The sequence below is a fragment of the Salvelinus namaycush genome, chromosome 15 (assembly GCF_016432855.1).
Source record: "Salvelinus namaycush isolate Seneca chromosome 15, SaNama_1.0, whole genome shotgun sequence".
NCBI lineage: Eukaryota > Metazoa > Chordata > Actinopteri > Salmoniformes > Salmonidae > Salvelinus > Salvelinus namaycush.
The window spans coordinates 16,160,638-16,448,995 of record NC_052321.1 but is presented as its reverse complement, the minus strand read 5'-3'; the positions used below and the strand labels follow the sequence as shown (position 1 = coordinate 16,448,995).

General features: G+C 43.7%; 9 protein-coding genes across 16 annotated transcripts; 6 read left to right on the top strand and 3 right to left on the bottom strand.

Moving 5' to 3' along the window:
* The first annotated feature begins 3,052 nt into the window (after positions 1 to 3,052).
* LOC120060228 (sushi domain-containing protein 6-like) lies at positions 3,053 to 12,786 on the top strand. 3 transcript variants are annotated; one of them, XM_039009387.1, is made up of 8 exons: positions 3,053 to 3,376; positions 6,044 to 6,195; positions 6,638 to 6,829; positions 6,977 to 7,366; positions 7,483 to 7,677; positions 10,577 to 10,715; positions 10,883 to 11,274; positions 11,385 to 12,786. In XM_039009387.1, the coding sequence occupies exons 2-8, from the start codon at positions 6,078 to 6,080 to the stop codon at positions 11,408 to 11,410; spliced, it is 1,452 nt and encodes a 483-aa protein (XP_038865315.1). In that variant the 5' UTR covers positions 3,053 to 3,376; positions 6,044 to 6,077; the 3' UTR covers positions 11,411 to 12,786. The 3 variants fall into 3 exon arrangements, with proteins under 3 accessions (XP_038865315.1, XP_038865313.1, XP_038865314.1); XM_039009385.1 differs by having other exon boundaries at positions 6,974 to 7,366; XM_039009386.1 differs by lacking the exon at positions 3,053 to 3,376 and adding an exon at positions 4,760 to 4,806 and having other exon boundaries at positions 6,974 to 7,366.
* Positions 12,787 to 13,548: 762 nt separating this feature from the next.
* On the bottom strand, positions 13,549 to 15,295 carry LOC120059969 (sodium/bile acid cotransporter-like). The gene is made up of 5 exons (XM_039009046.1): positions 14,886 to 15,295; positions 14,405 to 14,609; positions 14,052 to 14,230; positions 13,753 to 13,952; positions 13,549 to 13,604 (listed from the first exon to the last, which is right to left on the bottom strand). Exons 1-5 carry the CDS (start codon positions 15,293 to 15,295, stop codon positions 13,549 to 13,551), a joined length of 1,050 nt encoding a protein of 349 aa, XP_038864974.1.
* A 6,046-nt stretch (positions 15,296 to 21,341) lies between these two features.
* Positions 21,342 to 25,749, top strand: LOC120060226 (protein max-like). Of its 4 annotated transcripts, none has more exons than XM_039009383.1 (4): positions 21,342 to 21,512; positions 23,315 to 23,431; positions 23,800 to 23,923; positions 24,461 to 25,749. In XM_039009383.1, exons 1-4 carry the CDS (start codon positions 21,477 to 21,479, stop codon positions 24,646 to 24,648), a joined length of 465 nt encoding a protein of 154 aa, XP_038865311.1. In that variant the 5' UTR covers positions 21,342 to 21,476; the 3' UTR covers positions 24,649 to 25,749. The 4 variants fall into 4 exon arrangements, with proteins under 4 accessions (XP_038865311.1, XP_038865309.1, XP_038865312.1 ...); XM_039009381.1 differs by having other exon boundaries at positions 23,785 to 23,923; XM_039009384.1 differs by having other exon boundaries at positions 21,343 to 21,512; positions 23,315 to 23,422.
* A 3,566-nt stretch (positions 25,750 to 29,315) lies between these two features.
* On the top strand, positions 29,316 to 33,433 carry LOC120059845 (ras-related protein Rab-15-like). The gene is made up of 7 exons (XM_039008895.1): positions 29,316 to 29,439; positions 32,064 to 32,124; positions 32,323 to 32,383; positions 32,527 to 32,604; positions 32,776 to 32,865; positions 32,960 to 33,025; positions 33,128 to 33,433. The coding sequence occupies exons 1-7, from the start codon at positions 29,316 to 29,318 to the stop codon at positions 33,275 to 33,277; spliced, it is 630 nt and encodes a 209-aa protein (XP_038864823.1). The 3' UTR covers positions 33,278 to 33,433.
* Positions 33,434 to 37,303: 3,870 nt separating this feature from the next.
* Positions 37,304 to 38,634, top strand: LOC120059844 (glutathione peroxidase 2-like). Its single transcript, XM_039008894.1, has 2 exons — positions 37,304 to 37,923; positions 38,072 to 38,634. Exons 1-2 carry the CDS (start codon positions 37,702 to 37,704, stop codon positions 38,423 to 38,425), a joined length of 576 nt encoding a protein of 191 aa, XP_038864822.1. The 5' UTR covers positions 37,304 to 37,701; the 3' UTR covers positions 38,426 to 38,634.
* Positions 38,635 to 57,072: 18,438 nt separating this feature from the next.
* LOC120060225 (signal-induced proliferation-associated 1-like protein 1) lies at positions 57,073 to 143,852 on the top strand. 3 transcript variants are annotated; one of them, XM_039009380.1, is made up of 21 exons: positions 57,073 to 57,327; positions 106,244 to 107,843; positions 108,153 to 108,283; positions 109,313 to 109,501; positions 109,724 to 109,898; positions 111,495 to 111,598; positions 111,763 to 111,920; positions 114,995 to 115,574; positions 120,531 to 120,805; positions 120,938 to 121,189; positions 129,104 to 129,253; positions 129,556 to 129,695; positions 129,845 to 129,921; positions 130,130 to 130,500; positions 137,766 to 137,990; positions 138,293 to 138,449; positions 140,281 to 140,482; positions 140,751 to 140,894; positions 141,021 to 141,129; positions 141,342 to 141,420; positions 142,167 to 143,852. In XM_039009380.1, the coding sequence occupies exons 2-21, from the start codon at positions 106,397 to 106,399 to the stop codon at positions 142,308 to 142,310; spliced, it is 5,109 nt and encodes a 1,702-aa protein (XP_038865308.1). In that variant the 5' UTR covers positions 57,073 to 57,327; positions 106,244 to 106,396; the 3' UTR covers positions 142,311 to 143,852. The 3 variants fall into 3 exon arrangements, with proteins under 3 accessions (XP_038865308.1, XP_038865306.1, XP_038865307.1); XM_039009378.1 differs by having other exon boundaries at positions 140,751 to 140,903; XM_039009379.1 differs by lacking the exon at positions 57,073 to 57,327 and adding an exon at positions 104,969 to 105,137 and having other exon boundaries at positions 140,751 to 140,903.
* An 8,254-nt stretch (positions 143,853 to 152,106) lies between these two features.
* Positions 152,107 to 212,868, top strand: LOC120060223 (regulator of G-protein signaling 6-like). The gene is made up of 16 exons (XM_039009376.1): positions 152,107 to 152,196; positions 191,385 to 191,484; positions 192,674 to 192,724; positions 192,829 to 192,935; positions 203,785 to 203,836; positions 204,497 to 204,561; positions 204,968 to 205,044; positions 205,609 to 205,690; positions 206,961 to 207,035; positions 209,521 to 209,625; positions 209,946 to 210,118; positions 210,620 to 210,745; positions 211,008 to 211,194; positions 211,837 to 211,929; positions 212,514 to 212,567; positions 212,818 to 212,868. Exons 1-16 carry the CDS (start codon positions 152,107 to 152,109, stop codon positions 212,866 to 212,868), a joined length of 1,488 nt encoding a protein of 495 aa, XP_038865304.1.
* Positions 212,869 to 217,663: 4,795 nt separating this feature from the next.
* LOC120060224 (zinc finger protein DPF3-like) lies at positions 217,664 to 261,866 on the bottom strand. The gene is made up of 10 exons (XM_039009377.1): positions 261,833 to 261,866; positions 245,129 to 245,289; positions 236,045 to 236,152; positions 228,032 to 228,156; positions 227,604 to 227,699; positions 225,849 to 225,912; positions 222,188 to 222,313; positions 221,608 to 221,730; positions 220,683 to 221,497; positions 217,664 to 220,437 (listed from the first exon to the last, which is right to left on the bottom strand). Exons 1-9 carry the CDS (start codon positions 261,862 to 261,864, stop codon positions 221,334 to 221,336), a joined length of 999 nt encoding a protein of 332 aa, XP_038865305.1. The 5' UTR covers positions 261,865 to 261,866; the 3' UTR covers positions 217,664 to 220,437; positions 220,683 to 221,333.
* A 395-nt stretch (positions 261,867 to 262,261) lies between these two features.
* LOC120060222 (zinc finger FYVE domain-containing protein 1-like) lies at positions 262,262 to 272,997 on the bottom strand. The gene is made up of 11 exons (XM_039009374.1): positions 271,223 to 272,997; positions 270,583 to 271,087; positions 268,260 to 268,474; positions 267,929 to 268,035; positions 267,730 to 267,838; positions 267,514 to 267,611; positions 265,666 to 265,783; positions 265,357 to 265,527; positions 264,952 to 265,132; positions 264,664 to 264,777; positions 262,262 to 264,413 (listed from the first exon to the last, which is right to left on the bottom strand). The coding sequence occupies exons 1-11, from the start codon at positions 271,874 to 271,876 to the stop codon at positions 264,181 to 264,183; spliced, it is 2,505 nt and encodes an 834-aa protein (XP_038865302.1). The 5' UTR covers positions 271,877 to 272,997; the 3' UTR covers positions 262,262 to 264,180.
* Between the last annotated feature and the right edge of the window lie 15,361 nt (positions 272,998 to 288,358).

The following is a 288,358-nucleotide window of genomic DNA, read 5'->3' as shown; positions in this document are numbered from 1 at the left end:
AGCGTCGTCTGGGTTTGGCCGTCATTGTAAATAAGAATTTGTTCTTAAAACTGACTTACCTAGTTAAATAAAGGTTACACACACACACAGACCAAAAAGTAATTTTGCTGGCATTTACATATGTCCCCATTACAAGTAAAACATAATCAAAACCCATTTCTTTCCCTTACTTGCTGTGCTGTTGCGTTGTTCATTCCTTTCATTCTCAACCAGGATTTCATCATACAGGTCAAGCAGTGAAGTTTCAGCTCTGTCTGTCCGTGGCCTCTCTTCCTCAGTGCGCACTGTCACTGTGTCCGTGTCCATCTTGTCCAGCTGTGTCTAACATTTCACGTAAACCCTGTTTCTTGTCTGCATCGAAGTAGCGGTCCTTGGACCTAGCATCCAGCATGGTGGCGACACAGTAAAGAGGCTCAGAGAGAGTGCCACCGAATCGTTTGTTCACAGCCTCTAGTAGAGTACTTTTGCAAGTTTTAACCCCACGGTCTGTCGCCAGTTTTGTTGAGCAGGCGTTTCAATGCCATGACAGAGGGCATCACGTCTGCTGCAGACACAGTTGATGAGCTTATTTCTCGAGTCAGTTGTTCGAAAGGCGCTAGGAGTGTGTTCATGTTTCCAAGTTTCAAACATGTTCTCAAATGCCATTGAAATAGCAGCAGCGGTATGAGAACCAGCACATTCGTGAGCATGCAATACGGCTTTCCTCAGAACTAAATCCTCGTCGACCCACTGTGCTGTCAGACTCAGCATGCTCATGGGGCTGACATCGCTGGTCCAAATGTCAATCGTGAAGCTAATAGCAGTGACGTCCATAGCAAGTAGCTCATGGATGTGTTTCAACAATAATGTGTAACTCCGGTAGGGAAACATCTGGACAAAAATAGCGCCTACTTGGTAGTGTGTACCGGTGCTCGAACCAGTTGACGAAAGCCAACATCATCCACGACAGAGAACGGTTGATTGTCAAGGGCAATGAATTCCATTATCTTGGCGTTAATGGATTTCGCCTTTGAGTTGTCTCGCTGAAATGTTCTTACTCTTTCAAATGAGTGCTCGACTTGAACTTGTTTAATTGTTGAAAGTGTGCGCTTAGTATTTTTCGGCTTTTGTTCAGTGTAACTCTGTATTTTTTGTGGCATCATTATGTCATATAGGTATGCACGTCAGCTTTGACATCGGTTTTGGACATCGGCATTGAACTAGACATCGGGCCGATGCCGACATCTCTCTCTTGACATCGGTGTTAAACTAGACATCGGGCCGATGTTGGCGCATCTCTCTCTCTCTCTCTCTGATTGATTGATTGTTAAAGCTAGCTAGCACTGCAGTGCATAAAATGTGGTGAGTAGTTGACTCAAAGACAAAGAGGGAGAAAGACAATAGTTGAACAGTTGTACACTGTAACGTTACTGCATGATTGTAACAGGTTTACTAACACGTTAGTTCTATTAGCTATGTTGACTATGACGTTACTTTAGCTAATATGGTGACAACAATTTGGTTTGGCTTGATAAGTTTTTTTCCGCCAGGGTCACATACAGCTGACATGTTGTTCATTGAAGTCCACATTCGAAGGGAAAAGGTGATAGAAAGAGAGCGCGAGAAGGAATACAACGTTACTGCTATGAAAGTGAACTTTGTTTACAAGTGATCAGGGGTGTATTCATTCTGCCGATTCTGTTGAAGAAAAAATCTTAAAAACGGAAGCAAAGGGAACAAAACATACCTGAATTTGTCCAATAGAAACTCTCATTTGCAACTGTTGGACTAATAATTACACCCTATATCAGCTAGCTGCAGGTAAGTGTGCAAGGCGGTATTCAATGTGTCACTGTCTGTCAGCTCGTATTTTTCTCACGACCTGTGTGCACCTATGTTGTAAATGTTCATTCATAGGCTAGGTTGTAGCAACCTCATGATGGGTATAGGGAATGTATCATGTAATAGCCTAAACCTGTAGTCCCTGTTACATTGACCTGGATGAATGGAATATTAATGGCAGTCATCCAATATGCTGTAATAGAAATAAGGCCATGCTCATTAAAAATCATCCTCCCTTATCTTAAACGGCACTGACCGCCACTGGTTGCTAGAGGCTATCTAGAGTTGAACTGGCTATGGTAGCTAGTAGTTCATTCATCAGTCGAGAAGAGATGAGACATTGGCTAACGTAACATGTCAGTTACACTACTAACTCAACACTGAAAAAAAATTATGTCAAGCAGCACTTACCTTGCCATCTAGACCAGTCAACTAAAGAGTAGTCCGTTTCTGCTCTGCTTGTTTTTACAACTCGAAGAAAAAGCGCAACACAGACAGCAGCAGCTGCCTCTGTTCATCTCTCCCGTGCTGGTACTATACGCCAGACTTTCAGAAGCTTTGCCTTCACAAAGCCTGTCTGCACCCCTCTGTGGTGTCAGTGCGGTCCTAAATCCAGCTGGCTGAAACTGGAAAACAGCCTACCCACCTGCTCTGAGGCGTCCGCATGGTCCTAAAGCATAACGGTGCCGCGTTACGTATCACAATGCAATTATACAACTGGGGGGAATAAACATGCAATATTCTCCACCGTGCAACTTGTGCATGTAGATACGATAGCTACCTGCTTATTGTTGGGGACATCATCGCTCAGGACCACCAGGGACGTTGGGCTGGGGTGACAAACTCTCCCGACTTCAGGCAGTGACACAGCTGACACATGGCTACCGCCAGGCCGAGAACTCTCGCTGGATGCCGGGCGGGAGATTTAATCTAAACTGCCTCTCATAATATCCATCGATGCCTTGCCCTTGACGCTCTGGTAACGTAACCCAAGATTAGAATACCGTCAGACAATTTTGCAAGACATTTGAGGTAAATAAATAACATTTCCTATTGTATTGTACATTAAATTATACATATTAAGTCTACCTGATAGCAGCTGATGAGGCAGGCGTGGTACTGTTTTTTTATTTTGGACTGGTATCTAAGGACGCAAAAGACCCGGATGTGGTAACTATACAAAAGTTGTATCTTTATTGGTTAATTTTCTTTTCACAATAACAGACTTCGATGGAAGAGACCAAATCGAGGCAGCTCAGCAGATACAATTAATTCATTATTTATATGGCTCAGCCTAGCAGCAAAGCAGTTGCGAAGCTAGTCTAGCGGGGGGGCGATTTGCAGTCTCCCCTGACCGCGCATAGTTGATGCTTTTAGTGAGGGACAGTTGCCGTTTTACAGAAACTGATTAGGCAAATGTATCGACCACAGTGAGCGAGTACAGTAGAATAGGGTGGAGGAGGACCTGACTGTCCGTGTTGTTGTGTGGGTAAACGAAGAGATTAGCTGGCTAGGTACGGCTAGGTATAGCTGACGTTGCTAACTACAAGCAAAGGTAACGATAATGGTTTATTGTTGTTAACATAGCTATTGTAGCTAGCGTTACATGATTCACAGTTCGCTAGCGTTGTTATGCTGACGGCGTCTAGTGTGAGAAAGAACGTTAACTACAGTAGCAATCTAATGTTAACCAGCTGGTGTTCTCTATGTAACATTCATCTGCCGCTGCTAGCCAGATATTGTGGTGTGTAGGTAGTAGGTAACGTCTATGTTCTCTCTCTCTCTCTCTCTCTCTCTCTCTCTCTCTCTCTCTCTTATTTATATATATATATATATATATATATATATATATATATATATATACACAAAAGTATGTGGACAACCATCAAATTAGTGGATTCGGTTATTTCATTTTATACACCCGTTGCTGACAGGTGTATAAAATCGAGCACACAGCAATGCAATTTCCACAGACTAATATTGGCAGTAGAAGGGCCTTACTGAAGAACTCAGTGACTTTCAACGTGGCACCGTCATAGTATGCTACTTTTCCAACAAGTCAGTTCATAAAATGTCTGCCCTGCTAGAGCTGCCCGTTCAACTGTAAGTGCTGTTATTGTGAAGTGGAAACGTCTAGGAGTAACAACGGCCCAGCCGTGAAGTGGTAGGCCACACAAGCTCACAGAACGGGACCAACGATTGCTGAAGCGCATAGCGCGTAAAAATCGTATGCCCTTGGTTGCAACACTTTCTACCGAGTTCCAAACAGCCTCTGGAAGCAAACTCAGTCAGCACAAGAACTGTCTGGAGCTTCATGAAATGGATTTCCATTGCCAAGCAGCCGCACAATAGCCTAAAATCACAATGCCAAGCGTCGGCTGGAGTGGTGTAAAGCTCGCCGCCATTGGACTCTGTGGAAACGTGTTCTCTGGTGTGATGATTCACGCTTCACCATCTGGCAGTCCAACGGAGGAATCTGGGTTTGGCAGATGCCAAAAGAACGCTACCTGCCTGAATGCATAGTGCTAACTGAAAAGTTTGGTGGAGGAGGAATAATGGTCTGGGGTTGTTTTTCATGGTTCGGGCTAGGCCCCTTAGTTCCAGTGACTGGAAATCTCTTAAACAATGACATTCTAGACAATTCTGTGCTTCCAACTTTGTGGCAACAGTTTGAGGAAGGCCCTTTCCTGTTTCAGCATGACTGCCCAGTGCACAAAGTGAGTTCCATACCGAAATTGTTGTCAAGATCGTGTGGAAGAACTTAACTGGCCTGCACAGAGCCCCGAACTCAACTCCATCTAACGCCTTTGGGATTAATTGGAACGCCAACTGCGAGCCAGGCCTAATCGCCAAACCTCAATAATGCTCTGGCGGCTGAATGGAAGCATGTACCCGCAGCAAATTTACAACATCTAGTGGAAAGCCTTTCCAGAAGAGTGGAGGCTGTTATAACAGCAAATGGGGGACCAACGCCACATACTTTTGGTAATATAGCTAATAGTTTTCCTCTCTGCTATCTGGCTAGTATAAAGGTGCAATAAGCAGAAATCGCATGAATTCTAATAGTTCGCCTAAATGTGACAAAACAAACCACTGAGCGTAGAGAATAATTGTACCGTCCTTTTCAATAACCAAAAATATTGTATTTTCAGCTGTTTGAAGCAGATGTACATAACTGAAAGTAAAATATGAAAAAGTTAAACATAAGAAAGGGGAAGCATAGAAATGTTCTCCCGAGTGGCGCAGCGGTGTAAGGCACTGCATTTCAGTCACTATAGACACCCTGGTTCGATTCCAGGCTGTATCACAACTGGCCTTGATTGGTAGTCCCATAGGGCGGGGCACAATTGGCGTCATCTGGGTTTGGCCGGTGTAGGCCGTCATTGTAAATAACAATTTGTTCTTAACTGACTTGCTAGTTAAATAAGGGTAAAACAAATATTTTAAAAATTGCCACATAGAGCAGATCTACTGCTTCTTAGACTTGTTTCGATGAGTATGACAGATCTATAACTCAGATTTCTATGAATTTGGTCAGTTTGCCCAAAAAGTTACTTGGTTTTGGAGGACCTACCCAGACTGTAGTTACATTAACTAGTTAATTAGCTAGCTAGGTAGTTATCAAATAGGATGCTAGTATGAGTGTCTTTGGCTGTAACTTAACTACAGTCAGATCTTTTTTTGTTTAGCCTTTATTTAACTAGGTAAGTCAGTTAAGAACAAATTATTATTTGGCCTACCCCGTCCAAACCCTCCCCTAACCTGAACGATGCTGGGCCAATTGTGTGCCGCCTTATGGGACCCCCGATCACAGCCGGTTGTGATACAGCCAAGGATCGAACCAGGGTCTGTTGTGATGCCTCTAGTACTGAGATGCAGTGCCTTAGACCACTGCGCCACTTAGTTCTCATTGGACCCAAATAAAGGGTCAGTGCTATCTGGGATACTTGGAAAATCCCTTCCCTAAACTACAACCTTAACCATTTAAATGTCAACTTCAATGGGGATAGGGACCTCCCAAGGGTCCGTGATTGCATGGTCCCCAAACAAAGCATCTGCTCTTTCTTGATTGATCTTGAGATGTATGCATTAGACTCAGTCAAATGTGACTTTGCAGTTGCTAGTAAATAATAATTAGAACTTGGACAGGGTTGATTATTTGGGGGGTGGGGGACAACTCCATTCAGTTTTCACTCAATTAATTCTGGTCTTCTATCCCTAGGTTAAGCTGAATCCCTCTGCAGTGGAAGTAAAAAATGTGCAATGGAATGTTAGAGTCAATGTCAAAAGCCCTTGAGCTGCTCACCTCAGTTGACAAGCGGTCACTTTCACTGTTGCTCTTTCTGACTGTGCTATCCACGGGACAAGGGTCAGGTAAGTGATCTCTCATCAGCAAAAGCCCCCCCACACATCTCCGTTCCATACATTACTGTTATGCTGCTACATTTCCGCTTCTCTCTTTCAGTCTAATAATGCAGGATGTATATTGCCCTATGTGGTAAATTATAACATCGGAATTGGGTTTATTTGAGCAAACAGCTGGCCAACACATGAGCTACACTCAATATTAACGTGTCAAGTCCCCACATCCTCTCCCTCTCATAGTTGATGAGTAAAAGATGCTGGATGGAGTGCGTGAAGCTGTTGCTAGAAGTCCCACTCACCTCCCACTGCCTTTGTAACTCATTGATATTATATAAACCTCATAAAACCCACTCATAGAAAGGCCCTTAACAACAGTGTTTTAAAACCAAAATATAGCAGGGGAAAAAACATCAGAATGCACTAGCATCAATCATGACCTGTTGTCCCTCAGGATGTGTGAGGCCATTCATGGTGCAGAACAGCTGGGCCAACCTGACAGAGACCAACAGGGGTTCCTTTCCTGTGGGCACGGTGCTCCAGTACAGCTGTGACCCAGGCTACCTGGCTGATGGGCCCAGCATCATCACATGCAACCCCCTGGGCCTCTGGACCTCAGACCCACCCCGCTGCAAACGGAGTGACGGTGAGTGGCTCTCTACAATGTGGCCACCAGTATGACTCATTGTGAACAGGATTATTTCTCTCCAGTTGAACAACATAGTTGATACCAAAATGTGGATAATGTAGGATTATAACTTTACAACATTATTGTGTTGTTTCTGACCAGCAGTGTGCCGGCCTCCGTTTGAGCCTGAGAATGGAGGGTACACCTGCCACCCGTCTTCCTGCCATCGGCTAGGCCAGGGCACTGTGATAGAGTACTTCTGTGATGAAGGCTACATCCTGAAGGGAGACTACAAGTACAAATATCTTACCTGTCAGGATGGGGAGTGGGACGGCCCCATGCAGATTAGCTGTGTCAACCAAGGATGTGCAAGGCCGTTCATTGTCCAACATGGGTCAGCCAACCTGACAGAGACCAACGGGGGTTCCTTTCCTGTCGGCACGGTGCTCCAGTACAGCTGTGACCCAGGCTTCCTGGAGGATGGGCCCAACATCCTCACCTGCACCCCCCTGGGCCTCTGGTCCTCAGACCCACCCCGCTGCATACACAGTGATGGTACTAATGGCTTTACTAAATACTCTGAATTCATTCCACACACACTAACATATTTGGAAGTCTAAAATGAGTTTTGTGAGCTCACTGATGATGGTTCTCTTGTTTCTTGTCAACAGTGTGTCTGCCTCCATTTGAGCCAGAGAATGGGGGCTACACCTGCCACCCGTCCCCCTGCCATAGACTGAACCATCACACTGTGATCGAGTACTTCTGTGATGAAGGCTACATCCTGAAGGGAGACTACAAATACCTGACCTGTCAGGATGGGGAGTGGGACGGTCCCATGCAGATTAGCTGTCTCCTGGACCAAGGTTGGTCTTACTCTTCAGAGTTCAGTGTTAGGTAGCTTGAACTATTTGTTTTTTGTTGTATCAACCTGCAAGATGAAATTTCACTGTAACATTATTACTTTTTTCATGCCTCAAGCGCGACTGCCAACCTGCACACATTTTGCGTACCATGCACGCAATTTGAGGTCAAAGTATGATGGTACGATAAACTATCTTAAAATAGGCACGTTGCGGTAGTTCAGTGTGTGTCGCTGCTTGGATGGAAACAGACATGGCAGAGAGATTCTGCTAATGTCCTTCACAAAAAGTTATGTTAGACTGTTAAACATTAGTAGGCCTATGATAATTAATCACTTCTTGATCTGTCCTCTTGATATAGTTGTATGTCAACAGTAGGCTGCAAATGATGTGATAAGTCTGTTCACCAATGACAAGGCATGTTGAATGAATGGTAGCCTAGTAGTCAAACTTGATGGATTAGGTCAGGGATGGAAATCTGATGGGGGGGGGGGGGGGAACAAGCTCATTTTTTAATTATTTTTTGTATATACACTGCTCAAAAAAATAAAGGGAACACTAAAATAACACATCCTAGATCTGAATGAATGAAATATTCTTATTAAATACTTTTTTCTTTACATAGTTGAATGTGCTGACAACAAAATCACACAAAAATTATCAATGGAAATCAAATTTATCAACCCATGGAGGTCTGGATTTGGAGTCACACTCAAAATTAAAGTGGAAAACCACACTACAGGCTGATCCAACTTTGATGTAATGTCCTTAAAACAAGTCAAAATGAGGCTCAGTAGTGTGTGTGGCCTCCACGTGCCTGTATGACTTCCCTACAACACCTGGGCATGCTCCTGATGAGGTGGCGGATGGTCTCCTGAGGGATCTCCTCCCAGACCTGGACTAAAGCATCCGCCAACTCCTGGACAGTCTGTGGTGCAACGTGGCGTTGGTGGATGGAGCGAGACATGATGTCCCAGATGTGCTCAATTGGATTCAGGTCTGGGGAACGGGCGGGCCAGTCCATAGCATCAATGCCTTCCTCTTGCAGGAACTGCTGACACACCAGCCACATGAGGTCTAGCATTGTCTTGCATTAGGAGGAACCCAGGGCCAACCGCACCAGCATATGGTCTCACAAGGGGTCTGAGGATCTCATCTCGGTACCTAATGGCAGTCAGGCTACCTCTGGCGAGCCCGTGGAGGGCTGTGCGGCCCCCCAAAGAAATGCCACCCCACACCATGACTGACCCACCGCCAAACCGGTCATGCTGGAGGATGTTGCAGGCAGCAGAACGTTCTCCACGGAGTCTCCAGACTGTCACATCTGTCACATGTGCTCAGTGTGAACCTGCTTTCATCTGTGAAGAGCACAGGGCGCCAGTGGCGAATTTGCCAATCTCTGGCAAATGCCAAACGTCCTGCACGGTGTTGGGCTGTAAGCACAACCCCCACCTGTGGACGTCGGGCCCTCATACCACCCTCATGGAGTCTGTTTCTGACCGTTTGAGCAGACACATGCACATTTGTGGCCTGCTGGAGGTCATTTTGCAGGGCTCTGGCAGTGCTCCTCCTTGCACAAAGGCGGAGGTAGCGGTCCTGCTGCTGGGTTGTTGGCCTCCACGTCTCCTGATGTACTGGCCTGTCTCCTGGTAGCGCCTCCATGCTCTGGACACTACGCTGACAGACACAGCAAACCTTCTTGCCACAGCTTGCATTGATGTGCCATCCTGGATGAGCTGCACTACCTGAGCCACTTGTGTGGGTTGTAGACTCCGTCTCATGCTACCACTAGAGTGAAAACACCGCCAGCATTCAAAAGTCACCAAAACATCAGCCAGGAAGCATAGGAACTGAGAAGTGGTCTGTGGTCACCACCTGCAGAACCACTCCTTTATTGGGGGTGTCTTGCTAATTGCCTATAATTTCCACCTGTTGTCTATTCCGTTTGCATAACAGCATGTGAAATTTATTGTCAATCAGTGTTGCTTCCTAAGTGGACAGTTTGATTTCACAGAAGTGTGATTGACTTGGAGTTACATTGTGTTGTTTAAGTGTTCCCTTTATTTTTTGGAACAGTGTATTTTGTTACTCATTGAAACAAGTCTAAGAAGTGGTAGATCTGCTCTATGTAGGCAATCTTTTATTTATTTTGTACCTTTATTTAACTAGGCAAGTCGGTTAACAACAAATGATTTACAATGACAACCTACACCGGCCAAACCCCGACGCCGCTGGGCCAATTGTGTGCCGTCCTATGGGACTCCCAATCACGGCCGGTTGTGATACAGCCTGGATTTGAACCAGGGTGTCTGTAGCGACGCCTCTAGAACTGAGATGCAGTGCCTTAGACTGCTTCACCGCTCAGGAGGACTAGTTCAGTTGTTTCATATTCCAAATAACCTACAGTAAACTAGACTACTGCATTGCATCCAGTAGTTGGAATTGTTCAGATTTTTCTCCCCTCCAAAAATTGAGTCAGTTTACATTTTCACTAAAATGTAACCTAGAAACATTTCATTGAGACAACATCAATTTAATTTAGGATCAAACACAAGACTTCTGTGTTGGCTATGTTGTTTGATATAAAATCTTAGGGAGAGCCCTGATGTATACATTTAAGCATATCTCTTCTAGTTAGCTATCGAAGAGCAGCCAATTACCAAGTACCATACCAATCTAAAGCCTCAAATTCCTACTTAGGCAGTCTTCTGTCAACATCATTATTAGGCAAAAAACAAGTGCATTGCTTATGATTTGAGCAGTGTGGGTGTCGCATGTGCGCTGTCGTGGGGGCCGGGGGTGGCACCACCGTGCTGAATTGGTACTGCTAAATATTCTTCAAGGTTGGCAGGTCTGGGACACTGTTTGCACTTGGGCTGATTGCCTGATTCCCCTCTTCCAGACAGAGACCCTGCCCTGCCATTGGGCATACCCACCCTGTCCATCGTGGCCTCCACTGCCAGCTCTGTAGCCCTCATCCTGCTGCTGGTGGTCCTGTTTGTCCTGCTGCAGCCAAAACTCAAGTCCTTCAACCACAGCCGGTGAGTGGCCTGAAACTACAGACATGCTTATTCAGCATCAGCTATGGTAGACTTATCCTAGCTATTTGTGTACTCCAGGGGTGTGCATGTCTCATAAAACTAGCTCATAAGTCTCTAAAGTAATGAGTTTCTAACACAGTTTCACTCCTCTCTGGTTCCCCTCACAGCCGTGAGCAGGGGGTGTCAGGCCAGCCTGTGTCCATCATGGTGGATGGGGTGCAGGTGGCCCTGCCCTCCTATGAGGAGGCGGTGTGTGGTGGAGGGGGTCTGAGTCTCAGCTCTGAGTCCCGGGTCCAAATAGTGCTGTCAGAGGGCCAGCAGGCTGCAGGGACGACCGAGCCGCTCATTGCCCAGGCCGGGCCCTCCACCCTCTCCCAGCTCTCAGAGATGGCATTGGTTCACCCAGTACCACCATCCTTCACTTCTTCCCCTTCATCCTCCTGCTGGGGCCCGGAGCAGGCTGCTGCTGCAGCGCCTTCACTTTCACAGCGGAGGGACTCCACAGGCAGCGAGCAGCACAGCCTGCCCCTCCTCGACTCTGAGATGGACTACTCTGACGGTAGGCCCCCTATCAACATGTCTCTCCAAACAGGCCTCTTCACACATGTATTGGTTGATAATGCCCATATTTGCATACGGCGTATTGATGATGTCTCTTTGTTCCTGCAGATATGCCTTTGTTAAAGGAGGCCTGAATCATGCTGTAGCCACTTGGGCGTACATTAGAGACCTCCAGGATTGCTGTTGATAGGCTGTGTTGAGTCGGAGGCCTGTATGAAGCTCCCCACTGCAGCAGCTGCCAACACAACAGACTACCCACCCACCTCCTCCAGGGGCACTAAGTGAGGCCGTGTCATGCTCAGCAGAATGTTACTTCTCCCCCTTCCAGAGGAGGGCTCAGAGGGGTTTCACATGTACATAATGCTTAGCCATTTTCTAAGTGTCTGACACTTGTTCTTTTAACCATTGGCTTAGCGCAGGGACGTAACTGTAAAATAATGAGCACCCTGTATGTTGGAAGGCCTTTTGGAAAGCTCAATATGACATTTGAAAATTCTCTTTACAGCATTACATATGTTTTTTTCAGTGGTTAAACACATTTTATGAGCTAATCATTGCACCCATCACCAATTTGTACCATGTCGACCTGTTTTTACATGATCACTGCAGAACATGCACAGCAGCATGTTAGGAATGATGCATGAAGACCACTGCAACTTAGATTGAACCGGTCATTCTCACACATACACAGATTTGACCATTTATGCGCTATAAGGTAAGTAAGAGTAACTTGTGATAATATTCTGGATGGGGTTCTTAATGTATCCATTCTGATCATCGTTTTGAGCGCAATGGATTTTTTTCATGCACTTAAAAGATGATTTTGCTGAAGGCCAGTGTTCCCTAGGTTGAGGCACACCTCTCAGCTTATTGACATTGGGCTTAGCGTTCATATCCTCTTATTCATGTCAGTATACCTTTTCCCAGATGGCCTTAGAGCTCCACTTCTATGCACAAAAAGCATTTGTATTGAGTTTCCTTCCTAAAAAAGGATTAAAAAATGAATGTCAATTTTCGCTCTTCACAGCTCAGTGACGTAACAAATTGGAGAAATAGTTGGTGTTTCTTGGAGACCTGACAATGTTATACTTTATATTTATTTGTGGGTTGTTTAAAATGATTCGTTAAGATGGGTAAACTAAATTGAGTATTTAGTATATTCATGTCCAGAATGCTGTTGATCAGCCATGGTTGCTTGGATGCTTCCACAATTCTTGAAAAAGCATATTAAGACGTGTCTTTTAACATTGCCACCTTGGTGGAGTCATAAGGACATAATATGTGGAAGACTGAAGTTAATTGGGTTAACCATAAATAGTTCAAAAGAGGTAATTATTGTTATGTACAGAAGCTTAGTGTCATGTCTTTTCAAATGGTTTCATTTGCTTTGGGACTACACAATGCAATTGGTGTAAAGATAGTATTTTAATACTTTGAAAAAAGGTTTGTTAATTTTACTTTGTTAAATACCGTGTTATAATTTTGAATAAATGTAATTTGAGCTGTGCAAGGTTTTGTCCTTGTCAACCAATTCCATTCTTAAACAGTTCAACCTCTTTCACTGAACTGTTTGATATCTATGTTTTGTGGACGTTCTTTCAAGAATTAGGTGGCATTGTAATGCACTTTATTTATACTCTTGTCTTCTAGAACCCACTTCTTGAAAATTTATTTTCTGACATTTTAGAGGCTTGTTTGATATTAAACATCACAATTTTTGTTTTCATAAAACTGCAACAAAGATGGAGACCCTACAGCTTTATGTTGCTTTTATGTCCTCTACATTATACATTTTTACATTATACATTTTTTATATTTACACACTAAGTATAAAATACCTGGGCATAATCTATTGTCAAAATTCTAAACATTGGCAGTAGATCAACTATTTAAATTCATATTATCTTCTCTAGAAATAAAAGCTTGTCAATATAAATACAGTTACTCTTTCTTTCCTCCAGTTAGTATCTAGTGGCTTAGACACTGCATTCCAACTACAGTATACAGTTGCATTGGTAAAATTGTGCTGCACATCGCCAGCCAGTTATGTTGCCCTAAAAAGCCATACATTTGATGTCACTGAAGTGACTAAGCGATGACCATATTAGACTACCATCTTCTGTTCTCAACACAGCCTGATTGTCTGAGGTGTCCCTCTCCCTTCTGTTGCCTTTCCAATGCTGTGGTCTTGGCTCCTGTCCTGGGCCTGTTCAGTTTGGTCCTCTGTCCTCCTGTGACCGCTCCATCTCTATGGGCCTCTCCCATATGGGACCTATAGAACCTTTACTTCCTCTATTTTACCGGCCACTGTCATGTATACAGGCTTTGCTATGGGAGAGAAAAATAGATTTCTTTAGAAGAAAGATTGTTTGAGAAAATATAGGCAGTCTGCCACACTGTAACAGCAGAGGTAAGGGGACAGTACATTCTCTGAGCCACGCTACCCTAGTGTTACCCAGACAGCTGTGACACTTACCCTCAGCTGGTGGCTTGAAGCTTTGGAAACATCTGAAGAGGATGATGAAAAGCAGCGCCTCGCCTCCCTGGAATATGATGTAGATCAGCGGGAACAGATACAGGGGGCCAATAACCTCTGGGGGAAAGGCCACTTTCAAGATGGTGGAACACAGCTGGATGTTCTGACAGCCTGTCTCCATAGAAATAGTCCTCCTGCATCTGAGAAAATATTTGTTACATGGTTTGCTCAACTGTATATTATTATTGATAGCTTGGCCCAGTCTATCCTTGAACTGATGAATACAGCAGTGCACTTACTGATGATTGACTTTGAAGATGGTGGACATGATGTATCCCAGCAGGTAGCCTGTCAGGGGCATCAGTGCAGCCACTGCCATGAGTTGGGGTGAGAGAACCACCCACACTGTTCCCCCAATGGAGATGCCTGACATGACACCAATGGCCACAGAGGCAATTAGTAAGATGCTTAGACCAACCTGTGGAGTAAAAGCTCTGTCAAATCAAACATGCTTTTACAGAGGATGTTTATTAATGTCCTTTCGTAAATAGAAAATAATATATGAATGAACTAGGATTAGAAACACAATTTTATATACCTTAAGATGTGTCACTTTGTTGACCAAAAATACAAGATCTGGAGTCAACCTCACCTTGATGATGATCTGAGAGTACTGTGGTACCCGGTGGTTGATGGCTATGCCAATGGCACAGGGCACTAGGGTCATGATGAGAGCTATGGTGATGCCAGTGTAAGGCACAGCGTTTTCCAAATTATTGAAGCCATGGCAATATAGGAAGAGCAGCAGAGGCATCATACCCAGGGCCAAAACAGTAGAACATGTGGTCATTACAATGCTGTAGGATATAAAGAGAAGGTGAGATTGAAACTTTTATAATTTCCATTCAATTTTCTGAGTTTTTGTGATATCCTTGCCAAATCTTAACAATAGAACATGTGTTATCTTTAGTTTAGCATTCATGCCATGTGCAAAATTATTCAAACCTTTGCATTTTTCTGTATTGTGAAACAATTGTATAAATGTTTTTGTCCAACATTTTTGTCCAACATGTCCTGCCTAATCATTTTTCTAAATAAAAAAAAACGTCAGATCAAAATGTCAATGAGTTCACCTTAGGTTCATGTCACCCTTCAGGGCCAGGGCGAAGATGTTGGAGAGGTTTCCCCCCGGACAGCAGCCACAGATCAGCACGGTCACAGCCTCGATGGCGCCCAGCTGGAAGATTTTGGCCAGGCTGAAGGCAGTGAGAGGCATGATACCAAACTGGGCCACCACTGCGATGGCCACCCCTTTGGGCTTCAGGATATGGGCCTTGATCTTGGAAATCTCCATGGTGCAGCCCAGGGACACCATGGTTATGAAGAGGATGATGATGGTGATGCCATTGATGGCCATGTCCATAACCGGGGAGAAGGGGGACTGGAAGCCAGTGGTGACATTATGAGGTGTGATGTTGTAGGTGTTGCCGCCATTCCAAGCTGTCTCATAGCCATCTCTGTACTGTCCCTCTGTCTGGTTCATGGTACCATTCATCCCAAAGCTGTTCGTTTACTTTATATTTAATGAGACACCGAACATAAAAAAAATGAAGAAACATATCTATGTCAATGGAGAGCAAATGTTTCTGTGTTGTCTCTTGGACTTGACCAACGGGAGAGTTACAACTCCTCCTGTCCACTCTATTACACTTCAGCCTTGTGATCTAAACTTTGAATGGTGTCTACTCTAGACTTCCATGATGAGTATCACTATTTTTACAATAAGACAGTTTGGTACTAGCTACGTTACTCAATGACACCACACAATTAATATATTTGATGAGACTTGAACAATGCAATCTATGAATGTATTTTGCTACCAGGCAACATTTCACCTCAGAAGATGATTCAAATCTATCCTGCAGTGTTGATTGACTCCGTAGCTATGCTGATGATGACACACCAGTCCAGAGAGTTAATACACTACTCTATAAATCTATACCATCGTCACTCAGTTCTGACCGTACAGTGGTTAGTAAATACTTTCTTAATGCTATTTTTCTTAAAACTGCATTGTTGGCTAAGGGCTTGTAAGTAAGCATTTTACTGTAAGGTCTACACCTGTTGTATTCGGCGCATGTGACAAGTAAAATGTGATTTGATTTGAGTATTAGCCTTTGGTGTTGCTCAGAGAGCTCTAAGATATTCTCCTTGTGACTTTCAGCTGCTAGAGAAGCTGAACGGATGAGGGACAAATGATTGTTCAAAGAATATCTCCCTTTCCTAGAATATGTGACTAAAGAGCAAACATATACATTTTAGCACAATTAATTGGATAAGTACGATTTGTTTTTCTACATGGTTTGCTATCCTAATGCGGTTCCCTAGGCACCCACTGAAGGGCTATTCATCAACCCGTGCTATTCAGACCGCAACAAACAGGCACAGTGCCTCAAAGAATAGAGTGCAGTGGGGTGCCCAATCCTACACGCATTCAAAGAGGCCTTCAGTAGGGCGAATATAGGCATGTCTTAGAAGTGTCTCAGAACACGTCTCTAATGAAAATATCAGGACCCGAAAGGATATTCTTACAAAACAGAGTGCAGAAATACACTAAGTATACCAAACATTAGAAACACCTTCCTAATATTGAGTTGCACCCCCCCCCCCCCCCCCCCCCCTTTTTGCCCTCAGAACAGCCTCAATTCGTCGTGGCATGGACTCTACAAGGTTCAAAAGCGTTCCACATGGATACTGGGCCATGTTGTCTACAATGCTTCCCACAGTTGTGTCAAGTTGGATGAATATCCTTTGGGTGGTGGACCGTTCTTGATACACATGGGAAACTGTTGAGCGTGAAAACCCCAGCAGTGTTGCAGTTCTTGACATAAACCGGCACTTAAATCTGTTGTCTTGACCATTAACCCTCTGAATGGCACACATGCATAATCCATGTCTCAATTGTCTCAAGGCTTAATTAGGTTTTATTATCTGTCTTTTTTTCTTGCCCTTACTCATTAGTATTTATTTGCATTTAATGAGATAAACTAAATCTAGATCTGCTTTATGTGTAAATTAGATTACTTTCATGCAGGTCATGTCTGTGTTTTAAACGTATGAGTCCTGAAGTGGCACTGTAGTTCAACTAGTTATTACATTGTTATTAAAGTCCAATTGATAAAAAGATAAATAAAGTAGATAACAATCCCAGATTATAATGCAAGTAGTAATGAATTTTCATGACACCTCAAGGCACTGTGATTATTTAAAAAGTATTTTCTTACCTTCATTGTGTGCAGTCTTGTGATGTTCAAGTCTCTGGTCCGCTGAGTGCTTTCTCTCTCTTCTCTCTCTCTCTTACGCCCCCTCTCTCACCCCTCTCTAGCACACACACTTTACCCATCCCTCCTCACATTCTTCTATCTAACACCATAGCTCTCTATCTAGAACCCCCTGTCACATGGCATTATGGTCACATGTTAGGGGGGCTAACTCCTGCGCAACAGGCTACATCTTCAAATTCATAACAATCATCACATTTCTGTACTCTTTGTCCTCTTACATCCTGGACATATCCACCTGAATATGTTTGTATATGACAGGGGATGTAAATGAGACAAAGGAATGCATGTATCTCTTCCCAATTCAACTTTCTTAGCAGAATTGACGTTAATTGGTTATTACCCAATCATCACCTAAAAACAGCTTGTTAGATATCCATGGTTAATGATGATGTCAACACTCTTATAAAATGTTTCAGGGCTCTAGAGCTAACATTCAGTACAGCTGAAGATAAGCTGATCACAATACTGTACCAATAAGTTCCAGTAAATGCTCATCCACACCTGCTAATATGAGATGCCAGCCCTGTCCCTTGTTTGGCTGTATTTCTATTAGACTTGAGTACCGTGGGAAAGCCCTGTTTAGCATCAATGGGTCCGACTGTGTGGACAGAGTGTAATTGTTGCCAAAGCACTTTAGGAGGATTTTTTCTACTTGGCATTCATGCACATGTAGCAAGTATCAATTAATATTACACAACCAGGCTGAAAGTTCAATGCCTTTGCCTGCCAAAGGTGCCAGTCCTTTCAGGGGAGCCCCTCCTCACTTTATGCCATCCTTGGCAACTTGGGACCTTCCAGTCACTACTCACACAACTGGGCCAGAGATGTCAAATAAGGCTGAGTTGTTGATTTTGTAAACAGTGTGTTACGGATTAGTTCAAAAAATGTACTCAGAGCATGTACTGACCAGCTTGCAAGTGTCTTCACTGACATTGTCAACCTCTCCCAGGGGCTATGGGGGTCTGCTTAGTTCCCTCCTGTACTCCCTGTTCACACACGACTGCATGACCGCCACGACTCCAACACCATCACTAATTTGCAGAAGATACAACGGTGGTAGGCCTGATCACAGACGACAATGAGCCAGTCTATAAGGGGGAGGTCAGAGACCTGGCAGTCTGGTGCCAGGACAACAACCTCTCCCTCAATGTCAACAAGACAAAAGAGCTGATCGAGGACTACAGGAAACAGAGGGACGAGCACGCCCCCATTCACATCGACGACTATAGTGGAGCGGCTCGAGAGCTTCAAGTTTCTCTGTTTCCACATCACTAAGGGTCTATCATTGTTCAAACACACCAACACAATAGTGAAGAGGGCACAACAACGCCTCTTCCCCCTCAGGTGGCTGAAAAGATTTGGCATGGCATGATCCTCAAATAGTTCTACAGCTGCAGCATTGAACGCATCTTGACTGGCTGCATCACCGCTTGGTATGGCAGCTGCTTAGCATCCGACCGCAAGGCGCTAGAGGGTAGAGCGAATGGCCCAATACATCCCTGGGGCCGAGCTCCCTGCCATCCAGGACCTCTATACCAGGCGGTGTCAGAGGAAGGCCCTAAAAATGCTCAAAGACTCAAGCCACCAAAGTCATAGACTGTTTTCTCTGCTACCGCACAGAAAGCAGTACCGATGCACCATGTCTGGAACCAACAGGACCCTGAACAGCTTCTACCCCCGAGCCATAAGACTGCTAAATAGTTAGTTATCCAGAGCTACCTGGACTATCTGCATTGACCCTTTTTGCACTTACGTTTTTGACTCATCACACAGGGTGCAGCTACTGTTTACCATCTGTCACTTTATTCCTAGTTATATGTATATATCTACCTTAATTACCTCGTACCCTTGCACAACGACTCGGTATTGGAACCTCTTGTATATAACCAAGTTATCGTTCCTCACTGTGTATCTATTATTACGTGTTTTACTTTTCTATTATTTCTCTATTTGCTTTCTCTCTGCATTGTTGGGAAGTAAGCATTTCACTGTTAGTCCACACCTGTTGTGTGTTACAAATACCACATATGCATTCTGATTAAACATTTCACTGGAAACATTTATTTATGTGATACTATGCTTTGCACGCCATGAAAGAGCTTGAAGAAGAAAAAAAACTTATTTTCAAACCGAACCTGTGCTTTTCTTACTTGCTGACATTCCAGTGTTACAAAAATGTCCAGTGATCCCTTTCGCTGTAGTGGTTGTGGAGCTTAGGCTCACTGGGTGCACACAGCACCTCAGGAAACCGGCATTTACTGAAGTAGGCAGGCAGTTCATGAGACCTGTGTCCACAGGCAGTCCCCTAATATGTACACTGTTGGATAGTGTTTTACCACATCAAGTGAGCTATGTGTGGATAAACTTATGCTTTGCAGTTCTTTGGAAAGTTGTAGCTATTTGAGAAATAAATAACTTTGACATTTACTCTTTATATGTGTAGTGGGTAATATTTAACATATTTATTATATATGCTGTATTATATATACCTCACATGCGACTCGTAATAAGACTAAGCAATTAGCCTATTCAAATGTTTATCTTTATCTGACTCCGTTTAACATTATACAAGGCATAAGCTTAAGTTGCAAAGCATTAACAAGCATTACAAGGCATTATTAAAAGCATGGTCAGAGAGAAAAAGAGAGACAAAGAAAACATGTTTGTGCCATGGCCCATAGCTCATGGGCGAGGGAGAGAGAAAGAAAGAGTGTAGGTAATGTATTTCACCAGCGCAACATAAGAGAAAGAGACAAAGAATCTAAGACCATTTATAACATCTGAGTTGTTTGGATTCATAATCTGAGTTGTTGACCAATAGTATTACTGTAAAGTTAACCTCTAATCAGATATCAGACCTACAGACCTGTAAAGACAACAGAACCTTTGCTTCTCAGATCTGTGACAATGGGGGTTGGAGATCAAGACAGAGAATGCTGAATTCCTAAGACAACACAGAGGAAATTGTTGCATACAGTTGATAAGAAGAGTCACTTCGGGGGCTGCCCTACATAAATACAGTATCTTGATCAAGAAATATCTGAAGATTCTTTGGAGGAGAGGGGGAAATATGCCAATGGTTGTATGTTGGCCATTGTGTCATGTAAACGGCTGTGAGGGTTGAGGGTAGCATATGGTGTGGCTGGTGATGAATATGAATATGAATATGACATTAGAAAGAGCTGCAGAAGTACAGAAAGTGAAAGTGCTGGTTGTTTTATGGACACTAATTACGTCAACAGGATGCAAGTTGCCTAGTTGGATTTAGTCTGGCCCTCTGTCTCTGGTAGTGCCTCCTTTGGATATTTATCATTTGACAGTGTCATTCTCTTTACTGCTAAAGAATTGGTGTCAAACATAACTTATACAAGAAGCACCGTCGAGTGTTTGTATCATCGACTGTAAGATCATCCATCAACCATCAGAGGATCACATAATTGCAGAATGTCAGATGGTTGGTAAAATGTATGTTTACTTATCTGATTGATTAGGTGAACACCAAACATAATCTCATTTATGAATTATAGCCTGTTTTCTGTGTGTTTTTGTTTTACAGTACATATACAAAAGCCAGTTTTGCAGAGTTATTTCCTTGATTATCAAATATTATCCCGATCTGTGATATGCTTTTTTTGTTATTACATTTGAACTCAGCATACCCTCAGATTGCAGCAATGGGAATATTCAGGTGCTTGTAGGGAAACAGCAGGTTTATACAGGTCCTATGGAGAGAAGTGTATGATCAGGGTGAGAAGTGGGGGAGGGATGCTGAAACTGGGCTGCCATCTGGCCCCATCTGGCCTCATATATATGGCCTCATATATATATATATATATATATATATATATATATATATATATATATATATATATATATATATATATATATATATCATTTGAAAAAGTAGGTATTGGTCAAAGAGTCTGCCTGCCTGTCTGTCTGTCTCTGTACGTCTGTCTGGATCTCTTTCTATACATATGTATAAATCGCTGAATTAGGATCAGCTATTTCAATGTGTAAGGCAAAATGATCAAAACAGATCCTTGAACAGTTGTAAGGGTATTTTGAGACTTTTCCGTAGCACGGGCGCGTCCAAATAAAGAAGCTTTGTGGGGAATATAGTCCAATTACAGACGGTCACATAATGGTAGGAATCAAACGAGTCACACCAAGGACATCAATACCCATAAAACCTTTCGTCGTCGCACATGCGCTTTACAGACTGTTGTGTCCATGTGTAGGCGAATCACGTGTAGAGAATCCGTTGGTCGTCATGTCCCTGCTGTAGGATTCGTTTCGTTCTTCGTTTCATTTTGGTTGCTAGATATCTCCTGTGTTAATTTTAAACTATTTTAATTTTCTCATACATTTCACCGAAGAATGAGCGACAACGAAGATATCGATGTCGACAGTGACGTAAGTTAATGTGATTGCGTTTGTATTTTTGATTAGGGAAACGCGTGCTTTTGTTGTTCCCTGGGGTATGTTAGCTGGCTCGATGAAATAGCTGGCAGATCAGAAATATTTTTCCACACAGTAGCCTGCAAACCCAATCAGCTGAGTAGCTTGCCAATGAAACAAAATACATGCATACATGATTACTCAACAAATGATCATTTCAATATATGCATCTATCATAATGTCATCAAATAAACTTTGTTTACTTGTTAGCGAATTTGACCAGTTTTATCAATGTAGCTACCTAGCTAGCTAACACGGAGCTTGATTGTTATATTTGAAGCGGTGAACTGAACATCGCTTGCTAGCTGGCGCTAACTTGTCTAGAACAACAAACAGCGAGCGTTGCATGCGACGGCAAAAGCAGCAAGCTATGTAGTTAAATATTACCCCTATAACTCGCTTGCAAGGTCAGCCAGCTAATGTAGCTAATTAGGTAAGTCGGTGTAGCGCAGTGGTTCCCAAACAGGGGTACTTGGCCTATCCACAGGGGGTACTTGAGAATACTCATCAGACCATAGGCTTAATGGTAAAATGCACATGAGGTACTCAAGGCAGAGTAAAATTAAGTTGGTTGTACAGTAAGCGAAAAAGGTTGAGAGCCACTGGTGTAGAGAAGTGTAACGTTACAAGGGCAGTGTAATGTTTCTAAAGTTAGTTAGCTAGTTATACTTTGCGCTTGTACATTATGTAAAATGACAGTTATCTACAAGGCTCGTGCAATTTTTCAGGTTTGATGGGGAGTTATCAACCCTGAAAATATTAACGCATGAAAGGGTAGTCTCATCCCATAAACCAAGGGGAATTGTCCTTTGAAGCAAACCAAATGGTTATGAGCTAGTATTATGTTATGCAGAGGATAAGCCATTCAGAAGTCATGTCATTTTGTGTTTGTACTGTGCACCCCATGAGAGGAAATCATGTACACTGTGCCCTTACCATCATAGTTAATTTGTTTAGTCTTTTTGACAGGGTGTTCATACTTTATCAATAGGTGATAAGATCGTGCATTGCATTTGGTGCTGTTAAAAGCAACACAAACATATGTTTTCATAGAGAACTAAAGGAGAGTTGCCCTCACACATTTTGATGAAGCTGGATGATGGATATCAGCTCAGGATAAGAACAGTGCTATTACACTGACTCATGCCATAATGTCTTCTATGCATTAATTCAATGCTGCTTGCTGAACCCCTTATAATGCTTGGTGATGAACATGGAGTCATAATATGTTTTGTTGGCTGTTTAGAGAGCAGAGGTAGCTGCCAAGCAACCAACAGGTGGTACCATTCTGTCCTCCTTAGAACATGAGACATTAGTGATTTCTAAAATAATATAACAAAGAAATATAAGCTAGAGGTCGGTGGTGATAAGGATCAGAGTGCATAGGAGGTAGTTTGGTATGTATGAGACAGACATTGTCCATAGCAACCAGTATTGTAGACTTCATACCAACAGTCAGTATTGATTCAACACTTTTATGCCATAAAAATCACGCATCAGTCTATATTTTGTCTAACTATTACTACAATTAACTCATTAGCAATCACAATATGAAATGTGTTCAATAATTGTGCTTCGATTTGGATGGGGATTGAAATGGTCAACTGAACATTGCTTGCTAGTTGGCACACACAAAAATAACACAAATACACGTTTCAACATTGCAGGAAGAAACACTTTTTTTAACACTTATTACTTGGCCTCTTATTATTGCTATTTTGGTTGAAGCTGTTTTGTCTGTGGATCTCTCGTTGCAGGCAGACAAACGAGCACATCACAATGCGCTGGAGCGCAAACGTAGGGACCACATTAAAGACAGCTTCAGCAGTTTACGGGACTCTGTGCCTGCGTTACAAGGGGAGAAGGTTAGTAAAGTTAGTAATCGATATTTTCTACTTTCCAGCTCTGACTGACTGTAGGATGAATGCTATATGAAGTTAATTTGTATGAAATGTATGAATGTCCAAATGTATTAATGCTAAATGTACTGCTGTATCAATGATGATCAAATAAGCCTCAACCATTATTTTGAATGGTTTAGTTTTCATTTTCGTGAATGATTAGCTCAGTTATGAATTAGTTTGGATTTCTACTTGGTTCCAATAAGTGAATGGTATTTAGCCCGTCTTGAATAACTGGGCCAGCAGTGCATGTTTCACCTGTAATACTGTGATAAGGACAAATGCAACATTGCCTCATGGCTGAGTTTGTCATTTGTTGCTGACAGCAATCTGTCAAACAGGCCTCCCGAGCTCAGATCCTAGACAAAGCCACAGACTACATCCAGTACATGAGACGGAAAAACCACACACACCAGCAGGACATTGACGACCTGAAGAAGCAGAATGCACTGCTGGAGCAGCAGGGTGAGTGTGGGCTCAAGGCCCAGGGACAACTGCAGTAGCAGGAGGGTGAGTGGTTGGGTCATGGGATCAGAACCATACTTATGCTGCTTTTCAGCTGTAACACCAGTGTTACACTAGTCTATTCATCCTTATCTTATACTATGAACATTGTGTTTCCATAGCTAGGGCTGGCAGTGAAGACTTAAGAAGAGCAGAATCAAGAACTTTTGCATAATCAAAACAGTTGCTTTGTAGGAACAGTTAGCCATTATTTAAAGACAGCTGAAAAGTAACAGTGACCTGGCTTTGGCCCCAAGTGAGAGCAGGTACGCCAGAGCCGTGGCCCAGTGAGACGCAGGTGCCGGCCCACGTAGATAGAAACAGAAAAGTCTGAACCTTTTGAGTAAAACACTGGTAAATCCTGATTCGAAATGTGCCATTATGGATATGCTACTGATGGCTTTTTGCATTATCCCAATGAACAATATTTCATGGTGAAGGGAGAGACCGATACTTCTCCTGTTGTTTTCTGACTTGTGTTTCTCTGGGTGATTGCAGTCCGTGCACTGGAGAAAGCCAAGGGGAACACTACGCTCCAGGCCAACTATACATCCTCTGACAGCAGCTTGTACACCAACCCCAAGGGGAGCACAGTGTCCGCCTTTGATGGTGGCTCCGACTCCAGCTCTGAATCAGAGCCAGAGGAGCCGCCCAACAGAAAGAAGCTGCGTGTGGAGCCCAGCTAGACCCCATCCACAGTGCTATCACTAGAGACTCTCTTATCTACCAGCCCACTCCTCCTGTTCAGTCTCTTTCCAGCCTTCCTTATGCCAGTCCAGGAGACAGAGGGAAGACTGTGTGATAGAGCTGCTATCATATATACAATGCTTCAACCTTTCTCTTCCCTCGCCAGCACATTGTCACACCTTTCATGGCACAGCAACAACTCTCAACACCCTCAAAGTGAGGCGGCTCTGCAGTTTGAAGGAGTTCATGCGTTTAAAACCTAATTCTATTGATTCAGAATTGGATATGGAGGTGACCAGGTGTACAGCTTTAGTCTAGTTTACAACAAATAGCCCAATTTCTCTTTTTATGTCACCTCAATGAACCTGTTCAGAGTTTTGAGACTTGGGCAGACCTTTGAGAAATTGTCCTAAGGAATAGCTTACCGTGTTAATAGTTGTACTTTTTCACTAAAGAATTTGAAGTTGCTTTGGAAAAAATATATGTAATGCAACCCTCCTGAATCAGTGTAGATGGCTGATGTTTTCCGTCTTTGAAATATTTGTGTAATCAAATCCCTAAATTTAGAGTGATCGTTATATTGAAATGAATTTCGTATCCCATATTGTACATTTTTGTCATTTAGCTTGACCACTTGTCAATGGAGATAGATAGATGAACAATGTTGGCCTCATTTAATATATTCTCATCTCACAGGTTCAACACTTTGTTTTTATTTTTGTTATTCTCAAGGAAATTGAGATTTGAAGAAAAAAAGTTTCTTAAAATCCATACTGAATGTTACACAATGCAGTTAAAGGTAGTAACCTTTTATTTTTATGAAAGGAAAATAAATCCATATCAGTGTAGTGCATAACACTATACTCTTAAATGTCAATTCTACAAAGAAAAACTTATTTGGAAATATTTGCCGGTACTGGGAATGTTTCTTTTTTTCTTTTCTTTTTTACAGAGATAATTAGTGTGTACAAAATAGATATTTGATTGATTCCATTCCATGGAAATTACAGATATGTTGTACATACTGCCAACAATTGTCTTGCAAGTTGAGGCATACCTTTGCTATGAGACTATTATAAATAAAACTATTTTATCCTTTAGTGCTGTGTGTAGAAGGGAGACCTGGTGAAGAGGGCGGCTTAAAGTGTATGCCCAAGCATACCTGACTGAGTTTTCTTTGTATTTTGTGCTTGTTGTTTGGTGAGTTTTCTTGGTATTTTGTGACTGCCAGTGCTGGGCAAGGTACATGTACACCTCTGCACTGTCATATGTGTCAACATTTTAAACCATACTTGTTCTAAGCACTGAGTGGCATGGTGTTGGCTGACCAATTGACACGGATGCTTTGAGGTGCGCACTGAGCACTTATCTGCACACCTGACACCCACTTTTCATGCAGGTACATGCATCTCAAAGGAGCCATCTTGATATCTGGTGGAGTAAATGAATGAGTTTCAGTTAGGAGAGTAAAGGAATGACAGGTGAAGCGTCCATATCAACACTAGGATCTCAAAGACTGGTGTTTGTCTAAGGTTGAGGGTGAAAAAATGTTAGCAATTCAAAGAAGTTCAAAATGATTGAGATAGCATCTCTTTTGTTCAGTACACTAATGGCTCACAGTTTTTGGAAAATGAGTCAAAATATTATCAGATGATGGTAGCAGTGGCGATTATAGAATGGAAATCTTGGTGGGGCAAAATAAAAATGCATGCCAGCAAAGCACTACACAACACTAAACAATACATGAATTGCACTAGAATGTTGACAAACAGTGCCCACAAACTGTTAGGGCCAACATAAAGCTGTCCCAACAGCAGAGCTTTCTTTTCAGCACCATGAGGTGAATCCTTACCACTGCTACACCTGGCTATCAGCAGAGCCTTGTCTGCCATCGAAACAGTTAATTCAGCCTCATTTAATGCCTTTTAAAAAAACATGGCTGACTTGCTTAAACAAATGTGATTTCTGACAATTGAGATGTACAAACTATGGCATGTAAGAGAAAATCTGTAATTTCGAGTAAGACAATGAGCGAGCTAGGACTGACGTAGTCAATATAGCAATTTGTACTGCAACAGAATTCAGAACTTGGGCCATGCTTACAGTATTCTCCCTGTACACAAAGTCAGAACTGTAGGATAAATAAAGGGGCATATAAGCAGACAATGAAAGCTCTTACAAAATGTATTGATTACATTTTTCTAAAACAGGCTATAGGCTACATGTGCACCACAAAGTCAGAACAGTAGGTTAAGCTATGAGGGGGAAAGGCACCAAATTATTAGGGTGAGGCACATGGGCTACTAACAACTTACTACATAACATACTTAGTATTACTTTCTTAGCTACAGTAATCATATCTCCCTGGCATATTACATAATGTATGCAACAGCATACAATATATTTTTGGACTCCCCTTGTTGTGCTGTGCTTACTTGAACCTGAAGGTGGCATGGCGGTTCTTCGTGGGCAAATTTTGTCATCAAAGTCTGGTATTCTCTCAATGTATGGTGCTTTCAAGAAAACTGGTAACTCTTGGGGGGGGGGGGGGGTTGAATCATGGCGTCAGTGATCTTCAGGTCGGCGCTCTAGAAAAAGGCCTGAGTTCCCGAGTTGGATGACCAAACTTATTTTCCCAGTCTGAACTCTTTTTTTCTCAGAGTTCCCAGTTCTATTGAGCGTGGCAGATGTTATGCTGGATTGACAGCATGGCCACTGTATTCAAACTTTTCTGGCCCATAGTGTGGAATGTTTATTCTTTTAAGATTGGAAAAGAGAATCTTAAACTCAGACTTGGACCACACACCCACTCCACTGAATAGCAGGCTAGTGATTGCTTGGCAACGCTTGCAGTTAGCCACTGATTCCTTCCAAAACACTAATTGTTGAATTCATGATTTCCAACTTGTGTAATGTTCAATGGTCGATGAGCACCGGTACGTTTTATCTATAATTTCTCTTCATATGACAATAATTGAAAAGGATTTGCCAGGAGATTGTCAACGTGATTCATGATACTGACTGCTTGTCTAGCTTTCTAGATAAGATTCTGAGAGTATGATGTTGACATGATCAGTCTGATCAAAGCTACCGTAGATATAATGTTATTTTAAGTAATTGTATCTGTGGCCAATGACCTTGAGCCTTCATTGATGGGCACTTCTAATGTAACTCTATGGCAGCACACAAGGGGCTTCAATTTTTGAGCTCCCCCTGTAGATTTTTGTGGTGATGTGGTGTCCCCATGAGTGACAGAACACTGAGCCAATCACGGCGCAACTAGAGAACATTACCAACCCCGCCACTCTGTATTTTCCGCTGGCTTCCCCACCACCTCAGAAAGCACTGAGCTAGGCTGGAACACCTGCATTTTGGAGCTGCCTTACTCAAGAAAGCGAAGAAAAAGTGACCATGTTTGTATGTGGCTTTATTAACTCAATGATTATTTTAACATTGTTTGTAAATTGCTATGTGACATATAATGGCAAAATAACATGCAAAACAAACAGGTGGAGCACAAAACAGGTTGGGCTCCGCCCCACCTACCCTGAATGGCGGGTCGCCACTGGATAGTAGACTGGTATGTCCATATACAACACTATCTGCTGCACTAGTCTATCAACACCAAGATAAGCTTATTGCGGGGTATGCATACATCAAAACCCTAGCCTTTGATCATGACACTGTTTCATTACATTACACATAAGTCATTGGACGAAGGCGTCTTTTGTGCGGGGGAGTTTTGTTAAGAGCCATGGCGCTCGGTTTTAACATCAACACGCATCGCCTGCGGTCCGGTTTTGGAAGCACAATGACGTTATGTTTCATATCAGCAAGAAATCATTAAACGGTTAAATTGAAACAACTTTATAATGTTAGTGTTCCCACACGGCCATATCACAGCGCTTGTTTACGGAAAACAAGACTGAAGAATGCACCTGTGCTATCTAGCGTGCTCTGAACACCTGTGTGTAAGTGTAACTCGGGAAGTGTAGTTTCAGCAGATGGAGGCACACAGCTGTATGGGTCTGTTCAAAACTGCTACAGTAAGTATATATATATATTTTTAAGGATTCTTTCACGCTGTTGAAAGATAAGGGCCATATCGCAAATTATGATTATTGACGTTAAAACGAAGTTCACATGAGCCAAAAGCTAAAAATGTGGGAAATGGCAGAGGAGACCTAGTTTTCAAGAACTACAAAAAAAACAGGAGGAAAGAGTTCCAGTATTTGTTACGAGAAACACTGACATCTCCTGGTAGATAATGGCAACGTATCAATATTAATGAAAATCAGTCTGCGCAGTTCAACATGAATTGAAGATGTATTACCAAATGTTAACGTTACCATTTTGACACTACATTTAAGATACCGCTTACATTTTTTAGTTTGAAAACTTTACAGAGATGAAACGTATATAGGCAATTTTTCATTTGAGAGAGGCACATGGGGAGATAGGCAAAGGCACATTTTTATTTTTACAAAGGCTAATTTGTAACCACTATTTTTGTGGTGCCGTCGTCGCTTCTCCAAGCCTTTTGATCTAACCGCCGTACTAAAAGCATGTTCGTTCCTCCCATCTGTCAGATTTCTGGCAAATCATAGAGCAGCCCCCATGCAAGTGAGTTTTCGCTGAACAAGAAACTCGTTTGTTTTTGTCCACCATGGCAAAGCAGTATGACGTTTTGCTCAAGTTGCTGCTTTTAGGAGATTCCGGGGTTGGAAAGACCTGTTTGTTGTGCAGGTTCACGGACAATGAATGCCATTCATCGCATATCTCTACAATTGGTAAGCTGCTGTTGATTGCAATTGGTTAGTTTGACTGTTGACTGATTCAGGCAAGTTTGCCGCGAATATGCGACTCCCACAATAAGTGATTGACAGCAATTCTATACGAAACGCTTGACGGGACTTTTCCTAATAGATTTAAAATGCTGTCACCTAAAACTTGATTGAAGGACATATTTCTGAAACTCTACTATGCCTTAGGCCAAACTGTATCAAATAGGAATTTGGTCTTAACTGACTTGCCTAGTTAAATAAAAAATCAAATGTTGTCTTTGTTAGGCCTGCAAACCTAAAAGATACATTTTTCACAAACTCCTGTTTTCTAAAGAACATGCCTCTACTAGAACCAGTTGACTGTTTCCATCATTCCATGTTCAACATAATTTTCCCCTGGACCCAGGCTCTGGACATGTTTGTTTAGAAACTCCAGTGTGAGCTCACTGGACAGTGCTCAAGATAGGCCTCAGTCACATTACATTACTAATTATTCCTCTAAATAGGGTTATATTCCCATCTATCATCATAATAAAAATGTTGTCCATTGAAAAACGCATGGTTTAAAGGAATATCTCGTTTTCAGCCAACAGGTGTAGGCATATATTTAGTCGCCTAAGCATTCAGAATGGACTAAGGATCTAAAACTGGACAAAACTCTCATGGTACAGTGTTTTCTGCAATAATGATCACATACAGGACCTTTTAGCCTATTATGGATGGGGGATGCTTTAAGGAAGTACGCCTCTCTTTGGCAGAGCACAATGGAACAGCAGGATCTGTAATTGCATAGAAAGCCTCTCCAAGCCTGATGATGGTATTTACTCGGAAGGGAGGTCTTTCTTGTACAGGAAGTGGCAGGGTTGGGGGAAATTAATCTTCTATGTTCCCTCTGATTGTGTAACTCCATTACTCCACCACTTCATTTTTGTTTTCATACAAAGTACAGGTATAGACAGACAATGTAACTCACATTGAAATGGTGCTCTCAATACTGAAGCCTTCCCCTATTTATGTGGCTAATGATAAATGTGATATGCAGCAGAAAATGGACTGATTGGCCAGAATGACTTCTGTTTGGTTTAGGGCTACTCTGCCTACTGTCTGATTTATTTCCCATGGGTCATCGGCAGTCATTGCACCCTCTTATTTATGAAAATGGTGGTGATCCTGCAGTATGACTGACTGGGTAACAGAGCAGGGGTTCTGTTAGAAAAGCAGCAGATTACAGGAAAGTCTACATATTATATATATATATATACACACACTAAGGCACATGTCTTCAGGTTGTTTATCTAACCCTGTAACTTTCTTCCTCCTGTTCAACTTAAACAAAACAATATGTGATTAGAAGGAATGGGGAAGGTTGTGACTTACATTGCAGCTCTACTGGTGTGTTTAATCTCTGTGACGCAATCTTAGCTGCTGCTGATCTACTAAAAAACTATTGTATTTGGTTGGTGTTAGTGAGGGGGATGGGTCCGTTAGAGTAGCATACAGAACAGAATCTGACCAAGGCACCTGATGTCTCCCCATGATAATCACCCTCCTAGATTCTACTTATGCTTCATTCCTTATTATTGCTCAGTCTTGAACCCCCAACCCCAGTTCCTGAAATAGTGTTACCCACTAAATTAGCTCAATTAAGATTTGGCTGGCCTCACTGGCAGTGAATGTAATGTCAGATGTGGCGAACACATGATTAGCCTATAACACTGGCACAGGGAGATATACACGCATGCAAAGGTAGTGAAGCATGTACAGCATGTCAAATTTGAATGTGCTCTCTCTCTCCCATCTGTCAGTGTTGGGGGCGCTAATTGGGAAGGCTGCCTCCATCGCTATTGAAGATGACATCATGGCATTTTTTAGTCATGGTCAACAGACAGTCAGAATGGTTCTATCATGACTAGAAGCACGGTTTGGATTTACCAAGAACGTATAATGGCCAGTCTTTTGCCTGAAGCATATCCTTGTGTGACGTGTTTGTGTCAGCTCTGTGTTTACTCTGTTTGTGGCAGGTATGGTGGTTATGGCAATGTTGCAAGCAACTGACATTTTACGTCTGATTATTTGATGGTTTTTTTTGCTTTTTCAACTGTGGAGCTATCACACACCACTGACATTTTAAATGAAGGTTGTTGTGAGTGAGATATATTTCATGCATCGTCTTCCCTGTCCATTGGCCCAGCTGAAATACACCGTAGTAAATGACACATTTAATTTCCATGAGCAAGATGATGGATTGAAAGGACATTCAACTGTGATAAGTGGATATCTAAACAAACCAGTCCCCATCAGTGTCTACTTCCAAACTGGCCAAAATACATTTTTGTTAGCCAAGTGGATGAATGCTACGTTACCAGGGATACTTATTGACTAGTACAGGCTGATTTGGTAAGTCATGAGAAGGAAAATGTGGGGACTGGTTTCTTTTTATCACTTATTTATTCAGGAAAAACTTGTTTTAACCACCAGTAGGATAGGCTACAATATTTGAGCCTTCAGTAAAACTACAGTCCTGCAATGGGGAAAGAATAAAGAAACAGGATAGCACGAGTGAAGTGAAATTAAATCAATCAATAGTAACATGTTTGCCATGCATAACAATATATCTTTGTCTTCTGTAGGAGTGGATTTCAAAATGAAAACATTAAAAATAGATGGCATTAAAGTGCGAGTACAGATCTGGTGAGTGAACAGATCTTTGCGATAACAACTCACTCACCATAATGCAGTAGTTACTGACACATCCATCACAAATGTCATGTTTTCATTCTGTAAGTGTAAGATATGCTTTACCTCTTTGATTGAGACATATTCTGGTATGTGGTCACATCACCATGTTAAACTGGGGATTGCCTCTATGCCTTTGTCTGTCTACACTAGGGATACTGCTGGCCAGGAACGGTACCAGACCATCACCAAACAGTACTACAGACGGGCACAGGTGGGTTCTCTACACACCAATAATCACTGTCCAGAAATGAAGTACATTACCAGAGTTAAAACCATTTTACAACATCAAGTGCTTGGTCCCGTGCTCACCATTAGTCATGTGCTCACAATCTGTCATGACGGTCCCTCCGTCAGGGTTTTATCCTGGTGTATGACATCACTAGTTCCCGTTCCTTTCAGCACATTGTGAAGTGGGCTAGCGATGTGGATGAGGTAAGGCTAACACCTACTGATAAAACTGCCCTCCTTCATTCACTTGGTCAGTCTCGTTGTCTCCCCTCTGTTTCTCAGGTTCTCTTTGTTTGTTACCCAGTTTTTACATATTTTTATTGAACTGTAGGTGCCCAGTCGTCTTTTTCACAACCCTGTCTCAATGTGTTTCAGTTTGCCCTTGACAAGGTGCAGAGGATCCTGGTGGGGAACAAGGCTGATGAGGAGCAGAAGAGGAAAGTGCCTAAAGAACAAGGGAACAAGGTTGGCCTTTATCTTGCTGTTTTACTCAGTCATAATAGTTTTCTTTCATACACAGTTTGACATTTTCCATCCTTAATGAACTCTTGTGTTACAGCTAGCAAAAACCTATGGAATGGAATTCTTTGAGACAAGTGCCTGCACCAACTGCAACATAAATGAGGTGAGTCATAGGCCTTATTGAGTCAATACCTTGTATGTACTCTGTTGGGTGATTGTACTCTGTTGGGCAATTGTGCTAAAATATTTTCTTTACATCTTCCAGTCGTTCACCCGGTTGACAGAGCTGGTCCTGCATGCTCACAAGAAAGAGATGGATGCCTTCCAGGGTTCAATTAATAAATACCTAGACATGACTTATCTGGAGGGAGAGCAGGACAAACAGGACAACTCCCAGAAGGCCTGCGCATGTTAGCATGAGGCAAAACTCTCAACCTGGGGGTGTTTGGCTAAAATATTTTGTTGTTTTTGCAATACCTCTGGCCCTGTGACATAATGGCATTGAAATTATGAGTATTTAAATGTGTGAGGACAGTTGAAGTCGGAAGTTTACGTACACCTTAGCCAAATACATTTAAATTCAGTTTTTCACAATTCCTGACATTTAATCCAAGTAAAAATTCCCTGTCTTAGGTTAGTTAGGATCAACACTTTATTTTAAGAATTTGAAATGTCAGAATAATAGTAGAGAGAATGATTTATTTCAGCTTTTATTTCTTTCATCACATTCCCAGTGGGTCAGAAGTTTACATACACTCAATTAGTATTTGGTAGCATTGCCTTTAAATTGCCTTCCACAAGCATTTGGGTGAATTTCGGCCCATTCTTCCTGACAGAGCTGGTGTAACTGAGTCAGGTTTGTAGGCCTCTGTGCTTGCACATGCTTTTTCAGTTCTGCCCACAAATTTTCTATAGGATTGAGGTCAGGGCTTTGTGATGACCACTCCAATACCTTGACTTTGTTGTCCTTAAGCCATTTTGCCACAACTTTGGAAGTATGCTTGGGGTCATTGTCCATTTGGAAGACCCATTTGCGATCAAGCTTTAACTTCCTGATTGATGTCTTGAGATGTTGCTTCAATATATCCACATAATGGGGGCCTCCCGGGTGGCGCGTTGGTCTAAGGCAATGCATGGTGGCACACTCTGGGTTCGAGCCCAGGCTCTGTCGCAGCCGGCCGCGACTGGGAGGCCCATGGGGCGGCCGGCTTAGGGAGGGTTTGGCCGGCAGGGATATCCATGTCTAATCGCGCACTAGCGACTCCTGTGGCGGGCTGGGCACAGTGCACGCTGACCAGGTCGCTAGGTGTACGGTGTTTCCTCCGACACATTGGTGCGGCTGGCTTCCGGGTTGGATGCGCGCTGTGTTAAGAAGCAGTGCGGCTTCGTTGTGTTTCGGAGGACGCATGGCTCTCGACCGAACGGGAGTTGCAGCGATGAGACAAAACTACTAACAATTGGATACCACGAAATTGGGGAGAAAAAAGGGGGTAAAAAAAAATATATATCCACATCATTTCCCTCCTCATGATGCCATCTATTTTGTGAAGTGCACCAGTCCCTCCTGCAGAAAAGCACCCCCACAACATGATGCTGCCACCCCGTGCTTCACGGTTGGGATGGTGTTCTTTGGCTTGCAAGCACTTTTCCTCCAAACATAACGATGGTCATTATGGCCAAACAGTTCTATTTTTGTTTCATCAGACCAGAGGACATTTCTCCAAAAAGTACGATCATTGTCCCCATGTGCAGTTGCAAACCGTAGTCTGGCTTTTTTTATGGCGGTTTGGAGCAGTGGCTTCTTCCTTGCTGAGCGGCCTTTCAGGTTATGTCGATATAGGACTCATTTTACTGTGGATATAGATACTTTTGTACCTGTTTCCTCCAGCATCTTCACAAGGTCCTTTGCTGCTGTTCTGGGATTGATTTGCACTTTTTGTACCAAAGTACGTTCATCTCTAGGAGACAGAACGTGTCTCCTTCCTGAGTGGTATGACAGCTGCGTGGTCCCATGGTGTTTATACGTGCGTACTATTGTTTGTACAGATGAACGTGGTACCTCCAGGCATTTGGAAATTGCTCCCAGGGATGAACCAGACTTGTGGAGGTCTACAATTTTTTTTCTGAGGTCTTGGCTGATTTCTTTTGATTTTCCAATGATGTCAAGCAAAGAGGCACTGAGTTTGAAGGTAGGCCTTGAAATACATCCACAGGTACACCTCCAATTGACTCAAATGATGTCAATTAGCATTTCAGAAGCTTCTAAAGCCATAACATAATTTTCTGGAATTTTTCAAGCTGTTTAAAGGCACAGTTAGCTTAGTGTATGTAAACTTCTGACTCACAGTGAAATAATCTATCTGTAAACAATTGTTGGAAAAATTACGTGTCATGCACAAAGTAGATGTCCTAACCGACTTGCCAAAACTATAGTTTGTTAACAAGAAATTTGAGGAGTGGTTGAAAAACAAGTTTTAATGACTCCAACATAAGTGTATGTACACTTCCGACTTCAACTGTATGTTCGGTGTTTACTGAATATTGCCCTTGCTGTTGCTCAGATTGATGCATTTTATACTTTTACTCACTGTTAAATTTTCATCTTCATGTGTTTTATAGTTACTTGACTTTTTCATGTTTATTACCCGGCTTTGCAACACACAAACTGATGGCACCCTGAGTTGAGTAGTCAACATGTAATAAGAAGATTTGCCTGCAGATGGGCTGCTGTCTGCAACGCTACACTGAAAGTTGCAGCTCCACCCCTGTTTGGATGACAAGGTATACTTAAGCTTACCCCTGTATTATTTGTGTTGCCACCAGGGGCGTCATGCACCCCAAAAATCTGAGGGGCACAAAGTACATGAGGATGATTGGCAGGTGGACCGGAAGAAGGCTCAATTGAGCTTTTTCCTGCATCTAGAACCATCACTATGCTTAATTTTATATCAATTTTTTCCTGCATATCTAAGCATACCTCTTGAGCTGTCTATTCTCCTGACTGGTGGATATTTGTTTTTAGAGACTAAAATCTTGGTAAAATATTGAAAGGAATGTGAGTCTTCAATACATTTAGTAATTGCTTGCTTTTCTAAAATCTACTTGCCAGCTAAGATTGTTAGACAAGCTAGCTACTCTAACTTGATAGCCTGAAATGCCTTCTTGGTAGCTAGTTATGAGGTTGGGAGAGTGGGAACCTATATCGGCTAGCTAAAGCCAACGTCATAAAATTGTTTGGTGGCTAGTAGCGTTAGTATTGGTATTTTTTTTAAACGAGACAAATCTGAGGGTGCGCGTGCCCCTGTGTCCCCATGTGCATGATGCCTCTTAAGTTTTGCCACAATTTTACCCTTCATATCACAAACGTTGCTGTCTACTTAAAAAAACGAATTATGCTTACAAATTAATTTGCTAAATAGTTTAATAGTAGGACGGACCAAAGTGAAAGAGAATCTGAAGTTCTTGATTGGTGCTTTAGGAGATGAGACGAGGATACGGGAGATAGGGTGGGCAGAGGGCATTGTTAAATTATTCACATGCAGAAATAGAATCCAGGCTAGCAAGAAGGGCTCATTTACCTGTGGAAGACTAACCCATACTCAAACATGCATGAAGCCGAAAACTCAAATCTAAAACAGAATTAATGTTCAATACTATTTTTAGTAGCTTGTATGTTTTGTGAATTTACAAGTTGTCATGACAAATTCTAGGTATTTTTACAGGTTGAAAAGCTGTAGCAAATGCCACTATGGTGCATGCACATACATTATTATAAAGGGCTGTTAGGGTGCCACTGATAGCAGACTGGTTTGATGTTTTTGACTAGCTGTGCTATAAGATAAAATATTATGGTCATCTTGCAGTTGGCTATTTGTGAGATTTACTAGAGGAGTTGAGTGAAGCTGATGTCCATTGAGTTTAAATAGAAACAGAAGATCAAATAGGACAGTCATACATTTTTTTATCATATGCTGAGAAAGGCAGGTAATGACTTAGATGGTGACAAACTGATATGGGTCCTATAATTACAATAAAGCTGAATATTGTGCCCATATCATAATACATGGTTCCCTTCTCAATATTCTCACAGGAAATAAGTCATTTGTAATGACAACTGTACATTTCTTTATATATATATAATATATATAAGTTACCTTTTATTTAACTAGGTAAGTCAGTTAAGAACAAATTCTTATTTATAATGACGGCCAAAGCCGGACGATGCTGGGCCAACTGTGCGCTGCACTACGGGACTCTCAATCACAGCCGGATGTGATACAGCCTGGATTCAAACCAGGGACTGTAGTGATGCCTCTTGCACTGAGATGCAGTGCCTTCGACTGTTGCGCCACTCAGGAGCCAAATACAAGCATAATGTATTTTACTGTACATTACATCTCTGGTAAATGTTTAGATACTGTGGAATACATTGTTACTAGATCAGATTCACAGACAAGAGTCTGACTGTAAAACCGCTAGGTGTATTTGGCCAATATGAAGACGTATAACATGTAATTTGTATAAAAAACTATTAGGTATTTAGTATGCAAGTAATCTTGTTTTTAAAATGATGCTATTTTAACAAACCATGCAACGAATAACCATAGATGTAATTTATCATGACCCCGTTCATACTGTTCTGTGCAAGTTTACAAGCTGAGATATGAGCCTATCTACCTTTGTGTGTGACAGTATTGTATGTCAGGTGGGTATCATTTTACTGCAGAGATATTTGAAACCCAGGTAAGGCAGGCACATGTCTGAAGTCAGGTGACCTGAGGTGGTATTACACACAGACACACTGGTCCTCACTACTGCCAGTAACTACAGAACAGGACCATGACGTTCATCGCGAAGACCTTCTATGATCTGAAGGCCACGACCCTGGAGGGGGATTCAGTAGACTTCAATGTGTTTCGAGGGCGGGTGGTCCTCATTGAGAATGTGGCATCGCTCTGAGGGACAACCACCCGGGACTACAGCCAGCTCAACTTGCTCCAGAGCAAGTACCCTCACCGGCTAGTGGTCCTGGGCTTCCCCTGCAATCAGTTTGGCTACCAGGTCAGTATGCGACATTGTGGCCTTTGATTTCACTGAACCACATAACCAATGAAAACAAGCTAATCTAGTAAAATATTCTGTTAATTTACAGGTATCGGGTGATTTGTTTAATGATTCATGTCAGATGAGAATGTTGCATGTTTTACAGGAGAACTGTTCAAATGGGGAGATCCTGAACTCATTGAAGTATGTGCGTCCAGGAGATGGCTACCAGCCTGGCTTCACTGTCTTTGAGAAGTGTGACGTGAATGGAACCAACACTCACCCTGTCTTTGCCTATTTGAAAGACAAACTTCCCTATCCTGATGATGATCCACACACCCTCATCCAGGATCCTAAATTCCTCATCTGGAGTCCCATCAGCAGGACAGACATCTCTTGGAATTTTGAGAAATTCCTGGTTGGGCCAGAGGGAGAGCCCTTTAAACGTTATAGCAAAAAATTTGAGACTATCAACATCGAGCCTGACATACAAAGACTGTTGAGACTAACCAAGACCTGAAAATAGCATGGAAATGTTCTCCTTGTGTACTACTCATTCATGACTTCACATCTATGATAGACAGGAACTATTATGGCGTCGTCCATCCTTTTGAGTTTTACTAAATGAGGTTAATATTCTAAACTTGGGAGTATTATCTGAGGCCACGTAAATGCTCAAGAGTTGTGGGTTATGCCTTGATAAGTCTTGCTCATGTAATAAAAATATGGAAAGCATCAGCTATATTTTTGTATGTCCTCCAGCAGTGATCCTGACCTTTAGTAAACCCTCTCCTGTCTTTTTCTATGCTGGCCAGCAGGTGGTGCCACTAACTTGAGTTTGGATTAGATCTTTGCCACCAACTCATTGAGTTAGTGAAGTTTGTCAGACAAAAGGCAATATATACACAAGGTAACTGTAGTTGGAATAAAATTATTAGATTCTACTTGTGTTAACCTAAAAAGTATTCTTATTGTTCCACCATATCCCATGTGTATTAATCATGTTATAATCATTTGACATTTTCTAGTTTCACATTACACTTTATTTTAGTAACTGTACAATGTTTCCAGATTTCTATGAAATATGACCTATAATAACAATATGAGTGACGAAGTTTTCGTTCCAAAAAACGGTAATTAAGTATGTTAAAAAACAAATGTTGTTTTGGAATGGTGTGGGTGTGTAAATGGTTAGCTGACAACATCACGAAAATGATGTGCACACTTCAATGGGGCTGAAGTCCGTGTGTTGTGATTCTGGATGACCAGGGTCTGGTTTCCCCATAGCGATGGAATTTAGGCATACGTCACACCGGTTGCCCAAAACACCATCCAGTTAACTCGTTCCAAAGTGAAACTTAACTGTGTTGTTACAGGCGCTGCTGTCCCGTGCTGAAAATTATTCCAGAAAATAGGCTTAAAAGGATCCGCCCCTTTCTTTTAATTTCCGCCTAAAATGACATACTCAAATATAACTGCCTGTAGCTCAGGCCTTGAAGCAAGGATATGCATATTCTTGATACCATTTGAAAGGAAACACTTTGAAGTTTGTGGAAATGTGAAAGGAATGTAGGAGAATATAACACAATAGATCTGGTCAAATATAATACAAAGGAAAAAACTTTTTCTTGTATTTCTTTGTACCATCATCTTTGAAATGCAAGAGAAAGGACATAATGTATTATTCCAGGCCAGGTGCAATCTAGATTTTGGTGTATGTGCAAAGTTTTAGACTGATCCACTGAACCATTGCATTTCTGTTCAAAATTTTGTCTCAAGAATGCCCAAATGTGCCTAATTTGTTTATTAATAACTTTTTATGTTCAAAATTGTTTACTCTCCTCAAACAATAGCATGGTATTCTTTCACTGTAATAGCTACTGCAAATTGGACAGTGCAGTTAGTTTAAATTCTTGTTAATTTTTCTGCCAATATCAGATATGTCTATGTCCTGGGAAATTGTCTTCTTACTTACAACCTCATGCTAATTGCATTAGCCTACGTTAGCTCAACCATCCCGTGGACGGGACACCGATCTCGAAGATGCAAAGAGCTCGCTGTAGCCTTAAATGATTTATGGCTATTCAAAGTCCCCTTTTTTTTTACACAATGCAATTTTCCCAACAACAGAAATACAATTATGTAGCCTATTATGTATTTGTATTATACACTGAACAAAAATATAAATTAAACATGCAACAATTTCAAAGATTGAACTGAGTTACAGTTCATATAAGGAAATCAGTCAATTTAAATAAATTCAGTAGGCCCTAATCTATGAATTTCACATGACTGGGAATACAGAAATGCATCTGTTGGTCACAGATACCTTTAAAAAAAAGTAGGGGCATGGATCAGAAAAACAGTCACTGTCTGGTAAGACCACCATTTGCCTCATGCAGCACGACATCTCCTCCACATAGTTGATCAGGCTGTTGATTGCCGCCTGTGGAATGTTGTCCCACTTGTCTTCAATGGCTGTGCGAAGTTTCCGGATATTGGCGAGAACTGGAACACGCTGTCGTACATGTCAATCCACAGCATTCCAAACAGGCTCAATCCACAGCATTCCAAACAGACATGGGTGACATGTCTGGTGAGTATGCAGGCCATGGAATAACTGGGACATTTTCCGCTTCCAGGAATTGTGTACAGATCCTTGCGACATTGGGGACTTGCATTATCATACTGAAACATGAGGTGATGGCAGGGGATGAATGGTGTGACAATGGGCTTCAGTATCTCGTCACGGGATCTCTGTATATTCAATTTACAATCGATAACATGCAATTGTGTTCGTTGTTCGGTCCGTAGCTTATGCCTGCCCATACTATAACCCCTCCTCCACCATGGGGCACTCTGTTCACAACGTTGAGATCAGCAAACCACTCGCCCACACAACACCATACATGCTGTCTTCCATCTGCCTGGTACAGTTGAAACCGGGAATCGTCCAGGAAGAGCACACTTCTCCAGCTTGCCAGTGGCCATCGAAGGTGATCATTCCTCCACTGAAGTGGGTTACAACGCCGAACTGCAGTCAGGTCAAGACCCTGGTGAGGAGCACGAGCATGCAGATGAGCTTCCCCGAGACGGTTTCTGACAGTTTGTGCAAATTCTTTGGTTGTGCAAACCCACAGTTTCATCAGCTGTCCGGGTGGCTGGTCAGCTGATGAGATTGGAAACCCAAATTGGTCTACACTGACAAGTTCTGGCCTGGTTAGATCTTATCTGTCGGAAAGATATCAGTTTGTCTCTGTGGATGATTTGTGGATGGTTTGTTCCTCAAGGTTCCGTTTTAGGACCACTATTGTTTTCACTATATATTTTACCTCTTGGTGATGTCATTCGGAAACATAATGTTAACTTTCACTGCTATGCGGATGATACACAGCTGTACATTTCAATGAAACATGGTGAAGCCCCAAAATTGCCCTCCCTGGAGGCCTGTGTTTCAGACATAAGGAAGTGGATGGTGGCAAATGTTTTACTTTTAGACTCGGACAAAACAGAGATGCTAGTTCTAGGTCACAAGAAACAAAGAAATCTTCTGTTGGATCTGACAATTAATCTTGGTGGTTGTACAGTTGTCTCAAATAAAACTGAAGGACCTCGGCGTTACTCTGGACACTGATCTCTCTTTTGAGAGCACATACCAAGACTGTTTCAAGGACAGCTTTTTCCATCTACGTAGCATCGCAAAAATCGGAAACTTTCTGTCCAAAAATTATGCAGAAAAATGTATCCATGCTTTTGTCACTTCTAGATTAGACTGCTGCAATTCTCTACCTTCCGGCTACCCGGATAAAGCACTAAATAAACTTCAGTTAGTGCTAAACACAGCTGCTAGAATCTTAACTAGAACCAAACATTTTTATCATATTACTCCAGTGCTAGCCTCTCTACACTGGCTTCCTGTTAAGGCTAGGGCTGGTTTTACTGCCAACCTACAAAGCATTACATGGGCTTGCTCCTACCTATCTTTCCGATTTGGTCCTGCCGTACATACCTACACGTACGCTACAGTCACAAGACGCAGGCCTCCTTACTGTCCCTAGAATTTCTAAGCAAACAGCTGGAAGCAGGGCTTTCTCCTATAGAGCTCCATTTTCATGGAATGGTCTGCCTATCCATGTGAGAGACGCAGATTCGCTCTAGACCTTTAAGTCTTTACTGAAAACTCATCTCTTCAGTAGTCCTATGATTGAGTGTAGTCTGGCCCAGGGGTGTGAAGCTGAACGGAAAGGCACTGGAGCAACGAACCGCCCTTGCTGTCTCTGCCTGGCCGGTTCCCCTCTCTTCACTGGGATTCTCTGCCTCTAACCCTATAGAAATCCCTCTAGTTGTGTAGGGGCTGTGCTTTGGCAAAGTGGCTCAGGTTATATCCTACCTGGTTGGCCCTGTCCGGGGGTATCGTCGGATGGGGCCACAGTGTCTCCCGACCTCTCCTGTATCAGCCTACAGTATTTATGCTGCAATAGTTTATGTGTCGGGGGGCTAGGATCAGTCTGTTATCTGGAGTATTTCTCCTGTCTTATTCGGTGTCCTGTGTGAATTTAAGTATATTCCCTCTAACTCTCTCTCTCTCTTTTCTCTCTTCCTTCGGAGGACCTGAGCCCTAGGACCATGCCTCAAGACTACCTGGCCTGATGACTCCTTGCTGTCCCCAGTCCACCTGGTCGTGCTGCTGCTCCAGTTTCAACTGTTCTGCCTGCGGCTATGGAACGCTGGCTGACCTGTTCACCGGACGTGCTACCTTGTCCTAGACCTGCTCTTTTCGACTCTCTCTCTCTCTCTCTACCGCACCTGCTGTCTCTAACTCTGAGCAATCGGCTATGAAAAGCCAACTGACATTTACTCCTGAGGTGCTGACCTGTTGCACCCGTTACAACCACTGTGATTATTATTATTTGACCCTGCTGGTCATCTATGAACGTTTTAACATTTTGGCCATGTACTGTTAAAATCTCCACCTGGCACAGCCAGAAGAGGACTCCCCACCCCTCAGAGCCTGGTTCCTCTCAAGGTTTCTTCCTAGGTTCCTGCCTTTCTAGGGAGTTTTTCCTAGCCACCGTGCTTCTACATCTTTATTGCTTGCTGTTTGGGGTTTTAGGCTGGGTTTCTGTATAGCACTTTCTGACATTGGCTGATGTAAAAAGGGCATTATAAATACATTTGATTGATTGATTGATGGCGAATTTGTTGTCATACCTGAAATACTGTACATTTGTGTTGCAGATTAGACATAATATATCAGTAGTACAGGAGTTGTATCTCTTACAAAGATACTTTCAGGTAATTCTCCTTCACTGAACCCCCTGGTGATGAAGCGTGCCTACAACAGATTATCTGTCTGTGTCTACAGGCATTTGCATGAGTAATAGAGGCAAACCTCTGCAAATTCCTCAACATCATTATCCCCCTCCAGTTTGTTCTACATTTACATAATTTAGCAGACACTCTTATCCAGAGCGATTTACAGTAGGGAGTGCATACATTTTTGTACTGGTCCCCCATGGAAATAAAACCCACAACCCTGGCGTGGCAAGCACTGTGCTCTACCAACTGAGCCACAGGAAATAATCTCTGCAGTCCCCTTCAATACCCAATCAGTCTGGTCTCGTAGGCTAGACGTAAGATAGTAAATGTAAATCCGAGACACTGAAATTAGCAGGGTTGTAAAGTACTTAAGTAAAAATACCTTTAAGTACTACTTAAGGAGTTTTTTGGGGTATCTGTACTTTACTTTACTATTTATATTTTTGACAACTTTTACTTTTACTCCACTACATTCCTAAAGGAAATACTGTACTTTTTACTCCTTACATTTTCCCTGACACACAAAAGTACTCGTTACATTTAGAATGCTCAAGCAGGACAGAATTATGGCACCTATTAATATAACGCTCTGTCATCTCTACTGCCTCTGATCTGGCGGACTCACAAAACACAACTACTGTGTTTGTAAATTGAAGTGTGCCCCTTTCTGTCCGTAATTTAAAATAATACGAAAATAGTGCCTATCTAGTTTGCTTAATATAAGGAATTTGATGTATAGCATTTACATTTACTTTGTAAATGTATGACAATGTAGTACTTTTTCTACCACTGTACTTAAGTACATTTAAAACCAGATACTTTTAGACTTTTACTCAATTAGTATTTTACTGGGTAACTTCCACTTTTACTTGAGTCATTTTCTGTTAAGGTGTCTTTACTTTAACTCAAGTATTACAATTGTGTACTTTTTACACCAATATGTGTCACATACCAATTTGCAAACAGTGTAAAAAAAAATCTTAACTTAATGAAGCCGCATACAAACATGGTCTCTTTTTCGCTTTTTTGGGTAAGGCAGCTCCAAAATGCAGGTGTTTCAGCCTAGCTCAGTACTTTCTGTGGTGCTGGGGCAGCCCGCGGAAAATACGGAGCGTAGGGGTTGGTAATGTTCTCTAGTTACGTCGTGATTGGCTCAGTGTTCTGTCACTCATGGAGACACTGTGTCACCGCAAAATCTACGGGTAGAGCTTGAAAATTCTAGCCGCTTGGGTGCTGCCATAGAGTTACATTAGAAGTGCCCGTCCAAGAAGGCTCAAGGTCATTGGCTTCAGATAAAATTATGTAAAATCACGTTATATCTACCATAGCTTTGATTGGACTGATCATGTCAACATCATACTTTCAAAATCTTAGCTAGCAAGCTAGCAGTCATCATCATGAATCAATTCGACAATCTACTGGCAAATCCTTTTCAATCCTTGTCATATGAAGAGAAATTATGAAGAGAAATTGCAGATAAAACATATCGGTGCTCATCAGCCGTTGGACAGAAACATTACAGAACAAGTTGGAAATCGCAAATTCAACAATGAGTGGTTTGGAAGGAATCAGTGGCTAACTGCAAGCATTGCAAAGTAATCAGTTGCCTGCTATTCAGTGAAGTGGGTGTGCGGTCCAAGTCTGGTTTTGAGGATCTCTTTTCCAAGCTTAAAAGGATAAACATTCAACAAGACCATGCTGTCAATCCATGTCATGATTCAACCTTGTCTTTTTAACGAGTTCCCAGTTGTCTTGAAAGAACCAGAAATCCAAAGAATGCCAGACTTTGATGACAAAGTTTGATGACAAAATTTGCCCACGAGGGACCGTTGCGCCACCTTCCTGTTCAAGTGAGCAGAGCACAACAAGGTGAGTCCAAAAATGTATAGTGTGCTGCTGCATAAATTATGTAATATGCCAGGGAGATATGCATACTGTAGCTAAGAAAGTAATACTAAGTGTATGTTGTGTAGTAAGCTGTTAGTAGGCCATGTGCCTTACGCTAATAATTTGGTCCCTTTTCCCCGCATAATTTTGCCTACTGTTCTGACTTGGTGGTGCACATGTAGCCTATAGCCTGTTTTAGAGAAATGTCATAATCGAATATTGTAAGAGCTTTCATTGTCTGCTTATATGACCCTTTTAATTATCCTACGGTTCTGTACAGGGAGAATACTGTAAGAACAGCCCATGTTCTGAGTTCTGTTGCTGCACATTTCAAAAGTGCTGAACAAATAGTTATATTGACTATGTCCTTCCTAGCTTGCTTATTAATGTCTTAATCAAAATTACGGATTGCCTCTTATCAGCTCTAGTAGAACAGGGGGCAGGCAAAATGACAGGTCAAGGGCAGGCAGAGGTCGGGAATCCAGATCGGAGTCCAAAAACAGGAGACAAAGGGCTTTGAGATATGGGTTTGATTCTAGACACATGAAAAGTGGGATATATACAGAGGGTACGGGGCAACAGAAGACAAACAGCAGAGGGACTAATGACCTTTGAGATGGGGAAAGGGCCGATAAACCGTGGGAAAAGTTTGCGGGACTCCACCCGGAGGGGCAGATCCCGGGTGGAAAGCCATACCTTCTGCCCGAGACAATACCGGGAAGCCGGGGTCGGGTGGCAGTCCACTTGTCGTTGATACCTGGAGGTGGTCTTGAGAAGGGCCGACCGGGCTCTCTTCCAGGTACAGCAACAGCGGCGGACAAGCATCTGGGCTGAAGGTATACCGACCTCTTCCTCTTGCTCCGGGAAGAGCGGGGGCTGATAACCCAGGGAACACTCAAAGGGCGAGAGACCCGTGGCAGAGCAAGGGTGTTGCGGGCGTATTCGACCCACACTAGTTGCTGGCTCGAGGTGGTGGGGTTGGCGGAGACCAGGCAGTGAAGAGTCTTTTCCAGGTCTTGGTTAGCTCGCTCCGACTGGCCGTTGGACTGGGGGTGGGGGTTCGGCTGGGAATGCTGTGCCTCAGTGACCTGCTTCCCTATTCCCCAGCTGAGTGCCATCGCCAGGGACAAGGTGGGAAGGATGGTCTCGGGTTCTGGGGTAGTGGGAATGCTGTGCCTCACTGACCTGCTTCCCTATTCCCCAGCTGAGTGCCATCGCCAGGGACAAGGTGGGAAGGATGGTCTCGGGTTCCGGGGTAGTAGCCATGGGGCTATAGCGGCGCATCCGACTTGACATTCTTGGATCCCGGTCGGTATGAGAGGGAGAAGTTGAACCGGGGTGAAAAGCAGGACCCACCTAGCTTGCCTGGAATTGAGAAGCTTGGCGGTGCAGAGATATTCCAGGTTCTTGTTGTCGGTCCACACAATAAATGGATGTTCCGCCCCCTCCAGCCTGTGCCTTCACTCCTCCAACGCCATCTTCACCGCGAGAGGCTCACGATTCCCCACATTGTAGTTCTTCTCCGTGATGTTGAGGAAATGGAAGAAGAATGTGCAGGGATGTAACTTGAGTTCCAGGGTAGAACGCTAGGACAGGACAGCCTCCACTCTGACATCCGAAGCGTCGGCGTCCACCACGAACTGGCGGGACAGGTCAGGATGAACCAAGATGGGAGCTGTGGTGAAACGGTGTTTGAGATCCCGGAATGCCGGGTCAGCAGCTGGAGACCACGTGAACGGAACCTTGGGAGAGGTTGAGTGCAGACAGGGGGGGAGCCAGGGTGCTATAACCCCGGATAAAGCGGCGATAAAAGTTTCAGAATCCCAGGAAACGTTACAGCTGCACCCGGGATGTAGGCTGCGGCAAATCCACCACCGCTTTCACCTTCCCGGAATCCATCTGTACACTCCCTGCAGCGATGATGTAACCCAGGAAGGAGATGGTGGAGCGATGGAATTCGCACTTCTCTGCTTTCACAAAAAGCTGGTTCTCCAGGAGGCGTTGGAGAACCTGTCGGACGTGGGACACGTGTTCTTGGTCTTTGAGGTAGATGAAGACGAACCGGTTCAACATTTCGCAGAGAACATCATTAACCAGAGCCTGGAACACAGCTGGGGTGTTTGTAAGGCCAAATGGCATGACCAGATACTCGTAGTGACAACTGGCCGTGTTGAAGGCAGTTTCCACTTGTCCCCTTCCCGTATCCGCACCAGGTGGTAGTCGTTCCTTAGGTCCAGCTTGGAGAACACGGTGGCCCCCTGGAGCGGCTCGAAGGCCGAGGAGATGAGTGAGGCCCCGGTAGTCGATGCACGGGCGCAGGGTTTTGTCCTCCGCCGGCGGGGGAGGCAGATGTAGGTCCTCAATGTAGGTCTCCATAGCCTTGGTCTTCGAAATCCATGGGAATGGAGAGGGGCTGAATGGGGATGCCCAGCTCGGACACCAGGGTAGCGTCCATAAAGCTCTCATCGGCCCCAGAGTCAATGAGTACCCAGAATGATTTCGATTGGTTCCCTCACAGCAAAATGGCATGAAAATTGGTGCGAATAAGGCGAGAGGAAAAGTTCTCCGGATGGCCCACCAGAGTACTCGCTCCTACCGGTGAGCCTGGTCTTTTAGTGGACAGGTGGAGACGAAATGACCAGTAGTCCCGCAATACAGGCAACGCTTAGAGTGAAGCCTGTATAGCCGTTCGACTGGAGACAGCCTAGCTCTGCCTAGTTACATTGGCTCAGATAGAGGTGAATCGGCAGACTTCGGAGACTCTCGGGGGAACTCGGGTAGCCTCGGGTTCTCTCAGCAACGGAGCCATCGGGATGCCTCGGAGGTGAGGTGGAATCCTTGGGCGGGCGAGTGAAATCAAATCTCCTCTCCTTCCTTCATTCCCGTAGTCGCCCATCGATCCGAATGGTCAAGGCGATGAGCGAGTTGAGATCTGTCGGTAGTTCCCGGGCTGCAAGCTCGTCCTTTACTTCCTCCGAAACTCCGTGCAGGAACATGTCAAACCACGCTTCCGGGTTCCAGGCACTCTCAACTGCCATCGTGCGGGAAATCCACCGCATAGTCTGCCACACTGCTGGAGTCTTGCCGAAGCTGGAGTAACTTCCGGGCAGCCTCTCTCCCAGACAATGGAGCATTGAAAATGTTTTTTACCTCTGCCACAAACTCCTCCAGACTGAAGCATACTGTTGTTCCCATACTGCGTTAGCCCTGGCGAGAGCCCTCCCGGACATTAGCATGATGAGGTACGCTATCTTAGAGCAGTCCGAAGGGAAGGAGGAGGGCTGCAGCTCGATGATGAGGGAACACTGAGCGAGAAACGTCCGACAGGTGTCCGACTCTCCATCGAAGCATTCCGGGTGAGGTAAGCGGGGTTCCCGGGAAACCGGGGTGGCGGCGCTGCTAACAGCCGTGTTACTGAGGGGCTCGGAGTTTATAGTCGTGGTAGGTTGCCTAACAGACAACCCACGGAATTGCTCCAGCAATGTGTTCAACGCTCGGTCATGGCGTTCGGCCAAGGTCTGGAACCCTTCCATCAGACCACGAAGCAAGTCCTCGTGCCTTCCAATGGTGGCTCCTTGGGAGGAGATGGCATTGTGGAGCTGGTCCAAGTCTGCTGGGTCAGTCAAGGCCAGTTCATACTATCACTTTTTAGTGAAGACCCAGATGCAGACAGTGTCGAAGTAATAAAAGTTTATTACTAGAACAGGGGGCATGCAAAATGACAGGTCAAGGGCAGGCAGAAGTCAGTAATCCAGATCAGAGTCCAAAAGGAACAGAACGGGGGGATTGGAGGGACGCCATGTGCGACTGACGTGTTTTCCGTTTACCTCACGCGGTATTCTTAAAGTTTTAATTTTTATTTTATTTTATTTTTTTACCCCCTTTTCTCCCCAATTTTCGTGGTATCCAATCGCTAGTAATTACTATCTTGTCTCATCGCTACAACTCCCGTACGGGCTCGGGAGAGACGAAGGTCGAAAGCCATGCGTCCTCCGAAGCACAACCCAACCAAGCCGCACTGCTTCTTAACACAGCGCGCCTCCAACCCGGAAGCCAGCCGCACCAATGTGTCGGAGGAAACACCGTGCACCTGGCCCCCTTGGTTAGCGCGCACTGCGCCCGGCCCGCCACAGGAGTGCGATGAGACAAGGATATCCCTACCGGCCAAACCCTCCCTAACCCGGACGACACTAGGCCAATTGTGCGTCGCCCCACGGACCTCCCGGTCGCGGCCGGCTGCGACAGAGCCTGGGCGCGAACCCAGAGACTCTGGTGGCGCAGCTAGCGCTGCGATGCAGTGCCCTAGAGATATTCTTAAAGTTTATGTGAATTTTGCAGCAGAACCGTATTTATTTTCAAATTTTAGTTTGGTGATCCCTTTCCGTAAAAACCCAGACTACTTTGCTTTCGAATGTCAGCATGTCGACGAAACATAAGGCTAAAAGCATGACTTTGAGAAAACCCGGCTTACAAGACCTTCTCTCATCACCGCCCTCTCCTGAGTCTGAGGGCCCGGGGACTCACACTTTACCCAGGGGTGCTGCTTGGCCTGGCGGTGCTGAAATGAACATTCTTGAGGCCATCAAACTACTACGCTCTGAGATAGTTGAAATGAAAACGGAGGTAGTTGCTACGATTGAGGCCTGAATACAGGAGGTTTCTGATACTTTAAATGCAGATCTAACCATCCTGCGGAACGAGACGGTGCCAACAATCACATCACTCAAAACAACAACAGCATCGCACACTACAACGATTGCAGCACTGGAGACCTCCGCTACCAATGTCTCTGATTTAACTACATCCCTGGAGGCTGACGTGAAACGCCTGGATGCGGATTTGAAAAAGGTGCAGGAGAGTTGTGTGAGTTTAGAGGGATTCTCTTGCTGCAATAACCTGAGACTTGTATCGGTCCCAGAGTCAGCGGAAATGCCTCGCGCCACGGATTTCGTTTCTGGGCTGCTGAAGGATGTTCTTGCCTTAGATGAGAAGCCCCTGATTGATCGTGCCCACAGGTCGCTGCGCCCAAATCCCCGGGATGGTGAGAGGCCCCGTGACATAATTCTTAGAGTGCACTTTTTCCATGAGAAGATGGAGATTCTCCGACGAGCCCGCAATATCACTCTGAGCTTTCAAGGACAGAGCTTCTCCATCTAACAGGACTACTCCCCCACGGTTTCCAGGCAGCGCTCAGCTTTCGGACAGGCCAAACGATTACTACGGGACCATCCAGGTGTGAAGTATAGACTGAGATTCCCGGCCCGGTTATGGCTATCTCATGATGGTAAAGACTACACATTTGAGTCTCCAGATGAGGCTATGGCTCACATTCAACGTCACATCAAGAAGTCTTGAACTTGCTCATAGATCAGCAACTGTTGCTTGCGAACTGTGGATAGTAAGTAGCCCACCTGTGGTACAATTATGTTTAGTTATAACATACTAGTCTTGGGGAGTTGGAGTTTACTCTGAGACAAGTTATTCTGGGGTTTTTGGGCACTCATTGCTTTTCCACTCTATGCTCTAATGACAGGGTTTTATAACGGGAATGACCAGGGTGGCCAAAATAATGCAATCAAGTACATTTCGTGGAACATCAAAGGGGTTAACAACCCTGTGAAGCGTAAGAGGGTGTTGACACACTTAAAGGGTTTGTATGCAAATGTTGCATTTCTACAAGAGACTCACTTGAGGACTGGTGAGCATTTTAGGATGCGTAGGGACTGGGTTGGTCAAGTGTTCCACTCTAACTTTGATAGTAAATCAAGAGGTGCTGCCATTTTGGTTGATACATCTACTCCCTTTGTAGCTTCTGAGGTTATTGCTGATCCTAAGGGACGATACGTTATAGTAACCTGTAAACTGTTTTCTACCCCTCTTGTTTTGGCTAGTGTTTATGCTCCCAATTGGGATGACACAAGTTTCATTTTTTTATCTGCTATACTGCTTTATCTGCTATACCCAATTTAGATTCTCATTTGTTGATTTTAGGGGGGTATTTCAACTGTAAAATGTCTCCAGTTCTTGACAAGTCCTCACGAAGAACTACAGGCCCATCTAAATGTGCCCCACTTATTCAATCTTTTCTTCAGAAATATGCTATGTTTGAGGTCTGGCGTTTCCTACATCCTTTTATTCCTTTTATTTCCTTTTATTCTCATGTTCATCAAACATACTCCCGGATTGATTACTTCTTTTTGGACAAAAAACTTCTGCCTATCATTCGGCGGTGTACTTACGAGAGTATTGTTATTTCTGACCATTCACCATTAGTGCTTGAACTAGAGTTTCCCCAGCGACCTCCTCTGTGTTATCAATGGCGTCTTAACCCCATTTTACTCTCAGATAAGGAGTTTGTCAATTTAATTTCTTCTGAAATCCCTTTATTCCTAGAAACGAATTCAACACCAGGTATGTCCTGCTCTACCATATGGGAGTCTCTCGAAGCATACCTACATGGCCAAATTATTTCTTATACAACCAACCAAAACAAAGTTCGCTCTCAGCGATTTCGGGACCTGAGCGAATCCATGGATGAGAAGTATGCTACGGATCCTTCCTCTGATCTACATAAAGAGCGCCAACTACTCCAATCTGAATTTGATGAGCTTTCTACCAGGCAAGCTGTTATGCTGATGAATGAGGACCCAAAAGCGACGTAATAGTAACAGAGTCTTTATTCCAGTAATAAACAAATAATGATACTCCTGGATATTATCAATGGTCAAATCCTCTCGTCAATAGAGAGGAACGACTGGAGACGCGACCACAGACTGCAGGTCGCTTCAGGAAGGCACTGGCCGTAGCTGACATAGACACCTGCTCACACGCAGCATCTGAAGAAGGCAAAGAACACGACAGGGCGGAACAAGGACACAGGAACAGCAAACATCAAACAAGAATCCGACCAGGCAGAAGCGGAAAACAGAGGGAGAAATAGGGACTCTAATCAGAGGGCAAAATAGGGGACAGGTGTGAAAGAGTAAATGAGGTCGTTAGGAGAATGAGAAACAGCTGGGAGCAGGAACGGAACGATAGAGAGAGAAAGAGGGAAAGAACCTAATAAGACCAGCAGAGGGAAGCACAGGGACAAGACATGAAGATCAAAGACAAAACATGACACAAGCTGAACAGTTACTCTTGTGAGCTCGGTACAGAGTGTATGAACAAGGCGACAAGGCCAGTAAACTCCTTGCACATCAGATCTGTAAATCTGAGGCCTCACGTTTAATCCCACAAATAAGGCCCCCATCTGGTGCCACCACAGTTATACATAAAGAGATCAATGATCAATTCAAACAATTTTACTCTGCGCTATACACCTCTGAATCCCCTCAAGACCCTTTGCTGTTTGATTCCTTCTTTAATGGCTTGAATATGCCTTCAATTGATACAGACTCCCATGACTGTCTAGAAGAAGAATTTACACCTGAGGATATTGCAACAGCAGTGTCCGCAATGAAAAGTGGTAAATCACCGGGTCCGGATGGTTTTCTAACCTAATTTTACAGGACGTTTTCTGGTCTGCTTTGCCCGTTCTTGTCTCGATTATTTGCAGAGTGCCTTAATACCTCAAAGCTACCGCCTAGTCTTTATCAGGCTTCAATTTCATTACTATTAAAGAAAAAAAAGACCCCCTGGAATGTGGATCCTATCGCCCAATCTCACTTTAAACTGTGATTACAAAATCCTAGCCAAGCTTTTAGCCATCCGTATGGAAGGCTCGCTGCACCAAGTAATACACTCTGACCAGGCTGGCTTTGTGATAAATAGGCATTTGTTTTTCAGTATTAGGCGCCTTATGAATATACTGTACTCCCCAGCGTCGGGGGACCCGGAGGTGGTGGTCTCACTTGATGCGGAAAAAGCTTTTGACCGCGTTGAGTGGGATTACCTAACAGCTGGCCTTTATAGATTTGGCTTTGGCCCCAAATTCATTGAGTGGATAAAGATTCTTTATTTTTCCCCCATGGCTTCGGTACAGACTAACAACTTGTCCTCTGACTATTTTCCCTTGCATCGCGGATCCAGACAGGGTTGTCCACTCTCCCACTTGTTGTTTGCTTTGGCAATCGAGCCTCTCGCCATTGCACTATGCTCTAATGATGCCATTTAAGGAATAATCAGGACGGGCTTAGAGCAGAAAGTCTTGCTATATGCTGACGACCTCCTTTTGTTTATTTCTAACCCTGATACCTCATTGCCACGTGCCTTATCTGTTCTTAAAAAGTTTGGATCAATCTCAGGGTACAAGCTGAATCTAGGCAAGAGTGAGCTTTTTCCTGTAAATAAGGCTGCTTTAAAGTGCTCTTTTACACCTTTTCAGTTTAGGATTGTCCGGGATCAATTCACCTACTTGGGAGTTAAAGTGACAAAGAAATATTCAAATTTGTTTCAGGAAAACTTTGTTGCTCTAGCAGACAGTTTGAAACAATCTTTTACTTTTTGGAATTCGCAACCTCTTTCTCTTATCGGAAGGATTAATGTCATTAAAATGAATGTGTTGCCCAAATTTTTATATTTACTTCAATGTTTACCCATTTTTATTTAATTCACTGGATTTAACATTCATGTATTTTATTTGGGATGGCAAGGTACCACGGATTGGTAGAAAACATTTACAGAAGCCTAAGACATTGGGGGGTTTAGCTCTACCAAATTTTCAGACATACTATTGGGCTGCAAATTTCAGAGCCCTTCTGTACTGGCTGCAGACTGATCCTACTGGCCCTAGACCACTCTGGGTCCAGATGGAGTCTGAATCGTGTAAACCTGCTGCACTTTCTTCTGTGTTGTGCTCGTCTCTCCCAGTGTCCCGAGGCAAAAGGTGGGTCAACCCAATTGTAAAGCAGTCTCTTAAAATTTGGAATCAGTTCCGTTTAGCCTTTAGCCTTCGAGGCTTTTCTCTATCAGGCCCAATTAATCAGAACATTTTATTTCCTCCATCTTTGAATGATGGGGCTTTTGCCATCTGGCACTCACTATGCCTCTCCTCACTAGCCCAATTATTCTTTGATGATTTGCCTCTTTTGCTCAGCTACAGGAAAAGTTCAACCTCCCTCAATCCCACTTTTTCCGCTATCTCCAGACTAGGAACTTTGTCAGAGCTAACACACCTGCATTTCCCCATAGGCCTGCGAATACAGCTATAGAGAGCATCTTTGAGCTGAACAAGCTTCCTAGGGGCGCAATTTCAGATGTATATGCAATCATTCATGACTTACAGAACCCTTCTTTGGTGCCTTTAAAGACTCGATAGGAAAAGGATTTGGGGGAGGAACTTGGGGAAGACACCTGGGAATCTGTGCTGCACAGGGTGCATTCGTCCTCTTTTAGCACTAGACACAGCCTCTTTCAATTTAAGGTGGTTCACCGTATCCACTGGTCCGGGGCCAAACTTGGAAGAATATTCTCTGATTTTGATCCTACCTGTGTCAGATGTAAAATGGAACCAGCCACACTGTTGCATATGTTTTGGGGCTGTCATAAACTGTCAGGTTTCTGGGAATTAATATTTAAATGTTTCTCTGATATATATGACACTGTTATAGATCCGTCTCCCCTTACAGCCATTTTTGGAGTACTGCCCATAGGTACCCCCCTGTCAAGAATCCAGTTGGACACTGTTGCTTATACAACTCTTTTAGCTAGACGGCTAATACTACAGAACTGGAAGATGGCAGTTCCCCCATCTTATAAATATTGGGTGAGAGGTGTGTTGTGCTCTCTGAAACTAGAAAACATTTAATTCAATACACATGGGAACCCCAAACTGTTTAATGAGGCTTGGGCTCCATTCTGGTCTTACTTTAAACAGTCCATCCTCTGATGGCATTCATATTAAAACAAAAATAAGTCTGTGTTTGACCCCCCTGTGACTTAAGGGTTGGATGAGCATTTCTTTCTGTTTTTTTCTGGGGGGGGGGGGGGGCATTAAGGTTGATGTGCTTATTGATAGTGACCTACGGATGCCTTGTTCATCTTTCCCGGTCAGAGACTAAAATGTGAGCTTGTTTTTCACAGTTTTTTATTTTGAATTAAAAAAAATTGTTCACGCCTACATAAAATGATTATTAGTCATTTTTCATTTATTTTAAAGCATTGTAAACTTTTTATTTTTGGTCCAGTGGATGGTCGGTCTGTGGCCATGACTGTCTGTGAGTGGTTGCATTTGTCCACCCCTATCCCTTGACTGTTTACAGGAACAATGGTGAGGTGTTTGCTCTGTCCCTGTACTATAGATTGCCCTTTAACCTTTGTAGCCTTCTGCATGGTGTGTTTAACTTGTCTAAAGTATGGTATGTTTAAAGCTATTCAAAAATATATATATTATTTGTATTTTTTCTAGTTGAGTATATTATTGATATTGCTTTGTGTTGTCTTGTGTGTGTAAAACTTAATAAACAGAGTTTTCAAAAGGTACAGAACGGAAGGCAGTCTCAGGGTCAGGGCAGAAAACTAGAAAACAGGAACTAGAAACAGACAGGAGCAAGGGCAAAAACACTGCTAGGCTTGACGAACAAAACGAACTGGCAACAGAAACAGAGAACACAGGTATAAATACACTGGGGATAATGGGGAAGATGGGCGACACCTGGAGGGGGGTGGAGACAAGCACAAAGACAGGTGCAACATTTCAGGGTGTGACAGTAGTGGCTTTGCTGGCATGCATAAAATATTTTGGGGGGGGTTTTCCCCACCAAGATTTACATGCTAAAAACGCCAATGATGATATGTTACATTTGGTATGGTTACATAAGACAGATGGTTACTTAAGGCAATAGGGTGGTTGGTAAGTCAGTTGGTCAGGGGTGGGCATATAACGCAAAGTCGGGGTGTGCGGGCATATAACACGAACGTCCAGCAACCCAAAGGTTGCGTGTTTGAATCTCATCGCGGATAAGTTTTGTACATTTAGCTAAGGATCAACTTTGCAACTACTAACTACTTTTTAGCTAATTTGCAACTACATAGCATGTTAGCTAACCCTTCCCCTTCCCCTAACCCTAACCTTAACCCTAACCTTAACACTTTATCCCAACCTTAACCCTAACCTTAAGACATAACCCCTAGCCTAGCTAATGTTAGCCACATAGCAAACATTAACATTAGACACTTAGCCACCTAGCTAACATTAGCCACATCAAATTGGAATTGATAACATATCATATGAATTGGATAATGGACATCGACCATACGAAATGTAACACATCATACTAATTGTCGTGTCCCGGATTTACATTTACTATATTACGTGAGTCCAGGTTGCAGCCACCCAATTCATCCTTTTGCACTGTGTCCTCACTGAACACTAGAATACCTGGAGTGATTCTTCCTATCCTCTTTGTTTTAGTTCTATTAAAAGGGAAGTTTTGGCAGAGCCACCCAGCAGTAGAGGAAGAGAGTGAGCATTGCATATTCTCTCAAACAGTCACATCTACTGCTGGCTGAGACAGAGAGACATTGCTGCTGAGTAATGCCCTAATGTCATTTATGCATTGTCAGCCCTTGGGGAGATCTGTGACAACAGTTAAGGATTCTCTGAGACTTGTGTTTTTTGCAAGTACAATGAGTGCCTTGGCTAATGTAAGACTGTAGCTCAGTCCAGAAACAATCCATAGTCCCTATACCCCATAGGCAAAATGAACAAGGATAATAAGCCTTTCATAACCCATTAGAGTAACAGAAAGCTGATATGACATGGAAATGATTGATTGCATTCAGTCACATTGACTGATTTGCAAAGTATTGCAGTTGCTTTCACATGTTCTATCCTAGATAGACCTTGTTATATTTTGGGCAATTTCAAAAAGAGCTTCAGCAGAAACACTACCAGGTGAGCAGAAATTGCTTTGTTACCACAGTAACGTTCGCTTTATTGTATGAAGCCCTCTCGCGAGATTCCAGTACAGTGACGGGAGGGTGGTTGGTAATATTGGTATGATCTCATCCCTACAGCAACTGCATAGCGCAGCGAGGCAAACCAGTAACTTTGGATCCAACTTCTAAGTTAGACTGCATCTCTGAGGAAGGCGCAAAGATCATTGTGATTTTAACGGGAACGGAAACATCTGCTTTAAAGCCATATAGTTAACGTTGTTCCTGTATTTATTTATTTTTTACACTGAAGGGTCTTCCACGAGAAGCAAAAGGGGGGAAAACGCGTAGTATTGTGTTCATGCCATCCAACGGTTAATAAGGGAGAGACAAGAAAAGGTGAGTTGCAAACCTGCGTTATGTCGTTGGGGAACGATGCATGTCATGTGCATGGTGTTTTGGGGGTAGGCTACATGGGCGCAAGCAACATCTGGATTGTCTCCCCAAACAATTAGCATGTTAAACAGCAAAATATGACCGATTTATGTGCTCTACTAGTAAGTAATCTACATTTGAATACGCAATCAGGGTATTTTCTTTCCCAAAATTAGGAGGGATCCAGAAAGGTTGCTTTGTGGGTTTAGAACGCGCACGCTGCACGTGACTGGAGTGGAAAATGTCAATTTTGGTCATGTCATGATCAATGCAATGCATCACTGTATCATGTTTTTCAAGGACAATGTGCATTGTTTCGAGTCCAGCTTGGGTTTGCTGATTTACAGGTGGTATCGAGCAAATTGACATGGTTTAATAGCGCTTTAATAGACCTGTTATGCTGCAGCTTTCGTTGTATTACTCTCCTTTGGTATATATAAACCAGTGGTTCCCAACCAGGGTAGCCTACTAGGACCCCTGGAGGTACTTGGCCTATCCATAGGGGGTACTTGAGAAGACTCATGAGACCATAGGCCTATGGTAAATTGCACATGAGGGTGTACTTCAGGGGTACTACGGGTAGAGCAAAATTCAGTTGGTACAATAACCCGAACATTTGTGAAAAAGGTTGAGAACCACATAAATATTGTTAGGTCTGTTAATTAACCCATGCCTCTACAAGTGGTGGGTTAATGTTTCTAAAGGGTTCATGTTGATGGATCTTTCTATAAGCCAGGCAACACATATGCAGGTTGGACTGTCACAAGGCATAACACTATTGTCTACTCAACCACTATAGGTACAGAAGCTGAATTAATGTACAATATTGCTCAACACTGCGGTTAGGACATACAGTATACTAACTTGGCCTTTAAACTGTCTGTTTGTCTCTTTGTCAGTGAGATGCCTCCAAGCCTGAGGGTTCGTCTCGAACTCAAACAAAGAACACCTACCTTGCATTCTCTGTTTTGGACAGAATGGCCAAATTAACACAGTTTGTTTGGAAAATTGATACTTTACATCAGCTAAAGTAGGCTAACTGATGATCTGACACAGCTGACTAGACATTGCTGTTGTAATAAAGCAGGCAATGTATTAGTTTAGTTCTTAGTTCTGAGTAACATTTTACATTGTTGCTCTCAGGCTGTACACCTGTTTAGTAAGTAACACTGTAACTATTGAACTATTACTACGCCAACCCCCTCTACTCTACTGCTACTCTCTGTTTATCATCTATGCATAGTCACTTTAACTATACCTACATGTACATATTACCTCAATTAGCCCGACTAATCAGTGCCCCCGCACATTGACTCTGTACCAGTACCACCTGTATATAGCCTCGCTTCTGTTATTTTTGCTGTTTTTTCTTTTCTTTTTTTTCTTTACTTTTCTATTGTTTACCTAATACCTATTTTTTTCTTAAAAATGTCACTGTTGGTTGCATTTCACTGTAAGGTCTACATCCGTTGTATTCGGCGCACGTGACAAATACACTTTGATTTGATTTTAAAGCAAATACTAAAGTATTATTACAGAGTTACTACACAAGAATTAGAGCAGGTTAATGTAAAGTGTTATACATTTCTGGAATATGAAGTAGAGTAGTAAACATTTTATAGGGCATGCAATGTTTTGGCATTGAAGGGCCCCTACAGTGGCAAATCTGGATGCGCTTAGACATGAGATTTGAACTTGGCCTCTCTGGCCAGCTGTTTCTGACAGTTCCAGTAGCTGTCACAAGGAGTCCAAATACAGTCGATTTAGCACTCACTCACTGTTTGTACTTTCTGTCTTCTGCATATAAGAGCTTGAACATCACAGTGTTGAAATTGGAGTCCCACTAGTACAGGGTTCCCCAACTGGCATCCTGTGGTTTTCTGAGCAAATTTCATAACATGTTAATTGTTGGACATGAAAGACTATAAAAACACCAGGAAATCATCTCCAAGTGATTTTAATTTTGGAAATCTGTTCCCAAGTATTTACAGTCTACAAAGAAATTGTAATTATGTTCTGGCCCCCCGAGCATCCGTTCAAGAAAACATCAGCCCACGGCTGTATCTAGTTGATGATCCCATGCCCTACTATTTCTTCCGTCTCTCTCTACCCATATTAGTGTATGCTGATCCGTGGCATTGTTCTGTAGGAAACTGGATTGGTTATGGTGGGATGAGTCAGAAAGGGGAAGGAAAGAATATTGAGTTGCATAGTGGACAAAATATTAGCATTCTTTGTAAACATGGCAGATTGATGACTGGGATAACATCAGACAGGTCCATAGTCATAACAATTGAAGACCTCTGTTTTACTGTTGAATAAATATTTTCTTAACCTCATTACTCTTATATTTAGTCTGATATTGTTTTGCTGAAGCAAAATCATCATGCAAACTGGACCAGTGCCCCATGATGATGGAGTTTTCACTTTAAATCAATCTAGTGCTGACACTATTATGGGGAAAAGTGTCTTTCTATTTTCATCTCCCATGATGGGTGAACCATTCTCTGCTTTGTGCCATAGACAACCCCCCCCCCTCCCCCATGGTTAACATAATACAATAGTATAGGGTAAATGCAGCTCACATATCTTATCACAAGAGTATGACAGCAGGGTCAGGGAGGTGGACTCCAGGGCAGGCTCTTCACTCCTGGCTCTGAACGCTAGATAGGAGGAGCAACAATTGGAGCGTAGTTCAGTTTTATAAAGTGCCTCTCTGGAATGTGTTTGAAGTGAAATACTAAAACTAAATGTTTGCTTTGTTCATGACAGGCCTACTCTTATGTATATGTATAACATGTCATGTTAATATAACAGGGTGGAATATGCTTCCAGGCCAATTAAATACCCTGGCCCGCTGCCTGCCTATTCAAGGTGCTCAAATGTTTACATTCAACAATAATTAGAATAATCAGTTAGAATTCTAATTAGAAAGACACTGTCTAGTCCACCTTGATTTAAATCGTCTTTCTCCTCAAGTAATGTGTTGCTTGAATGGGCAATGTTGCCTGCATTCCCTCCTGTTGTTAGTTGTTGAAGGCTGAGAACAGACATAACAGGCCCTGGGATGTGCCACTGAATGGACTGATACACATGTCTGGTGTCAAGTACAAGGCCATGTTATTTTCCTTTCTATTCTGACTAAGCTCTGTGAAATCAAAGAAGCGGATTGACCTTTTGGCCAACCGTCCGTAACCATAAAGGATAACGACTAGAAATATATTACGTTATGAAAAAATGAGTAGGCTCCTGTTTGAATGATTAAGCAATGTTTGTCAGACCAAAGGCAGAAGAGTAAATGATTGTCTTGGCAATCTGTCCTCCGGTGCCCTACGATGTCACCATTGAGTTGAATGGGGGTGATAAAGCTGACTGGGATGAGGATGACTGTGGTACTGTCTCCTGTTAAACTGTTGGAATGCCCCGGCTTTGTCTGCTTGGGCCTGCCGGGTATATGTCAACCAATGGAAACAGCGAAAGAGCACGGAACTCACAATGGAGATGATGTAATCTCTTTCAACTCGCTGTCACAGAGTAAATGCAGACGAACAAAGAAACTGCCCCTTCCACCACGTTTGGAGAACGTCGACCTCACAAAAATGATATAGGCAACTGTTAACTTTTGCGGCTTTACAATTATTTATGTGGAGGTCACATTATTTTGCGTTGTGACCCCCCCCCCCCCCACACTTATTCTCCTGATGAGGCAGAATGTAATATAGTGGTGCAGTTGCAACATAGCTGATGTGCTGATTTGGGACAAGATGTCTATTCTAATCTAGCCCTGACAAATAGGCCTATTCCCCACAGTATCAATCTACTTCTTGTGCTGCCCTCATAGTCTCAGTCTGTTGCTGATGCTGATGATTTTAAGTAACCTCACACTAAGAGACAGAGTGATACCCTGACTAACTTAATCTAACTCTCAACTCTAACCCAAAGCCACAGTTTCACAAGTCCAGACAGGCTGTAATTCCCATCTTTCTCTGCCTCTCAGTTACAACAAGTGCTGGAAATAGTGTGTTCTGGGAAAGGATTGGGGAAAACACATCTCCAACAAACAACCACACAGAGAAAAACAAACTGTTGGAAAGAAAACGCTTCCGTAATAAAATGTTGGTACCTGAGGATGTGTTGAGTTGCTTTAGGCTATCTTGCCTTATAGTGATGATCTGCCTGGTTGTGTCTAAACATGTCAGTCACTACCTACAGTATCACACTGTCAGATCTACTCCCCCCTGTATCTCCCTCACATACAAAATCTTTGCAACCATTCCTAGTCTATAAACAGAGAACAAGGCCCATGCCTCATGCTGTGTCTTCCATACAATAGTGACATATTATTTTCCCATACGGGGTCGAAACCACACAGCTATACTGTTGTTCTGTGGGCAGAAATCTGAGAAGCAGATTGGAATATGCAGTGGGTTGAGCATGCCTGAATCAGGATATCAATTTGCAGACAGGTCTGTTCAGCTAGTCCTCATTCCTTCACTTTAACGGCTCAACTGTTTTTGTTACTTTCAGGTGCAGCGTCGCGTACAGTGAAACTGAAATTCCATGCCACACAGCACCGCATGAGTTCTGCTCAGAACTTATTTGATTTGAAACCCCCAACACAAAATCTAAAGACGCTGATTGTTAACATTTCTGAAAGAGTTGCACTTTAGGTTCCCTCCTCTTGGTTTCCTGCATCCCAACTAGCAGAAATCCCTGTTCATATTGCTCCAAGATTCCACATCCTCTCTCTAGTCAAAACACGTAATACATTTCCATGGTGTGAGTTGAGTTCCTGCTCCACTCCAGGCATGGTTGGGGGTGAGGAATGAGACTGCTTGGCTCTAGTTCCTTCCTTGTCCTGTGTGAGAATTTCAGAGGCTCTCCTCTGAAACACAGGCAGAGAGAGTGAGGGAACACAATGGAATAGTCAATTGACTGTGTTCTCACCTGATATTGCTAGGATTCACTGACAAGGGGGGACAATTCTGTGATATTCAGAATAACCCCTCTCCTTTCTTACTGTTTAGTTTTCAGTTATTTAGCAGAATCTTTCATCCATAGCTACTTACAGAAGTGAGTACATACATTTTAAATTGTATTAATACTGGTCCCCTGTTTGTAATCAAACCCACAACCCTGGTGTTGCAAACGCCATGCTCTACAATCTGAGCCACACGTGACTTTCACTTTGTTGTTGACAGTGCCACACCTCATAGATTAGGAGAATTAGAAATGGGTAACACATCAGCACCCTGCCTACTTTCTGACTTGATAAACTGTCCCACTCCCTATCAATTTGACTGCTGCAGAGAGACACTCTTTCCATCTGTTCCCAGGTGGAGAGAGCAGATGAGGCCAACCAATAACAAACATGGCTGCTGCTTTTCCGGGCTTTCCCCCCAGCCTGTTTCCTGTGTATTTCATTGATGTTTTCCTGGATATCTTGGCTACAGCTTTTCTGCTGGTATGAGATACATACATACATCAACTCCATATTTGGGAGCTCATGTTCTCAGAAATAAATAACAATTCAGTTTTGACAGATTTCGTCTGTTTTCAGATGTTGTTCTTGAGGCCAAGGACGAAGAGCTAGACTACTAAACTGATCTGATAGTTTTAAAGTGTTGAGTTGAAGCGCGGTCTTCTGTTACAATACATTAATTTGTTGATGTGTTGGGAGGAGGGACTGCATGGGAAAGTGGTGTGCCGTCTGCTGTGCAAGGTATCACATAAAAGCCTGCCTGCCATTATTGCTCAAGGAGAGGCAGGGAGGATTCTTTGTGATGTGGGCCTTTTGCGGCAGGTGGGCAAGTGTTTATGTGGCGCGGCTCCCTGCTTTGAATGCTAATTAGTCGCTAGGGATCATGTACTGTTGGATTCAAAACACCGGCACACCCTGGCCTCTCGCCCTTCTGCTCCACTTGGTAACCTTATCACACCGTTACGTTGAACTTTGATGTGTTGTTAGTTAACCTCTGCAGATGTCACTGTGTCTGTAGTGATCCAGGTTGAAGCTCTGATGCAAACATGAGTGTGTGTGCCTGTGTGTGCATGTTTGTATGTTCCTTGGGGAGAATATTAGTGTCTATGGTGTGTGTGTGCGTGCGTGAGATACTCTTATTGTAAAGATGCAAATGAAGGATCACACAGAGCTCAAACCTAAACTCTGCATGTTTTTTCAAGACTTCTGGGGATTCTGAGCCTTGATTAGAGCGAAGTGGGGGTATGAGTGGGGTGTGGTAATTGCAATCCGCTTTTTCCTGAGTCCTGTGAACCAAGACTAAAATTGAAAAATTGGAACAACTGTCAGATGTTGTCAACCTAATAAAGCATATGCTAATCTGTAGGCCTTTTGTTTTTTTGGACTGTGGATGAGGTCTCTGTATTTTTGCTTTTCTTTTTGATAAGAATAGGAAAGCGCTCCTCCCTAGGCCCTGTGTAGATTAGTTTTGGCTTTTGATCAGCACCGTTCCAGAGCTGTCTACACTGTGGGCTACAGTGTGGTGTGTTTGCAGGTCAGCAGCAGTGCATTATGCAGGTTGGACATTGGTTTCCTGGCACGGACAGTGATTTAGCACGGCTCCTGTTATGCAATGCTGCCTGAATTACTGCTGCACAAATGACTCTGTATGAATTGATTAACTCTGAGGCTTTACTGCACATAATAGGACCAGAAGTGCATCAAGCCATAACTGGAGCCATGCCCTAATCAATGGCTGGAAGTAGTTAACGTGCAAAGGAAACATTGTGGAATTGATGTGGTAAATGGTATAGGCCTAATACAATATGATATGTTGATCTTACATATTTGACTTCACATTGCAACATCTTCCTGCTGTGAGAATATGCTAAGGGGTGCCTACATTTGGCCCATTCACTCCAACAGTTGGTTTCTGTTAGATTTAGCTCATTGAGCAGCAGTACCTGTGTATTTGACGCTGTCACTCTCTCTGACTGAGCCAGCTCTCTGTCAGATGGGCTCCTCAGTGTGGAGATCCAGTGTTTCTCCTCTTTAGTATTCTCCTTCATCATAGCTTGGGACTCCTAACAGCCACAGCTTTCCCCTGTAGTCAGCACCTGCAGGCAGCTAGTACCGGATGTTCTTTAACCGCTTCCATGGTCCTGCAGAACATGAGAGTTAAGGCAGCACTTCCTCTTCTATGAGGTTTGAATGGATTAGAACCTCTTGTTAATCCACAGTCGGTCGAGGGGTTAATTAAAAGAGCTCATCTTTTCCAGAGCACATCTTCTTGTGTGGTAGAGAAGCAATTAGTATGTGACAGCAGCAGGGCAGATTTTTGGCGGGTGTGAGGGGATATTAATGAGGCTTTCACCTTGAGATCTGTGTTATCAGGGAAAGAAAAGGGTGTCTCACTGTGCTTCTGCTTCTGCTGCATCAGGCTTTCTAAATGACACTGATTGTCAAACATATGCTATTACTCTGTTATTATTCTAGAAAAACCACAGTGTTTGTTGTATTCCCTTCTATTTGTTGGCAATGAGGGATCATCATGTTTTGTACTGAATCACTTTATTATAATGTAGGTCATGGTTATTGAGTGTGCTCTCTCCTGGTCTCATGTTCCTGGTTACAGGCTTAGGCTACAAAATATGGCAATGTGAGACTAGGCTTACTGTAGCTGGTTTGACTGGGCTTACTCTAGTCCAGCCATTTGTTTTGGTGGTGTTTGGATGGTAGACGGGAGCTCATGGTAGCTTATATATGTTCACTTAGTGAGTTCCTGACCTTTCCCATACTGAGGTTTCTTAACTGTCACTACAGCTCCTCTCCCATCAGATCAACCCAGCCAACCTTCTCTGACAGCCCTATGTCAAAAAGAGTCATAATAAGCTGACACATCACTGTCCTGTCCTGAGCAACAGTTCTTCTGTGAGGGAAAATGTTAAACCACAAGAATGTATTATAGTAAATCATGCAGTTTATGATTAGGGCATGATGTCTACCTGTGTAGTATTAATATGTCCTATATTGTAATTAGTAAGCAATATGTAACCATGATTTAGAGGCCTGTTATTTTATGTCTGTGTTATCTAATATGATTAATGCAGTTGTTTCATCATCAGTGTTTTGACAACAGATTCTTTATTTAGTACAGTATATGCTGAGTAGTAACTTAGTTATAAGTATATGAGTTGACAGGTCTGTAGATAGAAGACAGGAAATGTGCTTTTTGGAGAGAGGGTTACCATTACCTGCCCGTGAACATTCACTCTTTAGTATAATGTGTTGTCTGTACCTCAGATTGCAGGTAAGCCTTACATAGTGAAAGATATGTTATATTCTCAATTAGCATGTTTGATGTAGCTGGAAATGGAAAATATGTTTTGATGTTGAGCAGCAGTTGAAATACTTTCTGCTTCCACTGTGATTAGTTGACCTAGACAAGCTGTGATGTCTCAGTCATTTTTACATTTAATGTGTGATTAATGTGTAATGGACGTTAGTTAGCCTAGCGATAAAGAGCGTTGGGCCGAAATCGATAGGTTGCTGATTCGAATTGCTGACAAGGTGAAAAATACGTTGATGTGCCCTTGAGCAAGGCACTTAACCCTAGTTGCTCAGGATAAGAGTGTCTGCTAAATGTCTAAAATTAAAATATCCGATTATTCTCAGTATGTTGTTACTACAGATGTAGGATCTTAATTTGATCATTATGTTGTTGCTGAAAATGTTCTTGCACGGCAGGTAATGCATATATAATGTATTCCAGTTTTAAAAAGGCTATAAAGTTTGTAATTTCTCATTTAAAACGTCAGATTTGAAAAACGTACCAACCCCTACAAAATATGTACATTAATTATAATTCACAATAATTCACATTTCCTGTTGCTGCAGGATTATTTTCTTGCGGTAGCAAACTGGCTCCAATTAATGTCTTACATCTGTAGGCTCTGAATAAAAAAATATAAAGGATGTTTACAGTGCCCTCTGTAATTATTGGGACAGTGACAAATTTTTTGTTGTTTTGGCTCTGTACTCCAGCACTTCTAATTTTAAATGATACAACGACTACGGGGTTAAAGTGCAGACTGTCAGCTTTAATTTGAGAGTACTTTCATCCACAGGGCGTGACTTTCACAGGGGACAGAGGGGACATTCTGAAATTGCATTCCCCACAGTTTTATCATTGGAATGTGATACAAAACGAGGCAACGGTGTGCTGTAGGACCATGGGGACGACACTGAGCGGTCGGATAGTCTGTTTGGACTGTTTATCCGGCTAGATAAAAAAAGAAGTCCCCCCCTTTTAAAACTAAAGCGCCCCTGTTCATCCATATCGGGTGAACCGTTTAGACATTTTTGTACATAGTCCCACCATTTTAGGGGACCAAAATTATTGTGTCATTTTGGAGTTACTTTTATTGTAAATAAGAATAGAATATGTTTCTGAACACTTCTACATTAATGTGGATGCTGTGGTGTTATTTGTGTATTGCATCCTGATTGGCCATATGAGGGCCTGTGGGAATTTAGGGGTTCATGAGGAGAGCATCGCTCTCTACATGTAGCTTATAATGTGAAGCAATGTCAAGTTTGCAATCAATTTGTCTTCATAATAAGGCTGACCCCAATTAGTCGCCTGGTCGATTATTTGGTCAACAGGATGTTGGTCGGCCGAGATTTTTGTAGTCGAGAGTAGCAAATATATACAGTATAAGTAAAAAATTTAGACACACCTTGTAACGGTCATTCTCCTCCTCTTCGTCTGAAGAGGAGGAGTAGGGATTGGACCAAAGCGCAGCGTGGAATGTGGACATAATGATGTTTATTAAAGTAAAGACGAAAGACGAAAACACTTCAACAAACTACAAAACAAATAAACGATGTAGACAGACCTGGACTTGAGAACTTACAATATACGAAGAACGCACGAACAGGAACAGACTACATACACGAACGACAAAACGAAACAGTCCCGTGTGGTGCAACATACACAGACACGGAAGACAACCACCCACCAACAAACAGTGAGAACAGCCTACCTTAATATGGTTCTCAATCAGAGGAAACGTCAAACACCTGCCTCTAATTGAGAACCATATCAGGCAACACATTAAACCCAACATAGAAACACAACACATAGAATGCCCACCCAGCTCACGTCCTGACCAAAAAACAAAGGATTAACACAATAACTAGGGTCAGAACGTGACAGTACCCCCCCCCCCCCCCCCCCAAGGTGCGGACTGCGACCGCACCACCTAAACCTATAGGGGAGGGTCTGGGTGGGCATCTGTCCGCGGCGGCGGCTCTGGCGCAGGACGTGGACCCCACTTCACCCTTGTCTTTGTCCGCTTCTGTGGCCTCCTCAAGGTGGCGACCCTCGCCACCGACCTTGGACTGGGAACCCTAGACATGGGTCCCGCTGGACTTAGGGGCAGCCCCGGACTGAGGGACCGCTCCGGACTGGCTGGCTCTGGCGGATCCTGGCTGGCTGGCTCTGGCGGATCCTGGCTGGCTGGCTCTGGCGGATCCTGGCTGGCTGGCTCTGGCGGATCCTGGCTGGACGGCTCTGGCGGATCCTGGCAGGACGGCTCTGGCGGATCCTGGCTGGACGGCTCTGGCGGATCCTGGCTGGACGGCTCTGGCGGGTCCTGGCTGGACGGCTCTGGCTGGTCTTGGCTGGACGGCTCTGGCTGGTCTTGGCTGGACGGCTCTGGCTGGTCCTGGCTGGACGGCTCTGGCTGGTCCTGGCTGGACGGCTCTGGCTGGTCCTGGCTGGACGGCTCTGGCTGGTCCTGGCTGGACGGCTCTGAAGGCTCAGGACAGACGGGCAGCTCTGACGGCTCGGGACAGACAGACAGCTCTGACGGCTCGGGACAGACGGACAGCTCTGACGGCTCGGAACAGACGGGCACACCTGTAGGGAGGAGACGGAGAGACAGCCTGGTGCGTGGGGCTGCCACAGGACCCACCAGGCTGGAGAGACCTACAGGAGGCTTGATGTTAAGAGGCACCTGAAGGACCGGGCTGTGAGGGAGCACTGGAGCTCTGGTGCGCAGCCTTGGCACCACTCCCCCAGGCTGGAATACTACTCCAGCCCGTACCCTCCAGAGTGCAGGCACAGGTTGAACCGGGCTGTGGATGAGCACTGGAGATCTAGTGCCTACTACGCGCACCTCTCCCTTAGGCTCCACTCCCACATTTGCCCGGTACGAGCGAAGCGTAGGCATAGGACGCACTGCACCCTCCCAGCGCCCCGGAGACACAGCACGCAGAGCCGGCGCAGGATACCCTGGACCGAAACTGCGTACCGGAGACCAGACGCGCTGAGCAGGCACAATACGCCCCGGCTGGATGCCCACACTCACACGACACTGTCGGGGGGCTGCCCTATAGCGCACCGGGCTATGGGCACGCACTGGCGACACCGTGCGCTTAACCGCATAACACGGTGCCTGACCAGTGACGCGTTGCTTATAATAAGCACAAGGAGTGCGCTCAGGTCTGCTACCTGGCTTAGCCACACTTCTCTCTAGCCCCCCCCCCCCAAAAAATTATGGGTCTCCCCAGCCTGTGCCCAGGGTCCTTCTCCGTTCAAAATCTCCTCCCATGTCCAGGAGTCCTGGGATTTCTGCTGTTGCTGTCGCTGCCCTTTTCCCCGCTGCTTGATCCTTTGTGGGTGGGTGATTCTGTAACGGTCATTCTCCTCCTCTTCGTCTGAAGAGGAGGAGTAGGGATTGGACCAAAGCGCAGCGTGGAATGTGGACATAATGATGTTTATTAAAGTAAAGACGAAACACGAAAACACTTCAACAAACTACAAAACAAATAAACGATGTAGACAGACCTGGACTTGAGAACTTACAATATACGAAGAACGCACGAACAGGAACAGACTACATACACGAACGACAAAACGAAACAGTCCCGTGTGGTGCAACATACACAGACACGGAAGACAACCACCCACCAACAAACAGTGAGAACAGCCTACCTTAATATGGTTCTCAATCAGAGGAAACGTCAAACACCTGCCTGTAATTGAGAACCATATCAGGCAACACATTAAACCCAACATAGAAACACAACACATAGAATGCCCACCCAGCTCACGTCCTGACCAAAAAACAAAGGATTAACACAATAACTAGGGTCAGAACGTGACACACCTACTCATTCAAGGGTTTATCTTTATTTTTACTATTTTCTACATTGTAGAATAATAGTGAAGACATCAAAACTATGGAATAGCATATATGGAATCATGTAGTAACCAAAAAAGTGTTAAACAAATCTAAATATATTTTATATTTGAGATTCTTCAAAGTTGCCACCCTTTGCCTTGATGACAGCTTTGCACACTCTTGGCATTCTCTCAATCAGCTTCATGAGGTAGTCACCTGGAATACATTTCAATTAACAGGTGTGCCTAGTTAAAAGTTCATTTGTGGAATTTCTTTCCTTCTTAATGCGTTTGAGCCAATCAGTTGTGTTGTGACAAGGTAGGGGTAGTATACAGAAGATTGCCCTATTTGGTAAAAGAACAAGTCCATATGTGACTCACCCCCTGGATTCCGTCTTATGTAGTAATATTGTGTTTTTTACATTGGATAAAAGTAGAGATTCAGAGATATAAAATGGTATATCATACACTGCATTTTTGAGGAACAATGGGAAGTAATTCTGCTTTGAAAGATGATAAACTTGTAAACTCACTTTTGAGAAAATGGCCTTTGAATGTTTTGGTATCGTTCAAACCCTCTTAAGCTTTAGCCCCACCTATCTCGTTTTGCTCTCGGGGCGTTCAGAGTGCTCACTTGCCGCTCTGGCCAATGATTTGTTTACCTCTGGATAACATGAAAACAGCCTAACCAGCTCTGCTGGCAACAATTTCATTACGCTTTTTTGCCAACGTTTACTGACACCTGTCATGTTCAACGGGTGTTGTACACTTTAGCTTAAGAGATGTAGCTAGCTAGGTTAACAATGAACTTAGCTAGGTAAACAACGTGTAAGATCACACATGTCTCGTAACGTTAGCTAATGAGTCATCTAGCTAACGCTAGCTAGTTAACCTTTTATGGCTGCATCCCTTCTTCTCAATTTCCGCCTGAAGACATACCCTAATCTAACTGCCTGTAGCTCAGGCCCAGAAGCAAGGATATGCATATTCTTGGTATCATTTGAATGGAAACATTCTGAAGTTTGTGTAAATGTTAATTGAATGTAGGAGAATATAACACAATAGATCTGGTAGAAGAAAAGAGAAAGAAAGAGCATACGTTTTCTGTTTTTTTATTGTTGTCATCTTTCACATGTACTGGAATAGCCAAACAGTCAGATAGGATGCTGGGGACAATTTAGATGGAGAACACAAGAGGGCAACTGTAGTTGTGCAAAGTTTTAGACTGATAACTTCATACATACATACACACACACACACACACACACACACAGTGGCCATGTGGCCCAGTGGCCATGTGTGTGTTTGCTGTTCTACTCCATTCCATTTGAATAAAAAATTGAAAATATATATATATATATATATATATACACATACATACACACACACACTGTAACGCTCGTCCTCCTCCTCGTCTGAAGAGGAGCATGGATCGGACCAAAACGCAGCGTCGTTTGAATACATACTTGTTTTATTAAAGAAAGACGAACACGAAAAAACACTTGATAAACTACAAAACAATAAACGACATTAACAGACCTGAACTTGAGAACATAATAACATGAACGCACGAACAGGAAGGAACACACGAATGAAATAATGAAACGAACGAAAACAGTCCCGTGTGGCACAAACACTGACACAGGAACAATCACCCACAAACAAACAGTGAGAACAGCATACCTTAATATGGTTCTCAATCAGAGGAAACGTAAAACACCTGCCCCTGATTGAGAACCATATCAGGCTAATTGAACATGAACCCAACATAGAAACACATAACATAGAATGCCCACCCAGCTCACGTCCTGACCAACTAAACAAAGACAAAACAAAGGAAATAAGGTCAGGAACGTGACACACACACACACACACACCCACCCACATCCACCCAAACAAACACAAACACAGGTTATGGGTCATACACATACATACATACACACACACACACACACACACTATGTATAGCCAATGTGTACTTTACACATTTCATCACACATTTCATTACTGATTATATTTCTATAAATTGCACACAAAAAATATTTCAAACAACGGAATTAGCACTGACCAGTCCAGAATTATGTCCTCTCCTTGCAGAAACATTTCTTCAGTCTTTGAGTCAAAACTATGCTCACTCAAAGATTCTTCAAGAAAAAACTGTCTCACTTTCTCTATCTAGTTCTTCTATAATTTGGTGCAAATCTGTATACTTAGATTTTGACTTCGCTTTTCCTGATTTATTCGCCATGATGTTTTCTATGTTTTCTATGCTTTCTCTGTTTTCTATAAATGGTTGAAAATACTCTTCACAAAATACTGCTGTGCGTAACGCGTGTCTGCAAAAAGTCTGATCGTCAATGGTGGAATGAAGTTCGTTACGCGTGCGTTTACTAACAAGGGCTGGTGGTTCAACCCATAACCATCACATACTGGCGTTTACCTCAGCTCATTGGCTATCTACCCAGCTAGATTTCAAGAAGATCAGTGGTCATTGGGCAGAAATACAGTCAATCAACGAACTTCGCTAATATTATTGGTGCGCAATGAGGTCATTGCTCGTTGTCTTCAAATCAGTTCCTTTCGGTCAATACGCCCCGCAAAAAGAACCATCACGTTTGGCTGTGTTGCAAACATCCAGAGGATTGCAATGAAACCAACCATGACTATATAAACGATTGTTTAGTGTGTGTAATTACGTCGAATGCTTCATCAAAAGTTGATAGAGACGGAATTCACGACACAAGCTGTTTACAAAATGTTTTGTGTTAGGCTATAAAAATTGATTTTATCAAAGAAAACAGCACTTCATTTGATCACTGGGACCCTCAGGAGGAGAAATAAGAGCAAGATATCAGAATGTAAGTCATAATTTTACCTTCAGATGTGAATGTGTCAAACCTGTCATGGCGGAAAAAGTTTGTTGTTGTTGATCGCTCTTCTCAAACAAAAGCATGTCATTTTTTCTCTGTAATAGCTATTTTAAATCGGAAAACGCAGTTTGATTACCAAGATTCTAATCTTTTGAAGGATGTAAGACACTTGAATTCTCAAGAATGTTTAATGTCACGATGTTGTATTTTTAGTTTGTCGCTCTGAAATTTCCCGGATGTTGATCCCGTCAACGGGATTGCAGCCATAAGAAGTTAAACAACAATGAACATAGTGCCAAATCATGTCGTTACTACCCTGCATGAATCTGCTGGGAGCTAACCAACCAGATTCAATGTTAGCTAGCTAACATTAGGCTCTAACTAACAAAGCAAACGGTTCTGGGATACGAATAATAACACCATACACATAACGTTAGGTAGGGAGCCAGCCAGCTAACGTTAGCTAGCTAGCTAATAGTACACTTTAGCTTGAAATGAAACCACTTTCTGTCAAAATTAGAAATGTATAACATCTGAAAATGTTGGTAGCTAACGCGACTATCTTACCCGTATGATGGACGCTTCTCTCTGTCACGGATGTCATACCACGGTTGCCCTTAATTTGAAGATGTAATCCAAAGACAGGTGTTTTCCATCTCTTTAGCTATCATTCCACTGATTTCAAAACTCGATCCTCCAGAAAGTGGAGAGCAATATTTATGCAGCTCCACTACACGATACATACAAAAAAAGCAGCGTTCGACAGGATTACCAACACAGACTGACCAGCTAAAATAGACAGAAGCCTTCTATATGGCAGACCAATCCGACGTCCTCTCTCGGCATGTCTAGCCCACTCATTATCTCAGCCAATCATGGCTAGTGGGAAGGTTGCTGTTTTTTTCTGTGGCTTAACCAACAATTCGTAATGTAACTATTTTATTAGTATTTACAGATGGCATACGGCAGGTAGCCTCGTGGTTAGAGCGTTGGACTAGTAACTGAAAGGTTGCAAGATCTAATCCCTGAGCTGACAAGGTAAAAATATGTTGTTCTGCCCCTGAACAAGGCAGTTAACCCAGTGTTCCTAGGCCGTCATTGAAAATAAGAATTTGTTCTTAACTGACTTGCCTAGTTAAATACAGGTAAAAAAAAAAAATACAAGATTGTTATTAAGGCACATGAAAGTTCACATGTTCCAGAAGGCATTTCTACACCAAAAAACGCATTGTGATAACAAAACAAAAACTTAAAATGGCTCTCCTGTGAAGTCGTGACTTGCGACATATGCCTAGTTTCCTGAAACGGGTCACATATTATGGCAAGAAAAGCTCAAATAAGCAAAGAGAAACGACAGTCCATGTTTATTTTAAAACATGAAGGTCAGTCAATCCGCAAATTTCAAGAACTTTGAAAGTTTCTTCAAGTGCAGTCGCATAAACCATCAAGCGCTATGATGAAATTGGCTCTCATGAAGACCGCCACAGGAAAGGAAGACCCAGAGTTACCTCTGCTACAGAGGATAAGTTCATTAGCTTTAACTGCACTTCAGATTGCTGCCCAAATAAATGCTTCATAGAGTTCAAGTAACAGACACATCTCAACATCAACTGTTCAGGGGAGACTGCGTGAATCAGGCTTTCATGGTTGAATTGCTGCAAAGAAACCACTACCAAAGGACACCAATAAGAAGAAGAGACTTGCTTGGGCCAAGAAACACGAGCAATGGATATTAGAGCGGTGGAAATCTGCCTTTGGTCTGATGAGTCCAAATTTGAGATTTTTGGTTCCAACCGCCGTGTCTTTGTGAGACGCAGAGTAGGTGAACGGATGATCTCTGCACGTGTGGTTCCCACTGTGAAGCATGGAGGAGGAGGTGTGATGGTGTGTTTTTTTTGCTGGTGACACTGTCAGTGATTTATTTAGAATTCAAGGCACACTTAACCAGCATGGCTACCTCACTGCATTCTGCAGTGATACGCCATCCCATCTGGTTTGCGCTTAGTGGGACAATGACCCAAAACACACCTTCAGGCGGTGTAAGGGCTATTTGACCAAGAAGGAGAGTGATGGAGTGCTGCATCAGATGACCTGGCTTCCACAATCACCTGACCTCAACCCAATTGAGATGGTTTGGGATGAGTTGGACCGCAGAGTGAAGGAAAAGCAGCCAACAAGTGCTCAGCATATGTGGGAACTCCTTAAAGACTGTTGGAAAAGCACTCATGAAGCTGGTTGAGAGAATGCCAAGCGTGTGCAAAGCTGTCAGCAAGGCAAAGGGTGGCTACTTTGAAGAATTTCAAATATAAAATGATTTGTTCAAGGCACACTTTGATTTGTTTTAAAACTTTTTTGTTATTCATTTTGTTATACAATGTAGAAAATAGTGTGTCCAAACTTTTGACTGGTACTATATATGTATATATATACATATATATATACAGTGCATTCGGCAAGTATTCAGACCCTTTGACTTTTTCACATTTTGTTACTTTACAGCCGTATTCTAGAATGTATTACATTAGGTTTTTTCCTCATCAATCTACACACATTACCCCATAATGACAAAGCAAAAACAGGTTTTTCACATTTATAAAACAAAACAAAATTAAATATCACATTTACATAAGTATTTAGACCCTTTACTCAGTACTTTGTTGATGCACCTTTGGCAGCAATTACAGCCTCAAGTCTTCTTGGCACACCTGTATTTGGGGAGTTTATCCCATTCTTCTCTGCAGATCCTCTTAAGCTCTTAAGCTCTGTCAGGTTGTATTGGTTAGCTGCACAGCTATTTTCACGTCTTTCCAGAGATGTTCGATCGGGTTCAAGTCCGGGCTCTGGTTGGGGCATTCAAGGACATTCAGAGACTTGTCCCGAAGCCACTCCTGCGTTGTCTTGGCTGTGTGCTTAGGGTCATTGTCCTGTCGGAAGTTGAATCTTTGCCACAGTCTGAGGTCGTGAGCGCTCTAGAGCAGGTTTTCATTGAGGATCTCTCTATGCTTTGGTCCATTAATTATTTCCCACGATCCTGATTAGTCTCCCGGTCCCTGCCGCTGAAAAACATCCGCACAGCATGATGCTGCCAGCACCATGCTTCACCGTAGGGATAGTATTTTCCAGGTGATGAGCGGTGCCTGGTTTCCTCCAGACTTGACGCTTGGCATTCAGGCCAAAGAGTTCAATCTTGGTTTCGTCAGACCAGAGAATCTTGTTTGTCATGGTCTGAGAGTCCTTTAGGTGCCTTTTGGCAAACTCCAAGCGGGCTGTCGTGTGCCTTTTACTGAGGAGTGGCTTCTGTCTGACCACTCTACAATATAAAGGCCTGATTGGTGGAGTGCTGCAGAGATGGTTGTTCTTCTGGAAGGTTTTCCAATCTCCACAAAGGAACTCTGGAGCTCTGTCAGAGTGACCATCGGGCCCTTTTCCCTCGATTGCTCAGTTTGGCCGGGCGGCCAGCTCTAGAAAGAGTCTTGGTGGTTCTAAACTGAGATTAAACTGAGACTAAACTAAGATTATTTTTTTTGTCGGGGAAAGCTCTACTTTATAAAGATACCCTGTTAGTAGTTATTTTACTCACATACAGACAAGTCTGATTACACAACATGGTGTCAGAAGTGGACTAGAACGAGTGTATTTACTAACAGATTTTAGCTTACCGAGTAGAAACATTTTGGGAAGAAAATTGAGGAGGCTAATCAGCATGAAACAACAGCGCAGGAGAAGCGCTGCAGCCACCTGCAGCAGTGGGTTGAGGAAGAGGCCAGGCCCCCGTGCAAGATGCAGCGGGAGGGGCACAGATGCTCGCGCACACAATCCCAAGTGCTACATTTAGCATACAGCCAGCAGAGGTTCGAGCACTTTCGTCAGGCGAGTAATCTTCTACCGAGGAGAACCAGGTAAACACTCTCATGTACTGTATGGGTGACGAAGCCGATCATGTTTTGAGGGGTCTAAACCTAAACGAACTGGAGCAACAACAGTAAGGATAAGTAAGAGATGGATTTCAGGCATTCTTTATTGTGAAAAAGAACATGATTTAACTTCTTGAGCCTATGGGGGCGCCATTTCGACTTTGTAAAAATGAGTTCCCAAATTAAACTGCCTCGTACTCAATTCTTGCTCGTACAATATGCATATTATTATTACTATTAGATAGAAAACACTCTCTAGTTTCTAAAACCGTTTGAATTATTTCTCTGAGTGAAACAGAACTCATTCTGCAGCACATTTCCTGTCAGGGAGTGAGATTTCAGAAATCGAGGTCCCTGTTCTGAGGTCAGTTTATAAGTCCCCATGTAAGCCATCGGGCTACATGCACTGCATACGTCTTCCTCTAGATGTCAGTAAGCGGGGAGAATTTGAATGGAGTGGATTGCGCAATCTGGGACCCTATATAAGACCGTGGAATGGAAGTACCGTCCTTTTCAACGGTGCGCCTGGCGCAAGAAGACATCACAATGGCGTCCTGCAAACGCTTTCGTTTTAGTAGTTCTATATCTCCGGTCATGTTTTTATTCGTTATAGGTGTTAAAGACATCATAAGGTAGTTAATTTAAACCGACTTATAGCAGTTTATAGCAGTTTATTGCGATTTTCTGGGATTTCTTTGTCATGCGCTTTCACGAGTTGGACACGTCTCCAGTGGGTGGCTATCGTTAGCTGCTATTTCGACAGGAGAAGAGGACATCTTTCAACCCAAAGACGATTGTTCTGGAGAAAGGACACCTTGCCCAAGATTCTGATGGAAGCTCAGCTAATAGTAAGCAGTCTTTATGCTGTTAATTCGTACTTATGTTCGTACTTATGTTAATAATTCCGCCATGAATTTCGGTGCGTCTCGCTTTAGCGCACGCTGTATGCTTGAAGTAACGTTAATTTTAAAAATGTAACCCAGCGATTGCATTAAGAACTAATTTGTCTTTCAATTGCTGTCCAACCTGTATTTTTTAGTCAAGTTTTGGAATAGTTACTGATTAGAATAGGTGCCTCTTCAAAGATTTCTCCTGACATTTTCTGGGCAGCTTTGCTACTTTTCTCATTGTATAACCACGATTTGTGCCGCTAAATATGCACATTTTCGAACAAACTCTATATGCATTGTGTAATATGATGTTATAGGACTGTCATCTGAAGAATTCTGAGAAGGTTAGTGAAAAAATTAATATATTTTGGTGGTTTATACGTTATCGCTATTTTTGCCTTGAATCAATGCTGTTGTGATGTTTGCTATTGTGGTAAGCTAATATAACGCTATATTGTGTTTTCGCTGTAAAACACTTAGAAAATCTGAAATATTGGCTGGATTCACAAGATATGTGTCTTTCATCTGCTGTACGCTGTGTATTTTTAAGAAATGTTTTATGATGAGTAATTAGCTAATTCACGTTGCTCTCTGTAGTTATTCTAGTCGCTTTGGTGAGAGTTGTGATGGTGGCTGCAATGGTAAACTATGATTTATACCTGAAATATGCACATTTTTCTAACAAAACATATGCTATACAATAAATATGTTATCAGACTGTCATCTGATGAAGTTGTTTCTTGGTTAGTGGCTATTTATATCTTTATTTGGTCGAATTTGTGATAGCTACTGATGGAGTAAAAAAATGGTGGAGTAAAAAAGTGGTGTCTTTTGCTAACGTGGTTAGCTAATAGATTTACATATTGTGTCTTCCCTGTAAAACATTTTAAAAATCAGAAATGATGGCTGGATTCACAAGATGTGTATCTTTCATTTGGTGTCTTGGACTTGTGATTTCATGAACATTTTATTATATGATATCCCTGTGGCTTTAGGCTAGGCTATGCTAGTCAGCTTTTTTGATGGGGGGGATCCCGGATCCGGGTTTGGGAGGTGTTAGAGGCTAACTTGCAGAGACAGGCGGAAAATGAAATAGTGTGTTATTTTGTCACAGTCTTATATTCCCTAGCAGAACATTGCAACTATGGACTTTTAGATGATGAACTAATTAGAGACAGGCTAGTCGTTGGGTTATGGGAAATCCCTCAGTTAGCAGAAAAGGACAAACATCTTATAGACTTACTCTCAATTAAAAAACACTGGTACTAGGGGGCCGACCAAGTCAAAGCCTTCAAAGAGCTGAAGGAGAAGCTGACATCCACACCCGTGCTAGCCCTGTACGACCCAAACAAAAAGTTCAAGGTGTCAGCCGATGGGTCCTAACTGAGGGATTTCCCAGCTGGTTCATCATTCCTAAGAAACTTTGCAGCTCACAGACGTTGGATGGCTCCGCCATCTCCTTGACAGCCTCTATCTTTGTCGGGTTGGGCTGTACTCCTTCGTACGATATAATGTGGCCCAGGAACTTCACTTCCTGCCAAAACGAACACATCAGCCATGTGACAGACCACACCTTCCAGGTCTACAGTCATCTCTGTCACCATTCTGTTCTGGAAGTGTTCAGGCGCTGAAGCGATGCCGAAAGTCACACAGTTGAAGTAGTAACGTCCAAAAGTGTGATGAAGGTTGTTAGCTTAACTGTCTCTTAGACTAGCGTGATCTTCCAGAAGCCCATGTTTGCATTGCTGCAGAAGAAGAGTGAGGAATGGAGAACCGTTGCCTATGCTTCCTGGTCTCTCACACCGACCGAGTAGAGATACGCTCAAGTAGAAAAATAAGCTCTGGGGCTGACATGGGCATGTGAAAGATTCAGAGACCTTCTCATTGGTCAACACTTTCAGTTGGAAACTGATCATAAATCTCTCCTGAGCCTTCTCGGGAACCAACCCTTAGACACCCTTCCCCTACGAATCCAGCGCTTCAGGATGAGACTTAGAGATACATTGCTAATGTCCCTGGAAAGAGTCTGTGGACTGCAGACACGCTCTCACGTGCGCCAGTCAAAGCCAAAGCTACTGCTGCAGAAAGGAGCTCATTGAGATTACAAATATATATGTTAATACCATCATGGAACAGCTTCCAGCGAGTGTTTATTACATGGGCAATCTGAGAGATAAACTCAAAGCCGACAGTGTGAGCTTAAAAGTCATGATAGTGTGTCAGGAAGGATGGCCTGAGTTCAGTGGACGCGAAGGACCACTGAAACTGTACTGGGCAGAACACGCTTTTCTCACAGTGCACGACAGTCTCCTGTTGAAAGGAGCAAGACTTGTCATTCCATCAGCCTTATGAAATGATGTCCTCACTAAGCTGCACGAGGGTCATCAAGCTGTGGTCAAGTGCAGAGAACGCGCACAACAGGCTGTGTGGTGGCCTGGTCTCAGCCAGCAACTGAACGAGGTCACTGTATATTTGATTTGTTCCGTTTACCTGTACTTTAGAGGGTCTTCACACTTACTAGACTTTTCACAAAAATACATTTGCTACACATATTACTGCAATGTAAACTCGTGAACTTGTCACGTCTCGACTGCTACCTCCAGAGGTAGCGCACAACACTCGCCCGACATTTGCCCCCCTCTAAGCAGGGCCAAGTAAACAGAATTGTCTTGTTGAGCCAACACTTACAGTAAAAATTGTAATAGCAGAGCAATGGTTTTGAAACAGCTGAAATATACTTACATTTTCCTTATTTTTTAGACTTGTTTTACTGAGTTTTCACCTGTAATTTACCTGTAGTAACAGTCTTTTACATTCTGAAATTGTCACCATAGCTTTAAATAAAATTGTTATGTTTTTATTGTTGCATGATTGCATTGAGCCACTGATGTCCAGGCAAGAAGCAACTCCCCAGGGAATTACCAACGTTTTCAATCACAATTTGCTTAAACCTCTAAATGACTTCCATGATATTGATCAAATTAAGCCTGGTTTGTTCTAAGATAACATTAATACGCTAGTGTACGCTTAAGAACACCTATCTAGCTATGGTTCAGCTAAAAGTCAGCAGAAATGATTTTGTTTAGCTAGATAGATTGCTCACTAATGTTACCTAGCTGTGTAACTTATGTTATAATATGAATGACACTGTATGATAACATTACTGTACTTTTATATTCGTATGGGAGGGGTAAACGTTCATTATTAATATGCTAACGTTACTTGATCATGAAGCATGTTGTTAGTTAGCTAGCTAGCAGGAGTTGGATGTGTATTGTTAGCTAATTTAATGTGTACGGACAATAAAATAAACCCTTTAACTGTCTGATCATGCTAGTGAATTGTTGCATTATTCAAGAGTAATAGGGTTTGGTTGCATTATCCGTAGTGTAATATGTTTTAGAAGAAAAGTTGCTTGGATTCTTAAATAGTTTTTGCTAACTGGATACTTTGATATTTATGGTTAATTTGAGCTGCGGACCAAGAATGTTGCGTAGCCAGCCACAATGAAAAGCAAGGATGTGATGTGAATAGAAAAGAAGAAATCCCTTTCACCACTCAGCTCCTCAGACTCTCCATCTCTCGTAGTGGGATGAGGGCCTTAGACCCAAGTATCTCTGTGTCCTGGCCCACAGTGTGAGAGGATTCTGGATGGCTTCAGACATCACAGGTCTGTGCCATATTGACACCTCTGGAGAGGGAATCTGGCAGGTCACTGTCAACTGACCTTGCTGCTATACTGCAGTTTGTCACTAGAGCCACTCAGTCTCATTTATCTCCCTCTCCCTCCCTCCTTCTCTCACACACTCATGCACGTCGTGCAAGTGCGCTCACACACAGGGACATAGGATAGATGTTGTTGCTTTGTGTACTTTGTTTGAAACGAATATGATATTTACATGGCTTAAGCGTTGTCTAGGGCTGTTGTTAAGTCCCTGTTGTACTGATACCTACAGTGTCCAGTGTGGGAGAAGTAAATGGTTATTTTGGCTGTGTACCAGAATGGACTGGTACTGGCACACATAGCACAAATCTACCCCCACACAGCACCAGCACAGAGCCCGGACATGCACTGTCACTGGCTACCCTTACTGACCCAGGCATGTGTGAATGCACTGCTGCTGTATTGAACACTCACCCAATCATCTCTTGCACTACCTAACGAAAGGGCAAAATCTAAGTGTCTCTGTTCTAATCGCCATCATGGAAATAATAGCCTATCATTGAGGTGTTATTTGGTTTAACTGCTTGCATTTTCACTAGATTCCCCCAGACACTACATTCCCCAGACATACATTCTCTCATAGTGAGCATTCTCTGCTCCTAATTGTCTCTGACATTGATTAGTGTAGCATTCAAACTATGCTAGGCTACTCGCTACTGTAGCTTTAGCCTGAGAGCGAGCTCCCCATTGTTTTTGATGCTGAATTACTGTCATTTTAGGGCGCGCTGATTTGATTTGATTTGATTAGGATCTCTTTTAGTCCTAATTTGGACTAATCTTCCAAGAGTCCTTAAACATTAAAATACAATTAATAATACAATCACATTTTCACATATAACACACATCAGACATAATACACTGAAATATTGACCAGATAAATACTTGAACAGTCTGAAAAGATAGATTGATTCCATCATCTTGTCACGCCCTGACCGTAGAGATCCTTTTTATGTCTCTATTTTGGTTGGTCAGGGCGTGAGTTTGGGTGGGCATTCTATGTCTGGTGTTCTATGTTGTCCTTGTTTTGTATTTCTGTGTGTTTGGCCTGGTATGGTTCTCAATCAGAGGCAGCTGTCTATCGTTGTCTCTGATTGAGAATCATACTTAGGTAGCCTGTTCCCACCTGTGTTTGTGGGTGGTTGTTTCCTGTTTAGTGTTTGTTTCGCCTTTCAGGACTGTTCGTTTGTCGTTTGTCGTGTTTGTTGTTTTGTCAAGTGTTGCGTATTTTATTAAATAATATGAACACTTACCACGCTGCACCTTGGTCCTCTTCTCCTTCTCCCGACGACGTGCGTTACACATCTACCATAGTCTACCATCTACCATAGTCCTGCACAACCTTTCAATTTATTATATTTCAATGGTTCAAAAGTATTGTTTGAATTTATATATCGAAAGGTTTCTGGTTAGCTCAGATAAATTATTCCATTTCTTTATTGCACTGACTCGAAATGTTCTTTAGCCTATTTCTCTTTTCTGCAGTGATAACACATAGATGGTGGACAATCTATTCCTAGTATTGACCGAATGTCGGTCTCTTACCAACTGAATACTGTTGTGAGTGGAGTTTGGCCACTTTAAATGGTGTACATCGTGAAATAAAATAAGCATGTTTTTTTCAATTATCTTGTTGATAAATGACCATCCTAGAGCATTGTGCATGACTACAACAGAATAGTCATATCTCCACCTTAAAACAATCCTTGCTGCTTTGTTCTGTGCAATCTGCAGCCTCCTAATTTCACCCGCTGATGCATTTCCCCAGACCACAGAACAGTAGTTCACCTGATGCTTGGGTTGTTTGCTTAAGAATCTTTCCCAGTAAATAGTTAGCTATCCTTCTGATCGTGCATGCGTTTTTACATACAGTGTATTCGGAAAGTATTCCAACCCCTTGACATTTTCTACATTTTGTTATGTTACAGCCTTATTCTAAAATGTATTCAATTGTTTTTTTCCCTTCATCAATCTACACACAATACCCCATAATGACAAAGTTAAAACAGGTTTTTATAAATTTATAAACAGGTTTTTATTTGCAAATGTAGAAAACACCCCACTCCTTAAACAAAGTTTTAAACTAGGCGTGTGTCGCATGACACTACTTCACAGGATAGCCATTTGAACGAAAACTTTAAAAGAAAATAATCTAAATGCGTTTTTTGGCAGAAATGCTTTCTGGAACATGTGAACTTTCATGTGCCTCAATAATAAACTAGTATGCCGTCTGTAAATACAAATAAAATTGTTAAATTACGAGCCTAGTTGGTTTAGCCACAGAAAAAGACAGCAACATTGGCTGAGATAATGAGTGGGCTGGACATGCCGAGAGATGAGTTCGGATTGGTCTGCCATGTAGCTCGCTTCTGTCTATAAACATGAGCTGTTCAGTATGTGTAGGTAATCCTTTCTAACACGGCTTTTTTTAAAGATATCATGTAGTAGAACTGCATAAGTGTTGCTCTCCACTTTCTGGAGGACCGAGTTTTGAAATCAGTGGAATTAGAGTATGACAGCTAAGGAGATGGAGAAAATTCTGCCTTTAGATTGCAAATATGCAGATGGAGTCGAAAAGAAAACACACAGAAGTCTGTTGTATAAAACACCGGATTACATCTTCAAACTAAGGGCAACCATGGCATCCATGGTGACAGAGAGGGAGAAGTGTCCATCCATGTAAACGGGTAAGATAGTCTTGCTAGCTACATTTTCAGATATTACGCGTTTCAAATTTTGTATTAAAGTCATTTTCCTTTCAAGTTAAAGTGTAAAGTGTATTGTTAGCTAGCTAGCTAATATTAGCTGGCTGGCTTGCTAGCTGACGTTACTTGTGTGATCTGTGTAGTAACATTATTTGTATCTCAGAGACATTTGCATTGCTAGTTATAGCCTAATGTTAGCTAGCTAGCTATCATTGAACATGGCTGGTTAGCTACCTGCAGATTCATGCAGGGTAGTAACGTTATGAGTTGGGATTATGTTTCATTGTTTAGCTAGCTAGCTACAGGTCTAAACAAAAGCCTCCACTATACAAGTAACCATTTCAATAGAATGTTCATGATGTCACTACGACAACTGTCGATAGACGTAGCTGGTAAATTCGCTCTGGCTATCTACTCCGATTTCAGAGCACTCGCGTCTGAGTGTGCCTGAGTGCAGAATAACTGACGCATTTATGAATGTTCAAAACCGGTTGAATATGGCCGGTGTCAGTAAATGTTAGCCAAAAGGTGCCAGCAGCACAGTTGCAGTCACCAATGCCCTGGATAACATAAAAAAGCCTTACCAGCTCTGCTAGGGCGAGTAAAATGGTCAGAGTGAGCTGTTCTCTCATTTGTGTCTGGAAGTATCTAGCCAATGTTAGCCAGTTAGCTTGGGTGCTTGACTGCTGTTGTTAGGTCAGAATGCTCTGATCAACCCTACTCCTCGGCCAGTGTCCAATGTGTGCTCTGAGAGCGAAACGCTCTGAATTTACGAACTGACAATCTAACAACGCTCTGAGTTTACGAACACCCAGAGCACAGTCTCACACTCTGGCACTCCAGATTAAATTTACGAACACACCTGTAGTATAAACCAGCCTTTAGTTTTGAAATTTTTGGTTGTTTAGTACATGGCCTCACATATGAATCCTTAAAGAGATGGGTGGGGCTAAGGCTTTAGAGGGTGTGAACAAAGCTGAATGTAGTGTAGACAAAGAAAAGCTCTCCAGTAGGTGTATCAAAACATTCAAGGGACATTTTCTCAAAGTGGGGTTACAAGTTTATCAACTTTCAAAGCATAATTACTTTCTCGTTGTTAGTCAACTGTAGTGTATGATATACCATTTTCTAGCTCTGAGTCTCTACTTTTATCCAATGTAAAAAACACCATTTCAAATGTTGCTTCAAAAGACCGAATCGAGCCGGTCGGTCACATTTACATAAGTATTCAGACCCTTTACTCAGTACTTTGTTGAAGCACCTTTGGCAGCTACCCCGATTGCTCAGTTTGGCCGGGCGGCCAGCTCTAGGAAGAGTCTTGGTGGTTCCAAACTTCTTCCATTTAAGAATGATGGAGGCCACTGTGTTCTTGGGGACCTTCAAAACTGCAGATATTTTTTGGTACCCTTCCCCAGATCTGTGCCTCAACACAATCCTGTCTCGGAGCTCTATGGACAATGCGATCTCAAGGCTTGGTTTTTGCTCTGACATGCACTGTCAACTGTGGGACCTTATATAGACAGGTGTGTACCTTTCCAAATCATGCTAAATTTAGAGTCTCATCATAGCAAAGGGTCTGAATACTTATGTAAATAAGGTATTTCTGTTTCTATGTTTAATACGTATGCAAAAATGTCTAAAAAACAGTTTTTGCTTTTTGCTTTGTCATTATACTGTATGTTTGTAGATTGATGAGGAAAAACAATGATTTAATACATTTTAGAATAAGGCTGTAACGTAACAAAATGTGGAAAAAGTGAAGATGTCTGAATACTTTCTGAATGCAGTGTAGATTAGTTATTTGAGACGGCCATGATAAGCAGGAGTCTAGCTGCACCCCTAGCAGTTTGGTTTCTGCCACTTTCTCAATTTGTACTTCCCCCATACTTAATTGAAACCCATGTTGTGTTGAGCTTTTCCTTGTGGAACAGACCAACATAACCTTTGTTTTCTTGGCGTTCAAAACAAGTTAGTTTTGGCAATTTCCCAGATCTACTTGTAGAGCTTGCTGTACCTGTTGAACCGATTGTCTTGCTTTATAAATTGTTGTATCATCTGCAAGTATAGTAGCTTGAGTTTCAGATAAGGTATAAGGAAGGTCATTAGCAAAGAAGTGGCCCAAGGCAGCTGCCCTGCGGTATTCCACAGTTTAAAGCATGAGGGGAAGAAAACAACCCATTTATATAGGTGGACTGTTTCCTGTCAGTTAGATATGACTGTACCCAATTCAGTGCTGCCTTCTCAAACCATAATGCAGTAATTTTGTCAAAATTATTTCATGATACACTAAATCAAATGCTGCAATGAAATCTAAAAATAGTAACCCACAAACCTGCCATTATCCATAGCATTGAGCCACTGGTCAATCATATCAACCAATGCAGTGGTAGTGGAATGGGTTTTGCTATAATCATGCTGATTGGCTGTGATCAGATCATTCTTTTCCATATATCCCCATATTTTTCTTCGCACAATACCCTCAAATATCTTACTGAGTGAACCGAGTAGACCAATTGGTCGACTATTGGCAGGAGTCATGGGTTCTTTGCTGTCTTTCAGAATTGGACACAGGTTAGCATGCTTCCATACATTTGGAAATGTTCCCTTTTCCAGTGACCAAATAAATATGTATTTCAGTGGAGCTGCAATCTGAGTAGCATAACAAAGTAAAAAAATGTCCATAAGATCATAACCTGTAGATTTAGCATTGGGTAATGACTTCAATAGGTTTAACACCTCCTCTACTGACACCAATGGCAGACTAAAAGGCAGACTTGGCAGACTTTTTTTGCTTATAATGTGATAATCAATCCATTGGTCAATATCTTGTTTGGAAGAATGGGTGTTTACATTATCTATCAATAAAATAAAAATATTTGTAAAAAAATAATTGGCAATATCAGCTTTCAAATCAAATTTTGTTCACATACACATGGTTAGCAAAAATGTTATTGCGAGTGTAGCGAAATGCTTGTGCGACTAGTTCCGGCAGTACAACAATATGAACAAGTAATCTAACAATTCGACAACAACTACCGAATACACACAAATCTAAGTAAATGGATGGAATAAGAATATGTACATATACATATATGGATGAGCAATGACCGAGCGGCATAGGCAAGATGCAATAGATGGTATAAAATACAGTATATACTGTACATATGGGATGAGTAATGCAAGATATGTAAACATCATTATTAAAGTGGCATTAATAAAGTGAATAGTGATCCATTTGTTAGAGTGGCCAATGATTTCAATTCTGTATGTTGGCAGCAGCCTCTCTGTGTTAGTGATGGCTGTTTAACAGTCTGATGACTGTTGAGATAGAAGCTATTTTTCAGCCTCTCGTCCCAGCGTTGATGCACCTGTACTGACCTCGCCTTGTAGATGGTAATGGGGTGAACACGTAGTGGCTCAGGTGGTTGTTGTCCTTGATGATCTTTTTGGCTTTCCTGTGACATCGGGTGCTCTAGGTGTCCTGGAGGGCAGGTAGTTTGCCACCGGTGATGCGTAGTGCAGAACGCAACACCCTCTGGAGAGCCCTGCGGTTGTGGGCGGTGCAGTTGCCGTACCAGGCGGTGAAACAGCCCGACAGGATGCTCTCAATTGTGCATCTGTAAATGTTTGTGAGGGTTTTAGGTGACAAGCCACATTTTTTCAGCCTCCTGAGGTTGAAGAGGCGCTGTTGTGCCTTCTTCACCACATTGTCTGTGTGGGTAGACCATTTCAGTTCGTCCGTGATGTGTACGCCGAGGAACTTAAAACTTTTCACCTTCTCCATTGCTGTTCCGTCGATGTGGATAGGGGGGTGCTCCCTTTTGTTATTGTTCTCCCGCCAACCTCCACACTAGACAGGCATGATGAGATGTACCAAGTAAGCCCTTAACTGTATTCCATACCTTTTTTGAATCATTTTTACAATCAATTAAAGCATTTTTGTAAAATAACATTTTTTGTTGCTGATAGCAGGCTTGGGGGAAGGAAGGCTGGTGCTTTGTTTCGCCACCAGGGCATTGCATCTGGAGAGGCTGAATTTTAGGATGTGGAGATACAACGATTCAACCGCCCCATCTCTGGGTTAATTATATTCCTATTAGAGGTCGAACAATTATGATTTTTCAATGCCGATACCGATACAGATTATTGGTGGACCAAAAAAAGCCGATACCGATTAATCGGACGATTTTTATATATATTTGTAATAATGACAATTACAACAATACTGAATGAACAATGAACCCTTTTATTTTAACTTAATATAATACATAAATAAAATCTATTTAGTCTCAAATAAATAATGAAACATGTTCAATTTGGTTTAAATAATGTAATAACACAGTGTTGGAGAAGAAAGTAAAAGTGCAATATGTGCCATGTAAAAAAACTAACGTTTAAGTTCCTTGCTCAGAACATATGAAAGCTGGTGGTTCAATATTCCCAACTCTTCAATATTCCCAGTTAAGAAGTTTTAGGTTGTAGTTATTATAGGAATTATGACGCATCAACTATTTCTCTCTATACCATTTGTATTTCATATACCTTTGACTATTGGATGTTCTTATAGGCACTTTAGTATTGCCAGCCTAATCTCGGGAGTTGATAGGCTTAAAGTCATAAACAGTGCTGTGCATAAAGCATCGCTAAGAGTTGCTCGCAAACACAGTAAAGTGCTGTTTGAATGAATGCTTACGAGCCTGCTGCTGCCTACCACCGCTCAGTCAGACTGCTCTATCAAATATCAAATCATAGATGTAATTATAATAAACACACAGAAATACAAGCCTTTGGTCATTAATATGTTAAAATCCGGAAACTATCATTTAGAAAACAAAACGTTTATGCTTTCAGTGAAATACGGAACCATTCCGTATTTTGTCGAACGGGTGGCGAGCCTAAGTCTAAATATTTCTGTTACATTCCACAACCGTCAATGTTATGTCATAATTATGTAAGATTCTGGCAAATTAATTACGGTCTTTGTTAGGAAGAAACACAGTTCGCAACGAGCCAGGCGGCCCAAACTGTTGCATATACCCTGACTCTGCTTTGCACTGAACGCAAGCGAAGTTACACAATTTCCCTAGTTAATATTGCCTGCTAACATGCATTTATTTTAACTAAATATGCAGTTTAAAAAATATACTTCTGTGTATTGATTTTAAGAAAGGCATTGATGTTTATGGTTAGGTACATTTGTCCAACGAATGTGCTTTTTTCGCAAATGCACTTTTGTTATATCATCACCTGTTTGGCAAAGTTGAAGTAGGCTGTGATTCGATGATAAATTAACAGGCACCGCATTGATTATATGCAAGGCAGGGCAAGCTAGTTAACCTAGTAATATCATCAACCATGTGTAGTTAACTAGTGATTATGTGAAGATTGATTGTTTTTTATAAGATACGTTTAATGCTAGCTAGCAAATTACCTTGGCTTATTGCAGCCACAAGGTCATTTTGACGCTGCACTCGCGTAACAGGTGGTCAGCCTGCCACGCAGTTCCCTCATGGATTGCAATATAATCGGCGTCCAAAAAGACAGATCATCGATTGTTATGAAAACTTGAAATCGGCCCTAAATAATCGGCCATGCCATCGGTCGACCTCTAATTGCTATGTTATCTATCACTTCTATTTTACGCTCATCTCGCCCTGTTTGTGTCACTATAGCGTTATCAACCCATAACCTCCAACTCCGTTGAGATGAGGATGTTTGTTTTATTACAAATGGGTCCAGTTTTACCTCAGATAATTTGAAGGGATTATTTACCTTTGTGGAGTTCATTGAGGAAGGTGACAGTCACTACTAAGCAATCCGTTTTAGCTCACCCTGCTCTGCCTCATTTTATATATGGAATATGCTTCTGCAATCTTCTCAAGCTACCAAAAATAAATAAATGGCCCAGTTGCAAATCCTTCCTGCAAGACAAACTTTTGTCAAGGGCTTCTAACATTGATTACTTTGTGTATTGTGGCCTGGAAGAAAAAGCAGCAAATAGTTTCACTGCAGTTGTTATTCAGAATGCAAGGTGGGTGGATGGATAGGGAGTAGTGAAGTCTGAATACACATCCTCTAATCGAAACTGACATTGGTTGAAAGAGAGAAAGACTATAAATAGAAATACGAGCCTTTGGTCATTGATATGGTCGAATCCGGAAACTATCATTTCCAAAACAAAACGTTTATTCTTTCAGTAAAATACGGAACCGTTCCGTATTTTATCTAACGGATGGCATCCCTAAGTATAAATATTGCTGTTATATTGTACAACCTTCAATGTTATGTCATAATTATGTACAATTCTGGCAAATTAATTACGGTCTTTGTTAGGAATAAATGGACTTCACACAGTTCGCAACGAGCCAGGCGGCCCAAACTGCTGCATATACCCTGACTGCTTGCACGGAACGCAAGAGAAGTGACACAATTTCCCTAATTATAAGAAATTCATGTTAGCAGGCAATATTAACTAAATATGCAGGTTTAAAAATATATACTTGTGTATTGATTTTAAGAAAGGCATTGATGTTTATGGTTAGGTTTGGTGCAACGACAGTGCTAAATCATCATCCGTTTGGCGAAGTAGGCTGTGATTCGATGAGAAATTAACAGGCACCGCATCGAATATATGCAACGCAGGACACGCTAGATAAACTAGTAATATCATCAACCATGTGTAGTTATAACTAGTGATTATGATTGATTGATAAATAGTTTTTTATAAGATAAGTTTAATGCTAGTTAGCAACTTACCTTGGCTTCTTACTGCATTCGCGTAACTGGCGGGCTCCTCGTGAGGCAGGTGGTTAGAGCGTTGGAATAGTTAACCGTAAGGTTGCAAGATTGAATCCCTGAGTTGACAAGGTAAAAATCTGTCGTTCTGCCCCTGAACAAGGCAGTTAACCCACCGTTCCTAGGCCGCCATTGAAATTAAGAATGTGTTCTTAACTGACTCGCCTAAAGGTGTAAAAAAAAAATAAGCGATTTCCGATTGTTATAAAACCTTGAAATCGGCCATTCCGATTAATCAGTCGACCTCTAGTTTTCAGATGTATGAGCAAGAACATACTTTGCAGATGGATGCACCTGGGTAGACCTACTTTGTGGGTCCTCTGTAGCTCAGTTGGTAGAGCATGGCGCTTGAAATCCGAGGATAGTGGGTTTGATTCCTGGGACCAACCATAATAGCGTCACTTCTATTAGCTTCACGACACACATAGTATGGAACGCCATTTGGGTCTTTGCGTGTCAAAACAGATACAGTAGCACTGTCAAAGCTGTACAAAAATGTCTGCAAACAAGCGAACACCGGCCACGAACGATGTCTTTACAATACCGCGTTGGTAATAAAGTATCATTTGTTAGATTACAACTTCTGGGGTAACTAGCACCAATACAACCAGCTTGAACACAATAACCATTAGAAACAGCAGTATTTTTCATTATTCTTAGCAATGATTTAGGAATCCTTGAGAGTAAGTATTAGCAAGGTTGCCACTTGTTGTTTACCTATTGAAATTGAACTTCAGTTCATGAAAATAAATAGCTATCCAGCTACTTAAACCTGTTGCCCAAAGCGAACGTTATAAGCAGCCAGCTAGCTTCATCTGGCTAGTGAAGCTCAACCGGACCGGGTTATGTGTTGTGAAGTTAGCCACAATAAGGATTAGGCACAGTAGTGGAATTTGCGGTTTGCCTTCAAAATAAAAGTGTCATTGACAGTGATGCAAATTAATACAAATAGTAGAATTATGCCATACTTTTATTTTGTGAACTGTCTTATAAATTAGGGTTATTTTAGATGATGACACCGAGCTATATAGTTAGCTAGCTAATAGCTACTGAAACAGATTATGTCGTTTTGCTATGTTTCTGGGGAAGAACATTGTTTGCATTTTTATGACCAGCACTGTAGGTGTCTGAGACAACTTTGCCAGCATCATAGCATACATATCAATGAATCGTTGTGACATATGAAATACGAGTGATAATGTAATCAATGTGTAATAACTACGTAAAAAATTGATGAACGCGTTAAATTATTATTTTACTATTTGATACATCAAATAGTGTTATTTGACACGTCTAATAGTGTTATTTGACGTGTATCTTTTTTGACACGCAAAGACCCAAACAGTGTTCCATAGAAATCCTGGTTGAGAATGAAATGACTGAACAAAGGAACAACGAAACAGCACAGCAAGTAAGTGAAAGAAATAGGTTATGATTATGTTTTACTGGTAATGGGGACATACGTAAATGCCAACAAAATAACTTTTTGGTCAGTGTGGTGTGTGTGTGTGTGTGTGTGTGTGTGTGTGTGTGTGTGTGTGTGTGTGTATATATAACCTTTATTTAACTAGGCAAGTCAGTTAAGAACAAATTCTTATTTACAATGATGGCCCGGACTACGCTGGGCCAATTGTGCGCCGCCCAATGGGACTCCCAATCCCAGTCGGATGTGATACAGCCTGGATTCGAACCAAGGACTGTAGTGACGCCTCTTGCACTGAGATGCAGTACCTTAGACCGCGTCCATGTTTGTGTGTTAACTATTTAACTGTACTAGAATGCTTAAAAGACCACTAAAATGTAAAATATCGGTTATCGGTATAGTTATTTTGGGGGGGGGCAAGGAAAATATCGGTTATCTGTATCGGCCAAAAATGTCATATCGGTGCATCACTACCGATAACCGATATTACAAATTTTACCAGCCTTTTAAGCATTCTAGTACAATTAAATAGTTGAAACACACAAGTTATTTTGTTGGTATTTACGAATGTCCCTATTACCAGTAAAACCTATTTCTTTCACTTACTTGCTGTGCTGTTTCGTTGTTCATTTGTTCAGTAGTTTCATTCTAAACCAGGATTTCATCATACATGTCAAGCAGTGAAGTTTCAGCTCTGTCTGTCCGTGGCCTCTTCCTCGGTGCGCAACGTCACTGTGTCCGATTCCATCTTGTAAAGCTGTGTCTGTAACGTTTCACGTAAAACCTGTTTCTTGTCTGCATCGAAGTAGCGGTCCTTGTACCTAGCATCGAGCATGGTGGCGACACAGTACAGAGGCTCAGAGAGAATGCCACCGAATCGCTTGTTCACAGACTCTAGTAGAGTACTTTTGCAAGTTTTAACCCCACAGCCTGTCGCCAGTTTTGTTGAGCAGATGTTTCAATGCCATGACAGAGGGTATCACATCTGCTGCAGAAGCAGCTTATTTCTCGAGTCAGTTGTTCGAATGGCGCTAGGAGTGTGTTCATGTTTCCAAGTTACAAACATGTTCTCAAATGCCATTTAAATGGCAGCAGCGGTATGAGAACCAGCACATTCTTGAGCATGCAATACGGCTTTCCTCAGAACTAAATCCTCGCCGACCCACTGTGCTGTCAGACTCAGCATGCTCATGGGGCTGACATCGCTGCTCCAAATGTCAGTCATGAAGTTAATAGCAGTGACGCCCATAGCAAGTAGCTCATGGATGTGCGTTTCAATAATACTGTGTAACTCTGGTAGGACAACATCTGAAAAATAATGACTACTTGCTAGTGTGTCCCCGGGCTCGAGGTGCTCGACCAGTCGGCGAAAGCCAACATCATCCACGACAGAGAACGGTTGATTATCAAGGGCAATGAATCCATTATCTTGGCGTTAATGGATTTGGCCTTTGAGTTGTCTCGCTGAAATGTTCTTACTCTTTCAAATGAGTGCTCGACTTGTTGACTGCTCGATCCACACAGCAGACATTGTGGGCTAGGTTAGGAATGCTGTGTTGCACGTGTAGCTCTATATTTCTTGTGACGTCATTACTTCATCTACCTACGTTATATAGGTATGCACATCAGCTTTGACATCGGTTTTGCACATCGGCGTTAAACTAGACATCAAGCCGATGCCGATGTTGGCATTTTTAGCTACCGATTCCGATATGCTTACTGATATATTGTGCATCCCTAACTGTTATATTCCCCTTTGTTCCCTAGTTGGAACATTGCTGTGGGAACTTGCTTCCATCCAGCCACAAGAGCATTGGTGAGATCAGGCACTAATGTTGGGCGATTAGGCCTGGCTCGCAGTCGGCGTTCCAATTCATCCCACAGGTGTTCGATAAGGCTGTGCAGGCCAGTCAAGTTCTTCCACACCGATATATATTTTTTACCCCTGTATGAACCTCGCTTTGTACACGTGGGGATTGTCATGCTGAAACAGGAAAGGGCCTTCCCAAAACGGTCGTCTACAAAGTCATTGTATGCTGTAGTGTTAAGATTTTCCTTCACTGTAACTAAGGGGGCTAGCCCGAACCATGAAAAACAGCCCAGACCATTATTCTTCCTCCACCAAAATTTACAGTTGGCACTATGCATTCAGGCAGGTAACGTTTTCCTGGCATCTGCCAAACCAGATTCGTCCGTCGGACTGCCAGCTAGTTAAGCGTGATTCATCACTCCAGAAAATGTGTTTCCACTGCTCCAGAGTTCAATGACGGCAAGCTTTACAACACTCCAGCTGACACTTGGCATTGTGCATGGTGATCTTAGGCTTTTGTGCTGCTTCTCATTCATGGAAACCCATTTCATGAAGCTTGGCGGTTGTTGCTCCTAGACGTTTCCACTTCACAAACAGCACTTACAGTTGACTGGGGCAGCTCTAGCAGGGCAGAAATTTGACCAACTGACTTGTTGGAAAGGTGGCATCCTATGACGGTGCCACGTTGAAAGTCACTGAGCTCTTCAGTAAGGTTATTCTACTGCCAATGTTTGGCTATGGAGATTGCATGGCTGTGTGCTCGGTTTTATACATCTGTCAGCAACAGATGTGGCTGAAATAGCCTAATCCACTAATTTGAAGGGGTGTCCACATACCTTTCTATATTTTGTGTATATGAAAAAAAACAATTGTGTCCTGATCTTTCTTATATCTCTCAGATATAGGACAAACACTTCAGAACAAAGTTCCTTTAGATTTTTTGGTGGACTATCTGTTGTTCCATGTAGTGAATCTGTTATTTAATGTGTTTCTATTGGCTAATAGCAGTAATGCCAAATGTAATGTTCCATCCAATAATTGTTATGTATTGTATATTTTTTTGATACCTCAAGGGGTCTTAAAATTCAAAATCAAATAGCTAAATAATCCTTGTTATGAGCATCTTAAAACAATTCCATATGTTAGCTTAGAATCCCCTCCCCGGCTTAGACAGGGATTTGACAGTCTAGAGGGTTAAAGTGTGCTAGCTTTGTAGCAGCCATCAAGGCCACTGAAGTTAGGAAGTATCAGTCATACAGCTGACTGCTGAGCCCGCTCATCAATAAGACCCATTCACATTTTGTACTACTGTGGTGTGTGTGTACCAAGAAGTGACTCGCAGCATCTAGCCTCTGTCATCCTGTCTTGCCTTGCATCTCGTCTTTCTAATGGAATGAAAGCCCTGCTGGTTGAGAAGTGCGGAGAGGAGAGGTGAGTTGGGAGAGAGATGTAAGTGGTAGTTTAGAGACAGGCAGCAGTGAGGGCAAGGAGAGGGAAAGTGCAGCCTAGAGCAGGCTCAGACTGACTGACTGACTGACTGCTGCAGCTCTATAGCCAGGAACAGAGGCAGCCAGGCACCTCATTAGAATGTTTCACATTCCTTTTCAGGCACCAATGCTCTCTCTGCTTCCTCTTCACTGCTCTTGATACCACAGAGCTAGCTGGGGAAAGTTGACGACCTCAGAAGTCTGAGCCTCTCTGTAAAATGGGTCAAGCTGACACTATTAAATATGACCAGTTTTACCACCTCATCTCATCTGCACCCACTTAAACACAAATAGAACTTGTAAATACAGTTGAAGTCGGAAGTTTACATACACCTTAGCCAAATACATTTAAACTCAGTTGTTCACAATTCCTGACATTTACTCCTAATAAAAATTCCCTGTCTTAGGTCAGTTAGGATCACCACTTGATTTTAAGAATGTGAAATGTCAGAATAATAGTAGAGAGAATGATTTATTTCAACACTCAATTAGTATTTGGTAGCATTGCCTTTAAATTGTTTGACTTGGGTCAAACATTTCAGGTAGCCTTCCACAAACTTCCCACAATAATTTGGGTGAATTTTGGCCCATTCCTCCTGACAGAGCTGGCGTAACTGAGTCAGGTTCGTAGGCCTACTTGCTCGCACACGCTTTTTCAGTTCTGCTCACAAATTTTCTATAGGACTGAGGTCAGGGCTTTGTGATGGCCACTCCAATACCTTGACTTTGTTGTCCTTAAGCCATTTTGCCACAACTTTGTAAGTATGCTTGGGGTCATTATCCATTTGGAAGACCCATTTGCGACCAGCTTTAACTTCCTGACTGATGTCTTCAGATGTTGCTTCAATATATCCACATACATTTCCTGCTTCATGATGCCATCTATTTTGTGAAGTGCACCAGTCCCTCCTGCAGCAAAGCACCCCCACAACATGATGCTGCCACCCCCGTGCTTCACGGTTGGGATGGTGTTCTTCGGCTTGCAAGCTTCCCCCTTTTTTCCTCCAAACATAACGATGGTCATTATGGTCAAACAGTTCTATTTTTGTTTCATCAGACCATAGGACATTTCTCCAAAAAGTGCGATCTTTGTCCCCATGTGCAGTTGCAAACCATAGTCTGGCTGTTTTATGGCTGTTTTGGAGCAGTGGCTTCTTCCTTGCTGAGCGGCCTTTCAGGTTATGTCGATATAGGACTCGTTTTACTGTGGATATAGATACTTTTGTACCTGTTTCCTCCAGCATCTTCACAAGGTCCTTTGCTGTTGTTCTGGGATTGATTTGAACTTTTCGCACCAAAGTACGTTCATCTCTAGGAAACAGAACGCATCTCATTCCTGAGTGGTATGACTGCTGCGTGGTCCGGCGGCTGCGTGGTCCCATGGTGTTTATCCTTGCAAATGATTGTTTGTACAGATGAACGTGGTACCTTCAGGCGTTTGGAAATTGCTCCCAAGGATGAACACTTTTTTTCTGAGGTCTTGGCTGATTTCTTTTGATTTTCCATGATGTCAAGCAAAGAGGCACTGAGTTTGAAGGTAGGCCTTGAAATACATCCACAGCTGCACCTCCAATTGACTCAAATTATGTCAATTAGCCTATCAGAAGCTTCTAAAGCCATGACATCACTTTCTGGAATTATCCAAGCTGTTTAAAGGCACAGTCAACTTAGTGTAAACTTCTGACCCACTGGAATTGTGATACAGTAAATTATAAGTGAAATAATCTGTCTGGAAACAGTTGTTGGAAACATACTTGTGTTATGCACAAAGTAGATGTCCTAACCGACTTGCCAAAACTATAGTTTGTTAACAAGACATTTGTGGAGTGGTTGAAAAACAAGTTTTAATGACTTTAATGACCAACCTAAGTGTATGTAAACTTCCGACTACAACTATAAATGGTATTAATCTAGAGAATTATTAAGCAGAACATGAATGATTTTTTATATACACAGAATGCCACCATGAGAAATAATGGATTGTATAAGCTTTGTCAGACAGTAGATCTCAGAAGTTTTTGTGACCCTCGACAAAATTACACAACTTCGTGCCAAACCTCCAGCCCACCTATAAACACACCACTTTTGTTTGAAACAGATACTACTCGATTAAATGCAATTTGGATAGTGGTGCCACCCACCCTTTATCACTGCTTTCCCCAACACAAAACAATTGACTGTGGTTGAGTAAAATCCTAGGACAGGAGGAGGAGAGAGAGAGAAGGCCCCAGCAGAGATACTGTCAGTGTCTTCGTTTGGCGGGCCTCCAGATCTGTCTTCTTCTGTAGGGTTCAGTTAATCACACTTTGTCAGTGGTTAGCTATGCTCACTGAACTGAGGCTTGCATCCGCTGAAGGGCTGGACCAGGGCATGCAACACCGTGGTGGTGGTAGTGGTGGTGAGCTGTGTAGCAGCTAGTAGCCACAGCGCTGCTTTGAAGTGTTAACACGCCATGCATATTGTATGTCTGTGTGGTCAGTAGAGCATGTCATCACTCCAATTATTGTTTATTGTGGTGTGCTAAGTCATGTGAGAAAAGTATTCCCATGATCAAAGCTGATATAATTGGCGCTGATTGTGACACCAAAGGGGATGATTATGACAGTTTCTGGGAACTTTGGGTATGTGGCTGTTTTCTTTGTAATTTTGAACAGGTTGTCTGGTTCGGACAGTCTCCACCTTTTATTATCCACTCTAACTCTGTCTGGACTTGCCTTTATCTCTCACACACTCATCACTTCCTACATTGATGAAATTCCAGCCCGTTTGCCTGCAGTTTTGTGCGGGTGTATCGTTATCATTTGTCTGCTTCCGCGAGGCATGTGTGTTTTTCTCAGGAGGTGTCAGATTCTCGGTTTGCTCCAACAGAAAGGTTGCTACTTGGTTTGCAGCCAGCCGCACAGAGTGAGTGAGGAGGAGGGTTGTGTACAGTATATGTGCCTCTACTGCCTCGTCTCTTCCTGTGCCTCTGCTATGTTTGTGGGCCTCACCTCTTGTTTTTCTACACAACTCCTACCATTCTAGGAAGAGAAGTAAGCCTTGTGTGGGAGAGACTATACTCTGAGTGCACAAAACATTAGGAACACCTGAAAGCGATGATCCCTTATTGATGTCACTTGTTAAATCCACTTCCATCAGTGTAGATGAAGGGGAGGAGACAGGTTAAAGAAGGATGTTCAAGCCTTGAGACAATTGAGACATGGATTGTGTATGTGTGCCGATTCAGAGAGTGAATGAGCAAGACAAAATATTTCAGTGCCTTTAAACGGGTATGGTAGTAGGTGCCAGGCGCACCGGTTAATGTGTCAAGAACTGCCACTCTGCTGCGTTTTTAATGCTCAACAGTTTCTTGTGTGTATCAAGAATGGTCCACCATCCAAAGGACATCTAGCCAACTTGACACAACTGTGGGAAGCATTGGAGTCAAAACGGGCCGGCATCCCTGTGGAATGCTTTAAACACCTTGTAGAGTCCATGCCCCGATAAATTGAGGCTGTTCTGAGGACAAAGGGGGTGTGTTCCTAATGTTTTGTACACTCTATCTATCTATCCCCTCTCTATCTCTCCCTCCCTTACCCACCCCCTTTTCTCCCTCTTTCTCTGTCTCTCCCCGCTCTCTATCTCTCCCTCCCCTAACCCCTCCTTCTCTCTCTCTGTCTCTCCCCGCTCTCTATCTCTCCCTCCCCTATCCCCTCCTTCTCTCTCTCTCCCCTAACCTCTCTCTCTCTCCCCTAACCCCTCTTCCTCTCTCTCTCCCTCTCTCTCCTAACCCCTCTTCCTCTCTCTCTCCCTCTCTCCCCTAACCTTTCCCCTAACCTCTCTCTCTCTCCCTCTCTCCCCTAATCACTCTCCCTCTCTCCCCTAACCTCTCTCCCTTTCCCTCTCTCCCTAACCTCTCTCCCTCTCTCCCCTAATCTACCTACCCCTAACTAATCTCCCTCTCTCCCCTAACCTCTCTCCCCTAACCTCTCTCTCTCTCCCCTCTCTCTCTCCCCTAACCTCTCTCTCTCTCCCCTAACCTCTCTCCCTCGCTCCCCTAACCTCTCTCCCCGAACCTCTCTCCCGCTCTCCCCTAACCTCTCTCTCTCTCCCCTAACCTCTCTCCCTCGCTCCCCTAACCTCTCTCCCCGAACCTCTCTCCCGCTCTCCCCTAACCTCTCTCTCTCTCCCCTAACCTCTCTCCCTCGCTCCCCTAACCTCTCTCCCCGAACCTCTCTCCCGCTCTCCCCTCTCTCCCTCTCTCCCCTAACCCCTCTCCCTCTCTCCCTCTCTGCCCTAACCTCTCTCCCTCTCTCTCCTAACCCCTCTCCCTCTCTCCCCTAACCTCTCTCTCCTCTCTCTCTCCCCTAACCTATCTCTCTCTCTGTCTCTCTCCTAACCTCTATCTCCCCTAACCTCTCTCTCTCTCCCCTAACCTCTCTCTCTCTCCCCTAACCTCTCTCTCTCTCCCCTAATCTCTTTCTCCTCTAACCTCTCTTTCTCTCTCTCCCCTAACCTCTCTCTCTGTCTCTCTCTGTCTCTCTCTGTCTCTCTCTGTCTCTGACATTCATTAGGTCTTCTTAGTGGGCCCTACACAGTCAGGACCAGCCTCTTATCAAGGGCTTCTCTGTGCTGGAGAGGAATCCCAGTCTTCCACAGGACAGAGGGAACTTTGTGCCAGCTGAGCAGGGCACTGGGAAACAGCTAGAGGTCTCCTGGACATTCCCAGACATGTTGTTGGTTCTCTCATAGGGCGTAGCTTGGCCTCCATGGTGCTCAGGCTGACCAACAGGAGTGTGCCTCTCATCATTTTAAGCTGGCATCAGTGGGCCCTGGCTGTGAGTTGCCTTGGTAACTTCTACAGAATGTGCCCTCACAAGGAAATCACAAGGAAATTACCAAGTTTGTTTTACTTTCTACTGCAGTTTTTTCTCTGTGAGTGTGTTAGTTGTTACCGGAAGCTTTTAGAATAGCTTAAAAAAAAGGTGCTTTTTATAATCCATTCCCCATCTCAGTGCTATGTGTCCTCGGCAGTGGCTTTGATGTTGTGTGGTTGGTGACCCAGTATCTGTGCGTTAGAGACCTTTGAGTCAAACTCCCATTCACCAGCTCTGCAAGTGTTATAGTGTCAAAAAACATTTGTTGATAACCAAATATAGTTAAATATGGTTAATGTGCTTGGTAACTGGGTCTGTCTGTGTATGTGCTTCATAACACAGTAGCGAGAAATAGCGGTCTTCAACGTCAACTTTTTGGACCAATGGGAAATGGATCCATGGCTTTCCCACCCGACCCGATATGCATAAATACTGTACATGTAGCTCTTTCCTGCAGTCAATGACCTCTTTGGCCTCCTGGGTGGAATGTTATAAACATTTTTCAGAATTTAAATGATATATATATATTTTTACGACAAGGATGTTTCAATGTCAAAACCGTGTTTCAACGGTTTTGTTATATTTCAGTTTTCTGTGATGTATATAAAGTGTAATATTGGGATGCAAACTCAAAATGGAATACAACTATTTTTTTTAATGCCATAACCATGTGTGTGAGATATATACCTTTGTTTTAAATTAGATTTGTGTAAGACTACCAAGAATCACTCTGTGTGGCCCTGATTTACAGAGACCCGTTCCGAATGGACCCGAGGACAGTCAGACTCGTTCCGTGGAAAAAAGACCCAAACAGACCTGTGCTGGTTCAGATCCGAGAGACCTGTTCGGATCCGAGGGACCTGTTCGGACCCGAGAGACCTGTTCGGATCCTAGAGACCTGTTCGGATCCTAGAGACCTGTTCGGATCCTAGAGACCTGTTCGGATCCTAGAGACCTGTTCGGATCCGAGAGACCTATTCGGATCCTAGAGACCTGTTCGGATCCTAGAGACCTGTTCGGATCCGAGAGACCTGTTCGGATCCTAGAGACCTGTTCGGATCCTAGAGACCTGTTCGGATCCTAGAGACCTGTTCGGATCCGAGGGACCTGTTCGGATCCGAGAGACCTGTTCGGATCCGAGGGACCTGTTCGGATCCGAGAGACCTGTTCGGATCCTAGAGACCTGTTCGGATCCGAGGGACCTCTTCGGATCCGAGAGACCTGTTCGGATCCTAGAGACCTGTTCGGATCCTAGAGACCTGTTCGGATCCGAGGGACCTGTTCAGATCCTAGAGACCTGTTCGGATCCTAGAGACCTGTTCGGATCCTAGAGACCTGTTCAGATCCTAGAGACCTGTTCGGATCCTAGAGACCTGTTCGGATCCGAGGGACCTCTTCGGATCCGAGAGACCTGTTCGGATCCTAGAGACCTGTTCGGATCCGAGGGACCTGTTCAGATCCTAGAGACCTGTTCGGATCCTAGAGACCTGTTCGGATCCTAGAGACCTGTTCAGATCCTAGAGACCTGTTCGGATCCTAGAGACCTGTTCAGATCCGAGAGACCTGTTCGGATCCGAGGGACCTGTTCGGATCCGAGGGACCTGTTCAGATCCGAGAGTAGAAATATAGAGTGAAAGAAACCTCCGACTGGGTGCTGCCATCGCTATCAATAAACAAGCAATATTGGCCAAATTTTGAGTTGCAAGTGTCTGACACAGATTACAAGCTTGAGCAGTTCTCATCACACAAACACTACATGAACAGAGGACAGGTCCAATCGGGTCCAGTCGGTAAATCAGTTTTAATATCACATACCCAACACCCGTGGTAATTATATCAGACCCGACCAAGATCCGAGACAAAAGTTCGGAAAAGTAAGGCTATATTACTCTAGCAGCACACAGGGCTTTGTGTCCTGGCTGGCCTATCCAGTCTTAATGATGACATCACCGCTGTCTCTCTGTCTTGAGTGGTGCAGCATAATACTCATCTGTCCTCAGGCCCATTGGAGAGGCTGGGAAGTCAGAGCCCCAATTACAGGAAGTTAACCTCACTTCGTGGACAGACTCACGATGCCTCGACATGTCCCACAGACCTGCTAAAATAGACAACTGATAGGGAGAAGGGACTACTGTATGGGGTGGGGGTGGGAAGTGTCAGTCAGAAGCTTCATTCACCTCTCCCCTCCACCCCGCCCAGTCTAATCTGACAGCCCCATGAATTCGGGCCCTCCAAATGTCTGTCAGCAGCCAGATTTAGGCCTGTGGCTGTTTCGGCTGCGGTGGCTGTGTGTGTTGTGGTTCTGTTAATATGTCCCTGTGGACACTGCTCTGTGCTGCAGCAGCCAACCAGGCAGGCAGCGGGCCCAAAGCTGCAGTGATTGAAATGCGGAGTGCAAACAGGACAAGGTTTCCCGTGCCACAGCGAAATACCATCCATTAGAGAAGAACACTATCCGCAGAGCCCGGCCCGGCCAGGTGATGGAGGTCATGTACTGTGAGCACGACCAACCGCAGGCTCCATTACACTATTCATTTGGAGGTTGGATTTCATAATTTATAATATGACTTCTAACAGTCAATTGTGACAGTGATGTGGAATAATGATGGATTAAGATGCTACTTTTGATATTTTTTGTAAACTGTCTGCTGCAGGAGCCAATTACAGTGTATTTTAAAATATAGACATAGAGCCTGAAATAGAGTGAGTCTGTATCTGTCTGAGCAGTATTCATGTGAGGGAATCCAGTTTGTTTTTTTAGAATGGGAATTATTTCTCTTAATCTGGCTGCAAGCTTTATGCTACTTAGACTACTAGATTTGGGGCACATCAGGAGGGTGCATAATATGCGCAGATTTAGGAGTTTTTTTGTTGTCAAAAACTCCCTCTTGTCAACTCAACGTGCTTATCAGCTCAACGGGGATGCTCAGCCTGGAGCGCTATGTACCCTGTGGAAACTGTAGTATGAGTATACAGTGCATTCTGAAAGTATTCAGACCCCTTGACTTTTTCCACATTTTGTTACGTTACAACTTTATTCTAAAATGGATTCAATTGTTTCCCCCCCCTCATCAATCTACACACAATACCCCATGATGACAAAGCAAAAACAGGTTTTTAGACATTTTTGCAAATGTATAAACAAACTTACAACTGAAATATCACATGTACATACGTATTCAGACCCTTTACTCAGTACTTTGTTGAAGAACCTTTGGAAGTGTTTACAGCCTTGATTCTTCTTGGGCATGATGCTACAAGCTTGGCACACCTGTGTTTGGGGAGTTTGTCTCATTCTTCTCTGCAGATCCTCTCAAGCTCTGTCAGGTTGGATGGGGATCGTTGCTGTACAGCTATTTTCAGGTCTCTCCAGAGATGTTCGATCGGGTTCAAGTCCAGGCTCTGGCTGGGCCACTCAAGGACATTCAGAGACTTGTCCCAAAGCCACTCCTGCGTTGTCTTGGCTGTGTGCTTACGGTCATTGTCTTGTTGGAAGGTGAACCTTCACCCCAGTCTGAGGTCCTGAGCGCTCTGGAGCAGATTTTCATTAAGGATCTGTCTGTACTTTGCTCCGTTCATCTTTACCTTGATCCTGACTAGTCTCCCAGTCCATGTCGCTGAAAAACATCCCCACAGCATGATGCTGCCACCACAATGCATCACTGTAGGGATGGTGCCAGGTTTCCTCCAGACGTGATGCTTGGCATTCAGGCCAAAGAGTTCAATCTTGGTTTCATCAGACCAGAGAATCTTGTTTGTCATGGTCTGAGAGTCTTTAGGTGCCTTTTGGCAAACTCCAAGCGGGCTGTCATGTGCCTTTTACTGAGGAGTGGCGTCCATCTGGCCACTCTACCATAAAGGCCTGATTGGTGGAGAGCTGCAGAGATCGTTGTCCTTCTGGAAGGTTCTCCAATCTCCACAGGGGAACTCTGGAGCTCTGAGTTCTTGGTCACCTCCCTGACCAAGGCCCTTCTCCACCTAGGAAGAGTCTTGGTGGTTCCAAACTTCTTCCATTTAAGAATAAGGGAGGCCACTGTGTTCTTAGGGACCCTCAATGCTGCCAAAATGTTTTTCTACCTTTCCCCAGATCTGTGCCTCAACACAATCCTTCCTCGGAGCTCTACGGACAATTCCTTCGACCTCATGGCTTGGTTTTTGCTCTGACATGCATTGTCAACTGTGGGACCTTATATAGACAGGTGTGTCTTTCCAAATCATTTACAAATGAATTTACCACAGGTGGACTCCAATCAAGTTGTAGAAACATCTCAATGATGATCAATGGAAACAGGATGCACCTGAGCTCAATTTAAAGTCTCATAGCAAAGGGTCTGAATACTTTTTTACTTTAATACATTTGCAAACATTTCTAACAAACTGTTTTTGCTTTGTCATGATGGGGTATTGTGTGTAGATTTATGAGGAAAAGGCTGTAATGTAACAAATTATGGAAAAAGTCAAGGGGTCTGAATATTTTCCAATTGCAATATAGTCTTGTTTTGTTTTGGTTCCTAATGTATTTTGTTCACAATATTATATTGGGTGCAGTGTGCAAATTGTGCTCTTTTCAGAGTGACCGTTTGACCCATCTCCCTGGGGTCACTGGCTTACAGTAGCAGCGCTGATGGCTCCTGGGTAATATGAACCGGTTGTTTGGATAGAAAATGTATACATTTTTTGTGTTCAGAGGTTCTTGGTGGCAGAAGCATTTGTTTGTACTGCCTTTGATTTTCCAACAGCTTGTAATAATTTTCGACACACATTAAGGATATAACATGCTTAGAGAATGTGTTTATATTTTTGGTGTCTCATCAGGTAAATCAATTAACGTTCAGATCAATGTCCATTTTCCCAGAATTTTTGACTGTCTTTGTATGTGTAAAGTTGACACAGATGTTTTCCTTGTGTGAATGTGCCTGGCATGGATAAAGCCCATCACAGCATTGACATCCAATGGCTAATGTAATCACAGCTTGTGTGCTGCAGGACTGACTGAGAGGAACCTTAATCTCTCCCAGTTTCTCGCTGCCAAATTGGCTCAATCTGCCAGGGAGAAACATCACTGAGTTCTCTGCTGCCGCCTTTCAAAGGGCCTTTTTTGATGTGGGCTCGAGGTGTTTGATCCAGTATGCTGTATCTCAGCATTTTGATTTGGTGAGTCTGCTGTCCACAGCATGTGAAGGGACTTCATAGGGATCAGTAGTCCAGCATCAGTGACAGAGAGGGGGAATTGAGAGCCCTGCCTCCAGCTGAACAGACTTATGTCGATCAGATACTGTACTCTGGACACATTTTTTTGATAGATCGAAACCTCATGATTTTTGTAACACCGTATAAGTAATTACATAAGTATGTTTCTATTGGTTTATTGAATGACCTAATAATCTACTTTGGGAATTCATTTGAGGAATTTAATGATGAGGTTTAAGGCATCATTTTGCTTAGGTTGGAGAAAATAATTACAACTTTTTGGATTTGGCTGAACTTTCATGTTCCACCCCAGATGTTTATGCTGAAATTGGTTTGAAAAGGTTAGAGCCGTTATCTGGAATTGAACATGTCAGCAACTTCTAACTCAGAAAGAGTCAGAAAGCCGTCAGGCAAAAATCACATCCAAATATGACTCTGCAGGCAGGTTTGTGAAATCCAGATATCCCTTTCAACCCTATAGAATAGAAATGTTGGCACATTTGTAATGCTGTCCTGGAGTTTCTAAAAGCAGCTAGCCGACTGACTCTGTCCCCCCGGACATGTCATGAGAAAGCACATCTGGAAAACCCTGAAATGTAAAAAAATGTTTTTTTTGCAAATGCTTCCAGATACATTTTTTGTTCTGCAGCCATTTTCATACTCCCACACAGTCAGATGATTAAACTTGGAGAACATTAGCTTGCTTACCTCAAGGCCCAAAGAGAGAGTAGGTAATAAGACTCAGTCCAGTACTTTCCACTGTGCTGCCTGCTAGCCTGCTACAAAACCTAGGAGGATGGCGGAGGCCACATCAGTAACAGAGCACTGTACACAGCAGGCAATTAGCAGGCAGGGATCCTGTGTCACTGTGTAATTGTTTACCTATCCAGACCAGATCTATATGTTTGTATTATTCAACACCAGTCAGTCAGCTTAATGTACATTCCCCAACTGTTTCCTCTCTTCGCCTAGTTAGAGAAAGTTGGTGTCAATATGAAATGAGAGGCTGTGCAATTATTAAGTTTACAGTACGTTCTAATACAAAAACTCTGTTTATTTCACGATTGTAGCCAGTTGGAGCAAGATGAGCACGCAGTGGATTAGCAGACAGACAGAGCTGTAGGGTCAGTATGGAAGCCTGAGCATTGAGCAACCAGCTCCACAGTCAGCCTAGCCATGCCCTGCTGCTGAGTGCCCTGGTGACCAGCCCTGGCCTTGGCACCATGACCAGTCTGAAGCGCCCACCCATGGAGCGCATCGTCGGGGGTTCTATCCCTGCCTCTGACGAGTTCTACACCCGCCACCTTCGCCTGGCCAACGGAGGGGCACGTACAGACAGCGCCCAGCTTCAAGGGGGCCCGGGGGTGCCCAAAATGGGGGTGCGGGCACGGGTTGCCGAATGGCCCCCGAGGAAGGACTTGGGAGCTCTGTGGCAAGTTACCATGGAGCCAGACTCCCCAGGCCTGGCCGGAGGGGGGCAGAGCCACCTGAAACTAGGTCACCTGATGAGCCCCCAGGACTCCTCCATGCTCCGCAACATCCAGAACACACTGAAGAGTAAAACCCAGGGGGCCAGCTACAGCCCAGACAGCCACTACCTGTCCCCGGGAGACTACAGAGTCCCATCCCACAGGAACACCGGCCGCATCCGCCAGCGCAGCAACAGTGACATCACCATCAGTGAGCTGGACGGTGGGGGGGACAGTGGGGAGGACTTGGGCCCCTCAGGGGCCAAGTGGTCCCCTCTACACAGAGAGTATGGCAGTACCTCCTCTATAGACCAGCACGGGGCGTCAGGGGAGAGTTTCTTTGAGATGCTGAAGGGCTACCAGGGAGTGAAGCCTGACCAGCGCAGCCCCGCGCCAGACAGACTAGAGGATCTGCTGACTGCTGGACTCAAGCAGGCCTCAATAGAACTACATGAGGAGACTAGTGAGAGCCAGGCATCCAGCAGAGTCAAGGAGAGAGAGAAGCCCCCAAAGAGACGCTCCAAGTCTGAGACAGGGGGCGAGTCTATATTCCGTAAACTACGCAGCGTGCGGGGGGAATCTGACTCGCCCCGAGCCGGGTCTGATGCTGAGGACGGCCGTTCAGACGATGGGGTCACCCCCCTCAAGCCCTGGGTCTGCCAGAGGGGCTTCTCCCACTACGACGTGCAGAGCATGATGTTTGACCTGAAAAAGGTGATCCAGAGCAGGCAGACGGCGGCAGTGAAGAGGAAGAACACCACCACGGGGGCGTCTGCTGCGGCTGCAGCCTCCACCACCTCCACCGTGTCCTCCACCCAGAGTATGGCCTATAGCTCCCCCACTGGCAGTCAGGAGGAGCTCAGCACCGGGGCCAGGGACAGCCCCAGCATGGACTGCGGGGATGAGCAGAGCAATGAACTGCTCCTCAACTGCCCCTGTTTCTGCAACGAGATTGGGGCCACCTGCAGGCGCAGGGCAGGGGGCGGTCCCCCCAGACAGGGGAGTGGGGGCTCAGGGACCATGGGAGGCGAGAACAGCCTGTTTGAGTCGTCCCTCAGCTCCCACTGCACTAACGCTGGGGTGGCAGTGCTGGAGGGGCCCAAGGACAACCCCAGTGCCCTCAGTGATCGGGGCAAACACTACATCGTAGAACACGTGGACCTGGGAGCCTACTACTACAGGAAGTTCTTCTACCTTAGAGGTGAGAACATACACGATGCAGAACATACACAATGAAACTTATTCGCTTACAAACATTATACAGTACATGAAGAACTATAACACTAGAATGTAAAAGATAAACAAACAGTCTTACACAGCCCATCGTTTAATACAGTTACCAAATTCAAGTGTATGTTTCTACATTATTTTATTTCACTTTACTTCCCTTTCTCCCTATCCCCCCTCTCTCTCTCTCTCTCGCTCGCACTCCCTCTGTTCTATCTCTCTGTCACTCTCCCTCCTTCCCTCCCTCTATCTCTCGCTCGCTCTCCCTCTCTCTCTCCCTCAGAACACTGGAACTACTTTGGGATGGATGAGGCTCTGGGTCCGGTGGCTGTGAGTCTGCGCAGGGAGAAACAGGAGGAGCACAAAGAGCACGGCCAGCAGTACAACTACCGGGTCATCTTCAGAACCTCAGAGGTCAGACAGCTAGCCTCCTGACATTACAACCGCTCTCCCTAGATCATGTCACTTATTACGTGATCAAAGATTCCCTTAGTATAGGGGTGTCAAACTCATGTTAATGACTCCCGCTAGATAGATAGAGATTTCTGTTGTTTTAAAATCATGTCACATTGATTGTCTGTAGATTTGTTTTTCTGTAGATCAGTCGCTCTCCCCTATCTCTGTCTGCCTGGTAGGTTCACATTATGTAAGAAGCTCAGAGGGCCATCAGCTGTCCTCTCGGATCAGCTCTGTGTATAGAAACTATAGGAAACGCTCTCATCCTCCACACATCTCCACGACCTGTCAATGCTACACAACCCCAAACCACTATAGAGAACCCTTCTTTTACATTTCACTGGAAAATCATGGCCACTTTTAGTTGGAAGGTCATGCTTTTGGTTATGGAGTGACTGCGAAACAGCACCATTTCCTTCCCAGCTATAGATTTCAGACACCTGCCTTGGAGTGTTCAGAGATGGTTGTCTTAGGGTTTTCCCCCGGTTGGATGGTGGACAGGTGTGTGTGATTAGACCCTCCAGCTCTGTGTGAGACATCCCGGGACCCCAGGGCCCCAAACTTGGGGAACACTGGACGTTTGTTAGGGTCCTCTCCGAGGGGTGTGGGAGAGAAAGTTCCCCTCCGTTCCAGCTGCATATAATACCAGAGTGATTGAGTTCACTGCCACTGCTGAACACAATGCACACTCTGTGTAAACATTATGCTTCGCTGAACAACCCCCACTCCACCCTCCACTTCCTACTTCCCCAGGCCAAAAGTTTGATTCATAACTGAGCCTTGTTCTTTTCTGTTGCTTTATGTCAGATTCTTTTAGCTAAATAGTTATAAACTAACTCAGGAGATGTTATGGTGTTTGGGAAGCAGAACTGACATGTTCATTTTGTTCCATCTTGAAAATAAAGTTCCATGAACTGGGGATTCCTGAGGCACATTCCTCCACTTACACTTCTCTCTCTTCCTCTCCTCCTTTATCCCTCCATCTAGTTGACCACACTCCGGGGGTCTATTCTGGAGGACGTGGTCCCCTCGTCCTCTAAGCATGGCACTACCCGCGGGCTGCCCCTGAAGGAGGTGTTGGAGCACCTGCTACCAGAGCTGGACGTGCCCTGCCTCCGCCTGGCCCTCAACACACCCAAGGTCACAGAACAGCTGATGAAACTGGACGAACAGGGGGTAGGAGGATACACACTCACATGACATAAAAAGACTCCCTGAATAGCCCTGAGTCATGCTACAGCTGTATGTTGTTAATGGGGCAGTTATCATATTTCATAGATGGCAGACCTTTGGTTGTCTCTACTATTGGCACTATAACATATATTCTGTAGTTTTGCACTGCAAAAATGTCTTAACATTATATCTCTCTCCCCCCCACCCCCCCATCCTCCTCTCTAGCTGAGTTTCCAGGTGAAGGTGGGGGTGATGTACTGCAGGGCAGGGCAGAGCAGTGAGGAGGAGATGTACAACAATGAAATGGCGGGCCCTGCCCTGGAAGAGTTCCTACAGCTGCTAGGGGAGAGAGTCCGCCTCAAAGGCTTTACCAAGTACCGCGCCCAGCTCGACATCAAGAGTACGCTCACACACACACACACACACACACACACACACACACACACACACACACACACACACACACACACACACACACACACACACACACACACACACACACACACACACACACACGCAGCAAAGACAGTGCGTTTAAAACTGTGATTGGTATTTTTACTTGACCAAGGATGCAGTGTGACAGGCTCCTGTGTGGGAATCTCTCTGACCCTCTCTCTGACCCTCTCTCTGACCCTCTCTCTGACCCTCTCTCTGACCTCACAGCATGAATTATGAGTCCTTCTGTACAATCTGCTTAATATCTGCTGTAGGTGGTGCTCTGCCTTGCATGTTAGCAGCTACAGGTTTGGGGTAATCTCTGTAATCTAGAGAGCCTTTCCTGTCCTGTCCTCTCACATGTTTTATGTGCAATCCCGTTTACTTCATGTAGCCTGTCTTGTAACCCCTCATTTCCCCTTGCTTGTCTTATCACTCCACTATACCTGTTCCTCTGACCAACCCTTTCTCATACCCCTAGCTCTCTCTCTTTTCTCCCTCCCTCCCTCCCTCCCTCCCTCCCTCCCTCCTTCTGTCTCTGGTGTATTGAGGACTAAATCAGGTCCGCTATGGCTGGCCCACACACTCCACTACATCTTTTATATTCCTCATGAGAGCAGAGCAGGAAATGGCAGCTCATCCCAATCATGCACTTAATTACATTTGGCTATTTTTGTCACTTCCTCTGTCCCTAAACTCAATGAATATGAACATTCCTATTTTGTCCATACATTTTGATTGTGGTGGCTGCCTGGGTAATCTGGATACCCAGAACCAAATCACAATAAACTTTTCTCCTAGGGTTATGGTAGACTGATAGGGTTGTGGTATAATTGTCCACCCCTTACAATGCCTGCAGTAATGCACAAGAAGCTGTGCTATATCTTTAATATAGTTACATGTAAAGGGCGTTTTGTTTAAGCAACAATAGTATTGAGAGGGCTCAATCTGTATGACTACGATTATTTGTTTTTGTTTTCCTATCACACTATCCGGGCAGACATTGATCAGTCTATGCTATTATGGCTTGTTGTTTGTGCTATGTAACAGGAGACAGTCTAGTACCAGGATCATCAACTCATTTCAGCCGCGGGCCAATTTGTTCTCAAGCGGATGGTCAGGGGGACGGAACATAATTCTAAATAATTTGTAGACTGCAAATTGACCGCAAGAAGCCCAAACAGATACAATATTTCACAAAAACATAATCATTTCAAACCTTGCTTACATTTGTATACAATCACATATATCTCTCTATTATGGATTGGAATACTTTGGAACAGATTTCCAAATTTAAAATAACTTGGAGCTGATTTGCTAGTGTTTTTATTCTTTTATCTCCCAATGAAATAAAATAAATAATCTTTGTTTTTTCTTGGAAAAGTTTGGAGGCCAAATAATATCACCTGTGGGCCAAATTCGGCACACAGGCCGTGAGTTGGGGAACCATGACCTAGTACCTAAAGCACTGAGCAGATAGGTTGCTGCTGGAGGACAGAGTTGGGTTGCAGTAGCAGTACAATGGGGCCTTACATTGTGATGCTCCTATCTCTTCCTCCAGCTGATTCCACTGGAACCCACTCCCTTTACACGGCCTACAGGGACTATGAGATCATGTTCCATGTGTCTACAATGCTGCCCTACACACCCAACAACAAACAACAGGTACGGAAGGGCTCTATGATATCGCATAAGGAAAATCAAAATGACATGCATTTGGATAACATGTTATGTCATAGATGGATTAAATTATTAATCAAGTTTAATTCAAGAAGAATAGGATATTAATTGAGATGTTGTCATTGAGATTCCTTCATTCTGTGTTGTAGTTGCTGAGGAAGAGACACGTTGGGAATGACATCGTCACCATCGTGTTCCAGGAGCCGGGAGCCCTCCCCTTCACCCCCAAGACCATCTTCTCCCACTTCCAACACGTGTTCATCATCGTCCGCGTACACAGCCCCTGCTCCGACAACACCTGCTACAGGTGAGTGTAGACCGCAGTGAAAGCGTGGTCAGACCACTAGAGGACCTGGCAGTCACAAGCAACCTGGAAATCCCCTGGTGCTACAACAGTGGTTGTTCTGAACAACTCATGCAGGTAGATAACATAAAGAGGAAGAGAACCACTGGAAGGCATGGTACAAACCCAGATCAAATGTATTGTGTAACTATTAGCCCTACTCTCCTCTCCACTCTATCTCTCTGTAGCCAGGGTACTGTAGGCAGTGTATACATTTGTTTGATTATGGTTGACTAGGAGAGATCACCCCTGCAGCTGACTAGCTGATGGGATGGGCCCCTACTCTACTGTTTTCCCTACCCCCTGTGATCGCGGAGCTCTGTGGCATTCTCACTCAAGCACTCACCCCCCTACCACACACGCACACACACTCACTCACGCACTCACTCAACCCTCCTGCCTGCCACACTGCCTTGGAGCAATGGAGTCGGAGCGATCCGAAGGAGTTAGCGGCATGCACATCAAGGATTCCCTTGCTGGACGAGCGAATCAGAGGATTCTTGAGCAGCCGAGCAGAGCTCTGTCCCTCAGTGCTCACAGACCCTCCACGGGAACACTTGTACTGGCTCTGGGTCTGAGCTTAAACCTCATCAAAGTTGGGCTAATTTATTCTGAACCCTCCCCTCTCCAGCGCTGCCTGCTAAAGATTGGAAGCCCTCCTCAGCTGAAGTTATTCTTTTTTAAAGGGAACATCTTTTGATTCGAAGCCAACAAGTGTTGTTGAGGAGAAGGAGCCTGATTGGTTTGGAGCCTGGGATGCCATTTCAAAGAGGAGTAAGAAACGCACAAGATCTAGCAACAGAACAACGGTTGGACGGCAGCGTGAGCAGCTATAATTAGTTGGAGAAAGATGTGTGTACCTGCAGTAGTGTGATCAGACCAAACAGACAGGAGAGGATTCACTTCAAGGATACTTCTTTTTGTAATGCCGAGCCAAGTCAGGAGTGAGTAGAGGCACTACGGAAGACAAAGGTGGGTCTGGGGTGTGTGTGTGTGTGGGGGGGGAATCTGAGGTGTGATGCTGATGACCTGTGTGAAAAAGAGGGGTCAGTGGACAGAGAGGTTTCAGCATGTTCACACACACACACACACACACACACACACACACACACACACACACACACACACACACACACACACACACACACACACACACCTGCCCTACTGTGATTTATCTCATAGTTCAATATACATCTACTTTTTTTATTGGATCATTTATTTTGTCTTACGTTATGGTTGCATTTTGATTGATCAGACTATACAGTAGCTTTAAATATTGATAGTGGTACAGCCTAGTGATACAGCCTAGTGATAATCTTGTGCTATCAACTGCTGTCCAAACACAGATAGATTAACTCAGCCCTATTGCATAACGATCAGAGCTTTGTTCAGAAAAATAGGGAGTAGCCTCCTCCGCTCCACTCCTCTTCCCTGTAATCTGGGGCTGGCTGAGAGTGGCCGTCTAAGTGGTAGCTGGCTTGTCAGATGTGCTGAATGTATATTTATATACGCCGGCCTGGTTTAGCGAGGCTTGGGCTGTAATGTCACATGCGATCGTTATGTTATCTGTTTAATGGACTGAGGCTTGTCATGACTCTGACATCAGCCTACTCGAGCCTGGCCTGCAGTGGGTTTCTATAGTGCTGCTGTTCAGCCTTACCTCACCATTGTTGGGTTGTATGAATCAGAACTAGGTTAGCTTTCATGCTAACTTGTCTCATTGTGTTGTGAGTAGAAAAGAAACCTGCCATGTAGCCTGCCAAAGACTGATGTATTGTCAGTGTGTGTATGGGAAATCAGGTGGTTACCAATGGATATGAGACAGTGTTTCAAATCCAGGTCTACTTCATGACTAATGAATAGTAATTCAACTCTAGGAGTCCTATTGTGGAGCAACAATGGTAGTTGACTGGGAAGAATAGTAGATCTAAGGAGAGCCTTGCCTATAGGAAGACTCACACCCTCCCTCAGGAAGACTCACACCCTCCTTTAGGAATCCTCACACCCTCATTTAGGAAGACTCACGCCCTCATTTAGGAAGACTCACACCCTCATTTAGGAAGACTCACGCCCTCCTTTAGGAAGACTCACGCCCTCCTTTAGGAAGCCTCACGCCCTCATTTAGGAAGACTCACGCCCTCATTTAGGAAGACTCACGCCCTCCTTTAGGAAGACTCACGCCCTCCTTTAGGAAGACTCACGCCCTCCTTTAGGGAAGCCTCACGCCCTCCTTTAGGAAGACTCACGCCCTCCTTTAGGAAGACTCACGCCCTCCTTTAGGAAGACTCACGCCCTCCTTTAGGAAGACTCACGCTCTCCTTTAGGAAGCCTCACGCCCTCCTTTAGGAATACTCAGGCCCTCCTTTAGGAAGACTCACGCCCTCCTTTAGGAAGACTCACGCCCTCCTTTAGGAAGACTTACGCCCTCCTTTAGGAAGACTCACACCCTCCTTTAGGAAGACTCACGCCCTCCTTTAGGAAGACTCACGCCCTCCTTTAGGAAGACTCACGCCCTCCTTTAGGAATACTCACGCCCTCCTTTAGGAATACTCAAGCCCTCCTTTAGGAATACTCAAGCCCTCCTTTAGGAAGACTCACGCCCTCCTTTAGGAATACTCAAGCCCTCCTTTAGGAATACTCAAGCCCTCCTTTAGGAACCCTCACGCCCTCATTTAGGAAGATTCACGCCCTCCTTTAGGAAGACTCACGTGAAATGGAACAATAGGGAAAACTCTATAAGGATGTCACTCCTCGTCTTTCCCAGTCTATTCTACTGTTTTCTGCACTCTAGGCCCAGTGTCACCAAACCAAATTAATTTCTGTCTTGTGCAAAGTGTGTAAGTTCTCCCTGAGTGGATAGGTATAAGAAATATAGTAAAAGCTACATATTGCCGTCTTGCTTCCTCCTATTCAATTCTCTCAGATCTAGTGCCCTGGGGATCCATTGAGATTGGGTGTAGGACTCCGTCTTTCAGTGTGCTTACTAATTAGTGACCTCTCCCTCTCTCTCTCTCTCTTTCTCTCTCTCCTCTCCCCAGCGTGGCTGTGACTCGTTCCAGGGATGTGCCCTCCTTTGGCCCCCCTATCCCCAAGGGCGTAACCTTCCCCAAGTCCAGCGTCTTCAGGGACTTCCTGCTGGCCAAGGTCATCAACGCTGAGAACGCCGCCCACAAGTCTGAGAAGTTCGGAGCCATGGCGACACGCACGCGACAGGAGTACCTGCGGGACCTGGCAGAACGTCACGTGACCGGCACGCCGGTTGAGCCCACAGGGAAATTCCCCTTCATCTCATTGGCTCACAAGCGGAGAGAGAGGGTGCGGCCATACAGTGGGGCAGAGCTACGGAGCCTGGGGGCGGTGACATGGCCAGTGCATGCGGAGGACCAGGTAGCCGGGGCAGAGAGGGAGTGTCTACTGGCCATCTCCAACGACTTCCTCATCCTGTTGGACCAGGAGGCCAAAGCCGTGGTCTTCAACTGCGCCACGCGCGACGTCATTGGCTGGTCCTCGGGCAGCCCCGCCTCCATGAAGATCTACTATGAGCGTGGGGAGAGTGTGTCGCTGCGCTCCATCAACAACAACACGGAGGACTTTGGAGAGGTGGTCAAACGCCTGGAGGTCAGTAGCAGCACAGTTAGTCTGTGTATTATTACTGGCTGATGGCCTAAAATAATATTTCATACACCATCTGTTGTGACAATTACAGGTCTTCCATGCTTCAAGCCATATAAGATATTTTCCTCACTAACAAATGTGTTATAATGAATACATCTCTCATCTCCTCTGACTGTCCTCTGACTATCCATCTCCTCTGACTATCCATTATGTTCAAAGGAGATATCTTATAGCACTCAGCATTGTGGTGAAATAGCCAGTGTGACCTTATTTGGGGAGGTAGTTTAATCATTCACATGAGATTAGGCAAAGCCAGTTGTCTTCAATGAAAGATTAACGCTGTTTGCTAAGGCTTATTTAATGTTTGTGTTTAGTTAGTGTGTCAGTGTTGTAGCATAATATCCTGCTCTGGCTCTGTTGTGGTTGCCTGGAGCTCTACAGTACCAGTTAAAAGATTAGACACACCTACTCATTCCAGAGTTTTTTTCATTTTTTTACTATTTTACATTGTAGAATAATAGTGAAGGCATCAAAACTATGAAATAACAAATATGGAATCATGTAGTAACTAAAAAAGTGCTAAACAAATCAAAATATATTTTATATTTGAGATTCTTCAAAGTAGCCACCCTTTGCCTTGATGACAGTTTTGCACACTCTTGGCATTCTCTCAACCAGCTTCATGAGGTAGTCACCTGGAATGCATTTAAATTAACAGGTGTGCCTTGTTAAAAGTTAATTTGTGTAATTTCTTTCCTTCTTAATGCGTTTGAGCCAATCAGTTGTGTTGTGACAAGGTAGGGGTGGTATACAGAAGAGCCCTATTTGGTAAAAGACCAAGTCCATATTATGGCAAGAACAGCTCAAATAAGCAAAGACAAACGACAGTCCATCATTACTTTAAGACATAAAGGTCAGTCAATGCAGAAAACTTCAAGAACTTTCAAAGTGCAGTCGCAAAAACCATCAAGCGCTATGATGAAACTGGCTATCATGAGGGCCGCCACCGAAAAGGAAGACCCAGAGTTACCTCTGCTACAGAGGATAAGGTCATTAGAGTTACCAGCCTCAGAAATTGCAGCCCAAATAAATGCTTCACAGAATTCAAGTAACAGACACATCTCAACAGCAGCTGTTCAGAGACTGCGTGAATCATGCCTTCATGGTCGAATTGCTGCAAAGAAACCACTACTAAAGGACACCAATAAGAAGAAGAGACTTGCTTGGGCCAAGAAACACGATCAATGGACATTAGACCGGTGGTAATCTGTCCTTTGGTCTAGTGAATCCAAATTTGAGATTTTTGATTCCAACCGCCGTGTCTTTGTGAGACGCAGAGAAGGTGAACGGATCTGTGGTTTCCACCGTGAAGCATGGAGGAGGAGGTGTGATGGTGTGGGGGTGCATTGCTGGTGACACTGTTGGTGATTTATTTAGAATTCAAGGCACACTTAACCTGCATGGCTACCACAACATTCTGCAGCGATACGCCATCCCATCTTGTTTGCTCTTATTTTAATTTTATTTTTCCTTTATTTTACCAGGTAAGTTGACTGAGAACACGTTCTCATTTGCAGCAACGACCTGGGGAATAGTTACAGGGGAGAGGAGGGGGATGAATGAGCCAATTGTAAACTGGGGATTATTAGGTGCCCGTGATGGTTTGAGGGCCAGATTGGGAATTTAGCCAGGACACTGGGGTTAACACCCCTACTCTTACAATAAGTGCCATGGGATCTTTAATAACCTCAGAGAGTCAGGACACCCGTTTAACGTCCCATCCGAAAGACAGCACCCTACACAGGGCAGTGTCCCCAATCACTGCCCTGGGGAATTGGGGGATATTTTTTTAGACCAGAGGAAAGAGTGCCTCCTACAGGCCCTCCAACACCACTTCCAGCAGCATCTGGTCTCCCATCCAGGAACTGACCAGGACCAACCCTGCTTAGCTTCAGAAGCAAGCCAGCAGTGGTATGCAGGGTGGTATGCTGCTGGCTCTTAGTGGGACTATCATTTGTTTTTCAACAGGACAATGAACCAAAACACACCTTCGGGCTGTGTAAGGGCTATTTGACCAAGAAGGAGAGTGATGGAGTGCTGCATCAGATTACCTGGCCTCAACCCAATTGAGATGGTTTGGGATGAGTTGTACTGCAGAGTGAAGGAAAAGCAGCCAACAAGTGCTTAGCATATGCGGGAACTCCTTCAAGACAGTTGGAAAAGCATTCCTCATGAAGCTGGTTGAGAGAATGCCAAGAGTGAGCAAAGCTGTCATCAAGGGAAAGGGTGGCTACCTTGAAGAATCTCAAATATAAAATATATTTTGATTTGTTTAACACCTTTTTGGTTCCTACAATATTCCATATGTGTTATTTCATAGTTTTGATGTCTTCACTATTATTCTACAATGTAGAAAATAGTACAAATAAAGAAAAACCCTTGAACGAGTAGATGTGTCCAAACTTTTGACTGGTACTGTATATTAAGTACTTTGTTACAACCTCTTTCCACCTGACGCTGGGTCAGAAGGCCAGGCAGGGTTACTACCTGTGTCTCCTTAAACACTCGCCCCTGTACACAAACACTTTAATTGAAGGGTGCTGCATCCGCTGGTGATAGATTCAATCTGTGCTGGCGTGTGTCTGTGCTGGCATGTGTATCAGATCTTTGCCATGGGGCACATTTGGGGTTTTATGGTGTGCTTTACAGTAGCAGCCAACAGAATAGTTAAGATTAAAAGATTCAGACTTCAGCCAACGTTGTCTGTCTTTTGATTTCAAATCAAAGTGTGAGGTGTAGACCTTACAGTGAAATGCTTACTTACAAGCCCTTAACCAACAATGCAGTTTTAAGAAAATACCTAAACAAAGTAAGAGATAAAAATAACAAATAATTAAAGAGAAGTAGTAAAATAACAATAGCGGGGCTAGGGGGGGGGGGCAATGCAAATAGTCTGGGTAGCCATTTGATTAGATGTTCAGGAGTCTTATGGCTTGGGGGTAGAAGCTGTTTAGAAGCCGCTCCGGTACCACTTGCCGTGTGTTATTAGAGAGAACAGTCTATGACTAGGGTGGCTGGAGTCTTTGACAATTTTTAGGGCCTTCCTCTGACACCGCCTGGTATAGAGGTTCTGGATGGCAGGAAGCTTGGCCCCTGTGATGTACTGGGTCGTACGCACTACCCTCCGTAGTGCCTTGGGTTCGGAGCCCGAGCAATTGAATGGTCTCGATGGTGCAGCTGTAAAACCTTTTGAGGATCTGAGGACCCATGACAAATCTTTTCAGTGAGGACACATGCCAAATTTTCTCCATTACAGCCCCGTCGATGAGAATGGGGGCGTGCTCAGTCCTCCTTTTCCTGTAGTCCACAATCATCTCCTTTGTCTTGATCACATTGAGGGATAGGTTGTTGTCCTTGCACCACATGGTCAGGTCTCTGACCTCCTCCCTATAGGCTGTCTCATCGTTGTCGGTGATCAGGCCTACCACTGTTGTGTCATCGGCAAACTTAATGATGGTGTTAGAGTCGTGCCTGGCCATGCAGTCATGAGTGAACAGGGAGTACAGGAGGGGACTGAGCACGCACCACTGAGGGGCCCCTGTGTTGAGGATCAGCATGGCGGATGGGTTGTTACCTACCTTTACCACCTGGCGGCGGACCATTAGGAAGTCCAGGATCCAGTTGCAGAGGGAGCTGTTTAGTCCCAGGGTCCTTAGCTTAGTGATGAGCTTTGACGGCAGTATGGTGTTGAACGCTAAGCTGTAGTCAATTAACAGCATTCTCACATAGGTGTTCCTTTTGTCCAAGTGTGAAAGGGCAGTGTGGAGTGTGATAGAGGTTGCATCATCTGTGGATCTGTTGGGGTGGTATGCAAACTGGAGTGGGTCTAGGGTTTCTGGGATAATGGTGTTGATGTGGACTATGACCAGTCTTTCAAAGCATTTCATGGTGGTCTCCTTGAAACATGTTGGTATTACAGACTCAGACAGGGAGAGGTTGAACATGTCAGTGAAGACACTTGCCATTTGGTCAGCGCATACTCGGAGTACACGTCCTGGTAATCCGTCTGGCCCTGCGGCCTTTTGAATGTTGACCTGTTTAAAGGTCTTACTCACATTGGCTGCGGAGAGCGTGATCACACAGTCATCCGGAACAGCTGATGCTCTCGTGCATGTTTCAGTGTTACTTGCCTCGAGGCGAGCATAGATGTTATTTAGCTTGTCTGGTAGGCCCGTGTCACTGGGCAGCTCTCGGCTGTGCTTCCCTTTGTAGTCTGTAATAGTTTGCAAACCCTGCCACATCCGATGAGCGTCGGACCCGGTGTAGTACGATTTGATCTTAGTCCTGTATTGACGCTTTGCCTGTTTGATGGTTCGTTGGAGGGCATAGCGGGATTTCAAAGCTTCCGGGTTAGAGTCCCGCTCCTTGAATGCGGCAGCTCTACCCTTTAGCTCAGTGCGAATGTTGCCTGTAATCCATGGCTTCTGGTTGGGGTATGTACCTACAGTCACTGTGGGGACGACATCCTCGATGCACTTATTGATGAAGCCAGTGACTGATGTGGTGTACTCCTCAATGCTATTGGAAGAATAAAACAGTCCTGTAGTTTAGCATCTGCTTCATCTGACCACTTTTTTATAGACCGAGTCACTTGTGCTTCCTGCTTTAATTAAGCAGGAATCAGGAGGATAGAATTATGGTCAGATTTGCCAAATGGAGGGTGAGGGAGAGCTTTGTACGCGTCTCTGTCTGGAGTAAAGGTGGTCTAGAGTTTTTTTTCTCCCTTTGGTTGCACATTTAACATGCTGTTAGAAATTGATTTAAGTTTCCCTGCAGGATTCTGATGTTCTGTAGTAAAAACTCTTTCCTCACTTATCCACCTCTTCCTCCTACCCCTCCTTTTCCTCCTCCTTTTCTTCCTCCTATTTCTCGTCCTTCTCCTCTCCTGTCTGTCCATAGCTTCTGACGAAGGGCAGCCAGACCACAGAGATGATCCTGAGGAGGAACGGTTTGGGCCAGCTGGGCTTCCATGTGAACTTTGAGGGCATCGTAGCGGAGGTCGAGTCCTACGGGTATGCCTGGCAGGCGGGGCTGCGCCAGGGCAGCAGGCTGGTAGAGATCTGCAAGGTGGCCGTGGCATCGCTGTCCCACGAGCAGATGATCGACCTGCTGAGGACCTCCGTCACTGTCAAGGTGGTCATCATCCCCCCGCACGAGGACTCCACCCCTCGCAGGTACAGCTTATAGACAGCCAATCATCTATCCATCTACAGATATACCCTCCATCAGTCATATCAGTAGCATGCATTTGGGTACTGGGGCAGCATTGTAGTGTTTTTAGTGTATATTTCTGTTTCCTCTCACAGAGGCTGTTCAGAGCTGTACCACATGCCCCTGGTGGACTATAAGAACCACAAGGAGGGGATGCCCTATGAGTTTAAATTCCCCTTCCGCAGCAACAACAACAAGTGGCCCCGCACCTCCTCCAGCCCCCAGAGCCGCACCACAGCGGCGCTGGGGGGGACGCTCATCAAGGCCCCGGCTTCAGACTATCAGGACCGGGCCGGAGTCATCCCGCGCAGTGTGTCCAGCGATGGGCGCCCTCTCAACCCCAAAAGGTAAGACAGCCATCCCAGCTATTGATATGATATGTGGGGGAGGGAAGGTGTTCAAGCCTAGTGGTGGATAGTGCTGAGCGATTTGTGGTTTTTGAGGTTGGTTCGGTTTCAGTTTGGTTTTTGAAAAATAATCACGTTTTCAATTTCGGTTCAGATTTTTAATAAATGCATTATGTGAGTTCGATACTGTAACAACACAGAATAAAACAGTTGATAGCAGTGACTGCCCATTTCTATCACTTATTAGTCTCACTGCCGTTGAAAGAAGAGGACCAAGGCGCAGCGTGGCAGGCGTACATTTTCCTTTTATTTGAAAAGACGCCGAACAAAACAATAAACACTACAAAACAAACCGTGAAGCTGAAGGCTATGTGCCATAAACAAAGTCAACTTCCCACAAAGACAGGTGGGAAAAAGGGATACCTAAGTATGGTTCTCAATCAGAGATAACGATAGACAGCTGTCCCTGATTGAGAACCATACCCGGCCAAAACATAGAACAAAAATCATAGAAAACAAAAACATAGAATGTCCACCCCAAATCACACCCTAACCAAACCAAATAGAGACATAAAAAGGCTCTCTAAGGTCAGGGCGTGACAGTACCACCCCCCCCCCCCCCCCCCCCCCCCAAAGGTGCGGACTCCGGACACAAAACCTGAACCTATAGGGGAGGGTCTGGGTGGGCATCTATCCGCGGTGGCGGCTCAGGTGCAGGATGCAGACCACGCACCTCCACTGGCTCACCCCACTTTGGTGGCACCTCTGGTGCGGGGACCCTCGTCACCGACCCCGGACTGGGGACCCTTGCTGCGGGCCCCGGACTGGGCACCCTTGCTGCAGGCCCCGGACTGGGCACCCTCGTTGCGGGCCCCGGACTGGGCACCCTCGTTGCGGGCCCCGGACTGGGCACCCTCGTTGCGGGCCCCGGACAGGGGACTGTCGCTGGGGGCTCCGGACTGGAGACCGTCGCTGGAGGCTCCGGACTGGAGACCGTCGCTGGAGGCTCCGTGCCTTGACTCCTCACTGGAGGCTTCGTGCCATGGATCATCACTGGAGGCTTCTTGCCATGGATCATCACTGGAGGCTTCGTGCCATGAATCATCACTGGAGGCTTCTTGCCATGGATCATCACTGGAGGCTTCGTGCCATGGATCATCACTGGAGGCTTCGTGCCATGAATCATCACTGGAGGCTTCGTGCCATGAATCATCACTGGAGGCTTCGTGCCATGGATCATCACTGGAGGCTTCTTGCCATGGATCATCACTGGAGGCTTCGTGCCATGAATCATCACTGGAGGCTTCTTGCCATGGATCATCACTGGAGGCTTCGTGCCATGGATCATCACTGGAGGCTTCGTGCCATGAATCATCACTGGAGGCTTCGTGACATGAATCATCACTGGAGGCTTCGTGCCATGGATCATCACTGGAGGCTTCGTGCCATGGATCATCACTGGAGGCTTCGTGCCATGGATCATCACTGGAGGCTTCGTGCCATGGATCATCACTGGAGGCTTCTTGCCATGGATCATCACTGGAGGCTTCGTGCCATGGATCATCACTGGAGGCTTCGTGCCATGGATCATCACTGGAGGCTTCTTGCCATGGATCATCACTGGAGGCTTCGTGCCATGGATCATCACTGGAGGCTTTGTGCCATGGATCATCACTGGAGGCTTCTTGCCATGGATCATCACTGGAGGCTTCTAGCCATGGATCATCACTGGAGGCTTCGTGCCATGGATCATCACTGGAGGCTTTGTGCCATGGATCATTACTGGAGGCTTCTTGCCATGGATCATCACTAGAGGCTTCTAGCCATGGATCATCACTGGAGGCTTCGTGCCATGGATCATCACTGGAGTGAGGAGACGTATGGGCAGTCTGGTACGTGGAGCTGCCACAGGGCTCACCAAGCTGGGGAGACACACAGGAGGATTAGTTCTGGGCGCAGGCACAGGACTCACCAGGCAGGAGAGACATACAGGAGGCCCTGTCCTTGGCAGAGGCACCGGATACACTGGGCCGTGGAGGCGCACTGGAGGTCTCGAGCTAGGAGCCTGCCCAACCCGTCCTGGCTGGGTGGTTATCTTCACCCTGCAAATGCGGGGCGCTGGCACAGGACGCACTGGGCTGTGCAGACGTACCGGAGACAGTGCGCAGAGCCGGCGCAGGATATACTGGGCCGAGGAGGCGCACTGGAGACCTGGAGAGCAGGGCTGGCACAACCCATCCTGGCTGGATGCTCACCCTAGCCCGGCAGATGTGGGTAGCTGTAATGTAGCGCAACGGGCTAAGAACGCGCACTGGAGACACCGTGCGCTCCACTGCATAACACGGTGCCTGACCAGTACCAAGCTCGCCACGGTAAGCACGGGGAGTTGGCTCAGGTCTCCAACCTGACTCAACCAAACTCCCCGTGTGGGGGGGCTGCCTCTCGGGCTTCCTTGCCAGCCGTGTTCCCTCGTAACGCTGCCGCTCTGCTTTCGCTGCCTCCAGTTCCTCCCATGGACGGCGATACTCCCCAGCCTGCCTCCAGGGTCCCTTACCGTCCAGGATTTCCTCCCAAGTCCATGAATCCTGAACACGCTGCTACTCCTTACCACGCTGCTTGGTCCATTGGTGGTGGGAAGTTCTGTCACGGCCGTTGAAAGAAGAGGACCAAGGCGCAGTGTGGTGAGCGTTTTCCTTTTATTTGAAAAGACGCCAAACAAAACAATAAACACTACAAAACAAACCGTGAAGCTGAAGGCTATGTGCCATAAACAAAGTCAACTTCCCACAAAGACAGGTGGGAAAAAGGGCTACCTAAGTATGGTTCTCAATCAGAGACAACGATAGACAGCTGTCCCTGATTGAGAACCATACCCGGGCAAAACATAGAAATACAAAAATCATAGAAAACAAAAACATAGAATGCCCACCCCAAATCACACCCTGACCAAACCAAATAGAGACATAACAAGGCTCTCTAAGGTCAGGGCGTGACTATTAGGCTCTAACCATCATTTATTCACATTACTTTACTTAAATAATATATTTTGGTTGTTTATACTACATATTTGTTTGAGTATAATGATGTCATTATTATCAAATGAATAAACCCCCAATGAAGGTAGTGACTGCCCATTACTGCATATCACTTTTTAATAAACCATCCTTTATTCACATTACTTTACTTTAATAAAATATTTAAGTTTTTGATGGCTTACTATTTAATTCCAAGTCATCTTCTTATCTCTGCTCAGACAGTAGCAGCCAGCCAGCCATCTATCTCTGTGCTCCCCAAAAGAGTCATCCTTCAGGCTAGTAGGCTAGTCTAGCTGGCTGGCTAGCTGCCTGTTGTCTGACAAAATCACTATTTCAGTAGTTCTTCAAACTAGACAAGGCATACTTTTAAGGCTGCTAAATAACAAATACATTACATGACCAAAAGTATGTGGACACCTGCTTGTTGAACATCTCATTCCAAAATCATGGGCATTAATATGGAGTTGGTCCCACCTTTGCTGCTATAACAGCCTCCACTCTTCTGGGAAGGCATTCCACTAGATGTTGGAGCATTGCTGCGGGGACTTGCTTCCATTCAGTTACAGGAGCATTAGTGAGGTCGGGCACTGATGTTGGGCGGTTAGGCCTGGCTCGCAGTCAGCGTTCCAATTCATCCCAAAGGTGTTCGATGGGGTTGAGGTCAGGGCTCTGTGCAGGCCAATCAAGTTCTTCCACCCCGATCTCAACAAGTCATTTCTGTATGGACCTCGCTTTGTGCACAGGGGCATTGTCATGCTGAGACAGGATGCTGAGACTTTTGCCACAAAGTTGGAAGTACAGAATTGTCTAGAATGTCATTGTATGCTGTAGCGTTAAGTTTTCCCTTCACTGGAACTAAGGGGCCTAGCCCGAACCATGAAAAACAGCCCCAGATCATTTTTCCTCCTCCCACAAAATGTACAGTTGGCACTATGCATTTGGGTAGTGTCACGTTCCTGACCTGTTTTCTGTTTGGTATGTGTTTATTGGTCAGGGCGTGAGTTTTGGGTGGGCAGTCTATGTTTTCTGTTTCTATGTTGGTTTTGGGGTTGCCTGGTATGGCTCTCAATTAGAGGCAGGTGTTTGACGTTTCCTCTGATTGAGAGTCATATTAAGGTAGGTTGTTCTCACTGTTTGTTTGTGGGTGATTGTCGTCCGTGTCTGTGTCTGCGCACCACACGGGACTGTAGCGTTTGTTCGTGCGTTCTTCATGTTTTATGTAAGTTCTCTCGTTCAGGTCTGTCTACTTCGTTTTGTTGTTTTGTAAAATTATCAAGTGTTCTTCGTGTGTTTAGTTTCGTCTTGTTAATAAAGTTCATTATGTATTCACAACCCGCTGCACGTTGGTCCAATCCTTGCTACTCCTCTTCGGATGAAGAGAAAGAGGAAGCCCGCGTACAGAATCACCCACCAAACCCAGATCAAGCAGCGGGTTAACGGACAGCAACGACAGCGCAAGAAGGAGGAATGGACATGGGAGGATGTTTTGGACGGTAAGGGTTGCTACACATGGGAGGAGATCCTGGCTGGAAAGGATCGCCTCCCATGGGAACAGCTGGAGGCAGCTCGGAGAGCGGAGGAAACCGGAGAGAGGAACCGGCGTTATGAGGGGACGCGTCTAGCACGGAAGCCCGAAAAGCCCGTGAGTACTACCCAAAAATTTCTTGGGGGGGGGGCTAAGAGGTAGTGGGCCGAGGGCAGGTAGGAGACCTGCGCCCACTTCCCAGGCTAACCGTGGAGAGCGGGAGTACGGGCAGACACCGTGTTACGCAGTAGAGCGCACGGTGTCTCCTGTACGTGTTCATAGCCCGGTGCGGGTTATTCCACCTCCCCGCACTGGTAGGGCTAGATTGGGCATTGAGCCAAATGTCATGAAGCCGGCCCTACATATCTGGCCACCAGTACGTCTCCTCGGGCCGGCTTACATGGCACCAGCCTTACGCATGGTGTCCCCGGTTCGCCTACATAGCCCGGTGCGGGTTATTCCACCTCCCCGCACTGGTCAGGCGACGGGGAGCATACAACCAGGTAAGGTTGGGCAGGTTCAGTGCTCAAGGGAGCCAGTACGCCTACACGGTCCGGTATATCCGGCGCCACCTTCCCGCCCCAGCTCAGTACCACCAGTGCCTGCACCACGCACCAAGCCTCATGTGCGTCCTCAGAGCCCTGTACGCACTGTTCCTCCTCCACGCACTCTCCCTGTGGTGCGTGTCTCAAGCTCAGTGCCTCCAGTTTCGGCACCACGCATCAAGCCTCATGTGCGTCTTCAGAGCCCTGTACGCACTGTTCCTTCTCCCCGCACTCGCCCTGAGGTGCGTGCCCTCAGCCCGGTACCTCCAGTTCCGGTACCACGCACCAGTCCTATAGTGCGCATCGAGAGTCCAGTGTGCCCTGTTCCTGCTCCCCGCACTAGCCTTGAGGTGCGTGTCTCCAGTCCGGTACCACCAGTTCCGGCACCACGCACCAGGCCTACTGTGCGCCTCAGCAGGTCAGAGTCGGCTGTCTGCCCAACGCCGCCTGCACTGCTCGTCTGCCCAGCACCGTCTGAGCCATCTGTCTGCCCAGCACCGTCTGAGCCATCTGTCTGCCCAGCGCCTTCGGAGCCATCTGTCTGCCCAGCGCCTTCGGAGCCATCCGTCTGCCCAGCGCCTTCTGAGCCATCCGTCTGCCCAGCGCCTTCTGAGCCATCCGTCTGCCCAGCGCCATTAGAGCCGCCCGTCTGTCCCGAGCCATTAGAGCCGTCCGGCAGTCAGGAGCCGCTAGAGCCGTCCGTCAGTCAGGAGCTGCCAGAGCCGCCAGCCAGTCAGGAGCTGCCAGAGCCGCCAGCCAGTCAGGAGCTGCCAGAGCTGCCCTACAGTCATGAGCTGCCCTCCAGTCATGAGCTGCCCTCCAGTCATGAGCTGCCCTCCAGTCATGAGCTGCCCTCCAGTCATGAGCTGCCACTCAGTCCGGAGCTGCCACTCAGTCCGGAGCTGCCATTAGTACAGTTGTCCCTCTGTCCTAAGCTACCTCTCTGTCCTGAGCTACCTCTCTGTCCTGAGCTGTCTCCTCTATGTAGGAGGGGCCTTAGTGAAGGTTCCTGGACCATGGTCGGGGGCGAGGGTCGCCACTCAAAGGACGCTAAGGAGGGGGACAAAGACAGTGGTGGAGTGGTGTCCTCGTCCACCGCCGGAGCCGCCACCGCGGACAGATGCCCACCCAGACCCTCCCCTTGAGTTGTAGGGGTGCGCCCGGAGTTCGCACCTTGAGGGGGGGGTTCTGTCACGTTCCTGACCTGTTTTCTGTTTGGTATGTGTTTATTGGTCAGGGCGTGAGTTTTGGGTGGGCAGTCTATGTTTTCTGTTTCTATGTTGGTTTTGGGGTTGCCTGGTATGGCTCTCAATTAGAGGCAGGTGTTTGACGTTTCCTTTGATTGAGAGTCATATTAAGGTAGGTTGTTCTCACTGTTTGTTTGTGGGTGATTGTCGTCCGTGTCTGTGTCTGCGCACCACACGGGACTGTAGCGTTTGTTCGTGCGTTCTTCATGTTTTATGTAAGTTCTCTCGTTCAGGTCTGTCTACTTCGTTTTGTTGTTTTGTAAAATTATCAAGTGTTCTTCGTGTGTTTAGTTTCGTCTTGTTAATAAAGTTCATTATGTATTCACAACCCGCTGCACGTTGGTCCAATCCTTGCTACTCCTCTTCGGATGAAGAGAAAGAGGAAGCCCGTTACAGGTAGGTAGCGTTCTGGCATCCGCCAAACCCAGATTCATCCGTCAGACTGCCAGATGGTGATGCGTGATTCATAACTCCAGAAAACGCGTTTTCACTGCTCCAATGTCCAATGGCGGCGAGCTTTACACCACTCCCGCTGACAGAACTTACAGTCGACCGGGGCATCTCTAGCAGTGCATACATTTGACTGACTTGTTTGAAAGGTGGCATTCTATGACGGTGCCACATTGAAAGTCACTGAGATTTTCAGTACGGGCCATTCTGCTGCCAATGTTTCTATGGAGATTGCATGGCTGTGTGCTCGATTTAATACACCTGTAAGCAATGGGTGTGGCTGAAATAGCCAAATCCACAAATTTGAAGGGGTGTCCACATACTTTTGTATATAGTGTAGCTAACAACCGCTCTCTATCCCGCTCCTGTCTCTATTGCTCTTCTGTCTGTCTGTCTGTCTGTCTGTCTGTCTGTCTGTCTGTCTGTCTGTCTGTCTGTCTGTCTGTCTGTCTGTCTGTCAAGAACCAATGAGAACAGGCAGCTGTAGGCTCAATGGATTCTAGTCATTGTAGTTCATTACCACGTTTTCTGAGCTTAATGGAAAGTTCCACCCAAAAACAATATTTTGGTATTTGTTTCATTAGGCCATTGTTGACATACAGTCCCAAAATGTTTTGCATGTCAGCAATCAAGTTTTCAAGATATATAACTGTAAAAATCCCGAAATATATCCGGTACGATTGCTGACATGCAAAACATTTTGGGACTATATCAACAATGGACTAATGAAACAAATACCAAAACATTGTTTTCCTTTAACTATGATGAGTTGGACAACATGTCTTAGAGAGAAATCTCTCTAGAGAAATGGCACAAACAGGTTAACTATGATGAGTTGGACAACATGTCTTAGAGAGAAATCTCTCTAGAGAAATGGCACAAACAGCGCGTTGAGCACGCACAAAAAAAACTACAAAAACTAAATGGATTTCAAATAATTGAACCGACTTCGGTCAATTAGTTATTTAAAAACAGAAAATAAACAGACATTTCGGTTAATCGCTCATCAGTAGTGGTGGAATCCTTATGCTTCCTTTCTTTCTGTCGTTAAACATATTGAAATAACCTAAATGATAACTCCCAATGTATGTTGGTATGTATCCCTCCCTCAGGTATTCCCCAGGGAATGATAACTATGCCCTGGCCTGTTCAATCGTGATGGGCCGCTCTCCACACACCCGCAACTCCCCCATCAGTCTCTCCTACACAGACACCGGGAGTGCAGGCTCCAACCACTGGAGACAGAAGTCCATGCCAGACGGGTGAGAGAACACTCAGGCCGCAACAAACCTGGGCCACGCTAAGGCCACATTCAGACCATACCCCGATCATACACAGACCCAAATTCGCTGCAGGGTTTCACTTTAATTGCTTTATTTCCAGATGTAGTCTGTATTTACTTGAATTACTTCTTTGGGAGTTATCCAACAACAGAAAGGAAATGACTGAAATATAATGATACGTTGTACGAACTGATATGTTGTACTCTCCAAAACTTAAACTACTCTTCTTCAGTAAATGATGCAGCTTGACATGATGCCCTCTTCTTCCATCTCTTTCCCAGGTTCAACAACAATAACCGTCACTCCCCTGTGTCTGCTGAGCGTCAGGGAGTTGGAGAAGGGTCTAACGGGACTAAGCCTGCTCCCGGATGGCCCCGAGAAGGGGAGGGGGCCAACAGGGGAGCCGATAGAGCCACAACAGGTATGAGGCCATGCTTTAGAAAATGCCCATGTCCTGTCTGGTGTTTTGGGTGATGCAGAGGGTGAGAGTCAGAGATAGGACCACCTCTCTATGTTACTCATTTTGTTATCTGGTTGTCTCATTCCTCTGTTTGCTCCTGTCCCTCCCAGACCTAGCTGTCTCCAAGGCTGCAGTACCTCGTCTCCAGGAGCAGGGGGGACACCTGTCCCCCAACAAGAACATCAAGGTCAGGCAGCAGGCTCAAATATGACCAAATATGTATTTTAAGGTTTAGTGAAGAGGCTGTAGTGGACTTACAGGGACCTTGAGCTCTGGCAGATAGACATAGGAATATAGCTAGCTTGGCAATGTATTGTTGTCTATGCCAAAGTAGTTGTCTTTATTTACTGTGGTCAAACAACCAGGAAGTGACTTTATGGTCCCTGTCTCTACAGGTGGAAGCTTCCTACTCCTCCAGCCAATCAGGCAGTAACACACTGTCCAGTAATGCCTCCAGCTCCGCCCACAGTGATGAGAAGTGGTATGAGATTAGCTCCAGCAGGACGGGGATGCGGCCTGACTCAGAGCTCAACGGCTACCTGCAGCGGGAGTCCACAGACAGCGGCATCGACGCTACCTCTTACGGGGCCTCAGGGTCCGGGGGCTCCAGGGCCAAAGAGCGGCGGGCCCCAGAGACCTCTCCTTCAGCCCCAGACTCACCCGCCCCCCCAGGGAGCAGCGAGGACCCAGCCCAGAGCCCCCCTGTGTTCCCCTCAGCCCCAGACAGTGGCTCCTACACCCTCAGTGATGCTGCTTCCCATTCCAGGTGTGTGCCTCCCTGTGTTGTGCTACTCTAGAGTTCTATTACAGTCAGCTCTTTATGCAGCCAATATGTTTCCTCTCATGTATCAATGTTTCATTAAGCAGACAGTGATGCATTGTAGTCCATATATATCCCCTATTGTCCCAGATGGAAAACTCCCAAGCCTTGCATTTTGCGGTGAGAGAGGTAGGAAGCAGCAACCTGCTGTGTGTGTGTCTCTGTGTGTGTGTGTGTGTGTGTGTGTGTGTGTGTGTGTGTGTGTGTGTGTGTGTGTAAGCTAGTTTCTCACAGAGAGAAAGAGAGCACTTGAAACACTGAGGAATGCTGAATGTGAGAGCTCAGCACGGTTAACACTCCAAACCACCGTTCCTTTGAGTGAACAGAGGCTTTCCTCCTCTCCTCAGCCTCTCCTCTGTGGCCCTGAAATAACTCCTGTGACAACACAGAGGCGGATGCAAGATGCAAGCAACGATGGTTTAATGAAATACAGTTTACAGCAGCAACAGGACAGACAGACTGTACTCAGACAGAATCCGACCCAGGGACTAGGGCGCATATACCGATGATAGCGTGCTGAGAAATCCAGGGGAATGTGTCCGGATGGGTAGGAAGGAGCCCAGAAGATAATCCACACAAGGGCGCCGAGAGAAAGAGCCCAGACACACGACACAACCTCAGGGAAGTAACAATGATCTGACAACAAGAAACACTGGTTACAGAACATATAAAGGGAAGATGAGTGATTCCAGCTGGCGCAGACAATCAGGCCGAGATTGGGAACCACGCCCACACAAACACGGGAGAGAGAGAGAGAGAGAGAGAGAGAGAGAGAGAGAGAGAGAGAGAGAGAGAAAAAGAGAAAGAGAAAGAGAGAGAGAGAGGGAGGCAGTGGATTCATGAACCGTGACAATACCCCCCCCCCTAGGAACGCCTCTTGGCGTTCCCAGGCGAATTTACCTGTCGATTGAAATCATCGATAAGGGAGTGATCCAGAATGTCCCTAGCAGGTACCCAACTTCTCTCCTCCGGACCGTAACCCTCCCAGTCCACCAGGTACTGGATTCCGCGTCCCCTCCTTCTAGAGTCCAAAATACGATTGACAGAAAAGGTGGGTTCCCCATCAACAAGTCGTGGCGGCGGGGGAACCGGGACCGGCGGGTTAATGCGTGCCTGAAACACAGGTTTTATTTTAGACACATGAAAGGTAGGATGAATTCTCCTATACGCCGGAGGAAGCTTGAGCCGGACCGCCACCGGACTAATGATCCTGGTGACTTTGAACGGGCCGATAAATTTGGGGGCAAGCTTGTTCGAAACGGATCGGAGTGGAATGTTCTTAGTAGAAAGCCACACTCCTTGGCCAACGACATATACCGGAGGCTTCGACCGGCGGCGATCGGCCTTAGCCTTGGTGCGCGCCCCCACCCGGAGAAGAGTCTCACGGGCTCTGCTCCATGCGTGACGGCACCTCTGGATGAAAGCGTGAGCGGAGGGAACAGTGACCTCGGACTCCGTACTGGGAAAGATAGGTGGCTGGTAACCTAAACTACACTCAAACGGAGAGAGACCCGTGGCTGCCACTGGCAACGAATTGTGAGCGTACTCAACCATAGAGAGTTGTTGACTCCAGGAAGAGGGATTCTTAGAAACCAAACATCGCAACACTCTCTCCAAATCTTGGTTGGCCCTCTCCGTTTGACCGTTGCTCTGGGGATGAAACCCTGAAGACAGACTGACACTCGCTCCCAGTAACCTACAAAACTCTTGCCAAAACTTGGACACAAATTGGGGCCCCCTGTCAGAAACTACGTCCATCGGCAGGCCATGTAAGCGAAAGACGTGATCCACGACAGTTACCGCTGTCTCCTTGGCAGATGGTAATTTAGGCAAGGGAATAAAATGAGCCGCCTTCGAGAACCGGTCCACCACGGTCAAAACAACCGTCTTGCCCTGGGAGGGCGGGAGGGCGGTAACAAAATCTAGCGCGATGTGGGACCAGGGTCTCGAAGGGACCGACAGCGGTTGGAGTAACCCATCTGGAGGTCGATTAGAAGTCTTCCCAGTGGCACAAACCGAGCAAGCCAAGACAAAACTGTGAATGTCACGAGCCATCAGTGGCCACCAAAAGCGTTGCTTAACCAAAAAGCTAGTGCGGCTGACTCCTGGATGACACGCTACGTTGGAGCAATGCCCCCACCGAATAACATCGGACCGACACCCCTCCGGCACAAACAACCGATTAGGCGGGCAACCGGGCGGAGGCTTAACCCCTTCTAAGGCCGTTTTGACCCTCGATTCAACCTCCCATGTGAGTGTGGAAACCACTAGGGTCCCGGGTAGGATGCACTCGGGAGTGGATGGGCGTTCGGAATGGTCAAAAATGCGAGAAAGGGAATCGGGTTTGACATTCTTGGAACCCGGGCGATACGAGAGAGAGAAGTCAAAACGTCCGAAAAAGAGTGCCCACCGCGCCTGCCTGGAGTTGAGTCGCTTGGCGGTTCTGATATATTCCAAATTCTTGTGATCGGTCCAAACTATAAAAGGTACCCCCGAACCCTCTAACCAATGGCGCCACTCCTCCAGTGCTAACTTCACTGCCAACAACTCTCTGTTGCCAATGTCGTAGTTGCGTTCCGCAGGTGATAACCGATAGGACAGGAACGCGCAAGGGTGCATCTTGTCGTCAGAAGAGGAACGTTGGGAAAGTACCGCACCTACCCCCACCTCTGAAGCGTCCACCTCCACCACGAACTGACGCGAGGGATCGGGAGCTATGAGGATGGGGGCCGAAACAAAGCGGCTCTTGAGTTTGGCGAATGCAGCCTCGGCTGTATCGGACCACCTGAACGTCACTCTGGGGGAGGTTAAGGCGGTAAGAGAAGCGACTATCTGGCTAAAGTTGCGAACGAAACGCCGGTAGAAATTGGCGAATCCCAGAAACCTCTGTAGGGCCTTACGGGAATCTGGGCTTGGCCAATCCACCACAGCCTTAACCTTGTCAGGATCCATGTGAATACCTTCAGTCGAGACGATGTAACCTAGGAATGGAACGGATTGTGCATGAAAAATGCATTTCTCCGCCTTGACAAAAAGTCCATTCTCCAACAACCTCTGAAGCACTCGTCTGACGTGCTGAACGTGTTCCTGGAGAGAAGAAGAAAAAATCAGTATGTCATCCAGGTAAACATATATGAACTGATCAATCATATCTCTCAGCACGTCATTGACGAGTGCCTGGAAAACCGCTGGGGAGTTGGATAGCCCAAAAGGCATGACCAAATATTCGAAGTGCCCTCTGGGGGTGTTAAACGCGGTCTTCCATTCATCCCCCCTCCTTATGCGAACCAAATGATATGCATTACGTAAATCCAACTTAGTGAACACGGATGCTCCCTGTAACCTTTCAAAGGCTGAGGACATCAACGGTAAGGGATAGGTATTCTTCACTGTGATGTTATTCAACCCACGGTAATCAATGCAAGGACGCAGAGATCCGTCCTTCTTCCCCACAAAGAAGAACCCCGCCCCCGCTGGAGAAGAGGAAGGACGAATGAATCCAGAGGCCAGGGAATCAGAGATGTATCTCTCCATAGCCTCCCTCTCAGGAACAGAGAGTGAATATAACTTGCCTTTAGGCGGAGACTCACCTGGCAATAATTCTATTGCACAGTCATAGGGACGATGCGGAGGAAGAGAAGCAGCACGGGACTTGCTGAACACCTCCTTCAGGTCGAGGTATTCAACGGGCACGTTAGACAAATCCACTGCCTCCTCTAGAAACACAGAATCAGACACAGATGAACAAGCAGACACTAAACAGGACTCAAGACACTTGTTACTCCACATGGATATAGAGTTATGACCCCAGTCAACTCTGGGGTTGTGTTGGGTGAGCCAAGGGTGGCCGAGAACTAATGGTGCAAGGGGTGAGTCCATGAGTAGAAATGATAGTGTCTCAGTGTGATTGCCAGAAGTGATGAGTGTGATAGGTTCAGTGGTGTGAGAAATGTTGGGGAGTTCTTGACCATTGAGAGCGTTGACGGATATCTTGTGCGTGAGTGAGGTGATAGGAATCTGGAGTTTGTGAGCGAGCTTGAAGTCCATAAAATTACCCTCTGCTCCTGAGTCCAGTAAGGCTTGGGTGTCGTGCGTGTGGGTGGCCCATCTTAGTCTTACCGGGAGGAGAGTAGATGATGAGGTCTTCTCTGTGGTGACACCACCCGATAGTAGCCTCATACTTACTACCGGGCCTGATCTTTTACCGGGCAGGAGTGGATAAAGTGGCCCGCTCTACCACAGTAGAGACAGAGTCCTTGGGATCTCCGCCTCTCCCTCTCTTCCCGGGAGAGGCGAGCTCTCCCCAGCTGCATGGGTTCGTGAGCGGAGGCTGAACTGGCCGTGTTCCCGCCGCTGGCATGCCAGCCCTCCGTGTCGTTATACGGTCTGTTAGGGCATGCTCGGCGGCCAATACGACTCAGACGAGCGTCGACCCTCAAGGCTAGTTCCACTAGTCCATTTAAACTCCTGGGAAGGTCCAGAACATAGATCTCCTTCTGGATCCGGTCCTCCAGCCCATGCAGAAACATGTCCCACTGCGCCTCCTCGTTCCACTGACACTCTGCGGCCAGAGTGCGGAATTGGATGGAGTATTCCGATACTGAACGGTCTCCTTGGCGAAGGTCAGCGAGTAGTCTGGCCGCCTCCCTACCCGCCACGGCCCGATCGAAGACCCTTCTCATCTCCTCGGAGAGTGTCTGGAAAGAGGTGCAGCATGGGTCCTGGTTCGCCCACACCGCCGTTCCCCAAAGAGCCGCTTTGCCTGATAGCAGTGTGAGTACGAATGCTACCTTAGACTGTTCACAGTTGAAGGTCCGTGGCTGCAACGAGAAATGCATGGAACATCTCGTAAGAAAAGCTCTGCAATAGTCAGGATCACCTGAATAACCCTCTGGTGTCGGTAGCCGTGGCTCTAGCTGGGAATCCGGCTCTGGCGGGGCGGGTTGAACTGCCGGTGTAGGTGGCGCAGCGAGACCCCTCAGATGTTGTAATTGTTGGGTCAGCTGGGATACCTGCGTCGCAAGGGCTTGTACTGCCCGACCTGTGCTGGAGATGTTCTCCTCTTGTTGATCCATTCTCGTGATACTGCGGGAAATGAATTCGGTCAGACTCGTTGAACTCGCTGCATCCATGGTAAGGTCAGATCATTCTGTGACAACACAGAGGCGGATGCAAGATGCAAGCAACGATGGTTTAATGAAATACAGTTTACAGCAGCAACAGGACAGACAGACTGTACTCAGACGGAATCCGACCCAGGGACTAGGGCGCATATACCGATGATAGCGTGCTGAGAAATCCAGGGGAATGTGTCCGGATGGGTAGGAAGGAGCCCAGAAGATAATCCACACAAGGGCGCCGAGAGAAAGAGCCCAGACACACGACACAGCCTCAGGGAAGTAACAATGATCTGACAACAAGAAACACTGGTTACAGAACATATAAAGGGAAGATAAGTGATTCCAGCTGGCGCAGACAATCAGGCCGAGATTGGGAACCACGCCCACACAAACACGGGAGAGAGAGAGAGAGAGAGAGAGAGAGAGAAAAAGAGAAAGAGAAAGAGAAAGAGAGAGAGAGAGGGAGGCAGTGGATTCATGAACCGTGACAACTCCAGCACCACCAGACTAGTGACTTTGTTTTCATGTACACACAGCATGTCTGAGGTGGGAGACGCTCGCTTTCATGACAAACTGAGGAGAAATATTGTTTGAAATATTAGTAGAAGTAAAGTAGAAGAAGTCCAAGGACACTGTGACCTATTCATTTCTCTCATCTCAGATGTGGAGATGTCAGAAATGTAGTTTGTGGGGAAAAGTAGTGAAAAGTACCAGGTGTTTTTGAAATAGTTTTGAAACTTTTATAGAAATGTGTTCATAGATGAGTGCACATTACAGAAATGTATATACACTACTGTTCAAAAGTCTGGGGTCACTTAGAAATGTCCTTGTTTTTTAAAGAAAAGCAAAAAAACAATGTCCGTTAAAGTAATATCAAATTGATCAGAAATACATTGTAGGCATTGTTAATGTTGTAAATGACTATTGTAGCTGGAAACGGCAGATTTTCTATGGAATATCTACATAGGCGTACAGAGGCCCATTATCAGCAACCCTCACTCCTGTGTTCCAGTGGCATGTTGTGTTAGCTTATCCAAGTTTATCATTTTAAAAGGCTAATTGATCACTAGAAAACCCTTTTGCAATTATGTTAGCACAGCTTAAAGCTGTTGTGCTAATTAAATAAGCAATAAAACTGGCCTTCTTTAGACTAGTTGAGTATCTGGAGCATCAGCATTTGTGGGTTCGATTACAGGCTCAAAATGGCCAGAAACAAAATAACTTTCTTCTGAAACTCGTCAGTCTATTCTTGTTCTGAGAAATGAAGGCTATTCCATGTAAGAAATTGCCAAGAAACTGAAGATCTCATACAACGCTGTGTACTACTCCCTTCACAGAACAGCGCAAACTGGCTCTAACCAGAATAGAAGGAGGAGTGGGAGGCCCCGGTGCACAACTGAGCAAGAGGACAAGTACATTAGAGTGTCTAGTTTGAGAAACAGACGCCTCACAAGTCCTCAACTGGCAGCTTCATTAAATAGTACCCGCAAAACACCAGTCTCAACGTCAACAGTGAAGAGGCGACTCCGGGATGCTGGCCTTCTAGGCAGAGTTGCAAAGAAAAAGCCATATCTCAGACTGGCCAATAAAAATAAAAGATTAAGATGGGCAAAAGAACACAGACACTGGACAGAGGAACTCTGCCTAGAAGGCCAGTTACCGGAGTCGCCTCTTCACTGTTGACTTTGAGACGGGTGTTTTGCGGGTACTATTTAATGAAGCTGACAAAAAAATGACTTTTCTAAGTGACCCCAAACTTTTGAACGGTAGTGTATAATCAAGCAATAAGGCAGAGGGTGAGACTATAGCTAATATACCACGGCTAAGGGCTGTTCTTATGCATGACGCAACACGGAGTGCCTGGATACAACCCATAGCCATGGTATATGGGCCATATACCACAAACCCCTGAGGTGCCTTATTGCTATTATAAACTGGTTACAAACATAAATAGAACAGTAAAAAATAAATGTTTTGTCATACCCGTGCTATATGGTCTCATATACCACGGCTTTCAGCCAATCAGCATTTAGGGCTCGAACCACCCAGTTTATAAATATACCTATACTAGTCGTTTGTTTTTCCTCCCAGTACTCTGAGCTCGGGCCACTCAGGCAGTCCCATGGGTCCAGGCTGCAGCCCCAGCTCCTTCCAGGAGGAGTCAGCCCTGACCACCTCCCCCACCTCCCACACTTCCCTTTCCCCTGGAGGCCCCAAGAGCTTCTACCCCCGCCAGGGAGCCACCTCCAAGTTCCTTATCGGCTGGAGGAAGCCTGGAGGCACCATCAACTCTGTGGACTTTGGCAACATACGCAAGTAAGCATGGGGGGAAATAGAGAAGGAATGTTGAACATACGTGTGTTTATTGATAGGTCAATGAGACCATTACACTGTGAGTCTTGTTGTGAAAGAATGTTCTTTCCCCATACAAACAAATCCTACTGTCCTAGATTGTTGATGTTATGGAGGCTTAAGATCTGAGTCAACTGAGAGGAGATGCATTTCCCACCTCAGTCATGGCTCACGTTTGTTTATAAACAAGTGCAACACTTCTTCCCTGTGGTTCAACTGAGAACTGCAACATAACACTGCTGATCTTCACTCTCCGTCTTCCTCAGACGTCACCAGAGTGATGGGTTGCTGGGTGGCAACCCCCAGCTCCGGGCCCAACTCAGGGCCCAATCCCCCCAGCGGGTCAACACGTCCAACCTGCAGGAAGACCTGAAGAAACTCATCACCCTGGACAGCCCCCCGCCCTCCTCCCATGATCAAAAGGTAGCTGGCAGCACTGTACTGTAGTACCAACGCTTTGTCACCATCATCTATTTTACTACATTGATGAGAAATCACATTTGAAATATACAGTACCAGTCAAAAGTTTGGACACACCTATTCATTCATGGGTTTTTCTTTTTTTTACTATTTTCTACATTGTAGAATAATAGTGAAGACATCAAAACTATGAAATAACACATATGGAATCATGTAGTCACCAAAAAAGTAAAAAAAAAAATATATAAATATATTTTATATTTGAGATTCCTCAAGGTAGCCACCTTTTGCCTTGATGACAACTTTCCACACTCTAGGCATTCTCTCAACCAGCTTCACCTGGAATGCTTTTCCAACAGTCTTGAAGGAGTTCCCGCATATGCTGAGCACTTGTTGGCTGCTTTTCCTTCACTCTGCGGTCCAACTCATCCCAAACCATCTCATTTGGGTTGAGGTCGGGTGATTGTGGAGGCCAGGTAATCTGATGCAGAACTCCATCACTCTCCTTCTTGGTCAAATAGCCCTTACACAGCCTGGAGGTGTGTTGGGTCATTGTCCTGTTGAAAAACAAATAGATAGTCCCACTAAGTGCAAACCAGATGGGATGGCGTATCGCTGCAGAATGCTGTGTTAGCCATGCTGGTTAAGTGTGCCTTGAATTCTAAATAAATTACTGACAATATCACCTGCAAAGCACCATCACACCTCCTACATGTTTCACGGTGGGAACCACACATGCGGAGATCATCCGTACACCTACTCTGTCCGTTCACCTACTCTGCTTCTCACAAAGACACGGCGGTTGGATCCCAAAATCTCAAGTTTTGACGCATCAGACCAAAGGATATATTTTGACCGGTCTAATGTCCATTGATCGTGTTTCTTGGCCCAAGCAAGTCTCTTCTTCTTATTGGTGTCCTTTAGTAGTGGTATATTTTCAGCAATTCGACCATGAAGGCCTGATTCACACAGTCTCCTCTGAACAGTTGATGTTGAGATGTGTCCGTTACTTAAATTCTGTGAAGCATTTATTTGGGCTGCAATTTCTGAGGCTGGTAACTAATGAACTTATCCCCTGCAGCAGAGGTATCTCTGGGTCTTCCTTTCCTGTGGCGGTCCTCATAAGAGCCAGTTTCATCATAGCGCTTGATGGTTTTTGAGACTGTACTTGAAGAAACTTTCAAAGTTCTTGACATTTTCCGAATTGACTGACCTTCGTGTCTTAAAGTAATGATGGATTCTTGTTTCTTTTTGCTTATTTGAGCTGTTCTTGCCATAATATGGACTTGGTCTTTTACCAAATAGGGCTATCTTCTGTATACCCCTCTACCTTGTCATAACACAACTGATTGGCTCAAACGCAATTAAGAAGGAAAGAAATTCACAAATTAACTTTTAACAAGGCATACCTGTTAATTGAAATGCAATCCAAGTTGCTGGTTGAGAGAATGCCAAGAGTGTGCAAAGCTGTCATCAAGGCAAAGGGTGGGTACTTTGAAGTATCTCAAATATAAAATATATTTTGATTTGATTTGTTTTAACACTTTTTTGGTTACTACATGATTCCATATTTGTTATTTCATAGTTTTAATGTCTTCACTATTATTCTACAACGTAGAATACAACGTAAAAACCCTTGAATGAGTAGGTGTGTCCAAACTTTTGACTGGTACTGTATATAAAAAACATATTCCAGAGTAGTTGATGTGAGTATTTGCTTGATGAATCCAAACTCCCTCCCCTGCTTTGCCACGTAAACTGTGCAACATGCTAAAGGCTGAGTTTATAGGTCAATCAGCAGCCTCACAGTGCTCCTCTCACTCCCTCTCTCCAGCCCTCATTCCCCGCCCCCCCTCCCAGCCGGCGCTCCCTGCAGAGGACCCTGTCAGACGAGAGCATCTACAGCGGGCAGCGGGAGCCCTCGTACAGCGGGCACAGAGAGATGCCCAACGACCTGCTCTTCAGCTGCTCCACCGTGCCCCGCTCGCCCACCGCCCGCCACGCGCCACCCCGACAACCCTCACATAAGTCTCTGGGTGAGCCTCAGATTATCCTGCAAATGATCCTTGAGTAAAGGAAATGCCATTTCATCCCAATTGAGCTCTATCTCAAACCAGGGGAGCACGGTTTATCTTAGAGGTGTTATCAGATTAATGCCATAACTCCTTAAGTGTGTTTAACCACTGAGTAATGTGGAGTATAATTGGTCATCTTTTTTAGTGCTTTATTTGATGGGAAAGGCTTCTGATATGTTGGGGCTTTGTTGTAATCTGCTGTCTCCTCCCTCTCTCCTCTCCCCTGCAGGTGACCTGTGTGAGTCGTCCAGCCAGGACCAGGGGTGCATGAGGCAGCAGCTGGGGGACCCAGGCCTCATGCCCCTACCTAACTCTGGAGCTGACCGCACTCTGGACTGGTCCAACCTGGTAGATGCTGCCAAGGCCTTCGAGGGTAGGCAAAGTAAGCTAGAGATGTACTATCTTTAACAGCAGAGGGCAGTGGCGCTCTGTCTCATTGCTTTGTGTTGTCCAGATGAGCTGTGACTGAAGCTGTAACTGTTCTGTTTTTCTCTGGCAGTTCAGAGACTGTTATCTGTAAATGATGAAAGCTCCAGGCCAGAGGTCACAGACACCAGCCCCCAACAGGCAGAACCCCAGGCTGCCCCAGAGAGACACCCCTCGCCTGGGTAAGACCATTTACCATGCATGTCCAGATAATTCTGTAGACGTAGGTAGGGCCAGGAGTTTATCCCACAACTTGGGCCCAGTTTTTCCCAGCTAGGTCACATGGCCAGGAATTATTCAACTCCTCTGCCCATTTTAAGCCAATTTGGCCCAGGTCATGCTTGTCTTGTTTTAGTTTACAATATGGTAGTGAACAGTTTGTGCCCTCCCACAGTGAGAGCCCAGCCTGTCTGATGGGGAAGGTCAGCCAGCTGGAGTCAATGGTGAAGCTACTACAGGATGACCTTAATAAGGTGAGACAAGACACAGCCAGATCTCTAGCACCCGAGTCTTAGCCTAGCCATTTTGTACTCTACTGTTCACTTTTTACTACACCTTGTGCCCTTTCCCTAACAGGGGTTCAACCAGTAGAAAGAACAGTTGAAAGAGCAGGGCTGGGAATTGCCAGGGACTTCACAATATGATATTATCATGATACTTAGGTGCCGATATGATATGTATAACGATTCTAATGATTCTATATGTATTGCAATTCGAACCTGCGATTTTATTGCGATTCGATGTTCCAAAAATATTGCTCACCATATTCCTACTGCAGAGGGACAAGAGAGAGCCATGAGAAAACGAGTTTTCATCAGTCATGGGCATAAAAATGCTGAAAACAAATTGGCTCCCTATTCAAAAAGAAGAGTTTGGTGCAGTTTTGGTGCATGTACAGCTAACTAGCACACATGTAATATTGCAATATTGTCAAAACTAATATTGCGATATATCGTCAACAATAATATCCCAATATGTAATTGTATTGAACCCCCATCACTACTTCTCAGTGTGGAAATGTCAAACAGGTGTGCAGGGATATCTCTGCAGTGTGGTTCCAGTTGACGGTATATCAGCAGACCCATTCAGCACCTGCATTTACTACTCTGCCTCCTGGTTGTAGCTGCCCTGTATATCTCCTGAGGACAGTACTATAGAGTAAAGAGAGCTTTCCTCTCCTCTCTGTGTTATTGATGACTCTCTCTATGTGTGTGTCCAGGAGAAGGATACCAAGGTGTCCCTGCAGGCCCAGATACAGAGCCTGAGAGAGCACAACCAGCGGCTCCAGGAGGAGTCCTACAGCGCCTCGGCCAAGCTCAAGAAGTTCACAGAGTGGGTCTTCAACACCATCGACATGAACTGACTCTGTCTATGTGCAGTAGACAGGAGGAACACCTGAACACACGTGACCACAACACACTCAAACTTAAACTGATTCACACAATGGGTGCTCAGAACCGCAGGAGTTGGTCTTTGATTCCTTCTACATTAACTGTGATTCTGCTATTGACATGGACCGATTCACAGTGGATCTAAATTTTGTATGATCAACATGAACTGAATCACTTTGGTCTCCAGCGGTCCCATCATGAACTGATCTGCCAAGCTTATTATTGTCATGATCATCATAGCCCAGGGAAGTTAATACATCTCTGTCAGACATGCAGGGACACTACAGTACAGTGCCAGCGAATCCTAAAGAAAAGATTGCATGCTGTTGATCTCTCAGTCTTTCTCCCTCTCCATCCTCTATCTCCTCCTATAAAACCTCACTGAGCAGTAAGTGGTTGCGGTATTACAGATCCACTGTGTTGAAGAATGATGGCAATTCATCATCAACTACAGCTGTTCAACAATTTATTTTGTTAATATATATGAACAGAAATGTTACCACTGAAAAAAAACGGATATCGTTTTACCACCTACCCATGTCTCTCTATGGAGTGACCTCATTTCAGGAGAGTAAAATGGGCTTACTGGATGCAGTAGTTCCAGATTGTATTATTGGTTTCTGTGTGAAAACAACTGGGCTGTCTGGGTGGCCGACTGGAAGGTGAGGGTTACTGTTCAATCAACTTCATAGTGACAATATTCATTCTTGATCTATTTTAATATCCTACCAGACTATTAGTATGGTTCCTTCCTTGCCTGCCTGCGGTTTTGGATCCACAGTGCCACCTTGTGATTATAACATGTCAGATTACATGGAAATACGTACTATACTTGATCCTGGTCCACAGCGTTTTAGAAGGCCTCTGGTGTCACACGTGATCCTTTTGTACTCTGTAGATGAAATCGCTACTGTATGCCATATAAAGAGGTTATGTAAATCCTGAAATGCCAGTTACAGTCATCTAAGTCTATTAGAAGTCCAACCTGACCATTGGTCTGCTTAGAAGGGAGACCTGACACCTATTAATGATGCGACTTGGTAGACCCTCCATATCTACAGTCAGTGGTACTATTAAAACACCCTGTATATAACAAAGGATTCTGATGCTCATCATAATGTGCACCCTCATTCATGTTTTACAGCAGGTGATGATGTTTCCTTTGAGCTGCGATGTATAAAAATGTTTATATCTATTAAAGATATTTTGTGCAATTTTATCTTTGTTCAGGGGTCGTTGTAGTGATTGTGTCTTTGTACAGCAGTCATTATAGTGTGGGGCTGCACACCCAAATGAAGATATGGTATGTATGATGTAGCCACAGGACAGGGTTCCGCTTATTTTCCACTAATCCATGTAGATTATTTATAGATGTAGTAGATTATAATCATGGTTAGCTTTTAGCGGCAATAGTGCATTGATTTTATACACTCCCCTCCGTATTTATTTGCATAGTGAAGCAACTTTTATCAAATGTGGCTCTAGAATATGGATTTGAGATCTAATGTTTCATATGAGGTGACAGTACAGAATGTCACCTTTAATTTGAGGGTATTTTGAAACGTATCTGTTCTACCATTTAGAAATGAAAGCACTTTATGTATTTAGTCCCCCCATTTGAAGATGTCATAAGTATTTGCACAAATTCACTTATAGTGTATTAAAGTAGTCAAAAGTAAAGCGTGTGCATGACATTTTTTTATGGGCCTAATAATAAAGATGTAATTTAACGTTAAAATTAATTACCTTTTAATGTGGCATGAACACAACCGGTCATGATATTTTCATCTGGTTGTCAAATAAATCACTTCTAAAAGTAGGCTAACTGCATGGTCGTCCACCAAAATAATTCCAGCATCCAAACTGCATGTATTCTGGCGCCATTTGATAAATGGAAATAGACATCTGTTACAAAACAGTGTGCCTAATGATATTTAGCTATGGTCATTGATTAGGTCTATATTGATTAGGTCTATTTTGATTAGGTCTACATTAATGAGGTCTATATTGATTAGGTCTATTTTGATTAGGACTATATTGATTAGGTCTATATTAATTAGGTCTATATTGATTAGGTCTATATTAATTAGGTCTATATTGATTAGGTCTATTTAAATGAGGTCTATATTGATTAGGTCTATATTAATTAGATCTATATTAATGAGGTCTGTATTGATTAGGTCTATATTGATTAGGTCTATATTAATTAGGCCTATATTGATTAGATCTATATTAATTAGGTCTATATTGATTAGGTCTATATTAATGAGGTCTATATTAATTAGGTCTATATTAATGAGGTCTATATTGATTAGGTCTATATTAATTAGATTTGAGGTCTATATTGATTCGGTCTATATTAATTAGGTCTATATTGATTAGGTATATATTAATTAGTTATATATTGATTAGGTCTATATTGATTAGGCCTATTATAATTAGGTCTATATTAGGTCTATATTGATTAGGTCTCTATTGATTAGATCTATATTAATGAGATCTATATTGATTAGGTCTATATTAATGAGGTCTATATTAATTAGGTCTATATTGATTAGGTTTTAGGTCTATATTGATTAGGTCAATATTTATTAGGTCTATATTAATTAGGTCTATATTGGTTAGGTCTCTATTGATTAGGTCTCTATTGATTAGGTCTATATTAATGAGATCTATATTGATTAGGTCTATATTAATTAGGTCTATATTAATGAGGTCTATATTGATTAGGTCTCTATTGATTTGGTCTATATTAATTAGGTCTAAATTGATTAGGTCTATATTAATTAGGTCTATATTCATTAGGTCTATATGAATTAGGTCTATATGAATTAGGTCTATATTAATTAGGTCTATATTAATTAGGTCTATATTGGTTAGGTCTATATTGATTAGGTCTATATTGATTAGGTTTATATTAATTAGGTCTATATTGATTAGGTCTATATTGATTAGGTTTATATTAATTACGTCTATATTAATTACGTCTATATTAATTAAATTTATATTAATTAGGTCTATATTAATTAGGTCTTAGGTCTATATTGATTAGGTCTATATTGATTATGTCTATATTAATTAGGTCTATATTAATTAGGTCTTAGGTCTATATTGATTATGTCTATATTAATTAGGTCTATATTAATTAGGTCTATTTGATTAGGTCTATATTGATTAGGTTTATACTAATTAGGTCTATATTAATTAGGTCTATATTAATTAGCTCTAAATTAATCATATTTATATTAATTAGGTCTATATTAATTAGGTCTTAGGTCTATATTAATTATGTCTATATTAATTAGGTCTATATTGATTAGGTCTTAGGTCTATATTGATTAGGTCTATATTCATGATGTCTATATTAATTAGTTCTATATTAATTAGGTCTTAGGTCTATTTGATTAGGTTTATATGAATTAGGTCTATATGAATTAGGTCTATATTAATTAGGCCTATATTGATTAGGTTTATATTGATTAGGTCTATATTGATTAGGTCTATATTGATTGGGTCTATATTAATTGATACATCTTGCTGACAAATGTACATTTTTTGTAGCCTGAAAAGGTTGGACACCTGAAATTAGGCTGAACCTGTCCCGGGAAAAACGTGATGGCCACGCTAACACACACATGTCAACATACTAGGCTAGGCTACACTGTTTATTACCATGAACTTCTACTAGGCATACCGGTAGTGATGTAGTAGTAAAAAAAAAAGTCCTCAAATCCAAAATAATGTAGGCCTATGCCGTTGCAAAATTGAATGCTTCTAACAGAAATAGTCAACTATCGGCCTACTGTCATTAATGTACTTGTTGGATGGATTGGATGCACATTGGTGTCTAGATGTAGACTAGTTGTCTAGTGATATTGTCAACCGTCATCAGCTGATCCAGGAAATAAAACAAATATTGATAGAAAATAATAAAGGTAAATAAATGGTCTAGTACTTCTGGCCACGGACGGCACAGAGAACACCAGCACCCGTGTGCACCTGAAAAACAAAGCAATGATCGCTCTAAACAGCTGACTGACAAAAGCAAACAATGGTAAATCAACTGATAAATCTAATGCATTGGGATAAAGGCTATTTTAATCAAGGACGCATGGCAAACAAATGGAGGAAGTACAAGATAAAAATTAATTCTCAAATGAGCACAGCTGAGGCAGACATTCAGCCCTACTGAGCGGTGTAGTCTTAGATATGACCAAATAAATGGTGTAAACCATGACAGAGAGGTGGGGGTGTTCATTTCATTTGGAAGCTTTTATTTTCATATCTACCACTGTAAAACATCTACCACTGCATTTTAAAGAAATAGAAGACTGGTTAAATTAGCATGATATATATTTTTTTTGGGGGGGGGGGGGGTTTAAATTGAACCTTTATTTAACTAGGCAAGTCAGTTAAGAACAAATTCTTATTTACAATGACGGCCTACCCCGGCCTAACCCGGCGCTCTATGGGACTCCCAATCACGGCTGGATGTGATGCAGCCTGGATTCCAACCAGGGACTGCAGGGACGCCTCTTGCACTGAGATGCAGTGCCTTAGACCGCTGCGCCACTGGACCCCCCAATGTTGTACTTTTGTTGCATTAAGGGGAGCTAACGTCTCATTCAGGGGAGCTGAGCTCCCATTCCCCCGTAATTCGTACCCTGCTTGCCAGTCCAGTGGCAGCCTCAGAAGGTGGGCGGTAGCATGTGTTATTTTGTGATTAATAGTGAGCTGCTGTTTTTCCACTGACAGACCATTACACAACAGCCTAACTGAGGCTACAGCATGTCGCACCCAGCCAGATCCACCATGAGAGAGGGAGAGAGGAGGGGGTTTTAGGTGATGCCTTGGCATTGAAGGAGTTTTATACAGGGAGGTTATTTGTTGATATAGTTGTAATATTGCTGACCCTGCAGCTGTCTTGAACCAGGTCTTTCTTGCAAAAAACTTGGATAAATGAAGATTAAATAGAAAAATCAAAAGCTAAAAGGACCATGTTTTTCCAAGTATGTTTTCCCTGCTGAGTTCGGAGTTGCTGACTTCTCCAGATGTTCTCTCTAGGTCCTAGGACATGATTTAGAACATATGCATGCTGTGGTGTACATAGATAAGAACCAGTCCCAGTTTACTGATCCAGTTGATTAATGCAGTGAGTCCAGAGAGGAGCAGAGGTGATGGGGGATGTCAGATGTGGTGATCTCGTGGTTAATATTTCACCAGTGAAGAACTGGCGAATGTCTCCTCAATAATTCAGCATGAATGTAGATGAAGCCTGGCTCCTTTAAAGCTGATTAGAATGAGACCTCCTTCTCTGCTTGTTAATGATGCAGAGCCTAGATTGTATTAATGGTACATTTGGCTGATGTAAGTGGGAGATGTTACAGTAACAGCTTTGCAGGTCACGGACATAATGCAATACTGTACGGTGTGGGGCATGGGGGATTATCATATTGCCATATTACTGTGGTTTATTTTTTACTGTAAGCACCAACAAAGGGTATTGTTAATACATCTCAGCCATAATGGGGGTGGGTAGTAATAGTATATGGTTAACAGTACTATATGAGAAGGTTAAATGGAAGCACTCTGGGGTTACTTTTCTTTGTACATTTAATAATAGACGTGACACACGTAGTCTGACATCTGACATTACTATTCAGCTCTGACTGGTTTGCTTGTGTTTCTGTGAGCTTGATTTTACACAATTCGATGTTGAATGATGTGATTTGCATCCAAAGTAGAAATGCTCCCTTTGACGCAGTTCATCTGATAGAAGCAGAAGGTAAGCTGCATGTTTCTGAGGTGTCCTTGGTTTCAGTCATAGCATGTGGGGTGCTAGGCTACAAGGGAAGGTGTTACAGAGGAATGACAGGGAAAGAATTAGAGTAGACAACAAGGATAAATGCCGCAATACAGGCCCTTGTGCTCTGTTTGTGTTTATATATGTAGCCGGTTAACTGGTTCTGTGAAAAGTCTTTGTGTGTGTGTGTGTGTGTATGTGTGTGTGCGTGAGCGTGTGTGTGTGTGTGCATGTGCACGTGTGTGTGTGTGTGAGTGTGTTTGTATGTATTCATAAATTGGCCAGGCAAAGATTTTCTGGGAGAATATTCATTGGGGGAACTTTGGATCTCATTTATAAGAGAAAAAAAAGCTTTCGCCATTTTGGTTTACCATTTAAGCTTGGATGTTCCTAGAGTGTTAAAGAGAGAGGAGAAGACAGCGAGAGAGAGGGGGAGGGCAAGGGAAAGAGATTATCGTCTCTTGCCATCCTGGAACAAGCACATTTTTAGTTGGAATATGTTTCTATAGCATGTTGATGAGAATTACAGAATAACTACAGTACAGTTTGTCAGTTCATTAAGTGGGTGCAGTCTTAGATATCACCATTTAAAACCCAGTAGCCTTTGACTTGCACATTCATTTATTTATGTGCAGCCTGTAGAATATGGGCCTTCAATTAAATGTTAATGAAACCGTGGATTAACAAGCTACACATTTAATCATCTCTCCATTATTTCAAATTCATCCTGTACCATCAAAGTGTAACTTGGCCTTCATTATGATTTCAGTGTCCTCTTAATGGAATGATTCTTATTTTCAGCATCAGTGGCCTCAAAGACTAGATGTAACATAGTAAATGTAAATCTGTGACACTCAAATTAGTATGATATGGTATGGTTACATAAGACAGAAGATTACTTTAAAAAAATTAAAGGCGGGAGGTTGCTCAGGGTTGATGAGTAGGCGTTTAACGCGAATGTCTAGCAACCCAAACGTTGTGTGTTTTAATCACGTCACGGACAACTATAGCATTTTAGCTAATTAGCAACTTTACAACTACTTTTGAGCTACTTTGCAACTACTTAGCATGTTAGCTAACCTTTCCCCTAACTCTAACCTTAACCCCTAACTCCTAACCCTAACTTTAACCCTAACATAAACCCCTAACCCTAGCCTTAACCCGTAGCCCTAACCTTAACCCTAACCTTACCCTTAACCCTAAGCCCTAGCCTAGCTAACATAAGCCACCTAGCCACCTATTATATCAATTGTAATTGGTAACATATCATACGAAATGGATGATGGACATCCATAAATGAATACATACCATACAAAACGTAACATATTATAAGACAGATTTACATTTACTATGTTACGTCTACCCCTGAGTCCAGGTTCTGTGTTCAGCTCTCTCTGCCATGCTTTCCTTCTCTGCTACCCAGCATCCAAAGCACTCCATCTCATCTCCTCTCTTCCAACCCATCTCTCACTCACCCTCTCTCTGCGCTATCTGTCTTTCGCTCCTCCCTCTTTTTTTTCTCTTTATCTTCTCTCTAATTCCCGCTTACCTCTCCCTTTCCCAACTCAATCTGCCTCTCGCTCCCTCCCTCCCTCTCCCTCACACACACAGACAGACAGAAACACACACAGACAGACAGACAGAGAGGAGAGGGGAGCGCACACGTGAGTCGAGGATCTCCCTAACCGCTCATCTCCACTCCGTACTCCCTCCCATGGCAGACAGAAAACTGGAGAAGAGGAGGAATAGAGGAATACTGCAGTGACCAACCAGCTGCTCTCTCTCTCGCTGCTCCACTGCTTTCATCCTTTCTTTTTTAAATTATTTCTCCCCCCCTGCCAATTATACCATGAACCTGCCTGCTGCTTGTTCCTAAGGACAGCAAAACAGGGAGCAGTGGACAAGGTATTCTTTTGTTGCTAAGGTAATGAATGCTTTATTAGTTGGGAGATATCAGGAGCATTGTATTGGCTGGCTGGTGTGAGTGAGGGGGATTGGCTGTGGATGATCAACTGCATGTCTGTTTTGTGCCTGTTGTACATAAACTTTTCTCCACAGCTCAGAGTCTCCTGTTGAGGCTATAGGATTAGATGGTGACTGTCAGTGTCTGTATGTCAGTGCCTGTGTTCCATCCTGTTAACACTAACACAGACATCTACAGGACTGATGTTCTGTGACGTTAGATTTGCGTGCTTTGGAAATGAAGTTGTTCCCATGAATAATAGGTTGCAGCAGTTCATAGCAAGGAGCTATTGCAGGTCTTCATCTATTCACATAGGAATATATTGTCTTGTAGGTGTCATATACTTCATACAGAATGTCTGAATCGTTGGAGAAATTGATAAAGGGTGAGGATGTTAACTTAGTTTAGAAACTCCTGGTTACTTAGACATTCTGCTAATCAATGCAGGCTGCAAACAGCTCCTCAATCCATCATCATGGTGGCAATAACAACATTGGATAAAAAGTGGATAATGTGCATGATTACTGCTTCCTGCTCTATAGGATAATGCTCTTCGTGTGTTCAACAGTTGAAATAAATCATGACTATGAAAGACTCAAAGCAACCTTGAATGTCTAGTGCTGAGCAGCTAGTGGCTTATTGGAAGTATTCAATCTCAATCCGATCCTCTAACCATTATAGTCTATGTTTGTTATGGATTACAATGCATCAAGTGGCCACACTTCAAGAAACAATAATTGTACTGAAACTCACTTAGGCAAAATGTTGTTTTACTGATTTATACAATGTATGAAACTTTCATTTCATGCAATTTTGTACAGAATGTGCCATGATGCTCTCTCACTGCTGTTTCAGAATGCACAGCTCCTCCTTTCAGGAAACCATAATAACCTATGAGACTTTCTTGTAGTGGAACACAAACAGTTATTAAAATAAATATGATAAGGCTTTTTTATAAAACTGTTCTTGGAAGCTTTATCGTCCCTCTCTGTTCTACATACTCCAAAAACACGAATGTGTCAAATGATGTAATCCTCTCTCTTTCTCTGCCTGACGCATGATTACAAATGCTTACTCCAATCTGATACACATTATTACTCAACTGGAGAGGAATATGATTGTAGCCTTGTGAACTTAGATTATGAAAATCCTTAGTTAAGCAGAATTAATTATCCTGTAAAGAGGGAGAGAGCGAGGGAGAGAGAGAGAGAGAGAGAGAGAGAGAGAGAGAGAGAGAGAGAGAGAGAGAGAGAGAGAGAGAGAGAGAGAGAGAGAGAGAGAGAGAGAGAGAGAGAGAGAGAGAGAGAGAAACAGAGAGATATATAGTGGGATGGATATTGATCCATCCCCTTACGGTAGTACACAGGACTGGTAAGCCTGATCAAAGCACACTATGTGGCTAATGTTGTCTTAGCTGTGCAAATGGTCAAGGTTTTAACCATAGTAGTCCAATGAATTCAATAACAGGCTTATTGCACATTTCCTATGCCTAACACACTATGTACCTATTATAATTATTGTTTACAGTCTCTGACTCACCAATGTCCTGAACACCACTGAGTATCTATACCTTATCAGCAGAAGGCTGTACGATGCCTGTTTATACATGACTGTCGCCAGGACATTTTGCCACTTTCACTCACAGGCCTGACATTTTTCTTGGCTTAGTCAGCTAGTTTATATTCACCTCACTGTGCTGCATTACTGCCAGGGCTTTGTTATCTGCCTGTATTGTGACAGGTGTTGTCACCTGAGAGAAGAGCAAACATTTGGGGGAATGTCATAATGATAATAATAAACTGACCGTGTTTTTCACCCTGAACCAAATGAATACATTGCTGTGGGGAACTGTTAATCAAATATGGGATATTTGGCCAACCTGGGTAAATGAGTGTATATTCTGAATAGTCTTTGACATTGATGATGGTCCTTTCATCTAACTCCCCTCTGCTCCCTGTCTCTCTGTGTCCGTGCAGCCTCCTGAGCCTAGGACACAGCAGTCATGGAGGAGGGATCCAGAGACCAGGGACAACAGGGTGTGGGGACAACAGATCCTGAGGAGGACTCTCCCAACATGATCATCTACAGAAAGGTATGTGTCTGTACGCTCTCTGACAGCTCATATAGCAAGATATAGGACAATTTGATAATTTACAAGATGATACAGTTTCTATAGGTAAGCACCCAATGTAGTTATCCATTGGAAGCAAATTCATTTGAATGTTTCTGAAGCAGATTGGTACAGTAATGAATCTCACAGTGGTTTCTGACACCTCAGCGGTTTATCTCTCAATGTCTATAACACATTACATCTCAATATCTGAGCCATATGAGTATGAAAGGAAGAGGCCTACGCACTGGCAGGTAATGAAACATGTTCTAACCCTCTCTGTGTGTGTCTGTCAGAGACAGCCACTGATGTGACCCACACTGGCCACCACACACTTTCTCTGGCAGACTGTCTGTACTCTGCTACCTTCAAACGTTTTAATAAGCTCTCCATCAGTGTGGGTTTGTGGAAGAAAGGTCCTTTTATGTGTCAGGGGTAATTATATAATCCCTATGGCACTTGAGTCTCAATGCTTGTGCTTCGATTGGAGAAGAGAGAGGAGAGGGTGAGTGGCACCGTTGGTAATAATGTAGTAGGACTCACAGGAAGTGGCTGCTCCTCCAAGGGTGGGCTCGTCTGCTTTCTCTGGAGCCGCTCATAAAGAGGTTGTTATCTTCACTCTCAGCTCTACAGCTTGCTCGGCACAGGCAGGCACACTCAAAAACCTGCTTCTGATCACCTTAAACTAATCTCCGAACTAGTTCCTATGTGCTGATCATTGCAAAACTAAAGCAAAGAGTTGACAGATCCAATCCCGATTCCATTCTGTTATTTTTGTCCTTTTTGCTAATGACTTTGCAATAGTGGGTAGAGAAAAACAAATGATTTGAGAAAAGAAATGGAGCCAATGGAAGATTGATGATGATATTGTTCAGGAAGACATTTTTCACTGATTGAACTTCTTTCTCTAATGTCTGTCTGAAAATGAGTATGCTTATAGGAGGATAATGAGTATAATGAGCTTGTGCCTTGTTCAGTGCTGAAATAAGGTTCCTAGAATGAGCTTCCACTTCCCCGGGCCACCTGAAAGAGCAGTCAGAACATAAGCAGGCTTAATGTGGTTTAATGTGGTCACACGCCATGAAGATTGAAGCAAAAGTAGACAACTTTATCTCCTAGAGCAGTGGGACCCACTTGTGGGTTGAGGCAGGTGTCCAGAAGGCTTGCGGGATTAACATTTTTGTGCATTGCAATAAAAAAAAAAATATATATATATATATACTTTATAAATTCAGTGCCTTCGGAAAGTATTCAGACCCATTGACTTTTTCCACATTTTGTTATGTTACAGCCTTATTCTAAAATGGATTTAAAAAATAATAATTCTCAGCAATCTACACACAATACCCCATAATGACAAAGCAAAAACAGGTTTTTAGACATTTTGCAAATTTATTAAATTAAAAACAGAAATACCTTATTTACATAAGTATTCAGACCCTTTGCTATGTGACTCCAAATTGAGCTCAGATGCATCCTGTTTCCATTGATCATCCTTGAGATGTTTCTGCGACTTGGAGTCCACCTGTGGTAATTTCAATTGATTGGAAATTATTTGGAAAGGCACACACCTGTCTATATAAGGTTGACAGTGCGTGTCAGAGCAAAAACCAAGTCATGAGGTCGAAAGAATTGTCCGTAGACCCCCGAGACAGGATTGTGTCGAGGCACAGATATGGGGAAGGGTACGAAAACATTTCTGCAGCATTGAAGGTCCCCAAAAACACAGTGGCCTCCATCATTCTTAAATGGAAGAAGTTTGGAACCACCAAGACTCTTCCTAGAGCTGGCTGCCCAGGCAAACTGAGCAACCGGTGGAGAAAGGCCTTGGTCAGGGAGGTGACCAAGAATCCGATGGTCACTCTGACAGAGTTCCTCTGTGGAGATGGGAGAACCTTCCAGAAGGACAACCATCTCAGCAGCTCTCCACTAGTCAGGCCTTTATGGTAGAGTGGCCAGACGGACGCCACTCCTCAGTAAAAGGCACATGACATCCCACTTGGAGTTTTCCAAAAGGCACCTAAAGACTCTCAGACCATGACAAACAAGATTCTCTGGTCTGATGAAACCAAGATTGAACCCTTTGGCCTGAATGCCAAGCATCACGTCTGGAGGAAACCTGGTACCATCCCTACGGGGAAGCAGGTGGTGGCAGCATCATGCTGTGGGGATGTTTTTCAACGGCAAGGACTGGGAGACTAGTCAGGATCGAGGCAAAGATGAATGGAGCAAAGTACAGCGAGATCCTTGATGAAAACCTGCTCCAGAGCGCTCAGGACCTCAGACTGGGGCGAAGGTTCACCTTCCAACAGGACAACGACCCTAAAAACACAGTCAAGACAATGCAGGGGTGGCTTCGGGACAAGTCTCTGAATGTCCTTGATTGGCCCAGCCAGAGCTCGGACTTGAACCCGATCGAACATCTCTAGAGAGACCTGAAAATAGCTGTGCAGCAACGCTCCCAATCCAACCTGACAGGGCTTGAGAGGATCTGCAGAGAAGAATGGGAGAACCTCCCCAAATATAGGTGTGCCAAGCTTGTAGCGTCATACCCAAGAAGACTCAAGGCTGTAATCGCCAAAGGATCTTCAACAAAGTACTGAGTACGGTCTGAATACTTAGGAAATGTGATATTTCATTTTTTTTTTATAAATTAGCAAAAATGTGTTTTTGCTTTGACATTATGGGGTGTTGTGTGTAGATTTATTAGGAAAAAACAATTTAATCAATTTTAGAATACGGCTGTAATTTTACAAAATGTGGAGAAAGTCATGGGGTCTGAATACTTTCCGAAGGCACTGTATATTGAAAAATATATATAATAAAATAGCCTATACTCTTCGAGAATTTACAATCACCATAATAAATTCTAGACCAAGGGTGAAAGTAAGCCTGTACCGTCAGGGAAGACATCCCGGAAAAATAAATAGTGGGGGTCAGCAGTGGACACATCAATTCAGGTGTAGGCCCAATTACAATTGCAGAATGTCATTACAACACTTTTAGGTGTTTTGTAACAGGTGTCTCTTTCCATTCATCAAATTGCGGGTGCACAGTGCACTGTTTGATGGAGTGTGCGTGGGTAGCCTACAGGAGTGCCTCTCTGAAGTGATTGTTTGACAATCAGATGGAAATATCATGATTAGAGCTGTTGCGTGACCGCATATAATTGCATTAATGTTTCTGGACCCCAGGACGAGTAGCTGGTGCCTTAATATTTCTGGACACCAGGACGAGTAGCTGCTGCCTTAATGTTTCTGGACCCCAGGACGAGTAGCTGCTGCCTTAATGTTTCTGGACACCAGGACGAGTAGCTGCTGCCTCAATGTTTCTGGACCCCAGGACGAGTAGCTGCTGCCTTAATGTTTCTGGACACCAGGACGAGAAGCTGCTGCCTTAATGTTTCTGGACACCAGGACGAGTAGCTGCTGCCTTAATGTTTCTGGACCCCAGGACGAGTAGCTGCTGCCTTAATGTTTCTGGACACCAGGACGAGTAGCTGCCGCCTTAATGTTTCTGGACCCCAGGACGAGTAGCTGGTGCCTTAATGTTTCTGGACCCCAGGACGAGTAGCTGCTGCCTTAATGTTTCTGGACCCCAGGACGAGTAGCTGCTGCCTTAATGTTTCTGGACCCCAGGACGAGTAGCTGCTGCCTTAATGTCTCTGGACACCAGGACGAGTAGCTGCTGCCTTAATGTTTCTGGACACCAGGACGAGTAGCTGCTGCCTTAATGTTTCTGGACACCAGGACGAGTAGCTGCTGCCTTAATGTTTCTGGACCACAGGACGAGTAGCTGCTGCCTTAATGTTTCTGGACCCCAGGACGAGTAGCTGCTGCCTTAATGTTTCTGGACACCAGGACGAGTAGCCGCTGCTTTGGCAGCAGCTAATGGGGATCTTTAATAAATACAAATACCTATTACCGCCACACTGGCAATCATGAGTCATGACCACAGAGTTTACTGACCACATGTCAGTAAACTCCTCTTATGCACTCTGGACATGCGTTGGTAGTACCCAACTCGGTAATGACCTTCAGGTTGCTAATGGCCTGGTACTCAGGGCTCTACTGTCCCGCTAACCACTCTGACATCAATGCAAATGCAATTGAAAATCACATCAAACACTTATCATCAAAACAGTAGGCCTATCATACTTTTTAAACTCACCTCACTGTGATAATCAAGTTGAAGAAAGAAGTTCAAAAACAGGTTGAAACTGAGTGGAAAAAATTGTCATTGTGGATGTTGTTTCAAAGCCTAACACAAAGAAATGGACAGCGCTTTCTTTATTTTTATTTTTTTTTTTTTTTCTTTTATCCCATTTTCTCCCCAATTTTCGTGGTATCCAATCGCTAGTAATTACTATCTCATCTCATCGCTACAACTCCCGTATGGGCTCGGGAGAGACGAAGGTCGAAAGCTATGCGTCCTTCGAAGCACAACCCAACCAAGCCGCACTGCTTCTTAACACAGCGTGCCTCCAACCCGGAAGCCAGCCGCACCAATGTGTCGGAGGAAACACCGTGTACCTGGCCCCCTTGGTTAGCGCGCACTGCGCCCGGCCCGCCACAGGAGTCGCTGGAGCACGATGAGACATGGATATCCCTACCGGCCAAACCCTCCCTAACCCGGACGACGCTATGCCAATTGTGCGTCGCCCCACGGACCTCCCGGTCGCGGCCGGCTGCGACAGAGCCTGGGCGCAAACCCAGAGACTCTGGTGGCGCAGCTAGCACTGCGATGCAGTGCCCTAGACCACTGCGCCACCCGGAAGGCCCTGGACAGCGCTTTCTAAGGTGATGATTCATTCAAAACACTCACACACATATTAGGGTTTATGTATACACATAAGCCTATGAGCCTAAGTCTGAAAAAAAAAGAATTAAAATACTAATTGTGCCCTTATACAATACATAGCCTACTGCATATTATGCACAGCAGTAAAAAAAAATTCAGATGTCTATGTCACATAATTGGTCTAGCCTATTCTCCAAAATTAAACAAATTATAGTAGTCGCCTTTGAGTGTGGACTGTATTATTATGCATACTGGATGGACTGGTTACCCTGTGCTATGCTTCAAACTTTCTATTCATGATACTGGGAGAGAACGTATAGGTCTAAGCGATGCTGTAGGTTCATTAATTTTGCAAGGCGGCTAAGCCTACAATTTTATTGAATTTGTATTTGATTTCGATTAGCCTAGTAATAGGGCATTTTTTATATATTCATAATTAATAGGCTGACACATCTTTAGCTACAGAATATCTCACCCCCATGTGTTTCCAACTCCTCTCTCTCCTTCATTCCTCTCTCCAGCACGCAGAGAGAGGGGCTGTCAACAGTTTAATTAAATATGTTTTGTTGTGAAAACATGTTACTATCAATGTTCCCGAACAGATTTCACAAGGTTTCCCAAATTAATCACTGGGTAGCTGCAGGAACGGGGTTGGGGAGCCCATGGCATACAAAGTTTTGGCGGAATATCACCTGTCGAGCATTGAGAGGCTGCATGCTCCTCAAACAGTGGTTGATGCATGGAGTGATATAACATGAGTAGCCTGAAAAAGGAACCAGCCGGGAAAGCGGCCTCCATTCACTATAGAAGTGCATATGGATGACATGTCTTATTTCCCCTGCCCCTGTTCTTGCCCATTTGATAATGGGTCATTCTAAATCGAAAACTCATTTTAAATGTTAGTAAAGACAAGATTACATTTAGAATAGTGAAAATATGATCACTTGATGAGAGAACAGCTGTGCAGCCTGAGGCAAGCAACAGAGTGCAAGCAACAGAGTGCAAGCAACAGAGCGCAAGCAACAGCGCGCAAGCAACAGAGCGCAAGCAACAGAGCGCAAGCAACAGAGCCGCAAGCAACAGAGCGCAAGCAACAGAGCGCAAGCAACAGCGCGCAAGCAACAGAGCGCAAGCAACAGAGCCGCAAGCAACAGCGCGCAAGCTTTTTTTGTTACTTTCTCAAATCATCCACAGCCTATAGTCACATCATGCAGCCCATATATGTTTTGATTTCTAAGCCCTTCTATGGTTTGTATAATTCATAACTAAAGTTGCAAAATAACTCTAAATATAGTGTATAAGACCTGTTTCAAATGGTCACTTTTATGCTTAACATACAGTTGAAGTCGGAAGTTTACATACACCTTAGCCAAATACATTTAAACTCAGTTTTTCACAATTCCTGACATTAAATCCTAGTAAAAATTCCCTGTCTTAGGTCAGTTAGGATCACCACTTCATTTTAAGAATGTGAAATGTCAGAAAAATAGTAGAGAGAATTATATTTTCAGCTTTTATTTCTTTCATCACATTCCCAGTGGGTCAGACGTTTACATACACTCAATTAGTATTTGGATGCATTGCCTTTAAATTGTTTAACTTGGGTCAAACGTTTCGGGTAGCCTTCCACAAGCTTCCCACAATAAGTTGGGTCAATTTTGGCCCATTCCTCCTGACAGAGCTGGTGAAACTGAGTCAGGTTTGTAGGCCTCCTTGCTCACATGCTTTTTCAGTTCTGCCCACAAATTCTCTCTAGGATTGAGGTCAGGGCTTTGTGATGGCCACTCCAATACCTTGACTTTGTTGTCCTTAAGCCATTTTTCTACAACTTTGGAAGTATTCTTCATTGTCCATTTGGAAGACCCATTTGCGACCAAGCTTTAACTCCCTGAGTGATGTCTTGAGATGTTGCTTCAATATATCCACATCATTTTCCTGCCTCATGATGCCATCTATTCTGTGAAGTGTACCAGTCCCTCCTGCAGCAAAGCACCCCCACAACATGATGCTGCCACCCCCGTGCTTCACGGTTGGGATGGTGTTCTTCGGCTTGCAAGCATCCCCCTTTTTCCTCCAAACATAACGATGGTCATTATGGCCAAACAGTCTGTTTTTGTTTCTTCAGACCAGAGGACATTTCTCCAAAAAGGACGATCTTTGTCCCCATGTGCAGTTGCAAAACGCAGTCTGGCTTTTTTATGGCTGTTTTGGAGCAGTGGCTTCTTCCTTGCTGAGCGGCCTTTCAGGTTATGTCGATTTAGGACTCGTTTTACTGTGGATATAGATACTTTTGTACCTGTTTCCTCCAGCATCTTCACGAGGTCCTTTGCTGTTGTTCTGGGATTGATTTGCACTTTTCGCACCAAAGTACGTTCATCTCTGGGAGACAGAACGCGTCTCCTTCCTGAGCGGTATGACAGCTGCGTGTTCCCATGGTGTTTATACTTGCGTACTATTGTTTGTACAGATGAACGTGGTACCTTCAGGCATTTGGAAATTACTCCCAAGAATGAACCAGACTTGTGGAGGTCAACAACAAAAAAATTGTCTACAATTTTTTTTTGTCAAGCAAAGAGGCACTGATTTTGAAGGTAGGCCTTGAAATACATCCACAGGTACACCTCCAATTGACTCAAATTATGTCAATTAGCCTATCAGAAGCTTCTAAAGCCATGACATAATTTTCTGGAATTTTCCAAGCTGTTTAAAGGCACAGTCAACTTAGTGTATGTAAACTTCTGACCCACTGGAATTGTGACACATAAGTGAAATAATCTGTCTGTAAACAATTGTTGGAAAAATGACTTGTGTCATGCACAAAGTAGATGTCCTAACCGACTTGCCAAGACTATAGTTTGTTAACAAGAAATTTGTGGAGTGGTTGAAAAACGAGTTTTAATGACTCCAACCTAAGTGTATGTAAACTTCCAACTTCAACTGTAGCCACTCCGAAATGGGAAAAATATCCTTTATTTTTTATTCAGTTAAGTTCAATTATATTCTTCTTACTATAAAATCATATGATATAAAATAATGTCGTGGGACTTATAAGCATATCTTTGCTAAATGAACAAGCCTACAGTCTACGGCACATAGCGAGATAACATACTGTAGTCCAACTCATATTCTGTTCTTCTGAAAAACATGTTCTTCATATCATAATATTTTTTTAGACCTGATTAAAATAAATCATGTATTTATTGAGATGGTGTATATTGAATAGATTTTTTACTTTTTAAAATGTAGATGTTCCAAATGTGCACATCAGCGACTTGTATGCATGGAGGCCTGGAGATGCTAAATGTGTTTATGTTAATTAACGGTCAATTACCGTGAGACCGGCAGTCTTTTGCATGACAATAGTTGGCTGACAAAACTTCATGACTACCACAGACCTAATAATTGATTTAATGTGTGTTTATATGCCACAGTACACGGTAAAACGTGTTAACAGTTATAAGACTGTCACGATCGTCTAAGGGTGAGAGAGAGGACCAAGGCGCAGCGTGTGCAAAATACATCTTCTTTTATTTTAGAAGAGAGAAAAAACAAGAAACGAACAACTATACACAAACTAACAAAATAACAAACTGACGACCGTGAAGCTATAAAGACAGATAGTGCTGACACAAACACTACACATAGACAATTACCCACAAAACCCAAATGCCTATGGCTGCCTTAAATATGGCTCTCAATCAGAGACAATAAACCACAGCTGTCTCTAATTGAGAACCAATCTAGGCAGCCATAGACATACAAACACCTAGACAAGCCATTGCCCCATTAAACCTACAAACCCCTAGACAAACCAAAAACACATACATCCCCATGTCACACCCTGACCTAACTAAAATAATAATGAAAACAAAGATAACTAAGGCCAGGGTGTGACAAAGACAAATCTTTACTAGGCCGTCTAGGCCCACAGAGATCATATTCAATTAATAGGGATTTTATATGTAATTCTATGATTACACCTGTAAAAAAACGAGTCCTGTACCGGTAAGAAATTACCTTACCTTTCACTCCTGAGCTTGACAACTAGGCCCAGATTGATTTTGTTATAATGTTTGAGCATAAGAACATAGCATTCACCATCTCAAAATGTGTAGAATTGCAGGAAATTGGATTTAAAACTACATTAAATTGAGGGCTTCAAAAGTTCTTGCCCAGGGCCCAGACAAAATTCAGCCCCCTGTCATGCCCACCACCTAAGCCCCTTTTTGATACAGAAAAAAACCCTGCATTGTTACAAATAATTTCATTATTATATAGTAAATGTCTTAAAATCGGTCACAAGAGCCCATACTCAAATCTACATTCAGTTAAATGTTTTTAACAAGAGGGTATTGTTAATATATTTTTTACTTTTCTTTGGTCTGTGTATGTTTTTTCACCGCTCAACCCTCATGGTGGGTCGCGACTCAAAAGACATCTCAATTGGTGGGTCACAAAGTCAAAAAGTTTAGGAACCCCTGTCCTAGATTACGACATCTAACTGTCTGACACACTTCAATGTCATAAATATTCACCCTCCGTAGATTGCAGACAGCTTTTTCAGCCTCTGATTGTTCCTGGCAGATGTACTCTGACAGTAAATCGGTGCCTGGCCTGTGGGCTGCCAATGCTTCCTGATGATGGCCTCAGTAATCACATTAGAAATGTATTTTTCATGCTCCTTATTCAGCTTCCTTTGAGCTGCAGGCATTCAAATCAAATCAATCAATCAAATCAAATGTTATTTGTCACATACTTTGTAAACAGCAGGTGTAGACTAACAGGGAAATGCTTACTTACGGGTCCTTTTCCAACAATGCAGAATTAAAGATAAAAAGTAGAAATAGTGACACGAGGAATAAATACACAGTGAATTACGAATGAAAATAACATGGCTATATACAGGAAGTACCAGTACCAAGTTGATGCAGGGGTACGAGGTAATTGAGGTAACGATGTACATATACTGTAGGTATGGTAAAAGTGACTAGGCAACAGGAGAGCTAATAGAGAGTAGCAGCAGCGGGTAGCCATTTGATTAGCTATTTAGCAGTCTTGTTCAGCAGTCTTATGGTTTGGGTGTAGAAGCTGTTCAGGGTCCTGTTGGTTCCAGACTTGGTGCATCAGTACTGCTTGCAGTGCGGTAGCAGAGAGAACAGTCTATGGCTTGGGTGGCTGGAGTAAATTTTTGGGGCTTTCCTCTGACACCACCTAGTATAGAGGTCCTTGATGGCAGGGTGCTCGGCTCCAGTGATGTACTGGGCCGTACTCACTACCCTCTAAAGCGCCTTGCAGTTGCCGTACCAAGCGGTGATACAGCCAGTCGAGATGCTCTCAATGGTGCAACTGTATAACTCTTTGAGGATCTGAGGGCCTATAACAAATATTTTCAGCCTCCTAAGGGTGAAGACGCATTGTCGTGCCCTCTTCACAACTGTGTGTGTGTGTATCAGCCATGTTCATTTCTTGTGATGTGGACATTGAGGAACTAGAAGCTTTCGACCCGCTCCTCTACAGCCTCAACGATGTGCTCGGCCCTCTGTTTCCTGTAATCCACAATCAGCTCCTTTGTCTTGGTGACGTTGAGGGAGAGGTTGTTGTCCTGGCACCACACTTCCAGGTCTCTGACCTCTTCCCTATAGGCTGCCTCATCGTCGTCTGTGATCAGTCCTACCACCTTCGTGTCGTCAGCAAACTTGATGATGGTGTTGGAGTCTTGCGTGGCCACACAGTCGTGAGTGAACAGGGAGATTAAGAAAACACCCCTGAGGGGCCCCCGTGTTGATGGTCAGTGTGACGGATGTGTTGTTGTCTACCCTTACCACCTGGGGGTGGCCCGTCCAGGATCCAGTTGCGGAGGGAGGTGTTCAGTCTCAAGGTCCCAAGCTTGGTGATGAGCTTGGAGGGGACTATAGTGTTGAATGCTGAGATGTAGTCAATGAACAGCATTCTTGCATAGGTATTCCTTCTGTCCAGGTGGGAAAGGGCAGTGTGGAGTGCAATAGAGATTGCATAATCTGTGGGGCTGTTGGAGCGGTATGCTTACTGGAGTGGGTCCAGTGTGTCTGGGATGATAGGGTTGATGTGAGCCATGACCAGCCTTCAAAGCATTTCATGGCTATAGATGTGAGGGCTATGGGGTGATAGTCATTTAGGCAGGTTAACTTGGCGTTTTTGGGCACAAGGACTATGGTGGTCTGCTTGAAACAAGTTGGTATTACAGACCGGGTCAGGGAGAAGATGTCACTGAAGACAATTGCCAGCTGGTCAGCACATGCTTTGAGTTGTTCTCTGATGACAACTGTGGCGCAGCGGTCTATGGCACTGCATCTCAGTGCTAGAGGTGTCACTACAAACCCTGGTTCGATTCCAGCCTGTATCACAACCACCGTGATTGGGAGTGTCACGCCCTGACCTTAGCTATGTTTTCTTTATTATTTTGGTTTGGTCAGGGTGTGACGAGGGTGGGTATGCTTGTTTTTGTATTGTCTAGGGGTTTTTGTATATCTAGGGGTTTTGGTATGTCTAAGTATATGTAGGTCTATGGTGGCCTGAATTGGTTCCCAATCAGAGGCAGCTGTTTATCGTTGTCTCTGATTGGGGATCATATTTAGGTTGCCATTTTCCCTTTTGGTTATGTGGGTTCTTATTCTATGTTTAGTTGCCTGTCTGCACTAGCCATATTAGCTTCACGGTTCGTTTTGTTGTTTTGTTCTTTTTGTTCAGTGTTCATTCTTTATATACTGTAAAGAAGAATGTACGCTTATCACGCTGCGCCTTGGTCTCCTCCCTACGACGGTCGAGACAGGGAGTCCCATAGTGCGGCGCACAATTGGCCCAGCGTCATCCGGGTTAGGCCGGGGTAGGCCATCATTGCAAATAAGAATTTGTTCTTAACTGACTTGCCTAGTTAAATAAAAAAATAAAAAAATACTGCCTACTGGTGCTATAGAAATGGACTGTGTGTGTGTTTACATGGAAATGCTTATTCAATGTTGTTTTTCCAGGACCTTACATGTTTTAAAGGAGCTGTCATGTTGCAGAAAAGCGCCCGGAGCTGTTCCATTGATTATATTTTAAAGTGGACACTGTAAGCGTTTTAAATAATATTCCTCTATCATCTTGAAGCACTATGTTTTGGCAGGTAGATTATGCTACAACAGGGATGCAGTGTTGCAGTTGAGGTGGTGAAGGACTCTATCCCAGCCCCCCGGCATGCTAATGGCCCTCTGGGCAGGCAGCCTGGCATAGACCGTGTGAGATGATGCTGGAGCTGCTGAGGTAAGACCAGATGGTCATCAATACGCTCTGCCACCTGGGAATAGGCAAGGACCATCGTCCCCTAATCCTGGTCGCACATCAGCCGGAAGAAATGTATTATCCTAACGCAAAGAGCAACGGACAGTTACAGTACAGCCCACTAGGTATGAAAACATCATGAGGGGTTTTCACCCCAGTCTCTGTAGCTGGGAAGATGAAGCTGTAGTACGTGGGGCCGTTCACTGCATGGACGTTAGTGCCATGTCTAAGCCTATCTTTTGTTGAGAGTGAATTGTAATAATATTAACCTGGATGTGCAGTTAGATGAAACTGACTGTGATGACTACACAGAAAGTGGAGAATGCCTGTCCGGTCTGGTCTTAACAGCGTTGTATTGAATCTCAGAGAGGAATTGTTGAAGCAAAACAAGGCAATAACTGTGGCACACCTTAGAGTGAGCTCGATATGTAGTGGATGCACACACACACACATACTTATTTTACTATCCTTGTGGGGACCAAACAATTGATTCCCATTCAAAATCCCATTTTCCCTAACCCCTAACCCTAACCGTAACCCTTAACCTAACCCTAACCTTAACCCTAACCCCAAACTTAATCCGTAACCCTAAATCTAACCCTAAATCCTAACTCTAACTCTAAACCTAACTTTAACTGTAACCCTAAACCTAATTGTAAGCCCAACCCTAAACCTAACCCCTAAGCTTAAAATAGCCGTTTTCCTTGTGGAGACTGGCAAAGGAGTAGGGCCACAGCTCAGCTCCAACGGGGTAAAGCTCATTAACTATTAATAGACAAGTCAGATATCCAGTCCCCAGGACAAATTGTTCCTTGTTCTTCTGTGACACTGCCCTAGGTCTGGGTTCTTCTCTGTGGGGGTGGCTTGCTGTATACACAGCACATTTTTACCCAGGGACTCATGGTATGCTTTCTATCTCTGCCTAGGAAAATCATGTGTTGGTCCTGTATTTAATCTCTGTTTGTAATCAAGTGTTAAAGTGTGGGATTTGAATGTTGTTATGCATCCCATTTGTACCTGAATTTAGAGTGTATAGATGTGCTTTGCATGGTGGTATCAACCTCCAGTCCAGATGCTTTTTGAACAGTGTGTTGATTGTGAGTGACTAACACAGAAATGAGTCCTGCTGAGACCGAGTTGATGAGGCAATTTGTTGTGCCAACGCCTGTTGGGCATTCTGAGAGTAATGTTTCATTACAGCTCCATTCTCAGTGGCTCCACCGTGCAGAAAGCACACCCTGACTAAAGTTAATGTTCCAACACAACACATACAGTAGCCCACTCTATGTACTTTCTAAAATACAGCTATTTTCAATGTGAATGTTATTTTGCTTGGTGGGTGTACTCTTTAGGCTGATTTAAAGATGTACTCCAGACATTTTTTAAAAACTGTTACTGTTGAAAAGCGATATCCCAAGTATAAATACAGTAAAGTACACACACTAAAGGGTACAAAAATATGTTTTAATCAAAATAGTGTTTTTTAGATATAACTGCAAACTTCAAGGAAGTTTGACATTGGTGGGAAGTCGTGCTATGTCATGATTTACCTAGACCATCTTTTGAGATGTGCCTTTTGTTAAGTAAATTAGGTGTTACATTAGGTGAAAAGGAGACTGGAGTGCCACTTTTAGCCTGTGTCCTTAGAGTGAGAAGATATAAACATAATGTGTACTTCAACTGATATATTAGTCTCAGTCAAGTAATGCTGCTGATTTGTTAACCATCTGTTATGTTTTACCAGCCCCCTGAGACTTAAAGGTCATTACTGTTCAGTACACATGATGAAACATGTTTTACAACATATTACACAGCAGATTCAATTTTGACTGAATAGCTCTAATCAGTCACTCTAGTCTATTGTCTCTTGAAGTACGATTACACTGTGTATTTAGGCTCCATTCCACAAAATGGTTGTATGAATGGGTGCAACAAAAGTCCCACAGTACATGTCAGATATATACTGGTTCTCTCTCTCTCTCTCTCTCTCTCTCTCTCTCTCTCTCGCTCTCTCTCGCTCTCTCTCTTTCTGTCTCTCGCTTTCTCTCTCTCTGCCTTCCCTCATCTCTACCCCTCTGTCCAACTCTCTCTCTCATTGTCTATTCCTTCACTCTCATTCTCTTACTCTCTATTCCTCTGCTTATTGCACATGAATAATTGAAGCTCATTTCAAGCATTCCATTTTTAGAGAAATATCGAGTCGATTGGGACGTCATTCCTCTCCTTTCTTTTATTCATGTGCATCACATTTATTCTCATCAGTTGGTATTTTTATCCCTTGATGTGACACATAAATGTGGAGAGTTTGGGAGGAAAATAATGACTGGATATATTTACGTTTCTGGAAGATATTTTAGTTTGTTGTGTCCTCAAAAGTAGAATTTTAAATTAAATAGAACTGAGCTATGCAATCAATCAGGGAATGACAGACCGGAAAGTATACATCTCTCATACAGCAGCTAGTGTCAAACTGTCACGTTCCTGACCTGTTTTCTGTTGTTTTGTATGTGTTTAGTTGGTCAGGGCGTGAGTTGGGGTGGGTAGTCTATGTTATGTGTTTTCTATGTTGGGTTAATGTGTTGCCTGGTATGGTTCTCAATTAGAGGCAGGTGTTTGACGTTTCCTCTGATTGAGAACCATATTAAGGTAGGTTGTTCTCACTGTTTGTTTGTGGGTGATTGTTCCTGTGTCTGTGTATACCACATGGGACTGTTTCGTTTGTTCGTTCGTTTTAGGTAGTCTGTTCCTGTTCGTGCGTTCTTCGTCTATATGTAAGTTCGTTTGTTTCAGGTCTGTTGCCTTCGTTTATTGTTTTGTAGTTTGTTCTAGTGTTCATTAGTGTTTCGTCTTTCATTTAATAAATCAGTATGTATTCATCACCCGCTGCGCCTTGGTCCGTTCATTCACCACAAGACGAACGTTACACAAACATACTGTATTACCCCTCACTCAGCAACAGCTCCTACCCACTGATGAACAGGAGACTGTATAGAGAGCAGCCCTCACCTCACTTTACCCCTCATCCCAAGTCCATTATCTCACCACAGGAAGGACTTGGCACAGTTTGGGATTGTTTATTTTTTACCTTTAGCTGTGAGAGACACAGGCAGGCATGCTTTCCACTGGAGCAGGTCTGAGGATAGAAGTGTGCCTGCCTGTCTGCCTGCCTGCCACCGACCATGACTCACTCGCCAATCACCGTCAAGTGCCTCTGGGAGACTGGAGGATAGTGGAGGATATCTCAATACTCCAACAGACTCTCCCCATCATAGGTGTCCACTGGCTCCTCTTCACGGTTCCTGTATGCAGTTTTGATTACACGGTCCAAATGGACACACTGGTTATCAACTCTACTGCTGGGTATGAGGCCTCCTGCTACTTTATCAAGCATGAATGGTTTTACAAGCGTGTCCACTGGTGCCAAGGCAGGCCTATCAGAAGTGCTGGTATGGTGTCACTCATACGGTTGTACTAAAGCTTGTGTATCGAGGCCAGGTTGGGTCTCTAAACTCTCTGCATATTTCACTTTTGATGCTGTTAAATTATAAAGGCCAAACTCCACAAACTGTAGTTAACTCAAACTGTTACTTAACATTAACGCTCCCTTTCTTTAATCGGTAATGGACTTTCTGAAAGTTATTTTACCCATCCAAATTATAATAATGCAGATAGCCAAAAACAAATCCTGGAGGTATTTTATTAGATCAGTCACAGTATGTGGGTATACTGTGTTAAAAGGATTATTCACCACTCAATAGTGAAAACGCTGTGATGGAAATTAAGGGCTTTGCTCCAGCTAGCTAGGGGAAATCCTCTGTGTGGATTCTGTCTCTTCTCTCGCTGTCTGTACTGGTACTCCCACTCAACTGCAGTCAAAAGGAGCACATTAAATAGAGACACAGGCACACAAGAGATGTTTATCGTGCTCATTAGGGCAGATGCATGGGGTTCCATATGTGTACATACGGTGATGCAGGGCTCCCCGCAGGCAGGGCACCACTGTGAGCTTGGCAGGGGGAAGGTTGGCAGGAGGGTGTAGGGAGGGATCAAGCGCCACGCTGCCCCACTTCTGCATGCCCCACAACCCCCCTGCGTCGCACCTCGCCCACTGCAGGCGGAAAATACAGCTTTGAACTCCATAGTAGCGTAAACAGAACATGTCTTCAAAATCATCATACAGTAGATTACTCCAGAAACTGGGTGTGCAGAGCACTGATGACAACCCACCTCATAGCGTTAGAGTTGAAGATGATTTTAATTCATATTTCAATCAGTTGAAATGCAATCAGGTGGGCTCAGAAATCTTTTATGACGCTGATCGACAATGATGTCCCTGTCCTTTTGTGTGTGTGACGTGTAAACAGAATAGCTGCTCTCGTCATCTCTCTGCCTGCCTAGGTGAAAGGACCGAATCCTCCCTGGTCTGACAGTGTGACATGTCTGACAGGCAGGCGTGTGACTGGCAGGCCTCTCTCTGTGGCCCTGCGGTGCTGCTGACACAGTGAATTAAGAGCTGGACTACAGAGTTGGACCATCCATTAGATCATCAGTGTGTGGCCATTTTACGTTCTATCAGAGAAGTAGAGCAACGTGAGGCTCAGTGGACCTGCCACAGTCAAACTAAACACTTATTCTATTGTATTCTACCAGTCAGTGTTTGGTTCTTCTAACAGAGCCTCTCTGTTAGTCTCATCCTCATCATGCAATTTCTCTGCATTCAGTTCCAGCTTCAAATGAAGCACCGACTTCAATAGAGACACATTCAAACCTCTGGAGGTGTTTCTAAAAAAACGCTCCTCTACTTCCACAGTCCCACATTTTGCTCTCACTCTTCTGCTCTGTGAGGGGAGTGTTTTTGTTAAATGCTCCAGTAGATTTTCACACTGTATACTGTTTCTGTGTTGGGCTCACAGCCACTGATGCGTGGGCCTGCGGACTACACATTCTGTCTCCTCAGAGAAAAGCCACAGGGAAGAGGAGCTTGAGGAAGAATATGAGTTCACAGATAAACAACACAGGAGAATATAGTGACACATTCAATGTTGGGTCAATCATGACAGTTTATGGCTGCTTTCTACAGCTGACAGATAGACAGTGTAGTGTTAGCCTGAAATAAAAAATTAATATTGATGTGTTTCACTATTGTCACCAAATAAAGTCGGGGAGAGACAGTGTTGATCATGTTAAACTCTTTTAGCAATTTAACATATCACCATCTGCTCTCCTTTTCTGTCTGTTTTGATGACAATCTGAGGCATACAGATGAGTTTTCCTGAAAATAGCATTTGAATCATCTCCATGTAGCACAAGTCATCAGGTCTGTAAGGTAATGATGGACTGTGGTGTTCCTGGAGTGTTGGAGGGTCTTGTTAATTGCCTGTCTGATGAGGGTGAAGCAGGGATGAGTCACCCGCCCTTAATGTTAATCATCACAGCCAACTGATCTTCCTGGAGAGCCCTCAGAGGGCCAGACTATTGGCCTGGGTTCAGAACATGGACCTGCATCAAAATAGCTTTTCAGGATTCACTGACAGCTCACCCAATTGGAACCATTCTGGTTTTTCTTCTTGTCTTTCTTGTTGTCAGAAAGCCACAGCTCAATGGCGGAATAGGCAATAAACTAAAGAAACAGAAAGAAATACAACCTGGCTTGAATGTTCTCAATCATGTATCCTTATTAAGCTATTGTCCCAGAACACAATATCACCATACCTAATCCATATGGCTAAGCCAAGTTATAAGTTCAGAGAGGATTGACTACAGTTTTGTAACAACCAGTAGAATATAGAAAATACATAACATAACCAGAATATACAGGTAACTGCCAAAATCAAGGAAACACTTCAGTAAATGATGGATACAAAGTATATTAAAAGCAGGTGCTTCCACACAAGTGTGGTTCCTGAGTATATTAAGCAATTAAAACATCCCATCATGCTTAGGGTCATGCATATAAATGCCCAGTGGCACATTATTTTGGCTACCATGGCTAGAAGAAGAGATCTCAGTGACTTTGAAAGAGGGGTCTCAAAGGAGCATAGGGGGTTTAACGTGTGTGTGTGTGCGTGTGTGTGTGTGTGTGTGTGCGTGTGCGTGTGTGCGTGTGTGTGTGTGTGTGTGTGTGTCACCAGATGTCAACACAATTGAGCACTTATGGGAGATTCGGTAGTGGCACCTGAGACAGCATTTTCCACCAACATCAACAAAACACCAAATTCGGTAATTTCTCGTGGAAGAATGGTGTCACACCCATTTGTAGAATCTATGCCAAGATGCATTGAAGCTGGCAGCTGGTGGTGGCCCAACGCCCTATTAAGAGACTTTATGTTGGTGTTTCCTTTGTTTTAGCAGTTACCTGTACATAACCAGTTTGAATGTTTTAATATCAAGTCTGGGATTCATGTTGGCAGACAAAGGTAAATACAGATTTTCAAGTAAAGAAAGGTATACTATATAACATTTAGTGTCAGATACCACAAGAATCTCTCTCTCTCTCTCTCTCTCTCTCTCTCTCTCTCTCTCTCTCTCTCTCTCTCTCTCTCTCTCTCTCTCTCTCTCTCTCTCTCTCTCTCTCTCTCTCTCTCTCTCTCTCTCTCTCTCTCTCTCTCTCTCTCTCTCTCTCTCTCTCTCTCTCTCTCTCTCTCTCTCTCTCTCTCTCTCTCTCTCTCTCTCTCTCTCTCTCTCTCTCTCTCTCTCTCTCTCTCTCTCTCTCTCTCTCTCTCTCTCTCTCTCTCTCTCTCAATATCAGAGGGCAAAAATTACAGTGGGAACTAAGTACAGAATCTATCAGAGGTGAAATAACATTCAGTAAACCTGTAATGGCTCAAAAACTGCTTACCTTTACCTAGTACAGTGCTCATTTTTGAAGATGCCGAAATGCACAAGGCCCTAAATTTGAGCCTGCATTAACTTAAAGTGGAGATTAGTCTTCATAAGGGCAGAGGGAAGGCGGAAAGAGAGCCCTGAAGCTTTTAAGCTCACAATAATCATGGTAATCGATACGGCCCAGAGAAGAGTTAAGGCTATGCTGCAGTCAGACTGAAACATGAGAATAAGCTAATATGGTTATTCCCACGCTCTGATGCGGTACCAAAAATTGAGTTACCAACAAATGCACATTTGTAAATATATGTGCATTTTTCATTGAGCAACGTTTTGGATTTGAAGTTTTTTTTGTATGCTGCTAATCCCCTGAAGGCCTAATTGTCTCTGCGATGCTGTCACATACAGTGCATATTCCCTGGGAGAATGGAGGAGAGAGCATCTCCAGAACAGAGCAGCGCTGTAGGCTTTACTTGAAAGCCTGATAGATGTTGACTTCACAGCCCAAGCAGAGCAGCACTGTGTTAGAAGAACTGTGGAAACTAGGCCATGGAATCCCATTACAGACACACTGACCAGGCTCTGACTGCCTGGGACTATGGTTACAGATGGTGGTTAGAGAATAATATGATTTAGCCAAGGTACTAAGGTGCAAAATCTGATCTGGGACACATCAGAATCAGATTTAGAATCAGAATCACCTTTATTCACCACGTACATTTACACATACTCAGAATTGTACTTGGTAATATGATGCTGCTAGTGATAGAAAACATTTAATGTTAGAGACAGAATACAGACAACAGAGTTTAAACAAAGTTTCAATACATTATATTCAATTAGATAGAGTGAGCATAGAGCTATAAGCGAATGTGCAGATATACAAATGTACAGTGGGTATACGGTTGATATACAGTGGATGTACAAATGTACAGTATCAGTATGAATATACTGTACATTTTGTGATAAGCCCAATGTGTTCTGTTTGCTGAATATCACTGGCTAGACTACAGTTTGATCTGGAGCTACTGCAACTTAACATGCAGCTTCTACAAAAGGCACTGTATTCTGTGCCAAGACGGCAGTACAACTGTTTCTCCAATGAAATGTCTGCAACACTCATATGAACTTGTGCACAGCAGGATCCATCTAAACGTGCTTATGCTTTATGCATTATATTAGGTGATTTTTAATCTCTACATTTCAGCTCACTCTGGTTTAGGTAAAAATTGGCCAACATTACTCAATATCACATTTAAGGGATGGGTTATCTCTACTATGAAACTTGACCCCCAGAAATGACGGGCCTCATTTCCACGGTGTGACAGGAGCATCAGCAAACACTACTGCTCTGGGGAGACTTTGACATTTCACATTTCCAAGTCACATATTTGCCTTTTTCTCTCTTTCGTGTCCTTAATTCCTGGTGCATTAACAGCTTACCCGTGTTTTGGAGAGAAATATTCCAATTCCTTTCCTGAAATATGTCCTTCAGCAGGGGCCTTTGTAGAGGGAAATTACAAGATAATTGGGATGTTCAAAGTCCTGAGGCAGGTATTGCCAAGCCGTTCGCCTGCAAACTAACTCACTGAATTACAAGCAGCTGTCACGCTCAGATAGGACTAGCAGAGAGAGAAACACAGAAATGACATTTCACATCATTTTGAAATATAGTGGCAGGATATTAGATTACAAAGCATGGCTCATGTCTCAGTGGGTAGAGTCTTCAATAATGCAGGGGGTGTATTGGTCCAGTAGCAAATTCCACCTCCACTGACATTATAGTTTGTTATTTTTGTTCTCCACTGAAGTAAAATAATAAAAGATGCATAAGCAACTATACATTTGAGCATTTGGTTACTGCTGTGCTGCTGGACGTAGCCAGCAATGGATAGGGAATGCTATCCGCAGAGACAATCATACTATACAACACTGAGAGGGGCCAGGATGGTAGAAAAGATAGCTAGCTATATACAGTTGAAGTCGGAAGTTTACATACACTTAGCTTGGAGTCATTAAAACTCATTTTTCAACCACTCCACAAATTTCTTGTTAACAAACTACAGTTTTGGCAAGTCGGTTAGAACATCTACTTTGTGCATGACACAAGTAATTTTTCCAACAATTGTTTACAGACTAATTATTTCACTTATAATTCACTGTATCACAATTCCAGTGGGTCAGAAGTTTACATACACTAAGTTGACTGTGCCTTTAAACAGCTTGGAAAATGCCAGAAAATTATGTCATGGCTTTAGAAGCTTCTGTTAGGCTAATTGACATCATTTGAGTCAATTGGAGGTGTACCTGTGGATGTATTTCAAGGCCTACCTTCAAACTCAGTGCCTCTTTGCTTGACATCATGGGGAAATCAAAATAAATCAGCCAAGACCTCAGAAAAAAATTGTAGACCTCCATAAGTCTGGTTCATCCTTGGGAGCAATTTCCAAATGCCTGAAGGTACCACGTTCATCTGTACAAACAATAGTACGCAAGTATAAACACCATGGGACCAGGCAGCCGTCATACCGCTCAGGAAGGAGACGCAGTCTGTCTCCTAGAGATGAACGTACATTGGTGTGAAAAGTGCAAATCAATCCCAGAACAACAGCAAAGGACCTTGTGAAGATGCTGGAGGAAACAGGTACAAAAGTATCTGTATCCACAGTAAAACGAGTCCTATATCGACATAACCTGAAAGGCCGCTCAGCAAGGAAGAAACTACTGCTCCAAACCTCCATAAAAAAGCCAGACTACGGTTTGCAACTGCACATGGGGACAAAGATCGTACTTTTGGAGAAATGTCCTCTGGTCTGATGAAACAAAAATAGAACTGTTTGGCCATAATGACCATCGTTATATTTGGAGGAAAAAAGGGGAATGCTTGCAAGCCGAAGAACACCATACCAACCGTGAAGCACAGGGGTGGCAGCATCATGTTGTGGGGTTGCTTAGCTATAGGAGGGACTGGTGCACTTCGCAAAATAGATGGTACCATGAGGCAGGAAAATTATGTGGATATATTGAAGCAACATCTCAAGACATCAGTCAGGAAGTTAAAGCTTGGTTGCAAATGGGTCTTCCAAATGGACAATGACCCCAAGCATATTTCCAAAGTTGTGGCAAAATGGCTTAAGGACAACAAAGTCAAGGTATTGGAGTGGCCATCACAAAGCCCTGACCTCAATCCCATAGAACATTTGTGGGCAGAACTGAAAAAGCGTGTGTGAGCAAGGAGGTCTACAAAACTGACTCAGTTACACCAGCTTTGTCAGGAGGAATGGGCCAAAATTCACCCAACTTATTGTGGGAAGCTTGTGGAAGGCTACCCGAAACGTTTGACCCAAGTTAAACAATTTAAAGGCAATGCATCCAAATACTAATTGAGTGTATGTAAACTTCTGACCCACTGGGAATGTGATGAAAGAAATAAAAGCTGAAAATGTAATTCTCTCTACTATTATTCTGACATTTCACATTCTTAAAATAAAGTGGTGATCCTAACTGACCTAAGACAGGGAATTTTTACTAGGATTAATTGTCAGGAATTGAAAAAAACTGAGTTTAAATGTATTTGCCTAAGGTGTATGTAAACTTCCGACTTCAACTATATTATAACTATAATAAATCTTCCAACCAACATTGCTCATTTATTCAAACATTAGACCATCCCCCCGATCACACAGACAGGCTACAGAGCTGTGTTACAGGGAGGCGGCGGCTGCTGCATGTAGACAGACAGGCTACAGGGCTGTGTTACAGGGAGGCTGCGGCTGCTGCATGTAGACAGACAGGCTACAGGGCTGTGTTACAGGGAGGCGGCGACTGCATGTGGACAGACAGGCTACAGGACTGTGTTACAGGGAGGCGGCGACTGCATGTGGACAGACAGGCTACAGGGCTGTGTTACAGGGAGGCGGCGACTGCTACATGTAACAGATCCTATTATAAAACACTTGTTTTCACTCTCTGATTCAATCAAAGAGCCTCCCTGGCATCAAATACCTCCAGGCTTATTTGTGGTTATTAAAAGGCCATTAGAAGATAATAATGGGGACAAGTGGCCCTGCAGGGAGATGAGGACACGGTGACAAAGGACAGTGCCACTGACACCTTCCCCTCTGTCTGTCAGGAGAACGAGGAGCCAGCCATGTCCCGGGCCCCAGGGAGGGGACAGACACAACCTCATCTGAGGTGAGCGATGCTAGTGACTCCAGTACCCTGTGGCTCTACGTGATGAGGCCCCTCTTTCCTTGTCACATGAGTTGCTGCTCAGCCTGTTCAATGCGGTTTGATTATCAACCATACGAGTGTGCAGGAACAAGACAGTTTGTGACAGTGGGTAGAATGTCACCTCGCAAGGAAATATGAGGTTGTAAAACATTGTTCTGAACTCATTATTGAATCCAGTGTTAGTGGGTTTTCTGAAAATAGTAGGTTGCTCCTTTCTCTCCCATATACTGTAAAGCACATTCTGCACATTGGTACATTGGTCCTGATGTTTTCATGTTGCTCTCAGACAGCAGAGTGGGTTAGTAATAGTATCTATATGTCACTGAGGAAGCCAGTGGAAGCTTCCCCAAGTGATGCACTGGTACGGCTCTTTGGCTCTCTCAGAACAGGCATTTTCAATTTGTTTCCCTGTTGTCAGCGCAGCATCCTCTCCTCTTAAGAGCTTGTGAATGTTCTAGTAACACTCTGGAGGGCCAAACATAGGATACAGGTAACAGGCACAGTGCTGCATAGAGGAGGACTGTCACACTCTGGGGGAAGGGAACGGGACCCCATAAAATCTAACAAGGCAACAGCCACGACAGATAATCCATGTGTGTTTCAAAGGTCAAGGCCCTTACCTCACTGATTGCCTGTGTGCTCCTAGAAGATGGAAGACGGCATCATTTTGGGATGTGGCAAGTGTGTATTTTTCTATGACAGGGACTGCAACGATGCAGTGTTGTCAGATTGTGCATGGTTCTTTCTCATGAGAGTTGAATTATGAATAGATGCCTTCATAGGTGACACAAGGAGAAAAAAGAGAAAACCCCTTTAAATCAAGACGTTGGTAAAATGATTAGGATTCTATGGAGCATTTGGCACACACACACACACACACACACACACACACACACACACACACACACACACACACACAGGCTAAATAAGCATCTGTTGCTGGATGTGTGTGTGTGTGTGTGTGTGTGTGTGTGTGTGTGTGTGTGTGTGTGTGTGTGTGTGTGTGTGTGTGTGTGTGTGTGTGTGTGTGTGTGTGTGTGTGTTTTAACAGGTCAGGATAAGCAGTGGGGGTGGCTCAACCTGAACCGACATTCCTGTTGAGTTTTCGGTGTATCCAGAGAAGTAATCTCATCGTCCCTGACCAGGAAACAAACTTAGCTTCATTTAAATACTCTTTGCTGTTATATTAACCCTTTCGATACCAATGACCTGTTAGCATCCAATGAGCATCAGGAATACATTGACAATACATCTTGATGCAAAATGATCATTATAACACTGATTACAACAAACATAAGAAAGGATTGTTAGGAGGAAATCAGGCTGCCCCTGTTTTGTGTGTTAGTAGTAATGACATGCTAGCTAGAGGAAAGGCATAGCCAGGTTTGTCTCTGCTGTGAAGATACCTTCTGTACAGAAGTAACTGATCAGTAGTCGTTTCAGTAATAAGGAGAGCGAGATCAAATTTGTTGACTTCCATCTGTTCCAGCAAACCAAATCCTTCAAGGAAAAAAAAAAAAAAAAAAATAGCATTCTCTGCCCTTTGTTTGGCATGGCACCCTGCCTGTCCTCCCTGTCAAGACTGCCTCAGCACTGTAGCCCACGGGACTCGCTTGTCCTGTCCTCCCTCCTGCACCATAAGGTGGAGTGGACTCTGTAATGAAGGAATAGAATTCCTCCTTCTCTCACACAAGGAACAAGCCTGTGGGCTCATGTAGATGTGTAGGTGAGTCAGATCAAGGCCTAAAGAAACATCCCACTAACTTACCAATTTTTTTGTTACCATAACAACACAAATGCAGATTGTAGGAGACCCTGATGCGCTTTCATGTCAGCGTTGCAAAGTCAAGAATGAATTAAACTTTAGAATTTTAGCTTTATAAAAATAAAAACGTACATGCATGTTGTATTTTCATTTCTGCTAGAAATGAGAAATCAGACTTGGATTGGATATAAAGATGTTGAGCTACCACACAATGAAAATAACAACTGCCTATAACCATTTCTGACTCAGCTGTTGTGAGTACTTTGTCTAATAGCAGCATTCATGTTTAACCTCTCAGCCACCCCAGATGGTTGTAGCTATTTATGTTGAACACATCACGTCAAAGCGTACTCATCCGAACCACCATGGCCTTCCATCACCCCTCCTCTCCCAGACAGTGCTAATGATGACAGAGAGTGGGCTTCAGCGACTGCAGCAGCTAAATGGTTATCAGTACAGAGGGGCTGTGATCATCTGATGCCCACACAGAGAATCTATCTGTGTGCATCTTCCCTTTCCTTCTCAAAATAGAACAGTTCTATCCGGGGTTCTCACTCAAGACAGCCACCCTGTTGTCAAACACTCTGTTGTCTTATAGCACTTTCTCACATTTCAGTAGCTTGGCTTTACCTAACTAACTCTGGGTTGTTGTTTTTGTCGCACTGCTTTGCTTTATCTTGGCCAGGTCGCAGTTGTAAATGAGAATTTGTTCTCAACTGGCCTACCTGGTTAAATAAAGGTGAAATAAAAAAATACCTCAGAAACAGAGGGAAAGAGTGCAGATGGATGCAACTTAGAAGTGAGACTGACTGTGATTTTAGCTCAGATGAAGGACACATCCACATGTTGAAGTGGTGAAATGTAAATAAAAAATGACTTCCTTGCAGTCATTTACAAATCTCTCTGACTGTCACCATGTTGCAAGTGGAATAACTTTTTTAAGTGCCTACCAAGAAAATCTGACACACCCAGTACAGTACCAGCAGGGCAACTCTTCCTCCTAGTGCAATATATTGCTGTTGATCTTTCAGACAGTTGTAGGGCTGCCACCAATCTCACCTCTAACTCATCTTTTGTATTTGATTGCGCCAGATGCAAAAAGGGTTCACTATAGCATTTCTTACCCAGTTACCAAGCAGGGCTAAAGTCAGGGCACCTTATTAGACCACAGACCCTCTGGAGTCCTACTGGTACTCAGGATGTAGATGGTGTGAGATTTGTTTGTTTGACCTAAGTGCCTCGAAGACTAGCTGTTGTTTTCAATAGATGTTGGACTGCGGTTTTGGTGAATGAGATCCAAATAAATGGCTGTGTTGGTCTTGATATAGGGTGTTATTGGGCTACTTGTTTCTATCCTGAAATTGCTAATGCTTTTGAAGGACATTCGTCATTGCAGATAATTGAAATTAGTCACTATCTATGGGCCACTTAGTTTTAAAAGTGCACCATTCATTCTGACTGAGGGATTCGAATGTGTTTCTGTGTTGTCTGCACTCATGTCCTTAGCAACCCATTGAGTCTGTAACAACAGATAATTGCATGGGAGGATCTTTTTCTGTCCCCCTTGTCTCACATTGAGAGAGGTATAACCTGGTGAGTCACTCAGGGAAGAGGACGGTCAAGGGCTTCTCTATATCTGGTCCATATGTTGTTGACAGAGTACATTCAAGCTGTAATATTTCCTATTCCCTGCTTCATCCTCTGCTTTCTACTGACATTTGTATTGTTTCTCTGTTTTTCAAAGGGACTACTGACTAGATTATCCCTCTCTAAAGGCCTGATGGGTAATTGTAAACTGAGTATATCTGGCTCTCTTCCCATGCAGGGAAGTGTATTGTGTATTCTTGTATATTTCTGTGTATTTTATTCCTCTTGTGTTTTTATTTTCTTATTTTTTAACTCTGCATTATTGGGAAACAGCTCATAATTAAGCATTTCACACTTGTTGTATTCGGCGCATGTGACAAATAACATTTTATTTTATTTGAATTCATCAAACTTTTAATTGTTCCGTTCCCCTTCTCTCTATGCATGTTGCCATGGAAACTAGAGACCATGTAGACCCTCCCCTTATTTCCCATTCTTCCACTACACTCCTATAGTCTCTTTAACAAGAGAGCTCCAACTGTCCCATGCAGGGAGCTCGACCTGGACCATGCAGGGAGCTCCAACTGGCCCACGCAGGGAGCTCCAACTGGCCCACGCAGGGAGCTCCAACTGGACAAGCAAGGATCTCCAACTGGCCCAAGCAGGGAGCTCCAACTGGAAAAGCATGGAGCTCCAACTTGACAAGCAGGGAGCTCCAACTGGCCCAAGCAGGGAGTTCCAACTGGCCCAAGCAGGGAGCTCCAACTGGCCCAAGCAGGGAGCTCCAACTGGCCCAAGCAGGGAGCTCCAACTGGCCCAAGCAGGGAGCTCCAACTGGACAAGCAGGGAGCTCCAACTGGCCTAAGCAGGGAGCTCCAACTGGCCTAAGCAGGGAGTTCCAACTGGCCTAAGCAGGGAGTTCCAACTGGCCTAAGCAGGGAGTTCCAACTGGCCTAAGCAGGGAGTTCCAACTGGCCTAAGCAGGGAGCTCCAACTGGCCTAAGCAGGGAGCTCCAACTGGACAAGCAGGGAGCTCCAACTGGACAAGCAGGGAGCTCCAACTGGCCTAAGCAGGGAGTTCCAACTGGCCTAAGCAGGGAGCTCCAACTTGACAAGCAGGGAGCTCCAACTGGCCCAAGCAGGGAGTTCCAACTTGACAAGCAGGGAGCTCCAACTGGCCCAAGCAGGGAGCTCCAACTGGCCCAAGCAGGGAGTTCCAACTGGACAAGCAGGGAGCTCCAACTGGCCTAAGCAGGGAGTTCCAACTGGCCTAAGCAGGGAGTTCCAACTGGCCTAAGCAGGGAGTTCCAACTGGCCTAAGCAGGGAGTTCTAACTGGCCTAAGCAGGGAGTTCCAACTGGCCTAAGCAGGGAGCTCCAACTGGCCTAAGCAGGGAGCTCCAACTGGACAAGCAGGGAGCTCCAACTGGACAAGCAGGGAGCTCCAACTGGCCTAAGCAGGGAGTTCCAACTGGCCTAAGCAGGGAGCTCCAACTGGCCTAAGCAGGGAGCTCCAACTGGCCTAAGCAGGGAGCTCCAACTGGCCTAAGCAGGGAGCTCCAACTGGCCTAAGCAGGGAGCTCCAACTGGCCTAAGCAGGGAGCTCCAACTGGCCTAAGCAGGCAACTCCCATTCCCATTAACACTTTGACCATGTTGGTTGTTGTTCTGAATCACACACACATTCACATTGGGACTTTTCCTGTCGATTTCAGGGACAGTGGGACAGCAGGCTGAACAGCCAATCAAGCTGCAGCTAATTAGGTCTTATTCAGAATGCTGCACCTCTGGGCAGTTTACCAGGATGGGCTCAGAATGTTGTTTACCAGGGTGGGCTCAGAATGTTGTTTACCAGGGTGGGCTCAGAATGTTGTTTACCAGGATGGGCTCAGAATGTTGTTTACCAGGGTGGGCTCAGAATGTTGTTTACCAGGATGGGCTCAGAATGTTGTTTACCTGGGTGGGCTCAGAATGTTGTTTACCAGGGTGGGCTCAGAATGTTGTTTACCAGGGTGGGCTCAGAATGTTGAATGCCCGCTGAGGTTACTGGCTGGAATGTTAACAATGAAAACTGCTGATGCCCGGCCTGTGGCAATGTGAATGTACTCCAGATGAACTGTCTGAGCAGAGTATGTGTCTCAGACTCACTCCTAAAAGTTTGACCTGTTGCTGTAACAATGTCTGAATGAGATGTTCATAAGAAATTTAATTTTCAGCGTTCTGAGTTGTTTAGAAGAAAGGTTCAAGGGGTCACAGTCTTATCTGTGGAAACACGGCTGAGGGTTATTTTACGGAAGCCCCGTGCTTCACCCCCTCAAAGGAGTTCTCCAATGTTACAGTGAAGGATAATTTCCTCCTGCTTTGTGTGCCAACCTACAGTTAAACAACCACAACCCAGACTCTCATCAGAACAATTTGACAAGGACATGGTAGAATATGGATTTTCACCTTCAGGAAGCTTAAATCCCAACCAGGATTTGAGTGATTATGTTTTGTTTTCTCCACGCTGAAAGATCAATTGTTAGTGTGTTTGCAGTACAATCCAGGCTCTCCAGTGATCAAGAGGATTTAATGAGCTATGTTGGTGGAGGAAAAGGGCTTCAGTGAGGTGTAAAATGATCTCCTTGGTAACAGGAACATACTGTCATAAAACACTGAAACATACACATAAGAGAAATGTATCCTGTTGAGATATTCATAGGACTATTTCAAATACAAATCAAATCAAACTTTATTTGTCACATGCGCCAAATACAACAAGAGTAGACTTTACCGTGAAATGCTTACTTACAAGCCCTTAACCAACAGTGCAGTTCAAGAAGAGTTAAGAAAATATTTACCAAGTAAACTAAAATACAAAGTAATAATAAAAAGTAACACAATAAGAATAACAATAACGAGGCTATGTACAGGGGGTACCAGTACCGAGTCAGTGTGCGGTGGTACAGGTTAGTTGAGGTAATTTGTACATGTAGGTAGGGGTGAAGTGACTATGCATAGATAATAAACAGAGAGTAAGGGGTGGGGGGGGGGGGGTCAATGTAAATTATCCGGTGGCGATTTTATTAATTGTTCAGCAGTCTTATGGCTTGGGGGCAGAAGCTGTTGAGGAGCCTTTTGGTCCTAGACTTGAAACTCCGGTACCGCTTGCTGTGCGGTAGCAGAGAAAACAGTCCATAACTTGGGTGACTGGAGTCTCTGACAATTTTAATGGCTTTCCTCTGACACCGCCTATTGTATAGGTCCTGGATGGCAGGGAGCTTGGCCCCAGTGATGTACTTGGCCATTCGCACTACCCTCTGTAGCGCCTTACGGTCAGATGCCGAGCAGTTGCCATACCAGGCGGTGATGCAACCGGTCAGGATGCTCTTGATGGTGCAGCTGTAGAACCTTTTGAGGATCTGGGGACCCATGCCAAATCTTTTCAGTCTCCTGAGCTGAAAAGGTTTTGTCGTGCCCTCTTCACGTCTGTCTTGGTATGTTTGGACCATGATAGTTTGTTGGTGATGTGGACACCAAGGAACTTGAAACTCTCGACCCGCTCCACTACAGCCCCCCGTCGATGTTAATGGGGGCCTGTTTGGCCTGCCTTTTCCTGTAGTCCACGATCAGCCCTTTTGTCTTGCTCACATTGAGGGAGAGGTTGTTGTCCCGGCACCACACTGCCAGTTCTCTAACCTTTTCCCTATAGGCTGTCTCATCGTTGTCGGTGATCAGGCCTACCACTGTTGTGTTGTCAGCAAACTTAATGATGGTGTTGGAGTCGTGTTTGCCCACACAGTCGTGGGTGAACAGGGAATACAGGAGGGGACTAAGTACACACCCCTGAGGGGCCCCAGTTTTAAGGTTCAGCATGGCAAACATGTTGTTGCCTACTCTTACCACCTGGGGGCGGCCCGTCAGGAAGTCCAGGATCCAGTTGCAGAGGGAGATGTTAAGTCCCAGAGTCCTTAGCTTAGTGACGAGCTTTGTAGACACTATGGTGTTGGACGCTGAGCTGTAGTCAATGAACAGCATTCTCACATAGGTGTTCCTTTTGTCCAGGTGAGAAAGCGCAGTGTGGAGTGCGATTGAGATTGCGTCATCTGTGGATCTGTTGGGGCGGTATGCAAATTAGAGTGGGTCTAGGCTGTCCGGGAGGATGCTGTTGATGTGAGCCATGACTAGCCTTTCAAAGCACTTCATGGCTACCAACGTGAGTGCCACGGGGCGGTAATCATTTAGGCAGGTTACCTTCCTTGGGCACAGGGACTATGGTGGTCTGCTTGAAACATGTCGGCATTACAGACTTGGTCAGAGAGAGGTTGAAAATGTCAGTGATGTCACGCCCTGACCTGAGATATCTCTGTTTTCTTTATCTTTTGGTTAGGTCAGGGTGTGACTAGGGTGGATTACGCTCGTTTTTGTATTGTCTAGGGGTTTTGTATTGTCTAGGGTTTTTGTATGTCTAAGGTTTTGTACGTCTAGGTATTTGTATGTTTATGGTGGCCTGATATGGTTCCCAATCAGAGGCAGCTGTTTATCGTTGTCTCTGATTGGGGATCATATTTAGGTAGCCATTTCCCCTTTGGTGATTGTGGGTTCTTATTCTATGTTTAGTTGCATGTCTGCTCTATTTCATATAGCTTCACGTTTCGTTCGTTTTGTTGTTTTGTTATTTTGTTCAGTGTTCTTTCTTTAATAAAGAAGAATGTACACATACCACGCTGTACCTTGGTCCGATTCATACGACGAACATGACAGAAGAACCCACCAAAAATGCACCAAGCATCGTGTTCAGGAGGAATGGACCTGGGAGGAGATTTTGGGTGGAGCAGGACCCTGGACGCAGGCTGGGGAGTATCGCCTTCCGAAGGAGGAAATAGAGGCAGCGAAAGTGGAACTGCGATATTACGAGGAGTTATACCAACGAGGTAGGCCACAGAAACCCCAATCGTTTTTTTGAGGGGGGCACATGGAGCAGTCGGCGGAGCCGAGGAGCGAACCAGAGCCAGTCAGGGAGTCGGATGAGGAGTTCGACGCAAGATTCCAGAGAGAGGGGCTAGCATTGAGAGCGCTGCAGAGCGGGCGTGCTGTGGTGCGTGTCATCAGCCCGGTGTCAACTGTACCGGTCCCACGCATCAGGTCTCCAGTGCGCATTCATAGCCCAGTGCGTCCTGTGCTAGCTTCCAGCACTTGCCGGGCTGGAGTGAGCATCCAGTCAGGAAGGATGGTGCTTCCTCTCCACACTCGTCCTGTGGTGCGTGTCATCAGCCCGGTGCCACCTGTACCGGTCCCACGCATCAGGTCTCCAGTGCGCCTCCACAGTCCAGTACGTCCTGTGCCTCCTCTCCGCACTCGCCCTGAGGTGCGTGTCATCAGCCCGGTACCACCTGTACCGGTCCCACGCATCAGGTCTCCAGTGCGCCTCCACAGTCCAGTACGGCCTGTGCCTCTTCCCCGCACTCGCCCTGAGGTGCGTGTCTTTAGCCCGGTACCACCAGTTCCGGCACCACGCATCAGGCTTCCAATGCGCTTCCACAGTCTAGAGCAGGGGTGTCAAACTCATTCCACGGAGGGCCTAGTGTCTGCAGGTTTTTGGTTTTTCCTTTCAATACAGCCCTAGACAACCAGGTGTGGGGAGTTCCTAACTAATTAGTGATGTTAATTCATCAATCAAGTACAAGGGAGGAGCGAAAACCCGCAGACACTCGGCCCTCCGTGGAATGAGTTTGACACCTGTGGTCTAGAGCTTCCGGCGACAGTTCCCAGTCCAGAGCTTCCGGCGACAGTTCCCAGTCCAGAGCTTCCGGCTACAGTACCCAGTCCAGAGCTTCCGGCGACAGTACCCAGTCCAGAGCTTCCGGCGACGGTCCCCAGTCCGGGGTCTCCAGCGACGGTCCCCAGTCCGGGGTCTCCAGCGACGGTCCCCAGTCCGGAGCCTCCGGCGACGATCCCCAGTCCGGAGCCTCCGGCGACGGTCCCCAGTCCGGAGCCTCCGGCGACGGTCCCCAGTCCGGGGTCTCCGGCGACGGTCCCCAGCCCGGGGCCTCCGGCGAAGATCCCCAGTCCGGGGCCTCCGGCGAAGATCCCCAGTCCGGGGCCTCCGGCGAAGATCCCCAGTCCGGGGCCTCCGGCGAAGATCCCCAGTCCGGGGCCTCCGGCGAAGATTCCCAGTCCGGGGCCTCCGGCGAAGATTCCCAGTCCGGGGCCTCCGGCGAAGATCCCCAGTCCGGGGCCTCTGGCGACGGTCCCCAGTCCGGGGCCTCCGGCGATGATCCGCAGTCCAGAGCCTCCGACGATGATCCGCGGTCCGGTTCTACAAAGGCGGAGGGATCAGCGTAAAGACGGGGGGCGGCGTCCAGAACCAGAGCCGCCACCAAGGGTAGATGCCCATCCAGACCCTCCCCTATAGGTTCAGGTTTGCGGCCGGGAGTCCGCACCTTTTGGGGGGGGGTAACTGTCACGCCCTGACCTGAGATATCTCTGTTTTCTTTATATTTTGGTTAGGTCAGGCTGTGACTAGGGTGGATTACGCTAGTTTTTGTATTGTCTAGGGGTTTTGTATTGTCTAGGGTTTTTGTATGTCTAGGGTTTTGTAGGTCTAGGTATTTGTATGCTTATGGTGGCCTGATATGGTTCCCAATCAGCGGTAGCTGTTTATCGTTGTCTCTGATTGGGGATCATATTTAGGTAGCCATTTCCCCTTTGGTGTTTGTGGGTTCTTATTCTATGTTTAGTTGCCTGTCTGCACTATTTCATATAGCTTCACGTTTCGTTCGTTTTGTTGTTTTGTTATTTTGTTCAGTGTTCTTTCTTTAATAAAGAAGAATGTACACATACCACGCTGCACCTTGGTCCGATTCATACGACGAACGTGACAAGTGAAGACATGCTTTGAGTACACATCCTGGTAATCCGTCTGGCCCAGAGGCTTTGTGAATGTTGACCTGTTTAAAGGTTTTGTTCACATCGGCTAATGAAAGCATTTCTGTTTTCAACCCATTAAACATGGTTGATATATCAGCTGTATGTAGGTATTTGGCCTTTCCAGTCATTGCTGGGGCTGCTGTAGCTGTCACAGTGTCTGTCCTTGGTGGAACGAATCCAGGAGAGGCTCCCTAACACCCGGCACCCCCTCATCATGACCAGGCCTGCAGCAGCCCCCCTCTGGTCCATAGAGGGTACAAGGAGACCCTCTCCACCAAAGCAGCTGTCATTCACACCTGCATCCCCAGAGAAGAGCAGCTAGAGCCAAGCTAGACATCAGCTTGCTATTCACACAGTGTGATGCCTGGCTGGTCCTAGGAATAAGGGGGGTGGTGGAGGGTTGGTTTATTTAAGAATGCTCACAGCCAAAAGTCAGTTTGACTTCTTGCCTAAAAGTCACATGCTCTATATACAGTTCATTGTGATGGCTTGGACTGTTGGAAAGCATACACAAATCCAGCATATGAAGACATCCAGAGCAAGTCAGAAGAATGTATTGGGACCAGTGAACTCTCACTGCACTGAGGTTACACTTATCCGATACTCACTTTATGTTTCATATTGTTGGGCTCTGTTCATATGTTAATTGTCTGTTCATATGTTAATTGGGCAGTAAAGAGAATATCATTCATGTAACAGCAGCCTTCCTCCTCTTCGTCTGAAGAGGAGGTGTAGCAGGGATCGGACCAAGACGCAGCGTAGCTCGTGTTCAACATGATTTAATAAACAAGACAAAACTGTGAACACTTACAAAATACAAAAATGGCTTACCGATTCAGCCCTATCTGGTGCAGAGAAAACACAGAGACAGGAAACAACCACCCACAAAATCCCAACACACAACAAGCCACCTATATATGATTCCCAATCAGAGACAACACAAAACACCTGCCTCTGGTTGAGAACCATATTAGGCCAAACATAGAAACAGACAAACTAGACACACAACATAGAATGCCCACCCAGCTCACGTCCTGACCAACACTAAAACAAGCAAAACACACAAGAACTATGGTCAGAACGTGACAATTCAGCAGAAAGTAGGTTAGAAAACAGTCTTGAAAAGTTCTCAGATTGGCCATTATGACTTTCACAGCCATAAAGGTCTTTGAACAATGACCAGTGTGTCTGTGGTGATGACGGCTGTTGAATCATTAATGCTCTATTACACCCTTCTACATTTTTTATCAAGGTCTCATTTTGGGAGACTTTCTGCTTTTATTAGCTTATTATTAGCTTGTCTAGCACCATTTATGGATATAAGGTAGTTAGTATTAGTCACAATTGGAGTATGCTCTTGTCCTGATCGGTATTTCAAAACGTTCTGGTAAATGGACATGTATTTCATCTCATCTCCATTGATAGACACAGTTGAAGTCGGAAGTTTACATACACTTAGGTTGGAGTCATTAAAACATGTTTTTCAACCACTCCAGAAATTTCTTGTCAACAAACTACAGTTTTGGCAAGTCGGTTAGGACATCTACTTTGTGCATGACACAAGTAATTTTTCCAACAATTGTTTACAGACAGATTATTTCACTTATAATTCATTGTATCACAATTCCAGTGGGTCAGAAGTTTACATACACTAAGTTGACTGTGCCTTTAAACAGCTTGGAAAATTCCCCAAAATGATGTCATGGCTTTAGAAGCTTCTGATAGGCTAATTGACATCATTTGAGTCAATTGGAGGTGTACCTGTAGATGTATTTCAAGACCTACCTTCAAACTCAGTGCCTCTTTGCTAGACATGAGAAAATCCAAAGAAATCAGCCCAAAAAAATGGCAGACCTCCACAAGTCTGGTTCATCCTTGGGATAGTACACAAGTATAAACACCATGGGAACATGCAGCAGTCATACCACTCAGGAAGGACATGCGTTCTGTCTCCTAGAGATGAACGTACTTTGGTGTGAAAAGTGCAAATCAATCCCAGAACAACAGCAAAGGACCTTGTGAAGATGCTGGAGGAAACAGGTGCAAAAGTATCTATATCCACAGTAAAATGAGTTGTATATTGACATAACCTAAAAGGCCACTCAGCAAGGAAGAAGCCACTGCTCCAAAACCGCTATAAAAAAGCCAGACTACGGTTTGCAACTGCACATGGGGACAAAGATCGTCCTTTTTGGAGAAATGTCATCTGGTCTGATGAAACAAAAATAGAACTGTTTGGCCATAATGACCATCGTTATGTTTGGAGGAAAAAGGGGGACGCTTGCAAGCCGAAGAACACCATCCCAACCGTGAAGCACGGGGGTGGCAACATCATGTTGTGGGGGTGCTTTGCTGCAGGAGGGACTGGTGCACTTCACAGAATAGATGGCATCATGAGGCAGGAAAATGATGTGGATATATTGAAGCAACATCTCAAGACATCAGTCAGGAAGTTAAAGCTTGGTTGCAAATGGGTCTTCCAAATGGACAATGACCCCAAGCCTACTTCCAAAGTTGTGGCAAAATGGCTTAAGGACAACAAAGTCAAGGTATTGGAGTGGCCATCACAAAGCCCTGACCTCAATCCTATAGAAAATGTGTGGGCAGCACTGAAAAAGCGTGTGCGAGCAAAGAAGCCTACCAACCTGACTCAGTTACACCAGCTCTGTCAGGAGGAATGGGCCAAAATTCACCCAACTTATTGTGGGAAGCTTGTGGAAGGCTACCCGAAACGTTTGACCCAAGTTAAACAATTTAAAGGCAATGCATCTAAATACTCATTGAGTGTATGTAAACTTCTGACCCACTGGGAATGTGATGAAAGAAATAAAAGCTGAAATAAATCATTCTCTCAACTATTATTCTGACATTTCACATTCTTAAAATATAGTGGGGATCTTAACTAACCTAAGACAGGGAATTTTTACGAGGATTAAATGTCAGGTATTGTGAAAAACGGAGTTTAAGTGTATTTGGCTAAGCTGTACGTAAACTTCCGACTTCAATTGTATCTCCCAGTCATTGTTTCAACTGAAACGACTGTTTGAGGTAGAAACTACAGTTGGGAATCTAAGCCACACAGCATATACAGTACCGTAAGTCCTGGTAGTGTTTCTGTGTTGATAATAAGTTGAGCAGTCCACTGTAATGGCCTGCCAGGGAGCGTCACAGGGTGGCTGGCTAAGTAGCCACTGCCCTGACAGCAGCATGGGCCCTCAGTAACCTCACAGATAAGAGGGACGGATGACAATGGGCCCCAGCAGACACACACACAGGCACACACACTCTTCCCCGAATGCCGTTAATAGAGCTCAGTGTGGAGGGGCAAAGTACTGTTATCGCCAGCTAGCAGGAATGTTCCGCTCTCAAAAGCCCTTCACAACAAGATGCAAATACCATTAGCTTCCACAGTGAAAAGATACTGCTGGTTTCTGTACCCCTGCTAAGTACTTCATGCCCACTGTCATCCTATGGGGAGATAATTAGTTATTTTCAAACCTGTTATGGAGTTCAAGGTTAATTATTTAACAAGAACAAAATAACCAAATCCTTTTACTGTTGTCTCTCTCGGGGTGTGTGGAGTGGCATTGTATTGCAGCGAATGGAGGTAATTTCATAACCTATTTCCATTGTTTTCTCTCAAGGTTTGTATTCAGACACAGGAAGACAGTAAATCTGGTTGGACTGATAGTGCCGTTCTAAAAGATAAGAATGTAACTGTACTGTAAAATCCTTGTTTCTTCTCTCTGAAAATACAGAGTTGATGTGGTGTGGTATCTTAGTGCTCTCTCTCTCTCTCTCTCTCTCTCTCTCTCTCTCTCTCTCTCTCTCTCTCTCTCTCTCTCTCGCTCGCTCTTTCTCCAACTGCACAGTCTGTGTAAAGAGGCAGTCATTCGATGAGAGAATTAGAATTGTCTTGCCTCACTATTCCTTCTCTTCTCCACTGTCTGAAACATTATCGGACTATTATTAAATCCATACGCATCTAAAATGTATTACTCAGGTATATTAGATTCATGACTTGAGTGTCTGAGTCATCTATTTAATATTTAGCCAGTTGGCAAGGAGATAATTGCCTTCGATTGTGAGGCTTGCAGAAGAGTAAATATAGAAACTTATACTGTTTTCGTAACACTCCTTCTAGCCAGAGACGGACCTCTGTCTTCTCAACACTCCTTCTAGCCAGAGACGGACCTCTGTCTTCTCAACACTCCTTCTAGCCAGAGACGGACCTCTGTCTTCTCAACACTCCTTCTAGCCAGAGACGGACCTCTGTCTTCTCAACACTCCTTCTAGCCAGAGACGGACCTCTGTCTTCTCAACACTCCTTCAAGCCAGAGACGGACCTCTGTCTTCTCAACACTCCTTCTAGCCAGAGACGGACCTCTGTCTTCTCAACATTCCTTCAAGCCAGAGACGGACCTCTGTCTTCTCAACACTCCTTCTAGCCAGAGACGGACCTCTGTCTTCTCAACACTCCTTCTAGCCAGAGACAGACCTCTGTCTTCTCAACACTCCTTCTAGCCAGAGACGGACCTCTGTCTTCTCAACACTCCTTCTAGCCAGAGACAGACCTCTGTCTTCTCAACACTCCTTCTAGCCAGAGACAGACCTGCTGTCTTCTCACCACTCCTTCTATCCAGAGACAGACCTGCTGTCTTCTCAACACCCCTTCTTGCCAGAAACAGACCTGCTGTCTTCTCAACACTCCTTCTAGCCAGAGACAGACCTGCTAATGGGTCTACTGAGTTATGATTGTTGCTCTCACCAGGTCATCAGACCAGAGACACAATGGTTGTAGGGGCAGGTTGTTGAAATAGTGACCAATGTTTGTACTTGTTGCGAAACCACCTATTCTTATTTATACTGTCCTTGGCCTGTTAGTTGGGATTGGCCAAAATACTGCACATCTCTATGGTTGTCGTTGTGAGGGCAGAGATACACAGTACTGAGGCATGCCGTGCAACTGCAACCTGCTGCAACCACTTAGGAGAGGAGGCAGTTGGCTCTTGGTGCGCTCGCTCAGAGCTGAATTTCTGAGGCTAAGGAGGCTGCTGGAACATGCAAATGTGTCTGTTTGAATGATGGATGAGAGGAGAGGGAGAGAAGGGGGTCAGGAACATGCTGGAATGGCAGTGGCACACAACTGAGAATTGCGTGACTTTATCACTGTCCCCTATAGGGCTCTATACAAATGGCTGATAAAGAGCGTTTTCTGATTGTTGCTGAATATTGATGGTAATGAACGAGTCGATCCATGCCATCTCCCATTTAACAGTGCAGATAAATACAGATGACCTTTCTGAGATGGTGAAGCTAACGGAGCAGCCAAATCAAATCAGCTTTGCACACAATCAGGCCTTTGAATTCATCCAAGCATAATCGTCTTTGTTACAGTCAGTCAGTATGTGGGTGTGTGTGTCTGAGTCTTGAGCTGCGAGCACGGTGCGGCCGTGCCTAATTTTAGGCTGCTGTTGTGTGATGTGGCGGGGTGCTTTCTGCCTGCAAGGAGTTTGAGGTGTGATGTTTATCTTAACCTCTGGGGAATCGCTCTCACAGCCATCTTCAATGGGCCTAGTCTCCCCATTGGTGGGCCTTGTTACCGTGGGAATTGTGGGGCTGGATAAACAGACCCTAGATTTCCACATTAGAATTGGATTGTTTTATGAAAATGAATCATTTTAATGGAGAAACTGTGGATGGTTTGGTTTGTGCTCTAACCCTGATCACTTTTGTTGTGTCTCCTCTCCCCGTTAGATTGAAGATGTCATTATGCGGATACAGGATGAGAAGGCAGGAGGGGTGGCCATCCGAACTGTCAAGAGCTTCCTGTCCAAGATCCCCAGTGTGGTATCAGGTGACCAGCTGTGTGTGTGTGTGTGTGTGTGTGTGTGTGTGTGTGTGTGTGTGTGTGTGTGTGTGTGTGTGTGTGTGTGTGTGTGTGTGTCTGTGTGTGTGTGTGTGTGTGTGTGTGTGTGTGTGTGTGTGTGTGTGTGTGTGTGTGTGTGTGTGTGTGTGTGTGTGTGTGTGTTTGTGCGTGCGTGCGTGCGTGCGTGCGTGCGTGCGTGCGTGCGTGTTGTCTCATACAATAAGAGAAAGCAGAGAGAGCAGACAGAGAGTCAGAATCATTAAAGCAAATATGACCTTTCAGGCTCATTTGACTTGCTGCCTCTGCAGATGGGGACAGATGAGGCCGTCTGGCACTGACATTGTAGAGAGTGGCTGGTTGTGTGTTTTATGACATGGTTTTAGGGGGCAGTGTGAGTGAGTAAGACTGTTCTGGCTGGTGTGTGTATGTGTGTGTGTGAGTCAACAGAGTCAACAGTAGCCATGGGGCTGGGGAATAGGAGAGGAGGGGGGGGGTCCCAGTAACGTTGCTCTGAGTGTGACTCACCCCCTGACGTCTCTTTAGGCCTGCTGGGCTCACGCTTCACTCTCCCAGTCTCACTCCTCCTCACATTATGCCAAATATGTTGCTGTCCAGGAGTTAGAGAAAAGATGGTTACCTGGTTTCAAATCAAATTGTTGTGCTTGGCCATACAGTCGTGGGTGAACAGGGAGTACACCCCTGAGGGGCCCCGGTGTTGAGGATCAGCGTGGCAGATGTGTTGTTGCCTACCCTTACCACCTGGGGGAGGCCCGTCAGGAAGTACAGGATCCAGTTGCAGAGGGAGGTGTTTAGTCACAGAGTCCTTAGCTTAGTGATGAGCTTTGTGGGCAGTATGGTGTTGAACGCTAAGCTGTAGTCAATGAATAGCATTCTCACATAGGTGTTCCTTTTGTCCAGGTGGGAAAGGGCAGTGTGGTTTCCTGCCTATTGTTAGACCAAGATCACATTGTTCCATTTGCATTGTTCCTGCAAACACATACTCAGCAATGCCACATTTAGCCTTAGGCAAGGGCGTTGTAGCTGTGCTGTAAGCTAAAAGTAATAGATTGTTGAGGGGAGACCTGTTAACTATTGCAGCTGTTGAGTAGAGGCTTTCTGTGTGTGTACAATGCCATTTCATTGTCCCTATCAACCGTTCTTCTGCTTTGAATACCAGGAGCAGACATTGTGCAGTGGCTGATGAAAAACCTCTCCATTGAGGACTCAGGTATGTCTGCTATGTATACAGCCAACCTGACTGGGATTGACCCCTGTTGTCAGTCTCTACTCAAGCCATTTTTCTCTACTCAGCGTTAGTCTTCTCTCCTGTAGCTGAAGCCATTCATTTAGGGAGCCTGATCGCTGCCCTTGGCTACCTCTTCCCGATCTCCGACCACGTCCTCACTCTCAAAGATGATGGGACCCTGTACCGCTTCCAGGTAAGCTACCATGGTAACTTCAGGCACCGGTAGACGTACCATCCTTACACTCTTAGAAAAAAAGGGTTCAAAAAGGGTTCTTGGGCTGTCCACATAGAGAAACTTTTTTTTTCTTATTTTCTACATGGAACCAAAAGGATTCTCAAGGGGTTTTATGTGGGGACAGCTGAATAACCCCTTTAGGTTCTAGATAGCACCTTTTGTTCTAAGAGTGTAGTGGTCCCAAACTGGATTTACTGTCCACACCACCATCCATAACATGAGTTTTGACCATAAATTATCCTGTGCGCTGTCCAGAACAGTAGCCTCAATACCTTGTGGCTGGTCACTTTACGCTCTAAAGCAGAGAAAACCAGGGGAGAGTGTTCTAACAGAGTAACTGAATTGAGAGATTCCTATAGTCTGATCCCCAGTATCAGGTCAAGTGTTGTAATTGGTCTGGACTCACTACCCTTGTTCTCTCCCTTAACCCGTGGGTAAATCACTACAGATATTATCACTATATTATAAATATCAATAACAATTTTGATATTATAGATGATATCAGTTGGAGAGGCACAATGTACAGTGTTGCGTATCTACTCACAGCATCCCACAATCTGGCATTGCTGTTCAAATCAAATGTTATTTGTCACATGCTTCGAAAATAACAGGTGTAGACTAACAGTGAAATGCTTACTTACGGGCCCTTCCCAACAATGCAAAGATAAAGAAAATAGAGAAATAACAGAAAATGTATATCACATTATAATAAAAGTAATAGTAAATACACAATGAGTAACAATAACTTCAATATATACACGGGGTCATAGTACCGAGTTGAGGTAATTGAGGTACCCCTTTACTTTTTCCACATTTTGTTACGTTACAGCCTTATTCTAGAATGGATTAAATATTTTTTTCCCTCATCAATCTACACACAATACCCCATAAGGACAAAGCAAAAACAGTATTGAGACCCTTTACTCAGTACTTTGTCGAAGCACCTTTAGCAGCGATTACAGCCTTGAGTCTTCTTGGGTATGACGCTACAAGCTTGGCACATACAATATGTATTTATTTCTATTTTATTTAACTATTTGGGGAGTTTCTCCCATTCCTCTCTGCAGATCCTCTCCGGCTCTGTCAGGTTGGATGGGAAACGTTGCTGCGCAGCTATTTTTAGGTCTCTCCAGAGATGTTTGATCAGGTCCGGGCTATGGCTGGGGCACTCAAGAACATTCTGTCACGCCCTGACCTTAGAGAGCCTTTTTATTTCTCTATTTGGTTAGGTCGGGGTGTGATTTGGGTGGGCATTCTAGTTTTTCTATTTCTTTGTTGGCCGGGTATAGTTCCCAATCAGAGGCAGCTGTCTATCGTTGCCTCTGATTGGGGATCATACTTAGGCAGCCTTTTTAAATTTTTTAATTTCTTTATTTCACCTTTATTTAACCAGGCAGGCTAGTTGAGAACAAGTTCTCATTTGCAACTGCGACCTGGCCAAGATAAAGCAAAGCGGTGTGACACAGAAAACAACACAGAGTTACACATGGAGTAAACAATAAACAAGCCAATAACACAATAAACAAGTCAATGACACAGTAGAAAAAAGAAAGTCTATATACAGTGTGTGCAAAAGGCATGAGGAGGTAGGCAATAAATAGGCCATAGGAGCGAATAATTACAATTTAGCAGATTAACACTGGAGTGATAAATGAGCAGATGATGATGTGCAAGTAGAGATACTGGTGTGCAAAAGAGCGGAAAAGTAAATAAAATAAAAACAGTATGGGGATGAGGTAGGTAGATTGGGTGGGCTATTTACAGATGGACTATGTACAGCTGCAGCGATCGGTTAGCTGCTCAGATAGTTGATGTTTAAAGTTGGTGAGGGAAATAAAAGTCTGCTACTTCAGCAATTTTTGCAATTCGTTCCAGTCACTGGCAGCAGAGAACTGGAAGGAAAGGCGGCCAAATGAGGTTTTGGCTTTGGGGATGATCAGTGCTGGAACGTGTGCTACGGGTGGGTGTTGTTATCGTGACCAGTGAACTGAGATAAGGCGGAGCTAAAGTGAGCATCCAGCCAGGACGGGTTGTGCCAGCTCTACGCTCCAGACCTCCAGTGATGATCCATGGCCCGAAGCCTCCAGTGATGATCCATGGCCCAGAGTCTCCAGCGACGGTCTGCAGTCCAGAGTCTCCAGTGACGGTCGGCAGTCCAGAGTCTCCAGCGACGGTCTGCAGTCCAGAGTCTCCAGCGACGGTCGGCAGTCCAGAGTCTCCAGCGACGGTCGGCAGTCCAGAGTCTCCAGCGACGGTCTGCAGTCCAGAGTCTCCAGCGACGGTCGGCAGTCCAGCGCCTCCAGCGACGGTCGGCGGTCCAGAGTCTCCAACGACGGTCTGCGGTCCAGAGCCTCCAGCGACGGTCTGCGGTCTAGAGCCTCCAGCGACGGTCTGCGGTCCAGAGTCTCCAGCGACGGTCTGCGGTCCAGAGTCTCCAGCGACGGTCTGCAGTCCAGAGTCTCCAGAGAGCCTTTTTATTTCTCTATTTGGTTAGGTCGGGGTGTGATTTGGGTGGGCATTCTAGTTTTTCTAGTTTTTTGTTGGCCGGGTATGGTTCCCAATCAGAGGCAGCTGTCTATTGTTGTCTCTGATTGGGGATCATACTTAGGCAGCCTTTTTTCCATGAATCAGAGAGGTGTGGGGGGCTGCCATAATCGAAATACATGTCTTCGGCGCCCGGGGAACATTTACATTTACATTTACATTTTAGTCATTTAGCAGACGCTCTTATCCAGAGCGACTTACAGTAGAGTGCATACATTTTATTACATTTTACATACTGAGACAAGGATATCCCTACCGGCCAAACCCTCCCTAACCCGGACGACGCTATGCCAATTGTGCGTCGCCCCACGGACCTCCCGGTTGCGGCCGGCTGCGACAGAGCCTGGGCGCGAACCCAGCCCAGCCTGGGCGCGAACCCAGAGACTCTGGTGGCGCAGCTAGCACTGCGATGCAGTGCCCTAGACCACTGCGCCACCCGGGAGGGGTTAACTGCCTTTCTCAGGGGCAGAACGACAGATTTTTACCTTGTCAGCTCGAGGATTCGATCCAGCAACCTTTCGGTTACTGCCCAACGCTCTAACCACTTTACCTGCCGCCCCTGTTTTTGTTTTGTTCTATAAATTAGTAAAAATGTCTAAAACCCTGTTTTTACTTTGTCATTACAAGGTATTGTGTATAGATTGATGAGGAAAAGATTAATTTAATCCATTTTCGAATAAGGCTGTAACGTAACAAATGTGGAAAAAGTCAAGGTGTCTGAATAGTTTCCAAACGCACTGTATATAACATATGCAGTATATTTTTTCCTTAATAAACTCAGCAAAAAAAGAAACGTCCCTTTTTCAGGACTCTCAAAGATAATTTGTAAAAATCCAAATAACTTCACAGATCTTCGTTGTAAAGGCTTTAAACAATGTTTCCTATGCTTGTTCAATGAACCATAAACAATTAATGAACATGCACCTGTGGAACGGTCGTTAAGACACTAACAGCTTACAGACAGAAGGCAATTAAGGTCACAGTTATGAAAACTTAGGAGACTAAAGAGGCCTTTCTACTGACTCTGAAAAACACCAAAAGAAAGATACCCAGGGTCCATGCTCATCTGCGTGAATGTGCCTTAGGCATGCTGCAAGAAGGCATGAGGACTGCAGATGTGGCAAGGGCAATAAATTGCAATGTCCGTACTGTGAGACGCCTAAGACAGCGCTACAGGGAGACAGGACGGACAGCTGATCGTCCTAACAGTGGCAGACCACGTGTAACAACACCTGCACAGGATCGGTACACCCGAACATCACACCTATGGGACAGGTACAGGATGGCAACAACAACTGCCGAGTTACACCAGGAACGCACAATCCCTCCATCAGTGCTCAGACTGTCCGCAATAGGCTGAGAGAGGCTGGACTGAGGGCTTGTAGGCCTGTTGTAAGGCAGGTCCTCACCAGACTTCACCGGCAACAACGTCGGCTATGGGCACAAACCCAACGTCGCTGGACCAGACAGGACTAGCAAAAAGTACTCTTTACTGATGGGTCGCAGATTTGTCTCACCAGGGGTGATGTTCGGATTTGCATTTATTGTCGAAGGAATGAGCGTTACACCGAGGCCTGTACTCTGGAGCGGGATCAATTTGGAGGTGGAGGGTCCGTCATGGTCTGTGGCGGTTCACTCGCGTCCGATGTGTCACAACATCATCGGACTGAGCTTGTTGTCATTGCAGGCAATCTACGTTTGCTGAAATGAACGCAGTTGACAGTGAGAGGACGTTTCTTTTTTTGCTGAGTTCATATTTATATTTTCATTATTTAGTTATTTGTACTTTTTTTTTTTTGCTGCCTCTTGGTCCACCCTCGGGCCTGGGCCCAGGGGCTTCAGCCCCAGGAAGCCCCTGCATTAAGCCGGCCCTGCATGCATTGTGACATTCAGCACAGTGTGTTATAGTGTAGTGGAGGCTGAATGGTCCCTAGTCCTGCTGAAAAGCTCCAGAATAATGAGTCACTATGGCTGGCTAATCCCAGCTAGGAGCAGCTCCCTTTGGGAAGCGCTAAGCTGGCAGTCCTCTCTTCCTCTGCACTTTTCTCTGTCACTCACCCATCCCACTCCTCCCCCAATCTACCGGAGAATCCATTTATGCACACTTCTTTTCCCTCAGATTAAAATGCATGACGTGCCTTTTTCTGGAAGGGGATGCGTGTGTGTCACCCATATTCAATCGGACTAAAAATACCCTTCCTCTGATGTTATGTGTGGTGCAACAAGTGAGCGTCATCATTGCCAATAAAAGAGGACCTGCATGCTCTTTTGAGTATGTTGATGCCCTTTTGAGTATGTCTCTGGGCCAGCACTGAGGAGCTTTGACAGAGGCTGTGTGGGTACGCTGTGCTATAAATAGGTGCTGCATCTTTGGAAGCCCCGCTTTTAATGACAACTTCCTGCTGTGCTTTGAGATAAATCTGTGATGTTTCATGTAAACATATTTCATGCATGCTACGTCATTTACATAATATAAGACATTAGCAGAATCTTTTTTAATACCACACATACAGTACCAGTCAAACGTTTGGACACACTACACACTACTCATTCAAGGGTTTTTCTTTATTTTTACTATTTTCTACATTCTATAATAATAGTGAAGACATCAAAAATATTCAATAATACATATGGAATCATGTAGTAACCAAAAAAGTGTTAAACAAATCAAAATATATTTTATATTTGAGATTCTTCAAAGTAGCCACCTTTGCCTTGATGACAGCTTTGCACACTCTTGGCATTCTCTCAACTGGCATCACCTGGAATGCTTTTCCAACAGTCTTGAAGGAGTTCCTACATATGCTGAGCACTTGCTTTTCCTTCACTCTGCGGTCCTACTCATCCCAAACCATCTCATTTGGGTTGAGGTTGGGTGATTGTGGAGGCCAGGTCATCTGATGCAGGACAACATCACTCTCCTTCTTGGTCAAATAGCCCCTACACAGCCTGGAGGTGTTTTGGGTCATTGTCCTGTTGAAAAACAAATGTGTCCAAACTTTTGACTGGTACTGTATGTGCAACTTGCTATTCAGGTAGGATGCAAAAAAAAATATATATATTTTTTAGCGTTTGTTTTATTATTTTTGTTATGTATATCATTTTTATTATTGTAGGCATATGTATTAGTCTAAATCAGTTCTTTAAATAGCCTATGCAAAATGTATTTTGTTTAATTCTGATCAGACATTTTCGTTGGCTAAATTCTGTATTTAGTTTAAGATAGGTTATGTTGTAAAGGCCTGTTGTAAAATAAACATCATTAGCCTATTTGCTGTCATTTGTTGGGTATGGTAGGCACTAGCCTTTCTTGGTAATTGCTGCAATACAGCCTGTTCAAAACCTTTGTGAATGTGTAATCCAGTTCGCAAGTGTTTTGTTTCATTCTGTTGAGCCATTTTCTTTGGCCAAATCAAGTTCCAACTGTAATGTTGTGTTTACCATGATATAATATCCTGCTCATATTTTCCCGATAAACAATGGCTTGACTTACTTTTGATATTACCTTAATAAAGTTTAGAAACGTTTGTGAAGGTTTGGTGTGGTGTGGCTATTAGCCTCTATTATACTGAAGGCCTATGACATGAAGGCAGTGCGCACAGGCGCTCCAACTGACTCTGACAGTTGAACTTGAGGTGAGGAATAATGTTTTAGGCCTACCAGAGTTACCCCTATAATATAACAATATAATACTTATCTTTATAAAAAATATTCAGATAGAAAATGTATGAATTAGCCTCCTTCTGTATGCCTATATCTGTATAGCAGACGCAGTAGCCTATCTGACAAGGATAAATTAATGAATGTTGGTGTCATAGCATGCCTACGGCATCTCTCTCTCTCTCTCTCTGGGGCTAGGACTAAGCTTCTCTTCCTTTATATTTACTTTTTAAATATTAATATCATACAGTGGACACCTAAGTCTATAGGCCTATGCATGCAATTCCTTGTTGCATTTAGTGCTCACATTTCCCACAGCTGAACATGAGGTGGACTATTATTGTTTTAGGAAAGTAAATACCAAGGAAAGTTACACACCCAATGCATATGGATGACTGGTAAATTCCTAAAATGTCCAATAAATTATAAATCTTCCCGGGTCCCGGTCACTTGTTTCCGTTAGCCAGTAATAGCTGGCTTTTGGCAGATAAAAATATTGAAAAGCCCAAACATTTTATTGGCCTCGGCCAATTGTGTGGGAGAAGAAGAAAAAAGTTTTCGGAGTTTGCCAAAAGGCGCCTAAAGGACTCTCAGACCATGACAAACAAGTTTCTCTGGTCTGATGAAAACCAAGATTGAACTCTTTGGCCTGAATGCCAAGCGTCACGTCTGGAGGAAACTTTGCACCATCCCTACGGTGAAGCATGGTGGTGGCAGCCTCATGCTGTGAGGATGTTTTTCAGTGGCAGGGACTGGGAGACTAGTCAGGATGGAGGGAAAGATGAACAGAGCAAAGTACAGACAGATCCTTGATGAAAACCTGCTCCAGAGCGCTCAGGACCACAGACTAGGGTGAAGGTTCACCTTCCAGCAGGACAACGACCCAAAGCACACAGTCAAGACAACGCAGGAGTGGCTTCGGGACTCTGAATGTCCTTGAGAGGCACAGCCAGAGCCCAGACTTGAACCCGATCTAACATCTCTAGATAGACCAGAAAATAGCTGTGCAGCGACGTGCCCCATCCAACCTGACAGAGCTTGAGAGGATCTACAGAGAAGAATGGGAGAAACTCCCCAAACACAGGTGTGCCAAGCTTTTAGCATGATACTAAAGAATTCCCAGAATCACTGCCAAAGGTGCTTCAACAAAGTACTGAGTAAAGGGTCTGAATACTTACAGTTGAAGTCGGAAGTTTACAAAAACCTTAGCCAAATACATTTAAACTCAGTTTTTCACACTTCCTGACATTTAATCCGAGTAAAACCTCCCTGTCTTAGGTCAGTTAGGATCACCACTTTATTTTAAGAATGTGAAACGTCAGAATAATAGTAGAGAGAATGATTTATTTCAGCTTTTATTTCTTTCATCACATTCCCAGTGGGTCAGAAGTTTACATACACTCAATTAGTATTTGGTAGCATTGCCTTTAAATTGTTTAACTTGGGTCAAACGTTTCGGGAAGCCTTCCACAAGCTTCCCACAATAAGTTGGGTGAATTTTGGCCCATTCCTCCTGACAGAGCTGGTGTAACTGAGTCAGGTTTGTAGGCCTCCTTGCTCGCACACGCTTTTTCAGTTCTGCCCACAAAATGTCTATAGGATTGAGGTCAGGGCTTTGTGATGCCCACTCCAAGTGCCCCAGTCCCTCCTGCAGCAAAGCACCCCTACAACATGATGCTGCCACCCCCGTGCTTCACGGTTGGGATGGTGTTTTTTCAGCTTGCAAGCTTCCGCCTTTTTCCTCCAAATATAACGATGGTCATTATGGCCAAACAGTTCTATTTTTGTTTCATCAGACCAGAGGGCATTTCTCCAAAAAGTACGATCTTTGTCCCCATGTGCAGTTGCAAACCGTAGTCTGGCTTTTTTTACGGCTGTTTTGGAGCAGTGGCTTCTTCCTTGCTGAGCGGCCTTTCAGGTTATGTCGATATAGGACTCGTTTTACTGTGGATACAGATACTTTTGTACCTGTTTCCTCCAGCATCTTCACAAGGTCCTTTGCTGTTGTTCTGGGATTGATTTGCACTTTTCGCACCAAAGTACGTTCATCTCTAGGAGACAGAACGCATCTCCTTCCTGAGCGGTATGGCGGCTGCGTGGTCCCATGGTGTTATACTTGCGTACTATTGTTTGTACAGATGAACGTGCCAAAACTATAGTTTGTTAACAAGAAATTTGTGGAGTGGTTGAAAAACATGTTTTAGTGACTCCAACCTAAGTGTATGTAAACTTCCGACTTCAACTGTATGTAAATGTGATATTTCAGTATTCAAAAAAACTGTTTTTGCTTTGCTTTGTATGGGGTATTGTGTATAGATTGATGATATATATATTTTTAATACATTTTAGAATAAGGCTGTAACCTAACAAAGTGGAAAAAGTCAAGGTGTCTGAATACTTTCCGAATGCACTGTATGTATCTTGTTTATCAATTATTGCACAACAATTCTAAATGCAATCACTTGTTAAAAATTCTTAGCTTCAACAGACAGATTAGTCTTCTATTTTCAGCAGTAGGCATTTGCTTTCCAAATGGTATCCCGATGTTTTTTCTTGTGCATTTAGAAATGTGCAAAAAGCTAATTGACAGCCACAACCAACCATAGAAATATAATCCATAGATGACAGTTCCCAGTCAAGGGTGCGTTCGTAAATTCACTCTGGCTATCTACTCCGATTTCAGAGCACTCTCGTCTGAGTGTGAGTAACTGATGCATTTACGAACGCTCAACACTCATTGAATAGGACCGTAGTCAGTAATCGTCAGCAAAGAAACTTAATTAAATTGTTGCCAGGAGCAGAGTTACAGTCGCCAACGCTCTGGATAAAATGAAAACAGCCTAACCAGCTCTGCTAGGGCGAGTAAAATGGTCAGAGTGAGGTGTTCTCACATTTGTGTCTTGAAGTAGCTAGCAAGCTAGCCACCGTTAGTCAGTTAGCTTGGGTGCATGACTGCCGTTGTGAGGTCAGAACACGTGGATCTACCCTACTCCTCGGTCAGAGTGTCCAGTGTGCGATCTGAACGCTCTGAGTTTACAAACGGATAATCTGACAATGCTCTGGCACTCCAGATTGAATTTACAATCGCACCCCAAGTCAGGCCTGGCAAACAATGCTCGTGTACCCATGATTTTAACAGTCAAAGTGCCAGGGTTAAAGGTTCCAAAATTCTTCTATAGATTATTTGTCTTTGGCCACAATGCAACAAGCTGTTCTATATTTGGCATGCATGCTGCCCAAATTGCTTGTGATAAAACTTAATCCACAGCTATTTTTTAAAAGCTACTGATCCTCTGTGGCTAAATTATGCTCTCTGGTGTAGTATTTTGAATTTGTACATTTATTTTAAATAATTTTGGCAAAGGTATTTCAATTTGCAGCACCTTCAGCACCCCTACTTCCCGCGGCTATGAGCAGAGTCACACCATAAAATGTCACTGCTGCAGTTTGGTTTAGACTTGAGAAAATACATGTTAACCTGTCTATTGTGTTGATTCTGACACATATTCATATCTCAATCATCTTGTTAGCCTTTTGTTGTTGAAGGGGCAGTGCAGTTATGATATTTCCACACTATGAGGTCGAAATAACACTCAGAAACTGTGAAAATTATGAGATTTCCCTTTTTGTGTAAGAGCTGTTTGAAAAGAAATCCTGAAATTTCAGCCTGTTCAGGTGGGATAGAACTTTTGGCCCACATCATGATGTCACAGTGTGATCTGACTGTTCATCTGGGTAAGGGGGTCGGCTCTAGACCATCCTATCAGCCAATCAGGGCTGTGTATGTAAATATGTTCACATTTGTTTCCTAACACCCACATGATCAGACTGAGTATTTACATTACACATTTTCACTAAACACTCACAGTGATCTTTTAGACATACAGTGCAGATTTAAAAATAAAATGACAAAGACTGCATGGGGGCTTTAAGCTAATTATATGAGTGATATTGGAGATGTCTCAGCACATCTCTGCATTCTAATTCTGCCCATCATTAGAAATGATGGATCTGAGAAATACATTATTTATGCATCATGGAATGAACTGTGAATCTGAAATATCAATTGCAATAATCAAAGAAATCTGGATGGAGAATATAGCTATTGTTCTTACCTAGATAGTTATGCAGAGCATAAGAAGGGCATTGATTATCACACCACTCATCTTCTTTTAACTTCAGCATGTTCGTAGAGAGGGAAAGGCATGAACAAAGAGCATGGACGGTTTGTGTGTTCTCCAGCATCTTCATCTCAACATGACTTAGGGCTATGAGTCAGGGTGGACTGGACACAACATGCATATTAAAACCAGGGCTGCCCATCTTCAAACCAAACTGTGTCTAAGAAATGTGTTTAAAACCTCATTATTTGAACATTTTTATCCACATACTCAACACAAAAATGTTTACTGAGTGAATCAAAAAGAAAAGGAACTGTTTACTTCAAACACTGCTCCTAGGGGCAGCGTGGAGAAAATTGTCTGCATCAACATTAGGAAAAACAGTAAAAAGGAGACCCTCTCCAGTCTTGTGCAGATGCTCTGATGTATAAATGATCTTAAGATGATGAGTAAGTTAATGATCTCTCCACTTTCCTCCTCAGGCTCCATACTTCTGGCCCTCTAATTGTTGGGAACCTGAAAACACAGACTATGGTAAGTTATGTTGTGGTCCCTAAGGGTGGATTGAGAAAATATCATTGAACTCAAATGTGTCTAAATGTTACCCCTCATATTTTCATTATGCGTAACCCCCAGCTATTCCCCCCTGATGCCCCTCCCTGCCAGCCTAACCTATAGCCCTGCTCAGTGCAGAGTGAGAGCAGAGTGTCTGGCCCAGACTGTGTCATATCCTCCTGCCTAGAGTGTAAACACAGACTATGGATCTGTTGTTGTCTCACACCCAGTATTGATTGAGTGGCCCACTCTGTAATGCATCCCACTATCTCCCCAGTAGGATCTAATTTTACCCCCAGGTCTGCAGCGCTATATTAGCCAATCAGGGTACAGAGGTCTTACGTGACATTATTGTACATCTCCAGGGTTTCATGTTTGCATGGCATTTCTCCAGCCTGATTATGTAAATGGAAAAGTTGCCAACTGTCTCATTAAATATTGCTCACCGCACTCTGATCAGAACAGATTTACTCAGGCGGAAACCGAGTAGGTGGCATTTGTTTGCAAGAAATAAACTACACTTACAACTGGCGATACAGCATATGTGACATTTGTTTGGCAATATCACTAAAGGCAGGCAGTCTGCCAAGCAACAGTAAGTAACTGACTACACTCTGCTGTCTTCTCTCTCCTCTGCAGCTATTTACCTGTGCAAGCGCACCATGCAGAACAAGGCCAGGCTGGAGCTAGCTGACTACGAGGCTGTGAGTCCCCTATTCACCCTACTGGAACTGTCGTCAGTACACTATCAATACACTACTGACTCTTTAACAGAGGTATCAACTACACAACTACAGATTCTCTCAGATCACATGCCATGCTCCTGAGCTCTAGTCTATTCCATGCTATATAGGTTTGGTCAGAGTGTTGTTTTCCCCACAATTCAAATAGGTGACTTCATTTAATATGTATGACAGATGTTTTGTATTGCTCATTTGCCAAGCAGATGCCCTTATTATATGCAAATTACAACAGCCGTGATATTACTTCCTGGTTAAGCTGAGCTGGCTAGCTCTATGCAGCAAAAAGCATTATAGCGATGCAATTACCCAAGAACCTTCACTGGTTTACTCTTACCCCTCATATCTCTATGATTGGGGTGTCTTACAGGAGAACCTGGCTCGACTGCAGAGGGCCTTCGCCAGGAAGTGGGAGTTCATCTTCATGCAAGCTGAGGCGCAGGTCAAGTGAGTGGACAATAACTAGGCAAAAGAGCACGCACACAACATATTGTGGTTTTGATACTTTGTCTATTGTGCCCTATGTCAGTGTATTCCTTATATTTCATGCATTGATGCAGGTGCCAGATGCATACCCCTCGGTTACTTTCTAGGTGATATTTTACTCATTGACTTTTATCACTGTTCCTTCCACTACATCGCCATCTGCTGGTTGACATTTGTAAACACGATATCAGGACATGAGAAAAACCTAATTGGTCATGATTACCCTTTCAAATGATTATAGTCTGAGCACTAAGTATTTACTGTAGTTGAGAGATAATACATTTTAGCGTTGTTACATTCAGAGTGAGAGAGAGAAACAGTCCAACCAAGCACTGATCAGTAAATGTCAGTTATGTAAGAGTTGTACCCTACCAGCCAGCGGCCAAACCACAGATTGTTTGGTGACGAAACAAGTTGTGACTTCCACTTTGAGCTTTTACCCTCCTCTGGTCTCTCATTAAGAGTGACATGTCTGTCTGTGTTCTCAGTATTGACTTGGCTCTGTCCTCTCTCCCCTACCCTCAGGATCGACAGGAAGAAGGACAAGGCTGAGAGGAAGATCCTAGACAGCCAGGAGAGGGCATTCTGGGACGTCCATCGCCCTGTGGTAAGCTGAAAGGAGGAGGGAAGGAGGGTGCTGGTGCTAAGCTGAGAGGAGGACGTGGTGGTAAACTGAAAGGAGGAGGGTGCTGGTAAGCTGAAAGGAGGAAGGGAGGAGGGTGCTGGTGCTAAGCTGAGAGGAGGACGTGGTGGTAAACTGAAAGGAGGAGGGGAGGAGGGTGCTGGTAAGCTGAAAGGAGGAGGGGAGGAGGGTGCTAGTGCTAAGCTGAGAGGAGGACGTGGTGGTAAACTGAAAGGAGGAGGGGAGGAGGGTGCTGGTGCTAAGCTGAGAGGAGGAGGTGGTGGTAAACTGAAAGGAGGAGGGGAGGAGGGTGGTGGTGCTAAGCTGAGAGGAGGACGTGGTGGTAAACTGAAAGGAGGAGGGGAGGAGGGTGCTGGTGCTAAGCTGAGAGGAGGACGTGGTGGTAAACTGAAAGGAGGAGGGGAGGAGTGTTGTGGTGATAAGCTGAGAGGAGGAGGTGGTGGTAAACTGAAAAGAGGAGGGGAGGAGTGTTGTGGTGATAAGCTGAGAGGAGGAGGTGGTGGTAAACTGAAAGGAGGAGGGGAGGAGGGTGCTGGTGCTAAGCTGAGAGGAGGAGGTGGTGGTAAACTGAAAGGAGGAGGGGAGGAGGGTGCTGGTGCTAAGCTGAGAGGAGGACGTGGTGGTAAACTGAAAGGAGGAGGGGAGGAGGGTGGTGGTGCTAAGCTGAGAGGAGGACGTGGTGGTAAACTGAAAGGAGGAGGGGAGGAGGGTGGTGGTGCTAAGCTGAGAGGAGGATGTGGTGGTAAACTGAAAGGAGGAGGGGAGGAGGGTGGTGGTGCTAAGCTGAGAGGAGGACGTGGTGGTAAACTGAAAGGAGGAGGGGAGGAGGGTGCTGGTGCTAAGCTGAGAGGAGGACGTGGTGGTAAACTGAAAGGAGGAGGGGAGGAGGGTGGTGGTGCTAAGCTGAGAGGAGGAGGTGGTGGTAAACTGAAAGGAGGAGGGTTGTGGTGATAAGCTGAGAGGAGGAGGTGGTGGTGCTAAGGTCTGAAGGGATAGAGAGAGGGCATGATGAAAGGACAAGGAATGTTACAGTGAAAGTCCTGTAGGGCTCCACTGTCAGAACAATAAAGTGTTTTAATGTCTGGTGGGGCCTGGGTTAGCCTGAATTAATTTGGATCCTAGTGGGGCTCTGTATTAGCCAACTCCAGTGTTGAATTAAGTCTAGCCTCCAGGCTAGGGAAGGATGTTTCTGGTGACCCACTATAATCTGACCTGGAAACTAACTCTCTCACAGCCAGGCTGTGTAAACACCACAGAGATGGACATTCGCAAGTGCCAGAGAGAGAAGAATCCACAGAGGGTGAAAAAGGTAAAGAAGAAGGCTTTTAGTGATGAGTGGTCTCTGTTTATGTATGTATGTATCTGTGTGCGTGTGTTGAGGGTGAGTGGTCTCTGTTTATGTATGTATGTATCTGTGTGCGTGTGTTGAGGGTGAGTGGTCTCTGTTTATGTATGTATGTATCTGTGTGCGTGTGTTGAGGGTGAGTGGTCTCTGTTTATGTATGTATGTATCTGTGTGCGTGTGTTGAGGGTGAGTGGTCTCTGTTTATGTATGTATGTATCTGTGTGCGTGTGTTGAGGGTGAGTTGTCTCTGTTTATGTATGTATGTATCTGTGTGCGTGTGTTGAGGGTGAGTGGTCTCTGTTTATGTATGTATGTATCTGTGTGCGTGTGTTGAGGGTGAGTTGTCTCTGTTTATGTATGTATCTGTGTGCGTGTGTTGAGGGTGAGTGGTCTCTGTTTATGTATGTATGTATCTGTGTGCGTGTGTTGAGGGTGAGTGGTCTCTGTTTATGTATGTATGTATCTGTGTGCGTGTGTTGAGGGTGAGTTGTCTCTGTTTATGTATGTATGTATCTGTGTGCGTGTGTTGAGGGTGAGTTGTCTCTGTTTATGTATGTATGTATCTGTGTGCGTGTGTTGAGGGTGAGTTGTCTCTGTTTATGTATGTATGTATCTGTGTGCGTGTGTTGAGGGTGAGTGGTCTCTGTTTATGTATGTATGTATCTGTGTGCGTGTGTTGAGGGTGAGTTGTCTCTGTTTATGTATGTATGTATCTGTGTGCGTGTGTTGAGGGTGAGTTGTCTCTGTTTATGTATGTATGTATCTGTGTGCGTGTGTTGAGGGTGAGTTGTCTCTGTTTATGTATGTATGTATCTGTGTGCGTGTGTTGAGGGTGAGTGAATAAGCAATACGGAAACAAATTGACAACAGAATTTCAGCATGCTTATAGGGAAGGACACTCAACAAGCACAGCACTTACACAAATGACTGATGATTGGTTGAGAGAAATTGATGATAAAATGATTGTGGGGGCTGTCTTGTTAGACTTCAGTGCAGCTTTTGACATTATTGATCATAGTCTGCTGCTGGAAAAACGTATGTGTTATGGCTTTACACCCCCTACTATAATGTGGATAATGAGTTACTTGTCTAACAGAACACAGAGGGTGTTCTTTAATGGAAGCCTATCAAATATAATCCAGTTAGAATCAGGAATTCCCCAGGGTAGCTGTTTAAGCCTCTTGCTTTTTTCAATTTTTACTAACGACATGCCACTGACTTTGAGGAAAGCCAGAGTTCTATGTATGCGGATGACTCAACACTATACACGTCAGCTACTACAGCAACTGAAATGACTCAACACTATACACGTCAGCTACTACAGCAACTGAAATGACTGCAACACTATACACGTCAGCTACTACAGCAACTGAAATGACTGCAACACTCAACAAAGAGCTGCAGTTAGTTTCAGAGTGGATGCCAAGGAATAAGTTAGCCCTAAATATTTCTAAAACATAAAGCATTGTATTTGGAACAAAACACTCACTAAACCCTAAACCTCAACTAAATCTTCCAATAAATAATGTGGAAATTGAGCAAGATGAGATGACTAAACTGATTGGAGTAACACTAGATTGTAAACTGTCATGGTCAAAACATACTGATGCAGTAGTAGCTAAGATGTGGAGAAGTCTGTCTATAATAAAGCGATGCTCTGTCTTCTTAACAACACTATCAACAAGGCAAGTCCTACAGGCCCTAGTTTTGTTGCACCTTGACTACTGTTCAGTCGTATGGTCAGGTGCCAATTGCAATTGGCTCAGAACAGGGCAGCACGGCTGGCCCTTGGATGTGCATAGAGAGCTAGTAATAATAATATGCATGTCAATCTCTCCTGGCTGAAAGTGAAGGAGAGATTGACTTCATCACTACTTTTATTTATGAGAGGTATTGACATGTTGAATGCACCGATCTGTCTGTCTAAACTACTGGCACACAGCTCGGACACCCATGCATACCCCACAAGACATGCCACAAGAGGTCTCTTCACAGTCTCCAAATCCAGAACAGACTATAGGAGGCACACAGTACTACATAGAGCCATGACTACATGGAATTCTACATGGAATTCTATTCCACATCAAGTAACTGTCCAAACTGTAACCGTCCAAGCAGTAAAATTAGATTTAAAAAACAGATAAAAAACACCTTATGGAACAGCGGGGACTGTGAAGCAAGACAAACATTGGCACAGACACAGGCACATACACACGATAACATACGCACTATACATACACATGGATTTAGTACTGTAGATATGTGGTAGTGGTGGAGTAGGGGCCTGAGGGCACACAGTGTGTTGTGAAATCTGTGAATGTATTGTAATGTTTTAAAATTGTATAAACTGCCTTAATGTTGCTGGACCCCAGGTAGAGTAGCTGATGGGGATCCATAATAAATACAAATACAAATAACAGACTTGTATATCCATTCTGTCCATGTTCAGTCGGTGTATGGGGTAACAGACGACACCCAGACTCAGAGTTCAGTCCACCAGTCCCTCCCGTCCCAGCCGGCCAGGAAGCCCACCAGAGAGGACGTGCAGAAGGAGGTAACACACTGTGATGCTCCTGACAGGTCATTACTAACACTGCCATTATCCATTATTTCCTGCTGTCTGTCTGTTTGCCTATCTGTCTGTCTGTCTGTCTGTCTGTCTGTCTGTCTGTCTGTCTGTCTGTCTGTCTGTCTGTCTGTCTGTCTGTCTGTCTGTCTGTCTGTCTGTCTGTCTGTCTGTCTGTCTGTCTGTCTGTCTGTCTGTCTGTCTGTCTGTCTGTCTGTCTGTCTGTCTGTCTCACTCATCAATCATAACGCCAACTCTCCTCTTGATTAATGAGCTTCTCTCTCATTCTGCCGTCTTTTCTCTCTCAGATTTCCTTCTTGAACATGCAGCTGGACAGACACTGTATGAAAATGTCCAAAGTAGCAGACAGCCTCATGAGCTACACAGAGCAGTTCATGGTCTACGATCCTTTAGCGTCAACTATTGAACCGTCCAACCCCTGGATCAGCGATGACATGAGTTTCTGGGACCTGGAGGCTAGGTGGGTTCATTGGGGAGGCAGTGTGGGGCACAGGAGGTTGGTGGAACCTTAATTGGGGAGGATGGGCTCATAGGAATGGCTGGAATGGAATAAATGGAATGGTAATCGAACATGGCCTCCATGTGTTTGATACCGTTCCATTTACTCCGTTCCAGCCATTATTATGAGCCATCCTCCCCTCAACAGCCTCCGGTGGCGTGAGGCCATAGGCCCCATGGACCGACCTCACTAGTCAAACATAATCACTCCTCAAATGACTAGTGGGGTCAGGCAGAGGGTTAGTGCTCTCAGGTGCTGACCGAAATGTCATGATACCCCCATGGCTAGCTCCTCTTTCTTTCCCTATTCCTCCACATTTTAAACAGCATGCACACCCACAACGTATGTACTGTGGGAGCGTAGTGTGAGAATAGCATGTGCAGTAAACCAGCTCTATGCTAGGTTTGATTGGCATTCTGAGATGCCTCACAGTCGTCTCTCTCCGTTCTTCCCTGTGAGCAGCCGGGACCCCAGCCAGCACCGTGTGAAGAAGTGGGGCTTCTCTCTGGAGGAGGCCCTCAAGGACCCAGCGGGACGGGACGCTTTCCTCAAGTTCCTGGAGTCAGAGTTCAGCTCAGAGAACCTCCGGTGAGAGGTGGAGCCTTATAGGCTCAGGCAGGCGCAGTTCCCAATGATAACACTGTCACTATCTTCTTCCCTTCTACTGTTTCACATCCATTTATATTCCCCAGGCCAATAGAGGCTTTTGAGTGGCAGCAATGAGATTAAATGGAATGACCGCTATGCATGTCCACAAGGGGGTGCTCTCCTCTCCTGGCAGTTTAACACAAGGAAGTGAATGCAGACACTGATCTCTATTGGCTGTGCCCTACCTGTGCCCCTTGACTAGGTTCTGGTTGGCAGTGCAGGACCTGAAGCGGAGGCCCCTTGAGAACGTGGCGGCCAGGGCCCAGGAGATCTGGCAGGAGTTCCTGGCAGAGGGTGCACCCAGCTCCATCAACCTGGACTCCCACAGCTATGAGCTCACCAGCCATAACCTAAAAGATCCTGGACGATACAGCTATGAGGACGCACAGGTACATATCACAGTCTCCCATATTCACTCAAACACATATGCATGCACGCCCACACAGACTGTCAATATTACTGCTACTACTGCACACACATTCAACCACTCACACAAACACATAACATCATAATCCCCACCCACACACTGCTGGCTGAGAGGGGGGTGGATGGACAGATGGAGTGAAAGGAAATTAAGTGAATGGTGGTGAAGAAACTATGTTTTTCAGGGTCTAATGGGCTGAGTAATACCTGTGAATGGCACATGCATTCATCCTAGATTCGAACTGTATTTGCTTTGTTTGAGGGAAATTGCCTCACGGTGCATTAGCTTCAATGGCTATACGATGGCTTTGTGTTCATTCAGCCATCTCAGGAGACTCCTTCTTCCCACCATGTTATCATCAAGCATGGTTTACACTCAGCTCCTTCGTTCCCACTCTTACATAATCAACTCAACTCAACACACACACACACACACACACACACACACACACACACACACACACACACACACACACACACACACACACACACACACACACACACACACACACACACACACACACACACACACACACACACACACACACACACACACACACACACACACACACACACACACACATCAACCACCTCTCCTTCTTCTCCAGGAACACATCTTCAAGTTGATGAAAAGTGACAGCTATGCACGCTTCCTGAGATCCACCATTTATCAGGACCTCCTGCTAGCCAGAAAGAAGCTGGTGAGCTGTAACTAACACCTACTCAGTCACAACTCCACCATCTTAAACCTGTGATAATATGCATTTACTAAATATGGTTGAAAGCACTCCATACTTTTATTTGGAAGATGCAACTTTATTCTCAAATCCACACTTTCTACAGATACTATATCACCATTTACATCTGAACTGAGACGGCTTACCTTTGCTCGAGTATTCATGTCGTTCAGTTTATTATATTATTTGACTCCTTCAGATTTATACATTCACAGCTCTCTAAAATTGAAAATAAAGCAAGTCCTGTTATACTGTGTACTAGGATGATCAGCACCACAGCAGATCAAAGCATCATCTTCTCTTGGTGAGCAGCAGCAGTGCATCCATGTGTTATGTAGTCCCCTTAAAAGACCCCCCCCCCCCCCCCCCCCCCCCCCCCCCCCCCCTGCTGGCCTGGCCCCTAGCTCTTCTACCACAGCCACTGCTTCTGGCTTCATGGCCTAAAATGTAACCTGTGTTTTTCCTTGACACTTTTCTAATCTTCCCTCATCCCCTCCCCGTGCCTCTCACCGTTTCCCACCCCCACACCATGCTTCCCCTATTCACAGACAGAGGGTGAGCAGGGCCGCCGTACCTCCCTGGAAAAGTTCACCCGCAGTGTGGTAAGTCACCAGGAACTGGGGCTGTATCACGGGCACGCAACCTAATGAAGATCTTTTTCAAGTTCAATATAATTGTGCAGGCTAGTAGTGCAGAGGTCTTTTGATGGTATTTATTACCATTTTAAGGACAGGTAAGTGCTCAACATGTATGCAGGGGTAACTAGTCTTAGTACTTTCTTGGCACAGCACTGTACACAAACTGCATTATTTTTCAAAAACTCAGCCAGTAAAGTTTGTTTCCATTTTCCAGGGCAAGTCGTTGACGGGCAAGCGGCTGACAGGGCTGATGCAGTCATCCTGACACTGCCTGGGCTGGAAGGGCACAGACAGACACCCCTGGAGGGGTCATGACCATGCAGGGAGAGGAGCGCTGCTGGGGTGGGGAGCTTTGCTCTGGTGGGTCACAGACAGTACCATGCAGCGCTGGAATTAGGACTACTCACAGAACCACAGATCATGCCAGCTGGGGGGGGGGGGGGGGGGGGGCTTGACCCACTCACCACATGGCATGAACACAGTACAAGCACATACAGTAGGGCTACATACAAGCTCAATGAGGCATAGTGGGACATATACAGATATACATAGAGTTGAAGTCGAAGTTTACATACACCTTAGCCAAATACATTTAAACTCAGTTTCACAATTCCTGACATTTAATCAGAGTAAAAATTCCCTGTCTTAGGTCAGTTAGGATCACCACTTTATTTTAAGAATGTGAAATGTCAGAATAATAGTAGAGAGAATTATTTATTACAGCTTTTATTTCTTTCATCACATTCCCAGTGGGTCAGAAGTTTACATACACTCAATTAGTATTTTGTAGCATTGCCTTGAAATTGTTTAACTTGGGTCAAACGTTTCGGGAAGCCTTCCACAAGCTTCCCACAATAAGTTGGGTGAATTTTGGCCCATTCCTCCTGACAGAGCTGCTGTAACTGAGTCAGGATTGTTGGCTTCCTTGCTCGCACACCCTTTTTCAGTTCTGCCCACACATTTTCTATAGGATTGAGGTCAGGGCTTTGTGATGGCCACTCCAATACCTTGACTTTGTTGTCCTTAAGCCATTTTGCCACAACTTTGGAAGTATGCTTGGGGTCATTGTCCATTTGGAAGACCCATTTGCGACCAAGCTTTAACTTCCTGACTGATGTCTTGAGATGTTTCTTCAATATATCTACATAATTTTCCTGCCTCATGATGCCATCTATTTTGTGAAGTGCACCAGTCCCTCCTGCAGCAAAGCACCCCCACAACATGATGTTGCCACCCCCGTGCTTCAAGGCTTGCAAGCCTCCCCCTTTTTCCTCCAAACATAACAATGGTCATTATGGCCAAACAGTTCTATTTTTGTTTCATCAGACCAGAGGACATTTCTCCAAAAGTACGATATTTGCAGTTGCAAACCTCAGTCTGGCTTTTTTATGGCGGTTTTGAAGCAGTGGCTTCTTCCTTGCCGATCGGCCTTTCAGGTTATGTCGATATAGGACTCGTTTTACTGTGGATATAGATACTTATGTATATGTTTCCTCCAGCATCTTCACAAGGTCCTTTGCTGTTGTTCTAGGATTGATTTGAATTTTTCGCACCAAAGTACGTTCATCTCTAGGAGACAGAATGCGTCTCCTACCTGAGCAGTATGACGGCTGCGTGGTCCTATGGTGTTTATACTTGCAAACTATTGTTTGTACAGATGAACGTGGTACCTTCAGGCATTTGGAAATTGCTCCCAAGGATGAACCAGACCTGTGAAGGTCTATACATTTTTTTCTGAGGTCTTGGCTGATTTCTTTTGATTTTCCCATGATGTCAAGCAAAGAGGCACAGCGTTTGAAGGTAGGTCTTGAAATACATCCACAGGTACACCTCCAATTGACTCAAATGATGTCAATTAGCCTATCAGAAGCTTCTAAAGCCATGACATCATTTTCTGGAATTTTCCAAGCTGTTTAAAGGCAGTCAACTTAGTGTATGTAAACTTCTGACCTAATGGAATTGTGATACAGTGAATCATAAGCGAAATAACAATTGTTGGAAATATTACTTGTGTCATGCACAAAGTAGATGTCCTAACCGACTTGACAATACTACAGTTTTGTTAACAAGACATTACTGGAGTTGTTGAAAAACGAGTTTTAATGACTCCAACCTAAGTGTATGTAAACATCCAACTGCATATACATATACAGTACAGTCTGCCCACACTAGGCAGTCAGCAATAAGGACAGCAGGAGGACAATTTTCTGTTCTGTATTTAACAAATCTCTTTTTTTATATCTTTATCTTTGTCTAAATCTGTTTCATATTTTTTTCTTATACAGTACACCATATAATCCTATTTACTGATGGAAACTTAAAACCTATTATTTTTGCAGTGATTGGGAATATATTTTTGTTTGCCCATAAATCTAAGGTATTGTAATTGTTATTATAGAAGCGACTTTGAGGGAAATTCTCCATGTTTTATTACATTCCAGGAGTAGGCATAAGGGCTTGATAGAGAATCTACAATTAATCATTGCATGTTTCATCAAATTGTGTTTGTTTAGAATTCATGCTATGGTTGGATTTTTATTTATTGAAAGCATGAAGTCCAATTGAGGTCATAGGCCTATTTTTCAAAGGAGACCTGGCCAACACAGACAATCATACACTGAAGAGAACACCTACCATTTGATTAAATCAATATAGACAGCTTTAAAGCTTGAAAACCCTTTCCCTTATGGAAAATCTCAATAATGTTGTCTCTGAATCAGTGATTTCAGCCTTATTTAATATTTTACACAGCACCAAGTTTCAAGTTTTAATGTCACATGCACAAGTACAGTGAAATGCCTTTCTTGCAAACTCAAAACCCAACAATGTAATGATCAATAACAATGTGATACATGGTGTTTCCATATTATCCTGCACCTATTCAAGCAGATACATGCCAAATAAATGCCACATTTGACCAGTCAGAGCTATTTAAGTGACATTCACATGCCTTACAGGCCCCTAATAAAATAGCCCTGCATCACTACCACTTTGGAATGTCACCAATGTCATCTAATGGAGACTAAACACCATGCACAGTCCTCTATGGGCCATGGTGGCCAGGCATGCCCGAACAGGAGGACTGTGGCAGGAATATTTATTTGGATGTCGAAATATGTCATCACCCCGCAATCAGAAGGATCCTATATCGCTTAACAGCCCAAGAGAAGCATGTTTCATTTAGTGCTAGCCTTTTTGTTGCATTCATGTCAATGTAAACCATGACTTACATGCTCAGTCATTACAGAGAAATGTGTATGTATTATTCCTCATGTTATGTTGTTGCAAGCCATTGTTTTATTTGCCAAACAGTGTGTATACTTGTTAGGGAAAATGCTCTGTGAAATGAAGTTTAGGGAGTTTGAGCTGGGGAGAAAAGGTTACGTGCACAGCCAACCAGCAAGCTGCTTGATTCTTCTTCTTCTTCGCCTTCTTCTTCTATTATCTTCAAACACAACCAAAAGGGAAATTACCTCGATCTCCACCACTGAACAGAACAACGAACATCCCTGCTGAAAGGACATAAACCAACAGGATGCACCTGACTGATATCACATCCACCACTGGAACTGGAAGATACATGATTCATCTGAAGGCCTCTGCTGCATCGCTCTTCTACTCTCCCAAAGTGCTGAGATAGAGGAGGGTATCATTCACAGCACAACAGCTCCCTCTTGTGGTAAGGGGGGCATATGATCAACTGCAAGAGTCAATATTACTAAAGTCAAATACTGAGAGAATTACAGTATTTAAAATTAAATTAGAGTTGCTGCCATGAACTGTACAGGTTGATATTTATATGATTATCATAAACTAAAACCTCTTGACTATAAGATAGAAATGCTTAATTTATTGAGATGCTTAATTTATTGAGGGATAGTTCACCCAAATTACAAAATGACATATTGGCTTCCTTACCCTGTAAGCAGTCTATAGACAATGTATGACAGAAATCCATGCTTTGGTTTAGTTTCCCTGGCAGTTTCCAAATGCTAACGTTTTAGGCTTTGCAGCACAAATCCCACAGGTTGACATTTATTGTCACGAATCTTGCCCTGGAAGCAGAATGGAACAATTTCTGCTAGCTAGGCCAGCATTTGAAAACAGTGCCACCACTGCCAGGCAAACTAAACCAAAGCATGGATTGCTGTCATACCTTGTCCATGGACTGCTTACAGGGTAAGGAAACCAAAGTATAATTTTGTAATTTGGGTGAAATATTCCTTTAAAGAATATTGTCTGCACAAACACAATAGCACTGTGTGTATATAAATTGGCTATATAGATTTCCATTATCTAAAAGCACATGTTATGGTATGGGCACATTACTATGCATGTAACATATCCAGGGCATTTGTGCTTCTAGTTTCTCAATCAGCAAAATGACTATTAGCACTCTAAAAGACCCATGCACCTGATATCTTGTGGGGACTAAAAAATAAAACCTTGGGACCTCCATCTACATGGTGTCCGCCTCTCATTTACAGTAGCACATGTGGCACCCAGTTAGTAGCATTTTGGTAACCAGTTAGTAGCATATTGGTACCCAATTAGTAGCATATGTGGTACCCAGTTAGTAGCATTTTGGTACCCAGTTAGTAGCATTTTGGTAACCATTTAGTAGCATATGTGGTACCCAGTTAGTAGCATATGTGGTACCCAGTTAGTAACCAGATAGTAGCATATGTGGTACCCAGTTAGTAGCATATTGGTAACCAGTTAGTAACCAGTTCGTAGCATATTGGTAACCAGTACGTAACATATTGGTAACCATTTAGTAGCATATTGGTACCCAGTTAGTAATATACTGGTAACCAGTTTGTAGCATATTGGTAACCAGTTAGTAACCAGTTCGTAGCATATTGGTAACCAGTTCGTAACATATTGGTAACCAGTTCGTAACATATTGGTAACCAGTTAGTAGAATATTGGTAACCAGTTAGTAGCATATTGGTAACCAGTTACTCTTATAACTGGGTAGTAACGTAAATACTACAATAGCAACAATGGGGTTAAATAGGACCACAGCAAAACATCCCCAAACATCCGGAGTGGGCGGAGTCTCATTCTTTATTTTCTTTCATTACAATAAAAATAGTTTAACAAACAAAGACGTCATTCTCTCTATTTTAGTTATTTACAGTTGAAGATAAAATGACCGGTCAAGTCCATTTCATCTGTTCTTGGCTCCATTCCAACCCCTGCACTCCCCGCTAACTCAGGAAGGCTTGCTGAGAGCTCTTGGGTTATTGCCATCTTTGACGAGGTATACAGGCTATGCAAGATTATATGATTGGTGGTGATGACACTTGTTTCTATACAGACATCACTGACTTTAATGAGTGTTGTTTGGAAGTGCACCATGCTAGACCCGTTTGTTAGAGGAAGTCACCAGTGAAAGAAAACGTTAACCATAAACCACACACTCTCCGCTGACTCCAGGGGGGTTAATACAGATGTAAGACTTTCATTTGATCACTCTTTTGCTGCTGAGAACTTGCAGATTAATTAATTGAAAATCTGCACTAACACAGTTATATTAACAATATGACACTTTCATGTAGCCTCATTTTGACTAGCCAATAGCCTGACCACCGATCAGGCAAAATTATGGACTAAACATTAAAGTCCTGTTGCTGTAGAATTATTTTGCTGCGACAATACAGGTCAAATTAAGATCCTACATCAGTACCAGGTTGTCCTTCCAAAATGACTGATGACCATGTAATTGATAGGGAGGTTGTTGTTGATTACCAAAATAATTATCCATAAAAAAGACCTAGAAACTGTGGATGAAGGTGTCCCTGAGGGAATTCAGTGTTAAGAATGTGTATTGTAAGTGAGTGTCTAATGTGCCAACATTTAAGACATTCCTTTCTACTTAAACGCTATCTTGCATTTTCAGGTTCTTTTAGCTAATGGAACAACTAACAACTTGCTCATATGACCACATGGAAGGACACATGACTTTGTGTGACAGATATACAATACATCAACACGTTTTTGGCTCAATATTCCAAGCACCCTTTACACTTCATAAAGTATCTATGCCTAATATAGCACTCAAATCAAAATGTCACATAACATTGTTTTACAGCTCTTCTGCAATTGTACATAACTCTCCTCGCATTATGTACACATGGTATGTATAGGTAACTGGCAAAACAAAGGAAACACCAACATAAAGTGTCTTAATAGGGCATTGGGCACCACGAACAGCCAGAACAGCTTCAATGCACCTTGGCATAGATTCTACAAGTGTCTGGAACTATATTGGAGGGATGCTTTGGTGTTTTGTTGATGGTGGTGGAAAACGCTGTCTCAGGTGCCACTCCAGAACCTCCAATAAGTGTTCAATTGCTTATCCCCATCCATTAAAAAGTGCAAGCATGCACACACACCCAAGCACTAATAACCCCCTAGCTATACTCTTTTGAGACCCCTCTTTCAAAATCACATCTTCTAGCCATGGTAGCAAAAAACTAATGGGCAACTGGGCATTTTTATACATCACCCTATGCATGATGGGACGTTTTAATTGCTTAATTAACTCAGGAACCACACCTGTGTGGAAGCACCTGCTTTCAATATACTTTGTATCCCTCATTTACTGAAGTGTTTCCTTTATTTTGGCAGTTACCTAAAAGTGATTCTGGACAAAAGTGTTTGAGGAATCAGAGGAAGGAGAGAAATTGGAGTAATGTGCCCAAGAACTCAGTTGGGCACAGTTCAGAATGTTTTGTTATTGCAATGGTTTGTTAAAGCTGGGCTAAATAGACATGTGTTAGTGTGATGACTAAACTATGCGCCATCCATTTTATTTTATTGCCCTTTCTGATTCCTTGTCAACACCCTCATCAGGTATTTCTATCCTTTTGACCAATGGAATACATCATGAGGCAGGCAGGGGAGAGTGGCCTGATACTGACTGCATCATTATGCAGACACAAGAACAATCAACAGCAGTACAAATCATATGCCTGAGTAGTAGTACTGTAGTAGTAATAGTAGGTATTGTAGAAAGACATATCAACAAAGCCAGAACAAACAGAAGACATCAGAATAATCAGCAGATACACTTAAATGACACTAAGAACCCAATCTGTCAATATTCTGTTCAAAACAAAGGAATATAGCACAATTCTGAAACACGAGGATGGATGGGATTAAAGCAAACTCTACATTAGTTTGACATTAAAGAGAGCAAGAGAAGAGAGAGGAGAAAAGAGCATGTCTAAGTAGTCCAGAGGTTTTGTTGTATTAGTGACGGAGTTCAGCACCGTCGCTATGGCAGGGGTCAGAAGTTAGAGGTCAGAGTGGTTCAATCAGGTCACTGGGTCACTATGGCTGTCAGAGCTGGTTCCCAACTGGGTCACAGGCTGGCACAGTGATGAAGTTAATGACATCTCAGTGTCACATTGGATCCCATGGGCATGGTGGACACAGCCGTAGAGTAGCAACACACATGGTCCAAACACACTCTGTGGGCACAGAACCCACAGCCCTGACCTTTCCTTATACAGGAAAGGTACCGTACAGCACAGTGCATTGCAGTGCAGGAGAGACTCACTGTATGTGGAGCCACTCGTTTTCTACGTTCCTTCTGGGATAATCAATACATATTCTCAGGGTGGAAATTCAAAAAGAGAAAATGTCTGAGTCAGAGAGTATGGGGTCGCTGGCAGGCTGGCTGGATGGCTGTATGGTGTCTGACTGTCAGCCAGATAGATTTTTTGAGTCCAGTGGAGGGGTGTGTAGAGGCCCAGTGTTGAGCGTCCTGAACCTCACCCCTCACTGGCTTCACAGCCCTCTGGATCTTCATTCCACGGTACGCCTACAACAGAGAGAAATAGGTCAGACTCACCCCTCTCCAAGATAACTGGCATAAAACCAGCAGCAGTTGTTTTTTTTAATCTTTCTTTGTTGATGGTGATCGAGATTAACATGAGCATTTTTACATTTAATGTTCTTGGAAGTGCAAAGCCCTCTAGCATGATCTGATGGAATAAGGATATACCTTGCATTTAAATGAGAAAGCGCTGTACTACTATAATGTGTGAATAGGACCTAGGTGCTTACCTTTCAGCTAGCCATGCCCTGCTTCTGTTATGTCTTCATAGCTCTCTGCTTCATCCACACACGTCAATCCTTCACTTCACTCCTTCATTGCCACATTATTATAATCCAGAGAATGAAGCAGTGGAGGTGTCATCTAAAAGCTCCTCTTTCCAAACTGCCTGGTGATTCCAGTGACATCAACAAGCCGAGGGATGGGTTGGTGTTGACATTCATTCCGCATCCAAACTCAAGTTCATCATTTAAGTTGTTTAATTTCAGATAAATTATTGAATTTCATTTTCTCTGGCAAATCATCCCAAAAAGAGCAATACAATGATATCCACGTTCCAGTGTTTGTTTATAACATAATTGCCTTTTCTGTTCCAGGGGGAAAAAAATCCAAGAAGTGATTCTTCCTTCAGTTTCACATGAAGAGCAAGTCACTTGTCAAGAAACACCGTTTCTTGTTGCTTTCAAAGTTAATATAAAAAACATGTTCATAAATTATTAAACAAGGTTCAGTAGATAATAAAATAACACTTCTTGCATTTCTCTCCTGAAATAATCACTTGTGCTTTCCACAACAACAAAAAAACATTTAAAATGAAGCAGCAGACTTTTGCTAGAGGTTATCCATATTAAAAATAGTATTTAAACCTAGTAAGTTCTTCTCTATCTGTATCGGTTGGATGTCCCCTTGCCGTTTGACGAGGGCTCTTCAAGCTCATCATCCTCAAAGCCGTGAAACGTGGATGTGTCGCTCTCTGAGGTGGTGCCAAATAGTTCCTCTGCCCTGGCAAACGGCCTGCTGTCCTCCTTCTCTTCTGGGCGTCCAGCTGGCAACAAGATGACAGGATGAGGACGGCATAACAGCTACAGTACAGCAATCAGTACAGCTTAGTCATAATCATGGTGTGGATGCTGTGTAGCAGAGCAGGGTACTCACTGGAGCACCGGCAGACTGAGCAGGGTACCCTCTCCCCAGATTTACCCCTGTTGGAGCCTGGTGTGCACCGGCACAAGTTACAGTAGTTATTGGTACTGGCAGACCCACCTGGGCCCTTCTGACCTGCAGAAGAAGGCTGGATCAAACACTGAGCCCTGAACCAAGCATTCAGACATTTTAACAATTTATGGAGAAAAAAAAACGTTTTCAAAAGACCTCATTAGACAGGGCTGACCTGAAAATGATTAGTGTACATCGTTAGTTAAAATGGAGCTAGTGAATTTGCACTGAAGACAGAAATCACATGTTCAGAGCCCAGTGGAGGTAGTCAGCCATGAGGTGCAGGTGGAACTTTAAGCTCAGGGTTCCTAAACCTGGTGCAGTGTTACACTTACAGAGGTGCCGCTATCCCTACTTTAGCGAATTGACTGCAACAAAGCTTGAAGAAACATGCAAACCATGTACTAGGAAAAGCAATGATGTTTAAAATCACCCCCACATATGCTCTCTGTACATTTCTGTTGCTGATAGTGACACCAGAAGAGAGACATTTTAGAGGCCTTGAATACGAGTGTCTTACGTTTGTGTCTGTCAGAGCGTTGTGTGGAGGGTGACCGGGAGGACTCGGACCCCTTCTCCTCTGCCAGGTGGGAATGGGTGTAGTGGTAACTCAGCCCTGTACGGTTTTTGTAGCGCTTCCCACAGACTGAGAGCACAAAACAGAGACAAAACATTCACTTCTTTCCTGAGAATGTGTCTGAGACAAATTGCATTTACAGTTGAAGTCAGAAGTTTACATACACCTTAGCCAAAAACATCTAAACTCAGATTTCACAATTCCTGAATAATAGCAGAGAGAATGATTTATTTCAGCTTTTATTTCTTTCATCACATTCCCAGTGGGTCAGAAGTTTACATACACTCAATTAGTATTTGGTAGCATTGCCTTTAAATTGTTTAACTTGGGTCAAACGTTTCGGGTAGCCTTCCACAAGCTTCCCACAATAAGTTGGGTGAATTTTGGCCCATTCCTCCTGACAGAGCTGGTGTAACTGAGTAAGGTTTGTAGGCCTCCTTGCTCGCACACGCCTTTTCAGTTCTACCCACACATTTTCCATAGGATTGAGGTCAGGGCTTTGTGATGGCCACTCCAATACCTTAACTTTGTTGTCCTTAAGCCATTTTGCCACAACTTTGGAAGTATGCTTGGGGTCATTGTCCATTTGGAAGACCCATTTGCGACCAAGCTTTAACTTATCCACATAATTTTCCTGCCTCATGATGCCATCTATTTTGTGAAGTGCACCAGTCCCTCCTGCTACAAAGCACCCCCACAACATGATGCTGCCACCCCCGTGCTTCACGGTTGGGATGGTGTTCTTCGGCTTGCAAGCTTCCCCCTTTTTCCTCCAAACATATGGTCATTGTGGTTATTATGGCCAAACAGTTCTATTTCTGTTTCATCAGACCATAGGACATTTCTCCAAAAGTACAATCTTTGTCCCCATGTGCAGTTGCAAACCGCAGTCTGGCTTTTTTATGGCGGTTTTGGAGCAGTGTCTTTTTCCTTGCTGAGCGGCCTTTCAGGTTATGTCGATATAGGACTGTGGATATAGATACTTTTGTACCTGTTTCCTCCAGCATCTTCACAAGGTCCATTGCTGTTGTTCTGGGATTGATTTGCACTTTTTGTACCAAAGTACGTTCATTTCTAGGAGACAGAACGCGTCTCCTTCCTGAGCGGTATGACGGCTGCGTGGTCCCATGGTGTTTATACTTGCATACTATTGTTTGTACAGATGAACGTGGTACCTTCAGGCGTTTGGCAATTGCTCCCAAGGATGAAGCAGACTTGTGGAGGTCTGCCATTTTTTTCTGAGGTCTTGGCTGATTTCTTTTGATTTTCCCATGATGTCAAGCAAAGAGGCACTGAGTTTGAAGGTAGGCCTTGAAATACATCCACAGGTACACCTCCAATTGACTCAAATGATGTCAATTAGCCTATCAGAAGTTTCTAAAGCCATGACATCATTTTCTGTAATTTTCCAAGCACAGTCAACTTAGTGTATGTAAACTTCTCACCCACTGGAATTGTGACACAGTGAATTGTAAGTGAAATAATCTGTCTGTAAACAATTGTTGGAAAAATTACTTGTGTCATGCACAAAGTAGATGTCCTAACCGACTTGACAAAACTATAGTTTGTTAACAAGAAATTTGTGGAGTGGTTGAAAAACGAGTTTTAATGACTCCAACCTAAGTGTATGTAAACTTCCAACTTCAACTGTATGTGTCACCCATCTTCAGTTCTAGACACATTGGAGATTTTGTGAAAATTCTAAAAGACCCTTAAGTCAAGATGTTTTTGTCAATGCACTGAAAACATTAGGATCCATTTCAACAGCAGGTCAAATACCCACCGACACAGTTTCAGGTAGTTTTCAACCTTTAAGCATTCATGTCATTATTGTTGCAACATGGCTTTATTGCATCTTCAAGTGTGCCCAATAAGGTTGCCAAATAAGGTCATATCTGTAGACTAAGAAAACATGCCATGAGAATTTCATCAAGTTGAGTTCTGTAAATAGACTGATAGGATCCAAATGTTGGAGTTTGGCTTATCTGTTGGAGAAAGGAATGAAAATACAGGGAAATGGTTCACTACTCAGTAATACGGAACACTCTCAGGAGAAAGCATAACCCTGATGTGGGAACATAAGGACAGTGAGGGAGAAATGTGTGGCAAGAGTCACACATACAACATGGACTCATTGTTAAGAGAACGGATGCACAGTACACAAGTTACACCAATAAGATCACTAGGAATACTAATCAACTATGGTCTTTAACTACATCAAACAACTTCAAAATGTCCTAAGATACAAGTAAAAAGGCAACAAGTCTAGACACTGGAGGCTGCAGTTTTTGACGTATGCTTTTGTTTGCATCTGTCTGAAACAGAGAAAACACAAAGCAAAACAGAAAAAGAAAGGAAAGAAAATGGTATGTGTCACTCAGTAAGAGTCACCACAACTAAAGAAAATCCAATACCCCTGCCTAGGTTTTCCACATGCAAATTGTGTGCCTACTGGACTACTTGAGACGGTACATTGACAACACTGGTCTCCTCTCTGTGCTTCTCATTCATGTGGAAACACATGCCTCTGAGTTCTGCAAGGGGGATTTGAATGACTATTATGTACATCATGTTGATATGTTAGGGTTTAATTTAGTTTGAGTTAACGCCTGTGGGCTAGCTTGTTGACATGCTGTCCATAGGGAACCACAGCACTTAATCCCCAAATGCTATTTGTTGAGTTTATTCTTCTGATCTGTGTATATGTATTTGTATATACACTGAGTGTACAAAACATTAAGGACACCAGCTCTTTCCATGACAGACTGACCAGGTGAATCCAGGTGAAAGCTATGATCCCTTATTGATGTCACCTGTTAAATCACTTCAGTCAGTGTAGATTAAGGGGAGGAGACAGGTTAAATAAGGATTTTTAAGCCTTGAGACAAATGAGACATGGATTTTATTCGTGTGCCATTCAGAGGGTGAATGGGAAAGACAAAAATATTTAAGTGCCTTTGAACGGGGTATGGTAGTAGGTGCCAGGAGCACTGGTTTGTGTCAAGAACTGCAATGCAGCTGGGTTTTCACGCTCAACAGTTTCCCGTGTATATCAAGAATGGTCCACCCCCCAAAGGACATCCAGCCAACGTTGACAACTCTGGGAAGCATTAGAGTCAACATGCGCCAGCATTCCTGTGTTTGTTGAATAATGTTTTGAATACCTCTACTCACCACCCTCACACAGGTGTGGGAAATTGTAATTATCCCCTAGGCACTTGCATAAAAACGATGGCACATCTCTTGATGCTCTGATGAAGGCATAACTGTCGAAAAGCGTTGAAATGAGGTGTTTGAGGTGTTTTTTGTTTTGTTTTGTAAACATTTTGGAGTGCTGCCATTTCCCAATGTTATTGAACTTGGGATTTCAATTGACAGCACCTAATCCCTTTGTAGAACGACTTCCAGAACAGACCAGAGAAATCAATATAACTTTTGAATAACTAGCTTATTGAGGCATGGTAGTACATAATCTCTCTTTAGGAGAATGTTCTTAACAAAAACAAACCACTTGAAGTGGAGATCAAATGTCTCATGACTGGATGATATAATAATTGATCCGATATGTGAGGAAGGTCGATCATTTCTTGACTTTTCTACTTACTGTCACAGCCGTATGGCTTGTCCTGGTCATCCATCTCTGTCCTCCTGCGGCCTGAACCCCGACCCTGTGGGGACAAAACCACCATCACCATGGTAACCAATCACACGACAGCGCTAGTCCTGCAGAGGCCCCAGTGATTCAGTGATCCAAAGGAAGTTGCAAATGAAACAGAAACCTACAGTACAAGCCCATATCATACTAAACTAAATGTCCAACTGAAAAAGACCACCTTAGAAAGGTAAATATAGCACACTCAATAGAGTGCATCAATGTAGCAAAAATCTTTCCTGCCAGCCAACAACTATGTGGTAGAATATATTTCTAATGCATTAGATGAAACGGTGATTCATTAAAATAGCATTTTGTTGGAAAGATACAGAGTAGAAAGCGAAGGTGTTTTGTATAAGAATTTACATTTTTACAAATAAATACGATAAAAAATGTAATTCACTGGCAAAGAAAGCAGCCAACAAAAGATAAGCTAATTTCTACAGGTGCATTCAACTGGCTGGCAGGAAAATATCTTAGGTGAGATGGTAGTTAGTAGCTATAGGTCGTCTGTTTCCTTTGTCATCAATGTCATAGTAACAGTCTGTATGGAGGAAATGTTTCTCAGGACAGGTCGTTTCTGAAGCTTATGCCTGGGTTGTGTTGAAAAACATACTAATCTACAATGAGTATACAAAACATTAAGAACACCTGCTCTTTCCATCACAGACTGACCAGGTGAATCCAGGTGAAAGCTATGATCCCTTATTGATGTCACTTGTTAAATCCACTTCAAAATCAGTGTAGATGAAGGGGAGGAGACAGGCTAAGGAAGGATTTAAGCCTTGAGACAATTGAGACATGGATTGTGTATGTGTGTCATTCAGAGGGTGAATGGGCAAGACAAAATATTTAAATGCGTATGAACAGGGTATGGTAGTAGGTGCCAGGCGCACCGGTATATGTCAAGAACTGCAACGCTGCTGGGTTTTTCATGCTCAACAGTTTCCCATGTGTATCAAGAACGGTCCACCACCCAAAGGACATCCAGCCAACTTGACACAACTTTGGCAAGTATTGGAGTCAACATGGGGCAGCATCCCTGTGGAACACTTGACACCTTGTAGTCCATGCCCCAAAAAATTTAGAGGGCCAAAGGGGAGGGGGTTGCAACTCAATATTAGGAAGGTGTTCCTAATGTTTAGGAATAAGAGCATATATATATATATATATATATATATATATATATATAAGAGCACTTAAACTACAGTACCAATATTAATAAATATTATAATGAATTGATTCAGATCAGTCTCTAGCACTGAGTGTTATTCAGACAACAGGAAGTGCTCGCAGCACAGATAATGATGCAAATATAGTACCACAGAGTTTCTAAACCCAGAGGCCCAACATCACGAGACTTCCGAGAACACTTGCGAAGCAGACTTGGCAGACCAGACCGGGGTTTGAGAAGACAATGACTGAAAATTCATCCTTAATTCTAAAAGGCACACAACCTAGTTTCAAGCCAATGTCTTAAGTAGCTGAACATGTTATTACTCAAAAACATTATATCGAAAGAGTGCCTTTGATTTGATGGCATGCACACGCGCATTTGGGGCAAAACCACCGTTAGATGGTTATATGCATGATCTTAGCTAGCTAATGTAGCAAATGTGATTTCTACTGAATGAGTTATGAACTAGGGCAGTCATGTACATTAGCAGCAGTTTACTACAGTACAGTATGTCTCTGTGGATCACTTACTCTGCCTTTTCCTCTGTGTCTTTTTTTGGGGGGGTCCACTTCATAGTCCTCATCGTCATGGTATGCACCTTCAGCTGCGTCCGCCTCCAACACCCTCTGTGGTGGGAAAAAAAGGAATAGACGGATCAATCTCTTGTCTGGAGGCCAAAGACACTGCCTGTCTCTCAGTCTGAGGAACAACAAAATTAGGTAATAAAACATGTTCAAAAAAGATGGTTGTAATAAACTATAAGGCCATAAACCTCTGATACTAGCTATTTGCATATTTAAAGCGCATTATGACAGTGTGCCCTTTTATACCTTTCCAGGCAGTTCTGGTATTAGGCTCAGACTGGTTATAGTCATGGCAGAGGTTAGGTAAGCTGATCCTAGATCAGAGTACTCCCTTTCCCTTTAAGCCATTGGGATAAAACTTCATTAGGACCCACCTGGATTTCTAGGAGACTCTCCTCATCCTTAGAGTTGTTCCTCTGGTCTAGGCCCTCCCCTCTGAGAAGAGCCTCCAGTGTGGTGTCCTGTGTGGGAAGCGTATCCTTGCCTGTGAGTCCTCCATCTGGATACAGAGCAACAAACACACACAAATAAATCAAACAAACCTGGGAGCCGCCCCTCACATCAGTTAAAGTAGACATGTATACCAGTAACTCTAAAGACACTGACAGGCATCACCCCATCTAGTCAGTCTTTCCCAGGAAGATACAAATGGCTTGCTTTAACAAAGCATCACTATAAATGCCAAATCCCTTCATTAGGGAGGTATGATACTTTCTGTATAACTTATGTTTCTATTCAGCAAATGAAGGATACATTAATCCAATGTGTAATGCCTTGTTACAAAGCTAGTCTAATCTGGGATTGCTATTTAAAGCACGCTACCAGGGACGACCTGCCATAAAAATAAATAATGCAAAGCCATAACTAAACAAACCTTAACCCTGGGTCGCTGATTCTCCTAGTCAAACTAGGAAATGTCCATAAACGTAGGTACATTTGTGATTTGGGTGAACTGTCCCTTTAATGTGAAATGTTCCAGAGCTTTTCTGTTGAGATAGAGGTCAAAACAAAGAGTGTGGATGAGATAAAACACTAACATTGGTTGGTAGTCAGTCTATCATGGACATCATATTCAAGACTTTCTCTTCACTGATGGATATTTCATTCAGTCTTATGATTTTAGAAAAGAGGACAGGCTTCAAAGCCTCAAGCTAGCATACCGTCACAGACACTCATCTCCCCAAGTAAAATCACCTAGCAGTCTCAATCCCTGAGCTGAATGGTAACATGCAGCAGTTGATAAGAGGTGAGGATCTGAGTAGGTAGAGGTGGAGATAATGTTGCACGGTATATCGAAACTTTGGAAATACTTTGATACTGGAACATGAAAAATGGTTCGGTACTAGAATTTTTGTTACTTCCGTACTTCTGTCAAATGTGTCTCGCATCATATACGGATTAAGAGGATCGAGTGTCTAGTAATTTGTCTGATTCTTCTCAAGGAGGCAGTAGCTAGCCAGGATACTTGCGCTTGTGTATGCAGTCGACACAGCTTGAGCCACTTTGAGAAGCAAGCGAGAGGAGACAGCATGGCTTCTTCTTGCAAAAACATCCTACCTCCACGCTCACAACTTGTTGACAAACAACTTGTTGACAAAACTGTCTGCAGAAGTGAACTATAGGATTATTTTGATTACAGAGCAGATGAGGGCCATCCCACCAAAACAACTAAGCAAAACACAGGCAGAAGGGGCTGACCAACTGGCGAGTGTCTTCACTGACATTTTCAACCTCTCCCTGTCTGAGTCTGTAATACCAGCATGTTTCAAGCAGACCACCATAGTCCCTGAGCCCAAGAACACTAAGGTAACCTGCCTAAATGACTACCGACGCATAGCACTCACATCTGTAGCCATGAAATGCTTTAAAAGGCAGGTTATGGCTCAGATCAACACCATTATCCCAGAAACCCTAGACACACTCCAGTTTGCATACCACACCAACAGATCCACAGATGATGCAATCTCTATTGCACAGCACACTGTGCCTTTCACACCAGGACAAAGGAACACCTATGTGAGAATGCTAGTCATTGACTACAGCTCAGCGTTCAACACCATAGTGCCCCCAAAGCACATCACTAAGCTAAGAACCCTGGGACTAAACACCTCCCTCTGCAATTGGATCGTGGACTTCCTGACGGGCCGCCCCCAGGTGGTAAGGGTAGGTAAGAACACATCCGCCACGCTGATCCTCAACGCGGGGGCCCCTCAGGGGTGCGTGCTCAGTCCCCTCCTGTTCTCCCTGTTCATTCATGACTGCATGGCCTGGCACGACTCCAACACCATCATTAAGTTTGCTGATGACACAACAGTGGTAGGCCTGATCACCGACAAGATGAGACAGCCTATAGGGAGGAGGTCAGAGACCTGACCGTGTGGTGCCAGGACAACAACCTCTCCCTCAACGTGATCAAGACAAAAGGAGATGATTGTGGACTACAGGAAAAGGAGGACCGAGCACACCCCCATTCTCATCGACGGGGAAGTAGTGGAGCAGGTTGAGAGCTTCAAGTTCCTTGGCGTCCACATCACCAACAAACTAACATGGTCCAAGCACACCAAGGCAGTTGTGAAGAGGGCACGACAAAACCTTTTCCCCTTCAGGAGACTGAAAAGATTTGGTATGGGTTCTCAGATCCTCAAAAGGTTTTACAGCTGCACCATCGAGAGCATCCTTATTATTCAGTTGTACATCTACATGTCTACCTCAGTAACCTCATTGTTGCTATCCCTGCATTTCAGTTGCATGCCTCCTTGCACTTTCAATTTGCCTTCATTGCACATTTAGACTTGCCATTTGCCTTCATTGCATATTTATACTTCCCACTTAATAACATACATTATACTTAATTGTTTTACTTGTACATTTTTTGTACTCTTATATTTGCACTTCTGGTCTGATGCTAACTGCATTTCATTGTACTGTACTTGTACTTGTTCAATGACAATAAAGTTGAATCTAATCTAATCCTGACGGGTTGCATCACTGCCTGGTATGGCAACTGCTCGGCCTCCGACCGCAAGGCACTACAGAGGGTAGTGCATATGGCCCAGTACATCACCGGGGCCAAGCTTCCTGCCATCCTGGACCTCTATACCAGGCGGTGTCAGAGGAAGGCCCTAAAAATTGTCAAAGACTCCAGCCACGCTAGTCATAGACTGTTCTCTCTGGTACCGAAAGCGAGCGGTACCGGAGCGCCAAGTCTAGGTCCAAGAGGCTCTTAAATAGCTTCTACCCCCAAGGCATAAGACTCCTGAACAGCTAATCACCCAGACTATTTGCATTGCTTCCCCCCACTCTGGAACGCTGATGCTACTCTCTGTTATTATCTATGCATAGTCACTTTAATAACTCTACCTACATGTACATATTACCTCAATTACCTCGACACCGGTGCCCCCAAACATTGACTCTGTACCGGTACCCCCTGTATATAGCCCTGCTATTGTTATTTACTGCTGCTCTTTAATCATTTATTATTCTTATCTCTTACTTTTTAAAGGTATTTTCTTAAAACTGCATTGTTGGTTAAGGGATTGTAAGTAAACATTTCACTGTAAGGTCTACTACACCTGTTGTATTCGGCGCATGTGACAAATACAATTTGATTTGATTTGAACCCAGACACGTCACAAGGGCTATCAAGCTGAAGCATTGGTTTAGAATGTTGAGGTCCAGTTGCGGGTGTAGTAGGAGAGGGTGGAACTAGGTTAAACTGGGCCGACATTCCACAAATTTTCTCATTCATGAAACATCTGATCTTAATAAATGCTTCTGTTCCCAAAACTAGAATCTGTTCGGAGCACAGTGCACTAAACTTTAGAGACTTGATGCTTTGCAAAAGTTTGAAAACATTTTGTTGTGTAAAAGGAGTGCAAGGTTGATTTGAGTTTGTCTACAAGTGCACTTCACAGAGGCGGTGTTTCCTAATGGAAATATGCAAATACATTCTACAACGCGTCAATAGGATCTCACTAGCTCGTGCTTGGCTTTGCCCACCTCCTTGCTTATTCTGCCCACTATGCTTCATTTGCTCCAACTGTAAACGATACAGATTAACTATCTTGGGTTAGTTATAAATATCTTTGAGCAAAAGGAGTTACAAAACAGTGCAGTGCAGTGCAAGGGAGGTTTAGTTCTAAAACGACATAAAAAATATTTTAACCATGACATTTGCATTGTAACATTGTCGTTATTCTACTAGCAACTAAATTTGAATTATTTTTGAGTGACAATGACATAAACATCTATTCAGCATCTCATTCATGTGAGCATTATAATATGATTACAACCCAAAAGTAATGTGAAATGCACTCATAACGTGACAGTAAAATATTTTAGACTACTTTACATATGTCTGGGCTTGCTAGCAGTAGCCAGCCAGCAGCCCTGGGCAGATAATTGCACCCTGGATACTCTTTGGGAATCGTATGCTGTGTAAAATCCATTTATTTCTATGGTGTGTAGACGATTGCAATATAAAAGCTTCAGAAATTAGCTTCAAAGTGTTTATGTAGTTTTGGAACTAAACATTTAATAAATTACAATATTTAGCTGTAATGAATAATGTCTATGGAAAGTCATTTGACCCAATATTATGGCCACAGACTAGCAAATTAACCCTGATATGTATCAAATTACATTTAAAACAGTTTAGACTGTCATTGTACAATTATTTTGTTTGCTCTAAGTAGTGCTGAGCGATAAATCGAAACATCAGATATTTTTCCTTTATTAAACAACTAACATTAAAAAAAATCTGAGCTCAATCCGCACATCGCAGAGTTATTAAAACTCGTTTTTCAACCACTCCACAAATTTCTTGTTAACAAACTATAGTTTAGGCAAGTCGGTTAAGACATCTACTTTGTGCATGACACAATAAAAAATTTTTGTAAACAATTGTTTACAGACAGATTATTTCACTTATAATTCACTGTATCACAATTCCAGTGGGTCAGAAGATTACATACACTAAGTTTAAAGAGCTTGGAAAATTCTAGAAAATTATGTAATGGCTTTATAAGCTTCCGATAGGCTAATTGACATCATTTGAGTCAATTGGAGGTGTACCTATGGATGTATTTCAAGGCCTACCTTCAAACTCAGTGCCTCTTTGCTTGACATCATGGGAAAATCAAAAGAAATCAGCCAAGACCTCAGATTTTTTTTTGTAGACCTCCACAAGAGCAATTTCCAAACGCCTGAATGTACCACGTTCATCTGTACAAACAATAGTATGCAAGTATAAACACCATGGGACCACGCAGCCGTCATACCGCTTAGGAAGGAGAAGCGTTCTGTCTCCTAGAGATGAATGTACTTTGGTGCAAAAAGTGAAAATCAATCCCAGAACAACAGCAAAGGACCTTGTGAAGATGCTGGAGGAAACAGGTACAAAAGTATCTATATCCACAGTAAAACGAGTCCTATATCGACATAACCTGAAAGGCCGCTCAGCAAGGAAGAATCCACTGCTCCAAAACCGCCATAAAAAAAGCCAGACTGCGGTTTGCAACAGCACATGGGGACAAAGATCGTACTTTTGGAAAAATGTCCTCTGGTCTGATGAAACAAAAATACAACTGTTTGGCCATAATGACCATCGTTATGTTTGGAGGAAAAAGGGGGAGGCTTGCAAGCCGAAGAACACCATCTCAACAGTGAGGCACAGGGGTGGCAGCATCATGTTGTGTGGGTGATTTGCTGCAGGAGGGACTGGTACACTTCACAAAATAGATGGCATCATGAGGCAGGAAAATTATGTGGATATATTGAAGAAACATCTCAAGACATCAGTCAGGAAGTTAAAGCTTGGTCGCAAGTGGGTCTTCCAAATGGACAATGACCCCAAGCATATTTCCAAAGTTGTGGCAAAATGGCTTAAAGACAACAAAGTCAAGGTATTTTAGTGGCCATCACAAAGCCCTGACCTCAATCCTATAGAAAATGTGTGGGCAGAACTGAAAAAGCGTGTGTGAGCAAGGAGGCCTACAAACCTGACTCAGTTACACCAGCTCTGTCAGGAGGAATGGGCCAAAATTCACCCAACTTATTGTGGGAAGCTTGTGGAAGGCTACCCAAAACATTTGACCCAAGTTAAACAATTTAAAGGCAATGCTACCAAATACTAATTGAGTGTATGTAAACTTCTGACCCACTGGGAATGTGATGAAAGAAATAAAAGCTGAAATAAATCATTCTCTCTGCTATTATTCTGACATTTCACATTCTTAAAATAAAGTGGTGATCCTAACTGACCGATTAAATGATTAAATGTATTAAATGTCAGGAATTGTGAAATATAAATGTATTAAATGTATTTGGCTAAGGTGTATGTAAACTTCCGACTTCAACTGTATGGACCCATTACCAGTAAAACATAATCAAAACCTATTTCTTTCACTTACTTGCTGTGCTGTTTCGTTGTTCATTTGATCAGTTGTTTCATTCTCAACCAGGATTTTTATGGAACGCCGTTTGGGACTTTGCGTGTCAAAAAAAAAGAACACTATTTGACATGTCAAATAAGCTTGTTGACCAATCAGGACCTGAATATGACTGCACGTCACATAATTTAATTTAAAAAATAAATTTTAGTTATTACACATTGATTACACTATCACTCGTATTTCATATGTCACAACGATTCATCGATACGTATGCTATGATGCTTGTAAAGTTGTCTCTTGCACCTACAGTGATGGTCATAAAAAAAAGCTAGCTAGCTCAAGAATGCAAACAATGTTCTTCCCCAAAAACATAGCAAAACGACATAATCTGTTTCAGTAGCTATAGTTAGCAAGCTAACTATATAGCTAGGTGTCATCCTCTAAAATAAGCCTAATTCATAAGACAGTTCTTATTTGATTAATGCCGGTTGTACCCATCTATGTGAAGGTAGCCACAATAAGGATTAGCCACAATAGTGGACTTTGCGGTTAGCCTTCAAAATAAAAGTATGGCATAATTTTACTATTTGTATTCATTTGCATCACTGTCAATAACTTACTTTTATTTTGAAGGCAAACCGCAAATTACACTATTATGCCTAATCCTTATTGTGGCTAGCTTCACAACACATAACCCGGTCCGGTCGAGCATCACTAGCCAGATGAAGCTAGCTGGCTGCTTATAATGTTAGCTTTGGGCAACAGGGTTGTTTAGCTGGCTGGCTACCTATTTATTTTCATGAACTGAAGGTCAATTTCAATAGGCAAACAACAAGTGGCAACCTTGCTAATACTTACAAAGATTCCTAAATCAATAATGAAAATGACTGCGGTTTCTACTGGTCATTGTTTTCAGGCTGGTTGTACTGCTCATTGTTTCCAAGCTAAAGCTAGCTACCCCAGAAGTTGCGGTCGAACAAATTATGCTTTATTACCAACGCGGTATTGTAAACACATCATTCGTGGCCGGTGTTCACTTGTTTGCAGACTTTGTTGTACAGCTTTGACAGTGCTACTGTATCTTTTTTGACATGCAAAGACCCAAACAGCATTCCATAGTATGTATGTTGTGAAGCTAATAGCAGTGACACTATTACTGTGTAACTCCGGTAGGGCAACATCTGAAAAATAGCACACTTGGTAGTGTGTACCGGTGCTCGACCAGTCGGCGAAAGCCAACATCACCCACGACTGAGAACGGTTGATTGTCAAGGGCAATTAATTCCATTATCTTGGCTTTAATGGATTTGGCCTTTGAGTTGTCTCGCTGAAATGTTCTTACTCTTTCAAATGACTGCTCGACTTGTTGACTGCTCGATCCACACAGCACACATTGTGGGCTAGGTTAGGAATGCTGTGTTGCACGTGTAGCGCAAAATTTTACGTGGAGCCATTACGTCCTGTACCTACGTTATATAGGTATGCACGGTAGCTTTGACATCGGATTTTAATATTGGTGTTAAACTAGACATCGGCCAATACCAATGTTTGCAATTTTAGCTAATATCGTCCGATTCCGATATGTTCACTGATATATTGTGCATCCCTACTAAAAATAAATGGAAGCAGGTGATAGAGTGAGTGAGTAAATGGTCAGGATTGTAAGTGAGGAGCAGTGACAAACTCCATTTCATAACATTTATTAAATGCCGTGTTGTGATTCCTGTAACTCTCCTCCCAGCAGGCAACCATTTGTTACATGTTCTAGTTCTCAAAAAAAAAGTTTACTCGGTTACTGAACGGAGCACTTTTCAATTGATAAAAAGTGACTAGCAGGCTGTTTGATTTCCACACTGAAATTAAATTATGTGCTTTCAGTTAGATGATCCCAGATCATAAGTAATAAGACAAAAGAGTGGGTGATGAGACGTGGCAGAGAGAGACATTGGACTTTTGGGGGGTGGGGTGGGAGTAAACTGGTATTTCTATTACCTAACTGTAGGCCACAGAGGCGTAGACGAGAGTCCATGGAGGTGTGCAGCCGTCTCTTCTTCCTCCAGCAGCGGGCAGGGTATGTATACATCTGACCTGCAGCCACCCCTATAATAATAATAAATGAAACTATTCATTACAACCTCAAACTGCTCAAGACAGACACACAGAGACAGGAACTAAAGAAAACACCTTTCAATCACCCCCACCCAGATACATAATGTGTTGCTTACTGACCCTAAAAATATCCTTACACGGGTGTATACAGTGTACTCGTGAAGTATTCAGACCCCTTCCACTTGACATTTTGTTACATTACAGCCTTATTCTAAAATGGATTAAAGAAAAACATTTCCACATACATACATACATAATGACATGAGTGAAAACAGGTTTTAGAAATGTTTGCAAATGTATAATAAACATTTACATCGGAAATACCTCATTTTACTGACCATAATTTTCACCATTGGACTCCACCGTAAAGCATGGAGGAGGTGGTGTGATGGTGCTTTGCTGGTGACACTGTCTGTGATTTTATTTAGAATTCAAGGCACACTTAACCAGCACGGTTACCACAGCATTCTGCAGCGATATCCCATCTGGTTTGCGCTTATTGGGACTATCATTTGATGACCCAAAACACAACTCCAGGCTGTGTAAGTGCTATTTGACCGAGAATGAGAGTGATGGAGTGCTGCATCAGATGACCTGGCCTCCACAAACACCTGACCTCAACCCAATTGAGATGGTTTGGGATGAGTTGGACTGCAGAGTGAAGGAAAAGCAGCCTACAAGTGCTCAGCATATGTTGTAACTTCTTCAAGACCGTTGGAAAAGCATTCCTCATGCAAAGCTGTCATCAAGGCAAAGTGTGGCTACTTTGAAGAATTTGTTTAACACTTTTTTGGTTACTACATGATTTCATATGTGCTTTTTCATTGTTTTGTTGTCTTCACTCTTATTCTACAATGTAGAAAATATAAAAAATAAAGAAAAACCCTTGAATGAGTAGGTGTGTCCAAACTTTTGGCTGGTACTGTATAGTGTAGACTACTGAATAGCCTATTCACGCCGAAGTTAGAGCGGCTCAACTCTTTTGCATTTTCAAAAAATGATGGTTCTCAAAAAGAGTTTTGGAATAGCTACCATAATCCTGTTGTGATGAATAATAATACTTAGCTTTGTATTGTTCTTCTCGTGGATTTGCTCAAACTGTCTTCCAAGTTATTTGCAAGGGACTTGTTGGAAGAGTGATGTGTTATGTAGGGTTTGGGAGAGAGAGCGAGAGAGGGAATGAAACCCAGCCATTGTTTCACTCACACTTCCTATTGTATTGTTTTCACTGATCCTCACTCTGCTCTGCCTGTCACTAACACTGTGCAACATACCAGTGAATGTGATCGTGCCTAATAGAGGAGCACTAGCTGGTTCTGCCTGGTGTCTACAGACTCTCCACTGAGAGAGGGCCTTCTCCTGTAGCTGGGCAGAGGTAGCTAGCATTGCAGCAAGCCGGAGTAAGTTGCTGGCTGTCTGACTGGCGGGGGTAGAGGGAGACTCGGGCTGCATGCAGAATCAGCTCCTTGCTGCAGGCTGCCTGCTCTATTTTTAGCCTGCAGCTCCAAGGGGGAAAGGCTGTCTAGTTGTGGAGAGTTGAAAGTCAACGTGTGCAGACACATTGGTGATGGGCTTCGGTGTGAATGAGCCCTCAGAGTAGCTAACATATGGTAGTTAGTGAATACCCCTGGCTCTCTCTCTTCTATCTCCCAACTAGGGTTGTCACGATACCACATTTTTTACTTCGATATGATACCAGGTTTAATATCATGAGTCGATACTCAATACCAAAACAATACCTGATACCGAAACGATACCACGGCAAAACAACACACACACACACAAAAAGCTAGTCATAAAATAACCACTGGGCTTTATTTTTTTTAAACGTGAAAAATATCTTGATAACTGGTAGAACAAATAAAACAACACATTATATATTCAAACACCATATTAAATAACATAAAAATACCTTACATTTTCCAAAACCATGTCTGAGACTCGGAGCTAGTGCTGAGCAATTTATGCTTTTTGAGGTCGTTTCGGTTCGATTATTTAAAAAAATGATCACAGATTTCGGTTTCAATGTAATATTTTTAAACATTAAATGCTTTGTGCATTATGTGGGATGAATGCTGTAACAACACAGAATAAAACAAAGTCCCATGATGGTAGTGACTGCCCATTACTGCTTCACATTACTTTCCTTTAATAAAATATTCCAATTGTGAATAAGGCATACTTTTATGACTGCTGAACTATCAATCACTTAGATGAGGTATTCCCAAACTGGGGTACGCGCAATGCCGTCAGGGGTACGCCAAATAAAAATGTGATTCACATAAAAAAAAATATATAATCTTCACATTTTCAAACAGTCCATTTATATTTTCCAACGGGGCTATACATTTGGGTGAGTTTTTTCTCTCTCGCCTGAGTAGCCTCGTTTCACTGCCAAAAATCAAATTAAACCATTTAATGTTCAGCGAAATAACAACACAATGTCAAATAAAGGTAGCCTAGTCAAATAATGAACATCCACTCACATTAACCGTTACTCTCTTGCGGGAATTCCACTAACGGTCCGTATGTAACCAAACATAGCTGTTGCTCATTCCGTTTGCTCGAAAATTGATAAATGGTAAAAATAAATTAGTAAAGACCCGTGTCAATAGAGACACATAAAAGCTCTACTAGTAGTACTGCTACTACCAGCAGTACCACACCTGCACCTGTCGACGACACGAGTTGTTCTGCTTCCACAAGCACATCCAATGCTAGCATCAGTAATTCTACATTTGTTGTTAGCCCAGCTAGCATGGACACTGACAGTTGTGAATCTGATGCAGCCGAAGAGCTACTGCCCCCTTACCCGGGAAAGCACCGAACAACAGACAGGGACGTTGGACCATCGAAGAGGCGCAAATATGATGAAAACTACATTGATTTGGGGTTCACTTATATTCGGAGTAGTGCCTTTCCTCAGCCAGTGTGTTATATGTGCAAAAGTACTATCTCACAACTCGATAAAACCTTCACTCTTGCACAGACATTTAGAAACAAAACATGCCAATTTGAAAAATAAGCCACAGGAGTTTTTTTAGAATTAAGATGACTTTCGAGTAGTAAGACATGTATAAAAGCAACAGATGACATCAGTGACATGGCAGAAGATGTTTTGAAACAATTACTGCTTCGCATACAAGCCAGTGAATTCTGTGCATTACAGCTGGATGAGTCAACAGACATGGCGTGCCTGGCACAGCTCCTGGTATATGTCCGTTACGTTTATGGCGGGGTCAATTAAGGAAGACATCCTCTTCTGCAAACCACTGGAAATCAGGACAACAGGAGAGGATATTTTTTAATTACTGGACAGCTTTGTGACATCAAATGGACTTTGGTGGTCAAGATGTGTTGGTATCTGTACTGATGGCACAAAAGCCATGACAGGGAGACATAGTGGAGTGGTAACGCGCGTGCAAGCAGTTGCTCCCGACGCCACTTGGGTACACTGCAGCATCCACGAGAAGCTCTTGCTGCCAACGAAATGCCTGACAGCTTGAAAGACATTTTGGACATTACAATGAAAATGGTTGACTTTGTTAAAGCAAGGCCCCTGAACTCTCGACCATGTAACGCTTTTACAACACACAGAATTGCGCTGGTTATCAAGGGGCAAAGTACTGACACATTTTTTTAAATTCAAAAGACAAAAACAAAGCTGTTGTTACGCTACTTGCACTAATATTCAGTGCCTGTTTGTTAACTATTTAACTGTATTAGAATGCTTAAAAGGCCGCTTTTTTTTATTTTTATATCGGTTAACGGTTATCGGTATTGGTTTTTTTTGGCAAGGAAAATATTGATATCGGTATTGGCCAAAAATGTAATATCGGTGCATCACAAATTTTTTGCTGTTCACTTCTTCACTCCCACTCACACACATTAAGGGCGCTTTCACACCAAATTGGTTTGGAGCGTTTTTTACGAACTCTGGTGCGTTTCCCCCCTTAGTTCGGTTCGTTTGGACTGGTGTGAACACTATATGCACTCGAGAGCGCACCGCACTGTGGTTCACTCAAAAAAGGTGGTCTCTGTCTGATTCCATTCGTAGCATGGTTTGCTGCAGGTGAACACGCAGTCCAGACCAAACACAGGAAAAGAACCAGAGGTGTGCAGTATTATTTGTTGTTTGACTGCGAGTATTATGATGAAATGCACACAGTAGCCTTCCAAACTGATATCTCTGAAACATTTGAGCGCATCCGATGCAGATTAGAGGAGATGAGGCTATGCAGCTGATATACACTACATGATCAAAAGTATATGGACATAGAACTTCTTGTATAACATCTCATTCCAAAATCATGGGTATTAATATGGAGGTGGTTCCTCCCTTTGCTGCTATAACAGCCTCTGCTCTTCTGGGAAGGCTTTCCACTAGATGTTGAAACATTGCTGCGGGGATTTGCATCCATTCAGCCACGCGCATTAGTGAGGTCGGGCACTGATGTTGGGCGATTAGGCCTGGCTCGCAGTCGCAGTTCCAATTCATCCCAAAGGTGTTCGATGGGGTTGAGGTCATGGCTCTGTGCAGAGCAGTCAAGTTCTTTCACACAAATCTCGACAAACCATGTCAGTATGGACCTCGCTTTGTGCACGGGGCATTGTCCTGCTGAAACAGGAAAGGGCCTTCCCCAAACTGTTGCCACAAAGTTGGAAGCACAGAGTCGCCTAGAATGTCATTGTATGCTGTAGTGTTAACATTTCCCTTCACTGGAACTAAGGGACCTAGCCCGAACCATGAAAAACAGCCCCAGACCATTATTCCTCCTCCACCAAACTTTACAGTTGGCACTATGCATTGGTGCAGGTAGCGTTCTCCTGGCAACCACCAAACTCAGATTCGTCCGTCGGACTGCCAGATGGTGAAGTGTGATTCATCACTCCAGAGAACGCGTTTCCACTGCTCCAGAGTCCAATGGTGGTGAGGTTTACACCACTCCAGCATTGCGCATGGTGATGTTAGGTATGTGTGCGGCTGCTCGGCCATGGAAACCAATTTCATGAAGCTCCCGACGAACTGTTATTTTGCTGACGTTGCTTCTAGAAGCAGTTTGGAACTCTGTAGTGAGTGTTGCAAACAAGGACAGATGATTTTTTTTACTGTCAGCAACGGTTGTGGCTGAAATAGCCGAATCCACTCATTTTAAGGGTTGTCCACATACTTTTGTATAAACAGTACTAGACAAAAGTTTGGACACACCTACTAATACACCAACTCATTCAAGGGTTTTCCTTTATTTTTTAATATTTTCTACATTGAAGAATAATAGTTTAGACATCAACACTATGAAATAACACATGGAATCATGTAGCAACCAAAAAAAAGCGTTAAACAAATCAAATATATATTTTATATTTGAGATTCTGCAAAGTAGCCACCCTTTGCCTTGATGACAGCTTTGCACACTCTTGGCATTCTCTCAACCAGCTTCATGAGGTAGTCACCTGGAATGCATTTCAATTAACAGGTGTGTCTTGTTAAAAATCAATTAGTAGAATTTATTTCCTTCTTAATGCGTTTGATCAGTTGTGTTGTGACAAGTTAGGGGTGGTATACAGAAGATGGCCCTATCTGGTAAAACACCAAGTCTATATTACGGCAAGAACAGCTCAAATAAGCAAAGAGAAACGGCAGTCGTCCACCATTACTTTAAGACATGAAGGTCAATCAATCCGGAACATTTCAAGAACTTTCAAAGTCTCTTCAAATGCAGTCGCAAAAACCATTAAGCACTATGATGAAACTGACTCTCATGAGGACCGCCACAGGAAAGGAATACCCAGAGTTACCTCTGCTGGAGAGGATAAGTTCATTAGAGTCACCAGCCCCAGAAATTGCAGCCCAAATAAATGCTTCACAGAGTTCAAGTAACAGACACATCTCAACATCAACTGTTCAGAGGAGACTGCGTGAATTCTGGCCTTCATGGTCAAATTGCTGCAAGCAAACTACTACTACATGGACACCAATAATAAGAAGAGACTTGCTTGGATCAAGAAACACGAGCAATGGACATTAGACCGGTGGAAATCTGTCCTTTGGTCTAATGAGTCCAACTCGAGATTTTTGGTTCCAACCGCCGTGTGTTTTTGAGACGCAGAGTAGGTGAACGGATGATCTCTGCATGTGTGGTTCCGACCGTGAAGCATGGAGGAGGTGGTGTGATGGTGTGGGGGTGCTTTGCTGGTGAAACTGTCTGTGATTTATTTAGATTTCAAGGCACACTTAACCAACATGGCTACCACAGCATTCTGCAGCAATACGGCATCCTATCTGGTTTGAGCTTAGTGGGACTATCTGTTTTTCAACAAGAAAATGACCCAACACACCTCCAGGCTGTGTAAAGGATATTTGACCAAGGAGAGTGATGTTGTGCTGCATCAGATGACCTGGCCTCCACAATCACCCGACCTCAACCCAATTGAGATGGTTTGGGATGAGTTGGACCGCAGAGTGAAGGAAAAGCAGCCAACGAATGCTCAGCATATGTGGGAACTCTTTCAAGACTGTTGGAAAAGCATTCTAGGTGAAGCTGGTTGAGAGCATGCCAAGTGTGCAAAGCTGTCATCAAGGCAAAGGTGGCTACTTTGAAGAATCTAAAATCTAAAATCTATTTTGATTTGTTTTACACTTTTTTGGTTACAACATGATTCCATATGTGTTATTTCATAGTTTTGTTGTCTTCACTATTATTCTACGATGTAGAAAATAGTACAAAATGAATAAAAATCTTTGAATGAGTAGGTGTGTCCAAACTTTTGACTGGTACTGTAAGTATTCAGACCATTTGCTATGAGACACGAAATTTACATTTACATTTTACATTTTAGTCATTTAGCAGACGCTCTTATCCAGAGCGACTTACAGTAGGGTGCATACATTTTATTACATTTTACATACTGAGACAAGGATATCCCTACCGGCCAAACCCTCCCTAACCCGGACGACGCTATGCCAATTGTGCGTCGCCCCACGGACCTCCCGGTTGCGACCGGCTGCGACAGAGCCTGGGCGCGAACCCAGGGACTCTGGTGGCGCAGCTAGCACTGCGATGCAGTGCCCTAGACCACTGCGCCACCCGGGAGGCCAAATTGAGCTAAGGTGCATCCTGTTTCCATTGATCGTCCTTGAGATGTTTCTACAACTTGGAGTCCACCTGTCGTAAATCAATCTGATTGGATATGATTTGGAAAGGCACCTGTCTATATAAGGTCTAAGAGTTGACAGTGCATGTCAGAGCAAAAACCAAGCCATGAGGTTGAAGGAATTGTCTTTAGAACTCAGAGACAGGATTGTGTCGAGGAACAGATCTGGGGAAGGGTACCAAAACATATCTGTGGCATTGAAGGTCCCCAAGAACACAGTGGCCTCCATCATTCTTAAATGGAAGCAGTTTGGAACCACCAATACTCTTCCAAGAGCTGGCCTCCCAGCCAAACTGAGCAATCAGGGGAGAAGGGCCTTGGTCAGAGAGGTGACCAATAACACTGACAGAGCCCCAGACTTCCTCTGTGGAGATGGGAGAAGCTTCCAGAAGGACAACCATCTCTGCAGCACTCCACCAATCAGGCAGGCCTTTATGGTAGAGAGGCCAGACGGAAGACACCCATCAGTAAAAGGCACATGACAGCCATCTTGGAGTTTGCCAAAAGGCACCTAAAGGACTCTCAGACCATGAGAAACAAGATTCTCTGGTCCAATAAAACCAAGATTGAACTCTTTGGCCTGAATGCCAAGAGTCACGTCTGGAGGAAACCTGGCACAATCCTTACGGTGAAGCATGGTGGTGGCAGCATTATGCTGTGGGGACGTTTTTCAGCGGCAGGGACTGGGAGACTAGTCAGGATCAATGGAAAGATGAACAGAGCAAAGTACAGAGAGATCCTTGATGAAAACCTTCTCCAGAGCGCTCAGGACCTCAGACTGGGGCGGAGGTTCACCTTCCAACAGGACAACGACCATAAGCACACAGCCTAGACAATACAGGAGTGGCTTCGGGACAAGTCTCTGCATGTCCTTGAGTGGCCCAGCCAGAGCCCGGATTTGAACCCAATCCAACATATCTGGAGAGACCTGAAAACAGTTGTGCAGCAACGCTCACCATCAAATCTGACAGAGCTTGAGAGAATATGCAGAGAAGAATGGGAGAAACTCCCTAAATACAGGTGTGTCAAGCTTGTAGCGTCATACCCAAGAAGACTTGAGGCTGTAATCGCTACCAAAGGTGCTTCAACTGAGTAAAGGGTCTGAATACTTATGTAAAAGTGATATTTCAGTTTTGAATTTTTTTAAACATTTGAAAACATTTCTACAAACCTGTTTTTGCTTTGTCATTATGGGTTATTGTGTGTAGATTGATGAACGAAAAAAAACGATTTAATCTATTTCAGAATAAGGCTGTAACGTAACAATGTGGAAAAAGTAAAGGGGTCTGAATACTTTCCGAATGCACTGTATATGAATAGTTCTCCCTGGAGGTAACATGAACACTATTGGATATCATTATATTAGACATGTTTGTAGCTGTAGTGGCCAGAGGGATATATTTAGACAGATGACATTACCCACTAAACGTCAACTGAATGATAGTTTTAAGGCTATTCCATGCTAAAAGAGTGATGCCGAGACTCCGATTTTCCACTTAAAAAAATATATGTCAAACAAAAACCAATGATTGCAAAGTTAAACAAACCATACAACTGTAGTATGCAAAATGACTACTTTGAACAATTTCAACTGAACATTTAACAAAAACACATTTACTTGAATAACAGTGCAGATGCAAAGTTTGGTAAGAGAATGACAGCACAAACCGCAATCATTGTTTTTATTTGACATACATTTCAAAGTGAAAAATCTGAGTCTCAGCAACACTGTTGGCGTGGAATTGCCCTTTAGTAAACCACAGAGCCAGCCATCATAACTCCCAACCAACAGAGTAGTGCTTCTCTACCCACCAGGGCTGCGATGGTGGCGCTCCATCCAGATGTAGCAGTTGTTCTGTGCCACACCGGTCTGGGAGTCCAGGAAGGGCAGGCGCACGCTGCGCTCGGCACACAGGCGGGCATTGTAGCTGCGGCACTGCTCAATGGCCTCTTTGTAGAACTGGTCACCCAACCTGCAGCAGGGAGACCATTCAGACAGAGGTCAACACCACATGTGGTTGGCACAAACATGCATTTGGTTATGTGGCTGTTATAGACACTGAAATAGGCCCAAATACCAGATTAGTGGCTAACCAGACAATTCATTTCAGCCATGACTCACTGACCACCATGGACCACTAGAAATATCCCTGCAGACCGTATGTCTTCAGGGGAAGAGAAGTTTCCATTTGACTGTCATATACATTAAGCCATGTAGATCTCGTAGACCTCAACCCAGCCCCAAACAAAACTATAAGATGAGTTTGTATAGGCCGTCATTGTAAATAAGAATTTGTTCTTAACTGACTTGCCTAGTTAAATAAAGGTTCAATAAAATAAATAAATAAAAGGTTTTCCTGATCTGACAGATTATACACCATGTAAAACATTATAGGGTTGGTGTTGGCTACATTCTGGAAGCATATTTTCACCTCTTCATCCTCTGTACTGCTCTGTCGGCATACAATCAGTGATGGCGGGTCATGGGCCGTTCCCTAGCGACCAGCAGAAATGCAATGATGATTACAGTCAGCTTTTAAATCATGTTAATCACCAGGGTCAATCAAATAATCAAACAAACACTATTCCCAGGATCTTCAACCACTGATTGAAGTGGCTCTACCATGGAGAAACAACATGACTAAGATTAATGTTGTCTGTGTGATGCTTACATTGCTCTTTGCGGAGACTGGCGTGACTTTCATATAGCCTAGCTCAGGGTTCCCCAACTGGCGGCCCGTGGCCCAAATTGGCCCCTCAAGTTCTGAGCAAAATCTATAATATATATATATATTTTTTTGCACTTTCATTCATTCATTTCAAGACTGTAAAACACCAGAAAATCAGCTCCAAGTGAGGTTTGAAATTATTATGTTTTAGATAAATATTGTATCTGTTTGGGCTTCTTGAGGTCAATTCGCAGTCTACAAATGATTTGTAATTACGTTCCGACCCCCTGACCATCCGCTCAATAGAAAAAAATAATAATAATTGGCCTGCCGCTGAATCTAGTTGATGATCCCTGGCCTTTCCTTTCATCATCTGGAAGAAAAATCTGGCCTTAACGGCCACTTATAATCTCCACCCGGCACAACCAGAAGAGGACTGGCCACCCCTCAAAGCCTGCTTCTTCTCTAGGTTTCTTCCTAGCTTCCTGCCTTTCTAGGGAGTTTTTCCCTAGCCACTGTGCTTCAACATCTGTATTGCTTGCTGTTTGGGGATTTAGGCTGAGTTTCTGTAAAAGCACTTTGACATGTGCGGATGTAAAAATGGCTTTATAAATACATTTGATTTGATCATGACCTCTGGGTCGCTGGGACATGACTGAATCACATGACTGATTCTACACAGTAGTGAGCTTTGGTTTCTATTTAGGGTGATGAATTAATGAGGAAGATGATGTGCTAGGCGAGGGCATCACAATATAGAATGTGTTCAAAGAGTCTCATGTCTAACATATAAAAATTTACAGACACTACTACTGCTAACATTATCTTAATGATCTTATAGTTTGTGGTGCTTTTTTCCAATGCAGGTGATAGTTTGGCAGCCCCTTAGGGTATCAATGTTAATATTTGCTGTGAAAGGAGGAGATTTCACATTCAAACCTTCAGTCCCTGCCACACAGCTCATATGGTAATTAGTCTGCTTAATTAATCTCAGCAGAGCCGCTAGCACACAGACAGGTTTTAATTTGACTACATCAAAGATGAGGATAAATGCTGAATCTAACACAAAAGGCAGCAACGTATCCCTGTGTAAAGTTCTACCTAGCTGGGCCCGCCACTTGTATAGCCTACCCATAATACATTTTCACCACATGTTCTCGATTACAATACGTACAAGCAGCCATTTTGAAAAGACACACTTAATGAGGCGCTGTAATCGTAGCTCTCCCAGCCTCAATTAGAGATACGGAGGTCTGTGAGAAGAGGAGGCATTGGCACGCTTGGGCCAAGCAAAGAAGGCCAAATCCGCTTTCTCTCTCTCCTCCTTGTCCTACAAATCTATCCTCTCTTTCTCCCTAACTCTCTGATTAGACAACTTCCAACAGATAAACAGACATGCTTGGAATGTTTTCCCTCACATAGAGGAAGGCACTGCGGTGAGACAAAGCCACAGTGTTTGAGGATTCTTGGAATGAGGCTGCGTGTCAGTGTGGTTGTGAAGAGTAAACAGTCCCAGGTACACAAGGCAAGAAGAGGGAAAAGAGAAAGAAAGAAGGGGAGAGCACGAGAGAGACAGAGAGCATGAAGCTCAGAGAGAGAGGTTAAAGACAAACCATCAGAAAGGATAGCACGATAACTAGCAGGCTGCATTGTTTCCCTTCCTCGTGTTATAAACCAACAAAGACAGTGAATAGTAGGCTAGATAATAATGCCAATGTTATTCTTTGCCTTGTGGAAATTCCATAGAGCAATGAGCTCACACATGGCATTTCTAAAGGTTCTAAAACTAGCCTCTGAGCAGCACAGGAATTTAACAGGAACAAATCACAAACGGGGGTTTATGCACATGCAGAGTGGCCAACTGGTAAGCGCTCGCTTGAGGGTTTAATATAAAATAGTCTATCTGAAAAGGTGATTGAGCAGTGAGTGACAGAGTTTATTAAACTTGAAATAAACCTCAAGACTAGACTACGGATAATAATGATGACTATTCTGCCTGCCCAAACTAAAGCACCATGTTCCTGGGACCAGAAATGACTAATATGTCATAGCACCTCAATCATGTTTCAGGATTGCATGCCATACAACAGTTACATGTGTTGTGGCTGTTAACAATACAGTCATTAGGCTACTAACCCACTTAAAGAACATTTAGGCCTTAAACTACCATCATGTCATGTGAATCTGAATGCTGTACCTAGATCACTTCAGTCAAGCTTCAGCGTCTGACCAAAAACATCCAGGGGGATAGAAAACAAACAAGCCGCGAAAGTCATGTTAAAAGCTCCCTCTGTTATGAGGTGTCAACTGTCTGCCTCAAAGGCTGCTGCATGTCTTTCATCCTACTAGTGCACTGGCCCTGAGCAGCAGATGCAGCAGCCTAGGTGAGAGACATCTCCAACACTCATCATGAGTGAAAAGCCTCAGCGTCTGAGAGCACAAGAGGTGAGAGGTGCCGCTCATACTCACATACGTTTTTTCCCCACTGTCCGTTATTTAGCACCTTTGTGTGACATTGAAGTGGTTGGAAGGTTGTTCCAACAGTAAAAATACATAGCAGAGCTAACCAGACACAGACAGTGTTGTGACTTAGCTACAGTAAGGGAAAGCCTAGCTCAAAAGCACACACCATCTTACAGATGTGAGTGAGGGGGAAACAAAAATAAAATCTTGTGGCTGCTGGGGCCTCCTCTATCAGTGTGCTCCTGTCAACAGTTTAGGTGTCGCATGTCTGTGCCCAGCCCTTAGTTTGAGCATTAGATGAACACACATTTTGCATAATAGATAATGATAACTCAGTTTCCATGAGGCCAGACAAGCCAAGTGATCTGCAGAAGCCTAATTCAGAACATTAATTCCATTTACACTACATTTGAGGAACCCCTAGAGTTTTAACTGAGCAAAAATATAAAACACAACATGTAAAGTGTTGGTCCCATGAAATATGGGGGGGGGGGGGGGGGGGGGGGGATGCACCAAATTATTTTCAGTCTTCAACATAGAAATGTTACCAAAAAAATGTATTGAAACTTGTTACAAATGATGGGAGTCACACAAGATTCACAGAATGATATTTTGAAAGAGGAAGTAAAGTACTTTAAGAATATGTTTTTGTTTCAGTCTCCTCCATCTCCACTAACCGAAGCTAATTGTATGGATTTCTTTCCTATTAATAATGTAAAATTAACATCTGTACAGAAAGACTCATGTGAAGGCCAAATTACAGAGGAGGAACGTCTTGATGCAATTAAAGCCTTTAAGTCTAGGAAAACTCCAGGGCTGGATGGCATACCAGTGGAAGTATACCAAACAGTTTTTTGATATACTCAAGAGGACCATTATTAGCATGTTTTAACCACTCCTATATAAATGCAACAAGAAGGTCTGATTTCATTATTACTGAAACAGAATCCAAGTGTATATTTAAAGATCCAGTCCATTTAAACAATTGGAGGCCTCTTACACTTCAGTGTTATGATGCAAAAATTCTAGCTAAACGCTTGGTGCATAGAATTAAAAAGGTATTGTCAGATATTATCCATCCTAAACAGACAGGTTTTTTACATGGATACTACATTGGAGATAATATAAGACAAGTACTGGAAACAATAGAATACTATGAAATATCGGGGAAACCAGGCGTGGTTTTCATAGCTGATTTTGAAAACGCTTTTGATAAAGTACGACTGGAGTTTATATATAAATGCCTAGAATATTTCAATTTTGGATTAAAGTTATGTATGATAAACCTAGGTGTAAAATAGTAAATAATGGCCACATCTCAGAAAGTTTCAAACAGTCAAGAGGAGTAAAACAAGGTTGTCCACTATCGGCATATCTATTTATTATTGGTTTTACTGCTAACCTACAAAGCATTACATGGGCTTGCTCCTACCTATCTTTCCGAGTTGGTCCTGCCGTACATACCTACACGTACGCTACGGTCACAAGACGCAGGCCTCCTAATTGTCCCTAGAATTTCTAAGCAAACAGCTGGAGGCAGGGCTTTCTCCTATAGATCTCCATTTTTATGGAATGGTCTGCCTACCCATGTGAGAGACGCAGACTCGGTCTCAACCTTTAAGTCCTTACTGAAGACTCATCTCTTCAGTAGGTCATATGATTGAGTGTAGTCTGGCCCAGGAGTGTGAAGGTGAACGGAAAGGCTCTGGAGCAACGAACCGCCCTTGCTGTCTCTGCCTGGCCGGTTCCCCTCTCTCCACTGGGATTCTCTGCCTCTAACCCTATTACAGGGGCTGAGTCACTGGCTTACTGGTGCTATTTTATGCCGTCCCTAGGATGGGTTCGTCACATGAGTGGGTTGAGTCACTGACGTGATCTTCCTGTCTGGGTTGGCGCCCCCCCTTGGGTTGTGCCGTGGCGGAAATCTTTGTGGGCTATACTCGGCCTTGTCTCAGGGTGGTAAGTTGGTGGTTGAAGTTTTTCCCTCTAGTGGTGTGGGGGCTGTGCTTTGGCAAAGTGGGTGGGGTTATATCCTTCCTGTTTGGCCCTGTCCGGGGGTATCATCGGATGGGGCCACAGTGTCTCCTGACCCCTCCTGTCTCAGCCTCCAGTATTTATGCTGCAGTAGTTTATGTGTCGGGGGGCTAGGGTCAGTTTGTTATATCTGGAGTACTTCTCCTGTCTTATCCGGTGTCCTGTGTGAATTTAAGTATGCTCTCTCTAATTCTCTCTTTCTCTCTTTCTTTCTCTCTCTCGGAGGACCTGAGCCCTAGGACCATGCCTCAGGACGACCTGGCATGATGACTCCTTGCTGTCCCCAGTCCACCTGGCCGTGTTGCTGCTCCAGTTTCAACTGTTCTGCCTGCGGCTATGGAACCCTGACCTGTTCACCGGACATGCTACCTGTCCCAGACCTGCTGTTTTCAACTCTCTAGAGACCGCAGGAGCGGTAGAGATACTCTTAATGATCGGCTATGAAAAGCCAACTGACATTTACTCCTGAGGTGCTGGCTTGCTGCACCCTCGACAACTACTGTGATTATTATTATTTGACCATGCTGGTCATCTATGAACATTTGAACATCTTGGCCATGTTCTGTTATAATCTCCACCCGGCACAGCCAGAAGAGGACTGGCCACCCCTCATAGCCTGGTTCCTCTCTAGATTTCTTCCTAGGTTTTGGCCTTTCTAGGGAGTTTTTCCTAGCCACCGTGCTTCTACACCTGCATTGCTTGCTGTTAGGGGTTTTAGGCTGGGTTTCTGTACAGCACTTTGCGATATTAGCTGATGTACGAAGGGCTATATAAATAAATTTGATATGATTTGATTATTGCCATCGAAATGTTAGCTGTTAAAATTAGATCCAACAATAATATTAAGGGATTAGAAATCCGTGGCTTAAAAACAAAGGTGTCATTGTACGCTGATGATTCATGTTTTCTTTTAAAACCACAATTAGCATCCCTCCACAACCTAATAAAGGATCTAGATACTTTTGCTAACCTCTCTGGATTAAAACCAAATTATGATAAGTTTTGGATCACTGAAAAATGCTACTTTTACATTACCGTGTAGTTTACCAATAAAATGGTGTGACGGGGATGTGGACATACTCGGTATACATATCCCGAAAGAAAGAAATGATCTCACTCCAATACATTTTTATTGAAAGTTAGCAAAAATAGATCAGATCTTGCTACCATGGAAAGGAAAATACCTGTCTATTTGTGGAAAAATCACCCTGATTAACTCTTTAGTCATATCACAGTTTACCTATTTGGTTTTGCCTACACCTAGTGTCACGCTTTTTAAATGATATGAACAAAAAAATATTCAATTTTATTTGGAATGACAAGCCAGACAAAATTAAAAAGGTCTACTTATATAACGAGTATGAATTCGGAGGGAAGAAAATATTAAATATTAAAGCATTAGACCTTTCACTAAAGGCATCAGTCATACAAAAGTTATACTTAAATCAGAAATGGTTCTCTAGTAAATTAGTAAGAATGAATCACCCCATGTTCAAGAATGGCCTTTTTCCCTATATTCAGATTACAACTGCTCACTTTCGGTTATTTGAAAACAAAATAATTTCCAAAATATTGATATTTTTTAAACAAGCCTTAGAAAGTTGGTTGCAATTTCAGTTTAATCCACCTCAAAAGACAGAACAAATAATACAGCAAATATTGTGGTTAAACTCAAATATACTAATTGATTTTTTAAAAATGTATTTTTCAAAAAAAATAAAATTAAATGTATCATTTTTGTAAATTATATCATAAATAGGACTGGTGGAGTTATGTCACACGTGCAGCTAACACAGACAAATGAAAATGTCTGCTCTACCCAAAATTACAACCAACTAATTGCAGCATTACCACAAAAATGGAAGAGGCAAGTGGAAGGGGGAAAAAGTAAAGAACTTGTCTGTCGGCCCTACATTAAAGACCAAAAATTGTTAAAGAAAATTGTGATAAATAAAAATATATACCAATTTCATTTAAGGACCAAAACATTGCAAAATAGTTGGGAAGAGATTTTCGATGTACCGATTCCATGGCACATGGTTTATGAATTGACACGCAAAACGACGCCGGATTCAAAACTTCACATTTTTTTATTTAAATTATTATACAAAATTCTTGCAACCAATAGAATGTTATATATATGGGGGATACAATCTTCCCAGCACTGCAGATTTTGCTGCGAGGAGGCAGAGTCATTTGATCATTTATTTTGGTACTGTCCATATGTAGCCCGTTTTTGGTCACAGGTCCAGGAATGGCTGAAGAATTGCAACATTTACCTAGAACTAACACTGCAGATAGCAATACTGGGTGATTTGAAAAGTCATACTCAAATCGATCAATAATATAATCATTATTTTAGCAAAAATGTTTATCTTTAAATTTACAATCTGCAGAAGCTATGAGAATAGAAAGGTTTAGGACTTTTGTGAAGCATCAAATCACAGCACAAAAAAATATACGGCAAATAGAAATCCAAAATGGATGCTGTTAAGCGATAGACGGGAGGGTTGAATGGAGCTGAAGGGTGGGGACTAATAACAACAAGAACCAATGTAAAACATACGGGGTCTGTAAAATGTATATAGGTTCAGAAATGTTGTGAAATAGCACAGTTACAAATAGAAATAGAGGAAGGACTAAAAACAAACAAAATATCACTATTGTAAAACGGAAGGACTAAAAACAAACAAAATATCACTATTGTAAAACGGATTGTGTCTGTAAAGTGCGTATAATATGTATAACCTGAAGGTAGAAGCCCAAGTGTTATTGTTTATTAGTTTACTCCAATTGGGGGAGGGGTGGTAGGGTTTGTGGGGAATAATAAAGGTTTATTTGATTTGAATGGGTATATATAAAAAAGTGTGTATATGTATTTATGTATGTATTATGTATGTTTCTATATATGTAAACCCAGCAAAACAAGAAATGTCCTCTCACTGTCAACTGCGTTAAATATCAGCAAACTTAACATGTGTAAATATTTGTATGAACATAAGATTCAACAACTGAGACATAAACTGAACAAGTTCCACAGACATGTGACTAACAGAAATTTAATTATGTGTCCCTGAACAAAGGGGGGGTTAAAATAAGTAAAAAGTAACAGTCATTAAGTACTGCATTAAGTACTGCAGTGCATCTCCTCCTCATAAAATGCACCAGATTTGCCAGTTCTTGCTGTGAGATGTTACCCCACTCATTCACCAAGGCACCGGCAGGTTCCCGGACATTTCTGGGGGGGGAATGGCCCTAGCCCTCACCCTCCGATCCAACAGGTCCCAGACATGCTCAATGGGATTGAGATCCGGGCTCTTCACTGGCCATGGCAGAAAACTGACATTCCTGTCTTGCAGGAAATCACGCACGGAACGAGCAGTATGGCTGGTGGCATTGTCATACTGGAGGGTCATGTCAGGATGAGCCTGCAGGAAGGGTACCACATGAGGGAGGAAGATTTCTTCCCTGCAACACACAGCATTGAGATTGCCTGTAATGACAACAAGCTCAATCCGATGATGCTGTGACACACCGCCCCAGACCATGTGGGACCCACCACCTCCAAATCGATCCCGCTCCAGAGTACAGGCCTCGGTGTAACGCTCATTCCTTCGACAATAAACGCGAATCCGACCATCATCCCCAGTGAGACAAAACCGCGACTCGTCAGTGAAGAGTACTTTTTGCCAGTCCTGTCTGGTCCAGTGACGGTGGGTTTGTGCCCATAGGCGACGTTGTTGCCGGTGATGTCTGATGAGGACCTGCCTTACAACAGGTCTACAAGCCCTCAGTCCAGCCTCTCTCAGCCTATTGCGGACAGTCTGAGCACTGATGGAGGGATTGTGCGTTCCTGGTGTAACTCGGGCAGTTGTTGTTGCCATCCTGTACCTGTCCTGCAGGTGTGATGTTCGGGATGTACCGATCTTGTGCAGGTGTTGTTACACGTGGTCTGCCACTGCGAGGACGATCAGCTGTCCGTCCTGTCTCCCTGTAGCGCTGTCTTAGGCGTCTTACAGTACGGACATTGCAATTTATTGCCCTGGCCACATCTGCGGTCCTCTTGCCTTGTTACAGCATGCCTAAGGCATGTTCACGCAGATGAGCAGGGACCCTGGGCATCTGTTTTTCAGAGTCAGTAGAAAGGCATCTTTAGTCTCCTAAGTTTTCATAACTGTGACCTTAATTGCCTACCGTCTGTAAGCTGTTTGTGTCTTAACGACCACTCCACAGGTGCATGTTCATTAATTGTTTATGGTTCATTGAACAAGCATGGAAAACAGTGTTTAAATCCTTTACAATGAAGATGTGTGAAGTTATTTGGATTTTTACGAATTATCTTTGAAAGACAGGGTCCTGAAAAAGGGACGTTTCTTTTTTTGCTGAGTTTATATGTATATGTATGTATATAGATATATATATATTTACCCCAAAAATATATGGGGGATTGGAAATGATGCAGACAATTAGATTGATGGCAGCAACAATCTATCATCAATATTAAAGCTGATCCTCCCCCTAAAATATATATATATATATATATATATATATATATATATATATATATATATATATATAAAAAAGTGTTGGTCCCATGTTTCATGAGCTGAAATAAAAGTCAGCAGACATTTTCCATATGCACAAAAAGCTTTTTCTCTCAAATTTTGTGCACACATTTGTTTACATCCCTGTTAGTGAGCATTTCTCCTTTACCAAGATAATCCATCAGAAGCTGATTAAACAGCATGATAATTCCACAGATGCACATTGTGCTGGGGACAATAAAAGGCCACTCTAAAATATGCAGTTTTGCCACACAACACAATGCCACAGATGTCTCAAGTTGAGGGAGCATGGAATTGGCATGCTGACTGCAGTAATGTCCACCAGAGCTGTTGCCAGAGAATTTAATGTTAATTTCTCTACCATAAGCCGCCTCCGTCCTTTTAGAGAATTTGGCAGTACGTCCCACCGGCCTTACAACCGCAGACCACGTGTAACCACGCCAGCCCAGGACCTCCACATCCGTTTTCTTCACCTGCAGGATCGTCTGAGACCAACCACCGCGGCCACCCGGACAGCTCAGTTTCATGAGGAGTATTTCTGTCAGTATTAAAGCCCTTTTGTGGGGAAAAACCCATTCTGATTGGCTGGGCCTGGTTCCACAGTGGGGGGGCCTATGCCCTCCCAGGCCCACCTATGGCTGTGCCCCTGACCAGTCATGTGATATCCATAGATTAGGGATTAATCAATCAATCAATCGTATTTATAAAGCCCTTCTTACATCAGCTGATGTCACAAAGTGCTGTACAGAAACCCAGCCTAAAACCCCACAGAAAGCAATGCAGGTGTAGAAGCACTGTGACTAGGAAAAACTCCCTAGAAAGGCCGGAACCTAGGAAGAAACTTAGAGAGGAACCAGGCTATGAGGGGTGGCCAGTCTTCTTCTGGCTGTGCCGGGTGGAGACTACAACAAAATATGGCCAAGATGTTCAAATGTTCATAGATGACCAGCAGGGTCAAATAATAATAATCACAGTGGTTGTAGAGGGTGCAACTGGTCAGCACCTCAGGAGTAAATGTCAGTTGGCTTTTCATAGCCGATCATTCAGAGTATCTCTACCGCTCCTGCTGTCTGTAGAGAGTTGAAAACAGCAGGTCTGGGACAAGGCAGCACGTCCGGTGAACAGGTCAGTGTTCCATAGCCGCAGGCAGAACAGTTGAAACTGGAGCAGCAGCACAACCAGGTTGACTGGGGACAGCAAGGAGTCATCAGGCCAGGTAGTCCTGAGGCATGGTCCTAAGTAGAGGTCGACCAATTAATCGGAATGGCCGATTAATCAGGGCCGATTTCAAGTTTTCATAACAATCGGAAATCAGTATTTTTCAGGACACCGATTTGGCCGATTTTTATATATATTTTTTACACCTTTATTTAACTAGGCAAGTCAGTTAAGAACACATTCTTATTTTCAATGAAGGCCTAGGAACGGTGGGTTAACTGCCTTGTTCAGGGGCAGAACGACAGATTTTTACCTTGTCAGCTTGGGGATTCGTTTTTGCAACCTTCCGGTTACTAGTCCAACGCTCTAACCACCTGCCTTACATTGCACTCCACGAGGAGCCTGCATGGCAGACTGACTACCTGTTACGCGAGGGCAGCAAGAAGCCAAGGTAAGTTGCTAGCTAGCATTAAACTTATCTTATAAAAAACAATCAATCTTAACATAATCACTAGTTAACTACACACGGTTGATATTACTAGTTTATCTAGCGTGTCCTGCGTTGCATATATTCAATGCGGTGCCTGTTAATTTCTCATCGAATCACAGCCTACTTCGCCAAACGGATGATGATTTAGCACTGTCGTTGCACCAAACCTAACCATAAACATCAATGCCTTTCTTAAAATCAATACACAAGTATATATTTTTAAACCTGCATATTTAGTTAATATTGCCTGCTAACATGAATTTCTTATAATTAGGGAAATTGTGTCACTTCTCTTGCGTTCCGTGCAAGCAGTCAGGGTATATGCAGCAGTTTGGGCCGCCTGGCTCGTTGCGAACTGTGTGAAGTCCATTTATTCCTAACAAAGACCGTAATTAATTTGCCAGAATTGTACATAATTATGACATAACATTGAAGGTTGTACAATATAACAGCAATATTTAGACTTAGGGATGCCATCCGTTAGATAAAATACGGAACGGTTCCGTATTTCACTGAAAGAATAAACGTTTTGTTTTCGAAATGATAGTTTCCGGATTCGACCATATCAATGACCAAAGGCTCGTATTTCTGTGTGTTATTATGTTATAATTAAGTCTATGATTTGATATTTGATAGAGCAGTCTGACTGAGCATGGTAGGCAGCAGCAGGCTCGTAAGCATTCATTCAAACAGCACTTTCGTGCATTTGCCAGGAGCTCTTCCCAATGCTTCAAGCATTGGGCTGTTTATGACTTCAAGCCTATCAACTCCCGAGATTAGGCTGGTGTAATTGATGTGAAATGGCTAGCTAGTTAGCGGGGTGCGCGCTAATAGCGTTTCAATCGGTGACGTCACTCGCTCTGAGACATGGAGTAGTTGTTCCCCTTGCTCTGCAAGGGCCGCGGCTTTTGTGGAGCGATGGGTAACGATGCTTCGAGGGTGGCTGTTGTCGATGTGTTCCTTGTCGATGTGTTCCTGGTTCGAGCCCAGGTAGAGGCGAGGAGAGCGACGGAAGCTATACTGTTACACTGGCAATACTAAAGTGCCTATAAGAACATCCAATAGTCAAAGGTATATGAAATACCTGCGCCACCAGAGACTCTGGGTTCTCGCCCAGACTCTGTCGCAACCGGCCGCGACCGGGAGGTCCGTGGGGCGACGCACAATTGGCCTAGCGTCGTCCGGGTTAGGGAGGGTTTGGCCGGTAGGGATATCCTTGTCTCATCGTGCACCAGCGACTCCTGTGGCGGGCCGGGCGCAGTGCGCGCTAACCAAGGTGGCCAGGTGCACGGTGTTTCCTCTGACACATTGGTGCGGCTGGCTTCCGGGTTGGAGGCGCGCTGTGTTAAGAAGCAGTGCGGCTTGGTTGGGTTGTGTTTCGGAGGACGCATGGCTTTCGACCTTCGTCTCTCCTGAGCCCGTACGGGAGTTGTAGCGATGAGACAAGATAGTACTAACAATTGAATACCACGAAATTGGGGAGAAAAGGGGGTAAAATTTAAATTTCAAAAAATAAAAAGGAACCACCAGCTTTCATATGTTCTCATGTTCTGAGCAAGGAACTTAAACGTTAGCTTTTTTACATGGCACATATTGCACTTTTACTTTCATCTCCAACACTTTATTTTTGCATTATTTAAACCAAATTGAACATGTTTCATTATTTATTTGAGGCTAAATTGATTTTATTGATGTATTATATTAAGGTAAAAGAAAAGTGTTCATTCAGTATTGTTGTAATTGTCATTATTACAAAAAATTATTAATCGGTATCGGCTTCTTTTGGTCCTCCAATAATCGGTATCGGCGTTGAAAAATCATAATCGGTCGACCTCTAGTCCTAAGGCTCTCTAATGAATTTATTCCAATTTACTAATTTCCTTATATGAACTGTAACTCAGTAAAATCGTTGAAATTGTTGCATTTATATTTTTGTTCAGTATAGTTTAGGGCCTATGAGGGCTGGAGTTACAGTGTTGGAGTTACAATGTTGTTGTCTAGACCTTGATACTCTGTTATAGCCATACATTTTCCAACAGGCTGAAAAAGGGCAATACAATACACATTTTTCAGAATAACCATTTCCTCCACCAACTTCTGCCTTTTGAGATCTGTTTAGGCAAATGTATTGGGTTTTGTAGGTACATGTCAGCTTTACAGGAAGCCAGAGCTGCAGCATAGAAAAAGGGGAGGGTCTAGAGAGAGACTGCATCCTGACAACAGGCCCTTGATTACAACCATCAGCACAACAGAGCCAGGATGAGGGCTAGAGGAAAACCAGACGATAGGCCTACACCTCACTGCAGTACCAATACACATACAGCATGACTCACTCAAAGCCAACCGCAGAGTAATGGCATAGTGTCATACAAGACTTCCTATCGAACACGTTGACCCTATAGCTAAGATAGCCTGTTCACCGAGTCATCTTTAAAGATAACACACAGGCTCAATATTTATGCTCCATTTTATCAGTAGCTTGTAGAGGCCCTTCTCCCTCTTCTCATCTCTTCTTCTCACCCTATATCTCCCTCTCATGCATACAGGAATTAACACACACACACACACAGTGTGGGAGGAGCAACACTTAAGGTACACCCACCACATCCTTCTCTATAACAAAGCCAACAAGACTCCCTAATTAAATTTGCCTAATCTCAAATGAGAATACTCTTGATACAAAATTGTCAAACTGGTCCACATGAGCAACATCCAATTAGTGTCAAGTGTGACTAATTATAATCTGAAAAATGACGTGTGGCTAATTATAGCAGATTGAAACACTTCATTAAGCATAGCTTATAGCGAGGAGACATTCCACATTTGAATGTTAAAACCTCTCTACGAGATGAAGAAGCAGCAGCTTCAGGCACAATAGAATGTGTAGGTTGATCTTGTTGGATGCAAGGATAAAGTGGTTTAGAGGAAATTAGTTCAGCAAAATGTATTTTAAAAAATGGCACATGCTCAAACTAGGCTACATTGTGCCAACTGGGAACCACAGCCATGAAATTATGAAACAAGACTATCCCTTTATGCTTGTCAGTGGTAGAGCTCTTCCCTCTCATTTATGCAGTCATGAATGTATAATAACAATGGCAATCATACGTAAATGGCGGGTATAGGCGAGGAGCACTCCCTTGATCCTGTAGGGCCCATGGGGGTGCCAGGGTACTTCTACTGAGGAGCAGATGGGTCTTCTGTCCAGCAGCGTAGGCACAGGTGGGCCTGGGCCCACCCAATCAGATTGAGCAGATATGCTCTCTCTACTTGTTCCAACCGGGACATTAGTCTTTTTACCTAAACATGCAAACAACCTCAGAATTCAGAGCAGTGCACTGGAATGACATTCAGATTAACTGGAATGGCATTCAGTCTCATAGGATAGTTGGCCAAAAATAACTGAAAGCCACACCCCCAATAAGTCACAAATATGACCGCATTGAGGGATATGTCACTGTGTTTCTATGGCTATATGCACCATGCCACTGCCTACTTTATTTGTTAATTTAGCAAACAAGACAGCTCATAATCTAGTGCCTTTATCACAGTCAACACACCTACAGTTTAGCTTTAAAAAAATTCTCAGCCTCATGGCAAAATGTGTAGAATTGCAGGAAATCAGCTTCAAAAACAGCTAAATTGTATCTTTGCCCCATAGCAAAATGTGTAGAATTGCAGGAATTTAGCCTCCCCCAAAAAATGTAATCATATTTCCCCACCCAAATTTTTGCAGGCCCATCCAACCAACATTTTTTCTCTACACTACTGACATCTGCCATAGCATCCTGATAAATTGGCCCAGGATCCTGGACCAGGTTAATCTGCACCACTCCTCCATTTAAAAAGGCACAGTCAAGTTATATCCCTCATTCTTCACCTCCAGACAGTCTCACCATCTGTACTGCACAGTCCAAAAGGTCTGGTTATACCTCAACTGTCCTGCTGCACTACAACAATCTGTCAGTGTCCAAACATGGATAGCAACAAAGAAATGGCCTACCGGTAGGTCTTGTCCATGTCTTTGAGAAAATGTACATACAGGTGTTGCCAATACCACTCAATACATACAAACTTGCCTTGAAACTATTAAATTGACAATTGTTTTTTCTCAACTTCAATGGATGAATAGATATTTTCTGACAAAAGAATGTTAGATACAATGTTAAAGGGCTCCCGAGTGGTGCAGCGGTCTAAGGCACTGCATCTCAGTGCTAGAGGCGTCACTACAGACCCTGGTTCGATTCCAGGCTGTATCACAACTGGCCGTGATTGGGAGTCCCAAAGGGCGGTGCACAATTGGCCCAGCGTCGTCCGGGTTAGGCTGTCATTGTAAATAAGAATTTGTTCTCAACTGACTTGCCTAGTTAAATAAAAAGATACTACAAAACATATATGGAGTCATGGACAAACACCGTAGAGACTCATAAAGTGGTGCACACAGAGCGTAGCATAAAACTGAAATTATGGCACTGGCGTTACAAAATACATAGGCCTACTATCTCCAACTGAAATTCCGGGGCTCACGTTGCTGTCACTTCGCTTTCGGAAGGAAAGGCATGCAAATGTAAAATTCTTCCTCCCTTGCTCTACCGGGTCCTGGACCTGACCACATCTGCGCTCAGCGCCAAAGTTGATATGTCGACAATTCACACCAACTACAAACGACTCTCTGAATCGGAATGACAATGTTTTTACGTAAATATCCAACATGAATGTAATATTGTATTTTATTCGTCCTCGTCACAGAGCAATGCATGTTGAAACACTTTTGTGCTTAATTTTGAAGTAGGATTAAAAGTATCGGTCAAAGCGTCTCTGGATGGGGAGTCAATAAATTAGCAGGTTTAGGCTATAGGCCTAATGTGTAATTCATATATCATTCGCATATCATAGCCAATATTATAGCTAGAATACTGTAAATCATAAGCAGAAATGTCTAATACAAAACTAAGTAGGTGCTACTTTGGTGAAAGCAGTGGCACATTATGCAAGTAGACATACACAAAATGCTAAGACAGCATTATTTCTAATTTGCACGCGTCTTGTACTTGCTTGAAAAGACGGATCATTTTATTTGAAGTATTGGCAACAAAGTAACAAAATAGAATGTTATCAATTTGTCAAAATTACTTACGCTTTTAGTGGGTTCTGAATGACAGCCGCCATTTTGCTACACTGTAACGCAATATCAGCGTCTTGCAGTTCTGAGGGAAACCTACGCAAAAGCAACCAATCAGGGCTCGGGGTAAAATCGTTGGCCAATGCATCCACAGTATACGTAATAAGGCGTGGCCTGTGTGGTAAACCCAATGAGTAAACTGTCAAAACGATTTTAAAGGGTTCTGCCAGTATTTATATTGTAGAAAACGGAATACCGACCATATGTCTATGATACAGACTTCTTGAAGAGATAGCTAAAGTTGTCAGAAACTTTCTTCCCACCAATGCAACAAAACTAAGGTTGCCAGGGTTTGAAGAAGAACACATCTTTATTAGAAATTTGAAACAGAACCTGACTAAATATCCATAGCCACCTCCCCAACCAAATAATTATAAACAGCCATGAGCTGATAAGACTTTAATAATATAGTTATTCCACCACTTATGGACATTGTCAATATGCAGACATCCACACTTTCTCACGATCTATGTTCAATAACAGCATAACATAGTGTTTCATACCTCTTTCTTGTCTGTGCATTAGGAGTGTCGATTCGAGAACTCAATCCATTATCATTTCGGTCACAAAGGTCTCTCTCAAGCAATAGGTTTGGAAAACAAAGGACTAGATGGGGACATAGCTGACATTCCTGGTTATTATTCTGTGCAAAATTAGCAACACAGACATGACTTAATTTCATACAATGACATCATTCAATCAGATAAACATTTTGACAGCAGACAAGGCAGATTCCATCGTAATTTCTATACCTCACTATCTAGGGTTACAGCTTAGACAAAAGGGCAAAAATAAAATACAAATCTAACAAAATGACAATTATCTTAAATGCTTACAGGACAACCTTTTTTTCTTAATTTTCTTTTTTTCCAAACACAGATAATAGAAATAAACATTCTATATGCTTGGTTGGCATGTATCCAGGTAATATTGTTCCCTGGGTTCTGACATTTCAGCCTCTTATTCATCTAACCATCAAAGAAGTGAAATGGTTAAGGTATAAATGCTAGCTGACTGTGCATATCCAAGTGTTGTATGAATGAAGGACAACCGATTCCAGTCAAGAAAGAAATTGAACTCAAATATACCAATAACAGTATTCAGAAATAAAACCACATTAAACTAACTTATGACTTACTGTCTACATATAGCATATCATCTCTCAATTATTAAAAAGCACAAACTAATATGAAAGAATGAGCATGCAATCTATTTGACACTGCAATCTGTAACATGGATGACAAATAAAGCCACAGAAGCAGAGGGCTGAAAACAAATGCTGAGTTCATTGTCCCACCAGCCTATGGTGATCAAACAAGATTCAAACAAACGGTAGTAACTGCCACACCATTCAAATTCTAGGTGCATAATGCACATCATGTGTATACCCTCAAGTAACAGAAATTATCAGATACATTACAAAAATACCACCCAGTATAAGTTAAAATATAACAATGAGGTTAGGTATTGATTTATTCAGAGATCACCAGACCCTCTGAACATCTCAAAGGCTATGCATCTTTCAGACTCAAGCTAAACAATTGTTTTCTACAAAACAAAGTGTCTAAAATCCTGAATTCACATTCTTCTAGCATAATTCCATGTCTTCATAGAACCATAACCTCTGAAGTAAATATGAAGTTAGTGTCAACAGAAGCAGTAACCCAAAAGGCTATTTGCAGACCAAATATCCTAAATCTAAAGTTGACCAACTCTTGACAGACTGGTTGAAAAATGGGATATGGGTGCTCATGCATGCTCAAATCTAAGTCAAATCTTTGTTTTTTTGTTTTTTTCTGGCCATAAGCAGCAGCTTTGTAAAGCTGCAACAGACTTAGAGCAAACCTAAAATAGTGGAGTAGAGCATGCAATTAACCTGCAGCAGGGACTTCACTGACACCATTATCCCCTCAACATTAGTAGTAACATCAGAAAACAAGGCCTTATGGAAAGTATTGATTAAAACTAACCCCCTCCCCAGGGTTCTCAAGAAAATAACATTGCTAACATGCTACAAATTTACTTTTTTTCCATGGTAGAAAAATATTTTTAAACCATTTAAAAAAAGCTGTGATTTGGGTAAATGAGCTCAAAATATCTTCCTGGCTCACTCTTTTGATAAGGACAAATTACATAGATGTGCCTGTTGTTCCACAAGGCATCAGAAACCCTAAAACTAGATTTACTAAAAACACACTTGCCACAGACACGGGACAGAACCATTTAATGGAGGTCTATAAGGGGTGGGTGGAGGGTTAAGAGGTGGTTCAGTCCAGTGTTGTAAGGGAAGAGGGCCAGCCCCGTTAAAGGTCTCCAGGTTTCTGGTTGCAGTTAGCACAAACACGGACGGGGTGGTCCCAGCCCCGCGACGGGACCGGCCGACGCTCCAGCGAGCACTCGTCACACACGCCTTGCCCGCAGGCGCGACAGTGGTGCTTGGACAACTTGGCAGTGAAGCTGCACTGGCAGTTGTGGCAAGAGAGGATATCCTGGTCAGGCACCCAGTAGGTGGGACGCGCAGCATCCTTGACCAGACCTGAAGAGAGAGCGGACACACAGTAAAAAACGACCTTCAATAGAATGGTTTACCATTGCACTTCCAATAACATGTCGAACAATAAAAGTATCCTAATACTTCAGTATCTAAAAATACTTTTATTTGTGATAAGGAGCAGCAGAGACATTTTTCATATGCCACCAGATGGCAGCCTGTCCATGGGTTTAAATTCCTGCAGTCATTGCCCATTACACAATTCTATCTGGCTCTTGTGTTACATAACACTCACCCAGTGGGATGTCAATAGCAGTAACCACGGCGCCCAGTGTGTTTGACACTGCTTCTCCAACCTTCCTGGCTAGGTTTCCACCTTCCTCATCTTCAACCTCTGCATGCAACAGCTCTGTGCAAAGCATACAACTATGTTACCACTGTACAGTATGGCTAAAATAAACACGTATGCAGACTAAGTAGGGCTAAAAACAGATTTAAAGGCTAAGTATACTAAGTTACCACTGTACAGCATGGCTAATAATAAATACATACAAGCTGACTTTTGGCTTTGAGGTGTTGGTACCTGTATGTGTGGCCCTCTGCTCATAACAGGTGTCACAGACTCTCACGGGGGCCAGACCCCAGCCTTTCTCTGGGACAGGTGTGGCTTTGGACGAGCATGTGTCACAGAACCCTTCCCCACAGGCACGGCAGTGATGCTTGGTATCGTTGTCTTGGAATACCTCTTGGCACTTAAGGCATGTCTGGACATTACAGGGGAAAAACAAAAACAAGAGGCAGTTATTGACTGGGGAATCTAGGACGAGGGGTCGATCTGAGCCTTATCTTGTGACCCGCAAACATGGGTTGTGTAACATTGGCCCCCAGCTGAACAGCAGCGAAGGGCAAATAAACAGGTTCCTGGACAAGAAAGTGTTGACTCTACTGTTCCACGTATGATGTGTGTGGTTGGTCCTCTGTCACTCACCAGGATGAGGGAGTTGGGTTTCCAGTAGGTCGGGGCGATCTGATCCGTTAGCCAGGAGGTGACAGCCTTGGCAGGCTTCACACTGAGCTCTGACACAGACTGGGCCATGAAGTTAACACCATCCAGCAGACGCTGTGCTGCATTGCTATTGTCCTTCAGGAATCCATCTGCCTGTGGAAAGTGAACATTGAGTTGCAAGAAGTTTACAAGTTCTTTTGTTTACATATAAGACTATGTTGAGAATGTGGAAATAATACCAATAGGCGTTTAAAGTATTTTAGTAGGTATGTGTTGTGGTAGTTCTCTTACCCCAGGCCATATATGCTGGATTTCAGTGCGGACCACCGTATCCACTGGGTCCTGGTTCCCATACCAGTACTGCCGGCTCCGATAGATCACCTCACAGTTTGGACATTCAATCACGTACCTGCAGAGACACACAAAAACACAAAAGTTACATTTTACAGAGCAGTTATAACCATATACAGTGCATTTGGAAAGTATTCAGACTCCTTAACTTTTCCTACATTTTGTTACAGCCTTATTTTAAAATGGATTAAATTGTTATTTTTTCCCTTCAATCTACACACAATACCCCATGACAAAGCTAAAACAGATTTTTAGAAATGTTTGCAAATTTATAAATGTAACACAAGTATTCAGACCCTTTACTCAGTACTTTGTTGAAGCACCTTTGGCAGCGATTCAATCCCGAGTCTTCTTGGGTATGACGCTACAAGCTTGGCACACCTTTATTTGGGGAGTTTGTTCAATTCTTCCCTGCAGATCCTCTTATGCTCTGTCAGGTTGGATGGGGAGCGTCACTGCACAGCTATTTTCAGGTCTCTCCAGAGATGTTCGAACAGGTTCAAGTCCGGGCTCTGGCTGGGCCTCAAGGACATTCAGAGACTTGTCCCAAAGCCACTCCTACGTTGTCTTGGCTGTGTGCTTTGGGTTGTTGTCCTGTTGGAAGGCGAACCTTCGCCCCAGTCTGAGGTCCTGAGCAGGTTTTCATCAAGGATCTCTCTGTACTTTGCTCCGTTCATCTTTCCATTGATCCTGACTAGTCTCCCATTCCCTGCCGCTGAAAAACATCCCCACAGCATGATGCTGCCACCACCAATCTTCACCGTAGGGATAGTGCCAGATTTCCTCCAGATGTGACACTTTGCATTCAGGCCAGAGTTAAATCTTGGTATCAGACCAGAGAATCTTGTTTCTCATGGTCTGCCCTTTGGCAGACTAAGCGGGATGTCATGTGCCTTTTACTGAGGAGTAACATCCATCTGGCCACTCTACCATAAAGGCCTGATTGGTGGAGTGCTGCAGAGATGGTTGTCCTTCTGGAAGGTTCTCCCATCTCCATAGATGAGCTCTGTCAGAGTGACCAGTGGGTTCTTGGTCACCTCCCTGACCAAGGCCCTTCTCCCCTGATTGCTCAGTTTGGCTGGGCGGCCAGCTCTAGAAAGAGACTTCGTGGTTTCAAACTTATTCAATTTAAGAATGATCAAGGCCCCAGTGTTCTTGGGGACCTTTAATGCTGCAGATATTTTTTGGTACCCTTCCCCAAATCTGTGCCTCGACACAATCCTGTCTTGGAGCTCTACGGACAATTCCTTCGACCTCATGGCTTGGTTTTTTCTCTGACATGCACTGTCAACTGTGGGACCTTATATAGACAGGTGTGTGCCTTTCAAAATCATGTCCAATCAATTGAATTTACCACAGATGGAATCCAAACAAGTTGTAGAAACATCTCAAGGAAGATCAATGGAAACAGGATGCACCTGAGCTTAATTTCGAGTCTCATAGCAAAGGGTCTGAATACTTATGTAAATTGTAAAAGGTATCAGTTTTTTTTAATGTGTAAACATTTTCAAAAATTGTTCTAGCTTTGTGATTGTGGGGTATTGTGTAGATTGATGAGGAAAATGTTTAATTTAATAAATTTTAGAATAAGGCTGTAACTAACAAATTGTGGAAAAAGGGGTCTGAATACTTTCCGAATGCACTGTACTTCAAGACAAACAACTATCTGGAGACATATCTGGAGTGCACCAAATAAGTTAGTAAATGGCTAAGGGTTAGCAATGAATGGATTGGTGATTCTAGATCAAAAAAAAGAAAATCAACCCCAACCGATGACCTCTCACTCACCCTGACCAAGCGTATCTAGCAAGGCCCAGCCAAGGAGAGTCTGAGGACGCAGAGGTCTTGGGAACCACCACCACTTCCTTTCCCCCTTCGTAACAGGCCTAGTGGGACAACAGAGGCATTGCGGTCAGCCTGATACCTAGTCAGATCTTCAGAATGTCATATGGCAACATTGGGTTCAGGTAGTACAAGATTTCGGAGGATATCCACAGGACTAACCTTACAGGTGTAGATGCGATTGTCGTATTGGGGTGAGTAACGGCAGCGGTGTTTGGCCTCATGACACACCCCCTCCCCAAGGTGGTTCATGCTGTTCTTGCAGCCAGAGCTAAAATAGCAACAACAATGTGACTTGTTAAAACCCTCGCTGTAGTCAGTGGCATGAGATGGAGAAAATTAAATAAATGAGAGGACTTACCCGCAACTGAGGCAGAGGCAGGAGCAGGTGAAGTACTCATCGGGGAAGAAGCAATTGTGGGCTATGAGCTCATCAGAGATCTCCCCATTGAAGCGCTCACTCAGGGCCTAGACAGAGAGAAACAACACATCAGAAATGTCATACACATAGCCTGACTAGATTGTTCAAACATTGTGAAAGTAAACAGATCTGTAACTAATGAATAGCAATGTTTGCAACTTGCTAAAACATCCCGCTCTTGTTTTAGTGTTTGCCTTATGTAAATGTAAGCCTGTTTGAAACTGTTTTGGAGCCAGTTGACTACTGACTGAGTTATAAGCATGTCTACTACCTGCAAGGCTTTGAAGATGACGACTGGGGAGCGAGGGGAGCGGGTGGCGTTGTTGTCCAGCAGCTGCTCCAGGGTGCGCTGCAGGACACCAAAGTCTGTTGGGGGGCTGCAGGTACGCGTGCCTCGGTACTGGATGGAGCTGAATGCCTCTGGGAAACGGCCTAGCTTCCTGAACCGCTCAAGTAGCAACCGATCTACAGACTCTGATGAGTTGTCTGTTATAAATGAGGGAGAACGAAGAACAGGAGAAGACAGACTTAACTTATATATATCCCTTCATAAAAAGGACATTTCACTTATTACGTTGATCAATCAAAACTGAGATGGAAGGTGCCTCACAACAACAAAAAGATTCTAGGACAAAAAAGTCAAATTCTAAAGACAACATTCACTGAACAAAAATATAAACACAACATGTAAAGTGCTGGTCCATGTTTCATGAGCTTAAATAAAAGATCCCAGAAATCCCAGCTTATTTCTCTTAAATTTTGTGCACAAATGCTTTACATCCCTGTTAGTGAGCATTTCACCTTTGCCAAGGTAGTCCATCCACCTGACAGTTGTGGCATATAAATAAGCTGATTAAACAGCATTATTACACAGGTGCACCTTGTCCTGGGGACAATAAAAGGCCACTAAAATGTGCAGTTGTGTCACACAATACCAAAGATGTCTCAATTTGAGGGAGCGTGAAATTGGTATGCTGACTACAGAGCTATTGCCAGAGAATTTAATGTTAATTTCTCTACCATAAGCCACCTCTGTCATTTTTGAGAATTTGGCAGTACGTCTAACCGGCTTTACAACTGTAGACCACGTGTATGTTTTATCTCAATCATGGACACTGTTACTAACACTTGTGGCTGCTTTGAGTGATGCATTGGTGTCTCTACCTTCTTGCTCTTTGTGCTGTTGTCTGTGCCCAATAATGTTTGTTTGTACCCTATTTTGTGCTGCTACCATGTGCTGCTGCCATGTTGTGTTGCTGCCATGTTGTGTTGCTGCCATGTTGTGTTGCTGCCATGTTGTGTTGCTGCCATGCTGTGTTGCTGCCATGCTGTTGTCTTAGGTCTCTCTTTATGTAGTGATGTTTTGTCTCTTGTCATGATGTGCGTTTTGTCCTATATTTTTAATTTAATGTATTTTTAATCCCAGCCCCCATCCCCGCAGGAGGCCTTTTGGTAGGCCGTCTTTGTAAATAAGATTTAATTCTTAACTGACTTGCCTAGTTTAATAAAGGTTAGATAAAATAAAAATAAAAGTACGGCGTCATGTGGGCGAGTGGTTTGCTGATGTCACCGTTGTGAACAGAGTGCCCCATGGTGGCGGTGGAGTTATGGTATGGGCAGACATAAGCTACGGACGACGAACACAATTGCATTTTAACGATGGCAATTTGAATGCACAGAAATACCATGATGAGATCCTGAGGCCCATTGTCGTGCCATTCCACCGCCATCACCTCATGTCGCAAGAATCTACAGACAATTCCTGGAAGCTGAAAATGTCCCAATTCTTCCATGATCTGCATACTCACCAGACATATCACCCATTGAGAATGTTTGGGATGCTCTGGATCGACATGCATGACAGTGTGTTCCTGTTCTTGCCAATATCCAGAAATTCGCACACTCATTGATGAGGAGTAGGACAACATTCCACAGGCCAAAATCAACACCCTGATCAACTCTATGCAAAGGTGATGTGTCGTGCAGCACAAGGCAAATGGTGGTCACACCATACTGATTGGTTCTGATCCACACCCCTACCTTTCTTTTAAAGGTACTGTATCTGTGACCAACAGATGCATATCTGTATTCCCAGTCATGTGAAATCCATAGATTAGGGCCTAATTCATTTATTTCAATTGACTGATTTCCTTATATGAACTGTAACTCAGTAAAATCTTTTAAATTGTTGCATGTTGCGTTTATATTTTTGTTCAGCATATTTTAAGAGATATAAAATAATTTACAGTTCAACAGCCACATACTTTATAAGGAAAAGGTCTCTAGATTACTCAAACTGCTTGACTGGTCAGTTACCTGTTCACACTATCAAAACAGCTCTGTTGGAATAACAAATACTAGTCTTAGCGTGTCAAAGGGAGTAGGATTTTGCACCCGTAATTACCAAATCACATGTTTTATGATCTTCTATAGCAGCATTCTTGACATTATGCATGAATCTACTGTATTCCTGCTTCCACTCTGTCAAGGAAGGTGAAATAACAATGAGACTGATGAGTGCAGCAAGTAACAATCTTCGATTTGTGTACAGTACACTATGGTAAGTGTTGACTACAGTATTTCTCAGCACTGACCTGAGCCCAGCAGCTTGGTGTGGACGGTCTCATGGAAGATGACGACGGCCGGACCCAGGGTGGACAGAGGCACGTCAAGGCCACAGCGGGCCGTAGTGGCCTTCAGCTCCTTGGTAAAATGCTTCAGGTAGGCGTCTGACGCATCGCACAGAAACTTGAAGAGGTCGTCATGGAGGCGGTCAGCATGGGTACGGTAGATTATGAGGTCGGAGATAGCTAGCACCTTGAGAAGAAGACGTGTTCTTTGGCCCTGGTTGGAGCTGTTGCCCAGCAGGCCCTCTGTGTCAATGACCACCACCTTGTGGATGGGGTCGAATGCCGCCCACACCCCCACTGTGCAGGACTCCTGTGTGGGGGAGGTCTTGAACACCTCCCTGCCTATGAAGAAAGTGTGGTTCAGAGTGTGTGATTTGCCCTCTCCTGTGTTGCCAAAGATGGACACCACCTTGATCAGCTTGTCAGGCTTGCAGTTCAATTTCTTCACAAACGCGCCATCGTCCTTTACCTGGAGAGAAAAAAAAAAAAAAAGAGTAGAGTTAGCAGATGAGGTAATTCCATTTCACAAAACACAATTTAGTTTAGAAACAAAACTGACAGAATGCAAAAACTCAAGACTTTTTTTATGCCCTTCACTACCCACCTGCATCTCCTCATTCGCATCAACCAGAAGAAAACTGCAGACTTTCTCCAGAAGTTTTGCCTTCTGGACTTCTGCCTCGTCTACCAATAAGCTTAAATTGATCTCTGCAGGTTTGGGTGGAGGGGTTAATTTGACTTCAACAGGTTTTGGTGGAGGGGTAGAGTTGATCTCTGCAGGTTTGGGTGGAGGGGTTGAGTTGAGCTCTGCAGGTTTTGGTGGAGGGGTTGAGTTGATCTCTGCAGGTTTGGGTGGAGGGGTTGAGTTGAGCTCTGCAGGTTTGGGTGGAGGAGGATAGGCAGTGAGTGGGTGCTTCTTCTTGTTACCTCCATTGTGGGTGCTTTTCCGACACGGTTGGCACAAGTTGACTTTGCAGTTCTGGCAGCGGACGACAGACCTGTGGCGGCGGCCATTCACTGGCCTTTCCTTCCCTCCTCTGCAGTTGTCACAGTAGGGTACATGCCATGGGCCTATCGCTACCCGTTCATGGTTCTGCAGGCCCTCTTGACTATGGAGTTCCTGCTCACAGCGAACACACTGCAAGCTTCTACATTCATCACATTCAAAAGCAGCCTCTTCTGAGCCACCACAAGCATAGCTCTCTTGACAAATTAGACTGGTGTTAATTTCCTTTTCTGATGAACCATGACCACTCATTTTTCCTTCACAAGCCAAATCTGAACAGTTTTATGCTAGCTGGAGTAATTTGACTATAACGCCAAATAGTCCCAAAAGAAGAGTAAATAAATATCAATTAAGTAGTTTCAGTGATAACACTTGACCTTAGTATTAAATATTGTGTGCTTTATAGGCTACACCTACACAACACCTAGAACATAGTAAGTAGACTTAACAGGGTTGCATGGTGACAGTGTTCCAATTGACCTGTAAAGGTTCAAGATCCACTACAATTTTTTACAGCTTATTAGCCAACAATTACTGCAGCATTCCATACATTTAATACAAAAATGTCAATATGTGACACATTGCAAATATAATACTGTGAGGCAATATGGTTGAATGTTTGTTCTGGCTATTTTAAGTCAACCTGCTCTTGACAACAACATACATTACGGTTATAACTGGCTTCATGAACATTATAACACTGCCAGAATAAATACGTTACAGCAAAGTAAAGCTGGAAACTCAATGTATGCAATAAAACAAATGTTTGGCAAGACAACTTCCCTGAAACATATATCTAACCACACTAACATGAATATGTGCAAACTGGCACCAACTTGAAACCACAGCTGGGAAAACTAGCCAGCTGTTTAGAATCAAACATAAATCACTTCCCTTGTTAGCTAGCTTCCTAATTGCTACCTAGCTCGAAAATAAAATAACCTAGCTGACAGCTGCCTAAAAAAAGCTAGCTAGTAAGTTAGCTTCCTGTAGCTTGACATTTAAACAATAGTTAGCCAACTAACGTAGTTAGCTAGTTTAAAATAACGTTATTCCAATGTCAATGTGACAAACTACGAGTTCTGATCAACAAAACACCGAAAACAAATCACAATCGCCCCTGTCTGAAACAGCTAACATTAGCTGGCTGGCTAGCTAGCTAGCTGTGTTATCCAAGCTAGACAGTTTTGGTAAACTCGGTTGTCAATAATATTATAGCCGAATGCTAGGATAACAACTGGTCGGTCAACAAAAGCATACAAAGAAAAATAGCCCAATCCGTTTCGGGAGACTTTAAAATATATTATTGCATTGAAATCCTTCCTAGCTTTGTCATTGTTTTGTTCCTCAACCCCTTCCCTAGCGAATTTCTGTGCGCTATGACTGTTGTTGTTGCCAGCCAGGTCAGATCAGCTGATCAGATTATAAATGCAAATGAAGGTGTATGCTGGGAAATGAAGTTGTTTTGAATAAAACAAGTAGGCGTTGTAGTCAAATATCTATCAAATTGTCTATGATAATATGTGTACTTCTACATAAAGACACACACAGACATGGATGATGGATTGTCTAGTAAAATATGACATTTTATCAGAAAGATATTGGATTGTACAACCTGATTTGGTTGTGTGTTGAATCTGTGAAAGGGAACTCCTTCTGACACTACCACTAATATTGCAAGACTTTGAATTTGATCATTATGAATAATTAATTTTCCTGACAGAATTAACAAATATAGATTTTCTATGCAATTTGTAATATGCTTTAAACAAGTAAAAGCTCAGTAGCTTCTGTAATATTCAGTACAGTAGAGGGCAGTAGATAATTTATAGTTTGAATCCTTGGGTAAACGACTACCTGATAACAAAATCCTATTTCTCTATGGTTTGATCATGTCAATGGGTTTGATGTGAGACCTGCCCAGAATGAAAATGTCCTTAAGTGGACACAATGTAATTGTGTCGGTATGAATGTGACAAATTATTATCAATCGCAATGTGCTTAACCTTAGTACCTGTGTTTACCCTACACCAGGGTTCCACAACTGGCGGCCTGCAGATTATTGATTTTCTTTGATGTCTTCATCCTTTGCTTGCCCCACAAGTTCAAAGCAAATATACTGTATATATACAGTAAGAGTCAAAAGTTTGGACACACCTACTCATTCAAGGGTTTTTCTTTATTTTTACTATGTTATACATTGTAAACTATGAAATAACACATATGGAATCACGTAGTAACAAAAAAGTGTTAATCAAATCAAAATATATTTGAGATTTGAGATTTTTCAAAACAGCCACCCTTTGCATTGATAACAGCTTTGCACACACTTGGCATTCTCTCAACTAGCTTCATGAGGTAGTCACCTGGAATGCCTTTCAATTAACAGGTGTGCCTTGTTAGAAGTTAATTTGTGGAATTGATTTCCTTCTCAATGCGTTTGAGCCAATCAGTTGTGTTGTGACAAGGTAGGGGTAGTATACAGAAGATAGCCCTTTTTGGTAAAAGACCAAGTCCATATTATGGCAAGAACAGCTCAAATAAAAAAAAGATAAACAACAGTCCATCATTACTTTAAGATATGAAGGTAAGTCAATCCGGAAAACTTTGAAATTACTACTAAAGGTCATCAATAATAAGAAGAGACTTGCTTGGTCCAAGAAACACGAGTAATGGACATTAGACCGGTGTAAATCTGTCGTTTGGTCTGTTGAGTCCAAATTTGCGATATTTGCTTCCAACCGGCGTGTCTTTGTGAGATGCAGAGTAGGTGAACTGATGCGGCTCTCCGCATGTGTGGTTCCCACCGTGAAGCATGGAGGAAGAGGTGTGATGGTGTGGGGATGCTTTGCTGGTGACACTGTCTGTGATTTATTTAGAATTCAAGGGACACTTAACCAGCATGGATACCACAGCATTCTGCAGCAATACACCATCCCATCTGGTTTGGGCTTAATGGGACTATCATTTGTTTTTCAACAGGACAATGTGTAAGCGCTATTTGACCAAGAAGGAGAGTGATGGAGTGCTGCATCAGATGACCTGGCCTCCACAATCACCCGACCTCAACCCAATTGAGATGGTTTGGGATGAGTTGGACCACAGAGTGAAGGAAAAGCAGCCAACAAGGGCTCAGCATATGTGGGAACTCCTTCAAGACTGTTGGAAAAGCATTCCAGGTGAAGCTGGTTGAGAGAATTTCAAGATTGTGCAAAGCTGTCATCAAGGTAAAGGGTGGCTACTTTGAAGAATCCAAAATCTAAAATATATTTTGATTCGTTTAAAAAAAATGGTTACTACGTGATTCCATATGTGTTATTTCATAGTTTTGATGTCTTTGCTATTATTCTACAATGTAGAAAATGTAAAAAAAAAAATAGTAGGTGTGGGTGTTTCCAAACTTTTGACTGGTACTGTATATTTTAATGTTTAAATTGTTGGACATAAGACTGTAAAGAGGGGATTTCCTTATATGAACTGTAACTCAGTAAATTCTTTGAAATTGTTGCATGTTGAGTTTATATTTGAGGTAGTGTTTCCATTTGGTCAGATGAAGCAGAAGAACTTCTTCCACCCGCCATTAGAGAAAGTCTTTGCACGATACAAGAGATTGAGCTTCTTTGCTTTCTGACAGGTCTTGTGTTTGATGGCAACAAAGATAGCAGAGTCAAATGCTTCTTTTAGGTTCTTCTGGGTCACTGTGGAAAACTCCACATAGTCGTGGGCTCTGATCTTGTCTGCCAGCCCCCTGACCTGGGAGCTTACCACCGGCTTGTCCCTCAGCTGGTCCAGATAGATAAGGATGTTAAAATCATGCCGGAGGTCCAACTGTGTCCCCACTAGAATTATGGGTGAAGCAGGATGGAAGGTGCGGATTTGGGGGATCCATTTTGAAGTGATGTTCTGGAAAGACACAGGGTTGACAACACTGAAGCAAAGAATGAAGACATCTATTTGATTTTAACACATTGAGTGAAAATTATCAAACTCCTGCAAAAAAACAAGGAAATGACAGATGAATTCACTGTACATATGTGGAATCTTAATTTGAGGCAGCATGCTACAGCAGGGAAATTGTTCTGCAGCAACAGGAAATGTGAATTATGATTCATTAACATTTTTGTACGGGTTGATACATTTTTCAGAAGGGAAAATCAAGTCTGAAATTTCAAAGTGAAAATTACAAACTTCAGAAAACAAATGATTGTGCCAGAAGAGATGGCTGCCGTTTTACGGGCTCCTAACCAGTTGTGCTATTGTGTGTGTTTTTTTCTGTTAATTTTAACTTATTTTGTTCATAATGTCTCTGCCACTGTCTCTTATCACCGAAAAGAGCTTCTGGATATCAGGACAGCGATTACTCACCTCGTACTGGACAAAGATTTTTCTTTAATGAGTCGGACACGAAGGATTTACTTCAGACAGCCGACAAGGCCTAAATCCCCGTCATTCGCATGAAGAAGAGACAGAGATATCGGGGACGTAGTTCGGGGTGCCTTGTAAGGATCCGATGGCGAGTGAGTAATTCCCCTCTACCATCAGTCCTATTAGCCAACGTGCAATCATTGGATAACAAAATGGATAAGGTCCGATCACAACTATCCTACCAACGGGACATTAAAAACTGTAACATCTTATGTTTCACCGAGTCGTGGCTGAACGACGACATGGATAACATACAGTTGGCAGGGTTTTTGGTCCATCGGCAAGATAGAACAGCTGCCTCCGGTAAGTCAAGGTGTGGCGGTCTGTGTCTATTTGTAAGTAACAGCTGGTGCACGGAAACTAGTATCAAGGAAGTCTCAAGGTTTTGCTCGCCTGAGGTAGAATATCTCATGATAAGCTATAGACCACACTATTTACCAAGAGAGTTTTCATCTATATTTTTCGTAGCAATCAACGAGCTGTATAAGGCCATAAGCAAACAAAAAAATGCTCATCCAGAGGCAGCGCTCTTAGTGGCCGAGGACTTTAATGCAGGGAAACCTAAATCCATTTTACTAATTTCTACAAGCATGTTAAATGTGCAACCAGAGGAGAAAAAAACTCTAGACCACCTTTACTCCACACACAGAGACGTGTACAAAGCTCTCCCTCGCCCTCCATTTGAAATCTGACCATAACTCTATCCTCCTGATTCCTGCTTACAAGCAAAAACTAAAGCAGAAAGTAACAGTGACTCGCTCAATAAGGAAGTGGTCAGACGACGCAGATGCTAAGCTACAGGTCTGTTTTGCTAGCACAGACTGGAATATGTTCCGGAATATGTTCTTCCGATGGAATTGAGGAGTACACCACATCAGTAACTGGCTTCATCAATAAGTGCATCGATGACGTCATCGCCACACTGACCGTACGTACATACCCCAACCAGAAGACTTGGATTACAGGCAACATCCGCACTGAGCTAAAGGGTAGAGCTGCCGCTTTCAAGGAGCGGGACTCTAACCCGGACGCTTCATATGCCCAGTCAAGTTACTGTCATGGTTCCACCACATTTCAGTCAGTGGAGGCTGGTGGGAGGAACTATAGGATGACGGGGTCATTGTAATGTCTGGAATGGAATAAATGGAACGGTATCAAACACAACAAACATATGTAAACAAGGTTTGACACCATTCCATTTAATCCTTTCCAGCCATTACAACGAGCCCGTCCTCCTATAGCTCCTCCCACCAGCCTCCACTGATTTCAGTGCAAAGGGAAGGGCTACCTATCTACCACTCCAACCAAGATGCATGAATTGAGCAGCAAACTGAAGTGAAAAGGAAATGCAGCAACTCCTTGAGGACAATGGCCGTTGATAAGCGCCTCTATTGTTTTGGACATTTATCAAGGTTTACAGAGCAAAAAATTTAGGTTTTTATTATATTTCAAAATGGTGTTCTATGGGTGGGTTTCTAATGTGTTCTTGTATTCCCATTGTGATTGGATCCCTGAACATGAAGGTGCATATGAAGTACATAAAAGCCTCCTTTAAGTCTCTATAGTAAATTTAGCAGTAAGCTGAATCAAGATGGTGATCTGGTAATGATTGGAGAGAAGTGTGGAGAGGTCAGAGATAGCCAGAATTGTAAATTGGGCTAAGGAACAGAAGTTGGGTATTGGAGAAACGCCATTAGTGCGTGCTCTGCAAGCAATACAGATGAAGGCACGGCAAGAGTGTTGTGAATGGATAGACGTGGCTATGGACAGTGAGGAAGAAGGAGACGAGCTGAGTGCAGTGGGAAGATGTGTGTTGAGGAAGAATGGTGCCAAGTACAAACCGCATTCTGCTATCTGAGAAGACATTGGCTGTCCTTTTAAGTTTTGAAGCAGAGTCTTTACCTGATAAAGTCATGTTAGGATATCAGTTATCCAGTGAGAGCTTTTGTGCCAAACCAACCAAAGTGTTTCAGATGGTAGGGTCAAAGTAGAACAGAAGGTGTTGTATGCTGAGGCAATGAAGAGAGTAGAGGATGATGGGTCAAGGGTGAGTAGTAAGCCTAGGCCAATACAGAATGATACAAATTTGTGCTTCAGTGAAGTTGTCTTCTTAGCAGTCATTGCCATGGTTATCATCTGTACCTATAAGGGCTCAGGGCCAGACCCAGATGCAGACACGGGAGGCAGATAATTTGAGTATTTGATATTTATTAGTTCCAAAAAGGGTAGGCAAGAGAATAGTCGTGGGCAGGCAAAAGGTCAAAACCAGATCAGAGTCCAGGAGGTACAGAGTGGCAGGCAGGCTCGAGGTCAGGGCAGGCGGACTGGTAGGCAGGGGGGTACGGAGTCCAGAAAACAGGCAAGGGTCAAAACCGGGAGGACTAGCAAAAGAGAATAGCAAAAGCAGGAGCACGGGAAAAACACGCTGTTTGACTTGAAAAAAAGACGAGACAAACTGGCACAGAGAGACAGGAAACACAGGGATAAATACACTGGGGAAAATAAGCGACACTTGGAGGGGGTGGAGAGAATCACAAGGACAGATGAAACAGATCAGGGCGTCACAGTACTGTAGAAATGGAACGTAAATCACAGAAAATACAGTGGCAAGAAAAAGTATGTGAACACTTTGGAATTACCTGGATTCCTGCATAAATTAGCCATAACATTTGATTAGATATTCTTCTAGTAAACTTATAACACACAAATTATTGTATTTTTATTGTCTATATTGAATACATCATTTAAATATTCACAGTGTAGGTTGGAAAAAGTATGTGAAGGCTAATGACTTTTTCCAAAAGCTACTTGGAGTCAGGAGTCAGCTAACCTGGAGTCCAATCAATGAGACGAGATTGGTTAGAGCTGCCCTGCCCTATAAAAAACACTCACAAAATATGAGCTTGCTATTCACAAGAAGCAATGCCTGATGTGAACCATGCCTCGAACAAAAAAGATCTCAGAAGACCTAAGATTAAGAATTGTTGACTTGCATGAAGCTGGAAAGGGTTACAAAAGTATCTCTAAAAGCCGTGATGTTCATCAGTCCACGATAAGACAAATTGTCTATAAATGGAGAAAGTTCAGAACTGTTGCTACTCTCCCTAGAAGTAGCCGTCCTGCAAAGATGACTGCAAGATCACAGTGCAGAATGCTCTGAGGTTAAGAAGAATCCTAGACTGTCAGCTAAAGACTTACAGAAATCTCTGGAACATGCTAACATCTCTGTTGACGAGTCTACGATACGTAAAACACTAAACAAGAATGGTGTTCATGGGACGACACCACGGAAGAAGCCACTGCTGTCCAAAAGAAACATTGCTGCATGTCTGAAGTTCACAAAAGTGCACCTGGATGTTCCGCAGCGCTTCTGGCAAAATATTCTGTGTACAGATTAAACTAAAGTTGTGGTGTTTGGAAGGAACACAAAACAGTATGTGTGGAGATAAAAAGGCACAGCACACCAACATCAGAACCTCATCCCAGCTCATCCCAGCATCCCAGCTGTAAAGTATGGTGGAGGGAGCATCATGGTTTGGGCCTGCTTTGCTGCCTCAGGGCCTGGACAGCTTGCTATCATCAACAGAAAAATGAATTCCCAAGACATTTTGCAGGAGAATATAAGGCTAATTGAAGCTCAACAGAAGTTCGGTGATGAAACAGGATAGCGACCCAAAACACAGAAGTAAATCAACAACACAATTGTTTCAACAGAAGAAAATACGCTTTCTGGAGTGGCCCAGTCAGAGACCTGACCTCAACCCAATTGAGATGATGTGGCATGACCTCGAGAGCGGTTCACACCAGACATCCTAAGAATATTGCTGAACTGAAACAGTTTTGTAAAGATGAATGGTCCAAAATTCCTCCTGACCGTTGTGCAGGTCTGATCCGTAACTACAGAAAACATTTGGTTGAGTTTATTGCTGCCAAAGGAGGGTCTACCAGTTATTAAATCCAAGGGTTCACATACTTTTCCCACCCTACACTGTGAATGTTTACACGGTGTGTTCAATAAAGACATGAAAACGTATAATTGTTTGTGTGTTATTAGTTTAAGCAGATTGTGTTTGTCTATTGTTGTGACTTAGATGAAGATCAGATCACATTTTATGACCAATTTATACTGAAATCCAGGTAATTCCCCCAAAATATTTATTTCACCTTTATTTAACCAGGCAGGCCAGTTGAGAACTAGTTCTCATTTACAACTGCGACTTGGCCAAGATAAAGCAAAGCAGTGCGACAAAAACAACACAGTTACACATAAACAAACGTACAGTCAATAACACACTAGAAAAATCTATGTACAGTGTGTGCAAATGTAGAAGAGTAGGGAGGTAAGGCAATAAATAGGCCATAGAAGCGAAATAATTACAATTTAGCATTAACACTGGAGTGATAGATTCGCAGATGATGATGTGCAAGTAGAGATACTGAGGTGCAGAAGAACAAGAGGGTAAGTAATAATATGGGGATGAGGTAGTTGGGTGTACTATTTGGCTGTGTACAGGTACAGTGATCGGTAAGCTGCTCTGACAGCTGATGCCTAAAGTTAGAGAGGGAGATATAAGACTCCACCCCAAAGGGTTTACATACTTTTTCTTGCCACTGTAGATGAGATGGCAGCTGCAGAGATGTACTTGGCTGTACAAGGTTTTACTGCAGAAGAGTTACAAGGTGTGTTGAATGACCGTCGGCCTGGAGTTACAAGGTGTGTTGAATGACCGTCGGCCTGGAGTTACAAGGTGTGTTGAATGACCGTCGGCCTGGAGTTACAAGGTGTGTTGAATGACCGTCGGCCTGGTGTTACAAGGTGTGTTGAATGACCGTCGGCCTGGTGTTACAAGGTGTGTTGAATGACCGTCGGCCTGGAGTTACAAGGTGTGTTGAATGACCGTCGGCCTGGAGTTACAAGGTGTGTTGAATGACCGTCGGCCTGGAGTTACAAGGTGTGTTGAATGACCGTCGGCCTGGAGTTACAAGGTGTGTTGAATGACCGTCGGCCTGGTGTTACAAGGTGTGTTGAATGACCGTCGGCCTGGAGTTACAAGGTGTGTTGAATGACCGTCGGCCTGGAGTTACAAGGTGTGTTGAATGACCGTCGGCCTGGAGTTACAAGGTGTGTTGAATGACCGTCGGCCTGGAGTTACAAGGTGTGTTGAATGACCGTCGGCCTGGTGTTACAAGGTGTGTTGAATGACCGTCGGCCTGGAGTTACAAGGTGTGTTGAATGACCGTCGGCCTGGAGTTACAAGGTGTGTTGAATGACCGTCGGCCTGGAGTTACAAGGTGTGTTGAATGACCGTCGGCCTGGTGTTACAAGGTGTGTTGAATGACCGTCGGCCTGGAGTTACAAGGTGTGTTGAATGACCGTCGGCCTGGTGTTACAAGGTGTGTTGAATGACCGTCGGCCTGGAGTTACAAGGTGTGTTGAATGACCGTCGGCCTGGAGTTACAAGGTGTGTTGAATGACCGTCGGCCTGGTGTTACAAGGTGTGTTGAATGACCGTCGGCCTGGTGTTACAAGGTGTGTTGAATGACCGTCGGCCTGGTGTTGCAAGGTGTGTTGAATGACCGTCGGCCTGGAGTTACAAGGTGTGTTGAATGACCGTCGGCCTGGAGTTACAAGGTGTGTTGAATGACCGTCGGCCTGGAGTTACAAGGTGTGTTGAATGACCGTCGGCCTGGTGTTACAAGGTGTGTTGAATGACCGTCGGCCTGGAGTTACAAGGTGTGTTGAATGACCGTCGGCCTGGTGTTACAAGGTGTGTTGAATGACCGTCGGCCTGGAGTTACAAGGTGTGTTGAATGACCGTCGGCCTGGTGTTACAAGGTGTGTTGAATGACCGTCGGCCTGGAGTTACAAGGTGTGTTGAATGACCGTCGGCCTGGAGTTACAAGGTGTGTTGAATGACCGTCGGCCTGGAGTTACAAGGTGTGTTGAATGACCGTCGGCCTGGAGTTACAAGGTGTGTTGAATGACCGTCGGCCTGGAGTTACAAGGTGTGTTGAATGACCGTCGGCCTGGAGTTACAAGGTGTGTTGAATGACCGTCGGCCTGGAGTTACAAGGTGTGTTGAATGACCGTCGGCCTGGAGTTACAAGGTGTGTTGAATGACCGTCGGCCTGGAGTTACAAGGTGTGTTGAATGACCGTCGGCCTGGTGTTACAAGGTGTGTTGAATGACTGTCGGCCTGGTGTTACAAGGTGTGTTGAATGACTGTCGGCCTGGTGTAGGATCATTCAGGGTCAAAGTAGTGGAATGGGGTGGTGTTTTTTTTAATAAACCAGTGGTATATAGGTGGATGGTAAGGGTTAGTTGATGGTGCAATTTTTAATTTTCCCACTTCCTCTACAATTTTTATATGACAAAATGTAAGGTGATTGACCGCACAGTAGGTGGTGGAATGCACAAACAAAATGTGCGAATGTCATGATACCAAAGAAGTATATTACATTTAATACACTAAGGAATGCTAATAGTGTGTTGATTTTACTTTTAAGAATAAAGAAGAGTTGCTGAATTCCCACTTTACTACCGTATGAAATTCCACAGAGGCAATGAAAAAACGATAAAAACAACAATATCAGATTCACCACATAGGCCTACAGCTTTACTGCAGTGCAAGCCTAAGCATATTCAACTTTTTAAGTGACCAGTAAATGCAGTTTAAAGTTTACTGGAAATGCGCTCACATCGCTCGACTGCACCATTCAAGATTGTGATCAAAATGTCAACAACTTTTGAAATGATCCATTCTGGATACTTTTATCTTGGAAAGCAGAATATTATGCCTATAGGCCTATTGTAACAACACTGATCTCCATTGGTACTGGGCATTATTTCTGGATTACTTTATACATTGTAACAGTATAAGTACAGATACTTATAGGCCTACCACAGTAATTCTACTCTAGCTGCTGCATAATACCCTGTTACTAATAACTAATAAACAATACTATTTACTTAATGCAGGCCTATAATGTGTGACTGTCACCGCTCTCTATAGGAGGCAGTGTTGTTCCACTGTCAGCTACAATATCTGCCTCTCCAGCCCTGTGTGTGTGGCCAGCTCCCTCTGTGATTCCAGACCTGCTTGTGGCTTCCTCTCCTCTCCCAGATTTGATTGTCCTCTGAAATAGCTCAGTTGAGTGGGCATTGTGGCTCTGTCAACAGCTTGACAGTTGCTCTTTGGTCAGCTCAGCTGTCAGATGCAGGAGCAGGATCCTCTGCTACAGCAGCATGTCCCAAGTTCCATTTCAGTGGTGGGATTTTCTCTGGAGTGATTTCCCACTAGTCAGGAAGATACACAGAGGATCACCTGCGTTAGCCTCTACGAATCTGAGTGTGCAATGGACATGCCTCTACACTCGTCTCTAACATAGATTACATCATTCCGAACAGTCCCTTTACAAGTCAGAATGTTTTTCCCCACAAAAAGGCTATATTACAGACAGAAATATCCCCCCTCCCCTCCCCAGTTGTGAGGCCAGTTGGGTGTACTGCCAAATTCTCTAAAATGACATTGGAGATGGCTTATCATAGAGAAATTAACATTCAATTCTCTGGCAACAGCTCTAGTGAACATTCCTGCAGTCCAATTGCGCGCTCCCTCAAAACTTGAGACATCAGTGGCATTGTGTTGTGTGCCAAAACTGCACATTTTAGAGTGGCCTTTTATTGTCCCCAATGCTCACTTACAGCGATTCAAATAAATGTGAGAGAAATAAGGTTTTTGTGCATATGGAACATTTCTGGGATCTTTTATTTCAGCTCATGAAATGGGACCAGCACTTTACATGTTGTATTTATATTTTTCTTGAGTCTAAATGTAAGAAGTGATGCATGCTTACTAACCAAGCTCTTGCAGGTGTTTACATGGTCTTGAACATGTGCAAGGTGATGGAAATCTCAGTACTAGCATTTTAAAAAGTCGGTTTAATAATACTTTCCGTTGGATATTTTGTCTCAAACTTCCAGCTGCATAAGGACCAACCGCCCAGACAACCGGTAGTTCAAATGTAATTTTATTGAACATTCTGGCTTGCAGAGGTCGTGGGAGGAACATTTCCAAACAATTGTATTGCTTTGTTTCAGACTGTAATACCTAGCTATCACCATCGGATGTATTAGGTTACACCGGTGTGTGCCCAGTGTTTTAGAGCCTTCAAGGTTGTGCATGCAATCATTCCTTCGATGAAAGACTACAATTCACATTTCTTAGTATTTTGATTTACCTGATTCACAGAAATTATATATGATATATTAATAAGGAAGAGTTGGAATGTGCATTGTTCAAATTAATATTTTTGTTTTATTTAACCTTTAATTAACTAGGCAAGTCAGTTAAGAACAAATTCTTATTTACAATGACGGCCTACAAATATATATGAAGATTTTTCAGTCTGAGGGACACAATTATGTATTAGTGAAGTTATTTCACCACAATGCCCTAGTATAGGCCTATTGAGCAGAAAACACAAGATGTGACTTGGGACAGTGGGAATATATTTAGGGGGAAAATATAAAATTAGATTGACTTCCTTATCTGTTGAAGCATGCAGGAAATTCTAGGAGCATTGTGTTGTAAATTCCCTACTTCCTGTTTGCCGTTGTTCCCCTCTCTCTCATTCTCTCTCCCTCTCTTTCTCCCACCTGCAGTGTGAGTGATAGGGAATGTATTCCCCCTCGGTAGAAGGACAACATCTGGACCCTGTCTTCATGGTATCACCAGTCCCCATACTGCATTTTGGCACAGTGATTCACAGGACTTGTTCCCACATCCAAGGTAACACTGCCATACACAGGAAACAGACCGTTATAGTTGGATTTCCAATTTCCCTTTTCTTCAATAGCTGCTCTTAACATGTTTGACCCGGGCACAAGCTTCGTGTGATTATATAACTTGCATGAAATTAGTGTGAAAGAACAGTTATTAAATGAATGGAGTCTACCTATTTATTGCTATTTGCTGCATGTCCTGACCTGTGCTGTAGGTGTCAGCAGCACTCTGTTTTCAGGATCATCTGACTGTTAGGCTTCATTGTACTGCACAGCTACTTAGTTTACCTTGCCTAGTCTTTATAGTTCTCACGCCTCAGTTACTGTAAACATGTTTTTGATACACTGTACTGACCTTTACTGTACTCCTCCTGCGTGGTTCATAAAAAGAGCAATCCATTAGTATTCCACATCTCTGTATCAGCATCACCAGACATGAGAACTATATCCTGACACGGATTTGGAGGAGTAATCTGCTTAGTAATGGTCTCTGAATGGATATCTGCAGGTCACCACAACAGAGCCTACAATACACTAGCGTACAGGGCTCCATTCACAGGCTATCAAAGCTGTGGCCTTTGGTCTGTGAAGCAACTTTACAGAAGATATAAAACAGTCCGTCAACCCAAATACATCTGAACCAGTTCTTTAAAATATGTTAAAGAGTAAACACAGTAACTGAATTTCACATTTTAGACCGAATTGGAGCACAACAGAAAATCTGTCAGAGAGGTGTTAAAGGATTATATATCGTAAACTGGAGATCAACGTGCCACTGGCATAGATAGGGTCAAATGGGGTAGAAAATAATCTCTTTGCATATGTGGGGTATGTTTTCCTGAATAATCTACCAGTGAAAGCAACAGCATCCTTCAAGCCTGCGCTATCAGTTGAGTATTTGCAGAGCACGCCTTCATCAAACGAGATAGGTTACAGATTTTTCTGGGACCCCGTGATGATGCTTTTACGGATCCGCTTTCCTCTTGGGTCCTTTGGCATCCGTCTTAAAGCTCAGACACACTGGTAGATTTGTCAAACGTTTGCCTGCCGACTGTACTTAGCACCTCTGAACAGAGTGTTGTTCACACAGCAAAGACCTTGGAAGTCATCAGCCTTGTTAAAATGCTCCAACCCAGGTGGCAGTAGCATTGTTTAGCAATGCATACCCGTGAGTATTGCTTAAGGTCTAGAATAGATTCCAAGCTATCTGCACTAATGTTGCTATTTTGTAGAAAGCCCTTGTTGATACTAGCCAGATAGCCACACGCTTTTGCTCTAGCAAGAGAAGGAATGACCTCCCACTGTGATAAGTACCTATCGACAGTCTATTGACAGTGAGATTCTCTGTGTGTTTCATGAGTGTCTCTCTAACAAGGGGGGTGAGCTGAGAGGTATTGTAGTCTATAGCGCTCCTCCAGGGGTGTTTGTTCCTGGCAGGACTTTTCATTCCCAAACCCAAGGTACAATTTAATAGTAATATATTCCGATATAGTTCTGAATATTTAGAGCCCGACTATGCAAATAGTCAGTAAGGGTCTATATATGTAAGTTACTTAGGCCCATTACATGTATGGTTAGGCAGAGAGGAACCAGATGTTGACAGGGCCAGACTGGTTTAGTCTGTATTTCTGCACCTCCCCTGGAGACAGGATACAGCCCTTTCCCAAGTCACCTCCCTGGCCTATAGCTCCCTCATTAACAGGGTAGATTCATAGGAATTCAGAGCTCTGTTAATCTCCCCTGTTGCTCATATTTTTGACTTGTTGCCAGTTATGGCAGAGGTGGCAGAAACTACTCACAGTAAATCCCACACACCAGAGTACAATTCCTATTCCTCTCTGCGCGTTGTCTGTAAGTAAAGCACAAGTGCTGATTTGGGGGTCACCCGACCCTGCGTGTATCCTCAGATCATCCATTTACTTATCTACAGTATCTATCCATCCATCCTTCAATCCATTAATTCCTGCTCCATTAAGCCTTGGTAGTGGTCCAAAGGAGGGGGAGCCCTAATCCCACTTTGTCCTCAAGAGAAAGCCATAGGAGGTCTGTCCCTGATGACAAGTACCACTGCTCCAAAACAAACGGTCAAAAACTGATAGTAAGATTCATGATCATCACTGCGTGTTGGATGGCCATAGGATATTTAGTCCAGGTCAGTGAATTAACTACTAATTTGAATACATGTTTGGTCCATATCATAGCTAGCCTCATCAGTAATAGATTAAGGTGGTGGAGTTAGGTTTCAAACATTGTATCGCTTGCTTAATACGCTTCCAGTGAGGGATCATGAAAAACGACTCATCGCCCTTCAGACATACTCTACTGTTATACAGCAGAAACTGTATCTGGACAAATACAACAAAACCACATTAGGCATAGTATCTCTGGACCACAACATTGTCAGTCCTCTGTCAGCACATTGGGAGTGGGGAGGTATGAGTTTTTTGGGGGGCTGAGGGGGTGTAACTTTAGTCTTTTCTTCAGTGGGTTCTGGGGCTTGGTCTCCCTCCTGTTGGTGCGTCTCCCAGCTCAAGCCTACCATGTCTTGGAACACGACACCTTCAGAGCGTCTCTCCGATCGGACCCTGGGTCCATGGGTCAGCTGGATCAACTGGAGCGCTCCTTCTCCAAGCTGAAGTTGAATCTCTTCCCTCTGTCTGTTAGCACCTATCACAAGTCTAACTAGGATGGTGTGAGCTCTGTCTGCTGTGCTAGTCACATTAAAGGTTGTATTGTGCTACTCAGCTGAGCTTGTGTGGTAAAGCCCATTATGAAACACAGTTGTATTTCTTGGAACCACACTAAGTTTCACACATGAGAGCACCTATAGTCCTTGCCTGTAACCACCACAGCATTTGTCCCCAGAATGCATACCTGAACATAAAATTCCAGTTGAATTTTCCTATGTTGGAAATACGGACTGTGTGGCTTTATCCCGGTTTCCCTGTGGGTCAGTCTGTCCAGCTCTTTTTGGGATCCCCCAGGAATCCCCTATCCCACCCCTGTCTGTCTGCCTGTCAGCTCTGGAGAGGAGAGGGCCCCTGGTGCCAGAGGATTTTCTTCAGTCTTCCACTTCCCTTATGCGGTTAATATTTCCCTCCACCATACCCCATCATATCAGATTGCCATTTTTATATATCAGCATTTGGAGGGAGAGTGACCTTGGTTTCAAAAAGGGGCAGTGGTGTAAAGTACTTAAGTAAAAATACTTTAAAGTACTACTTAAGTAGTTTTTTGGGGTGTCTGTACTTTACTTTACTATTTATATTTTTGACAACTTTGACTTTTACTTCACTACATTCCTAAAGAAAATAATGTACTTTTTGCTCCATACATTTTCCCTGACACCCAAAAGTACTCGTTACATGTTGACAGGAAAATGGTCCAATTCACACACTTATCAAGAGAACATCCCTGGTCATCCCTACTGCCTCTGATCTGGCAGACTCACTAAAAACAAATGCTTTGTTTTTTAATTTATGTTTGAGTGTTGAAGTGTACCCCTGGCTATCTGTCAATAAAAA

Excerpts from the sequence above, each read along its gene's own strand:
- LOC120060228 (XM_039009385.1), top strand. The coding sequence starts at position 6,078 with ATGTGCAATGGAATGTTAGAGTCAATGTCAAAAGCCCTTGAGCTGCTC. Across the intron at positions 6,830-6,973 it reads CCGCTGCAAACGGAGTGACG|CAGTGTGCCGGCCTCCGTTT; the intron begins GTGAGTGGCTCT and ends GTTTCTGACCAG. Across the intron at positions 10,716-10,882 it reads AAGTCCTTCAACCACAGCCG|CCGTGAGCAGGGGGTGTCAG; the intron begins GTGAGTGGCCTG and ends TTCCCCTCACAG.
- LOC120059969 (XM_039009046.1), bottom strand. The coding sequence starts at position 15,295 with ATGAACCAGACAGAGGGACAGTACAGAGATGGCTATGAGACAGCTTGG. Across the intron at positions 14,610-14,885 it reads AAGGGTGACATGAACCTAAG|CATTGTAATGACCACATGTT; the intron begins GTGAACTCATTG and ends TATATCCTACAG. Across the intron at positions 13,953-14,051 it reads ATCTTCAAAGTCAATCATCA|ATGCAGGAGGACTATTTCTA; the intron begins GTAAGTGCACTG and ends ATATTTTCTCAG.
- LOC120060226 (XM_039009381.1), top strand. The coding sequence starts at position 21,477 with ATGAGCGACAACGAAGATATCGATGTCGACAGTGAC. Across the intron at positions 21,513-23,314 it reads ATATCGATGTCGACAGTGAC|GCAGACAAACGAGCACATCA; the intron begins GTAAGTTAATGT and ends CTCTCGTTGCAG. Across the intron at positions 23,432-23,784 it reads AAGGGGAGAAGGTTAGTAAA|CAATCTGTCAAACAGGCCTC; the intron begins GTTAGTAATCGA and ends TGTTGCTGACAG.
- LOC120059845 (XM_039008895.1), top strand. The coding sequence starts at position 29,316 with ATGGCAAAGCAGTATGACGTTTTGCTCAAGTTGCTGCTTTTAGGAGAT. Across the intron at positions 32,125-32,322 it reads AAAGTGCGAGTACAGATCTG|GGATACTGCTGGCCAGGAAC; the intron begins GTGAGTGAACAG and ends TGTCTACACTAG. Across the intron at positions 32,866-32,959 it reads CTAAAGAACAAGGGAACAAG|CTAGCAAAAACCTATGGAAT; the intron begins GTTGGCCTTTAT and ends CTTGTGTTACAG.
- LOC120060225 (XM_039009378.1), top strand. The coding sequence starts at position 106,397 with ATGACCAGTCTGAAGCGCCCACCCATGGAGCGCATCGTCGGGGGTTCT. Across the intron at positions 120,806-120,937 it reads GAGGACTCCACCCCTCGCAG|AGGCTGTTCAGAGCTGTACC; the intron begins GTACAGCTTATA and ends TTCCTCTCACAG. Across the intron at positions 140,904-141,020 it reads GGCCTTCGAGGGTAGGCAAA|TTCAGAGACTGTTATCTGTA; the intron begins GTAAGCTAGAGA and ends TTTCTCTGGCAG.
- LOC120060223 (XM_039009376.1), top strand. The coding sequence starts at position 152,107 with ATGGAGGAGGGATCCAGAGACCAGGGACAACAGGGTGTGGGGACAACA. Across the intron at positions 204,562-204,967 it reads AGCTAGCTGACTACGAGGCT|GAGAACCTGGCTCGACTGCA; the intron begins GTGAGTCCCCTA and ends GGTGTCTTACAG. Across the intron at positions 211,930-212,513 it reads TGCTAGCCAGAAAGAAGCTG|ACAGAGGGTGAGCAGGGCCG; the intron begins GTGAGCTGTAAC and ends CCCTATTCACAG.
- LOC120060224 (XM_039009377.1), bottom strand. The coding sequence starts at position 261,864 with ATGGCGGCTGTCATTCAGAACCCACTAAAAGC. Across the intron at positions 228,157-236,044 it reads CCTCTGTGGCCTACAGTTAG|ATGGAGGACTCACAGGCAAG; the intron begins GTAATAGAAATA and ends CTCTGTATCCAG. Across the intron at positions 227,700-228,031 it reads AGAGTCTCCTAGAAATCCAG|AGGGTGTTGGAGGCGGACGC; the intron begins GTGGGTCCTAAT and ends TTCCCACCACAG.
- LOC120060222 (XM_039009374.1), bottom strand. The coding sequence starts at position 271,876 with ATGAGTGGTCATGGTTCATCAGAAAAGGAAATTAACACCAGTCTAATT. Across the intron at positions 271,088-271,222 it reads ATGCGAATGAGGAGATGCAG|GTAAAGGACGATGGCGCGTT; the intron begins GTGGGTAGTGAA and ends TTTTCTCTCCAG. Across the intron at positions 264,414-264,663 it reads TGCTATTGACATCCCACTGG|GTCTGGTCAAGGATGCTGCG; the intron begins GTGAGTGTTATG and ends CTCTCTCTTCAG.